The sequence below is a fragment of the Rhea pennata genome, chromosome 20 (genome assembly GCF_028389875.1).
Source record: "Rhea pennata isolate bPtePen1 chromosome 20, bPtePen1.pri, whole genome shotgun sequence".
NCBI classification, from domain to species: Eukaryota; Metazoa; Chordata; class Aves; order Rheiformes; family Rheidae; genus Rhea; species Rhea pennata.
The window spans coordinates 5,797,687-6,063,260 of NC_084682.1; the positions used below are offsets into that span (position 1 = coordinate 5,797,687).

At 57.0% G+C, this 265,574-nt stretch overlaps 15 protein-coding genes, 1 long non-coding RNA gene and 2 other non-coding genes across 25 annotated transcripts; 9 read left to right on the forward strand and 9 right to left on the reverse strand.

The window, feature by feature from the left end:
- Positions 1-2,168: 2,168 nt before the first annotated feature.
- On the reverse strand, positions 2,169-15,454 carry SLC13A2 (solute carrier family 13 member 2). The gene is made up of 12 exons (XM_062592822.1): positions 15,353-15,454; positions 12,027-12,155; positions 11,567-11,703; positions 10,267-10,493; positions 9,144-9,327; positions 8,796-8,918; positions 7,597-7,818; positions 7,221-7,333; positions 6,565-6,686; positions 4,373-4,534; positions 3,226-3,363; positions 2,169-2,300 (listed from the first exon to the last, which is right to left on the reverse strand). Exons 1-12 carry the CDS (start codon positions 15,452-15,454, stop codon positions 2,169-2,171), a joined length of 1,791 nt encoding a protein of 596 aa, XP_062448806.1.
- A 1,958-nt stretch (positions 15,455-17,412) lies between these two features.
- On the forward strand, positions 17,413-22,498 carry SLC46A1 (solute carrier family 46 member 1). Its single transcript, XM_062592477.1, has 5 exons — positions 17,413-17,664; positions 17,821-18,673; positions 19,105-19,188; positions 20,246-20,402; positions 21,086-22,498. Exons 1-5 carry the CDS (start codon positions 17,413-17,415, stop codon positions 21,159-21,161), a joined length of 1,422 nt encoding a protein of 473 aa, XP_062448461.1. The 3' UTR covers positions 21,162-22,498.
- Positions 22,499-26,092: 3,594 nt separating this feature from the next.
- On the reverse strand, positions 26,093-34,597 carry SARM1 (sterile alpha and TIR motif containing 1). Its single transcript, XM_062592614.1, has 9 exons — positions 34,143-34,597; positions 29,782-30,400; positions 29,397-29,609; positions 28,746-28,837; positions 27,979-28,214; positions 27,755-27,848; positions 27,034-27,223; positions 26,810-26,931; positions 26,093-26,222 (listed from the first exon to the last, which is right to left on the reverse strand). Exons 1-9 carry the CDS (start codon positions 34,595-34,597, stop codon positions 26,093-26,095), a joined length of 2,151 nt encoding a protein of 716 aa, XP_062448598.1.
- A 2,892-nt stretch (positions 34,598-37,489) lies between these two features.
- Positions 37,490-41,457, forward strand: VTN (vitronectin). Its single transcript, XM_062592335.1, has 8 exons — positions 37,490-37,550; positions 38,090-38,209; positions 38,622-38,945; positions 39,067-39,206; positions 39,630-39,786; positions 39,974-40,123; positions 40,767-41,039; positions 41,261-41,457. The coding sequence occupies exons 1-8, from the start codon at positions 37,490-37,492 to the stop codon at positions 41,377-41,379; spliced, it is 1,344 nt and encodes a 447-aa protein (XP_062448319.1). The 3' UTR covers positions 41,380-41,457.
- KIF12 (kinesin family member 12) lies at positions 40,457-48,775 on the reverse strand. 3 transcript variants are annotated; one of them, XM_062592334.1, is made up of 15 exons: positions 47,750-48,775; positions 45,892-45,957; positions 45,681-45,759; positions 45,488-45,609; positions 44,942-45,311; positions 44,727-44,862; positions 44,370-44,461; positions 43,989-44,124; positions 43,788-43,906; positions 43,544-43,648; positions 42,595-43,440; positions 42,395-42,478; positions 42,170-42,306; positions 41,912-42,057; positions 40,457-41,721 (listed from the first exon to the last, which is right to left on the reverse strand). In XM_062592334.1, the coding sequence occupies exons 1-15, from the start codon at positions 47,827-47,829 to the stop codon at positions 41,657-41,659; spliced, it is 2,583 nt and encodes an 860-aa protein (XP_062448318.1). In that variant the 5' UTR covers positions 47,830-48,775; the 3' UTR covers positions 40,457-41,656. The 3 variants fall into 3 exon arrangements, 2 of the variants coding, with proteins under 2 accessions (XP_062448318.1, XP_062448317.1); XM_062592333.1 differs by having other exon boundaries at positions 41,912-42,060; XR_009960398.1 differs by having other exon boundaries at positions 41,634-41,721; positions 41,912-42,049.
- SEBOX (SEBOX homeobox) lies at positions 46,936-47,567 on the forward strand. Its single transcript, XM_062592777.1, has 2 exons — positions 46,936-47,220; positions 47,331-47,567. The coding sequence occupies exons 1-2, from the start codon at positions 46,936-46,938 to the stop codon at positions 47,565-47,567; spliced, it is 522 nt and encodes a 173-aa protein (XP_062448761.1).
- A 180-nt stretch (positions 48,776-48,955) lies between the features above and the next one.
- Positions 48,956-51,133, reverse strand: TMEM199 (transmembrane protein 199). Of its 2 annotated transcripts, XM_062592567.1 has the most exons (7): positions 50,962-51,133; positions 50,822-50,895; positions 50,659-50,748; positions 50,027-50,069; positions 49,546-49,658; positions 49,298-49,395; positions 48,956-49,177 (listed from the first exon to the last, which is right to left on the reverse strand). In XM_062592567.1, the coding sequence occupies exons 1-6, from the start codon at positions 51,131-51,133 to the stop codon at positions 49,300-49,302; spliced, it is 588 nt and encodes a 195-aa protein (XP_062448551.1). In that variant the 3' UTR covers positions 48,956-49,177; positions 49,298-49,299. The 2 variants fall into 2 exon arrangements, with proteins under 2 accessions (XP_062448551.1, XP_062448550.1); XM_062592566.1 differs by having other exon boundaries at positions 48,956-49,395.
- A 107-nt stretch (positions 51,134-51,240) lies between these two features.
- On the forward strand, positions 51,241-59,135 carry POLDIP2 (DNA polymerase delta interacting protein 2). 2 transcript variants are annotated; one of them, XM_062592364.1, is made up of 11 exons: positions 51,242-51,439; positions 52,139-52,220; positions 52,907-53,004; positions 53,898-53,994; positions 54,494-54,569; positions 54,709-54,816; positions 55,049-55,185; positions 56,223-56,249; positions 56,435-56,560; positions 56,978-57,057; positions 58,667-59,135. In XM_062592364.1, exons 1-11 carry the CDS (start codon positions 51,276-51,278, stop codon positions 58,779-58,781), a joined length of 1,110 nt encoding a protein of 369 aa, XP_062448348.1. In that variant the 5' UTR covers positions 51,242-51,275; the 3' UTR covers positions 58,782-59,135. The 2 variants fall into 2 exon arrangements, with proteins under 2 accessions (XP_062448349.1, XP_062448348.1); XM_062592365.1 differs by lacking the exon at positions 56,223-56,249 and having other exon boundaries at positions 51,241-51,439.
- A 1,296-nt stretch (positions 59,136-60,431) lies between these two features.
- On the forward strand, positions 60,432-66,787 carry TSR1 (TSR1 ribosome maturation factor). Of its 2 annotated transcripts, XM_062592362.1 has the most exons (15): positions 60,432-60,545; positions 60,619-60,722; positions 61,124-61,340; positions 61,420-61,554; positions 61,920-62,347; positions 62,708-62,867; positions 63,213-63,370; positions 63,664-63,869; positions 64,229-64,391; positions 64,658-64,768; positions 64,954-65,086; positions 65,528-65,644; positions 65,950-66,090; positions 66,213-66,287; positions 66,404-66,787. In XM_062592362.1, exons 1-15 carry the CDS (start codon positions 60,446-60,448, stop codon positions 66,580-66,582), a joined length of 2,427 nt encoding a protein of 808 aa, XP_062448346.1. In that variant the 5' UTR covers positions 60,432-60,445; the 3' UTR covers positions 66,583-66,787. The 2 variants fall into 2 exon arrangements, with proteins under 2 accessions (XP_062448346.1, XP_062448347.1); XM_062592363.1 differs by lacking the exons at positions 65,528-65,644; positions 65,950-66,090; positions 66,213-66,287; positions 66,404-66,787 and adding an exon at positions 65,407-65,504.
- Positions 63,939-64,031, forward strand: LOC134149640 (small nucleolar RNA SNORD91 family). The gene has a single exon (XR_009960479.1). It is a non-coding gene; the product is annotated as a small nucleolar RNA SNORD91 family (small nucleolar RNA).
- Positions 65,149-65,241, forward strand: LOC134149641 (small nucleolar RNA SNORD91 family). Its single transcript, XR_009960480.1, has one exon. It is a non-coding gene; the product is annotated as a small nucleolar RNA SNORD91 family (small nucleolar RNA).
- A 402-nt stretch (positions 66,788-67,189) lies between the features above and the next one.
- SRR (serine racemase) lies at positions 67,190-69,476 on the reverse strand. The gene is made up of 7 exons (XM_062592491.1): positions 69,309-69,476; positions 69,021-69,156; positions 68,616-68,719; positions 68,423-68,542; positions 68,257-68,331; positions 67,760-67,969; positions 67,190-67,477 (listed from the first exon to the last, which is right to left on the reverse strand). Exons 1-7 carry the CDS (start codon positions 69,474-69,476, stop codon positions 67,280-67,282), a joined length of 1,011 nt encoding a protein of 336 aa, XP_062448475.1. The 3' UTR covers positions 67,190-67,279.
- Positions 69,477-69,615: 139 nt separating this feature from the next.
- On the forward strand, positions 69,616-184,538 carry SMG6 (SMG6 nonsense mediated mRNA decay factor). Of its 3 annotated transcripts, none has more exons than XM_062592518.1 (19): positions 69,616-69,721; positions 70,756-72,526; positions 74,808-75,000; positions 75,701-75,811; positions 76,579-76,685; positions 77,839-77,917; positions 79,180-79,290; positions 79,938-80,150; positions 96,220-96,281; positions 100,281-100,426; positions 123,591-123,707; positions 124,261-124,429; positions 132,917-133,118; positions 164,248-164,424; positions 167,502-167,651; positions 175,487-175,640; positions 179,122-179,333; positions 179,679-179,760; positions 181,873-184,538. In XM_062592518.1, exons 1-19 carry the CDS (start codon positions 69,628-69,630, stop codon positions 182,001-182,003), a joined length of 4,281 nt encoding a protein of 1,426 aa, XP_062448502.1. In that variant the 5' UTR covers positions 69,616-69,627; the 3' UTR covers positions 182,004-184,538. The 3 variants fall into 3 exon arrangements, with proteins under 3 accessions (XP_062448502.1, XP_062448503.1, XP_062448504.1); XM_062592519.1 differs by having other exon boundaries at positions 167,505-167,651; XM_062592520.1 differs by lacking the exons at positions 164,248-164,424; positions 167,502-167,651; positions 175,487-175,640; ... (1 more) ...; positions 179,679-179,760; positions 181,873-184,538 and adding an exon at positions 153,117-153,643.
- LOC134149417 (uncharacterized) lies at positions 180,773-183,321 on the reverse strand. Its single transcript, XR_009960412.1, has 2 exons — positions 182,699-183,321; positions 180,773-182,393 (listed from the first exon to the last, which is right to left on the reverse strand). It is a non-coding gene; the product is annotated as an uncharacterized LOC134149417 (long non-coding RNA).
- Positions 184,539-184,916: 378 nt separating the features above from the next.
- HIC1 (HIC ZBTB transcriptional repressor 1) lies at positions 184,917-189,527 on the reverse strand. Its single transcript, XM_062592521.1, has 2 exons — positions 189,259-189,527; positions 184,917-188,515 (listed from the first exon to the last, which is right to left on the reverse strand). The coding sequence occupies exons 1-2, from the start codon at positions 189,308-189,310 to the stop codon at positions 186,570-186,572; spliced, it is 1,998 nt and encodes a 665-aa protein (XP_062448505.1). The 5' UTR covers positions 189,311-189,527; the 3' UTR covers positions 184,917-186,569.
- A 10,419-nt stretch (positions 189,528-199,946) lies between these two features.
- Positions 199,947-228,558, reverse strand: DPH1 (diphthamide biosynthesis 1). The gene is made up of 12 exons (XM_062592580.1): positions 228,495-228,558; positions 226,766-226,918; positions 223,440-223,503; positions 213,850-213,971; positions 211,582-211,736; positions 210,610-210,731; positions 209,006-209,074; positions 207,775-207,931; positions 206,854-206,954; positions 205,872-205,950; positions 205,637-205,768; positions 199,947-200,157 (listed from the first exon to the last, which is right to left on the reverse strand). Exons 1-12 carry the CDS (start codon positions 228,547-228,549, stop codon positions 200,092-200,094), a joined length of 1,275 nt encoding a protein of 424 aa, XP_062448564.1. The 5' UTR covers positions 228,550-228,558; the 3' UTR covers positions 199,947-200,091.
- On the reverse strand, positions 204,162-204,921 carry OVCA2 (OVCA2 serine hydrolase domain containing). The gene has a single exon (XM_062592581.1). The coding sequence runs from the start codon at positions 204,873-204,875 to the stop codon at positions 204,192-204,194; it is 684 nt and encodes a 227-aa protein (XP_062448565.1). The 5' UTR covers positions 204,876-204,921; the 3' UTR covers positions 204,162-204,191.
- A 15,064-nt stretch (positions 228,559-243,622) lies between the features above and the next one.
- On the forward strand, positions 243,623-248,356 carry RTN4RL1 (reticulon 4 receptor like 1). Its single transcript, XM_062592824.1, has 3 exons — positions 243,623-243,801; positions 244,213-244,267; positions 246,683-248,356. The coding sequence occupies exons 1-3, from the start codon at positions 243,623-243,625 to the stop codon at positions 248,354-248,356; spliced, it is 1,908 nt and encodes a 635-aa protein (XP_062448808.1).
- Positions 248,357-265,574: the final 17,218 nt, after the last annotated feature.

Sequence of the window (265,574 nt, forward strand, 5' to 3'; positions counted from 1 at the left end):
AAGTTGGAATCTATTAACGAGTTTTCTGTTCTCTTTATGTCCTGGTATCGTGGTTAGCTCTTCTCCTCTGGCTGCAAATTACTGCCCTGCCTTTCACCTGTCTGCTTCTGGAAGCTGGGGATTTGCATACCCAAATATCTTTTGCTGCAGCCATTTCGTGGTAAGTCTCTAACCTTTATAGACTTACATGTGCTAATGCACACGGGACACACAGCATTGCTGTGTTGGCCCCACGACACTCCGTGCTGCTTGATGTCTGTCTTCTTCAGATTGCCATAAAGATTGCACCTGTGCTCCTGCGTGTACTTGTGCACACCGGAGCCTGTGAATAATATAGAGTAATAGAAAAGACTTCAAAGAGTCGTAACATGGTTTTAAAGTGCTGGAGGTAGAGGATGATGGGAAATGTTATATGAATTCAGCATTCCCTGCTTAGCTAAGCATTAATTTAGGGCATGTAAACTATGTGCAAGTATTTCAAAGAAAACAAAAAGCAAACAAAAGCTCTGCACTCTGCCTTGGTGCTGGAGACAAAGAGCAGAGAAGGGAGAGGTTTGCAGCAGATCTGCTGCTTGGGTTTGTCATTTTGTTAGCCTCTCAGACACAAGGTGCGCAGGGTAGTGAAAATATTTAGACAGACTTGTGTACTATTTGGCAGAGGTAAATGCACAGAGAAAGAAGGTGAGTGGGTTAGCAGTGATCTGAGTAAGTCCTTACAAGAATGAGATCAATTGCTCAGGAATTCTGACACTTTCTAGATCAAATGTACAATGCACTGTGTCTCCTAATTAGGAGAGAAAAAGAACGGAAAGGGATTTTGAAGCATTTGCCTGCTATTTTAGAGTGAAATTGGCTCATTACATCACTTATGTTAAACCAGTGATGGTTAAGTATGATTTTAGTAATGCAACAGACTCAGGCAGGCAACAACAAAACAAATGATTTAACTTGAGGTTCAATGGCACATGTTGTCTAACTGTCCTGTTAGAACCCAACCTTATCTATTGGAATTAAGTTCTTGATTTCCAAAGCGTCTTTAGAAATTCAGATGCTGACAGACATCCAAAAATTCCAATGTCTTTGTCAATTTGATCATTAGGAATCTGTGTGCTGTTGAAAATCAGTTCCTGCAAAATAGGGATTAAATATTTAACTATGACGTGGGCTTTGGAAAAGATAAGTCTTGGTATTGAGAATCCAAGTAATTAAGAGTCCAAGAAAATTACTCTCAATAATAAAGTAATTATTAATTAAATGTTAACAGAAATATTGACTTTGCTAACTTATCTGATTGCTGCAAGTTATTTAAACAAGGACATAGACAAGCAGTTGAAACATAGAAGACAGAAGTAGAAGTAGTGATATTTTAGTAGAAAAAAAACCTCCATGAGACAGGGATTGCATAAAAATCTTTAATTCAATTACACATACTTTAGGACACAAGGATTCGTCCATTCTCAAAGAGTATTACTATTCCTATCATGACCTTGCAGGCTGTAATCTTATACAAATAACAATGGGGCATACATTCTAGGAAGAAAATGTCTTTTACATTCAAAACAGAGTGAACTGTAAATAAATATATTGCAAAGGAATAGAATGGCCTGATACTATTTGATTTGTCTAAAATCATACAATACATGCCTTAATATGAATGCCCATAGAGTATACAACAATCTTATATACATTTTGAACATATACACAGAAGCCTGTATATTCATATAGAGGTAAATATTTGTACTAGTTTTGATGATACAAGCATGAAAACAGGCATACAGAGTCTCTCCTCTCCCTTTTACTTGTGCGCCTCTTTCTTCTTTCTCACTCGTGGCAGATTTTGGGCTTTAGAAGCAGAGCTTGAAAGATGATGGCTTTAGGTAGTACTTGGGGAAAATGTACCACTACTAAATGAAAGGCAAAATCTAAAGATACTTGTAACAGCTGAAAAGCAAAGGGCTACCTCAACTTTCTGCTGGAGTAACAAAATTGCCTACTAAAATGGAATCGTTAGACAATTTTATTGCTGTTATCGACAGAGTGATTTTGCTTGTAGGTGGCATGTCCTTTTCCACAGAACGGCCCATCTCAGCCAGTGCTTGTGTAAATGATAGCCTTGCTCACGTTGCAGTTCTATCATACAGAACTGTTGGTTGCTCTGTCTTTCTACGTTACTGGCATGAACTTGTCCCGTTTGCCCAAGCTGGGAAGGTTTGCAGTTGGAACAATGATGTAGCCCAGGTGTTGATACTTAGATTTATTGTCAGAACTCCTATGATGTTCAGTATAAATCCAGCTCTGGCCTAGAATTAGAAAGAGGGGTCATTAGTTGAGCTGGTTATTTCTTTCCTTCCTGCTGTTTAGAGTTGTTTGTATGGATAGCTTTTCTGTCATGCCTCTTTGGCCTCCGTTCACAACTCCAACAGAAAATCTGCTATACCGAGTCCTATGAGGTGCCTTGAAAAGGCAGTATATTTCTGTGTTCCCCAGTTTGTGCAAGAGTGGAATTTTCCTCCATTTGAATTTAGGAATTTCAGAGCCTATTTATTCTTTTCAGTCACTTTCATTTGACATGAGCTAGAATCAGATGTTTAGTGTTAGTATTCCCCCCCCCTTTTTTTTTAACCTTTAGAAAGTCTGTCTAACTTTAATCAAATTACATTTTGCCTGGTTTTCTTCCCAAACTACAATTTTTATCAAGGGAAACTGAGTTTTCATTGGATAGAACTCTTATGCTGGAAGACCTGAAATTCTTTTCATCAATGTATGGAGGACTTTCTCTTCTGATCTGGCTTTCTTCTGGATCAGTTATAAATTAGATAAACTATCAAGGGACATGGCGGTCTCCTTCCTTTTCCATCTTGAGAAAGAGTGTCAATTAAGACTAGAGAGTTGTACCAGATTTTACTCTAATCTCTGCAGAAGAATTGTACAGAATGGCAGGATGATAGGACTCTCTTAGCCATCCCTATGATCTGCGTTTGGGCTTTGGAACAGCTTTGGAACAGCTTTGGCAGGCCTTTCTTGGATGTTTACTAACAGCTCAGTGGCATCTCCATAAGGCTCTGAGTACATATTAGAGTCAGTGACCCTTTATTAATTCACACGTGTATGTTCTCCTTTTCATTTGGCTTTAGCAGAGTACAATCAATTTTCTAACCAATATTAAAAAAGGGAAGATCAAAAACTAATGATGAAAATTCTGAAAAGAAACATGCTTTTGCTCACCATATCTATAACCTTGAGTTGTCCGTTTGAGAAGACAATAGCGTTAGGAGGAGTAGCCACTGGGAGCATGAACGCCAATGATGCAGAAAGTGTACAGGGCAGCATGACATAGAGTGGATTGAGGCAGATCGCTTGAGCCTGTGGAGGAAGGAGAGCAAAGACGGTGCTGGCTGATAACCCAGAATGCACAGAGATCTCCTGAGGGAAGACTTGTATTTGTCCATGTCAGAAACCCCAGTCTTTCACAAAGGCTGTAGCCGCTCGTGTTTTGGTTCTGTGTTAAAAATTTCTGCAGCAAAAGCAAGAATTGCTTTTCTGGTCAGTGCTTTGTGTTCCTGCCTGTGGAATCTGATCACTGCTGCAGTATAGTTTAATAATAAAGATTGCATTCAACTTAAAAACCAGAAAAGCAAATGCAAAATGTCTTCAAACGGGTTAAGAACAAAATTAAATTATCAGTGGAACTAGGGTAGCCCAAAATCTGAAGATGAACGGATAAGTTTACAAGTTAGTTGGAGTCAGTGGCCTGTGCAAAAAGATTTGCTGTAGCTTATTCAGGTTCTATCTGTAACCAGGATTTCACACTGCAGAAATATGTCTACCCCAGCAACAACAGTCTTCTGTGGAAACGCAAGGTCTGAATTAGGTCATAGGGACTGACTAATGGTATCACTTTTACAGAGACTTCTGGAAGGTTAGTGGTTGGAGTGAAATACAGTAATGGAATGTTGCAGAGAAGCAAATGCTGCTGGTGCTGCTGCCTCTATCCAGAATAAATAGGAAAAAACAAGTACAGCTGGCAGTGACCTAATGGGGATGTTTAGGCCAGAGGGCAATGTCTAATAGGTCAGTGAATTTAATCCCTTTATTTTTCACCAACAATGATTTTAGAAAGTTTGAACTAAACGTATAGTGTATGCAAATATATATGCACATACATACATACATACAAATATATTTATGTTTGTATGCACACACAAACATACAAACACATCTATATACATTTTAAATCTTGTCTCCTAATCAAATACATGAACCAGTGCCTGGCTTTGTTAACTAGTTATTTTGTATAATTGAGCAGATATATACTTGGAGCAGAGTTGCTCCAATTATTTCTTATGAAATATTTTCAAACACTGGAACTTACCATTGAAGCCAGAATGGGGAGAAAGAGGGTGGTGGTGGCTACATTGCTGGTGCACTCAGTGAAAGTGGCAATGAGGAGACACAACAAGAAAGCAGTAGCTGGATGAGGAATGTTCTGCAGAGGATTCAGTTTGCTGCCAATCCATGCGGATAGACCAGATTCCTGTTAGGGAAGAAAAGGAAGTGTCTGTCAGGATAGTAGGCTGGAGAACAAATTCCCATGTCACTGTCCAGTTACATTTCTTTTATCAGTTCCACCCTCTGTTCTTTTAGAAGTTCTTATACAAACTACTTTCTACAAAAACACACATAGAGGCGTTGTTCATAGACACAATAATTCAGTAGGTCAAATAAAAATCAACGTACTTTCCATCCCAGAGCCTTTGACAAAGGAAGATTTTGTATTTACAATACTTTATTGATAGTGAATAGTTATTTCTCTTTTCAGGCCATTAGTTGTACATGGACTTCTTTTAAATCTAAACTAAGATCTTTGAACTCACTTTCAAAAATACCTACATATATCTTAGGATATATTCTAGCTATTAATGTAATTTCATCACAGATGAGTCTGAGATCTTCATCAATTATTTGAAGTTCTTCTTTCCTTCCATCTTTTTCAGAAACTGGAAAATACCAGCATCTTTCCTATGATTCAGGGTTGTAGTTTAGGCATCATTTTTATTCAGGTCTTTCTCTCAAGAGGATATATCGTTACTGTGCCTGACTTGCATCTTCATGCACGATGGCTTAGCTTTCTTATGGTTTTTGTGAACATCATTCTTCTCCAGGTCCCCCTTATTTAATGTTGGGACTACTTCAGCCTGTCTTTTCTAGCACTGAAAAGTGCTGTCTTATAGGAGGGTTGGAATCTATCTTGAAGGGGCTAGTCTAATTCTGTCATACTGCAGGACTGACTAAATTATTCCTGGCAGGTGCTTTTCCACACTGTAGTTAAAAATCTCCAAAGATTTCAAAATCTCCTCAGATGATTTATTCAAGTGCTTAACTATCTTTACAGTTGAAACATTTTCCTAATGCTTAACCTAAATCCCCTTTACTCTAGTGTAAGCCCTTAAGCGCTTGTCCTAGCCACAATGGGAATAGAAAAAAGTACAGTCTTCCTTTTTGACACAGCCTTTTATGCATTTGATGACTTTTTAGAATAAATTAATGTAATTTCTAGAATCTTTCATTTTCCCAACATTTTTTCCAGATCCATAATCATTCTTGTTACTCTCCTTTAAAGTTTATTCATATAGTCCACATACTGTTTAAGAATTATATCCAGAACTTAATATATTAATGTACCTGAGGACTTACTAGTCCTGCGCGAAAGGATTTAATTTTACATGTCTTATGTAAGATGCTTGCTTTTTTCCTCAGTAGTGGTATAAAAATACTGGCTTGAATTAAGTTTATGAGCAGCTTTATAACCTATCCAGTCATTTCCACATCTTGTATTTGTGGTACTAGATTCTTCCTACCTGTTTCCCATATTGAGTTGCATCCTTTTTTTCTGTTTTATAGTAATACTTATACAGGTCCTAGTGATCTTTGAATTCTAAACTACTATTCCCAGGTGCTTGAAACCTTTTCCAATTTGATTATTGTCTACAGATTTAATAAATACATTGTCTATTCCATCATCTAAGTCATTACTGAAACATAATTTGTAGCACTGGACTCCTTGCAGATGCTTGCAGAAGTGTATCAGTACCTCCCTCAATCTGACAGCCTCACGTTCTTATCCACTCCTTAAGGTCTTCTACCTAGCTGTGCATCTGTTTTATAGTAGTTTAATTTAAATCATATTTCCATAAGTAGTTTATGTTTGAAATAGTTTGGAAGCCCATCCTGGGCACATTAACACTTCATTTGCCATATTGACTAAGTTTTGTTGAATAGAATCTGTAATGTGTTGGGGTATTTTCTTAATCATCCACTCTTCCAGAAACAGTTAATTATGCTGCCTTGACTGGTAGTGCACGTTGGTTGTGTAGGCAGCAATGATTTGTTGTTCTAACCACAGCACTCCTCCTAAGGCTGGTGGAGTCTGTTTACTGCCACTGGCTGCAGAAATGCTCGATTGGTGCTACCAGTGTGCCCTCTTCTGCTCTAGAAGAGCACATACGAAAAATAAGATGGAAAGTGTGCAGCAATCAGCGTATCAGGCAAGCACAAGAATGTTACCTCACTGCCTTTGGCTAAGGCAAAGCCACCTCCCAGCAGAAAAACAATATTCCATGGCATTTTCTGATGAACTGTTTTCCATTCCAGGAGAGCTGGAGGTACTGGAATCTTTGGTTTGCTGTCTAAAATCCAACAAGATTTTGTAAGCCGTATTACAGTCTTCATAGAAAAGAGAACTTGTAAGTGAGAAGTGATTTTAATCTAAATATTGGGAAAAACTTTCTGTCAGCAAGATCAACTAGATTACACAATTATCTCCTAAAGGAAATGATGGAAGCCTCAGCAAACAAGATTTTAAAACCTGACTTTCAAAAATAATGAATAATCTGTTATTGCTCCAGGAGGCATAGCAAAGTGAACTAAATATATGAGTGGATTAGAAGTACAGAAACATATCCTCAGAACTGTACCTGTCCTTGTTAAGTCACATATTCTTTCCTGAAGAATCCAGCTTCAGAACCCTTAGTGTACTAATATCTGGAGCACTGCTTGGATATATGCCTTGCCCAGCCTAATGCATGTAGCCATAACTATGCAGGAAGTCCAATTTGAAACCTTGTTTAATATTTGAAATGTCCTTTCTAAGTCTAAAATGTAAGGAAATTTCCTGTGTTCCTGTTCTGACACTTGAGTTTTGATGCCTTCAGTAAACTTACTTGTTTGTTGTTTGTGTCCACCACCGGTATGGGAGAAAGATCTAGGAATCTCGGAAGGGATGAAGAACATCAAAATTGCAATGAAGACGACAACTGTAGCATCAGTGACAAAGCTGTAATAGATCAGTCAGAAAATTAGTCTAATAAGGTTTTAGATGAATAGAGAACTCAACAGGGGAGCACAATAATAAGTGAAAGTTTTGCGTGTAAATTTGGTATGATGTTAGAGAAAGGCTTGTTCACAGACTAGGTAGTAGTAACTATCTGAGAATACAGATGAAATATGATTTGGGAAGTGAGAAGTCATGCTACACTTCATATTTTTAGGATTTTCTGCTTTATTTTTGCTCAAAGTTAGAAGGAAAAGTGGTGATACCTTGTACCATTTTTGTTGAAGAGAGTAGTTGCCCAACCTGGCATGAAACCAGGGTCTCTAGTAAACCACAGCAGTATCAGTAGTATGAAGAGGATTAAAATTATTATCTCAGCAAATTTCATTGAGCCCAACTTCTTGTGCTCGTCCTTGATAACACCGTAAGCCCGTTGTTCCTTAGCTTTTACAGAGGCATTTACAGCACAACCGAAATTCTTCTGAAAACTGGAAAGAAAATGGTCAAGAGATTTCAGAGAAATTTGCCAGATATCTTAAGACTGAAGAATCCAAATTCTGTAACTAAGCCATACATATTTTTTATATGTATACATACACACACACACACACACCTATATATACATATATATGTATGTAAAATCAACAGCCATAGATGTGGATAATAACTGCATTGTACTACATGTTATAGAGATGAGTGAAAAGAAGCTTCCTGGCCCCAAAAGCTCACAATCTAAATATATAAGTTGCACTGTTTGGACACAGATGGGAAATGATGACAACGCTAGTGTGACTGACAGACAGGACAATACGCTCACCAGTGAGTAAACAGTTGCCAAGTTTTTTTTAATTACAGAAAAGGAGAACTTTTAAAGAGGAATCTGAAGAACAAGAAAGTGCTTTTGCAGATTTTTATAGAGCTCTTTCCAGTTAGAGAAAAAGAAGTTGGCAATAACATAAAACTGAGAGTCTAAGTACTAAACAGATAGGTAATGCAAGCTGGTCACATAGGCCAATTAGAGTTGGGAACTGGCACAGTATTAACCTTGTAGGTCTGCAGCAGCTCTCGTCGTAACAGTATTTACTGGCTATATGTAGAAAACAATTAATAGAGTGTTGTCATACCTGCTTTGAAGCACAACAATTTTTTTTGGACACGGCGTAAACACTGCAGAGTAGGTTATATTTAGTTAAAGCTTTTATTTCCACTTAGCAGTAAAGAGGTAGCCTAGAACATATTTAGCTGGGATTTGATCAAGTTCCCTGGAGAAAAAATTGCAGCATTTTAACAGGTACTTAGTATGCAGTTCTGCTACTGTCTGTTGTAGATGAGTGCTTTTATTTTTTAATGCTGCCTGACTTTCTAGCACTGGTTCAGTAATAAAAGCATCAATTATGTTATAATATGCAATGAGTACTTAACAACAGAAGAATCAGCTGTGTTACAGTTTGTAAAGGGTACTTACTTAAAGCCCAAGAACAATATCTGCAGCCAAATCCAGGACAAAAACAGCAACAGGACCGTGGTGGGAAAAGCAAAGGAGAACCAAGAGGCAAAGGTGATCACATTGCCGTTGTCAGGAAAGAGCCTGTAAAAGGTAGGTGGCTGTCAGCATCCAAAGCTCTGCAGTTTCTTCAGCATTTTATTGGTGATTCAGAAAAGAGGAGGTACTATGGAGCCTACTAAGGAAGAGAGGGTAACCTTTCTGCAAAGTTACCAAATTGATATTTTCCTCCTCCGTGTTAGCTAAAAGTCAGTTGTAACAGAAAGGTGCAGCTAGTGAGTATGTAATCCAAAATTCAGCCAGACTTACTCATCAACCTGTCCTTTCAGTACCAGATTTGGAGTCGTCCCAGTCAGAGTTGCAATCCCACCAATAGTGGCTGAGTAACAAATAGAGAGGGACATTCCCTTGCAGAATTTCTTGTGATTCTTCTCCAGAAGTTCTTCACTGTTCTGTTTTTTGTCTTCCTCAACTGTCATAACATGACTGTCACCTAGGCCCGAAGATAGGGAAAAAGTTACAGAAGCTAGACCGGATAGGAAAAGATCTTGTGCCTGTATAATGCAGTACATCAAGACTAGGACACAACAGACTTAAATGTGATGGTCCTAACTCTACTTGTATTAAGGCCGACACTTGTTGGCCGATTCTTTGTTGTTAAGTCCGTTTTCTTTGATTGTCCTGATGTAGAGCAGCTTTTCAGAAAATGGTATTTCTAAAACTAGAAGCACACAAGGCTGAAATGTGTGATAACGTACAAACATCCTGCTGACACTCCTCAGTGAACTAGGGCAATATCTGAATTGTGCTCGGGAGGAGAGAGAGAGAGGGAAAAGAGTTCAGGAAGGTGCAGCAGAGTTGTAGGAGTTGGACTCAAGATAACCTACCGTGTACCGGCAGCTGGCCGAGTGCGCTGTGGTTTAGAGTCAGAAACACTTGAGCAGGCTCAAGGATGGGAAGAGGGAAGGACAGTTGGTAAGAAGATACTTTTGCATGGTTCTGTATCTTTGGGTCAGAACTGTCATTATAATCTTTATCTAACCTTCCAGCATAAAACAGGCCAGAAAATTTCCCTCAGGAATTCCTGATTATCTGATAATTTACACAATAGATTACAGCTGAGCTAATATAAGGATATAGAGAAATATAAAGCCTAATGTAAGGACTTCAGCTAACAGAGAATTTACACATTCTGTTGTTTGATTGATTAGTTATTTGTATTTACAAACTATTTCTAACTTCAGCCAGGTCAGTGGATCTTACTGTGGTTTTGTCTGGTTCATGGAACAGCATCATAAATGCTGTGTTACATGGTCAGAATGCCTTGGGTACATTCCTCTTCTAGAATTTAGAAGCAACTGTAATGACAGTGAGGAAGGCATCAGGTCACCCTCTGTTATCCCAACGAGAAAAACACCCGTAACCCATTCACCTTTTTGCTCTGTCGCTTTGGAGCTGTCTGGTTTCGTTGAGTCTTCCTGCAACTCAAAGGCTTTATTGATGTTTTCAGACACTTCCTCAGCTGAGCTAGACTCTAGTTCTGACTTGTGCAACTGATCCAACACTGCTTGCGCTATTGGCAACATCATGGCAGTAGTGGCAGTGTTGCTGATCCACATTGAAAGGAAGGCAGTCACAATCATGAAACCCATAAGAAGTCTGAAATAAAAAGTTTGGAAAAGCCAGTTCAGAACGCAGAGGTGTAATGCCTTTTTTTAGTAGAAAGCTTTGGTTACAAATGTTAGGCCTGGAAAATGCTTAGCAATTAAGATCTAGGTCTTCCTTTTATCCGTCTGCTTTAAATAACTCAAGCAATGGAAATTTCTTAATGTGGAAGACACGGTCAGATTTAAGCTACGTTTTTCTTTTTGTAATTTTGACCAATTGTGTTTTCACATTCTTATGACTAGGAAAGTAGGAGCTGGCGTTCTAGAGCAAGCAGTTTATTTAGTCAGCATCCTGTTTATTCTACATGCTTCAGAAGAAGACCTACCATCTCAATAATACGTATTAATATATTTTGAAGAGGAATTGTAAATTGTGTTTGATCCCAAGTGGCAATAAGTTTAAACCATAAGGATGATAATCATTTTTAGATGATTTTATCTGACCTCTATCATTTAAGATTCTCTGCTGATTCATATGAAAATCTATCTAATCCTTTTTCAGTATTACTGTTATTTGCCTCAAAATTATTCTCTAGATGTGATGTAGATTTATCCAAAAGGCTTTATCTTGTATGTATTTTTATTCCTTTGCTTTGTAATTTCTTTCATTATTCTCTCTGTTCATGATCTTAGACATGTTAAATAGCCTCTGCATAGCTTAAGCTTCTCATCTGCTAAATACTTGTTGCTTCCAAAACAAGCATCTCCATATTTTCTCTTCTCTTTGCAATCAGTATAATGCTTAGAAAGTTTACATTTTCTAAGGTTGAGGTAGAAACTTTCCTGATTGTTTAAAGCTGTGCTTTCGGCCAAGCTTAATGCCCTTGTCTTTTCAAAATCAACTGTCCTGGTTCCTATTTGTTCACCTAAAGCAATTTGAAACTCAAAAAAGAGGTACTAGGTCTGCAACACATCAAAGGATCCTAATTCTTTAGGTTTGCAGGCACTGTCTAACTCACTTGGACTTTAGAAAAGCAGTTTTAGGATACGATTTGTAGATTCATGTAGGAGACTACAGGCAGCCCATGTCCTTTACCCCACAGCATTTTCCTGGCTGTTACTCACAGGGCTGGTCTGACACCAACGAATAGCAAGACCTGCAAAGCAATGCGCTTATGTAGATTCCAGTTCTCAACAGCAATGGCCACCAGCAGTCCCCCAATAAAAAGCATATTGGTATCCTTCAAATATTCCCTGCAGAGCTGTAACATGGAACAAGGGAAAGAAAACAATGCTAAGAAGAAGCCAGAGGAAGGAAGACCTTGTCCCAAAGGCATTTGCACAAGTAACTATGGATTGCATCTGAACAATGAATCCGCTTTGATTTCAGATTAGCAGCTCCACCCAGAGTTCATTGTGGACACAGGCAAGTTTTCTGTTCCATGGAGAGTACAGACCATTCCCTGTGTAACAATAGTGCAATTTTCTCCTCCGCACCACACGCTGGAGGTCACCCTGGAGATAATTTCAAAATAAAAGAAGCTGACTAATAAATACATAGATAAACAAGGAATGGATAACTTACTGTTGTTGAATCCATGATGTTCATTAGTGGGAACAGCACAACAGGAAAGAAGGCTGTGACAGCCAATGGCAAGACTTCTGTGCACCAAAACACTGACATCAATATGATAACATAAGCACATCGGGCTTCCTGAAAGAAAGAGAGCATGAGCAATCAGAACAAACCAGGCATCTCACTTAGGCTTTGAGAAGGCAACGGCCCACGATTAAGTCCCCTCATCACCTGACGAAGGATTTTGGTAAAAGGCTGTTTGCCACCCTCTTTCTCTCCCTTCTGTCAAACGACAAAGTATTCAGCAGTCTCGTGAGCTTCGAGGAAAAGATAGGGGCTGTACTGCTTTCAAATGATTTATTTTGTGATGGAGCTTTCAGTGAGGAAAGACAAGAAGCTCAGAAACAAATGGATGACTTTGAACCCTTCATGATAAGAGATTGGCAGTTCTCGCATAGACTTCTCGATTTTGCTGATGGAGGTATTTTCTTTCTGATTTATTTCTATCTGTAATGATTAAGTCGCAGAAAGCGTCACTGACCCAGTCAAGGTTTCTCCACCCTTTTCTTTGCAAGTTTCAGGACATTGCCCGGATAAACTTGCACTCTTTTCAACAGCCTAGATTCCTTGTACTGTAAATACTTTTATCTATTTTTCATCAGATTTTTAGACGCGCTGACAAACTGTCTGGTCACAGGTCAGTTTCAGCTTCATTCACCTCGAGTTGCTTCTTCAAGCAAAGTACGGTCCCATATTTCATGTGCCTCTTTTTATTTTTTTAGAAAACATTGATTTACTTCTGCTTTAGAGAGCAGCTTCAAATTTTGTATAAAGATATTTAACTCAGTACCATGACTAGAAGGATTCCTTCACATGGCTGGGCTGCTAAAGAAAGGAAGAAAAAGTAATATAACAGAGTACAACGTCTCCTTCGTTCTGAGACTAGCACAATAACGTGAGCCAGCACTGGCCAGAGCAAGGGATTCACAGGAAAGAGGTGACTGTGTGCTCTTGGATCAAAGATGCCCCCTAAAATACACTGGACAGTACAAATGAAAGTGTACTGATTCTTCTTGAGGAAGCAATGAAGAAAAAGAGATAGAAAATGTAATATTTAGATTACAGAGGATTAAACCAAGGAGCCAAAATAGCAGCTGGCAGGATCAAACTTGCGATGCTTTAGAGCGTACTCAGAACTTCTGAATATGGCATGGAAGTTACAGAGCTGGTGGAGGGAAAGGATCAGCAGGGGAGCTGAGTGACCCGGAGGAAAGAAGATAGAGATGGTAAATTACCAGAGCAGTGTTGTACGAGAAGTAAAGCTAAAAGAGATTTCTGAAGAGAGAAAAAGATGCATTTTTGAGCCTGATTTTTAATAGAAGTAATAGAAACCTTAATTAAATAGCCCATTGAGAAGTGAAAATAATTTCCTCTTTTGGTGATCCATTTCTTCCTATTCTTTGTTATCAAGAGAAACCAATGGTTTCTTCCTGAGAGACCCTGGCAGGGCTTTGGGACAAATACTGCCTGCCCAGGGCTATTCCCTTCCGGCCTGCTGTGAGCAGGCTTACGGCAAAAGCTGGGATAAGACTTTTCGCCAAGTCTTTGGTCCTGTAAGTTAGTTTCTCATTCATTTTTAGATGAAATCTTTAGCGTTATCTGCCCCTGTTTATTCTAGTCTCCAACATTACGTCGTTATAGGACAGGTTAACTGCTCAGCAGAACAGACAGGTAACATTTCTACCTGTAAGTTATCCGCTTATAACCTTGCATGCTGAAGTACAAGCTCTTCCTGCTAGCAGTACCACTCTCTACAATTCTAACACCAGAAAGCTGCTTACAGATTCCACGGGAAAAACAGTATCCAGGACCTTTTAAATCTTTCCACTGTAGCTGACAGCATAGAAAGCAGAGAGAGTCATTTTCAAGCAGGAACTGAAACAAGACGGCCAAATTATTCCAGGGGCAATTCCAAAGACCTGTTACGCAGTAGCAGTGACTCAAGCAAGTAGGTTTGAACTTGGTGGCCTCAGGAAAAAAAAAAACAAAACAAAACATCTTGTTCTGTTTCTGGCTACTTTAGAACTCTTCTGATTCTGCTCTCTTTTAACTTCAGTAAGTTAACTTCTTTTGCCTATGAGAAGTTAACTAGCAAAAAATTACTTTTTTGTTTTTCTTTTCAGTAAGCTTTTAAGTGATAGTTTAAACTATTTTATTTGCATAACGATGGAATTGGAGGACATGCCTCATCTGTTACCACATTTCACCTCAAGCCAGTGCCGCTCTGCCCTTCTTGCTTGCAGTTCTCTGGTCATAGCTCAAAAGACTCTGAAAATACTCAGATAAAGAGTTGTGGGAAAGAAGGGGCTTTGGGGCAGGCTGCACAAAAAGATAAGGAACGAGCTAGTGAATTCAAGAATGAACCTTGGGGAAGGAGACAAGAAACTAGGAGTTAGCAGGGATCAGGAGGCAGGCAGGCAAAGAAACCAGAGGAAAGAGCTAGGACTTGATATCCAAATAGCAGTGACAGGAGAGGGAGATTGAGACTGGCTACTTAGTGGTAGTGGGACTGGAATAAGAAACCTGAAGAGCAGAGACTAGAGCTGTCTGCATGAAGAGATTGGGCACGGGAGAAAATGAACCAGAGTGAAGAAGAGTGAAGTACAGGCACTCTGCCTACTCTCGGTCCTATATTTGAATGACCAGTGTCATAGTAGTACCTGCTCCCCCTACTCCAAGTTTTTATACTTCAAGCAATTCTAAGCAAAGCATCTTCAAAAACTTGACATTTTAAATTTTAAATCATTGTTTAGAAAGGTTATTAGAGAAATATGCTAAAGAAGAGTGAAATACATCCTCCTTCTTCCTTATTTTTCAGGATGGCTTGTGCATTTGACCTAGAAAAATGTCTCTCAGCAATAGTGACAAAAGATTAGAAGAGGGCATGAGTTGGATATTTTTCAGAAATCAGAAGCAGGGTTAAAAATGAGCCCAACACTGTAACTTAGATGCACAAGTATGACCTTCAGCATGTCAAATACTTTGCTAAATCATTTAGATGTGAAACAAAAGTTACAAAATCATATATATCATTGCGCATGCTTCTGAAATATGCAGTCACAGATATATCTGTTTATCCTTCTAGGTCCTATTGCTTATATACCTTCCTACCACCAGTAGTCAAAGAGAGTCTATTCAGAGAAAAGGCTGTTCAAGCAACAAATGATGGAACTGCGTCTGAGAAGGAACTGATGTGTTCTCTTCAGTTCTGCCACTTAAAAGGAGCAACTCTAAGAAAAGATTTAGCTCTCAAGTCCAATGTTAAGTGTTCTTACCTGAGTAGGAACAGCCAGAGGCAGAGGAAGAAGCAAAATAGGTGTTAGGATAGCAATCAGGTAGCTCCTGTAGGCTAGAATCACTTGCCACACGCCAGCCATGGTGCTGGAGCTAGCCCAGTGCTGAAAGGCTCTGAAGTCTGGTTTTAGAGACTATATAAACACTCCGAGATATTAAACATTGACCTCTGGAAGTTGGGTGTTGTTTTTGGAGCTGTAATCAGAGAAAGAAAGAAGAGAACAAAGAAGGGAGGGGACAGCGAAAGAGTGACAGACCAGGAACTTTCTTAAGACAGTCTTCTGATGCCTGCTAAATCCAGGAAAGAATTAACTCCTTGTTGTCTGCGCAGTTTTATTAAACACGGATAGGCAACCATAACTATCCTGCAATCAAAACCTGTGTTCAAGCTTTTATTGTTAGTAATCTTACTTTGAATATAGTTATTCATCCCGTAGAAAAAGAAACTGCTTCTTCTATGATCAGTTCGTTTTAAAAATGCATAGAATTTTAAAAAACACATCCACATATATATATATCAGTCAACTATGAGGATGAAGAACATCTACAAATGATTTTCGTAGGAGCCACTGGCAAATTCTTTTGGCAGCAAAATCCACTAGGTGGCTCTGCCTCCGAATGCTCCATCCAATTCCCTTTCGGAAAGGGGCTTGCAGTCCTCACCATCTGAGAGAAGGGGCACCCATGTCCTTGCAGGCCGAAGACTACCCTTACAATAGTTCTCTTCTACTCTGTTTTGAGAGAAATAGGGGAAATGTTAAGGTCTGATCAGAAATGAGTTCCTCCCACATGACAGCTGTGTATGTTGCAAGAAGGATTTAGGGCCAAAGAGAGAAACCAGTAACTCTCTCTACCTTATATCCTACTATATGCGGGCTGACTGGGGAAGACTTAGCTACATTGCAGCAATCTGCAGTCTTTTTTTTTTCACCTTTCTGATCTGACAGGTTTTTGAGCATGGCTTTGGTGGGTTTTAGGGTCTTAAAGACAAAAAGAGAGGTTTTGGGGAAATGACCGGTAACTGCTGTCTCAGTTCCAACAGGCTTCCAAGATGCAAGCAGCGAATTACCCGCATCTGCAAACAAGCAGGAAAGGAACTGAAGTTCTGCTTTGCTGAACTGCGTTGCTGCGTTTCACATGTGTTCTACAAAATGAGTGAACCGTGCTTGAGCAGACATCAGTAAGTAACCTGTCAGAGCTATGAGACTATGTCTGAGAACTTGCTAGAGGTACTCTGTAACAGATTCTTTCTCCAGAGTTTTAATTACTCAAAATTGCTGTTTGCAATGTAAAAACAATCATTTCACTTAAGCTAAGGGAATTTTATTCCTTAACCTCGGTGAGAGATGCTGGAAGAGTGAGTGCACTGGATATGGGAAGGGAGGTTTGAGAACAACAGAAACTTGACCTAACTTGACCACTGTTCTTTAGAAGCAACGCGTCCATAGTGCTTCTTTGTTTCCACTGCTGTTTTGGGTCCTGTTACTCAGAGCTGCTAAAAATGAGCCTTGTAAGCCTGCTGCTGCAAAATGAATGGTTTATGTTTTCAGTGGGATTTGTTTATAGCTTCACCTGTCTCCCATTAACACTCCCTCAGTGGTGTTAATGGAGTGGGGCCGATTTACGTTAGTTGGGAACTGCTCCATTTTATACAAACCGATTAATCGACTGCTCTGAAGTATGTTCTTTGAACTAAAAGAACGACTTGGGTTCTGTCCGCAGAACCGCTATCTGAGGCCGATGAAACCTTCGTGTATGTTAAGGCTGGGCAGTTGCTGCGCCCGCGCCCCGTGCCCGCGCCACGCGCGGCGGGGACGAGCCGCCCCCTCGCGCGGCGCCGGGCAGGGCGGCGAGCGGCGCGGAGCTCCCGGCCGCGCCGCCCGGGCTCTCGCAGACGCCGGTCGCGCTCAGGCGCCTCCTCGGCTGTGGGTCCGTGCCGGGGCGCGGGGGGAGCCCCGCTCCGGGCTCGCGGGGGCGGAGCGGGGCTCCCGGGCGGAGCCGGCCGCTCCCGCCCCGCTCCCGCCCCGCCGCCGCCGCCGCCATGGCCGCCCCGCCGCAGCCCCCGGCCCAGGCCCCGGCCGCGGCCCCGGCCGCCTCCCGCCGCCGCCTGCCCGCCGTCGAGCCGCTCCTCTTCCTGGCCACCGGGGCGCTCGGCCTCCAAGGCCCGCTCGTCACCCAGTACCTCTGGGACCGGCTCGGCGCCGACCTCGGCTACAGCGGCCTCAACGCGAGCGGCGCCGCCGGCTGCGGGAACGGCAGCGGCGGGAACGGCACCGCCGGCGCCCCGCGGCAGGTGGGCACCGTGCGGGGAGCGGGGGCCCCGGCGCGCCGGCGAGGGCGACGTGCCGCTGCCTTCCCCAGCGGTTCTTCGGGCTCCCGGGCAGGCAGGTCAGCCCGCCTTAGCAGCGGCTCGCTCAGCGCCTCACTTGTGTGTGTGTTTTTCTTTTAGGAAGTGGAGGCCTTAGTCTCCCACTGGAACCTTTACATCGATCTGGGAGGCTTCTTCGTTGGTCTCTTCTCCGTGACTCTCTTTGGGCCATGGAGCGACAGCGTGGGTCGCCGTCCAGTGCTTGTCCTGCCTGCAGTAGGTATGGCCTTGCAAGCGGCCATCTATCTGCTCGTCATGTATCTACGGTTGCACGTCGCCTACTTTCTTCTGGGACGCATTTTGTGCGGCCTCACGGGGGACTACAACCTGATCCTGGCTAGCTGCTTCGCCTACGTGGCCGACACCAGCGACAGTCGGGCACGCACGTTTCGCGTAGCCATTCTCGAGGCCTGCCTTGGCGTAGCAGGCATGTTAGCCAGCGTTGGTGGCGGCCAGTGGCGCAAAGCGCAGGGGTACATCAACCCCTTTTGGCTAGTGTTTGCTGCCAGTCTTGCTGCTGCTCTCTATGCTGTTTTCTGTCTTCAGGAATCGGTGAAGCAGCGGAAACCAGCCAAGCTGTTCACGCTCAGTCATTATATGGCTGTGTACAGGCTGTACGCATCTCCGGAACGCCAGAGCTCCAGGCAGAAGCTTGCGCTCTACTCCTTGGCTTTCTTTCTTATTGTCACTGTACACTTCGGAACCAGGGGCCTCTATGTTTTGTATGAGCTTGGCTCCCCGCTCTGCTGGGCCTCTGATCTCATTGGATACGGTTCAGCCGCTAGTTACCTGGCTTACCTGAGCAGCCTGGCAGGGCTGCGGGCACTGCAGCTGTGCCTTGAAGACACCTGGGTGGCAGAGATAGGACTGATCTCCAATATTTCTGGATTGGTTCTGATTTCTCTTGCTGCTACAACACCACTGATGTTTACAGGTGATGCCGAATTCTTATATCCGTATGTCTCAGGGTCTTAGCTTAGAGATGTCAGAATATGCAAGAAAACATGCATGCTCTTGGGGAAAAACAATTAGGTGGAGGAAAGTTCTGCCTCTGTTTCCATCCATGTACCCACAAAACTACGATATGACTTACCAACAGCAAAGTTGTCCAAACTGAATTTGAAACTGCAACCATATAGATCCAGCAATGTTAGGTTTTCAAAAAAACATACAGATAAGGTGTAGTTCTGCATGCAGAGGCTAAAGAACCATGGTGAAAAGCAGGGGGGGTGAATTGGGACTAAAAGGTAGCCGACAGAAGCAGTCTGGAGCTATGCATTTATGGAATTGACTTTGGAGGCTTTGTTTGAGTTTTAAGTTAATAGAGCTTCAGCTGAGCTTTCCCTAATGCATCATATCTTACAGGTTATGGGATTCTGTTCCTTTCCATGGCAGCCACTCCAGTCATCAGAGCCAAACTCTCCAAGCTGGTGAATGAGACAGAACAGGGTAAGGAATTAGCCAGTATATTTAAGCCAGGTCACAGGCTTAAACAGTGACAGAAACACTGTCCTCTTGGAGTGTTGAAACCAAACTGCTTTGAGAGGTCAAGACTTCTCTAGCTCTTTCAAACTCCTTTTATGCCTATACCACTCTCAGGCCCTGGGTGACACTTTAATTTGTCAGAATAATTGTCAGTATTCACTATTGTAGGTTTGCTGCATTTTCAAGATGAGGGCAAGAAAAGAAAGCAAGATGAAAAGTATTGCATTCAGGCTCAGTAATGGGTCATCCCCTGGCCTGTTGGTTTCCAAAACCTTCATGAGGAGCAAGAGTTAAAATGGATTATATTCCATGCAGAAAACAGTGTTTTCCTTCAGCATGACTCTCCTCTGTAGATCAGTAACAGTGGATAGAAACTCAGTGTTGTTAGAGAGTTGTATCATTGACCATGGTAAAAGATTATGGATAACTCCCAGTAATTTGTTTGAGGAGCTTGCCTGTGCTGTAAAGTCTGCCTCAGAATACCTCTGAGGCAGAGAGAGGGAAGGAGGGATTTGAGATGGTAAGGATCCAGAAGCGACTTTGCAAAATTGTTTCTTGTGTTAGAGTGAGGGTGGCTTACACTTGATACCTGGTTTATGATGCTAACCCTGCAAAAGGTAGTCTCCTGCTGTACTTGATGTTTAACAAGCAGTAAGATGTGCTTGGCAATAAACAGGTATAGATAGCCTCTTCTACAGCGTTTACAATCCAGCTGATACATAATGTCCCTGGACAGCCCTGGTGGTACGAAATCGGGAGGTCAGTGAGGTTGTCTGGCCTGCAGAGAAGCTGAGCGTGGCATCTTTGGCCTGCTTGGCCAGGCGCAGTGTGCCTGCTCTCTGCTCACAGCTCTTGCCTCACCACACCTGGCAGTGAAGACACCATTTTCCCGATCAGAAGTGCAAGCACTTCAGAAAGATTCGCAGAACCCCACTGAAGGAGGTAGGGTGCTAAAGACAGTTCGGCTGATGGTTCCCAGGCTGCGCTGTCTTATCGTTAACCTCTTTCATGTCTTCTGCAGGTGCTCTCTTTGCTTCTGTTGCCTGTGTGGAAGGACTGTGTTCGCTTGTGGCTGCAGGAGTGTTCAACTCTCTCTATCCTGCCAGCCTGCACTTCATGAGGGGATTCCCCTTTCTCTTTGGGGCTCTGATTCTTCTTATTCCAGCAGCTGTTATTGGGTAATTTGCTTCTTTCTTCTAAACTCTGCTAGAGGACCTCTGAACTGTAATACAATAACTGCTATTTATTCTTCACGGGACAGGAGTTCACAATAGATTTTTAGGGTGTGTTTTCGACTGTGCTTATGGGAGGGAGTGTAGTGCCCTGCTAAGTGGAGTTGCAAGTCTGTTTCCTTTAGCATCAGAGTTGTAGGGATAAACCTACAACACAAGTAATATAACTACTACATTGACAGTGTTTCAAAATCTCACTCCACCCCTAGAGCTGAGTCCAGATTCTGGAGCTGAATGTGCGTACTGCCCAGAAAACTCTGCGTAGAAAGCAGCATCTCAGAGGGATGATGTTAAAAAGTTGCATGCTGAGAGTAGTGTGAATCTGAGACTGCTGTCACCGTGGTGCCCTGGGAGTGACACAAAAGTACTTTTGGTATGGAAGAGATGGAATTATCTTAGCATAAATCTCTCTTTCTGTAGTTACCTTACTAAAAAGCAGAAGTAGTGCCATGACAGAAATTGAAATCCCTGGTTAGTTCTGGGAGAGGGGATGTGTTGAGATTGTGGTAGAAGTGCAACAACTCCTGGCAGGGTCATTTCTTTTCTGTTACTGTGAAACTAAAACTCATTTTGTGCAGAGAAGTTCCAGTGTGCCTTCTTAGGCTCTAACTCTGCTCTTTCCTTCTTAGGTGGATAGAAGTCTGGGACTCAAAGCTTGAATACAGACACTTCTCACGTGCTTCGCTGTCACTTGCAGACAGCTGAACAGCGACATAGCAACAATGAACTGCCTGGCTCAGCAGCATCCGTCTCAGGACTGCTGTGTTCTTCCCTTGGAGAACAGATCAGTGCGAGGGACATCTTGGTTGTCCGTGCTAATTTTTAAATGCCAAGTAGTTGGAAATCATGGCTTTCCAGTAGGAACTTGGTTTGCAGGTGCGAGTGCCTCCTCACTGTTCTGTTGATTCGTCTGTCAGAGAACACCCAAGAGACTCAAAAGCTAATCAAGAATAAAAACTATTGTTGGCCATTTGCAAGGCCAATTATTGATTTCCTTTCTTTTTTTCTTTCTTTTTTGGAGGTTTTTGTGCCATGCTTTTAGTGATGGGAGAGGATGGAATTCTCACTTAATTGCCAAGTGTGTTCCCCTCTGAATACTGAAGTGTGTAGCAGATCAGCTGTTGGTGTGGGCGAGACTTGTAGAGCAGAACTGAAGCAGACAGGTAGCCCAGTGCTGTGCTGCCAAGGAAAAAGATCTGTGTCCCGAATCAGTGTGTTGTGAATAAAAGAATTGCACAAATGTCGTAGACCATGCTGGGCTCCTGCAAAAATCCTTATGATAAGCAGTAGTTTTTCCACAGGAGTGCTATTGTTGCCACTATTTAGTAAACTGGTTTTAATTTCACAGGTAAGAGGCATCCGCTATGACATCCAAAGTGTGTAGTTGCAAGTGCCAATTGCGCATCCTCTTTTTCCATGTGCAGCTCAGCCCAGGATTTCAAAGGTACTTGTGAGAAGAGCTCAGGTCAGAATACTAAGATACAACCTGGTACCTTAACTGACAGTGGCTAAAACTGACAAAGTTAAGGATAAATGACAAAATTGGGCCCCCTTACTTACAGGCCCGTGTTTGAGACATGTACGGTACGAGGCCTGTGAAGCCTCTGCTGTGTTTATGGCAGAGGTAGCAGCAGTCCTTTCCTACTTGTAGGCTGTGCTGTTGGGATGAGCTAGTGCGGGGGCAGGACTGGTATCTTTAGAGGTGAAATTTTACATCGTAGAAGGCATGATTTTGTGTCTGTAACCTCTTTTGGGCTGGCCTTCTCAGGATAGGTTGATGCCAAGTAGTTATTTGCCTAAATCCCAATGTTCCTACTATTGCTAATTCTTCTTTTAAAAGCATTAAGCGTTGCCTCAATTGTATTTTCTTCAAACTGTAATAACCCAGCAGTTCTGATGATAAGCATTGTACACAGCATTCAGAGATGAGGCAATAATGTCCTTACTGTGAAATTGCTTAGCAGATATGTTACTTCCAGAATTAATAAAATCTCCATTTTCTTTTATGGCTCATAAAAAAAATAGCTTTTGTGTTACAGCTATTTATGATTTGTTCTTGCCTCATTCAGTACTTATCTCTCCATTGTTTTAATGCTTTACTCTTCAATTAAGGCTTTGCAGTAAAGAAGCAACAGCAGGAAGTTATCTGCTCTGTGAGGAATTAGTATGCCAGGGCCCCGAGTCAGGACTGCAGTTCTGGGACTTGAAAGAAGCTATAACCTGTTTTTCCTGAATACCAGAGTAAAGCTAGTGGCAGTGCCTGTCCTTAAATACACAGTAAATATGAAATGCTGATACACAACTTTGTTCCCTGTTCATTAGGAGTTTGTTGGTAAGAGCAGAAGAATTTGGGAGTAAGGAGACAGAAGATGGAGAAGTAGGGACGTTTTAAGAACTTGGTGTTATGCCACTTGATCCTTGTAGCTATGCCAGTGGGCGTAACTCAGGCAGACTTACTTGTGTGATCCAAAGGCTAAGCCCAGAATTAGCCTCCAGCCAGAGCAGGGCATGCCCCGAGTGATGTGTTAGGTGTCTGTGGCTGAACTGATTGTGAAGTAAATCTCTTCAGCAGCAGAATCCCTGAGTTCCAGCGCTACCAGTTGCCAAACGCTGTGCAGTGGAGTGAAAACTATTGTGTGCTGACTCTACTTTCCTGTTTAGTTGTCACTGTGCTTGCAAAGGAGAAGTGCGATAGGAACTATTATACTCTGTACAAAAAACAAAGGTTTTTTTTTTAGGCTCTTCTCCAAGAACCACAATCCCGAAGCAAATACATGATCCATGTAGTGTGACTCTGCGCAGCAGGTAGAATACAGTGAGCTACACCATGCCATGCAGAGCTGAGCATGAAGTGTGGGTCCTCACAGAGAATGGTGTCTGGAGAATTTGAATTCTGCTATCAGCATGTCCTGCCCCTTCAGAGAGTGGGAAAGCATGATGGCCAGAGAGAACAGATGAGAGAAGGCTGCAGGGAGAGAAACGCGTGACACAAACAGAAAATAGGTGAGGATTTAGAGTATAAACAAAATTTATTAATAATGCCTGATACAATAACTTTTAAGTCTTTCTGATATGACATGACATGACATAGGAGTAAGAGTGAGAATGGAGAAGCATCTCTTCAGGATCTTCTGCTCTGACTGGAAGGGGCTGAGTATGGGATGCTTTGCCAAGACTAAAGCAAGATAGTCGGGGTGAAGGTAGTAGAATGATAGGGAAACAGTCTGGGCAGCTGGAGCAACAGGTGGGATCTCATTGCAGGTGAAACCACCTAAGCTGTAGAAGACAACTAAATCTTCTCTATATTGAGTGGTGGGTGAAGAGGTTAAATGACAGAGAGATCCTGGGAAATCAGAAGCCCTTTTTACACAAGATTCTTGCTTCTGGTACCTTTCTGGGGTTTTTATGTAGTGTTGTAGGCAGCAGAATCTTTAGGACTCTGTGTGGGGTTTCTTCAGTGGGCATGGAGGCCTTGACCTTCAATCAATGACTCAAAACTTTTCCCTGAAGCAGCTCACATAAAAGCCCTGTGGTTTTTATTCTTCAGCAGATTCACCTTTGTGCTCTTCTGCTAGCTTGCTCATATTTAATCTGAAGATTAGATAGATTCTGATTAATGCTGGGCGGATATGGCCATTAAACTTCTTTCCCCAGGAAGCAGAGATGCCATTAACTACAAGCTGGTAAGAACTGTCCATAAAGATGTGATTAAGCACCAGAATTTAACTTTTCTTTTTCTTTCTGCAGATATTAATGAATCTAAGCCAAAGCAAATGATTTGTGTTCCTGAAAGTTAAGGCAGGCAGCAAGGCTTCAGGGAAAGCCAGGAGAAGGACAAGGTGACTTGGTGACTCCTGAACTGGAACATAGCTGAGCCTCCTCCTTACCTCCTGAAAGGTAAGGGTTATCCTGAGCAGGAACAGGCTGGGGAGCTTTCTGCCTTATGTTCTGCAAGGAGGTGCATCTGCCAGCTCTCCAGACTGTCTAGGCAGGCTGGAGTTCCCTGGCCATGCTTGGTCTCCCTCCTTGTAGGAGGGCTGTGTGTGCGGTGGATTGGAATGTCCTTTTGCAATATTAACTTTGCTCTGCATCAGAAAGGACAAACTCAAGTAGGTAGAGCTGCAGATTTGGGTCTAAACTGCAAAATGATACCTTGTTGAGAGCCTGCTCACTCTCCAAGCAGGTGTGAGAAGAAGGGTGAGGCTGGGAAGGCAGAATTCAGAGGAGGCATGTTGACGTGCCTGTGGTTCCTCAGCTGCAGTGCTGACAGCAGATTCTGGCCAGTCCTGCTGTCAGTCTATGCTTACACCTCGCAGCCTCCGCTTGCCCTTTTCATTGACTTCAGCCCTTTTCTGGTGTTTCAAGCCGAGTATCTGCAAAAGGATCTGGTGGGTGTTGAAAAGGGGTCAGAAGAAGGGACACAGAAACTATTGCTACCTGGCACTACATCCAGCAGAGAATAGGGTCAGCCCTGAGCTTGAGGAGTGTAACCAGGGATACTGGGTAAGGGCCAGTCAGCAAAGAAGTGAGCCAGCTCCTGTTCAAAGAACAAACCATGAGAAATCTGTAGTGGAGAACCAACAACAGAATAAAATACAGGCAGTGTGTAATAACTCCACAGGTACAGCACAGCAACTACCGTTTTTCATATCTGCATGGTAATATATTTTCAGGAGTCCCAAACCAGCACCCTGTGCCCTGTATATAAGGACATAATAAAGTGGCAAAGCTGAGGTGTCAGAAGTAGAAAAGCACTTCTTGCAAAGACCCTTTAGAAACTTCATTTGATCTAAAACTAACCTTCTGTGGCCAGAGCTAGGAGCACAAAGTGGTTACGCAGCATTTGGAAGGGAAGGGCCTCAAGGAGGGAGAGAGCTCAGGTGTTGAAGGGGCAGTAACGAGGTGGAGGAAGTGTCTGCCCAAGCAGTTGAAAAGGACCTGACACTCCTGCCGAATGCATTATCTTCCCCAAACATGGGGATTTCCTCAGACCTGAGCTTCTGTTTGCCCTTTTCTCCCTGAAGCTGCTGACCTTAATGATATTCCCTGAGGACCCAGCAGAGGCTATAAGATATTCATGGGCTCTTTCCTCTCAGCTGCTCTGCTCTCTCCTGTGTCCTGCTGTGACCCCTCATTATTCCTCCAGCTTACAGTACTTAGAGGATCCCTCCTCTTGGGACACACTTTTTGGGTGATGCTGCAGCTATCTGAGTGGGGGTCAGACTGTGCTCATCTCCTGTGCACCTGCTGCTCCGGGGGAGGCATAGCCTGAATGTCCTGCCTAGGCCAGCAGCCACCCGAAGGGAGGACGTGAAAGACAACCAGGCTGTCCTCAAGCAGATCCACGCTGGCTTGGCTGCAGGTGCCAAGTAAGTGGGTACTGGCCTTCTGGAGCTAAGGGCTTGCATTTGAGGGTAAAGAAGGACTAAAGGGTAAAGAAGGACTAAAGCCCTGTGACTGCCCCAGCCACAGACCTTGTCTCAGACCAAGCAGTGGGTCAGGTCCTGAGGGAGGTAGGCCTTTGGGCAGCACTAAAATGGGGAAAAGTCTAGAGGGAGAGATTTGCTCCCCCCCTCCCCCCCAGGAAAGGGGTTGCCTGGAAGATATCTGGAGGGAGTGAGGCAGCTGTGTTATTTCTAGGTCTGTCCAAGAGAGGGCAAGCAGTCCAGGCCATTCTCTGACCCAGCTGAAGAGTCCCGGGAGGAACGGCCCTGAAGAAAGCGGATGATTTTGTCAATTGTGGCCTCCTGGTATTCATGGGACCATCTGTGTTGGAGGGGAAAATCGTAGTTAAATTTTCTTCTGTATGAGACACTGAAAATACCTCAATATGCCTGGGCCATGGGCCAGAACCCCCCTTCCACCACATCCAGTCCAGCTCTCCAGTAACACCCCTTTTCCCTGTGGAAGATGAAGGAACACTAGATGCTACAGGAAAGCTCCATTCCCCCTGGACCCTGTTGGAGGGCTACAAGCAGTTTGGAAAGCTGGCCTGGAGCCCTGCTACCCCACAGGGAAGCAGGAGGCGAAAGGCATCCAACCTGGCTGGAGGACAGCAAGCTGGGAACCTGCCAGCGTTGCTCCTGCCTGGGGGCAGAGATGGCGAGGATGGGTATTCTCCCAGAGGAGAGGGGGCAGAAAACTTTATCCAGGTAAGTCCCAAGCACAAAAGCAACAGAAGGATTACAGTGGGCACTTTTGCTCTCTTCGTGCTCTGGAGTGCCTCAAGTGACTCGCCTCCTGTCTGGCCTCTCTCATCTGTTTCCCCCAGTTTCCTTGTGCTCTCTGTGACTGCTTATGCAAGCTGCTCTTTCCTGGTGCCAGGACACCCCATAGCACAGACTCTTACTTACTTGATGCCATTAAATTTCAGGACAGCTCTCATGTCCTCAGGAAGTGTCTGTGGATCAGGCCACTCAAAATGGTCTGTAACTGGCACGATATTCTTTCCAGAGTTCAGGGCTGTCACAATTTCCTGTGGGAACATGCTGTGCTCAGACTATGGCTTGCATCAGTCCATCACCAGCCTGCTCCTGCTCCAGCTCATACCATACTCCCATTTTCTCGCATTTTTTACCTTGTGCACCCAGTCCTTGCATTCAGGATCTCCCACGCATTTATCCAGTGCATTTGGCGAGAGGACCAGCACAAAATTTCGGGCACTTATGACACTCTGGATCAGCTTGTCCTCAAACTTCCCTGCCTCCAGCTTCTCCACGTCGATGAAAACACTGAAGCCATGCAACTGCAGATGGACCTTCAGCAAGCTAGTGGTGAGAGGAGACAGAACTGTGAGGAGCACTGCCACCAGTGCCTGGGTTTCATGCACTCTCCCACCACATCAGCCAGGACATTGTGAGACACAGGAGCAGTGAACAGGCCCCTGCAAAGCGCGACATGGTCCTTGAGATGTCAGCTGCCAGCCCTGCCTGCTTACAGGTGTCTGGGTTCTTGCAGGAAAAGGAAGAACAAGGAGCAGGACATTAACTCACTGCTGTGATTCTCTACAGCCCTATCAGTACAGCATAAGAAAAGGTAAGTCAGTGTCAAAAAGGGACAAAGTGGCAGTTACGGGATTGTGAATTGGCCTGTTTGGCATGCAGCTTTTGGCATTTGTTGTCCCTGTTTGCATTTCAGCTTTTGGCACCCCGCCAGCCTCCCTGCCTTCCTCCTAGCTGCAGCCTGCAGTGCACCCTTTCTCCAGTGTGCAGCCAGCTCAAGGCTCTTCCCGTAAGCTGCTGAACTGTGCTTTGCTCTGGGCTTTAACCAAGCACGATAATGTTGCCCACAGGACCTACCTGGCTAGCTGGGACCCTGTGCTTCTTCGGTAGCTGATAAATACATCGGTCCCATTGGATGAAATCTGCGGCATTATAGGGGAGTGAAGCATTTCTAGACAAAGCAAATGGCAACAAAAAGTTAAAAGTGCCCAGCAATTCATTTCAACCCAACCTGGCCTCAATACTTGCCCCCACTGCCCCCACCCGCCTGCTTCAGGCCAAGCACGGCACGGAGCCCGCACCCCTAGCGGCGGAGAGAATGCGGACGCGGTGGAAACCCGTGTCGATGTGGCAGTCCTCCTGCAGCTGCTGCTCCGTCACACGGTGCAAGAAGTTGCGATCGATGCCACACGTCAGTAGGTTGTATGTGTACTGGCGAAACTTGGAGTCGATGCTGCCCAGCCAGTCAGCCAGGTTGCTGCGGTCGCAGGTGGAATAGTTTGCGAATGTCTTAAGTTCTGTCAGCTCCCGGAAAAACCTAGCGGAGCAACAGATGAAAACATTGAGCAGGGAGGAGCAATTGCTGAACCAGACAGGGCCTAGAGATACTTGGTAACACGTGGCTTTTATCTGCACAGAAGGGAGTGCACTTACACGCTGTGATAAAGAATGAACAAAAGAAATGGAGAAAGAGACAACCAGCGACGTGACTGTGGGAGCACTGGCCCTTGGGGCACGGAGGCCTGAGGAGCTCAGCCAGGGGAGGAAAAGCCCGGGTAAGTTCCCATTTTTCTGGGTAATGTGCAGGATCCTGCCTCAGTTTCTATGCAATAGATAGTCACTCCCCATGCCACACTTTGCTGGGGCGTTGGTCCCATCGCAGGAGTCCCTCTGGGCCTACATACTGCGCTGTAAAAGCCCTGGTAGTCCAGGTCTCCCTTTTTGAGGATCTCTGTTTTTGGCTTTACGGGAAGGGAAGGGCACAGATTTTTCCACTGGCTCTTCCACAGTGGTGGCTGCAGGGAGAGGCCAGCGTGTGCTAGGAGTGCTGGTGGGGTAGAGTTCCTACCTCTTCCGAGTAATGCTGGAGTCCATCCTCAAATCTTCCTGCAGTTCCTTCTCTGTCAGTCGCAGGAGCAAATCCCCATCGACTTGGCAGTCCTGCCGAGAGAACCCCAGGCAGGGGTTTCAGAACCTCAAGCAGGGGCTGCAGAAAGCTGCCCCTTGCTGGAGACAGCTCAGGGGCATGATGCCATCCTCCCACCACTGGGAGACAGGGCTGCTTTGCACAGCTTGCATAGACCCCCTGCAGCTCTGCTGGCTCACAGCATTGGCGTGCCAAGATCAGGAATGAAGGAGACCTGGCACACACAGGTCTCCGTACCCAAGCGTTAGGGCTGAAATTTCTCTCTGGGACAGTATCCAGACTTGACACCTACAGAGGTACATGTGAGAGAAGGAAGGAAGGAAGGCAGGCTCTTGTAGAGGAGAAGGGCCTGGTGGCAGGAGACAGTGTTCTTCTGCAGTAGCCTCCTTCAATCCTGGAGCCCCAGAAGGGCGAGCAGCTGTTCTGTCCAACAGTTGCTCTGCAGATGCGTGTGCAGAGACAATGGGACAGGGTGGTACAGGAGAAGCTTCTTGGGTGAGATGCTTCCACCTCTGCTGCAGGATGGGACAAAAGGGCCCACCCAGCTGTTCCTCCCCCCAGCATGTGCCATACCAGGAAGCTCTGGCAGTATTTGTTGAATCCAATCTGCTGCAGCCACGTCTGCACCTCAAAGGTTTTCCAGTTGGGAACAGTGGGCAGGATGCGCCGAGGCACCTCCTCCCCTATCATACGCAGCACCTTTTTGGCCAGGGAAGAGGTGGTGCTGCTGGTGGAGTAACACACTATCCTCTTCAGGCTCTGTGTAGCCCCAATCTCACTGAAAATCTGGGGACACAAATGAAAAACGCATGACTTCGCTTCCCCTTCCTTGCCCCCACAACCTGTGCTGAGACATCCTCAGGCTGAGGTACTTGGTAAGCTCGAAGGGGAGGAAAGATGCGATCGTGGAACCCCTTCCCTTTTGCGTTTTCTGCCTACTGGCCAACCTACCCTTTACCTTTGTTTTCTTCTGCCTGGTTTTGATGGCAGCTTCTGTGCAGAGGTAGAAGGCAGCAATGCACTGTGCCTCCAGCCGTGAGCTGTCCAGCAAGGGTACCAGGTGCTGCAGGTCATCAGCTGTCCTTCCCTGACTGTTGTCATTGCTGTCCAACATGTCACATGCAAACTGCTCTGGATCCAGAGAGGCGATGAAGGGCTCCACTAGAGCCAGGGTCCCTGACCGCTCCACCTCCTTCTCAATTTCTTTGTTGGTGGCCAGCACTGTGATGGCCAGGCATGCATGCAGGCGAATCAGCTCGTCATCCCTTGAGAACACCAGTGGGAAAAGCCACTCTGCTGTCTTCTTCTCAATCATGAGGCGCTGGTTAGCCTGCCCTCCATACATGGCGCAGTTGGCCAAGGCCATGGCACAGTGTCGCAGCACAATAGGGTCCATCCAGCGGCACCAGTAGAGGATAGCATCCAGGCCTCCATCAGAGATGAGCTGGAAACAGGTCTCCTCAGTATGTTTGAACATGTGCTCCAGGATGCCAGAGATACTCTGTGCCAGCTGGGGAATGTCTCGCTCTTTGGTTAAATTCAGGATCACTCCCAGACCGATCCGAGCGATCCGGTCCCTGGGGAAAGGAGAAGCACAGGCAGGTGAGGGGCAGATTGCCATGCAAGTAGTGAGAATAGTGCCTGGCACGTGAACTCCTCCAAATTTCAGTGGCATTTGCCTCATGAGAGAGAGACATTTCCCCGTGGGCCCTGCTGCCAAGCTGCAGTGCAGCAAGGTACAGCAGGCCAGTTTTGACAGAGCCCGTTTGGGTCTGATGGAGGAGCTTGTGGTGTGACAGCACACAGGATGCAAAGCCCAGGACCGCTGTGCCAGGGGCTCCCTTTTGCTTCACGTAAGAGGTGCAGAGCAAGCAACAGCGCAGGTTAGTTAACGCTGGGCAAGAAGCAGATCTGTTTACTCAGCCTTCGTGGGGGTGTGTGGACTGCCTTGTGTTTAGGGGTGAAAACTTGTTTGCCTCTAACCGGTGTTGTCACCTGGCTGCCTTCCATTTCATACCAGGTGCAGAACAAGGTGCTTCGCCTGGGGCTGAACGACCGCTCCTGAAGTCATCGTGCAGCAATCCAGGCTGTAATTGAGGCTCAGGTCCTGGCTCTGCGCCACGAACAGCAGAGTCCAGCATCTCTGCAGCGTTTTTATGAGGCTGCAGAGATGCTGGACTCTGCCGTCACGCACTCAAGTGCACAGCCATCGCGTGTCCGGGACATGGCCATTCTGCCGTCTGCTTGGACAGGTGCAACGCCTGGTCTCTGATGAAGACAGGGAGACAGCTCGCATGGGAACAAAGATATCCTGGTTACATGACTGAAAGTACGCGTACTCTCTGGCCATGTGGCTGATGCATGTGTGCACCCTTTGGGGACTGTGACAGCTGTGTTTCAGTCGTATCACTACTGACAAGGTCAACGTGACAGGAAGAGGCTGCAGGGCTCTTACGAAAGGAAGGTACAGGTTTGTGAACTGCCAGGACCAGTGCACGGGTTGCAGTGATCTCCCTGCCCGGTGCTGGTGGGTGCAGGACTGGCTGTGGGGATACGTGAGAATAAAGTGGTGAGAGATAGGAACTTGACTGTCCTGCTGAGGACCACCAGCTACTGCTCGTGCACAGCTGGACTTGGGAGTCCTGTGCTGTGACAATGGTCCTGGAAAGACTCACGGAAGCGGGCTGTGCCCTGATGGCCTGGAGTGAGGAAGGAGGAAACGATAGGGTGGAGAACTCGGCTGTGTTGCTCCTGAGCTGCCCGAGGTAAGGGGTCTGGTGGCTGGGGGACAACAAATGGCAGCTCCATCTCTGGCCTTAGAAACAACTGCTCTGGTGCTGTAGTGGATCCACTCCATCTTCATGGCACAAGTGTTGGTGCAGATCTTCCTTGTTGTGTTACTTATAAGACCCAGGACATTAAGGCAGTGCTGTATTTCAGCCCTGGCCGTGAAGGGGTTGAAGACACACCAGTGTCTCCATGTTGGCAGGAGGGAAGGGCATTTCTGGGAAGCCTGTGGCCTGCACGGCTCTCACTGACCTTGGGGTGGATTTGGCAGCAAACACTGTGGAGAGCTCTGGAAAAAAACCTCTCATCCTGGGGCTGGCTTCAAGCCCAGGCTCTGCCATGGTATTAGGTGACAAATGCAGACCAGTCAGGTCCCCAGAATCGTAGGATGGAGCTGGAACTAAGAAGAGTCTGGGCTCCCGCCTGAGCCCCACTGCTGTGGCACTCGGGTACCGAGAGAGCTCTTTAAGTCAGAGGCCTGGACTCAGGAGCTGCCCCTGTGCCCCCTTGCTCTCACTTGGAGGTTAGCAGCAGGTTGGGGCAGAAAGCCCTGGTGCCATGGAGAGCAAGAGAAAGCTGGGGGGCAGCTAGCTGCGCCAAGACCCCAGCTCACAACAGGTCTTGGAGCAGAGGTGGCAACTCCTGCAGCCGCTTTCTCTTGCCAGGAAGTGATGTGATAAATTTAGATCATGCCCATGATGTTTCCTTGGATTAATTCCACCCTAATGGACTTTCCTGGTTTAGCTCTTTGCTTCTCTGGGCCTCGCTGAATGCAGTGGCAGGCAAAGGCTGTGTGCCCATTACTGTGATGCCCATCAGTCTGTGAGCTACTCAGAGATAACCTGACCCTCTTAGCAGCTCCCCTGCCCTAAAGCTCAGCACACCCCAGCTCTACCTTAGAGTGCAGCTCTGGGAATGGGACTTTGGTAAATGTTTCCTAATCCTGCAGACTTGCAGGTGTTTCTCTTCTTTACCAGGTACCTCTGCGTACCTGCACCAGAGCCATCTGACAGAGTCCACCCCTGTTGTGAGATCCCTGTGGGCCCCTCATGGCTGCCACAGCAGGAGAGTCGAGGGCAGTGTCCCTTCCAGCTAATGTGCTCCTTCTTGAAGAGCCTGAAGCCCTAGTGAAAGACAGAGTAGGGAAATGCAGATGCCTTCAGGTAGAGCATGGCAGTGGTAGCTGTGCGCTGAATGGCACAGGGAACCTGTCCTGGAAAACAAGGTGGAACAGCCAGCAGGTCAAAAACCCGCAGAGGGGATGGGGATGGGGATGGAAACTCCCCAGCATGGAGGCCCTCATGGCAGGATGCAGTGCACATGAAGTCGGAGCACGATTGTGAGCTTTGGCCAAGCTTTCTCAACACACTGCCAGGTGCTGGGCTTGGAGGAGACTGGGCGTGGACACGCTGCCACAGCCACTGTCTCGCCCCTAGAACTGGAGCCGCGGGAGCAGTCAATCAGCAGGGTATTAAGAAAGAGAAGGAGCAATGACCACCTGACAGGGAGAAAATGGTGGCAGCGATGAAGGGCTCCATTGGCAGGAGGGCACCTGCGAGTGAAGCCAAGGGCTGAGCCCATACAAAGCTATTTGGGGGCTGTTGTCTGCATGGCAGATTGCGGTACTGGGCTGGGCTGCCAGCTGGGCTGCCTAAGTCCGGGGCCCAGAGTGAGCTTCAGCCCAAGCTGGTGACCCAAGGCCTCTCTGCAGTCTCTGGTAGAAATAGCGTCACGGGGACAGTACAAAGAGCCCAGACATTAAGGTCTGCAGCAGAAACAGACAAGTGATGGAGCTACTCCTGAGGTCGTACCTGGCCGCTGGCATCCCCACGTGAGCCCTGCTCAGCTCGATCGGGCTGGGCAGGGTGCTCCCTGCTGGCTCGCAGCGTGCAGGAACAGAGGAGCAGCCTCGGAGCAGCCACGAGCGGGGAGCAGGGGAGCGGTGTCGGCACAGCCTCCCGAGCAGCGGCCGGCTGAGCGCCAGCTCCTTCAGCTCGTGCTGCCCTGCCCCTGCCTCAGGCTGCCGGCCGGCAACGCCGCAGGGAGCAGCACCCCTGCGCGGTGTGAAGCTGTGCAGGGGCTGCCGTGCTCTAGGCTCGCTTTGAGTGGGTTAGGTCTCCTCTCTAAGCAGGAAAGTCAGGCGCCTTTGCCTGCAGAGCCCCCACGTAGAAAGGCGTGGGGCTGGTGCAGCTCATTTCAGGTGGACAGCTTCTCCCCGGGCTCTAGCTGTGTCGGGAGCCTCTGTGCAAATGCTGTGTGCAGGGGGCTGTGGGGTGGGGTGGAGGGTGTTCGATGCCCTAGGAGCACCTAGAGGAGGGGAATGTGGGGGATGCTTGTGGAGTGGCTGGAGGAAATCGCTGCTGTGCATGGCTGGGGGTGTACCTGCAGAGAGAGGGGCTGCACGCGTGGAGGGACGTGGAGGGGAAGGTCGCCGCTGGAGCGGGGTGGGAGCTGTGTCGGGCACGCACTGCACTGGAGCCAGCCCCAGGGAGGGGATGCGGTGCGCCTGGGCTGGGCTCGTAAAAGACTTACCTGTTTTCTGCCACCAGGATCTGCTCCAGAAGTTTTCCTGCCTCGCACTTGGTCTCCAGCTCTGCCGTGTGCAGCAGGTTCAGCAGCAGGTCCAGGCCACCCTCCAGGCGGATTGCATCACACAGCACTTTGGCCACATCCCTCCCCAGCGTGGGCATCCCCCAGGCTTCCTCCACCAGCTGGAAGACCTCTGCAATGGCCCTCCTCAGCTCCGCGGGACCAGCCGCCTGCTTGGCGGAGGAGATGGCCAGGTGCAGGGCAGGCAGGATCCGATCTAGGGCTGCCTGTACATCCATGTTCATGCTGGGGGAAACCTTGTGGTGCTCCCTGGAGCTCCCCTCACCTGCCCACCAGCCAGGCTGGCTCACGCAGTCCGGCACCACCAGCCTCTCTGCCCCCGACATGGCGAAGAACCGGCACAGTTTGTAGATGGAGACGAGCAGGGTGAGCACCATTGGCAGCCCCTAGCAGAGCATCCTTGGTTCCTCTCGTGCCGAGGGTGCCCGTGCAGGGCTGCTGCACTCCTTGGGGGACTCGAGCTGGTGGGAGAAGAAGGCAGGGAGGTAGAGGAGAGGGAATGGAGCTGAACTGGCATCCAGGTGCTGGGCTGGGACGCTGCCTTGCCGGGATGCAGAACTGGAAGCAGTGGAGGAACCGCCTACCCAGAGCCACGCTCAGCATCTCCATTCTCCGAGGCTGATGTCACCCCGTTGAGGCACCGCCTCTCCAAGGAGGGGCTCAGCAGCAGCATCCCCCTCTTCACTGCAGATGCTCTGGCATTGCTCCAGATCCCTCCTTCCGCCACAGCTCCCATCACAGCCCTCTGCCTGCCCAGTCTGGGCTTGGGGCCTGCCTGGTCATCCTCACCAACCCATCCCCCCTCACCCAAGCTGCTCCGCAGCCAGCGATCAGCTCCCCGGCGGGCAGGGGCTTCCGTGCTGCCTGCATGGCCAGTCTCTCCAGGACCCTCTCTGACTTTAAGGACCACGGCTGGTTGTGGTCGCGCAGGGGCAGTCCTAGCCCAGCATTTCGAATCAGTGCAGTGAGCTGAATAGCTCCCCTTGCCGTGGTGCGAATCCAGAGTGGCTTTGCTGGGTGGGCTCAGGATTTGCATTATAAAAGAAAGAGCAGAGGCAGTCTGGGCTGCTTTATTTTATTTTTTTTTTCCAGGCCAGACGTGCTCAGGGCAAAAATGTTTTGGACACTTCTTGCCTGTGCTGGGAGGAACAGCTCAAATCCTTGGCTCCAAAGCCAGGCTGCTGCCAGCTCAGACTGAGACTTAAATTCAAGTTGATGTTTTGATGCCACAGAGTCTCTTTTAATCCTCTCTGAAGCCACACATAAGGGACAGTCACGGGAAAGAGACATTAGCTCACAGCGAAGGACAGTAAACAAGGCGATCCGAGTGGAACGGTACTGCAGGAGAGGCTGAGCACAGAATCAGTAAGGATTTTCCTGATAAATTATTATTAACCAGGGGTAGCTACGACGTGGGTTGCTGTGATACAGTGCAGCAGAGGGGTTTGCTGCCTTGGAGGAGAGTGCTGCTCGGAGGGGCAGAACTCAAATAATTCCCTTTAGCTTCTCCTCGCAAGCTCAGAGAGCTCGACTTTTCTTTTGGGGAGGGATTTTTAGCAACGCCGGGCTGGTCTCTGTGTCTGGTCCATGTTCCTAGCCTTGCCCTGGGAAAACTGGCCCAGCCTGAGCTCTTGTGGCTGGCTCAGCTCCCCTCAGTGGCAGGGGACCCCCTGGGGCCTGGTTACCCCAACCAGCCCCTCTCCCAGGGGTCTCAACCTGCAACAGCTTTGAGCACAGGGGAGGGCTTGCCCAGCACCCGGGTCTGTGGTTGCTGGTGGCCAGGAGGCCGGAGCTGGGAGAGGGCAGCTCGTGGCTTTGTCTCTGCCGAGCAGTAAAAGCAGCACAGACACCGCTGAGCCCTTCCCATCCCCACCTCCTCCACCTGCGCGGGTTCGGGGAGGATCTGAGCCCCCTGCGGCCCTGCTCGTCCCCCAGGCTTACTTTGGTGAGAGCAGGATGAAGCTTTAGTGCAGCGCAGGGCTGGTGCTTGCACACAGGGGTGATACCAGCCCCGATGGAGCAAAAAGCAGCGTAATGTGGCTGCAGGAGAAGTCCTGCCCACACAGCCTGCTTCTGGCAGCTGTCCTCGGCTCCCCAAAGCTTTCCTGGCAGGCAAACATGCCTTGCTCAACACCAAATCCAAAGTCTTCTCAGCAAGGTTGGGATCAGCCAGGGACTGTCTGTGTCTGACCTGGCGGAGGCAGGGCTCCTGCAAAAGCAGGCAGCAGCCCCCACCAGCCCGCTCAGTTTCTTCTCTGTGCAAATCTCTTGTCACTTGTTAAAGCTCGGAGCTGTAACGCTCCTGCGCCAGGGTCGGGGAGGACGCCCGCGGTGCTCCTGCCCTGGCAGGGCCGCGGCAGCCAGGCAGCCGGAGCCGGTATCGCTGTAGCCTCGTGTGCATTTGTTCCTTGCCCTGATTACATAACCTCCCGGGAGTTACCAGAAACTGCAGAAAGCAGCTGAGCTGACATTAATTAGTAACCCAAAAGACTGACCGGGAAGGGGATGATGGGTGCAAAATACACAGGCCTCTGTTTGTCTGCCACAGCGAAAGTGCACAGGACTTGCCTCGCTCCCTCTCTCCCTCCGAGTCACTTACCTCTGGCCCCTGGTACCGGTGCACAGAGGTGGCATCTGTCCCATCCTAAGTTGTCGCCTCTTGGTGCCCCACAGTTCTGATTCCAGCATTGTTAACATTGAGAAGGCAAAAATTTCTGCAAAAGGGTGATGTTTCAGGCAAGTGTAAGCCAAGGGCCTTTTCTTTTGCCCTCTGAGGTCTGATGCCAGCAGGGTCCCCGACCCTCCTCACTAGGCTTTTCATCCTGCCAAGACGAGGCTGGGAAATAGCCTCCCTTTGAGACGGAGGCTAAGAACTTTGATACCATGAGATTTGCTAAGAAAAAATTGTGGCAAGGCCGGAAAGCTGGTTCTTATTTCTGACTTCCTATTGCCCCTGGCCTCTGAATTCACGGCCAGCCTGCTGGGAAGTGGCAGACAGCAAAAGCGTGGTCCGTGGACAAGACCCCCCTGCGCACCTCGGACTCTGCACGCAGGGAGCCTTGTCCCCCTCAAGCACAGCCAGCTCAGCTCAGCGCTGCAGAGCCGGGTGGGAGGGAGTGCATCTCTGCCCCTTCCCCTCCACTTTGACCTTGCCCTGTTTGTTTTCTCCTGCTGGGGCAGGTTGAGCAAACAGTGGAGGCCGGGGCGCCCGTTCCCGCCGCGCCGCAGCCCGCGCACTCGCAGGAGAGCTGTGCTCGGGGCTGCGCAGGATGAGGCTGCTCTTCCCTGCCCTCCTGCTGGGCCTGCTCGCCGGGGCCCGCGCTGCGGAAGGTGAGCCTGCGCTCTCGGCTGGGCGGCCCCGCTCCAGGAGGTCGCCGGCACCGGGGTACCGCGAGGTTGGGAATGGAGCGGACAAGGCTGTTGGGCACTCGGGGCAGCCAGGGGAGCCCAGGCAGGGTGAGGAGGGAGGCAGGCGGCAGCCGGGGCCCCCAGCTGTCTTGCAGCGTGGGGCAAAGCCCGAAGCAGGCGGCACAGCACATGGGTGTGAGCAGTGCCTATGGCATCTGGGGCAAATCCCCAGCCAGGCTGCAGCTGGATTGCATGGAGTCAGCACGCACCTCAGATTATGGCTTTGCCCCATCCATGATTCGCATCCTGCCCCAGTGAGCCAGGAGCTGGGTGGGAGCAGGGAGGCGCTGAGAGAGCGCCCCTGGGGCAAGGAGAGGCCGTGGAGAGGTAGGAGGCCCCTGGAGCTGGACATGACAGCGTTGCCTTTTGCCCCTGGGGCTGGGGGTGGCTGGGGAGGAGAGGGGCTGGCCATGCTGCCCGGGTCATCTTACTCCTTTCTCGATGGCTTGTGGCTCTTCCAGACTCCTGCGTGGGCCACTGCGATGATGGATTCAATTCACAGCGGAAGTGCCAGTGCGATGCTCTCTGCATGTACTACCAGAGCTGCTGCAGCGACTACTCCACTGTCTGCAAAACCAAAGGTACCAGCCCCACTGGAGCCCTCTGTCCCCAGCTGCCACCAGCGATGGGGGCTGGCTGGGTGGAGCAGGGACATGGGGGGACACAGCTCTGGGCTGTTGATGCAAGGCCAGCTTTGCGTGCATCCGTGCCCATGGGATGAAGTTAGGGCTGGGATTTGGTGTGTGGGTGCTGCAATGCTAGGTGTTTCTGGAGGTTGGATCTTCTGCAGCACGGGACCCCAGGGTCTGTGTGCACCCAGGTTGCCTGGGAGTGGCTGCAGCAGCAGGTGGGGAGGCAGGAGAGTGCATTGCTCTGTGCGGGGCCAGCTCTCACCTTCTGAAACCATCAGGGTCCTTTCTGGCTGTGCCAGTGCCCAGACCCCTCTGTGGAGACACCCAGGGCTCCCTGGGACTGATCTGCCCCCTCCCACAGTGACCCGAGGAGACGTGTTCGCCTTGCCAGAGGATGATTACGTGGACTACTACCCCACTACCGAGACCAAGATGGAAGAGGGCACCGAGGCAGCGCCCACAGAATGGCCCACGTCCCTGCCGCCCATGCTGACAACGCCAGGAAGCGAGGTGGACCCTGAGCAGACGCTGCAGGAGGAGAAGGAGCCCATCCAGGAGCTGCCCACCACCACGGTAGATGGGCTCCAGCAGCCAGACCCTGAGGAGGACACCGAGCTGCTGTGCAGCAGGAAACCTTTTGATGCCTTCACCGACCTGAAGAACGGCTCCCTTTACGCCTTCCGAGGTACCTCAGGGCCCTTTTCCAGGCACGCGGCTACCCCGTCAGTGCCCAGCTCTCGTGGCTGTGCTGCAAGGGAAGGTCCCTCCTTCCCCTTTTGCCACTCCAACCTCCCCACTCTGCCTAGGGAAATACTTCTACGAGCTGGATGAGACAAGTGTGCGGCCTGACTACCCCAAGCTCATCAGTGACGTCTGGGGTATAGAGGGCCCCATCGACGCAGCCTTCACGCGCATCAACTGTCAGGGCAAGACTTACCTCTTCAAGGTGGGCAAGGCTGGGGGCTGCTCCCTGGGCGGCTGATGCTGGGAGCGAGGACATGCCCTCAGACTCGCTCTGTTCTGGCCCTGATACCCTCCACGCACACGTACCGCAGCCGCCGGATATCCCCAGATCCCTCTTCCTGTCTCTCTAATGTAGGCCACACTCCAGCCGGTCAGATAAAAGCCACAGCTTGGTGGCTCTTGCCACTAGTTGTAGCAGGAGGACAGTCCCACAGCAAGGAGGGATGGTCACAGCCTTGGGCTCTGAGCCAGTGCTGCTGACCAGCGGGCCGGTGTGGTGCCCCGAGCAACTGCAGCCTCATCACAGGGCCTCTCCAGTGCCTGCTCTGCCCCTGGGCAGAGCCTGGGGGTCTCTGCTCCCGGCTCCCTGCCCGCCTTCCTGACCCCGTCTCCCTGACACCCACAGGGCAGCCAGTATTGGCGCTTCGATGATGGAGCCCTGGATCCTGGCTACCCACGTGACATCTCCGAGGGCTTTGAAGGCATCCCAAACAACATCGACGCTGCCTTCGCCCTCCCTGCGCACAGCTACCACGGCAATGAGAGAGTCTATTTCTTCAAGGGTAAAGGGCTCAGCCTCTCCGCACCCATACGGAGCACGGTGCTGTGCAGAGCACCCTCGAGCCAGCAGCTGTGGGGCAGGGCCTGTGTGTCCCTCTCCAACAGCGCTGTGCTGGTAGCTGATGCACCCCTGCGAGCACGTCTCCCCGAGTCTGTGCCCCGCTAATGCCCTGCCTGTCCTGGTCCTAGATAAGTATTACTGGTCCTACGACTTTGCCCACCAGCCCACGCAGGCCGAGTGTGAGAAGTCCTCACCCTCCACTGTGTTCAACCACTACGCCTTCCTGAACCGTGACAGCTGGGAGGATATCTTCCAGATCCTCTTTGGAGGCCGGATAGGTAAGGGAGAGGCCAGCCCCGGAGCTGGCAGGGGAATGGGCTGGCGTGGGCCAGCGCACGCTGGGCTGACACGGCGAGATGGGTCTAGGCAGCTAGAGGGAGGGGGGTATGAGGCCTGGGAGCACAGGACGACGGGACGAGCTGCTGCGCTGGGCCGTGCAGGAGCACAGGCCGCGCGCAGGAACGCCCCCTCTCCAGCCGGGCATCACCCGCAGCATCCCGCGTGCTCCGGCCCAGATCCCACCATTGCTACACCCCCGTCAACCCTCGCGGCCCATGCTGCACAGCACCTTGCACAGCACCGTTGCTGTAGGGGACTCTTTATTCCCACTGGAGCCAGAGTTGCCACAGGAAAACCCCAAGGCTGGGCAAGAGAAATGAAAGGCGGAGAGGAGGAGATGGGAGCTCAGAACCCGCAGGGTTGTTCCCAGCCAAGGCGGTGGTGAGATCAGGGCTCCTGGCTCTGCCCAGCCCCGACCACATCACGCTTCCTCTTTGGGCTGGGCACCCTTTGGAGCAGCGTTGTGCCGTGGGTCTCCGGAGTGGCGGAGGCCTCTCCGTGGGATTGGTCTCAGTGCAGTCAGGGGGATGCTGGCCCCTGGGCATTACTGCCCCTTACACTCAACCTCTGCCTCTTTGCCAGCCGGGGCGAGCGGCCCGCGGTTCATCAGCAGAGACTGGCGGGGGGTGCCCAGCCGGCTGGACGCTGCCATGGCCGGCAGGATCTACGTGGCAGCTCAGCAGCCCCGGAGGAGGAAGTCTCGCCGCCAGCGTAAGAGGTACAAGAGCCACCGGTCGCTGAATTTGGGTTTCTGGAGCTGGCTGCAAAACGACTCTGAGTCTGCGGGCATCGAAAGTGACTGGCCATCGGGCTCCCAGTGCGAGACCCTCCAGAGCGTCTACTTCTTCGTAGGAGGTGAGTCTGAGGCTGCGGGACCGGGGCAGCAGGGCAGAGCTGCGGGAGGGGCAGCTCTCGCCGCCTCGGAGCTGCCTGGGCATGGCGAGGCCTCACCTTGCCCTGCGACTTCTGTGAGCCCACCTCAGCTCCGGGATCCTGCGAGGGGGCAGCGTGGGCTGGCAGCTCCCTCGTGGCTCTGCCTCCGGGCAGTCCTGACGGCTGCTTGTCCTCTCCTCCAGACAAGTACTACCGCGTCAACCTGCGCACCAAGCGCGTGGACCTGGTGCGGCCCCGCTACCCGCGCTCCATCGCCCAGTACTGGCTGAACTGCCCGCAGCCCGGGGAGGAGAGCACCTGAGACGGGCCCAGCCGGAGCCTCCCTGCAGCACAGCCTCTAGCTAGACCCCAGTAAACTGAGTGCACTGCAGGCCGGGGAGCTGTGTCTGTCTGTCTGTCTGTCCATGAGTCGCCAGACAGCTGTGGTTTGTGCAGTCCTTGCAGTCAGAGGTCCCAGTGGCCCCACAGAACCTGGTTGTCCGCTCAGATAAAACCGTGGGTGGGCTGTGCCGGAGCTCGGCCGCTGGACCCAGTTCGTGCTGCATCTGGGGCTGACGCTCCAGCTGGACTGAGGCTGGTCAGATCTGCTCCGCCAGCCAGTCCAGGGCCTCTTCCCACTGCGGGACAGGGACAGCTCCGGCGGCTGCCCGCCGGGAGCAGGCAGGGTTGGCGCCCCCGAGGGTCAGCCCCTCTCGGTGAGGCACAGCCCCGTGCACGTGCACCTGGGCCTGCCTGGCCCGGGGCGCGGGGTGCCCGGCTCCGAGCGTCTCCGTCCGAGCCGCTGCCTGGCTGCCCCAGGCCGTAGCCCTGCCTCCCCCCGCCGCCCTGCTCACCTCTCGGCTCCGGCAGTCCTGGCCATGGGGGGGCCGAAGGGATGACCTTTTCCTCGGGGCTGGTCCTGCGTTCAGGACAGTGCTGGTTCCGGCTTTTCCTTCGGAGCAGGTGCCGCTGAGATGAGCTCTTGCTCCTGCCTTGGCTCCTGCTGTGAGCACACATAAAACCCAAAACCCTGACCCACCTCCCAGCTGCCTCCTGGCTGCTCTAGCGCCCACGGTTTGTGCCCTGGGGGTGCCCGTAGGCCCAGCTCTCACCGCTTTGCCTGGTTTGGCTGGGGGTGCTCAGGGAGCTGACGGGAGCGGGGCAGAGCTGCATCCTCTTGGCCGGGTGGTGGGATGCTGGCACTTCCCTTGGCAGGGACTGGCTGGGATGGAGGGGGGCCTGGCAGCACCTAGGGGGGCAAGCAGAGCTGTCAGCGTGCCATGCCATGCCGTGCCGTGCCATGCCATGCTGTTCCAAAGGGCTCCCCGGGGCTGTACCTGGGACACGATGGCACCAGCTGGCTCAGGGCAGCCCTGGAGGCACGGCGGGTAGCAGAGGCAGCTGGAGGTGGGGGGCGGTTTCTGCAAGAAGGAGGGGGGCAGCGGGAAAGCAGTTTGCACAGCCCTTGGCCCGCTGCAGACACTGCCGCGCCACGGTGCCGCCCGCGGCGCGCGGGGCCTCTTCTCCCCTTGCTCACCAGGAGCGTGGCCTGGGAGCTGGAGCCAGGCGTCACGTTGGGCTGGAGGAGCCTCACGGCGTGTCCCAGCGAGCCGTGGGGGCCACGGGTGCTCCAGGCGCTGCGGGTGGCTCCGTGGGATGGGCTGGCCGGGACGTCACCGATGTGGTCTGGAGCTGGCCGGGGTTGCCTGGAGGGCAGCAAGGGTGTGGGGCAGGAGGCTGGCAGCCTCCAGCAGGCCTCCAGGCCCGGGCCTCCAAGCGGGACGAGGGCGCTGGGGCTCCCTGTGGCGCTGCCGCTCTGGGAGTGGGCGGCACACGGCACGGGGCCAGGCCCACGGGGGCGAGAGCCCTCGTGCCCCCTGCACGCGCTGCCAAAGCCCCCCTGGCACAGGCACCCCCACCCCCGGGAGGGCTCGTCTGACGTGGGGTCCCGTGCAGCCGGGGGGCTCCAGCCGCCCCCCGGAGCCGCCCCACCAGCTCCCGGCGCCTCGGCTCCCGGCTCGCGGCTCCTGCGCGTGCCGGGGAGCGCTGGGCACCCGCCGCGCCCGAGCTGCTCGTTCTCCACCACGAAGTCCCGCAGGAGGCCGTAGAGGCTGGGCCAGGCCGGGGCTCTCTGCGGGGTCCCGGCCGCGCTGCCCTCGCCCACCGCCGTGGGGTGCAGCCCTTCGAGAGGGGGCTGCCGCCGCCGCCCTGCCCGGCTGCGTCTGCCTCCCGCCCCGGCCCGCGCGGGCGTCCCGGCGGCAGCCTCCGCCGCGCTCCTCGCCGGCAGCCGGGGCAAGCACAGCTGCTGGCGCAGGGAGAGGTTTTCCAGCTGTAGGGCCCGGATTTCTTCCTCCAAGGTTTGCAGCAGCTTCTCCCGGGGCACCTGGGCGCGTGAGGGGGCAGCTCAGGAGGGAGCCCCCCCGGCTCTGCCCCCCCCCCAGCAGCGGGGCAGAACCTCCCGCCCCGACCAGCACCCGGCGCCGTACCCTGCTGGCCGCGGGCCTGGCGGTGACCCTCCGGGCCCGGCTGGCGTAGTGCAGCGTGCTCAGCGTCTCCGAGAGGCAGCGCGACGACGGGGAGACGCAGGCGACCTGCCGCCGAGGAAGAGCTGCGGGGGAGCTGCCAGCGAGGGGCTCTCCCGGCCCCCTCCCGCCGCCTCCCCCCCCCGCCCCGGTTTGTGCGCGCCGCCCAGCCCCGAGCCGCCCAGCCCGGGCTCCTCCGTGCGCCTACCATCAGCGTGACGCCCGAGCCGCCCAGGGAGCGGGCCAGCAGCCGGGTGAGCTTGCTGTCCCGGTAGGGGATGTGCGTCCGCTTCCCTCCGGGTTTGGCCAACAGAGAGATGCAGTGTCCTGGGGGAGGAGCAGCCCCGTGGCAGCCGCCCCGGCTCCGCCGCGCTCCCCTGCCGCGGAGGAGGGCTCCCCGGGGCCTCACCTAGGGCCAGGAGGCTGCGGTTGATGTTGTTGGCCTCCACGCAGAGCTCCCCGGTGGAGCCTGTGTCCTTCACCCGCTCGCTGCCGGCCAGGTCCACGAAGCACAGCGTGCCCAGCTGGCCGGGGCAGGCGCTGGGCTATGGGGCCCGTGTTGCTGGGGATGATGCTCCGGCACTGCAGCCCTCCCCGCAGCCTGAGCCAGCGACACCCCCCCCCCCGCAGGAACCCCCCCCCCAACCCCCTGGGTTTGGGGTCTGCCTCCCAGCTGCTCATTGCCATCCCACCAAATCACCCTTGGGGGCAAGGACGAGATCCCCCAGCGTGGGGCTGTGGGCCCCCCCCATGCCCTCCCCCATGCGCCTGGAGCGGGACACGTGCTCACAGCCCGGCTGCGGACGTGGACGGTCAGAAGAGCGTGGCTGCGGCTCGAGTGCCTGTTGAGGGCGTGCGCAGAGCTCCGGCGCCGCCGGGACCCTGCGCAGGGGGGACGGAGAGATGCAGGGGTGCACGACGCCCAGCTCTGCGCCCACTGCCCACCCCAGGCTCCCGCGCAGCCGCTGCGGGGCCACGGGGACGCTGCCCCGCTCAGCTGCTGTCTGCGGCCCTCTGCCAGCCCCAGGGACGGTGCTGGGAAGCCACAGCCTGCGTGGGGCTGAGGACTCTGCGCTGGGTCCGGCACCTCCCTGATGTGGGACTGCGCTCCCTGCACCCCCCTGGCCCCGCGCCCTTGGCTCAGCACCTTCCAGGAGCAGGTTGGCGATGGCCTCCAGGCTCTCGAACTCCACGCTGAGCTGGTTCTCTACGTAGAAGCCCCTGGATTTGCTCCACCGCAGGGGCAGGGCGCAAGGTGGCCCCGGGCTCAGCAGGTCCCTGACCTGGGGCAGACGGTGCTGGCAGAGGGGAGACGACGGGACACAGCCAGGGCTGGGGCTGGGCGGCGGGGCAGGCGCTTACCTGCTCATTGTAGATCTCCACGTAGGAGGCACTGAGAGCCAGGCCAGCGCCCCGGCTCTGCTCCAGGAGACACGCAAAGGACCTTTGCATCAGCCCCAGGAGACAGGGAGCTGCCGGCTGCGCCTCGCTCTGCGGAGACACGGGAGCGAGAGCGGCGCAGGGGCCCGGCACGCAGCAGCTCTGGGTCCCCAGCGGCACCACCTGCCTGCTCCCGCCACCCCAGTGCCCACGGTCCGGGTGAGAAGAGCCTGTCCCGCAACCAGGCTCAGGTGAAGGAGGGGGACAGCCCCATACCTGCGCGAGAGGCCCCATTAGGGTGTAGGTCTTCCCCGAGCCCGTCTGTCCGAAGGCAAAGACGGTGCAGGCGAAGCTGGGCGCAGACGCTGAGCCTCAGGCACGGCTCCGGGCCGCGGCGTAGGGATGCCATCTCCCGGCACAGCCCGGGCAATGCAGAGGCGCCCGCGAGGCCTGGACGGCGTTCCCGTCCCGCTGGGAGCCGGGTGGGACACCGGGGCTGGGGCGCACGAGGGGCTTGCAGGGACTCACCCGTCTAGCGCCAGCTCCACGAGCTGCCTCATCCCGCTGCCTTCGAACACGGCTTCCTGGGAGGTGCCCGAGTCGAACACGGCGCTGAAGCCGAAGGTGGCGTCGTGCCTGGCCGCGCTCACCTGCGGACGGGTGCAGGAGGGGCTCGGGGGGTGCCGGCGGCCCCCGGACCCCGCGGCGCAGCGGCACTCACGTGGACGGTGCTGTCGCCGAGGCTGTGCACAACGCGCCGGTCCCCTCGGCGCGTCTCCACGCAGGTCAGGGGCCGGACCCTAGCCGGGGCGGGGGGGAGACGACGATGCAGAAGTTCCCCCTTCCCGCAGCCCCGGCGCTCCCTCCCCCCGGGCAGGACGAGGCTCCATCCTGTTCTCACCAGGTCCCCGAGCCCCCCGCCCCCCCCTCACCTCACCACCACTCTCAGGCGTGCGGCTCTCCCCGCCACGGGGCCTTCTTGCTCCTCTCCTGGGCTCCTTCGGGAAAGCAAAGTGCAGTGGGGGGGGGGGGGGTAGGTGCCTCTCTTGCCCCCCCCCCAGACTTGCTGGGAGCCCCCCGCGCTCCCCAGCCTTTCCAGAGGTCCCAGCCCCAGAGCGTGTGGCCCAGGCGGGTGCGCCGGTACCTGCCCTGGTTCTGCTCCGGCGCACGGAGCCTTCCCACCCCGCAGCGGCCCCAGGCCCCCCCCCCCCCCCCCCCGCAGCCCCGCGGACTTACGGCTCCTGCCGGGCCCGGGGCAGCATTTTGGTCCTCGCGCCCAGCTGGGGCTCCCGTCCCTGCTCCCCCTCCGGCCCCATTGGCCCCCAGCGCCCCTCGGCCCCCCGTTCAGGGGGCTAGTGGCGGCCGGCCGGCCCCGGCGGGAACCACCGCCAGCCAGCCCGGGGCTGCCCGGCCGAACAGGTACCACCGCTCCGGTTAAACATTGACCGGTGCCAGCCCCGCGGGAGAGCAGCCGGGGGAAGGCAAGGCTGGGGGCCGGCAGCGAGCGCTGCCTCGCGCCTCCTCGTCCCTGGCACCCGGCGAGGACGGGCAGGCGGCCTCGGGGCTTGCAGGGCGCCGGCGCTGCCCTCGACGGTCACCGTGGTGCCCAGACCTGGGGACAGCTCTGGGTGGGGACCAGCCTGGAGCTGTCGGGGGGCCGCTGGGAGGGGACGGATCCCGGGCACCATCAGGTGACCAGTACGGGGCGGGGGACCGACAGGGTTACTGGTTGCAGGAGCCGGCGGGAAGCCCAGTCCCCCCGGAGGCGTCGGGCGGTGCCATGCGGGGAGCGCTGACCCTGGGGGCCGCCGGGGGGGGGGGGGTCGGAACCCGCCGCTGCCGCCGCCGGTGCGGGGGGCCCCGACCAGCACCGCCCGCTCGGGGCGGTCCCAGCCCGTCGGGGGGAGGTGCCGGGGGTGGGGGGGGATAAAAGCCGGGGCGGCGGCGGGGCTGGGGGGGGGGGGAAGCAGGGCAGGATGAGCGCGGCCCCGGGCGCCTCCCGCGCCCCCCGGCCGCTGCTCCGCTTCCCCGACGGGGCGGGCGGGCCAGGCGGTGGCGGGCGGGCGGCGGGGAGCGGCGGCCTGGGGCCCGGCGCCTGCCCCTGCCCCTGCCCGGGGGGGGCGCGGAAGCGGCGGCGGACCACGTTCAGCCGGGGGCAGCTGTCGGAGCTGGAGCGGGCCTTCGCCGCCGTGCCCTACCCGGACATCGCCACCCGCGAGCGCCTCGCCGAGCTCACGCAGCTGCCCGAGGCCAAGATCCAGGTGAGCGGCGCCGCGGCACCCTCCCCACCTCCTTTCCGGGGTGCCGGGACCCCCCGGGCCGCCCCGTCGGGCCGCTGCCGGGGTCTCACGGCCGCCCCCGCCCGGCCCAGGTTTGGTTCCAGAACCGCCGCGCCCGCCGGATCCGCAGCACCAAACCGGAGCCGCCGCCGCCGCCGCCCGGGGAGCGGGGCCCGCCCGCGGCGCCCCCCGACGCTGCCGCCCCGGCCCCGGGCCCCGCGCTGCCGGAGCCGGGAGCCCCGGGCCCCCCCCGGGGCCTCCCCACCTCGCTGGGCTCCATCTCCGACCTCATCTACAGCGCAGCCCTCACCAACCTGGGTGAGCCGTAGCCCCAGCGGGCCCCCCCGGCCCCCGGCCCGGCTTAGCACCGTGATTTTCATTAGCGCGTGGAATTACTGCCGGCTCCTTCAGGTCCCTGCGATGCCATCCAATATCCTAAATGCCGGTGAGGCTGCGGCGGGGCCAGCTCCCCATCAGACCCCTAATACCGACTAATCTTTTGGAAAAATACCTTAATCTGAGGCAGTATCCGCGGATGATTGTGGCGCGGCCGCCCCTAATCCGCAGGCACGTTCGCAGGTGCTGGCCCATCTCCCCGTATCGGATATTAAAGCGTGTTTGCAGAGGGGCTTAGCTGCCATCAGAGCATTAATCACCGTGTCCGGCCCTGGCACGCCGCCTGCTCGGCAGGTGTCCTGCCCACGGTGCCCAGGGCCAGGCAGCGCCAGCCGCTGGGCCCCCTCCCCGCTGCAAGGCCACCGGTGCGCCAAGCTGGCTCCGCTCTCAGCTCCAAAGCATCCGAGAAGCCTTGGGCTCTGCACTGAACCACTTTTCCTCCCGGGTTTAAGTGGTGGTGGGGGCAGCCTTGGGACAGAGCTGCACCTTGCAGTCACATCCGGGCCCCTCACCTCGACCCAGCTGGGACCCCAGATGCTCTGGCAAAGCCGCTGGGCTCCCTCAGCCTCTGAGTGGAGGGACAGAGCAGCTCCTGCTTGCTGGCAGGGAGAGACCGGGCATGGGCTGCGGGAGCAAGGAGCCGGGCCAGCACAGAGCAGGGCACCAGCCGGCTGGCAACGGCAAAGGCCGAGTGCTTCCCCGCGGCCGCCCAGGTTTCTGCCCCGGTCCCCTGGCTGAGGGGAGGCAGCCCGCCCGTGGAGGGGAAGGCAAGCTGACAGCTCTGCCTGCGGGCGCCCTGCCGCGCTCCGCGGCACGGTATGGCGCTGCTCTGGCAGGCACCGACGGCGTGCGCCCCTCCTCAGGGGCCTCGGGTTTCCTTTTGGCCCCGACAGTCACAAGACCGCAGATCAGGAGAAGCAGCCACCCCAGCGCGACTCCTCCCCAGGCGCGAACGCCGTACAAGCTGTGCAGAGGGTACGTCTGTCCACGGAGCCGCTCGAGACGAGGCTGAAGCCCCAGCGCGGCTGCAGCGCTGCTGCGTTAGATGTCGTCGTTCTCCTGAACTGGCCAGTGCAGGGGGAACGTACTTGCCACCAAACACGTCAGGTAACTGCTGTGCTGGTCACAAGTCAGTAATGCTCTCCCTAAAGCGGGCAAGGGATCAGGTAGGAGCAGTAAGAGCAGGCCACGTGAGGGCACTGATTTCTGCAGGACATGGAGCAGGAAAAAGAGGAAGAAGGAAGATTCACAGCTCTCCAGTGTCTTTTAGATGCCAAGCCAGCGTGCTGCACAGCAACAGAGGTCTCTTTTCAGGCAGAAAGAAGGTTGCAAACATAAACACAATGTATTTATTTAAAAAACAACAAAAAAATGTAGCAACTTCACAGCAGCAGCTGACACTCCTCTCTATCCTGGGGTAGTATGAATCCACTGCTGTTGGTTCTTCAGTTCTGCAGCTGCAAAATCTTTAATCCATGATTTATTTCAGGCATGTAAGGGGTGGGCAAGCAGAGGATGAGGCCTGAGGAACGCAGCAGTTTTCCTGGTAACAGTAGCAGGCACAAACAGTTGATAGCCCAATGACAAACCTGCCCCAAATAAATGGCTTCTGGGGAGGGCAAAAGCCTCCAGCATGAGGGTCACAGTTTGCAGGAAAACGCACAATCACAGTTTGCCGAGGTCTCCTTCGAGGGTCCGCACCATTACATACAACTCAGCCAAGCCAACCACTGAGGCCACAATTACCGCTGACAGGATGCGCTGGGGACACAGAAACAGAGACAAGTGACCCCCGTGTGCACGCTCAGGCTGCTGCCTGGTGCCCCGCAGCACATCTGCCACTCTGGTCTGGCCTGCAGGACGCGCGCCCGACGCGGGCTCCAGGTGCCGCAGGCCTCCGCGCTCACTCACCGCGGCCGTCTCCGCAAAGACGTACTGGCTGCCCAGGTACGTGCAGGCAAACGCGGCCGCCACGGTGACGATGAAGTTGAATATGGTGATGACCACAGCTTTAACGGATCGAACTGGAGAGAGGAGGGAAAGAGTGCTTTTTAGGAAAGGCTAGAAGCTGTTTGCAGAAGCCTTGGAGAGAAGGGTTTGGGACAAGCTATCATCCTGCTAACTGAATCTGCCAGTGACTGCCTCAGTTTGGCTACAGGAATTCTCCCGAACTTTCACGCTTTACGCCTCCAGAAATATCTGTAAGAACTGTAAGTGTGCTGCTCCTTTACTTGAGGAATGCTTTTGTGCATCGAAACCATCCAGGGACATCTAACAGCCTGGAGCAGGAAGGGCTGTTAGATGTCAGCTAGTGATTCAACGGTTCCCAAGACTGATTTTTCTGCCTGTAGCTACACACTGACTGGCATCAGGAGGAGAGGCAGCCACTCACCTTGCCTCCCAAAGTCAGCCAATGTCCCATACCGGTTCAGCTCCTAAAAGAAAGGATTAAAACAACTTGTGTTGTGTTGTATTTTAATAACTGAAGCAATATCGATATAGTATCCTGTCTCAATGATTCATTCAGAAATACATTTGTCTTCTGTGGGGCTCTAGCAGCCGGGCATGCTGTAGGTGAGAAGTGGTTCTGTAAAGTCTGGGTTTCTCTGGATTTGTGCTTGTGGTCAGTCTGTGACACTGAAGAGGGGTGATTTCTAATCCCAGCTCACATCCCCCCTCTATTATGTTAACTCCACTGGGAAAATTTCCTTTATTATCTGTCACATTGCTATCTGTCATGCTTTTGAGGAACAATTCCTGATGGGGTAGCAGAGGATGCCCCCACACAGATGGTAAAACTGTGGGAGCCTTAGAAAATGAGAGAACTAGAACTTCAAACAGAAACCAAAGGGTCACCTAGCCTCTCCTGTCCTTCAGGTCAGCTTCAGCTGAGCTGGTTTGGGGGTAACACCAAGCTGCCAGCCTTAGTGGGTTTGCTGAGTTGTTTTAAAACGATGGGTTTTTGGCAGCCTGCCTTTGGAGGGGAGGGCAGCTGGGGAGCACGTCCCGGTCGGCGGCGCTCACCTGCCCGGTGACGTTGCGGGTCATCCGCCGGTACTCCTCGTTGGCGAGCCGGGCCTTGATCCGCTCCAGCCGCGCCACCAGCTCGGGGTTCTGCAGGAGCAGAGAGCCGCCGTGAGGGCTGGGGACAGGGCCGCCGCCAGGCCCGCTCCCGGCCCTCACCTACCCGCGGCGGCACCGGCACCTCGGGCAGGGCGATTTCGCTGCCTTCCAGGAGCTCGTGGAGATACAGCGGGGACCCTGCGGGAGGCGGCGGTTAGCGGCGGCCCGGCCCGGGCGCGGCCCGGCCCGGCCCCCCGCCCCTACCTGCCTCCCGCAGCGCCCCGTGCAGCCGCCGCAGCAGGCTGAAGGGCACCAGGGCGCCGCCGGAGCCCAGCGCCGCCTCCAGCTCGGTCCGCAGGCCGGCGGGGAGCCGCGCCAGCTCGCCGCCCGCCGCCGCCCGCCTCAGCCGCGGCCCAGCCCGTACCGCCGCCGCCATCTTGGCCGGCCGCCGTCGCCTAGGGGACGGCGGCAGGAGAGAGCGTCGCGCCTCGCGAGGGCTGCCGGGAAGCAGGCGGCCGGGGGGGGGGGGGGGGCGCGGTGCATTGTGGGCTGGCGGCGGGGTCGGCCCGGCCGGCGGGATGTCGGGCTGCGCGGCGCGGCGGTACGTGGCGGCGGCGCTGAGTCGGTGCCGGGCCCGCGGGCTGCCGCTCTGGGAGTCCCCCCCGGCCCGCGGGCCGCGGGCCCTCGGCGCGGGCGGCGCCGCGGCCGTCCAGCTCCTGCCGCGGCGGCACCTCTCGTCGCGGTGAGGCCTGTGGGGGCGGCGGCGGGGCGGGGGGCTGCCGGGGGGCGGGGGGAGGGATGTGGGGGAGGTGTGGGGCGCCTTTTGGGGCTGGGGGACACTTAGGGGGTGATGGGGGCAGGGAGGGGTGTGGGGGCTGCCTGGAGTGTTTGGGGCTGAGGGTAGGGGAGTACTTAGGGGGTGAAGGGGGCAGGGAGGGGTGTGGGGGCTGAGGGTAGGGGAGTACTTAGGGGGTGAAGGGGGTAGGGAGGGGTGTGGGGGCTGCCTGGGGGTTTGGGGGGTTTGCTCTCAGGGTAGGGAGCTGTCAGAGCAATTGCGTTAGGCAGACTGTGGGAGGGATGGAGGGGCTGTCAGGGGGGCACAGGGATGGGGGAGAGGGGAGGCTGAGGGGACGAGGTAACTGGGCAGGGGGTGTGGGGAGTGTAGAGGGCAACTGGGGAAGTGGAGACTGGGGGAGGGGTCACGGGGGCTTTGTGGAGGGTAGGGAAGGGAGTGGGGGGCTGGGCAGCCTCATGGGTACAGATTGGGGCTGTCATGGGGGGTGTCACACCCCGAGAGAGGTACAGGATGGGGGCTTTACCCAGCCAGCAGCTGCGGCTCAGGGTGCTTTGTGCCACACGCGGCTCTCCTGGCCTGTGGGGGAGGTTCAGCACCAGCTAGGCAGCTCTGTGCATGCCCAGCAAACCTGCTCTCTCTTTCTAGAAACCGTCTGGAGGGCAAAGTGCTGGAGACAGTGGGGGTGTTTGAAGCACCAAAGCAACATGGCAAATATGAGACAGGCCAGGTAAGCAGTCCTGGGGAGAGGAGCTGACCCTGCAGGCTTTTTCCACAGAGGTAGAGGAGCTGCATGATTTACCTGCAAGAAGGCTACTGCATAGCAGAAGGCCAGAAGTTTCACAGTTCAGCACTGCATGTCTCTGCTGTGTCTGCAGTTTGTCAGTCATCTGACAGTACAAAATAGATAAGAATCTGCAACATGACACAACTATTCATACAGTGGTATTTGCTCTGCTGATTTTATTTAAGCATAGTTTCTCTTTGGCAGCAAAGAAGTCAACTGCTGAATTTGAGAAATAAACCTAAACTTGTAATTTCTATGTTCATGACTCATATATCTGTTTCCCCATCTTCGAGTGATCTCTTCTATTCTGGTCTCCTTTTCTGCACTTCTGATGTCTAGTTTGTTATAACTAATTTAGTTGTTCACTTTAATGGGATAGAAATTATGTGACTTTGTTCTTTCATCCCAAGCCGCTTAGTCCCCTCTGTCTCTGCTCCAGGTCTACACAATGGTGATTCTCCCTTTATTGCTGTCCTACATGTCCAGGCTCCATGTAAATGTTGCTAGTTCTATCTCTGTAAAATTTTTTTAGATGTTATCAGGAAAGGCTTTTGGGTCCGTGTTTTCTGATGTATCTAAGTTGGCAGAAGCTTGCTATATATTAGAATGTAATTATTTGTTCTTTTCAGCTATTTCTTCACAGTGTGTTTGGCTATCGAGGAATAGTCCTGTTTCCCTGGCAAGCCAGGCTTTATGATCGAGATGTTGCTTCTCCTGTCACAGAAAAGTGAGGGTTTGTTCTTGTTTGTATGCTGTTATACTACTATATTTACATTTCTTTAAGTTTATTGATCAGAGTAAACAAGTCTTTTTAAGTAAGACAGTGGTACAAGTCTATTTTGCGTGAACATCAGATGAAAGAGAGGTACTTAAACAAGAAAGATTGCATGAGTATTAATTTTGTTTTAATTAAGAGATAGAGTGGAATTATGAAGGAAGAGTGTATCTATCTAATAAAAACCAAGCCCCCCCCTCCTTTTTTTTTTTTTTTAGTAAAATAAAACTTTGTGCTGCTTTTTGAGTTAGGACTAGGCTCCTATGTTAAAATTGCAGGCCACTTCCTGTATAGATCGCCAGTGAGTTGCGTTTATGACCTGATTCCCCAGTTTCAACATGGTAGGCTAAGTTTATCTATTTGATAGACTGACTCCTGTTTATTTATTTCCATCGTCTCTCCCTGGCTCTTGTTGGAGGTATGCCAGAGGGGTGTGTGTTAGGACTTGGAAAATACTGAAGAGTGAGCAGGTAGAGAATGAGCAAGCAGTGAAAACAGCTGCCCCAGACGGGATATTGGACTGACCAGGAAAACCTTCTGAGTCATTTGAATACAGAGCTGTTGTGCCAGGGACAGGCACCGTTGACGATCATCCCAGCTCATTTATCATTGTGTAGGTGGATGACATGAATATAATTTAGATGGAAATTGAATGATTGCAGACTTTGAAATGTACCTCAAAAATTACTATTTATGAGTAGGCTTGTTTCTTGCAAGAACAATTTGCTACCATGTGGAAATATCTGTCCCATCTTGCGTCCTAGTTCAGGTGAAGGCGGTGGGCTTGCGCTAGTGCACAGGTTACTAGGGCTGCTCTGAGTTCAGCACTCTGCTTTTCTGTTTAGGAGCGAAAATGCGGCAGGCCATGGTTCCAAAGAAGTCAAAGGCAAAACACATACTTACTATCAGGTGTTAATAGATGCCCGTGATTGTCCGCATATAGTAAGTAACCAGTAATCTTTTTACTGAAACTCAGAGATCTTTTCCTACGTGAATTCTCTGAATGTACAGCTACTCGAATAAAAAGGTGGAAAGAGTGCTGCCAAGATGCATAACGTGAGTTCTTATCCTGGGAGTGTTTGGAACTTTTAGGACAAAGTCATTCTTCAAGTCATAATTTCCCTGAGAAGGGAAATCTGGAGGGTCATATCACTGTTTTCTGAGCCATATTTCCCCTCTCCAACCTCAGTTCCTCTTCCTCTTGGCATTCGTATTCTGTTGCATATAAGTCATGAATGTGGGTGGCAGCACCAAAACCCCTCTTCACTTAATGTTTCAGTGGAGAATTAGTCTAGAGAAACTAAAAAAAGAAATGTCCTGATGTGAATTGGTTAAGTAAAATAAAAATTACACCCTTAGGAGAGAACTGTGAATTAAAACCTGGCTGGAGATTGGCCTGCAACATTCTATAATGAAAGACATAAACCTCCCTTTTTCTCAGTCCCAGAGATCGCAGACAGAAGCAGTTACGTTCCTGGCAAATCACGACGACAGCAGAGCCCTCTATGCCATACCAGGTGAGTAATATGCACCTGGTGGTGCATTTGGAGCTTTGTGGAGATGCGTACTGTCATCATGCGTGGTAGGAAGAGTCATAAATCTCTTTTGAGCTACTCTTTACTGGGAAGCTCCATGGATTTTGTTTTTTTTTTTCAGGTTTAGACTATGTAAGCCATGAAGATATCCTTCCCTACAGCTCCACCGATCAAGTGCCCATCCAACATGAGCTCTTTGAAAGGTTTCTCATGTACGACCAAACAAAAGGTAAATTGTGGCATCAAAGCGAAATCTTTGGAGCCAGCTGCTTAACCTGTTCTAAGACAAGTATCCAGAACTTATCATCTTAGATACAGTGTAAATTTGTGGTCTGGTTTGGGTTTTGTTACAGTAAAGCCTCCTTTAAATATTTTTTGTAACTATGTGAAAGCTCTAAGGGGAGGACACTTGGTTACAGTGTGCCTCTCCCACTAAGCAGTCATCTTTCCCCTCCCTGCAGTTCCACCTTTTGTAGCAAGGGATACACTGTGTGCGTGGCAGGAAAAGAACCATCCCTGGCTAGAGCTCTCTGATGTGCACCGAGAAACCACAGAGAACATACGAGTCACAGTCATCCCTTTCTACATGGGCATGAGGGTAGGTCTGTGTTGCATGTTGCTCTGTTAGTTTTGTGATCTGTTTATCTTGCATGTTTTCCTAAGGCCAGTATGCTGACTGAAGTTACTTTCTGCTTTTACTGGAGAGATGGCTTCTTATCATAGTTGTGATTTCATTGTCATTATTTCCAGCAGAGGTATGAAACTTGAAACCTTTTTCTCATATGTTTTTGGAGAACAGCTCCTGCAGCTTGGTTTTTGCTTGTTACCTGTAGGATGCAAAATACCCCAGACTGTTCTGCAGAATAGTGTTAGTAAGATAGTCATGAAGATTTAGGAAAGCCTGTACACTGATTCTTGACTGCTTGAGTCATAGATAGGATGTCTGTAAGGTGCCCTGTAACGACAGACATGTCTGTTAACCTGTCCAGCAGCGAGGTGGTGGGTGCTAAGGTCTGTTTACTGGTTCTGATGCAGATCAGAGGGTTTGGCTAAAGCCTTCGGGTTTAGCTGGTACTATGTGTTCTCTAAAGCTTAACAACTTGATATTCAGCACGCAAAATAATAAGACCTGATGTTGGCCAAGAGTTTTCTCAGCAGGATGGCTGGGAATTACGTTGTCAGTTTGATTTCCAAATCTAGTAGGATATGGCTGCCTGGGAGCCTAGGCTGTTGTGGGTGAAAGTTCTGATGTGGAATTGCAGCTTCCATGGAGCCCAACTGATACTTATCCTAACGTGGTCAGATGAAGAGGTGCCTGAAGGCAAGGACTCAGGTGTTTCTAGACCTGTATAAAGTGTATCGTTAAGATGGGGGATCCATTTTTGGTCAACCCTCCATAGTCACAAGATCCTTGAAATTCTCCCACCTCGTGATTACATGTCTAGAGCAGAGCCAGTGCCAGATGGTAACTGATGGACTGCTTTGGAGAGCAGCTATCTTTGTGCTCACGTGAGTTATCTACGTCAATCTGGCATGGAGCATGAGCCGCTGTGCTTGTGCTCTGCTGACAGCTGAAGAGATTTTGGCGCTGAGCTTTGAGGGACAGCTGCTAAAGTCTTTTGTTTCTCTTGACAGGAAGCCCAGAATTCCCATGTCTACTGGGTAAGTGCCTTTTGTTTCACAAAGCAGCTAAAGGGAAGGAGTTTATTTGCTGTGGCATCGTTGCTCTGTGATAAGCTCTGAGGGAGAGTAGCCCTTGCCTGGCAACTGTTTCCCAGTATCGACTGTGGGTTATTAGCAATTTGCGGCTGATTCCAGTTCTTGATCACAGTCTGTCTTCTGTCTAGTGGCGCTACTGTATTCGCTTGGAGAACCTTGACAGCGAAGTGGTACAACTACGAGAACGGCACTGGAGGATATTTAGCTTGTCTGGCACCTTGGAAACTGTCAGAGGTCGTGGAGTTGTAGGAAGGGTAGGTATCATGTAATATCATGCCTTTTGCTTGGGATGATTTAGCAGTCAATTTCTTAATGGGCATTTTTAGATGGAATAGAAACTGAGCTATGAAAAAAATCACGTGAAGATCTTTTAATCTGTTGTTCATACTTGTAAGCTGAAACCTCACACTGAGCATTAGAAAATGGTCCTAAGTGACTGATAATGGGAAAATTGCAATTCTCATGCTACTCACTGGGTGAGTTGTTTGTCAGCTAGTAGGTAGTGATGCTCAGGGTGTTAAGCAGAAAAGAGGAACTGATGCTAAGTACCATTCTGAAGCCCATGGATATCCGTTTTTCTTGTTGCTGTGTAAATTTTCTGTGGATAGGTGGCTATGGAGAAACCTTAAGAACCGCTGTTGATGTAGAGTGATATCTTTTTGTCTTTTCAGGAGCCAATTTTGTCCAAAGAACAGCCAGCATTTCAGTACAGCAGTCATGTCTCCCTGCAGGCATCCAGTGGTCACATGTGGTAAGGAGCATTTATTACTGCAGTAGTATTTAGATATAGGACCCCACAGTGCTGATACGGGACACATGGAGTTTGCAGTATGGAATTAAGGCTCAAAGGTGGGTAGAAGTGGATTGGACTGTACATACTTGATAGTTAAAATGGGTGTTTTTATGAACTACTCTATAGCAATAGTCTCAGTTAGTGATAAGAACATCTGCAGATTCCCTGCACTGAGAGAGGCTCCAGGCTAATTTTTGCTCTTTCTCTGATCTGTACTAGACTGGGCTTGAAAAGTTCAAGCAGTTGGAGCAGTTCTCCATCAGTTGATGTACTCTGTTTCTATCCCTCTCAGTCTTCAGTGTGAGAAGCATGTCTTCCTGCAGGTGTTTCCCCAGGACAGCAGGGAGGCATGCACAAGTGTTCCCTGCACTTTCACCCGGCTTTGATTCTATCCCTGACTTGTGAAGTTCTGTGTCCAAGGAGCTGGTGTGTAGGGTTATTCCCATTTTAGGTCAGATGAGGCCTTCAGTCTAACCGGCATTAAAGTCTCCTCTTCTGTAGGTGTGGGTGAGAAAGTGCTCTGCTTGAGCTGTTCTTTTCCCATGCCTTGGAAACAGCTTCTCTTTCGTTCAAGTGGGTTGGCACACCTAGTGTCATCTCTGTGGGGACAAGAAGTGTGCTGCCACCTCTTGCCTTTTGTATGACAGGTCTTTCTGGCTTGTGTTTTTTAAGTAAATCTGTTTTAGAAGTTAAGCTGCCTTGGAATTACCTGAGTTGGAAAATGCATGAGAGCAGCTCTTTGCCTATAAGATATACCTTCGTTAGCATTGTTTGTCAGGCCTATGTATTTACAATTGACTGAATGCATGCCCTGGGGAATTAAAACAGCTTGTTTGGTGTTTTTTTCCTCTCCGTGTGCATCCTGATGAGAAGGAGGCAAAGGTTCTGAAATTCAGAAGCTGTACTCAACCTGGCTTCTTTTGTCCCTACTTGTATCCTCTGCATAATAAGAACCTATTGCTCTATCTCCACAGTCCTCTTGCCCATGCTGTATCCTGCAGTACAACACAGTGTTCTGTATTTCAGGGCAGTTAGAGTTCTTCTGCGGATGTGGCAAATGCTTTTTCTGTATAAGGTTGAATAGATTTGGTTCTTCAATGCCCTTTCTGAAATTCAAAGCGGAAGCTGCTCCAAGTTACATCTGTGATGGAATTTCATAATTGTTGCGGACTTCTTAACCAATGGAGCTTCTGCCAAGAAATAAGAATCTGAATTTACTTGTAATCAGTTTGTAGAAATAGCTCAGATGGTTCTATCTTGTTTGGGGTAGGCTTTAGGTAAACATTGCTGCAGATGCTTGGGGTGCAATATAGCTCCTGGGGCCTCCAATCATGACATCCCTCTTCAGGAAATGTACATCAGAGATGTGTTGTTTCAACCACCCAGGAGTGCTGTAATAATTGAGTCACCTTGGCAGAGAATTGTGCTTGCTGCCAAACCGGCCTTGCAAATGCAGCCCCGGAGTCCCTCTGCAGGATATGGAAAAGTTCATTTCTTACCTTTTAGCTGATGATTCCTAGCTGTGTTTGCCCCCAGCTTCAGTGTGATCTCTGCCTTTATCTTGCAGGGGCACTTTTCGATTTGAAAGGCCTGATGGCTCCCACTTTGATGTCCGAATCCCACCCTTTTCTCTGGAAAGCAACAAAGACGAGAAGACCCCCCCCTCCGGCCTTCACTGGTAGAGCAGACTGAGTGCCGAGACCCACAGACAACTGTGTGTTGTAGACCTTTGCCTCCCCATCACGCTGCAGCCAGGAACATGGAGCTCTTAAACATTTTAAGCCATTTTTGTTTTAACTGTTGTCTAACGGGGAGGTTTTTTTGAACTTTAATACTGGCTCTCTCAGGCTGCTTGTAAACATAAGCTCTGTTACAGTTAACCCTTGTCTCTGTGGCACCTGCTGGGTTGGAGCTGAGGAGTTAGATCTGTGCTGCTGCAGACGATTGGCCCACTCAGCAGGCCTGGACCCCTTCTGATGTGTTGTGACTTCTCTGCAATATGAGGTTTCTCTAATAAACTGGTCCTTCCAGTTGCAGCCCCTCTTCCTCTGTAAACCAAGGCCTGGGTTTTTACATCAGGCCTGTCCCAGCCTGTTGCTCCCCGCCTCACCCATGTGCAAAGCGGAGTCAGCTCTAACTTTGTACTGCTGCAGCAGAGAAGATCTTTAGGGAGCAGAAGTGTGAGCTGTTCTGCTTCACAGTGAGGAACAGCCTTCCTGCAAGGCAGCTGCTTTCTGGGATTTAGGCAGGGTGTGGCAGAGCAGCGTGAAAGCTGTGCTCCCTCTGCGCTGCTCTGAATGGCACTGCTCGTCCGGACCGTGCTGGAGGGGCGCAAAGCCCGTTTTGTGGAGAAGGGAGTGCAGAGGTGGAAAGGCCATTTGGCAGGCGCTGCTGCGCAGGCAGCTGTGCGTGGAGGCCAGCTCATTGTGGTGGTGCAAGACAGGTGGACCGGAGCCCTCCCCTGCTGCAAGGACCTGCCTCGCGTGAGAAATGCGCTGCTGACTCCTAGAAAGCACATGAGAAACGCGCTGCTGACTCCTAGAGGTTGCTCCTCTGCATGTAATGTGATGGCAACCATGTCCCCTCAGCTGGTGGATTGTGCTTCAACAGGAAGGGCTTGTTTTAACCTGAAATACCAAAGCCACAATAAGGTGGTGCTTGGCTTTCTACTCCTGCTTTCTGAGATCAACAGGTCTTAACCTTTTTACACTGCGCAGCAGGCCCTGCCGAGCCAAGCAGGCACAGGTCAGTGAAATTCCCGTATGCTTGTGATGTATAGATTTGCGGGAATTTTGCTTTTGCCTGTGATGGGCCTGCTCTACAGTACAAATGGGGCATTAGCTGATCTGGGAGCCAGAGCTGTGCTTGCAAGTGCTCTGGGGGTTGCCGAGCTCCCCTGAGGGTTAGCAGAGAGACCCGGGCCTCTGCGGTGGGACCCCTTCGGCTGCCTGCGGGCTTCCGAGGCCAGCCCGTCGGGGCCGCTCGCAGGGGCAGCGCTGGATGGCTTCATGATGCGAAGGCTGGCCAAAACCGTTTCAAACAATTACTGCTTCTGTGCCTGGTCTTGCTTAAATGACGAGGGATAAATAAATAACGGGACTTTTTTTTTTCCTGCTGATTTGAAAGTATTCCGGCCGTCCCCTCCTCCCGCGACCGCCCCTCCGAGGTGCGCGGCCTGTGGAGCTCCCTTTCCTCCCCCCCCCCCGGCCGCCATGTCGGCGCTGCGCCCGGCGCTGCGCGCTCCCAGCATGCCCCGCGCCGGCGCCTACCTCCCCTCCCTCCCTTCCTCCCCCGGGCGCGGGCGGAAGTGACGCGCGCGGAAGTAGCGCGGCGGCCAGGAGGCGGCATGGCGGCGGCGGGAGCGCACCGGCCTGGGCCGCTGAAGCAGCAGAACAAGGCGCACAAGGGGGGGAAGCGCCGCGGGGCCGCGCAGCGCCGCGCCGCAGGTGAGGCGGGTCCCGCCCGGCCCCCCGCCGGCCCGCGTCCCGGCCCCCTCCTCACCGCTCTCCTTCCCCGCAGGCAGAGTCGCCGCCAAGGCCCTGCCCCGCCGGCGACGCCGCGACCTCGGCAGGGTGGATCGGCGGCACCAGGCACTGCAGCTCCGGCGGCAGCGCAAGGAGGCGGTGAGGGGCTGGGGGCATTGGAGTAGGGGGAACGGGACCCAGGCCGGTTCGGGTGTTGGGGGTGGGGAAGTGGATGGAGAACAGCAACTGGATGCGTTTGGGGCATGGAGAAGGGGAATGGAATAGAAAATGGGAACTGGGAAAGGGGAATTAGGCTAAAATGGGAATTAGGCTGATTCAAAGCAGGATTGGGGGTGGGATGGGGCCTGGGCTGGCTGAGGTCTACCTAGGGGATGAGGGAACTGGGCCTGGGAGGGGAATGGCTACCTGGGTTGGTTCAGTCTGGGGCAGGGAGGGGGGCTATTACTAGGCCAAACCAGCTCTGACTGAGGTGGGGGGATTAAGATATGATCTGGGGAGGAGAGTAGGAGCTGGGGTTCACAGTCTCACTGTGCCTGCAGGTGTTGGCAGAGAAGCGGAGCTTGGGCAGCAAGGACGGGCCCCCACACCTTGTGGTCGTGGTGCCGCTGCACAGCACGGCTGCAGCACACAACACGCTCCGCTTGCTGCAGAGCCAGGACTCGGCCGTTGTGCGCGTTGATGAGGGGAGACCTGGTGGCTTTGCGCTCCTCTGTCCCCGGCTCAAGCAGCGCTGGCGCTTCGTGGCAGCACAGACAGGTTAGGAAATGCTGCTGGTGGGATGGGTTTTGGCTCTGTAGCCCCAGCAGTCCTAGTAAGGAGGGTGTTCTGTGCGCAGGTGATCTTCATGCTGTCCTAGACCTAGCGAAGGTTGCAGACTCCCTCCTGTTCCTCTTGGATCCTGTGGATGGCTGGGATAGTGCAGGGGAGTACTGCCTGTCCTGCCTCTTTGCACAAGGGCTCCCCAGTTACGGTGAGCGAGTGAGAAACATAAAGACTTCTAGTGGGGTGCAGGTGAAGGAGGTGCGTGGTGGGGTCTTCCTCTTGCAGTAATTAAAAGCTTCATGTGTTGGCAGGTGACCACAGGTCTCTAACCACTCTATTTCTAAGTGTATTTCAATTTCAGCTGCCATATTCTGTATTTTAATGATGGATTTTCTGCGATGATTGTGTGTTCTTTTGAATGGATGAAGCAGTCTCTCTAACTTGTGCTGTGAATCTGTTGTTTGGTTCATTTGAGTTGCAGAAATCTGAGTTTGTCTTGTTAATGCTTGGTAAAAGGAGGATGGGAAGAGTTATGTTCCGATCACGAGCTCTGTTTTGTGTGCTGTTTGGTAGCTCTTGCTGTCTTAGGTGGCACTGACTTGCCACCAAAGAAACGGATAGATGCTAAGAAGAAACTTGCCAAAGCCATTGAGAAACGCTTTCCAGAGGCCAAGCTGTTCCCCTTGAACACAGAGCAGGAATCCTCGCTGCTGCTGAGGCACCTCGCCACCCAGAAGCAGCGGCATCTTGCTTTTCGGGACAGACGGGCTCACCTGCTGGCCTACGCTGCCGAGTTTGTGCCCAGCCAGGAGAGTGATCTGGTTGGGACCTTAAAGGTATCTGGCTTTGTGCGGGGACAGACCCTCAGCGTGAACAGCCTGGTGCATATTGTGGGACATGGAGACTTCCAGATGAGCCAGGTGGATGCCCCTCCAGACCCCCTCTCTTTGAACCCGCGAGTGGTTAAAGGACAGAAGAGGAGTCAGGACATGGATATACAGGTGTGCTGGTGGTCAGGGTTTGCCTTGACCGTTAAAACACATTTATTTTAAGCTTTCACCAAGAAAGCACAATAGGGTATAATTGGCCAAGCGTGGGGGGAAAAAGGAGTTGTGTCAAGGAGGGTGGCAAGCTTGTGCTCTGCCAGTGAGCTGAGATTTCCTTGGGTAGAGCATGTAATGAGCACTGATTTTACAATATAACAAACATTATGCTGAGGAGAGTTTGTGCTGTTATTTGTCAGGGTGGGGGTAGTTTTGGTAGTGAGGGTTGGTAGATGAGCTAGTCCTTCACTTCTGACTGATCCCTAGCTTGAATTAGGTGTGTTCACAACAGGGGGACTCCATTCTCTTGCCCTTCAGGATGACTCTGTAAATGGTGCTGATGAGATGGAGGAGGACGTTAAGGTCCTGATGAAGGCAGATGCTAGCAAGCAGGAGTCTTTGGAGTCAGAAGTGGTCCCTGATCCTATGGAAGGGGAGCAGACATGGCCTACTGAAGAGGAACTGCAAGAAGCAGAGGGTGAGCAGCAGCAGTGTTTCTGTACCTTTTCTGCATCCCTGATAAGAGCGCTACGAGAATCCTTGCATCACTGGGATGGCTGAGGGGGATGTGGAGAAATGCACTGATTTGGAGCCCTAGCCTTCCTCATGACTTCCCTTCCTACTTCCATCACCTGACCCCTAGGCCACATGGTTTCCGTGGTGATTGGTAAGGTTACGTGTTGCTGCCTTTCCTGGGCCCTGACAATTTCTGTCCTGGGCAACAATGATTGTCATCTAGAGCTGCTCTTGGTTCTCCTAGTGTAGAAGCTGCTGAGCGGAAGGAGGGTTGTTCCTGTATTAATCACTAGTGGGAATCCCACAGCTTCTCTGAAGGCGATCCGGAAGGTGGTGAAGGTCCCCAAAGGCACATCCAAGTACCAGGCTGCCTGGATTGTGGATGATGGAGAAGAGGACAGTGAGGAGGATGATGACGATGAGGAAGATGATGACATTGATATGATGGAAGAGGCAGCTTCCCAGGTACTTTCAAGTCCTAATACTTCAGATGATCTCTAGGCCACTGTTGTGTGTCCTAGGACAGTCCTATCCTTTCAGCTTTTACCATGCCAGAGCACAAAATGGAGTCAGGACATGCCTGAATTTCAGAGTTAAATCTCTCAATTATGTGTGTCAAGTTGCTTCTGTGGCCTGAGCAACTGTACTGTGGCTTGGGCCATGTTCTACACTGGGTAAATATCCATAGGGTTTGCAGTGCTGCATGGACATCAGCAGTATGTGTGTGCTTATGGGCTCTGTGCTGTCCTGTGTGTCAGGAGGGGGAAGGCAGCGAGGAGGAAGAGGAGCTTGCGGAGGAGGAATGTGAGACCATGACTGTGTCTGAGTGCGTGCGGGACGACAACTACGATGAAAAAGTGGAGGAGGACGAGGAGCAGATGCTGGAGAGATACAAACAGGAGCGAATGGATGAAATGTTTCCAGATGAGGTGGACACACCACGTGATGTGCCTGCCAGAGTCAGGTAAGAAACTGTCTCCTTTGCTGGGAGTGGAGCTGGAAGGGTCCCTTCCATCTAGTTGGGTGAAATAGGGCAGGAAGCCTGTGATGTCTTAGCCATGATGTCTGAACCTGGCTGAAGGACTCTTCTGAAGATATTCCCTTAGGCTCTGAGGCTTCCAGGGGAGGCACTGGCAGAGGGAGTGGGTGGCCTGGGCAGCTTCCTAGGGAAAGGGGAGCTGAGCTCTGGCCTGAGAGAGGGCTAAAATTTGCTTTGCTCCCTTTATCGTCTCTGAGGGTGTGAGATCTTGAGGAGCGTGGAAGGGGCTGGCAAGACACCTAGATTTGTGAAATAGTCTATCTTTCCTGTTGTCTGTCCTTTAGGTTCCAGAAGTATAGAGGGCTCAAGAGCTTCAGGACTTCTCCATGGGACCCCAAAGAGAATCTCCCAAGGGACTATGCCAGGATTTTCCAGTTCCAAGACTTCTCCCGAACCAGAAAGCACATCTTCCGGCAGATAGAGAAAGAGGAGACTGAAGGGGCTTCGGTAATTCCCTTTTCTCTTGCTGGCCAGTCACCTTTCTTTCTCTTCCCCTGCTATATTCTCTTGCTTCCTGAAGGAAAGACTTGGCAGAGAAGTGGCTGCATGGTTTATCATTCAGCCAGCTGTTTTTTAACCTGAAGTCTCAAGCCCAGATTATGTTTTTCTCCTGGATTCCCTCTCTTACACAGACACGTTCCTCCTGATTCCTTTTCTATTGAGAGAGAGAGAGAGAGAGAGAGAGAGATTCACAACTGAGCCTCTCTTGACAGGTTGGCTGGTATGTTACGCTTCATATCTGCAATGTGCCTTTCTCAGTGATGGAGAGCTTCAAAGATGGGAGGCCACTAGTTCTGTTTTCACTGCTTCTTCATGAACAGAAGGTGAGTAGGTATGGCCATGCTGGTATCTTTGTGGGTATGGAGCTCACAGGACCTGGTGGGCAAAGCCTCTGGGAAGCCGTTGTCAAGGGCATTTGTCCCTGCTGTGGTGTTGGTTGCTTTCTGCTCTGCCCACCATCATTTGTCAGCCCCGCTGTTGGCCCCTCACAGTGCTGCATCTCCTGCAGATGTCGGTGTTGAATTTCCTGGTGCGGCGGCATCCGAGCAACAGTGAGCCGGTAAAGGCAAAGGAGGAGCTGATCTTCCACTGCGGGTTCAGACGCTTCCGAGCTTCTCCCCTGTTTTCTCAGCACACGTCAGGTTTGTGAGGGGCCTGTGGGGAGGGAACAGGTGTGCTGGGAAGCAGGGCTGGGGTTTCTAGGGCAGGAAGCCAGTGATGTCTTAGCCGTGATGTCTGAACCTGGCTGAAGAGCCCTTCTGAAGAAACACCTCTAGGCTCTGAGGCTTCCAGGGGAGTCAGTAGGCAGTGGGGGCATAGGAGGGCCTGGGCATATGGCTCTATGGTCCAGGAAAGACAGTAGCAGGCTCCACACAATGAGCTGGCAGTTTGGAGGATCACCATGATCCCCAGATACTCTGCCCCTGCTGAGGAGCATTGCATGTGACTGGTTTCCCTACAGAGCAGAGCCTGCCTGCCAGCCAGTGTGAGCAGAAGCCGGCGAAGGATGGGGTTGGTGTGGCTTTTCCAGAGCTCTGGTGACTGTTTTGGGACTGAACTTGATCACTGCTGTTCTGTCCTAGCTGATAAGCACAAGCTGGAACGTTTCCTGCGCCCGGATGCTGCTCTAGTGGTGACTGTTTATGCTCCTATCACTTTTCCTCCTGCCTCAGTACTTCTTTTTAAACAAAGAAGTAATGGTAAGTTGGTATATGCTGGGGAGGTGGTGTCTGGGAGAGGAATATTAGCAGGGCTCTTTCATACCCAGCTTATGAGTGTAAATTATCCAGAAAGTATGGCTTGAAAGAGCTGTGCATCCTTCATACTTCACACTGTTTGAGAAGATTAACTTGTTTATCACTGACCTTGGTTGGCGGGGTGGGGAAGGAGGAGGAAGAAGGTTGCCTTGGCCTACGAACATTTGGGGAAGGACATTGTGGTGAGGGAGGTGATGGAGGCATGTTTTGTGGCACTGCCCGGGTGCATAAATTACTCTGCTTTGTAGGAATGCACGATCTCATTGCCACGGGTTCTCTGCTGGCTGTGGACCCAGACAGAATTGTTATCAAGCGGCTGGTGCTCAGTGGCCATCCTTTCAAGATCTTTACAAAGACAGCTGTAGTGCGATACATGTTTTTTAACAGAGGTACAGCCCTTCTCCGTGTGGTGGGAAGAGGGAATATGGAGGCAGAACTCTTGCTGCCTGTGGGAGGGGTTGAGCTTACATAGGAAAGTCTGTTTCTTACCTGTTTTTACCTTTCTCCCCAGAGGATGTGATGTGGTTTAAGCCAGTGGAGTTGAGAACAAAGTGGGGTCGTAGGGGACACATAAAGGAGCCATTAGGTAGGTTTGTTTTTTTGTCTCTGATGCTGGGCTGGAAGTGGTCCCTCTCTGTGCATACCCATCTGCTCTTCTTAAGCAGAAGAGACAGTTGATGGCCTCTTCTGCTCTGTGCCTAGGGACCCATGGTCACATGAAGTGTCACTTCGATGGACAGCTAAAATCCCAGGACACGGTGCTGCTGAACCTCTACAAGCGTGTTTTTCCTAAATGGACTTATGACCCCTATGTTCCAGAGCCTGTGCCGTGGGTGAGGGATGAGACCGTGCCCCTGGCACAGGAGGTGGAGATGGAATAAGTCTCAAGGCCCAGCATGGCTAATGCAGTTTCTGCCTTTGCTCCCTGGTTGCTGCTCTCAGCCCGTACGCAGTGAGGACAGCACTGATGCATCTTGGATGTGTTAGTGCTGGGATCTGTATAGGAGTGGCTGCCCTGCCAGCTGCTGGTCAGATACCAGCTACAGCTATTTATTTTGACGGAAAAATATTTTCAAAAACATGGAAGTCCCTGTGTCGTGGTGGTATCTGGCTGTAGAGCCCAAATGGGAGGCTGTCTCGTGAACCCCGACCCACCAGGGCTGCTGCCTTTCCTTCCCTCTTGCCCTGCCATAGCAGTGGACTGACCTTGCTGGCAAGGGGATTTTGCTGTATCAGGGATAGGTCCTGCACTGGACTTTGCTGAAGGTTATTGCTGAGACTGAGAAAGAAAAGTGAAGTAGGAGCTGGGGAGACTGCATGCAGCTCACTCGAGGCCTGTCCCAGAATGGGTGGCTGGGGAGGGAAGAACAGGCAGCACTTTGCTTCCAGGTCCCCTCCCCCTGCAGTGATTCTTGCTTTGTTTTGGGACAAAGTGACTCTGTGGAGACCAATGCCAACTTCCCTTCTCCCTCCCTAAAACCACAAATGTTTGGGGTTGTTCATCTGTTTTAATAGTGCAGAAACCAGGCGGTACACATCCAGCATTGGGTTCCTGCTGCTTGAGACGCTGCTCTGTTCTCACTCCGCTTTCCCAGAGAGGTCTGTGAGCCAGGTCAGGGAGCTCAGGTCTACGTTTCCCCCACACAGCACAACACAAACGTTCTGCACATCCTGGGAGACTGCTCGGAACTGCTCCGAGAGCACAGCCGCAACTCCCACACCCGCTGCTGGCTCAATGAGCAGCTTCATCCTTTCCCACACCAGCCGTGTTGCTTGCTGTCAGGAGAGAGCAGCAGCGGTCGTTTCTGCAGCATGTACATACTGCTGCAGGGGTAGGGCTCTGCGTGTGCAAGATCCCTGCAGCACTTTGGGGAGGGAGAGCAGAGCTGCTGCCAGTGCTTTCTGGCTGGAGACAGCGTGGGTGCTGCATGGCTGCTGTGGCGTGCAGGGGCTTGTGCTGCCCTGTCGGAGTGTAGGGGTGAGAATACAGGGACGGAGCATGGATGGAAGCAGCTGCTTACTGGCAGCTGCCGTGAAGGGTAGCCGCAGAGTACTGACCTTGATTTCTTGCTCCGAGACTGTCAGGACATCATCGACCAAATCCCTAATGATGGGCCATGTGTTTGCTCCAATGCTGGTTTTAACTGCGTCTGCGATGGTGTCTGGGGGGTGCAGGTTGGGGGTCAGCTCCCCTCTCAGCTTGGACTGGTAACAGTCATCTGCGTTGCAAGGTTCAGCAGCAAACACTTTCACATCTGGTCTCAAAGCCTGCAGGGAGCACAAGTTGCCACTTGGTTTAAACTAGAGTGCACCCGCCTGCGTTTGCTGCACCCGGAGGGGGGTGAGCGCGCATGCAGTGCAGCCTTAAGGAGGGCTGCAGGCGGGGGCTGCCAGCGCTGCCAGGCTGCCGCTGTGCAGACTGCAGGCGGCCCAAAGGCTCCCATAGACTTGGGCTTTCTGTTTCCAAAGGGACAAGTCCCTCTGTGCCTTGGGAACCCAACCGTTCCCACAGCGAGAGGCAGCTGCTTCTTCCCAGATGTGTGGCTGTTGCCTACCTTGACAGCAACTGCTATTCCAGCAATCATTCCTCCGCCCCCAACGGGAACCACCAGGGCGTTTACCTCGGGCACCTGCAGAGAAAGCACGAGCGTTTTTGGCACCACGCCTGTGCCCTTATGCTGCTGCCCCTGGGCCAGCTCCGAGGCGTGTGTTTTCCGTCACCTGCTCCAGCACCTCCAGGCCGATGGTGCCTTGCCCCGCGATCACTGCTGGCTCCTGGTTGGGGTGCAGCAGGACTCCGCCTGTTTCCTCGACTACCCGAGCCGCTGTCTCGGCCCTAGACTAAGGGACAGTGGGTCAGGGGGAACAGCCTGGCCATGACGCGTGTCACTGGCTGGTCTCCTCTGTGCCTTACCTCGTCGCTGGGCTCGCATGGCACCAGTGTGGCACCGTAAGCGTGGATGGCGGCTTTCTTACAGCGTGGTGCTGTCTCGGGCACCACAACGTAGGCGGGAATCCCTGTGCGGTGAAAGAGCCAGGCGGTGAGAGGGGACAACGCCTCCTGCTCACCCTGCCCCGCTGGTGCTGCAGGAGTGGTGGTACGTGCAGCCCGGGCCAGGCCTTGCCTGCGCTAGCCTGGCGTGGGGGCAGGAGAAGGGGAGCCCCGCAGCGCCAAGCCTAACCCAGCCCGCGCTCTGCGCGAGAAGCTCAGCTTGAGAGCGGGCAGAGCCGGGGGCCCGGAGCTGCCGGGCTCTGCGTTCACCCGTCTGTGTGTCCGGCACGGGGCGAAGGGCCTGGGCTGACGGTCCCTTCGCGTTACCTTCCGCCCGGGCGGCGCAGGCGAGCGCCTGGCCGTGGTTCCCGCTGCTGTGCGTCACCACGGCCCGCGGCAGCTCTGCTCCGGCACGCTCGGCCTCTTCGACCAGGCTCCTGACGGCGTTGAGGGCGCCGCGGATCTGGAAGGAGCGCGCAGCCCCCCTCAGCGCCCGCTCTCGGGGGCGAGGGCCTGGCTGCGCCCCTGCGGGGCAGGGCTGCCCGGGCGCGGCGGCGGCGGCCGCGCTCCTCCCGGGGTAAGCGAGCCCTCGCCCCGAGCGTGGCTCCAGCGCACCTTGAACGAGCCGGTCTTCTGGAAGAGCTCGCACTTGAAGCAGAGCTTGCGGCCGGCCAGGCGGCTCAGGCCGCCGCTGGCCACCACGGGCGTGCGGCGCAGGCGGCCGCGCAGCCTGGCGGCGGCGGCCTGCACGTCGGGCAGCGCCGCGCAGTGCGCGGAGCACATGGCGCCGCGGCCCGCGCTCGGTGCTCGGCGCTGCGCGCGGCGGCGGCAGCGGGCGCGCATGCGCGCGGCGAAGCTTGGCCCTGCGCGGCCGCCGTCGGGCCCGCCCCCCCCCCCCCCCCCCCCGCCGCGGAGGGGCGGGAGCGCAGGGAAGATGGCGGAGGGGCTGGAGCGCGTCCGCGTCTCGGCCGCCGAGCTGCGGGACATGGTGGCGGCGCAGGCCCGCGCCGCGGCGGGTGGCGGCCGAGGTGAGCCCGGCGGCGGGGCCCGGCGGCGCGGGGCGGCGGGAACCGGGAGCCGCCGCTCGGGCCTTGCCCCCTCCCCTCCCCTCCCCTCCCCGCCCCTTGGTGGCACCTGCCTGGGGGCCGGGCCGGGCCGGGGCCGGGGCCGGGGCCGGGGCCGGGGCCGGGGCCGCGCGGGGCTCGCGTCGCCCCGGCCACGGTTGTCGCCGGGTTCGGAGCGCACAAACGCGAACGCGGCGCTCGGGCCGCCCGTGCCGGCTCTGCTCCGCTCCGCCGCCCCGGTGCGGCTCTTCCCGCCTCGCCTGGGGCCCGGCCCGTCGTCGCGGTGGCTTTCGGTCGGCTCCAAACACAAATTCGCGTTATAAGCTAGAGCGCGTCGCTGCCGGTAGAGAAGTTTAGCCGAGGCAGTACGTAACAGCCTGGCTCCGTGCAGACGTTTTGTGCAGGGCTTTGTCATTCGAGTTGTGTTCTTTGAAGTGTTTTTGCATTACAACCCTTATGGAGGTGCATAGAGGAAGAGGAGAAACGTATTTTTTCTCCTCACAGCTCAGTAACCCACCCTTGATTTGAAATGATCTGTTCAGAAAGCAGGCAGGCTTGGTGAAGATCGTACCTGTGTACAGAAAGGCTGCTGCACGAGCAACAGGCTGACAGGGAGCTGCTATTGGGACAGTAATCCAGCAGCATTAAACTTTTAGTTTGGTGCTTGTATATGAGTGTTTAGCTCTTGTATCTTGCTTTGGTAGATCCTTTCTTAGCCTGCATGTTCTTTGAGGCAAAATCTGTTGCTTGATATATGTCATAAGTGAGTCAGGCCAAAGATCTGATCAACTTTTTCGCACTTTTTCATTTCTTGCTTTTTGTCTGTGATTTCCTGTAGTGCTCTGATAAAGAACTTAATTTCTGTTCTCTTGGACTTGTCATAAGGGTGTAAGCTTTTTGCCTTTACTTAATGTTTTTCCTTGACTGTTCATCTCTGTCTTTTTCTTCCTTTGCTGCTCTGTGCTAGGAATAACCCTCATCTCTCTATCTTTTTTCAGACAGCATGAAAGAAGTGAAGGAGCCAAGACATCGAAAAGACAACAGGCGCCCAGACCTGGAGATTTACAAGCCTGGCCTCTCCCGACTGAGGAGCAAACTTGCGCTGCCAAAGCACGAGGCCTCGGAGAAGGAGAGGAGCAGGGCTGAGGAAGGCAAGGAGGAGAGTTCCAGTGACAAAGATCCTTTGGCAGGAGGGGCTCCAGACATGGAGGATTTCAGCAAAGGTGACAGCCACAAGCAGAACGGCCCTTTGCAGGGAAATGAAGAGACAGAGACTAAACATGGTCTTCTGGATCAGGAGAACCTGACCAAGCAGCCTGCTCCGGATGAGTGGTGTCCCAAGATCACCCGGAGAACCAAGAAGCCAGACCAGCAGATATATCAGCCAGGGAAACGCCTGCATTCAGTTGCCAAAGAATTGGCTCTCCGGTCAACTAATGAGGAAGTCATCACGAAGATGGAGCAGCTGAAAGTTGAAGGAGACGAGCAGACTGAGAAAGGTACTGGAAAAGACAACAACAGGAAAAGCAAATCAAGCAAAGAGGATAGAGAGGGAAGCCTGGCAGGGGAAGGAGCGAAAACTGTAAAGGGAGAGAAAGGAAGACGGACAGACCGAAGTGACAGGATCAGGAAAACAAGCGATGAGCTGCTGCAGGGGAAGCTGAGCTCCACGAAACGGTACTCCCGCTCTGACAAGCGGCGGAGCCGATACCGCACCTGCAGCACGAGCTCAGCTGGAAGCAACAACAGTGTAGATGGAGCCCTGCTTGTGGATGGGGTGGAGAGGCGGCAGGAGCGTGCCAGGGAAAGAATACGTCCTAGGAAGCAGCTCTCTGCATCCTCCACTGACTCCTTGGATGATGACAGAATTGATGAGGCAGAAGCATACGTCTCTAGCAGAAATTCAGAAAAGAAGAAGCGTTCAGAGCAGAATCGAGCTTCTAGGAGCGAGAGCGAGTGGAGCAGCAATGGCAGGGAAAGCAAGGGATCCTTTCGAGTCACCTTTGACAACAAGACTTTAAACAGAGATATCAGCCTGTCGGAAACGGATAAAAAAAAGCCCCTGAAGGCATTTGTTGGTTCTAATGACTCAGAGACTTTGGAAGCGAGGGGACAGGGTAGAGAGCCTCAAGGCAGGGGCCGTGGGATTCTCTTCCTGCCTGCTAACACAGACCTCTCAATCAGTGCTACTGGCTCCCCTGAACCCAGTCACCCGGGGCCCAGGCTCCTGCTTGGTGGTGCTGGGAATAAAGGACTCCGAAGCAGAGGCCGAGGCAGCACTGTTCGCAGGTTGTGGGACCCCAACAACCCGGACCAAAAGCCTGCCCTGAAGAGCCAGACCTCCCAGCTTCACTTCCTAGACACGGACGATGAAGTGAGCCCCACCTCCTGGGGGGAAGCCCGCCAGGCCCAGACATCCTACTATAAGTTCCAAAACTCTGACAACCCCTACTATTACCCTCGGGCCACTGGCCAAGGCCCACAGTATCCTTACAGCGGGTATTCCATGCAGTATCCTATGGGCCCAAGTAATGGTGTTTACCCAGGAGCCTATTACCCTGGCTATCCCGGCCAGACAGGGCAGTATATCTGCAGCCCACTCCCTCAGACTCCTCTGAGTCCTGAGATGGAGCAGCAGATGCGGAACATGCAGCAGCAGGAGCTCAGCAAACTCCTCCGTGAGGCTGGGAACCAGGAGCAGCAGCTCAGCAATCTACTTTCCAGAGATCGCATCAGCCCAGAGGGGCTGGAGAAGATGGCCCAGCTGAGGTTTGTGGCTGAGGGATGTGTGACTGAGTCATTTCCAGGGTGAATTTCTGTAGGAGTATTATCTAGAGTGCAAGGTCTCCTTGGAGATCTGGCAGACTGGGGGTGTTGTGTCTCAGAGACTGATGGGGTGGTGACTGCCTAGCTTCTGACACGTTGGGGCTGTACTTTCACGTGCCAAAGGTGGGTGGGTGTCGGAAGAGAACTGTGGGCAAAGATGTCATTCACTTGGGCTGGGAGCTGAACTGTGGCTGCTTGTGTTTGTGGGATCCCTTGCCCATGGATCAGGGACACTGGGGGGCAGGATGTGTGCCCACTGCGGTTCTTGGGTTCTTATTGCTTGTGCTGGAGCTTGTCTCTCTAGGTCTAGTGCTCTCGTGTGCTTTCAGTATGTGCTGGCAGACTTCTGCTTCCTTCCCTGTCCTTGGTTATCTGCTCTCTCATTTGCATTGTGGGCTTCAGAGGCTGGAACTGCTGGCTTGTTCTCGCAAAGTGTTGTGTGGGTTCTCGAGGCTCTGTGATGGTGTAACAGTGACGGCATTTTTAAAGCACCAGGTAGTTTTGCTCTTGAGGCCATTCAGTTCTGACTTAGAGGGGTCCAGTGGGAGTAGCAGGGTGGTGCCAGCTAGCAAGAAGGAAGTGACATTAGTGCTCTGGAGGATAGTTAGCTGTAGCAACAGTTTCTTCTTGATGTCTTCTGTATTTACTTGTGATGTCTGTCTCTAGGGCTTCTGTGGAGATGTATTTTGAGAGTTGACTGGCAGTAAATCTAGCAGATGAACTGATTTCAGGGCTTAATTCGTGTTCGGTGGACTTAGAGTATAGGTCTCAGGAAGGGATGTGACTGAGCTTGAAGCAGCACTGGAGGTTTCAGGTCATCCTTGTGTTGTCAAGTGCCTCCGCTGCCATTGCCTGGTGGAGAGGAAAGACCGCACGGTTCTGCTGTGCCCTGGTGTGAGGCCTCCCTTTCGCTGGGAGTGTAGGCACAGTCAGCACCTACCCTGGCTGCAAGGTCCCTGTTTCAGTGTCTCTTGCCTGGACCTGAGTAATTGGGACTGATGGGCAGCCTTGGCCTTACTAGCCTTCTCCATGGTCTGGTCCCTCTTCAAGACCCTTTTTCTAGGGGCTACCCAGATTTGGTGGGCTTTTACCTCTCCTGTCCCCTTCGGCAGGCTGCCTGCCTGCCTGCCTGCAGAGCCGTGTTGTGGATCTTGTGTGCAGCTGCTGCTTACCAGGGGTCCATTTGCAGAAAAGTCTGTAAATCACTTGATCAGTGTTTGTGCTGTCCAAATGAGTGCAGTGCTTGGGGGACTGTGTGTGGCAGGGCAACAGAAGAGCCTGTGCTCTCCACTTTTGCACAGGAACCTGCCAGGATGCTTCTTTCTTATTCTGTCGGACTCTTCTAGGCACTGCAGTCATGTCTTTACCATCTATGTTGTACTGCTGTTGCTGCCTTTATCTAGTGTTGGAAGTGTTATAAGGAATTGGCTGCCAAACCAGTAACAGCTGAGAATCTCCCTTGCCATGAACTGTCCTGAGTATTGGGCAGCTGTTTCTAGCCTGTGTGGCTGGGGGCAGGAATTTTACTCCCCTGTCTGGGCAAGGCTGTAGGTTGCTGGTAAAGAGAATGTGATTTCTTCTACTTTGAGACTTTATTTCCTTCAGGTACAATGTTCTCAGCCCTTGTTCCTCTTTGGAAAGTAGAAGAGTTGGCCTGTTATTTCCAGAGGAAGCAGATTCTCTGTTTTGGTTGTGTATTTCAGTTGGATAGAAGGGAGATAGGGATCATTTTAGTGGCAGGACCTCTCCTGTCCTCTCATTCTGTGTGTGCTCGTTCCTAGCCCTTAATAGCTAGACCTTGGGCTCAGGAGGAGCAGAGTCTGTTGTTAAAGCAGAAGCGGGAGATGGCTGTGGGCTGCTTTGGCAGTGTGCTTTCCCTGTGTCAGTATTGAAGGACCCCTGTGCCCTGATGTTCTCAGTGACAGAGCAGGGTCTCCTTGCCCTGTGACAGGCCCTGGTCCTTTCTGATGTGTTCAGAAAAGGGAGATGCTCCTTTCAGGTTTGCTTTCCTGGAGCAGGAAGGGTGTCTGGTTGCAAGAGCCTATGTATCTCTCTCTCTAGGAAACATGTGGAAGTATCGATTTGCTTTAAGAGTGCAAGCTGGCTGACCTGCTGACATCTCGTGCTTGCTGGATGAAAAGCAGCAGGTGGCTCGGCACGTGTTCCCTGGCAGCTCAGGCCAGAGCCAGGCAGTTGCTGTTGTGCTGACTGTGTTTCACTCTAGGGTAGAGATGCTGCAGTTGTACGAACGGTGCATCCTGATGGATATTGAGTTCTCTGATACCCAGAATGTGGACCAGCTGCTGTGGAAGAATGCGTTCTACCAGGTGATCGAGAAATTCCGGCAGCTTCTCAAGGACCCTTTGGGGGAAAACAGTCAAGAAATTCGTAACAAACTGCTCCAGATTCTGGATGAGGTATGAAGAGAAAAGCGTCTCCAAACACCATCTAAACCTTTGGGTGGGTTTGTCTGATATTTAGACTGGGATGGCATAGCTGGGTGACCAGCCCTCTGTGATTCTACACGTATCTCTTTGTGTCCTACACCTTGTCTGCATGAGGAGGGTGCCCAGCTGTGTTGAATTTGATTAAACTCACAAATAGTGGAGGTCCTGGGGGGGTATTTGTTATCATTTAAACCAGACTTGTTTTGGTGTGTTCTATGTTAATTAGAAATTGGTTTAAGCTAAAATGAAATAAATTTCCGTAAATGGAAATAAATACGGAGGTGCCATCCTTACCAAATTTACTTAATTGTTCCATTAGGCTGTGCAGCTCAGCTTACTCCTTGTAGTATGTAGGCCAACAGATCTGAAAGGAAATGTTCTATACAGTTACGTTGTTGGGAAAAGACTGCTGGAGGGCTTTAGTCCAACCTCCTGCTCCAAATAAGACAGACCTGATATAGCATTGGCCACAGTCCTGACTTTATCTAGCTAAGTTTAGGAAAACTCCTTGGAGTTTTCCAAACTCCTGACCTCTTTGCCTTTTTTCTGAAGGGAAACAGCCCAAAGCTCAGGGAGAAGTACCTTTTTCTTTGGCATGTGGCAGGGATGGTGTGGTAATTCTGTTCTTGTCAGAAATACTGTAACGTCCAAATGTGTGGGTATTTTGCAGGGCACGTCTTTTTTTGATGGCCTACTCCAGAAGCTGCAGGTGTCATACCAGTTCAAACTGGAGGACTATATGGACGGCATGGCCATCCGTAGTAAGCCTCTGCGAAAAATGGTAGGTTGGCTTCCTCCTGAAGACTTCTCGTCCTGTTAACTGTATGCGACATGTTAAACTCGCAAATAGTGTGCTGTCCTAGCCAAGAGGTGGGCAGCTGCACTCCAAACAGATACCAATGTGTGTGTTTGCAGGGGAGCTTTCTCAGCTGTTAGAGAAGTTGTCGAGTTGTGCCCAGTGCATTAACATTTCCGGGCCTCCTTTGCAAGGAGCCTTTTCATGTACCAGTTCTGTGACCTGGGCTCATGTACCTTGTGACCAGGGCTAGCAAAGGGAAGGAAATGCCTGGTTTTTGTCTTAGATATTGGACATCTCCTATTTCTGTCCTTGAAATCCAGAATAATGAATAAGGAAAGCGAACAGTTGTGCTGTCTCCATGATGCTTGGCAACATACTGCATTTAGCTGCTATTGCAGTGTGAGGGACAGCTGGGGAAAGGGCATTTTAGTCCTGCTCTGTTCCCAGATAGATGTGTCCCTGTTAACAGCTGTCATCCTCAAAGAGCTCGTGGTCTGAGTCAGCTCTGAAGCCACTGTTTCCCCAGCTCCTCCTGGAGAGAGGTGGGAATGAGGGAGTGTTTGAGGGGACTGGGTTGCTCCTACAGGTGCTGCACCAGTGCCATGACATGAGAAGGCTCTATTCTGCTACCTTCTAGTGAGCTCTTCAGCAAGCAGTGACCTCTTTGCTTGCTACAGAGTCCATGTGTGCTCACAGGGTTTGCAGGTGAGCCAGGGCTGCAAACACCCATATGAATGTTTTTTTTCCAGGTGAAGTATGCCCTAATCAGTGCTCAGAGGTGCATGATTTGTCAGGGAGACATTTGCCGATACAGAGAGCAAGCAAATGACACAGCAAACTACGGAAAAGCACGCAGGTATTGTATTTTTCATTGTGGCAATGAGTACAGCTGTTCCTCTATCTGATTACAAGCGATCCATCTCATTTCAGGTTTAAACTTGCCTCTTGCTAAAGGAGTCTTTTCATGCCTCTTGTTCCGATCCTGTAAGGCTGTAAGATGTAGATGTGTAGTTGTCTGTCCCAGAAAGTAAGCCAGCAGATCCAGTCTTCCTTCAGCCACCTGTTGTGGAAGCGGTCCTCTGCTGATCCTGCAGCAGGGAGGGTGTATGCTGTTAGGGCCGGCAGACTAACAATTGTAGTTTCTGGTAGCTTTTCGATTAGGAGAGGTTTCCACATCTGTCTGTATGTTCTGACTGCATTAGGAGTTTTTGGCACTTGTTTTCCGTCACTCTTGTTTTGTCTAGTTCTTTTTCTGATTCAAGGCAAAGCATTGGTTTCTGTAGCAAGAGCAAAGAGTTGGGGGGGGGGGAAGTGAGCCGAGCATAGGGCATGGAACCCCAAAGTCTGCAGAGGTTTGGAGAGAAGGAGAGGTAAAGCTCTCAGATTTTAGTCCTGTGGACATTGTGGAGTATGCTGATGTTTTCAGGTGCTGGGGAGAACGTACTAGGCTCACTGGCCTGTCTAAACAGTGTTGACAGATATGTGTGGCATAATATAAACTGAGAAGCAGATAATACAACTGAGGAAAAAGAGGCGGGGGGGGGGGGGGAGAGGGAGGAAGATAGAGGGATGAATGGATTGTCCCTGAACTGACATCCCTTCTCTTAGGGTGACTTAGTATCCTGGAAATGAGCTAAGCAACCAAGAAAGTTTGGTGCCAGCTGCCATGGAGTGAAAAAGCGGACAGGGAGACAGATGTTCCCTGAATATTCTGCTCTGGGGACAGTGATTGATGGGTCTGGCTAAATGCTTGTCTTCAGGCCGAGCCAAGACAAGTTCTTTCTCCAGATATATCTCCCAGTTTTCCTTGTCCTGTGCCCTGACTGTGCATCTCAGGGGCCTGGTGCAGGCTCACCGGCTGTGCCTGCTCTCACAGGCAGAGGGCACTTGTGCAAAGGGCCTGGTCCCCGCCAGGCTGCCACTGCTGCGGGGGAATTCTGCTCTCTTAGCAGTGGGCAAGGGGTCTGATGTCCTTTCAGTAACTCCTGTCTGATTCTTCCCTTCCTCAGCTGGTACCTGAAGGCTCAGCAAATTGCTCCCAAAAACGGCCGACCATACAACCAGCTGGCGCTGCTGGCCATCTACACGGTAAGGCGCTTGTGATGCGAGGGTGTAGCAAGTGCAGGGAGAGCCCCAAGGACAGTTCCGGGCATCTGGCTGGTGGAGAAAGGTGTTGCTTGTGGCGACGCTTGAATATGATTTAATTGCAGGGAAAAAAAGTTGTTGGCAATGTGTGCTCTGTGGATTCCAGCTGTTGCAGCTGCTGACAGCTTTGTCAGCTGGTGGGGTACTGTGTATCTATTAGTCTTTTGAGAACTGTTCTGTGGACTGTTGGGACTGCAGGTATTTTGAAAGTGGGTTGTGTTTAAGGTCTTGCATGAGATTTTGTGCCCAAGAACAAAGAACATGCTGTTACGAGGATGCTGTCTTCACTGAACCTGAGGGTCCTGGTCTAAGTGACATCAACATGTGACTTTTAGATTTCAATTTTACTGGCTACTCCAGCCATGCGGGAAAGCTTCTTTCAAGAAAGATTTGACAGCAGATAATGTAAGTGTCAGTCTAGGGCATAGGAGCTAGAAGGAATCTGCTCATCTGCAGCACTGAAGGATGCTAGAGTAGTTCAAACTTTATTCTTCTGTGTGTACTGCAGGGGTCAGAAGTGCATTTCCTTGGTGGTGGCCTTTCTGGCTCCTGGCATGGTGCTTGGAGCAGCTAATCATCCTGCCCTGCTGTCGTGGTCCACAGGGCCAGCAGCTTGCGAGCAAAGGGAGGTGCTTTGTCACTATGTTCTCTGCAGGCAGCCTGTGGGAAAGAAGATGCTGAGAGGTTGCTCTAGTGTGAGGGGATTAAGCCCAGTGACAGGGTGAGATGAGGACAGCATGCTGCACTACCACTGGCTGGCATCTGGCAAATCCTTCAGTCTTCCCCGACCTCTGCTTTTTGTAAAATTTGGATGGAGTCATTTCCTTATTCATAGTGGTGTTAAAAAGAGTTAGTCCCAAAGTGTCATGAGTTCTGTATTTATGCTATTGCACCTTACCACGATGTCTGCTAATGCACTGGTTTGTAGTTAGCATGAGGCCAGAGCGAGTGTGCAGGCTGCTGTGTCACATGCACTTCCTAACCCTGGCAAAGCACTTGTGCTTTGGCCCCATTGTGTAGGTAGCTGTGAATCTGGATGGAGAGTCTGAGGCCCTGCTTGTCTGTAGAGCTGCTCTTGCTCTTTATCTGCGCATCCTTCCATCCCAGGCAGATGTATTGAGGGAGAGGGAAGGTGAAGTATGCAGGTGCTTGGCCTGAATGCCCAAGAATAAGTGCCAGCTCTGAGTCTGGTTGTATTTTTACAGAGGAGAAAGTTGGATGCTGTCTATTATTATATGCGCAGTCTGGCTGCCAGCAACCCCATCCTCACAGCCAAGGAGAGCCTCATGAGTCTGTTTGAAGAGACAAAACGCAAGGTGAGTCTTGGAACTGAGCTGCTGGATGCTGCAGCTGCCTGTGCTGACTCTTCTGTGCTGGAGAGCTGTGATCCAGAGAAAAGGCTTTTGGCTGGGGCTTTTGCACTTGGAGTCACTACGTATCTAGTTCTAAGAAATCCACTTGGGGAGTCAGAGGAGAGGCACAGCCTCCAAAATGATGATTCCTCTTTGCATCTCCTCAGAATTGTTTATGGAGTTGCCTGGGCAGGGGAACCTCTTGTTTCTGGGTCACTGTAACACAGCCAAGTTCAGCAAGGACTGAAGGTTGTTGTGGTTTGCAGTGAGACTTTGGCGTGGTCGTTGCCTCATTCCACTGGTGCCCCACATGAGCAAGCAAGAGAGGCTGAAGTCCCTTTGTGCCTTAGAGGGTCTCCCCAAGTAAAAGATTCAGCTTGTTGGCTCCCACTGGTAGGACTGGACACTGCCTTTCTTGTTCCAGGGCAGTTAGAGTCAAAAACCTCTCACCTGCAGTCACTATCCTGTAGTGTCAGAAGTCAAATTACAGACCTGGCAGTGAGTTATTGTAGTTTGTAAGCCGGAGAAAGGCTCTGTGTAAGTGAAATGATGTCATATTTTTCTTAAGTTTTGATCCCTGGGGAGGCTCTGAATATGTCCTATTTGCACAGGCTGAGCAGATGGAACAGAGGAAGCATCAGGTGCTGGAGCTGAGCCCCAGCCGCCGGGGAAAGGGCAAGAAGTCCATGTTCCGACAAGTTGAAGATGATGCCACGCGGCTGGAGATCTGGATCCATCCTTCCCACCCCCGCTCCTCCCAGGGCCATGAGTCCGGCAGGGATTCTGAGCAGGACAACGGTCTTGGGAACCTCAGCCCCAGCGACGTGAGTACTGCAGGACGCGGCAGTTGGCTTTGGTGTCATGTGTTTGGAATGCAGTTGAATGACACTGAATCTGTTTTGCTTTCCTGTTGCTAAATTTTCCAGTGTTTTGGCTTCCCCTATGGGAGCTGTGCCTGGGTCAGGCTAAGGAGCTGGTGACCTTGTGCCTCTCATGTTTAAAGCATGTTATTACCATCCATTTCTTGGCAACTTGTGCTGGTGTGGCTGATACAGAATAGGAAAGGCACAAACAGAAGATGCAGCAAAATGCCTAGCTGAAAGCTCTAGCTTGGGTGAGGTTGCTGGTAGGAAATGAGGTCAGATGCTGAAGAGCAGGGTTGACAGTGATTCTGTAAGCTTTGAGGCTTGTTCTGGAAGTGGGTCACTTGTCCTAATGCCAGATGATTGGAGATTTGTACTGGGAATGTGGAAACCACGGTTTTAATTTCCAGTGTAGGTGTAATATTTGCATTGTTCTATTTCCTTTTTGACTGCAAGGAAAAAAAGCTTTCCAAACTATTTCTTTCTGTCTGCAAGAAGAAAAGAAGAAAAGAAAGAGACTAATGGCATCTCTCATCACTCCATTCAAGCTGTGTACCTTGCAAGAGGAGCCCAAGTGAACTCTGTTTGTCAGGCATAGGAATGCAGGCGAAGGCAGCCCATGGTTGGGAGCTCATCCTCTAGGAATCCTTGCACTGTTTTGGCACTTGCGGCCTGCAAGAGAACTTGCCAGGGAGCTCTGGGCTGCCTGTCCTAAAATGGCTGTTAAGGATGTAAGCTAAACAGAACTGAGAAGACCTTCTCCACATACTGTGGGACTCAGAGCTTCTCAAGAGATTATTGCACTTTTATAACTATTTTGTGACTTCAGCTGGGTGGAACCAGGCTGAAGTCTTAAGGCTCTGAAAGTTAAACGCTGGCACATCATTGCTATAGCATTTTTGAGATGTTACTGCCCTCAGTTGTTTTCCCTCTCCTCAGCTTCTCTTCTGGAGACCTTTGCTTCCTCAGCAACACTGAAAGAAACATGTGCCAAGCTTTAGCCTCTCTGTAAATCATTGATGAAGATGGTTTGACATAAGATGTTGTGGTTTTGAGGCACTGGGAGTTTTGAGGCACTTTTGCAGCTCTCCAGTGTGAGGTAGTGTAGCTGCTAGCAAAGCTGGGGCAGCAATATGTTATTGTTTACAGTGCAGTGATGTTTGCTAGAGCTTGCCCTTGGTCTGCTTGTTGAGGGGCAATACTCTCTGCAGTGCAGATTGCTGCACCGTGTTGTCTGATTTCTGCCCTTAGTCTGGATTTTTCATCTGTTTGAAAGGCTGGTTTGTGGAAAGCTTTCTCCGCTCCGACTGAAAGGCTATGCACTCAGAAACACAGCAGCAAAAGAAGAGGGAGCATTGAGGGTGCAGGTCTGGGCGTTGCTGATTTTGGCAACCAGGATATTTCTATTTGAGTTGCTTGTGCCCACTGCTATGCTGCGATGTACCACTGTTGCTTGCGTTAACCCAACCACTTGTGGGACTGCGCTGTGGCCATGTCACTGAACTGCTCGGGATTAAAAATAACCATGCAGTAAAGAACCCTGAAGCCTGCGTCACTGTCAAAGTTCTGTGTTGTGGAGCTGTGGCCCAAGATGACAACAGCAGGTCTTTGGGAAGCTCTGGACTTTTTGCTTCTTCAGCCTACATCCTCTTCCTCACCTCGTCTCTCAGTGCTTCCAGGGGATTGGAGGAGCTGAGCAGTCGGTGTCTTGCCACTGTGTGGCACTGTTTGGCCTCTGAAGGGCTTTGCCTGGGCTGAGGCAGGCTGCAGCCCTTGTCCTGGCAGCATTGCCACCCTCGTCCGGGCAGGCACGCACCCCGCATGGCTGGGACGGAAGGGAACAGTTCTTCTCCCAGGGGGATGTGTGCCGGTGGTTACGTGTCATTTTAAGGAACTGAGTCTAAACTGTTTCACTGCCTCTCTGGTTCCTTGATTGTCAGCTTTAGCTCTTGAAAAAGACTGAGGCAAGCCATGTTCTTCCATTTATACTGACAGTTGTGCTCTACAGGTAGCTTCTTGGACATCAGTCTTTATGGCAGCTGTTTACTGTTTCAGGGCCAGAGAAGGGAATTTACAGGGTGGAATGTGAAAGTGTCCTGCTTTTAGAAGCAGATATAACACCAGCGGAGAGCCAAACAGCTCAGGATGTGAACAGGGCAGAGGTGCAGGAGAGGGACCCCTTGAACCGTTTGTACTGAGGCTGCCACTTCAAACCCAGCCCAAGCCAAAGGTGATTGCTTTCTTACTGTGGAGATGCTGGCTGTTTGGTAGACAGTGTGAAATTGGTTGGGGATGATTTCTGTTCTCAGTGGTTGGTTCCTTCATTGTGAAGGCAATTAGTGGCCAGTCCCATGTTGTGGCCTGCGTGGCAGGGAGATGCTGAATGGATTACCATCCCAGGACCTGCTCATCTGCACGCTATCCCTGCCAGCAAGCGGCAAGCCTGCTCAGCACATGTTTGCACTTTCTTTTTCTGTGCTGATTTTTTTTCTTCTGCAGCCCTAGATAAAGACACAAACCTCATGAATTTCTTTCCATGTCAAAAGGTAGCTGACTGGAGTTAGTGTGATGGAGAGGCTGTGGAAGGCCAGTGCCTGCTGTAAGTGTTGCTGTGACAAGGAGAGGTGGCATGCAGTGTTAGTAATTTGCCTTGGCACTTTGTGTTTAGATAGAGTTTTGGCATAGCTGCTTCTTCCACTGTTTGCTCTATTATGTTTTCTAGGAAGATACAGAATTCAAGGAGTGTACCATCTATCCACACCAAGGAGCATGCATCTCCATTTGACCCCTTTCTCAGTAGCTGAATTTGACACTGATGGCGTGGAGGGCATCCTCTTTCTTTGTGACTGTTTCGAAACACACTGAAGAAGTATTTGGGTTGCAGCCTGCCCTTTAAGGGCTGTGTCCGTTATGCCTGTAGCCTTTTGGGGTTTCATTCTGTGAATCTTTTTTCAGATGTGCTCTGTGGTCTCTTGTACGGTGCCTGTTTCCAGGGGTGCAATGACATGAAAGTCTAGGCTGACCCAGTGCCCTCGTTGCTTTGTGTAGGATTCCAATAAGAAACTGAAAAAAAACTTACTGGATACAGCAAAGTGAGCTAAAGAGCTGGGTCCTGTTTCTTCTCTGCCAATGGTTTCATTTGCCTTGGGTCTGTATTGATCTTGAATCTGATAGTCTGTATGCAGCTTACTGTGCATACTGTGAATTGGTAAAGTAAACAGGGCAAATGTGCTGTCAATCTCTTGAGAAAGTGTTAATATTACACTGAGTTTGAGATTTTAATCACCCCTGTCAGGAAATGCTGAGTTACGGTTCCCACAGTTGCTATGGCCTGCTGCCTGTGCTCTGCAGTAGATACTTCCTTATGTTATCACGCAGCATGCATTCACTAATAAAGATTACTCCATAGCTGCAGCTAAGATTAGGAAGAGAGGCTCTCCCTTGGCACTACAGTAATTAAATAATACTTCTCTCCAGATGTCTGAATACTTTATAATCATTAAAGAATTAAGCCTCCTAGCTTCTTTATGAGAGGTCAATCTAGCAGAGCTATCAGAAGTTTGGTATGGCCACCCAAAAAGCCCTTCAGAAAGCTAAGACCAGAACAGGGATCTGCTCTCTGGCCCTGTGCATTGGCTACAGGAACCATTTCCACTCAGCCTGTTGGTTGGTTAGGGGCAAAGTTACTACATTTGTATGGTTCTCCAAGGGTGCTCATTAAGCAACACCCTTTTGCAATAGCAGAGAAATTATGGTGGAATCATTAGCTCTGAAGTTCAGAGCGAGTTTTTACCTCCATTTCTTTACAGTCTGTCTTCTCAGCAACGGGGGGTGTGGGCAGTGTGTAGCTGTTTCTACAGATGAGTAGTAAATACCACCAAGATGTCTACCAGTAAAACAGGAGAACAAGGTCCCCGCTATATACTGAATATAGAGGGTTTCTTACCTTTTTATTCCTACTTTGTTCCTACCACACTCTTGCATGGAAGCATATTGTACAAACAAGTGTCATTTTCTACTGGTAATGGGTGCAGTTTTGAGCACGTGGGGACAAGCCTGTGCCCAAGCAGGATGAGGGGAGAGAGGGTGGCAAAGTGTCAGAGCTGTAAGCAGTGTGCATCTTTGGATGCTTGCTTGTGTTCTTTCAGGTGAGTAGTGCTAGTCGCTTTTGGACCCAGTGGTCTCCTTGCCTCTCCAACGTCTTAAAAAATCAAATCAGTGTTAAGGACACAGGGAGATGGTCCTTTATGGTGGCATGGGGGCTCTCCCTTCTCAAAGAAGGTAGGTTGTGAGAGTTGTCCTGCTTCCTTCTTTCCCCCTCGGTCTGGATTCAGCTTGCTTGGAGGTTGTTCAGCAACACCTGTTTGGGACTGTCTTTGCCACTAGCTATGACTTTTTTTCTCTCTGAGATGAGATGTTTCCAAGCATTCTCACCTTCCATCTTTGTCGGTCTTTTCCCTCTTCTTAGTTTTATTTCTGATTTTGCCTCTCTGGCCCTTGCATCACAACGCTGCATGGGCAACGCTTACACCACCGCTGCCAAATAGCAGTCCAAGGCAGGAAGAGGCACGTTTTCTGAATGCCTGTGCCTCCAGGAGCGGTGAGGAGTCCGGGGGGCTGCCCAGGCTGCCGCCTTAGTGGCGGGCATGTGTGCTTCCTGGGAAAAGGGTCACTGTCCTAGTCAGCTCCTGCATGTTTCACATCCGTTTTTCCTTGGCTGCGTTTATTGTTTCTGCTGTGTGTGCTTGTTCCTCTTGGGCAGTAGCCACTCGGGTGACTCGGTGCTAGCTCTTTCTTCTAGCTGACTTCAGTCGATACAATTTTTTCTCTGTGGGAGCTGTCTCTGGGGCTATGCATCTGGAGTGGGGTGCTTCTAGGGGAGCGGTGGGATAAAACCTCATGGTAGTCTGTTAGTATTCTTTTTCTGTGCCATTTTGCTCCGTCAGCCTGCCCTTCGCTTCGGGCCGATCACAGGGGATGGCGGCGGTGATCTGTGCTCAGAACTGGGATTGCTCTGCCGTCGCTGCCTGCAGGCTCTGTGAGCACCTGGTGTGTCCAAAGGCTGTTACAGTGTGAGCTGAGCACCTGGGAGAGGGGCCCAGCGCTGCACATGCAGATACACCACAGAGGCAGCCCCGTCTGTCGAGGATGGCTCCCTTCACGCTCTGCTCTGTCCTCATCCTGTAGCTCTTCCATTATGCATGACTAGGAATAAGTGACAGGCCCGAGTGGCCATGATGTACGGCTGCAGCGATGGCCCGCTTTCCCATCCAGGTGAGCTTGGGAAGCTCGTTGTTTTGGAGACGTCCGCCCCAAGCCTGCTGCCGGGCTGATGGGAGCAGGTCCGCGCTCCCAGAGCGGCTGGGTAACGCTTCCCAGGGCAGTGTGAAGGATGAGGCCTGACCTCTTCTCTTCCATGCGGGCTCTTATGAATAGTCCCTGCTGGAGAAGTACAAGGTTCCCTCATTTACTGCCCCTTGGGGTCAAGTGGGCAAAGTGCTCCGAATGATCCTCTTGGGGAGCCTCTGATGGGGGAAGTGAGTTGGAGCAGGTAGGGCTGCGTGCCTGGTGTAGAGGGGCAGCGTGACGGCGCAGGCGCAGCGTTTGCTGCCCTTCTCCTCTCTTCCCTTCGCCTCTGGGACGCAGCTCCCCAGAAGGGTGGACCTGCAGCCTGCACGTGATGCCCCACGAGCCCCCCAGGCCTGCACTAGCTCTTGGCTACTTGCAGCGCTTTTATTCCCAACGTTATCTTCCTGTGCAGAGAGTGGAGGAACTGGAAACCCAACAGACCAGCAGTGCCTGAAGACGCCCCCAGGCTGTGTGCTGAGGCCATCACTGGCATCTGTTTTATGCCTGAGCTGCACCAGAATGGTGGCAGAGGTGTGTCCCCAAAGGGAGGGGACACATGAAGGAGTGTCCCCACTTTTTTTCGTAGTGCAGAAGCTGGTAGCAGGACATATGCAAGGTCTCACAGCAGGGCCTTGGGTCAGGCTGCTCTCAGGACCTTGTTGCAGGAAGGTGGTTTCTGTTGGGTCAGGAAGTTTTGTCTCCCCTATGGTTAGGTGCTCCCTAGTGTTTGTCTTGCGTGATCTCGTCTGTGGTCTGTTGAATTACAGCCTGCCCTTGCTGTCAAGGGAGAGTAGTGCTTCCATATCGCCCTGATTCTTGTTGCTGTATTGCCTTGTATTTGATCTGCACCTTTGCAGCGCTGTGATCTGCTGCTGGGCTCCCCCCGCGGTGCAGAAACAAGCAGGAGAGCTCTCCGTGGTGGGAATGCAGCACTAGCAGTCAGCTAAAGGCAACCTTGTTTCTCTCCTTTGCCTGCTACCTGCATGAAAAAGCAGTAAGAGATGTTGAATCCTTAACTCATGTGCCCAAAGCAGGAATCGAGAGGGAGGAACCTGGAATTCCCTCTCTCCTGCCCAGACAGTCTCCTTTCCTCACCCCTGTAAGCTTGCAGGAAGCAGTCAGCTTTGGTTACTCATTCGTGGAGGTCAGGACTGGGTCTGGGTTTTTTTCCTCTGTGTTTAGGAAACGGTTTACAAACTGTGTATCAAGCACGGGGGAGCAGGTGGCGTGCGAAAGAGACTTCTCAGCCTCTTTACTGCTGGACTCGCGTTAATTCTCTGCCCTGCCTCCTTTTCTGTAATCTCTCTTTTGGTTGGCAGTGTGAGCATTTCTGAGTGCGTTCCCCAGCCTGCAAACCCTCCTCACCTCCTAGCATGACCTCGGTCACCAAACCACCTTGGGGCTTTATTTTTACTCTAGCCGTTTTGTTTCGCGTGGTAAGGTTGGTTTCTTTCCCCTAGCAGAGAGAAGCCTCCTCTAGGGAGGAAGTTAAGAGTGCCAGGCTGCAGTTGACGATGGTTAAACACTAAACCGCACTTCTAGCCTCTCTGGGCTTGAGACGTGACATTCAGCCATGCAGCTAGCCCTGGCTTTTTTTGCCACCAGTTGTGCACCCTCCTATGTTTGCACCTTTTTTTTTTTTTTTTTAATTGTACTTGTGAAGGAAGGAAAAAAAAAAAAGAAAACAGCCTGATGAAGTCCTCCTTTGCTGCAGTTCCTGCACTAGAAATCCCGCCAGAGATGCTCTACCTCCTTGTTTGAGCCCTTGATGTTCAGTCAATACTGCTCTGCTAAACTGATCGTCGATACGGCTCTGCTGTGCCTCCCACAGCTCCCTCGAGCTCGGGAGGCCTCGTGAGCGACATGGCATGTGCGTACATGTCACCTGGAACCAACGCGTTACTTTTCAGCACAACTTGACCTTTTATTGCCACTCAGAAAGCGAAGGCTAAACTATCAGTAAGAGTTTCCAGAAGCTGGTGTTATATATATATTTTTTTTTCTTTTTAGACCATGTTGGTGGTTTTATATAACTGTGAAGAACAAGGCAGGGACTAACGTAACTCGAAGGGGAGAGATACCGACATGTTCTCCTTCCGGTAACAGGCATCTGGTGCTAATGTGTGTTAAGTATCGCGGTGGATCAGAGGTGGGAGCACTACAAGGATGTCAATGACTTATGCCTGTGTAAGGGGCTCCGCTATATCCCAGGGCTCAGAGAGGCTGTGGTGAGGGCGGCAAGACTTCAATTCGAACAAGCTTTTTATACTCTAAAACCAAGTACAATCATCCAGAAACCGCCTTTCCCTGTCATTCACTCTTTCCTCATTTCCTCTCCTGCTGGTGCTGATCAGCCCGGGATTTGTGTGTAACCAAACCCGCTCCTGCTGCTGCACATTAGTCCTTTCTCGTGGCAGCGAGTTTGATGATCCAGGCACTGCAGTGTGGTGGTGGGAGGGAGAGTTTGCAGCTCAGACGAGTACTGCAGGAATTGGCAGTGCTGATAAAGGAAGTAAAATGTCTAATAACAGGGTTGGGAAATTTCCCAGAGCAGGGTGAAGGCTATTAGACTGATTTCTCTTGAGCTCTTTTTTTGTTAGTCTAACCTTGGTCTCTGTCTGAACTTGTCCCAGTCCAACTTTTTGTCCTGTCTGCTATACACTTTCTGGGATGGCACCTCTTATTCCACAGCCAAAATGATTATTCTGCCCTGGGGAATGGGCAGTATTTATTTCTTTTTCAGTGCTGAATGAGCTGTTTCCAGACAGTGTTCATATCCACCGTGGAGGTGGGTACTAGGAAAGAAATTTCCTTCCGGAGGATCAGGGAGTGGAACCTGCTTGAGTCTGTGTCATTTCCTCTGTCCTTGGCTTTACTCTTCCTCCCCAGCAGCTTTCGTTGCCGCGTGATTGAAAGCGGAGAGGGAGATGCCTTCGTGCTCTGTGTAAACTGTCTGGATAGAAGTGAAGGCTCTAGAAGTACGCTGCAAATGCAGCAGGGTAGCAGTGCTCAGCCCTCTTACGGCACTCCTGCCTGGGGTTCTCCTGGTTGTGGAGAGCTGTGCTGAGCGTGGGCTGGCTGCGAGTCACTGCTGTTATCCCTGCTGGTGCGCATGGCTCGGAGGGCAGGAGGGTGAAGAGCTGTGGTAACACTAATGTCCTTCTGGAAGGCTCTGTTTCTGCTCAGCTTGTTGTCCAAATGTCTTCTCTTTTGGCCTTTCAAATGCCTTCCTAAGACATGTGGGTTTAGGTCTTTAGAGTTTTCTCCTTTCTTAACTTCTTTGTTACTCTTCGGAGTTCCATTACAGGCAAGTAAATTAAACCAGGTAAACTTGGAACTCCAAAGAGCTCTTTTTGTAACCCAGATGTGAAAAGCATTTTGGAGCCGAACTCTTTCCTGATGCTATTTGTTCAGTGGCTAGGGGCCTCATATCTCCCTCCTGCATGCTTGACCCCACAAAAAATCTGCTCAGTGGTAGTGAAGAAAGCTGAAAACATGCTGGGCTGTGTTAACAGGAGATCTCATATGACCAGAACTCATCATGCATTTCTCGATGTCAGTTTTCTATCTTAGGAAAGGGATGCTCTTCTCTCTCAGCAAACAGTAAGTATTTGGGTATTAACTGCTCTTTGCTAGTTGGAGCTGTGTCAATGCAAAGCACGCAGCCATACCTGTTGGACATAGAATGGCTCTGTCTGGTCATCTTTCTTTCAGTGCTTAACCAGATGCAGCCTCGAAGAGTTGAGCATGTGTCCTAAACGACCTGCAGCACCAAAGCCAATTTGTGAAAAGTTGTGTGTTGAAAGTTAACTTGATATCTCAGTTGAGGACTCTCTCTGGCATGTTTGCATAGATTCATGGAGTTTATGGCCAGCAGGGACTATTAGATCATCTATTCTGATCTCCTGAATATCACAGGTACTTAAATTTCACCCTACAACTGTATGAAGCCAAGTAACTTGTGTTTGGCTAACACAAGGCTTCCAGAAAGACGCCCAGTCTCGAGAATCCAGTCTTTTCCTGGGAAGTTTGTTCCAGGGATAATTGCACTGGTTCTGAAACATTTGTGCCTTATTTCCACAGTGAATGTTTCTCACTTGTTCTTGTTCTTTACTATTCTGCTAGTGTAAAGAGCCCTTAAGTACCATGGAGGCACTTTGCACTTGCAATCAAATCACCTCCCAGTCTTTCTGATACACTAAACAGATTGAGCTGTTTAAGTTTTTCATGGCAAGCCATCATTTCTAGCCTTTGAATCACTTTTATGGCCGTTTTTTGGACTCTTTCCAAATTTTCAGCATCCTTTTAAGAATATGGGCACTAGAACTGAATGCAGTATTTCAGTGTCAGTCTCGCCAGTGCCGTATATAGAGGTAAAAGTGCTGTCCAGTGCCTGCTCTCTGCTTGTACCTTCAAGGGATGCATTAACCCTTTTCACTAGGCCTTGCCCTGGGAACGCAGCCATGGTATTTTCTATAGCTTTTGTGGAGTAAGTGCTTGGGGTAGAGCCCTGGAGACTTACTCTACATCATCCCAGATACATAACAGCACTTTTGATGTTGGAAAAACTTGGATTTTGAACTGACTATTATTACTTATTGCTCTATCCATCTTCATATCACAGGCAGTTTGTCAACAGACTTTATTTTCAGTTCATTGCTAAAAATCTTGCCAGCCAGTCTGTACCAACCATTTTCCATTCAGTTCAAGGAGAGTTCTCTAAAGACCATTGCTACTTAATTAGTTTTTAATCTATTTTTAATATACTATGTTTAGTATAATTTATTTTTCAAGAATGTTGCATGTTACTAATTTAAATGCTTTACAAGTATCTTGGAATATTTATATGCATGTGATTTCTTTTTTAACCAAACTTGTAATTTATTTGACCTGTTTTTCGTAAATGGAAAGTTTTTATTATTAAATAAGTACAGTTATAGGTCAGAGTTTTGTTTCAGAGCCAGTGTAGTCTCTATGGCCTGATTTTAGTTTACAGAAGTGCACAATTTTCTTACCCATATTTCTCATCTCACCTGTCCACTGCAGTGATGAAGGGAAAAATCAGAAATTCAATGTTTTACTAAGAGGCTTCCTGAATGCCTCTTTTTCTCTTGCTAAAATGCTGGCTTGTAACTTCTTATAGCCGTGAGAGGTGTCCAGAAGTCATAGCTGCTGCAGTCCAGAAGACTAGGAAGCTACCTGAGTGCCTGGAGTTCTCTTAGCTGTAGATGAAATTTGTATGTCTCAAACCCACAATATTTCAGGATTCCCTCTTTCTTCTACAATGTAGCCAAGTGGATTTTACATTTTTGTAGTGCCTCACGCTAAGTATTAGGATTCCCACTGGAATTGCTTCTATACTATGGAATTAATCCAGTTCTGGGCAGGACATTGCAACTGCTAAACAGAAATCTGCACTGGAATATTTGGCAAGAAGAAACAAGGTGAGCTCTGTGTCTGTTCATGGTTGCAGGTGGTACATGGAGAGAAATGATTATGGTAATTAGCCCAGTTGGAATTTGCCTGCAAGATTGTAGGTATTTTGTAAATCTTTGCCTCTTCTCCCTTATGCAACAGCCATTTGTGCAAAACACTTTCCACCAGCGCTTTGCCTGTAACGGTAAAGATCTCTTCCTAGTATCTTGCCAGTGATGCTGCAGTGGGCTTCCCAGAACCTCTTTATCACTGCTAGGTTTTATTTGAATGAGAGATTGCCCTGGAAAACACCGGCGAGGACTGTGCCTTCATTTTCGGCTGGCATGGAATAGCCGAAAAAAGGCTGGCAAGGTTTGTAAGACCTCTCCAGAAGAAGTCATGAACTCCCCACTGGTGTTGAACTGAGTCTGTGCAGCTCTGAAGGAGCTGCCTGCGAAAGATAGGTGTAATCTTACCAGTTAATGTGGTATATCTGGCCTCTGAGCTGGGAGTGAGAATATGGTATGGTTTGGGTGTTTCGATGTTTTTTTCACTTGATTCCCAGCAAGGAAGCCATGCCTGGAAAAGCCTAGTTGGCCAGGAAACCCTGAAGGTATTTGGGATGAGTGTGGTAAGTGTTTTGGAGCTGAACTGTGTGGCTCTGTGATCTGTATCCCAACCCCTTGTCACTGAGGATACCCCTAGACTTTTGAGAATGTCCCGCTGCGCTCCAATCCCTTCCACTCTGGTGGAGACAGCGCATTTGTTACAGGCAGTCTTGCATCTGGTCTCTTGATTAATGGACTTGTCTTTTGCAGCCTATTTTGACTCTGACACTGCTTTCTGCTCCACAGATGCTTTGCTGATGTTGAAGAAAGTTTGCTTCGCTTGATAAAGACCAGATCCTGAAATTTACTTCCAAACCTGAAGTAACAATTTTTAACTTGAAATGGTTTTTCCCTAGGAGTCACTGCTCCAGAATCCTTCCCTTATTTGGTGCCTCCTTCACAGCTGGGCCTGATGCTCAGGTGCCAAAGCTCTGTGCGCTCGTCACCCCAAGCCAAATGGATCTGTGCTGGGTTCGAGCGCAGGATCTCTGCTTCCTGGCCTAGTTTGTGCCACTCCTTTTCCTGTGCACCCTGATGGTGTTTCCTGTGTTTTTGCACTGGCCTGGGAGATGTGTTTTCAGCCCTTTTTGTTCAGCGTGCGATCCCTTGAGATTGGGTCTCGCTTTCTTCTTTTCTGGCTCAAGACATGACAAACCTTTCTTTATCCTGTCTGACTGCCTCTGTTCTGCACGTTGTCAGGACGTACTCCCCGTGGCCTCTCTCTGATTTGAGCTGGCTGTTCTAGTACTGTTGCTATCTCTGCGCTTAGCCTCTCCACGAGCAGTTGTTAGTCACTGTTGATTTCTTCCATGGTAACGAATCCAGTTTGGTTGGCGCTGCAGTGTGCGAATGCTCCCCGAGCAGCAGTGGGTTGCTTCCTCTGGTGAGGTTGCCTCTTCCCAGGTGGATTTAGTCTGTCTGCACATGCTGACTCATGACAGCCGAAACAGCTGTTTTCAGCTTCAGGCACTACTGTGTGCAGGGACCCCTCTTCTTCTTGACAGCTGGTTTGTTTTTATAACTAATGCCTTCACTATATGCTCATAACTTCCATATCTGTGATGCCCGCCTTTCAACTAAAAGGGCTGAAGTCCATTTCTTGACATAGTTGCATTGCTGTATCAGCCTGACTTCATGGACTCTTCCCCAGCAACCCGCTGGGGCTAGCCAGACTCGCTGCCACTGCCCGCAGAGCAGCATGCGGTGCGGCGGGCAGTGACACACGTGCACGAGGAGCCCACGCTTCCCTGGCATCCTGACCTCAGCACGTGGATCTGCCTTCGGGGTGCTGTTTTGAGGAAGCCTTTGGAGGGACCATCTCTTGGGGCTGATGGACCTTGCAGCGAGTGAAGCAAAGCCAGGGAGAAGTTACAGGTCTCATGCTAACACCGTCAGGGTAACGAGCAGGTTAGCAGGGCTTTGGGGAAGTGCTCCCTTCCACCGTGTGAACGCAGCACAGCAGGTGACGGGACTTCCTCCTTACTGCCCCAAAGCTGGGCAGCGCGGTGGAAGTCGCCGTTTCCCTCTCACTGTGAGAAGCAGCGTACGACGGGAGGAGCGGGGAGGGCTCCCGGCGGGTGACGGGCAGGTGAGTCACTACAGAAAGAGTCATTCAGAGAAAAGCCTAGTAAAAGCGACCCGTGGCCTTAGCATGAACTCGGAGATGAAAGGTCCAAAGTTAAGTGATGAGCTCATCAAAACCTTGAAGCTGTGAGAGAAGAAGTGGTGAAAAAAGCCTGAGAGGTGCCTGCTTGAGATGCCCCAGCACTGGGGCACACGGGCCGCTGCCTGGGCTTGCTGGGCTCGTGCTTAAGTTGGCAAGACATATGAGACACGCTTCTTCCCTAGAGGCAGGTATCCTCTGTTCATCTTTGCTTCCTTTAAAAAAAAGTGTCTGTGCATGTGTGTATGCGTCCCAGTTCAGCACTGGTTTCTGTGCGATGTGACTGGTTAGTCCTTGGGACTGCAGGCGGAAAGGCAGAGCGCAGAGCTCCGCTTGCGAAGGTGGGGGCGAAGCCGAGGCGCTGCCTCCCCGGAGCCAGGCATGTCCGTGGGACCGCTCTGCCTCGAGCTTCCCTGCGGGCTCTGGGTGTCGCTTTCCGTTCAGGGTGGGGAGTTTTGGTGCCCCGCAGCTGCCGGGAAGGTGGTGTAGCATTTGCATGTTTTGCTGCTGAGGCTGTGGGCCAAACGTGGGCCTCGGAGGAAAACACTCCTGCCCTGTCCTATTTTTTCCTTCCCTCGCGTGCGGCGGGCCAAGCAGCGTTGCCACAGGCTTGCCCACAGAGGTAGGTTGAGCTGCAGACTCCTCTCGGTTGATGGGGAACATCTCTTCTAAATACGCCTCCGTCAAAGGGCCGAGCTGATGGAGCTGCTTTTACCTGCCCTTGCAGGCGGCTGAAGCACGTGGCCTTGCTCTGGGAGAGAGCCCTGCCTGCCCCCGACGCTGCCAGGGCTCTTGTGCTCGAGCTGCAGGCTCGGAGCTGTCGGGCTTTGCCATGCTGCGGTACTGGCCGCATCTCTGACAGGGTATGTGATAAGTGCTGGAGCCACCAAGCTGGTCACCAGCTAGTTTTTTCCTCCCACAAGCTGTTGCCTGGGGAAAAAAAAAGTGTAAAAAGTGTTAGCAGTTTCAAGCTCTGAGCCTCCCTGGTGTCCGAACGAGGCTGGTGGAGAAGCAGCTGCCTGTACGCTGCTGGACAAGGGCCCTCGCTTTGCCCTGCTGTCCCAGTGCTCCCCAGTCTCGTCTTGGTTTCATCTGCAGAGTTAATAAAATGGTGGCAAGTGAAGTTGAGTTCCAGTGCGAAGGGCTCTTTAGGGCAATAGTAAAAGAGTGAGTAAGCAAGAGCCCCTTGCTGCGAGGGCCAGTTTAATTGGTCTGGCTTGTTTTATGAGACAATTTTTATGTTTAAACTCGCGCATGGCCTAGGAGCAACTCTGCAGCAGGGCATCGTTCTCCTGCGTGGGTCCTGGGGGAATTCAGCCCAGGTTAATTACCCCTAACCAAGCAATCGCACCTTGCCGAGCCACTTATATAAGCAGCGGCCTGAGCCGAGGAGCGCAGCGAACGAGGGGGGAGCTAGTGCCGGAGCCAGGACTGCCTGCGATAACTGTGCTCTGCGGCCAGGCCTGACCTTGGAGCCTGGCGGGAGCAGGAGGCTCGGTGCCGCCTGGAGGTCCAGCACCCCATCAGATGGGCCTGGGGCCTGGCACTCGGCGAGGGGCCGCCCCAGCCCTGCCGGGCGGCCTCGATCTCTTCCTCTTTCTGCGCTTCTGTTTCCCCCCTGTAAATAGAAGCGCTGCTGCTGACCTTTGGAGTGGTTAAAAATCCTGCGCAAATGGGAGCGGAGCTGCGGTGCGTTCAGGCTGGGCCGCTCCTGGCCAGCGTCTCCCTGCGCGGCGCTCAGCGCCCGGCTGTTCTGGTCGCGCGGAGGCTGCCCGGGTTTGTGGGTGCGCTAGGTGAACGCCTCGTGTTCTCGTGGCGGAGGCGAGAGGAAGGACGGTCCCCTTCTGCTGTAACGCAGCCACCTCCACGGCCACGCACAGTGACTACTTACCCACCCACAGCCGTTTTCAAAACAGTTTTAGAGAAGGAGTGGGAAAACCCAGAGCTCTGCTGAACTAGCAAAGGTAGTTTAGAGAGACAGAAGTTGTTCAAGTTAGACGCTGGTGTTACTGGATCGAAGCGGGGCAGGAAGCTGCCCGTGCACCGTGTGCTGCGGACAGCTTCCTCTGCATCCCCTTGGCTCCGCGTCGCGGTATCAACGCACTGGGGAAATGCCAAGTCCTGCCCCAGGCTCGGTGGTGTAGTGCTGCAGGCTTTCGGGGGGGGGGGAGAGATAAATAAAATCAAAGATTCTGATAAAAGCGAACACAAGCTCCCTCTCTGTAGTTTGAGGCTAGAGTTAAACGAAAAGGTGCAGCACTGTCCCAATCCTTCCTTGGTTCTGAAAGCCGATTCTGGCACGGCACAAACGAGCGTTCCCGGCTTTGCTGCTGAACTCGGTGTTTGGTTTTCTGCAGAGAAGTGTTAATGAGGCTATTCCTCTCCCGCTCTGCACTGAGCAGGGCTGCCTTCAGCCTCCGCTGGAATCGCTGAGCGCTGGAGAAGTTGCTTCTGGTTTTTATTTTTGTTGTTTTTTTTTTTCCTGTTGGCGGGAAACGGTAGTGGGAGACGATGCATTTGGGGACTCCTGAGTAAGCCGTCAGGATGCCCCGAGCAGCGAGCGCCTCTGGGCTGTGCGGCGCTTCGCGCTTGCAGAGCAGAGTGCAAACGGGAGTTTTGGACCCTGAGCTGAGTCCAGCAGAAATCTCCCCTGCGGGGCAGTAAAATCTGCGCCCGGGGTCCGGGCGCCTCGAGGCGGGTGCCGGCGAGGCCGGGTCCCGCCGCTGCGAGGGCGCTGAGGTCCCGGCAGAGGGTGCTGTGTCTCCACCGCCCTCTCCCCGCTCGCGCTCCAGCTGTTTGGCACTTGCCCTTGCCTGAGTGCATGATGTTTGTAAGAGTTTGGGCATGTCCATTTGGTTCCCATCTCCAGTGCCACCCCCAGCATCCAGGCCAGGTTCTTCTGTCACTGGGGACGTTCTTAATTCTCAGGAAGTCGGAGAGAGTTTAATTGTTTTCTCCTCTCTCTCTCTCTCTTTTTTTTTTTTTTCCCATGCAGCTGAACAAAAGGTTCATCCTCAGTTTTCTCCATGCCCATGGGAAGCTGTTTACCAGGATTGGGTAAGTGTGCAGGATGTTTATTTTATTTTCCTACATTACAAGTCTTTTTGGAATTTAATATTGTTAGCAACTAAGCTGTGTTTGGAGCTGAGGGCACAGGGTGTGAATTCTTGCAGGCCTAGCCTCCTGGTTCCTATTCTCCATACCCGCCCTCTGGTCCATGCTGGAGATTGTTTGGGCTTTTTCTTCCCCCACTTCAAGGCCTGGTCCTGCACCGGGACCCTCTGGCAGAGGCTGCTGATGTGCGTGCAGGAGGGACTAGAGGCAGTTTCCTCTCTCTCCCATGCCCTAGCCACGCTCCTGCCTTCTGAAATTTCTGTTTTTTTCCCCCTCCTCTCCTCTTGCCCCACTTTTAGCCAGCGGGTAGGTGGCTCTGAGGAAGACTTGGCAGCTGCTGCCCGCAAGGAGTGCGAAGCTGTCAGGACAGAACGATCCAGCGGCCGAGAGCCGCTGGCCGGAGTGTGCCCCGACGAGCCGAGCCCTTGGGCTCCTTGCTGCCATCTTGGTGAAAGCCTCATAGCCAAGAGCTGCCCTGCCTATGGGAACTGGTTTGTACAAAGCGCCCTTGGCAATGTCTGTCATAAATTGGTTTCAAATAATTGAAAAGCTATCCTTGAAGCAAAGCAAGTCTGATTCAGGCCTGGGCTGAGATCCCAGCTCGGAGGACGTGCTTATGACCCAGGAGCAGAGTTCAGCCCAGCCGCCGGCAGGCTTCCCGTGGAGCGGAGCTCTCCCCACCCCGCGCGCTGTCAGGTGCCAGTGGCGCTGAGCAGCAGAGGCGGTTGTACGGGGGTGGCTGTCGTGGCGAGACCTCACACGGGGCCAAACACAGTCTCCACTCTCGCTGCGGCAACGGTGGTCTCTGCCTGAGCCTGCTGTTTTCTCATAAGCAGATGTAGTAGCATCAGCTCTGCTAGCTCCTTCGGTCCCTTCTGGGTCTCTTGACTACAGATAAAAGGATTGAGAGACCTTTTCCAGGCTGCTTAGGCAAAAGCAGTGCAGATGCTAAGTGGCTTCTTGTCCCAGTAACTGCTGGGCTTTTCTGACTCAGGTGGGCAGTTCCCTGCCTGGGTCTGGCCCTGTCCTCCCTCGCTGCTTGCAGAGAAGGAGCATCATGGTGCAGGAGGTGGAGGAGTAGTACAGATGCCAGCAGTGACTCTGTGGTGTAGCCAAAAGTCTTTGCTTTGTATAATGCACTGTCTGAGGTGGCTAGTCAGGAGTGGCATAAGCTTGATTTTGGACCCTTCTTATAGCAATGGAAAGTAGGAGATGTGTCGGCCAATTTGTTGACGGTCTGGGCCTCCGAGGGAGAGCAAGCCGCTCGCTGCCAGCGCTGCTGATCTCTGCCTGAGTCACAAGGCACCGATTATCTGATTGTGGGCAGCGAGCTGGCCTGCAGCAAGGAGGCAGAACTGGATGTCCTCCTGCCTGCAGGAAAAAAAGGAGCAAAGCTATGAGAGCCTCTAAAGGTTTGGTAACTGCACAGCGTGTCTACGCCGGAGGGCAGAGCATCCAGGGAGCTGCTGGTCCTCAGATAGGCTGGGGCTGCGCTCATGGCCGAGCTCCGGGTTGAACGTGTGCCAGCAGGGGGATTAATGGGGATGTTGCAGTGATTGCTTGCACATTTGGCTCCTGAGACTTTTGTGAAATTAAGATGCAGCTTTTGAGGCCGTTTTTTCCCAGGACAGTCATTTAGAAAACCCAAGTATGTTTAATAGCAGAATATCCCCTGAAGTACTTAGAAAGGAACTAGAAAGTAATACCATGACACAGGAAGAGAAATTGTCCAGCCCTGCTAAACAACTTCCGTGCTTGAAATAGGTAAAAGGTGAGGAATAGTTTAGTCCTCTTTGGGCAGGCTCTTCAGTCATTTATCTGTTTTTTTTTTTTTTTTTTTTTTTTTCTGTTTTAAAAAAAGAAAGAAAGGGCATGGAAAACATGATGTTGCACTAATTAGACTCTTTTGCTCCTAAAACCTCAGGTAAGCAATTTATTAAAAGCTTCCGTTGTGCTCCAGACCTGCTGGTTCTGAGCTCAGTGGGGTTACTGTGTGCAGTACCAGATGTGCTGCAATATCAAAGCACAGCTGGCAGGACTGAGGAAGCCCTCGCTCCTTACTGTTGTTATTCCATGGCAGTAATGTTCATCTTGCTAACAACCCATCCGGCAAAGGGCTCTGTCCCTAGCATCCTGTCTGCCCTAGGAGGATGCTGCTGGATCTGTTGGATGGGGTCTGAGATTTCTCAGAATTAGGAAGTCTTTGGAAACATTCAGTTTGCTCTAATTCCCTTGCTATGTCTCATCCAGGGAAGTTGCCCCTTCAAGGGGAGCAGCAGTTTTGCATTGACAGAGCAGCTCCGTTCTGCACAGCTACTAAGTCTGAGGGGTCTGTTCATTGCAGCCCGTGTTTGTGAGAGTGCTGCAGCGAGCAGTGCCCAGGCAGAGGGTAGCCCTGCTGCTGGGCAGGACCGGTTATTGAAAGGCATCCATGAAATATGGATAAGAAAAAGCCATTTCTGTCTTTATAAATAGAGCCTATTACTGCCCTGAAAGTCTGTTGGGGAAGCCCAGCAGAATTGCCCATGTGGGTTACCAGAAGTGGCTTGCTAATCCAGTCTGTAGCGTGCTGATATCACAAGATCTGCATCTCTTGGGGGAAGGTAGAGGAAATTGCTATGGAGGCCCCTGAGGTTGCCTGCCCTGGCTCTGCATGCCTTACTCGCTGCAGATTTTGGCTCTCCCTTGCTCCCGGTGTGGGCGCACTAGTACAGTATCACTGATAACTGGAGCTGGCAGTTGCTTTGAGACCGGTTTTTACTGGGTCTAGTTGTGGCTTTTTGGAGCTTAGGAGTAAGGAGGAACAAAGTGAGTTCAGCAGAAGAGGCAATGGGACAGGAGAACTTCTCTGTCACTAGTTTACAGGGTTTTAATACCTTATTGGTTATAAAGTTGCCTTCATGGGGTACAGGCTGAGGAATCTCTTGGGAGGGCTGTTGTGGGCAATCACGTCACAGTCATTTTCATGATTTAACCATATTCTTCTTTACAACTGGTTCAGTTTTTGACCCTTCTTCTCTTGGAAGATTGCTAAGGATCTAGCAGTGCTCTGATAAGTAACCTCAGCTAATTCCCATAGTGATGCCGAATGAAGAGCAGGATAAATATGTCAGATTTCCTTGGGTGCTTGGGAGTGCTGAGGCCTTTGGCGTTGACAGGGCACCCCATCCCCAGCCGTGGCACGGCAGCCGTTGGCTGCTCCGTGCTGATGAGTGGTAGTAGCACTGTGTCTGCAGGAACCAGCTGCGGCGTTGACAGTGCCAGCAGCTAGATGAGGCCAGTTGTTAGCCTGCAGGGGACTGCGTGTCCCTTTCCCATGGGCAATGTGGGGCTCTAAGTGATGAGATTGGAGAGCTCAACCACAGTGCTGGGGGGATGGGGCTCAGTGCTTTGAGGTCCTATTCTGCTGGGTGCACAGCGCCAATGTAGGAGCCCAGGGCCCAGGCGCTGTGCCTTTGGAGGAAGCACGCTCTGGCCAGTGTTCAATGCACTGGAATTGCCACATCCGCAATGTGGCACCAGTGTGTGCAGTTTGCTACAGCCTGGGTTTCTCGGGAGTCCCATGGGCTGCGCCTGGTCCAAGTGAGCTGCTGGCCTCCTGGCACCCTTCCCAGATTGGTAGAAGTCAGTAGAAAAAAATAGTTGGTCAGAAATGACTCATAAAGGCCGTGTTTTCCTGCCAAAGGAATGCTGCCTGTCAGTTATAGAGCAATCCCTCACTACCCTCTCTAAGGAAGGCTTCAGCCGTCTCCCTCACACCGCCTGCACCTTCACTCCACAGGCAGTGATTCCCTGCAGCTCTTGGATGGGCAACTGCAACCCTGAGAGCTGAGGGGGACCCCTGTGCCCCAGGACCACGGGACACTGGGTGAGCTGAGCTGACTGACCGCTCCTCAGCCCGGGGCATAGCCTGCGCTCTACAGACTCTCTCTCTGTCTGCAGGATGGAGACTTTCCCTGCGGTGGCTGAGGAGGTCCTGAGGGAGTTCCAGGTCCTGCTGCAGCACAGCCCCCCTCCCATCGGAAGCACCCGCATGCTCCAGCTTGTGGCAATCAACATGTTTGCAGTGCACAACTCCCAGCCCAAAGGTACCACGTGCTACTTCAGGGGAACCGGGCTGGGGATTAGCTGTTCTTTGTATGGTTGAGTTGTTCGTGGAGAAGGGTGGGGGGACTTACGGAGCCGAAGACTGGGTAAGCAGAACCGTGGTTGGATGTCTGAGGGTATCTGTGTGCTCGTGGACAGCAAAAGGGCTCTGGCCTGTTAGAGGGATGTTGGCTGGGCCTCAGTGGTGTTGGGTGAGGTGTGTGACACTGAGGAGTGAGGAGGCATCACATCTCCCTGGAGCCTGAGTCATCACACGCAGAACGAAGGCAGTGGTTTATGGTTCTGTCTTCCTCGTGTTTAGCTCCGGCCCTGTTCAGTGCCCGGGCTGGGAGCATCCTGGAGGCCTTGTCTGTTGGGACGGTGGTGGTGTCTGGGGCTGCCTGTGCCCGTGCTGAGCCGTTGCAGGCAGCTGAGTGATGTGATGGCAGGTGCTGCTCTGAAAAGCTGGGCTGCAGGCTATGCCCTGTATTAAGGCACCTAGAAAGCAAAGCAGGTGTAGTGTTTTGATCAACAGGGATGCCACCAAAACAGGATCTCTTGAAATTGTTCTTGCGGGGCATCCCCCCTGCATCCCCCCTCAGAGGAGCACAGGGGCAGGTGCCCAGCTCTCCCTGAGCTGCTCCTTTGGTAGGCGGTGTGCAGTTTGGAAGCAGAGATGGGGCTGCACTCCCTGTTTGGGAGGAAGCAGCGTTTAGCATGCCAATTGCTTAGGATTTAAATCCTAAAGATGGAGGCCTCTGCCTGGCTGAGGGATTTCAGTCAAAGCCACCACATGGGCAATCAGACTGTGCCCTTGAAGAGCTGCTGCTGGAAGATTTCTCCCTTGTGAGCCAGTTGGCTACTTGTCAGAGCGGCGGTTAGCGGCCGAGGTCAGCTGACGGAGCACACTGGCGTCAGCCGGAGGGGCTGGAAGTGCAGCTCCCCGCGCTCTGGTGCCGGCTGCCCTGCCTGCCTCGCCGGCACCTTCCTCTCGCCCGGAGGATGCTCTGTGCGAGCTGTAAGTCCCATTAGCAAGGCAGCCTTACCCTCCTTCCTGTTAGGTGCCAACTAGCAACAGTGTGTTTATCTTTGAGCTGGAAAGTACTTTACGATTATGAGCAAATGCCTCTGCGCAGCCCCCCGGTACGTATATTAATAGCTGTGTCTGTGCTGCAGACAGGAGGGGGTGGTAAAGAGAGGAAGAGATTTGTCTAGGCCATGCAGCAAGCCCCAGTGGCAGAGCTGGAAGCAATCCCAGCTCTCAGACCACTGGACTCTGCTTTTCCATCCGTAACCGAGTTGTTGGATGCATGTGAGTGACAGAAAGGGAGTGCTTTTTATCTCCTGTGAAAAATAAGTATTCCTGGAGTTTCCTGTCTCCTGTGTGAATAGCTGCCAGTTGCTCCCAGCTCTCAGATCTCAAGAGAAAGCAAAACCGTTCCTGCTGGGGACCTGCTGCCTGCGCGCAGAGCAGGTGGCGGTGAAATGCTTTCAGGCTGGATGGCACTGTGTTTGCCATCTGATGATGCCTAGCGCCCTGAAGGGATTTCTCTGGGGGCTTCTTGCTCTGGTGACCCCGTAATATTACTTAGGATTTGCTTTGCCAGCGATATCCTGTTGTCAGTGAAATGCCTGGTTGGTCTCAGTGCTGAGTGCTGGGCAAAGCCCAGGCTGGGCTCGATGCAGACAGTGTGGTATCAAGAGGTGATGGGAGCTGGGTGCAGAGGAGAAAAGCAAAGGGCCTGGAGCTGAAAAATCAAGTGAGATGTTCGCTAAATTATTACCAAGTGCCCAGCGCAGAGGTGTTGGCTCCTTCCCCAGTGTGTGGGCTGCTGTGGGCAGAGGACTGAGTGGAGCGTGCTGCAGACGCGGCTGTCGGGAAGGTGCATGTTTCCATTTCCCAGCACATGAGTCACCTTTCTGGGTCGCAGTAGCATGGGCAGCGGCAGCAGTGGGCGTGCGGGGGCCGAGCAGCGCCTGCGGGCACGGGGGAGGCTTGGAGGCACAGGGCAAGCGTGTGGGGAGCAGTTCTGCCCTGCTGGTGTCCGAACTGCCCGGCAGGCTTAACTGGAAGCTGCAGGCAGGGGTTGGTGTAGCTGGAGCTTGGCTACGTGAGCTCTGAGCAGCTGGCTCTGACTTTTAAGTTGGTCCCATGCCCTCCAGAGATCCCCTCCTGCTGCAGTCCTCCTACAGCTATGGGATCAGAGCATGCTTGTGCCCTTCCTGTTGTGTGTGTCTGTCTGACCTTTGGCTGCAAACTCCCAACAGCAGGAGGAGATCCGTGGGTTTGCAGGCGGAGAGGGAGGCTTGTCTGAGAACCTCTTTTCCCAGCTGTCCGGGGGAAGTTGATCTCTGGAGGTTGCTCCCTCCCTTTTCTCCCAGGTGTCTGGAGACCTGGCTACTCCTGGGAAGCTTTCAGACTTGCTTACTTGCCCAATGTCTGCTGTCTAATGACTTTCTTGTGCTAGGATCCAGCGGTGTGAGCGCTTGTGGGGTGGTGTCGCAAGCAGAACAATTTTGAATTGGGGAATTTCTACATAATTTATTGCCAGTTAACACAACCTTCTAATCACTGAGCTGGGTATTGAGAAAAAGAGAACATAAATAATCAAACACTTAAGTAAACACCCTTCCTCCCCTTCCCGAGGCTCAGCTTAAGCCAAACACCTATCCTACCCCCTTCCTAGTCTCATCTTTCCTTGTTTTCACTGCAGATTACACTTGATGTGTCCCAATTCCTTTGGTGAGGCAACGGGCGGTACAGGAGGTTGGGGTCACGTGTATTAATGGTTTCTGTCTGCCGCTCCTTGTTTCCTGCATGTTTTCCTTTGCTCCAGTGTGGGTTGCCCCCGGGCCGCGGTCCCTCCGAGCTCCCCTGCTCTTGCCATCGGTTGCCTCTTTCTGAGCGGGAGTCCAGCTGCAGCCCTCGGCTACCTAAGCCAGCGTGTGCCCAGGGAGGCAGAGTGGGTGCTCTGCGCGGCTGGGACGTACAGCTGCTGGAGCTTTCCATCACGGGCTAGTTGTGACTACCAGGGTTCTGGCTGGGGCAGGACCTTTGTGGGGTGGCCCTTTTAACAGTTTGGTAGCCATCTGCACAATCAACTTGCAGAGGAGTTTGGATCCCTTTATCCCAACCACAAACACTCCAAGAATTTTTTTTTTAATTCTGTAATTTGGGGAAATAAAACTCTGGTTTCTGAAAAGACTAATTGAAGCTGTGCTTGCGGCAGGGGCATCTCGGTGAGGGGAGAGAGAGAGACCCCCTCCCAGCCCATCTGTGCCCAATTTACTCCAATCTGGCCTCTCTGAGGCTTTTTTCTTTCTCTCTCTCTTTAATAATTTGTTTTATAATTCCTGGAATCAAACCCATCTCAGACACACTGTTTTATTTTACTGTATTATTGGATTATACTTCCTATAAATCACTGGATGTTATTCATAGGCCACCACCAGAATAACTTCCCCTCTCCCCCCGACGGGCCTGCATTCCTAACAAGCGCGCCCCGAAGTGGGGGTGCAGCACGGGGCACCCTAGAGACACTTCCCGGAAATCCCAGCAAATTTGCCTGGCTGTGGGTGTGAAGCATCAGGCTGCAGCACCTGGATGCCTTCTGGCACTCGAGGTCCTGTCGCGCTGGGCTGTGTGGAGTTTGTTAGGAGGTCGGGCTTAGGTGGAAGCGGAGAGGGGAGGGGGGCTGCCATATGTGCATCCTCAGCACATGGAGAGGATGGAGTGCATCCCCTGGGGCTGAGCAGCGTCGGGGCACGGAGGCACGGGGAAGTTCTGGCCGAGCAAGCGGCTCAGGCTGAGCAGTGAGCAAGTGGCCTGTGCTTCATCCAGAAGGCTAGTTCAGCAGGGCAAGGTGACCAGCCTGTGTGGCTTCCCCTCTGGCAAACGCTGATGAATGAGGAGAGAAACCTGCTGCTCCAGCGTCAGTCCTGCTGCTGAAGCACACGTTGGGTTTGAGAAGGGTTCGTGCAGGCAGGCAGGGTCCGGCTGGGCATTGGTTTGCGGCTCTCCTGGGTCTGTCTGCACAAGTGGAATGAGCTCTGGTTTTCTGCGCTGGAGAGGGCTGGCTAGGAAACCTCAAAGGCTTGTGAAGCTAGGGGTGGTTCAGCCCCACTCCCTGCTGCTGTTACAGAGCAGTGTCTGTCCCCTTTGGTTCATATGCCACTTGGCACAGAGATCCTCTGCCAGGCTCACAGAGATTCTGTGCTAGGGACAAGTCTCCTCTGACTGTAGCTTTGGCAAGGGTTTGCCAACATGAGCAGTCCTGCTTGTTCTTGGAAGACTTGCCCCAGCTTCTGAGAGGCTGATCTTGCCCAAGTCTCCTTGATAGACGTGACAAGGGTTCCTCAGGTTAGTGCAAGTCAACAGCAGCTCCTAAGCAAGTAGAGGGTTTTCTTCCTCCTCTTGCCATATATGATCAGCATCCCTGCCTGGCTAGAAGGAACTGCTGAACCCAAAGATCCCCTACACGTGGAGCCAATGGCCTGCTCCACAGGCACCCTGCCGCTATGCAGGGCTCTGCTCTGAGTGGGGTGCGCTTCACTGCTGACCGCAGCTGCTCTGACTTGCAAGCTAAAGTGCAAACCCTTAAAATATCCCCAGAGACATTGCGAAGACTGGTGGTGTCTGCCCTTGGTGGCAGAACTCGGCCTCTTCTCTGACCATCTCTGCGTTGCTTTTTTGATTTCCCACACGGGACCGGGCTTTGCTCAAAGAGCTAACCACAGTATCAGAAAAAGACTCGACTGAAAGTATTTTCTACTTTTCTGATGCGGCCACATCTCAATGGCTTCTCATGAGGCCGTTAACCACATCTTGCATGTTGGAGCAGACAAAAGGTGCTGGGAGTTGAACCCAAGAGAGTCCGGTGCAGTTGAGTGAGTTTAAAAATAAAGCAGTGTTGTGGACTGCTGCCTTGGTTTGGTGGAGTTTTAAAATTAGGTTCAAAACAAAGTCTAATAAGCCTCAGGCTCTAGATAGCAGAAGCAGCAACTTGATCTTCCCATGTTTGCAGAGCTGAGCTGAGTCCTTTTCTCCTAATTTGCCTCCTTGCGTGGTAAAGTATGTGCTTCTCTTGAGTCCAGCTGGCTCCCTGGAGCAGGCAGTTCCACAGTTTGCAGCAGCTCTGGGCACAGCAGCTGCGAAATAGATGAAGAGGTCCTATCAAAGGGCTGTGTCTTGGGGAGGCTGAACTCCTGCAGTCATGTGCCCCACAGGAGAGAGCAGCCTGAGGGACTTGGGTTTGTAATGCAAACGCAGCCCAGCCGGGTAGGTGCAGTGGGGCTGGAGCTGAGTGGTTTTGTAACTGGCTGAGCGGTGCTGCGGCTCCGGTTGTAGCGTAGCGAATGTGGACTGAGTTGTCTATATAGAGATCGCCAGCATGCACCTGGCAGTCACCATGTGCTATTTCCTTGCAAGGCTCTGCAGTACTGTCTTTAGCAGAGCGTTGTTAAGACAAATAATACTTTTCCGAGGCCTTATGTTTGGAGAAACTAGTTGTTACGTTCATCCTTCCCTTCCCTTCCAGTTGCTGCTCTTCCCAGCTGCATTGGGGTGGAAGTTTTTAAGTGGCAGTAAGCCTGGAGGCCTGCTCTGTGACAAGTAGGTCTCCATGTCGTCCATCCTTCTCTTTGTGGTGTGCTTTGCATGGGTTGTATGGTTGTCCACTCTCTAGAGCGAGCAGTTACTGATGTGTCATTGCCTGTGCAAAGCGTCTGCTTTTGTACCTAGACCATCCCTGGCCTCAGCAGGAGGTTGTGACTCTCTGTGCCCAGGCGCAGCGCAAACCCTTGTTGTGGGAGCCGGACAAAAGGGTAGAAACAGAGCACAACTCTGTGACACCTGCATTGCTCGTCTCGGGAATCGCACAGCCCGCGCTGCTGCTTCCAGTGCCCGGCCATGCCGGGCTCTTCCTAACGCTGGGCCTGCTGAGGGACACGCACAGGGCCAGGGGTGGCAGCTGACCCTCCGGATTTGGGAGTGCTGGAGGTTGGCATCGAAGCTGGGAACTGCCGGCGCCTTCCCTTTCAGGGAAGGAAGCTGTCTCAGACTTGAGACACATCAGCAAAGTTCAGGTAAAATGCTTTGGCCCAGACGTGTCTTCAGAGTCTCTCTCTTGGGCTCTTGAGGCTGGTGGCAGCAATGTTTAGACCAGAGTCTTCCTTTGCTTATTCCCCTCTGTTTCCTGTTTAAAAGGCAGATTGTCACATATTTGGGGATTTATTTACCGTAATTGGAGTTATTTTCCTGGCTGCTGGCTTCTGCCCTCTGATGCAAGACTCCTTAGTGAAACGTGTGTCCAGAAAGCCATGTGACTTTTTTCCCCTTGCCACAAGTGCCAGCAGGAGATGCAATAGTCAACGCGCTGCAGGGAATTTCCACTTGCAGTTCAGGTTTCTGAAATCTAGACGTTGGCTTCAGAGGCAAGAGATCGAGCAGGGCTTTGTGGCAGGGAAGGGAAAGATTTCCAGTGAAATTGAGTGCTCGCTGGTGTGTCAGACTCTCCAGTCCTCCCCTCCAGCTGAAGTGCAGCAAAAGTCCCCGTTGAGCAGTGTTAGATGAACTCGCTGGAGGCTTCTGCCCAGCCTGCCTGTCACATGAGCACGTCCTTACGTCTGCCCTTGAAGCCGTTCCACCGCATACGGGGTGATACTGAGATACCATTTCAGGGCAACAAATAGAGGGAAACGATTCGTAGTCACCAGGCTAGAGTCTGCTTTGCAGCCAAGCTTCTGCAGCCTGGGCAGCAAGTCGGGACAGAGCCTGACAGGCGAGCTCTCCTGCGGAGGGTCTCATGCTGCAGTGCCACCGAGCTCTGCGCACGCTGAAACAAAACCACCGTTTCAGCAAGTATCGAGAAACAGCGTCGCAGTGCGAAATGAAAGGCAGGAAATGGAGTGCTGGCGCCCGGTGTCCATCAGTCCTCCCGCCGCGGCTGCGCCCGGGCTCTGCCTCCCCCGCCGCGGGCGGCCGCGTGGCGCCCGAGCGTGCCAGGTAGCGCGAGCGAGGTTGCACCAGGTGCAGCGGCTTTGGCGGAGCTTTAGATGTTTGCACTGCGACAGGAAATCCTCTCGCTTTTACAGAAACGTTTCTGACTCTCTTTTCTCTTTAATGTGCGTTGCACCTTTGATTTCCTTGTGCTTCTATGCCACACTGAGTCAATTACTGTACTTCTGTTTAATTCTCTGGGAGAACATGGTATAATTAAGCTAATTACGGTGCTTTGTGAAGCTGTGAAACTCTTGATGGAGCTTGCGGGGCTGTTTTATAGCCTGCCAGGCGGGGGCAAGGAGGGCCGCGCGCCCGGTGCCCGGTGCGGCCTGCCGTCTCGGGGAGGTCGCGCTGCCCCGTGGCCGAGCGAGCGCCGCGGGCCTGCGCCCGCCTTCGCGGCTCGGGGTCCTCGCCAGCTCCCTCCTGCCCCGCGCCCGCTCGCAGGCAGCGGCCCCGCGCCGTGTCGGGTGCCCGGCTCCAGCGGGCTTTGGCTGGCCGAGAGCAGGCTCGCGTTTAACGCCGGCGGATGGGGCTCGTCGCGGCCGTGGTTAACGTGACCGCGGGGAGCAGGCGCCGGGTGCCAAGCGCGCGTCGGGGACGGCGTGAACCCCGCAGAGCGAGGCGCGGGGAGCCGAGGGCCGCCAGGAGCTGGCGCGGGGCGGGGGCCCCGGCGGCGCGATGCCGCCCCGGCGGCGCGATGCCGCCCCGGGCGCTGGCGCCTTTAAAAGCAGACGAGGCGGAAGTGATGCTCTCGGGCCCATCTGCGCGCGGGGCTGCGCGCGGAGCGAGCGCGAGACGCGCCGCAGCTGGTGCGAGGCCCTGGCAGCGCGAGGAGCTGCTGTCTGTTGGGGTTTACTGCTGTCTACGTTGAAACATGGCTTGGGAGGGGGTTAGTGGCCCGGTGCCAGTCCCAGTTAGCCTGGCCTTCTCGTTCCTCTCTCCTCCTCCCGCTCTCTCCATGCTTTAAAGTCACATTTCCAGGCCAGACATAGAATTAATCTCTGGGCACTTCACATTGCTGGCAGCGCAAAGCAGGATGTGGGATCTTTTTTTCTCTCTCTCTGCGTCTTGGCTGACTTTTTTACCTCTCGAAGAATTTGGAAGGGCCGTGAGATTCCCCCCGCCCCCCCTCGCCTCAGTGCCGTGCAGTTTTTCAGCACGCTGATCACCCTGCTGTGGCTTCACCCTAATAGATTTCATATGCTGACACAGTTGACATCAGTACCAAACTATTTTACATGTGATCTGGTGTATTTCCTGAGGAAATCTGCAAGATATTTATTAAGAACTAATAAAATAAACCTCTCCATGAGCTTTTAGGTAGTTTTCAATTTTTCATGTCTCTCTCGTTTCCTCTTATCAATGAGTTTCTATTTTCTCCCTCCTCTCCGACCATTGCAAAAAGGAAACAAAAATAAATGTTTTAAACCGTTCCTGAATGGACACTGGGAATATTTCTGTAGTGATGTATTAGCAAAGTCGTATTTTTAGTGCTGTATTGTCAGGACTAAAAATATCCTGCTGCAGTGCATCCTTTTTATAGGTCTTTGTGTGTGTGTGTGTGTGCGCGCACGCGCGTGCGTGTGTGCATTGAATGTTGTACAAGTTTGCACCAGTGTGCAAAGGTCTGCCTTTGTACTGCTGCAGCCTCGCCTCCCATCGCAGCTGCACTCCATTAGGCCTTGAAAATTAAAGTAATCCCGGTTTAAGAAAGAAAAATTAATCAATCTCGCAGAGCCGCGTTTCCCCAGCTGAGCCTGGATACCTGCGTGGCAGCCCGGGCTTGAGAGACTCCAGCAGCCCCGGCCGCGCTCTCGCCGCGCTCTCGCCGCGCGGGGTGTTCCCCGCCGGCGGGGCGCGCGCGCCGGCCGCCTTGCAGAGCGGCGGGGGCGACGGCGGCTCGCTGGGCGGGAGGGCCTGGCCGTGGGCTGCAGCCACCTATTGGGTTCCTGCTCGTTTTTCAAGCTCGGGAAGCCCTTCGGGGCCGCGCCGCGCTGGCTAGCAGGAACGCGCGCGTAGCCGGGAGCAGGCGCTCGGAGCCTGGATACTTCGCGTTTGCGGAGGAATTTTCTGCGTTTCTGCTGTTTTGGCCTCTGGTTCCGTCTCCTTCAATTAACTGTGTTTGCAACGGGGAGAAGCGAAGGTCAGGACTGGGCTGAGACGTTGCCGTCCCTCTTTCCGCAGCAAGCACGGGGGACCCCTGCTCCGAGGGCCTGCCCCCCGGCAGCGATCCTGCGGGGAACAGGGCTCGTGGCCGTTCCCGGGTGCAGTTTGGACACCGCTTCCCGTCCCCGGGGCCTCGGCAGAGCGCTGCGGCCGGCGCCCCGGCCCCGAGGACGGCCTTGCGTCGCGGGGGCCGGGGCAGCTCGCGGCGGGCCCGGGGGCGCCGGGCGTTTCGCGGGCTGGGGCGTCTCACGGCCCCGGGGCGCCGGCGCTCCCCCCGCTCGCAGCCCTCCAGCGGCTCGTCTCCTCTGAGTCACTCGCCGGCTCTGCTCGCGGGTGCCGGGCTTTGCTGTCTGCTGCTGTCTGGAGAGCTGCAGCTTGCAGCTTCCTGTAGAGCAGTTCAGCGAAAGCAGTAATTAGGGCCCGTAAAAATTTATTTTATTAGCAAGAAGTGTTGGTGGGTAATTGGCCATAATTTGAACCCAGCCAGATTGGAGATTAATAAAAAATCACAGAGATCTTTTTACCAGAAACTCTAGGGCTGTTAGCTGCAAGCCCTTCCAGGGGCGGGTGGGACGGGATGGCTGCTGCCGCGGAGAGCGCGGCCGTCTGCGAGCGCCTCGGCTGTACCCGTCCTTGAGGGTGTTTGACACTGGCATTGGAAGAAAGGAAACCTTGTTTTCCAAGAACTCTGCTCTTTCTCAGCTTGATAAGCATTTAAAATAAAAGCTGCACAATTGGAATTGGCAGAGCATCTTCATTCTTTTGTCTGTCTGTTTATTTTTTTCCCCTCGTCCCTCGACATGTGTGCTACAGCCCACGGTTACTACACCCCGAAGAACCACAGGCCCGGAGCTGTGCAGCCTCGCGCCAGGCTCTGCCCACCCCCAGCCTGGCTCTTTGAAGCCTGGCAAAGCCGCAGAGATCCGGCTCCGCTCCCGGCTGGGCTTCGACCCCGGCCGCCTCGCGGCGGTGTGGGGCTCTTAGGTGATTTCCAAATGTACTTTTGCAGCCTCTTTCTGCCCCCCCCCCCCAGCTTGGAGGGCAGCAAAACCAGGGCTTTGCCTGGATCTCGGAGCAGCGGTTTTGGACCCAGGCTGCGACTGCGTTTCATGGACCCAATCATGTTGGTATTTATAGACTTCGTTAGAATAGTTTGAATGCGGCCAGCAGCTTAGTGTGGCGCGGGAACGGTTTGACGGTGGTGTGTCTCGGATGATGTCTGCATCCTGTGCGTTCATCGCGATGGCTGGTGTCAGCGATTGGAGAATTAACCGATCCACTCAGTGAGTAAGGAAGAGCCGAGCCCCTGCACACATGTCACGCTAGGTTAATGCTGGTTGAATCAGACCGGGGAGTTACTTCAGGTTACTAGTCCTGGTTGTTGCTGGGTGTAAGGGAGCGGGGTGTTACTTCAGGTTAGTAGTGCTTGTTTTTGCTTGGCAGCCTGGGCTGGAACCTGGTGTAACTGTTTCCCAAAGAATATTTTTGGTTTTAAAACTGAAGGTCAGCAGTTCGCAAGTGCTGCGCTTGCAGCCAACTCTGTGGTTCGCCTTGTGCCACTGGGCCAGCAGCACTTGAAATCCTGATCGATTGATCTGCAACAATATGAAACCACGAACGGTGACTGCCAGATAAAACTCCCCGTCTCGCCCCGTTTTCCCCACCCAAAGTGTCTTTCTGCCCATATCCCCTTTCTTGCTGCCTGTCTCCCTCCCTCCCTTTCGGCTGTGTATTGGACTTTTTGTCTATCTTTTTCCATCTCTCTGTCTCTTTTCATAACAGTTTTTAATAATGTTTTAGTTAGTTCCAGCCTTTTCCCTCAATGGATCCCATTGGAAAATGCATTTGAAAGGAAACAGTTATACACTTCCCTTCCTTTGAAACTCTGTTGGCACCTTTTCCAGTGCAGTAAACCATACAACATGGATTTTCAAAGTTTCCAAACACAGACATGCTGGCGTTAAATTTATGAAAAAATATTTTATTCGGCTGTATAGTAACTATGAGTCTCTGAGCTGCTGGTCACAGTGAAATCGAAGCTCGCTTTGAAACTACAACAGGTTTTCAAATCTCTGCAGGAAATGTAGCAGCGCTGGCTGTAGGGGAGCGTGCAGCTCCCTCGCACCGCGGGCTTTCCCGGTAGGAGGCGTAGCGGGAAGGAAAAGGGGAGCTGGGGCTCCTGGGGCAGGTCCCAGCACGCTCAGGTGCTGCCTTTCCCTGCAGACGGCGGTGTTGGGAATGGTGCAGCAACAGTAGCTGTGGGGAACTTCGCAGTCATGCCAATCCCATCGCAAATCACTGGAGAAAAGAAGAATTTGGCATAAAACCATCAAGCCCTGTGCTTGTTACTGAACGCAGAAGGTTAATGCTTTTTAGTTGCTCCAGGCTGAGTCCCATGGCAGAGGGGCTCAAGTAATCCGTGCGAGTGAGTGCACGCTGCAGGCTGTGCAGCGTTTTGGGACCTGAGGCTCCAGCTAGATGTAAGCTGTTGGAGCACTGAGATCATATTTTCTAATATTGGGGCTCGGATGTTAAACTTCCTGAAATAGTTTTGCTGTGTGCTATGGGTTTGTGCCTGTGGTTTCAGCCCTTCCAGTAGGGAATTGCTTACTCGACACCTGAGAACCTTCTTTTGCATGGCACTGCTTGGAGCAGATTTTTTCCAAATTTCCAGAGGAGCAGAACACGGCCCCCATTCATTACCAGAGGTTGGATGGGTGAATCTGGCCGCATCCTTGGGTACCGGTGGGAGGGGTCGTTTCCAGGCAGAGGTGGCCTCAAAGCCAATGCTCAGCAAAATTTCCACGTGTTTGAGGTGTGCTATGATACAGATTAGGAGGCCTGCTGTGATAGACAAGATGGTGATGTGGCAAGAAGATCCTGGGCTCACTTTTCTTATTGTCCTTTGCTTGTAAAATTCCTTTTTCTTCATGTAGGAGTTTTCTTGAGAAGTCCCTGATTAAGCGTTATCATCATGATCAATGCCGTATGAAATGAAGGAAGAGCTAGGAGCTTAAGGTCCCAATAATTGGATAGTGTAAACTCACTGGCTTCTGTCTTAAAGCATCTCAGCTTTGGATATCTTTCTGCATAGGTGTCTCTAATGCATGCTGGTGGAGAACTGAGCTTGAAAATTACAGATTTTCTGTTTTTTTGAGTGCTCGCCTTGACCTGGAGTCCTAAAATCGTAGTCCCTGATGAGCTGCATTTGTTTGTATTCAAAGCAGAGCTCCCGTTAGCCACAGTTGTGGTTGCCCAGCATCTGTAAATCTAATTCTGTCTGCGTCTCTGTGGCCAACAGCAAGTGAGGGACAAGCAGATACTGACTATGTGAGTTAAATGTGGTTGAAGTGACTTCTGGATCCCTCTGGAAGCTCATGACCAAGGCAAAGACATAATCAAGTTTTCTAGCACTGAGCCACTCTTGAATCAGCAGAAGCTCCATTGCTTTCTGCAATCCTCAACCTCGTGGAGTATGTGCATGTTTCAACACATCAGAAAGAGGTCCTGCAGGAGGTCCTCTAGTTAGCAACACCATGAGACCATTCACTTTCCATGCCAACAAAAAAATGACATCTTGTGGGGTGAAAAAAGGTCGTTATGTTGTTAGGAACTGCCTTATAATATGCACGCAGGATGGAGTTAACTTGAATTTGCATAGGCAGCTCTAAATCTGGTGTTCCTAACCTTTGAATGCTTGATTTTTGCGTTCTTTTAGCATAATTTGTGTATGTGTAATTCCCATTGTTTTTGGAAAAGCGGGCTGCCCTGTCGAACTAGGCTGACCTCATCTAGGATCCTCAGCCTGCTGGCGCTTATATCTTGATTCACCGCGCAGGCTTCTGCCACTTGAGATAACATGTAAATGCTGAGCCTGTGGGGCTGTTATTCTTCATGTGCACCAAATGCTGGGAGAGAGCATCTTCGAGCTGTGCCAGCTAGTTTCATAGCTCCTTGCTGACAGCCTGGAGACCAGGCTGCAGTCTGGCTGCTATGATATCATCTCGCTTGTGCTGTTTTGGCCCCCTTTTCTATCTGTTTTTTCCCTCTGCACTGTCTCGCCTGGTTTGATTTCCTCTGCTCTCTTACATCGAAGCAGATTAACCAGCTGCTGCTTCAGTTCGAGTGGCATGGAAGAGCTGTCTGATAGGGAACGCTCATGTTTTCATAGGCCTTCCCCTTGGCAAAGTAGGGGTGGATTGAGATGGCAAAAAGGCACGCCCAGACCCTGCAGAGATCCCCTGCCAAATTTCTGGTTTCTGCTCCAAAGTATGAAGGTGCTAGGGATTTCACTGAAATGGTTGAAGAATTTTTAACTTGAGAAGAACAATATATTTCCCTAACCTCATTCTGGCAAATGGCTGAACCTTTCTAGATGAAATTTTCCCAATAAATTTAGCTCGAAGAAAGCTTTTGGCATGAAGGACTGCAGCCTAAATGGTTAAAATTTGGCAAAGTTGTTAGGAACTGAAAACAGGGTCTTATAATGGAAAGTGTTAGGTAAGCTGCTCTGTAGGCACGCTGTCTGGGCTGTGTGCCCCCCTCGCAGCAGTGTCTCCACGTTGGGGGTGACAGCCCGTTGCTGTCACCAGGCCTAAGCAGGCTCCAGAGGTGGCTGGTGGGGATCTGGCACAGGGTTTGGGGAGGAAATTCAGGCGTGGAGATGCAGGATGAGGGCCGTGGGATTTACTGTCTCCCTGGAGGGAGAAAAGCTGGACAGGAGGCTGGGGTGGGGGGTAAGGGTTTCACTTTACTTTTTTCACTTTTTGGCATTTGCTTTGCAAACTGACACACTGACGTTCTGGTCCCTCAGGAAGCTGTAAAAAGAAGAGCAGCAAATGAGTGAATGTGTTGAAACGGAAGCTCCTCACTTTGCTGTTCCTGCCCCATCAAAGGCCGCTTTCTCCAAATGCGTGTGTCTGCAGGCACTTTCTCTCGCTAGCTTTTCCTCCAGGCATGAAGCCCTCGTGAATGTTTGCACCGGAGAAGGCATGTTCCAAGCTGTCCGCTCGTGTTTGCTGCCGGAGACATGCCCACCGCTAGCGCGGCAGAGGGGAAGGCTGCCTTTTATTTGCTGCGATTGTCCCAGTGCAGCTTCACTGCGGGGCTGGAGCAACTCTCTTGGGAAGGCCTGCTCACACCTCCTCCCTCGTTGTAAATCACATCTGACACGTGGAAGGCGAGTAGCAGCCTGCCGTGCCCGCTGCAGAGCGCTGCGGGGCTCACGGGCAGCGTGCTTCCCCCAGCGCGGGCGCTGAGGAGCCTGGTTCCTCACTGGCCCTTTTGTGGGGAGAATCTGGCTCTGCAGTTCCCTTATCCAGGGAAGGATGAGAGACCTGCACAGCCTGAGGATAGGCCATTGAGGGCTTTCTGCAGCAGTATCGGGCTGTGCCGTCTTGCCTTACGGCAGTGCACCTAATTTCTCTCTCTGTTTCCATCGTCTCTATTTTTTCCCCTTTTGGTGTACCCCTGCGGTATTCTCCTTTTTTCTGGATGCCTTCGGCATATACTGTGCCTTGCTTGCCTTTGGGCTATTTTGCCCTCGCAGCCGCTTCACTATCATCTTCCCCATGCCTCCTGTAGCAGTGTTCTCTCCTCAGCAAGAGACAGCTGGTGCCAGGCTGCTCCGGCGCTATGCGCATGCTGATGAGCTGACCTGCCAGCTCGGAGGGACATACTTTCATATTAGCTGCCCAGGAGTTATGTACATTTGGATTTGCCAGCCTTTTGGCTGCCAGACGGGTCAGGTATGTGTTGCTGTCAGTCGCTGGCAGGCAGAACCAGCAGCTCCAGGGACAGAGCCTCGAGGCTAGCGAAGATTTCGCTGTGCTTGTGTCGTAAGTCCTAGTGTCGGCTTCCCTGCTTAAAGCAGGTCTGATGAATGCGCTGTTGAAAAATACCAGCTTCTTTGGCGGTTCTCCAGGCTTTGCCAGTGCGGATGAGAATATAGATGTGTTTGGCCCCAGCTGTGTTAGTTTGTCTGCCTGGAGCTGGCATGTCTTGGTGCGATCCTAGCTAGTGAAAGCTGTGATGCGCGTGGTCCCCTGGCCAGGCCCGGGCAGGAGGAACGTTTCTGACGCTATGTGAGATGATACATGTCCAGAACTGACGCCAGCAATCCTGCTGGGGCCTCGGGGTGCAGCTCAGGGTCCTGGCTCTGCCGGCTGGGTCAGGATCCCCACGCGTGGAGAGCTCTGAAGTGCTGCTCGGTGCAGGTGGAAATGGCTTCAATCTGTGTTTTGACTGATGGGTCTTTTCAGGAAATTTCTGAGAATAACATTTCTAAAAATGGCTGCTTCTTTCCACTGATATTTCCTGGAAAAGGCCGCAGTTAATTTTAAACCTCTATCCTTTTCCCTTTTCACAGTGGAAATGGCTCTGTGCTCGTCCTCAAGGCTGACGGGCAGTGGCGAGGGGCGGCGTGCCACTGCCCCGGCCTCCCCTCGCAGGCCTGGCAGGTCCTCGGGGGCAGCAGGGCTCTCGGGGTGCCTGGGCGCTCTCCAGGCACGTGTCCGTGTTCCCCGTAGAAGTGAATAACCGCGTCTGCCTGAGTCATTTCAAAATCATGTTCTTTGTCAGCGACTCCTGACCAGCCCTGAGTACGTAAGAAATCATTCCCGTGCCCGCTCCAGAGCTCTGCTCATCAGGGATCGCGAAGCGTCTGCTGAGCTGGTTATCACCCTCGAGGCGGGAGGATGCGGTCCTGCGCGCGCATCCCGGGCTGGGGGGCGAGCTGGCGGCAGCGGGCTGGCGCGGGCAGGCGGCCCCTCGGTGCCGGGGAGAGCGCAGCTTCCTCTGCGGCTCTCGGGCAGCCCCGCTGCTCCGGGTGGGAATATGTCATTAATTTTTATCCCTTCCCCTGTAAACCGTCGACCCTTTTTATGATGTCATGAGGGATTCCTTAATTTTGCAGCTGCTTCCTGGTTACGTCAGAGAAGAGCCTCCCGTCCTCGAGCCCGCCGCCGCGGTCCAGGACGGCTGGAAACAAATGAAGTGTTGAATATCTAATGGCTTCCACAGGGAGAGCTGCTCCCTCCTCCCCAGGCCCCCAGCATTCCTCACCTCCCCGGCCTCCCTCCCTGCCCCGCCGCGGACAACGGGGGGTTCCAGCACGGAGCAGAGGGAGCCGCGGGCTCCCGGGCGGCTCGGCAGCCTCGGGGGCACACGTGCACCGAGTTCCCGTGGGCCGGCGCGCGCCGGGGCCGGCCCGCCTCTGGGGGCAGAGGCTGCTCCGGGGAGATGGATCGGGGGCAGCCGGATTGATGCCGCCGTCTGAACGCGGCTTTGGGAAGGGGTTCAGCCCTCTCCGTGGCGGGGCGGCCCGGAGCCGCGGGGCTGTGTCTGCGGAGCCGGGGCCGGCTGTGGCGTTTGCTACCTGCAGGTTCGCAGTCGGGGAGCGTCTTCCCGGGAAAGCTGCTCCGGTGCTCTGCGCAGCTCGGGACGGGGACGGCGGATGCTCGCTGCTCCCAGGGGCTTTGCCCGGTAATGGCAGGGGCTGAGCGTGTGCCCACGCTTCCCAGGCTCTTTTGGGAGCAGACGTGTGACTCGCCGGCTCCTGGCAGGAGAGCTGGAAGTGCCCATGACTCACTGGTCCTCCGTGACCAGGGAAATGCCCTGCGGCTGCGAGTGTCCCAGTCCCATCCCCCCCCCCCCCCCCCCCGGCCTTTTGCCGGTTCGTATTCCCGGCGGTTAGCGCGTGGCCTCCCGCTTCGGCAGCCAGCTGCGGCGGCGGGGAGCCGGGTGCCGGCCGGCAGCGCCGCTCTCCTTGCCCGCTTCCTGCAGCCAGGCATGTTGCGGTGGGCTGCGGGAGCCCTGCCAGCGCTTTGTCTGGCCGCGGGTGACTCACGAGGAAAACGCTCTGTGTCTGAGCAATAAGAGAGCAAACAAATCGCCTCCAGGTGGTGTCAGCCTGGAGGTGACCAGCCTCTGCCTCCTCTCTCTTCTTGCCGGCCGGGTAGCAGCTGAATCAGTCGTCTTGTCTGTGCTGCCGAGCGGCTGACGCATCGGCCGGGGCGCCGTGGGCACGGCTCGCCGGGCTCCCGCGGCCCCTGGCCGGCCCGTTGTGTCGTCTCCTCCGGGCTCTCTCCGGAGAGCCGCTTGATCGCCTTGGCGTCTGCTCCTCCGCGGGGTCGCCGGGGAAGGCGGGTTCAGCGGCCGCTCCCCGGGAGCGGGGCAGGTCCCCACCGCCGCCGCCGCCGCTGCTCCGGGCTTCCCGGCCCCGTGCCCCAGCGTGGACACTGCCTCGCTGGAGCAGGCCGCTCGCCTGAGTCGAAGGAGTCTGGTCTCCTGCGAGACTCTGCTAACGCCTCCCGGCTGGTTTGATTTTAACTGCTGAAGATTCAGCACTCCTCGGGTTTTCTGTGTGCTGACCGGGCCGGACACGCAAGCGGGTTCGCTGCTCGCTCGTGAGCTCTGGGGCTGCCGCGGCTTTCTTCCGCCGGCTGGGAGCTCGCGCGTCCGGCCCTCCTGCCCCGGCCCCGCGAGCGCCGCCGCCGAGGCCGCGGCCCTGGTTAGCCCTCCCGGGGCTTCCTGCTGCACGTGGCGCTTGCGCCGTGGCGAGAGGCTTCCTCCAGCGACTCCCTGCGCGGGCGAGCGGCTGGCCCTCGCCTCGCCGGCTCTTTTCCCATTCCCATTTCCTGCGGCTGGTTGCGTTGCCCTAATAGAGGTTTGGCATTGCTGTTTTGCACACCCTAGTGGGAGAGGGGATGTGTTTATCACTTTTTCCTGGAGATTATCTGTTTAAGCACTCTCTGACAGTTACAATAACAAGGGCAGCGCGTTGTGTTTCCCAGCAAAAGGACACTCGCTGCTGAAAGATGTATAGCACTAATTAGAAATACATAACATCCGGCCACATGGCAGCCTTCTCCCGGCCGCTCCATTTCCTGAGCTCAGACGACTTTGACGACAGTTGGTTTATGTTTTCCATGAATATAATGTTCTCAGAGAAATACAAATTTCTCCCAGTTACAGAAGTCCCCGTTCGCTCCGTCTCTGTCTTCCCCCTCCCCGCGCACCCTTCCCCCCTCGAGCCAGGTAGATTAATGACTGCCGAAAGCTCGGGTAGGATCGCACTGCCGGGTGAGTCGGTGCGCGCACGGGGCGCAGCCGGGAGCCCAGGTGGGCGCCCCGCTCCACAAGCCCTCCGCAAAGGGAGCTGCCTCCCGGTGCCAAAACGCGGCTCCTCGCGCGGACCGATGCCCAGCCGGAGCGTTCCCCCTCTTCCCCGCGCGGGAGGAGGCGGGAGGACTCTTCTGCAGCTCGCAGCGCTTTTGCAACCTTCAGAAAAAACAGCCCCCCGGCGGTTCCTAGTTGCTTCGTGTCTGTGCTCGCTGCCCGACGCGCACGAGCTCCCGTTTTTCCCACCCCGGCCCCTCTCCCTGCTCTCGGCTCTCTGCTGCCGAGCAGATAGGCTGGGTGCCAGTTGGAGCTATCTGGGTCCGGTCGCCAGCTCGCAGCAAGCAGCAGCGACCGATGCGAGGATGTTTTCGCCGAGCTCCCTTTGCGCCGCGCTGGAGCGGGGCAGCTGCGCTGCTGGGCCCAGCGTAGGTTAGGTGCGCGGCTGGTTAGGTGTGCGAGAGGCAGGAAGGTGGAGCGTGCTCAGGGAAGTGCAATCTTAGAAGATTTTAGCTGCTAAAATTAATTCTTATTGAATATGGAAAAAATGCTGTATTTCAGATGTTTATAACTTGGCCAAGCATGGACAGATTTCTAGTAGGACAGGAAAACTCTCTGTTAAAGAGGTTATTCTGCAGCAAAATCTCAGAATCCCATTTCCAGGATTTGAAGTTACTAGATTAGCTCAAGGAAAAGGTTGTAAGTTTTTGGTTTTGTTTTTCTCTTTTTTTCTGGGTAAGCCACTACTTTGTTTCCTAGCCTTATTCTCACAAAGAGTCGAACTGTTTTGGCTAAAGATTCCCGGAAGAATTCAGGCTGAGACAGGCACCCAGCATGGAAAGTTCAGCCCTGATAGTTAATGTTTGAGCCAACTGGAAAAAGGGTCTTAGAGTGGCTAGTGTCAGGCAGGCTTAAAAACGTGGTGCTAGAAACCCTGCCTGCAAATCCGTCCTGCTGGCCGGCCCGGCAGCCGGACCCTAACATCCGCGGTGGGTTTGTTGTGGGCCGCAGGGCTCTCACTGATGATTCTGGTGTGGAAAGATGGATCTTCTAGATAAATCCAGCCCATTAAGTGTGGCGAAATGCAAATTAAACTGTTGTTTCAGTCTACAAAGCGTTTGAGGACATTCTGCTTGAAATACTCTGCCTGCTCCTTGCTGGCCCTGGGCTGTGTTGCATGTACCCTATAGTTTTGCTGGTGTTAGGGCTGCAGGTGACCGAGAAACAGATCCACCTTGAGAAAGGTCCCAGCCCTGGATGGCGGCGGGGCCTTCAGGCCAGCTCAGCCCCGTGGTCCGATCGCAGCACGGCTCCACGGGCAGCGTGTCGGTACGGCTGGGCGTCGCGCTGCGAGAGCCCCTCTGAGTCACTGCTGGCTGCAAACGCTGCGGGTCCCGAAGCCCTGACCTCAGGCGGCCGTTTAACACGCCGTTATGTAGGTAACGGTGCCGGCTGCACCCGTCCTCCTCCGCCCTGGCCCAGCAGCCTGGCTGGCGACCGCAGAGCCAACGGGGCCTCGAGTTCCCGCTAACCCTGATGTCTTGTTTGTCTGTGCCAGCTTGTCCCTAAGTTACACGAGCGCAGTTCAACTGTAGGGGACAGATAGGTTTCGTTTCTGCCCCCAAGAACAGCTTTTTCCACGGATGTTGTGTCTTGGTGCATCACTAGCAGCACAGACCATTGCTCAGCTCCCAGGTAGCAGAGGCCTCGCGGGCTCCAAAGCGGAGCAGATTGATTGCTCCAACATCCGTTTCAGCATGTTTTTACAAAGTTGTTTTCGCTTAGCCAGGGCAAGCTAAATCACGTTGTGCTGGGGACAAGGGACCTTGCTGTGGATGCGGAGAGGTGATTTTCTTAATGACCAGGATTCAAAACATTTCACAAGTTTCTGCCGAAGCACCCTTGGCTTCCTGAGTGCTTGTACCTTCTCCTTGACTACTTTCTGTTGCACGGTCAGCCGGGGGCTGGCTGGTATCTGCCACCCCAGAGGCCTTTGTGTAATGCAGTTGTGACCACTGGCTGTGAGCTCCCAACTCAGTTGAAACTGTAGCTTCCTGCCTCCCAAGGAAAGTGATGAAAACACACAAAGAGAAAGTTTCGCCTGATTTATGGTGCTTCCTCTTTTGTTCTACAATAAGCTCTTAATAGCCTCTGCTGGCGAGGCTGGGAGCTGGAGTACACTCAGGGGTCTCGAATAAACGCTCACCGTGCTCTCACCTGGACACCTTCCGGGCAAGGAAGACCAATGGGGCTCTTGGCCTGGAGGAGCATGGTGAACCTCCTTGGAGGGGACACTAACAAGCCTGGTGAGCGAATGAACTTTCAGAGCCCTGGGAGTTTTGCTTAATATAATGATGAGGTGACAAGGCCCACGGTAGCTGAGCTGGAACCAAAGGGAAATGACCCTTGGATTTGTGTGTCCTTTTCCTCTCGCCTGCGCTGGGGGCAGCTGCGTAGACCATGCTGGGGCTGAGCGTCAGCCGGGTGCTTCAAACAGCGTGGCTCTGCAGAGATCAGGTGGTGGGAACACAGGTCACTGCTGTAGCAATGTAAGATGTTCCTGATGGAGCTGTGACCATAGCGCTGAGCACAAGTGAGTGCATTGCTCACGGCCCTACTTGGGCATTTTGTGCTCAAGGGACCTTATTACTCTCCTTTGGCTGTTTACTGTCTTACAGGAAACACGGAACCTCTGAGAACTGCTGATGGCAGTGGGGAGGGCTCAGGCCCTGGTACCGAGTGTGGCCAAAGCCACCACAGGGCAGTGCTCTAGAAGTTGGAGTTGATCTCTGAAATACATCTGGGCCGTGCAGCATTCATTGCCATCAGCATCACAAAAACGTAGCTCAGAGCTTTGACTTTTTGTGCAGGGACAACTTAAATTTTTGTACCAGTGTAGTTTGGGGACTGCAAGCTTGGCATGAACATAATATGCCTAGTGCTCTTGGGGTGCTTCCCACCCAAAATGTCCCTGCAGGGCTGCTTGCTGAGATGCCCAGAGCTATCCATGCAGTGCCCAGGGATTCGCCAGCGCTCAGGTGTGGCAGTGCGATGGCCACAGTGGTGACATGCATCCGTTCAGGACAGGAAGTGAAGAGAGTCAGATCCATAACTGGAGAAAGAGGAGAAGGAAGTTCAGAGAAGATGACTGTAATTTCTTGGGCTGGACTATGGTCAGAGCACTGGGACTAACACTCCTAATTGTGGGAAGGGCTTCATGAAAGACGCTTACTGTCCCAGAGTGGTCACATCCTTAGTTTTATATTTCCTCCAAAAGTTGACAACACCTGTAGTCCAGTGCATCCTACCATTGCTCTGCGGCATCAGCTCAGCCCTGGCTCCAAGAGCAGAGCACCCTTGTTCAGCTCCTGGACACTTCTGGTGTCACCCTGGGTCACCAAGGTGGCCTCTGGCTGCTGAACTTATTGGCTGCTGTCAGGGCAGGTCATTTTATCCTGTATCTTCTAGCCATGTGTTAGTTGTCTTCTGGTTGTTTTTAACTCCTCACTCCATTTCTCTGAAATAATTTATTTTTAAAATCTCGTGTTTGTTCTCTGCACCGCACACATTTCACTAACCCTGCTGGAACAGGGTCTCTCTGTCTTGCTTAAATCCCCCTGCCCTGTGCTCGAAATCCCTGGCCTGTCGGGTCAGGAGAGCTCAGTGAACAGCACCGTCTCCTTGCCTGTGCACGGGGCCAGCTCCTGTCCACAGCAGAGGTGCCCAGGAGCTGTGGCGCTGAAGAGGGTTCTCCCTCCCCTGCCTGGCTCCTGTGCTCTGCCCTTTACCTGCCTGGGCAGCAGTTTGGAATCGATATCTTCATGTTTGTGTTTGCTGTAAGAAAAGCTTTGCCTGGCTTGTACCAGCTTTTCCCACGGTAGCCGCAGGGGTGAGAGGTGGAAGCGCTGGTGCTACGGCGGGTGATGTATGAGTCTGCAAGGTGCTAATGCAGAGTGGCCACCGCAGAGCAAACGGTACGGGCTTGTGGGAAACCCTCCCGTCTCCCTGGCCCGGGACTCGCTCCTTCCAGCGGTGCTTCCCTGCTTCCCTGCGGGCAAGTGCGTGGCCGGCAACCCCCTCGCCCCCCCCCCCATCTCAAGGGAGGCTGCGAAGTGGGGGCAGAGATGATTTGGAGGACAGAGGCTGCCTGGAGGGCTTCAAATCTCTCTTCTGCGATCAGGCACTGCGGTGCCTGGTGCCGGACGGGGCGCAGGCAGCCTGGCATGCCCTGCAGCACTCCAGGCCTTGCTAAACGCAACCCACACCCAGCTCCAAGCAGTTCCCTCGAGCCAGCTTCCCGCTGCTCTCATGCTCTCAGCAGCTGAAGAAGTGGTTTCCGGCTGGGTGTAGATGTGTGGAGGGGATTTGCTCTCACTCCGAGCCGGCTCTATGTGGAAGAGCTGTGGTCGGGTGGCATCTACTTGAGTAACAGCTTCAATTAAGCTCCCTTGACAAGCTGTTGTGTGACTGGTGAACTAATGGGAGGAGCCCCCTCCTCAGCTGCTGAGGTTAAAACTCCAGCAGGGACAAAGATCAAACATGCAGCTAATTACCCTTTTAACACTTAGACATATCCCCCTCCTTCAGGGGAAGGCATCAGCTCCAGCAGCAGCTTCTAAGTGCCAGCTTGGGCTGGGCTAGCTCAGCGCATGAGATGGTTTGGAGCATGGCACGAGCAGTGAGACTGGAGCCCTTTCCTTTCCCAGAGCTGCTCTAACCCCCTTTTTCCCCTCTGTACGGGACAAAGAAAGTGTGGGCTGGGGGAGCCCCTTTCCCCTGCAGAGATCCCTGTCCCATGCAGGACGTAGGAAAGGAGGTTGCAAGGTGAAGCGAGGAGGGAGCGTCTGACCTGCTCCCTGCTGAACTCTCTCTTTGTCTCCTAGAGTGTGTCTCTGAAGACTGTCGCTCTGTCATCCAGGAACAGGCCACGGCCCTGGGGCTCTCCATGTTCTCCCTGTTGGTGAAGAGGTGCACCGGCCTGCTGAGAGAATGTGTGCAAGGTAAGAGAGTTACCGGTAGGACTCAAAGCTGCAGTCTGTAGAGCAGCCTGGTGGTGCCCAGGCCCTCGTTCCCTGCTTCGCTACATGCCACTTACTTTCTGGTGGAGCCTTTCATTTCTCCCTTGTCATCCAAAGCTCTGTGCAGGTTATGGCTGGATCACCCAGCAGGAAAGCCCGTGATGTGTGCAGGCAGAAATGCTTGGAAAAAAGGGATGGACATAAGGCACACTTTCTGGCATGTATTGGATACATAGGTCCCTGAAACTGGGACCCCAGGATACTATCTCTATGACTGACATACTGGCAACTACTGCCCTCAATAAAAGGGGTGTTAGGCATCCCAGGTTGTCCTCCAGGCTGATCAGCATAGGGGGAATATAGCTCTGACTTTGCACTTGCTGTGGGCTGCAGCTGTTCTCTTACAACTGCGAGGCTGGGATGTTGTGGTCCGTTGTGCGTTCACTGTCCCTACGCAAGACGGAGGGACTGCTTGAGACTGGCTGTCACGGGCTGGCTGCAGCAGGCTGCCTCAGCCCCTGTCTCCTATTTGCAGCTCAGCCACAAGAAGTGGAGCAGGAGGATGAGGAAGATGACATCAAGGTCTCTGCATTGCCTCAGGACCTGAAGGAGCTGCTCCCCAGTGTGAAAGTCTGGTCAGACTGGATGCTTGGCCACCCAGACACCTGGAATCCTCCTCCTACCTCTCTTGAGCTTCCCAAACAGTACGTGCATCTTTTGGTCTGTCTTCTGGGGTCCACTCCCTCCCTAGGGCTCCTTGTACCACTTTTCCCTGTCATTTGTGCTTGCTCCAGGATGTAGTACTCTCTGATCTGAGTACTACTCTCATCTAGGAGAGGCTTATTGTGCAGGGATATTTGGTGGGCATTTGTCACCCTTGGTGACAGATTCCAACTCAGGAGAAGACCTCTGTACTGAGGGTGTTGGGGGTGAAGTGGCTCTGAGGGACCAGGTGCCTCAGACACCTGAGGGACACCTTCTGTGTCTTAGTGGATGACCCATGAGCTGGATTTTACCTTGCGCTCAGGGTGTATGTCTGCTTTTCATGGGACGCATCTTCTTTAAGCTCTCTGCCAGCCCAGCCAGCTGAACGGACAGGGTCTTCCTCTCCAGAAAGGAGAAAGACTGTTTGCAGTGTGAGAGTTTTACAGCCTTTTTTGACTAAATCCAGTAAACCTTGGTCAGGCTGGTCTGGGCAGGAGCAGTTTGCCTGTTCCTGGAGCTCCAAAAGTTGCCTCCCTTCTGCTTCAAAAACAGCTCGTCTCTGCCCCTGCAACATGAAATAAGGGTTAATTTTCTAAACTGGCCGATTCCAGCCCATTAGTCCATAATGCGGACTAGGCAATTTGCATATTTTTGGAAAGAAAATCAAGTAAAGGGGCCAAGTATGGAGTATGCGAAGCAGTGTCTGAGCATGCTCTGTAGCTGCTTTCCCGCAGGATTTTCCATCTGCCTCCGGTACTCCGGATCCAGAGCTTGAAATCACGTCTTATTGTTAATCCAAAGGAGCCAGAACCCAGGGTGATGGGAAGGCGCATTAAGAGTAATCCAGCAAAGTGGCTTAACCATTAATGGGTCCCCGCTCCGTGCGTCAGGTCCAGTCCTGCTCTCCTAGTTTATTGCCTCTACTCCAGTTCTTTTTCATTTGGCTGAGGAAATGGAAATCTCACACAGGAAGTTCTGGGCCTCATTTTGTGGAGATGGAGTCTGTTTTCTGTTTGTCGGCTGCTCGGTGTGGGACCGTTGCCTGCTCATGTGAACTGCTGCCCATCTTTGGGCAGGAACTCAAACTGGGATCTGTCACGTGAGCGCGTTTGCACCAATCCCCCCGCCGCCTTGCGTTGCCTGTGCAGGGAGCCGCTGAGCCGTTGGCGACGGGCAGGCCTCGAGATGGAATTTCTGATTGGGTTCATGCAGCCAGCGCTCGGTGCGTTCCAGGGAAGAGCGGCCTCCCCCTCCTTCGGGGTGCGGATGAGGGCTGCTCTGGCCGCGCCACGGGGCCTGGGACTGCGTCCCCCCGGGCTGCTAGAGCAGGTGTAGACTCCTGCTTTCCCGGCAAGGCAGGAAAAGGCGATGCTTGCAGCCCACCTCCCGGAGAGACCGTGGTGTATGGACATGGGGCAGAGCACATGGTCAACGGGAAACGGTGGGTATGGGCTGGGCATCTCTACTCAGCAAGCTCCTGGCCTGTGCAGCCAAGGAGTGAGGGTCTTCATCGTGTAGTGAAGGCCCAACCACTTCCCCATCTTGTTTTCTCCCTGGAGGGTGGCTGAGCTGCCGTTCTTGTCCTCTCCATGCCCTTTCTCTACAGCAGGCAGCCTTCTTTATGTTGGCTGCCAGCTCCCTCAGACCTCATGCTCCTTGCCTCACCAGGAACATCTCTTGTCTATGGTGAGGAGACCAGCTGGTCTTTCAGCCTGGACCTTTTGTGTTGACCCAGTGTCGTGTACCCAGGTATAGGTGGTCCAGAATTGAGGGACAGTATTAGCTGAGCTTCCCTGGAGAGGCTCGTAGTAGTGAATGGCAAGGAACTAGTTCTTCTCTGGGGAATGATCTGGAACTTACATTTTGCCTGGAGATAGGAAGGAAAAAAAAAAAAAGCACTGGGTTGGTGTTTCTGCTCTCTATTGACACAAGCCTGCTGTCTAGTCTGGAACTGCTCAGCAATCAGGTATAGTCACCAAGTCAGGGGTTTAGATAGGAAGAGCTTCGAAGAAGTTTAGAAGTAGAACATGCGTCTGAGCAGCCGGCGCATTGGAACAAGCCAAGGTTTGTGGGTAGGATGAGCTCAGAGGTGGGGAGAGCATATGAGGAGCAAGTGCAGAGGCCAAGTTGCAGAACCAGGTGAGGGGCTTGTGTCATTCCATGTGCGCTGTCTGCCTTGTGGCAGTGGGATATGCTGCAAGGTCACCCCACCAGATGCTTTTCCACCCCTGTGCCAGCTGAGAAGTTGGTGAAACAGGCTGAGACCACCTGGTACTCTGTGCCATTGCTTTCAGTGCCCTTCCTGCTGAAGTGGGCACAGAAAAGAGACAGTAAAACCTAGAGTACACAAACACCCTGTAAGGATGCCATGAATGTGCTAAAGCCTCTGGAAAAAGAAAACCGGCCCAATACCCACCTGGCAGCCCACAAGGAGCAAAGGCCTGGCTCAGAGCTTGCATCAAAGTGTAGCTTATCCAGGGCCAGCCCTGCAGCCAGAATGACAGCCTGGGCCAGCAGGGCAGCTTGTCAAAGCTCTGCCAGCACCCAGGGCCTGGGATGATGGAGCTATACATCCTGAGGCCTCTGCTCACGCTGTGTACACCATGTTCATGATCACTAGTTCTTGGTAAGTGAGAGAGCTAGGGGACTTTGAGAACGTCTAAACTCAGCCCAGCTGTGGCAGTTGGTTTATTGCTTTCAGCTGGTACTTGAACCCAGGTCCTGGTCTTGGAGTCTTTCCCAGGTTTAATCCCCGGAGCTTTCTCTGCAGCTGTATGACACTGCGCTGACCCCGAATGAGGATAGGAAAATAGAAACGGTGCCAAGCCAGAGTCTCTTTTTCATTTGGAGTCTGGCTGTCTGCCCATGACCAGGGTTACATAATGGGAAACATAGCTGGGGCTCTGGAGAGCCCGCGTTTCACCACGCTGCCCAGACCTTCGCATTCTGATGCTATATATCTTCCTAATTGTAGCTCGGATGCATTTATCACACTGCTGGATTTGAGTCCTTACAATAAAAAAACACCAAATTCCTCAGCTTGCTGCTCTCCCTGTTGGACAGAGACAGAGGGAAAGGTGTGAGGGGTGAGTGCTGCTCAAACCCGGCACGCAGCATCGAGTGACATAGGAGTGGGCTTTGGAGAGCAGGAAAGAGGCTCAGAAGACTGTATCTTTGGGGTCATTTTCTTGGCCTTGACTTGGGCATGAACCCCACATCTTGGCTGGGGGACTCAAGCAGTCCCTATGCAACCTGCATGAGAAGCTGCACCTTTTCCCAAACCCACTTTCCTTGGTCTAACATATCCATCCAACTCTTAGCCACACCGAACAATCACTGTAGCTCGAAGGATGCTTTGGGAAATGTTTTGGGGACAGAAGGCTATAGAGAGGCTAAAGACTGCCTGGATTCCTCTCTTAGGGCTAGTGAGTGTATTTGAGGAGCAGGTGACATTCCCCCTTCTACCTATTTGGGAAAGGGACTTGGCAAGCTTTCTTTGGCTCCTCTTTTGTTGTGTGGTTGCAGGATAGTAGCTAAATCTGATTGTGGACATCTCCGCCTCAAAGTAGCAAAGTGACCTGTATTGTGGGAATTGCTTGCCTTGATCAGACTGCTTGAGTGCAGGTGCTTCCAGGTCTGCAGAGAGCAGTCACTTCCATATCTTAAAATTCAGTCTGTCTGCATGGTTCATGGCAAACAAATTGAGGACTGAGCTGTTTCAAGTGATAGCGCTGCCATACAACTGGAACGGAGTAGCATCTTTTGGGCAAACTGTCCCCATAGTGATTTGCAGAGATTGCCAGGATAGAAGTGGTGAGTCTGGAGAAGAGGAGAGCAGAGTGCATTTCTTAAGGCAGAGATATTAGCAACGTGTACAGAGGAGACAGAAGGCAGATCTCCAAGGCGGAGAGTGAAATGATGGTGAGGCCCAGGGCCAGCTTGTGGTCCAAGCTGCGAGGACTCAGGGGAGCCAGGGTGGGGTGCAGTAGGCTGCTTTTGTTCAAGTGAAGGCCATCTCCTTTTGGAACGTGGCTGAGGTGGGGAGAGGGGCTGTGCATGGAAGAGCAAAGCTTCTGCTTGCTCTACGTTATTGTCGCAATGAATCCATTGCTAAATGAAACACAAGAATCAATGGGGAAGCCGCTGGCTAGACAATCCGCCACAGGGCTGACCCTGGAGAATCTGTGCTCCTCCACAGTGGAGTAGAGGGCCTCTCAGTTTGTGGAGACTGTCTGCAAGCATTTAAAAATGGTTAATTTAAACCAAGTATTAAATTAAATCCAAAAGCTCTGAACAAATTCTAGAGCTTACCTTTCCAGAAAGATCTGCCAGATCTCTCTCATCACATCGGTCTTGTGGAGAAGTGTCACTGAGATGGCAGTTCCCACGGGGAGAGATGGACACAGCCTTGAACAAAGTGCCAAGACCTTGTTGGAGTGACTGGAGACTAAATGGAAAATCCCTTTCCCAGATTGCAGCCCTGTTAGTAATGCTGGCCACCAAAGTTTCCCTATCAAGACATCAAAGCAAGGATTCAGAGGTGTCTCAGTAGAGTAAACCTGGCTGAGAATGAAGGTAAAGTTGAGCAAAGTATGAGCCAAAAGACGCTTTAGAGAAGGGGTCTGTTTTAAAGCAGAGGCTGGTTGAGAGAGGCTGCGTGTCTTTGGGAGAGGAACGCTGCCCTGTAACTCTGCCGGCAGGTCCGTGAGAGCGGAGTGGTTTTATGGAGCACCCGACTGACCGAAGAGATCATGTGTAGGGCAGCGAGTGAAAACGGTTGGTGCAACGGGACCGAGTGGCTGTAGCCCTGTCCCCTCTCTGATGGTGAGGGTTGTCCCCTGCTCTGGGCAGCTCTGCCCTCCACGTCCAGGGCAAGGTTGGCGAAAGCTTTCGGGGAAGAGCTCCCACCTCAAAAATGTCTAGCTCCTCCTGGAGTAGCTGCTTTTTGTTCGGCTTCCCCTGGGCTGGCCTGGGCGGTGGGTGTGGGAACGCGGGAAGGCAGGAACGGGATGCGCGAGAGCGCCGGTGCCTCCTCGCCCCGGGGGCGCAGCCCTGCCGGCGGCTCGTGCTGGGCTGCCGTGCTGGGCTGCCGCCTCGGCCCCCGCGAGCCCCGGGGCCGCGCCAGCCCGGGTCCTTTGCCATCTGCACGGCAGCGCTGCTCTTCGCGGCGCGGCAGCACAATGCAGGGCTTCTTTCGCTCCGCTCTTTCCGGGTTTGTTCTGCAGCTGTGGAGTTTGAATGTTAGTGTTTAAACAAGCTGGTATTACACAGGAAACGGCCACCTCCACAGGCCCCCGCAGGCTTGTAACATGGGGTCATTGTACTCGATATTAATCACCAGGCGGCCCGCTCGCCCGGCAAAGACGGAGGCTTAGGCGGGAGCGCTGCGCGGCTTCGGGCCCCGGCCGGCGGGGACTCGGCGCGCGCCGGCTGCCCCGGTGCTCTCGGCGCGTCCCGCGCTTGCCCGGGGGCAGGTGCCCAGCCGCCTGCGGCGTGCTGTGGGCAGCCGTCTTCGGTGCTCGCCGTCCCCCGCGTGGGGCGGCTCGCTGTCCCCCGCGTGGGGCGGCGCGGCCTCGCCGCGGCCGCGCTCTGCCCCGGGCCGCGCTCCAGCCCCTGCACTTGGCCGTGCACTTGTGCGGCGCTCTCACCGTCGCCGGCACGGGCTGCGTCCTGTCGGCCTGCAGCTGGGCTGCGCTCGCACTGACAGCTACATTAAACCTGGAATCCTGAGGCAATAAAAAAGAAATTAACTCTTATTTTTTTTTCCTGTCCTAGTGGAATAAGCAAATGTAAATGCGCCTGTGGGGAAGTGAATGAACCCCCGTTCGGAGGAAAGACCTCGCGCTAACCCCCTTCTCGCTTCCTCAGCTAAAAGCTCTGGGAGCCTCAGCCGCGTACCTGGGAGCTGCGTGCTGGGGCTCGGCGTCGCTGGCGCTGGGCCTGCCTCCGCAGAGGGACGCCGAAGCCGTGGCACTTGCAGGCAGCTCGGCCCGCGCTGGCTTTGTGCAGAGGCTCCAGCGCGGTTGGGTGACATAAGCTAGAAACACCTGGACATCCTGGAAAGGGACGGCCGGGAGAAAGCACCTGCTCGGGCTCCCAGGGGCTGTGCGAGCTTCCAGAGGGAGTGCAGAGCAGAGCAGGAGAGCCCGCGGGCTGCACAGTGTCCGCGGGGTGCGTTAGCCATCGCTCCGTCTGATGGCAGGTAGCAGTGTCAGGCGAGCTTGGTGGTACAAACGCTGGAGCTGCACTGCAGAGGAGGAGCTACACTAAGGGGAAAGGTAGAAAGCTGTCAGCACTTTATCTGCCATTGCCTCTGTATCGCAGGAGGAAACCAGGGTAGAAGCAGCAAAGCCTTCTTTGTTGCCGTTTTGAAGGCTCTGCAGGGTGCTGCTCATGCGAGGGTGCTGCCTGGTGCTTGACCGCCGGTGCAGAGCTGCTCGGGGTTGCGTGGTGGCGAGCGCTCACTGTAGTGAGCCAGCGCAGCCTGTGGTTTGACTGAAGGAAGCCCAGAGTGGAAACGTAACGCCCAGTGCAAATGACAGATGTGGCAAGGTGCTGCGAAACTGTGGGGAGCTGAGGATGAAGAAGATAAAGTGACAGTGACTGCTGTCACGCTCGGGATGGGGGGCCGCCGTTCCCGGCGATGCTGCGCGGGCACAAGCCTGGAGCTGCAGGCTCAGCGGCAGGGGGAAGAGGAGACAGGATGATGCACTGAGTTAACTGCGAGGGATATTACTGTTAGCAGCGTCAGTTCGGTGACTGTCCACGTGGCTTTTTTCTGACATTGGATGTGAAGCTCATTGGAGGGAGGTGGCTCCGTGTATGTGATCTGGGCTTCATCATGCTGCCATCCCTGTTCCTTCTTGCCCAACATCCTACCGCTGCTCTCTGCCTCCCTCCCTCCCTGCTTATCTGTGTCCCCTGCACGCAGCCCTGTTTCTTGAGGAATACGGGCAAGGTCTCTGGGTAGTTTTTCTTCCATTTTCTCCATCGCAGCCCCATGCACCTGGCTGTATCGGCTATCCAGAAACATCCGCTGCGTGCGTGCCAGTAGCGCGTTGCACTCGTGTTTCCCCCCAACGGGTATGGGCTCCCCGCCGGTGCCTGGAGCCTTTGCAGCTCCTTTGGCCGAGCCGAGCTGGTGGGGCCGCGGGCGCTGGGTGGCGGGGCACACGCGGCCCGGCCCGGCTGCCGGCAGGGCACCGGGGGAGGCTGAGCCTCCCGGCCCCTGCGCATCTCCCATGGGCAGAGCTCGCCTTGGAGGTGGCCCAGAGCAGCCCTATCACATCCGGTGCTTGTCTCTGCAGCTTGGGCCGGAGGATAAACTATCAGGGCTGTGGGGCAGTGGATCATTCCTCTTATTATTTTCTTCTTTTGCAGATAGGGGTCGTGGAAAGTTCAGTTCCTTTTAACCCTCACAGCTCTGTTTATTTTCCAGCTGGTAGCACAAACGCAGCGTTTCCCATTACATCACGAAGGGCCTCGGACAGATCCCTCCGAAAAACGTGTTGCAACTGTTTATTTTTTTCCATATTTAAACATTTCTGACAGCCAGACCTGGCTGAGCCAAGCGATGGAGCTTTGTGAATGAACCCAGCTCCTGGTGTCTGTGCGCAGAGGGCTTTGAAGGACCTCTTCTCCTCTGCGGCGCGCTGGCTGGGGCTGGCTTAGGGACGTGGGCGACTCTGCGATACATGTGTGCTGATTACGTGCCGGGCCGTGATTAATGGCCGCTCATTCTGCCTGGCTCCCAGGACGCTCTTGAAAACAAGATGTTTCATTTCAGTGTGCTTTCCTGGTACATTGATTCCCGTAAATAACTGAGTGCAGACTCTGTCCACCTGGAGCGGTTCAAAGAGCAGGGGGCCTCCGTGCGGCCGCCTCGGGCCGGCCCGGGCGCGCTGCGGGGCCCGCTGCCCCGGGACGTGCTCAGCGGCCGCCGGAGGGGCGGCGGCGTGCGGCGAGCGCTCCAAGGCCGCGAAAGCGTCGAAAGCGCGGCCGGAGGCAAAGCAAAAGTCGAGCTGGGCCGGGGCGGCCGGCTGCGGCGTTGGCAGCGCGCGAGCGCAGCCCCGCTCCCGGCAGGCTTTGGGATTGAGTAAGAGGTGACTTTTCTGCCATCTGGAACGAGCCGGGCTGCTGTCAGCCCCGCGTGGGGCCGCGAGGGGAAGCGGCTTCCCACGTCCGTGCCGGGCAGAGGCGGGCAGGGCGGCGGGGAAGGCGAGCTCCTGGGAAGCGGCCGCTCGGAGCGAGCGCGGCGGCGCGGGCCCCCCCCCCCCCCCGAGAGCCCGTCCCGTCGGCGCGGGAGGGGCGGCGGCGGCGCGGGCGAGGGCGCAGAGCCCTCCGGCGTGCGGTGCCCCGCGGCGGGCGCTGCCGGCGGGGCGGCGCGCCTCGCCTCGTCTCACCTCTCTGGTATTCGCTGCAGCGTTGCAGGCAACTCCCAGCGCGTTCCAGCCCCGCGTTGCTCACGTCTCTCCTCGTTCTCCCAGGGTCTCGGTAGATGTGTGGGCGACGCTGGCTGACTTCTGTAACATACTGACCACAGTGAATCAGTCGGAGGTGCCCTTGTACAAGGACCCAGATGACGACCTTGCCCTGCTCAGCCTGGAAGAGGATCGGCTGCTCTCGGGCTTCGTCCCCCTGCTGGTCGCCCCTCAGGAGCCCTGCTACGTGGAGAGGACCTCGGACAAGGTCAGCAGTAGGCCAAACATCCCCCCTCGATTCCTCCAGACTTTTATTCTTGGGAAGTTTTCTGTGCAAACGGAACACGATTAAGTCATTGAGAAGGGTGTTAAGGGAAAATATCGACCTTTCAGCCGCTGACATCCAGCTCTGTGTCATGAAAACCCCTCTCGACTTCCTCTGGTGTGTGTGTGCTCGCTGGCATGTTGTATATACGATCATTTCCTCACTTGTTTAAATAGTGCAGCTTGTGTTGGCAGTGCTCTCGGTGCACTCCAAATGGTTTGCATCATGCTTAAAGCACCCTCCCCCTCCCCCCGGCCACAAAACTCGGCGTTAGGAAAGCAGCCAGGACTTTTTTCCTTCTCTAAAGAGGAGAGTGATAAATAGGTGACTAGAGAGAAGCAGACACCATGTGTTAACGTACAAAAGGCTTTTAGGAATATGAAGCATTCCCCACTGCCCGCTCTCTATTTTCCTTTCTTTGCTCTAGGAGCCCGTTCTAGCCTGAACTTTCCTTCGGCTGTTTGTTTTTAGAATAATGAAATCAGTTCCCTTGTTGATGTGGGGTTTTGGGTCTGCTCTCTGCCACCACCTGGCCAGAAGGGACCTGGGGGCTGCGTTTGGGTAACGTGCTGGGCCTGGTGGGGGGATGGAAGAGGTGCGGTGGCGTTTGGTTTGCAGGCCCTCGGCGGCCCGCCGGGATGAGAGCGGCTCTCAGCAGCTTCCTGCTTGGAGGCAGAGTTGCAGCACCAGAAACCTTGCTCTCCGGCGAAGCTGTCGCGCTGCTTCCCTGCGGGTTTGATGCCCCGTGCAGACAAGCAGGAGGCTGGGGCTGGTTTCCGTGTGTGACACTGTACGTGTGCAGCTTCTTGATGTTCTCCTGACCTGACTTTGAGAAATTTGGGGCCCTCTGTCAAGAGGGACCCGAGGGAGGTGTGACTTTCCATTTCACTTCTCTGTCTGCCTTTGCTGTGCTCGTGACAGTGCCCACGGCAGCAGAGCACAGGATCCCAGTAAAAACAAAAGCTATCCCAGTTTGAGGAAGCACCTTATGCCAGGTGAGAATACTCCACCGTGAGAAGAGCATTTGGAAGGCTCTATTTGAAGGGGTTAAAATATCAAGCAGGTAGTTGCCATTTCTGTCCCAAAGAAGCAGCCTGTCCAGCCTGTGTCGCTGGCCTTGCTGGTGGTCCTGAAGGGGGTGGTTGCATTAGCCCCCCTCTCTCTCTCTGCAGTGACCCTTGCACCCACAGCCACAATCCAGGGCACCCAGGGAGCAGGTGAGGTGGCCAAGCAGGTCCGGTCAGAGAGTGCCTGGGGGCTTGTGGGATGGGGTCGGTATTCCCTGAGGTCTGCCTCGTCTAACCGCACGCTGGTTTATGGAGTTTATGGAGTGCCATCTACCTGCCCTGCCAAGCACTTGCGCTCACATGCGTAAGAGAGAGAAGTATCTTTGTCCCGGAGACTCACCTGAGACTTGGAGCAGGTTTCTCACTGTCACCTTTGATTGTAGCACTTTATAAAGAAACAGTACAACAAACCTGGTGAGGGGTGGTGCCTCTCCAGCGCAGCAGCAGCTGCACAAATCTCAAGGATTTTAAGGCCTGATGGTACCAGTTCAACCCTGCTGGAGGCTCAAGAGGCAATGCAGATCCAGACAGAAGGAGCCAGGCCGGGCTGCCCCATTTCTTTTGTCTCCCCTATGGATTTTGTTTGTTTTGGAAGTAGCTGGCTTTGGAACTGGGATCCCACTTGGCGCCCTAGGGTGTTACCTTGTGCTTGCACTAGTCTCTGAGCCCCTGGCGTGTGCAAGTTGTGTTGTGCTGTCTTTGGGCAAACCAACTTCTCCTGGTGGCGGAGATCTGAAGCTTCTGTGCCTGAAGCACCAAATGCATCCCGCACAGGTAGGCAGAGGAGCCTGCTGCTGCTGCTGTTACCCGTGATGTGCTGAGCAGAAGCAGCAGATTCTGCAGGCTCTGTTCTCACTCCAGCTCTGGTCAGTGCTTTTATTAATGGTCTGACTGGTAAAACCAGAGTGTGCATATTCACCAAATGATGTCAAAGAGGATCAACGGGAGACCAGTGAGACTGATCACACATCTCAAAAGCCTGATTTCCACGGAAAGACTGAAAGAACTCTGGGGCTCTTTAGTCTAGAGAAGATTCAGGGAAAATGATGTAAGCTTTCAATTACAGAAGAAGCTCCAGCTCCGTGTTGCATGACACAGGAAGGAATGGGCATACGTTGCTGTGGAGTAGATTAAGATTAGACTTCAGGAAAGGCTTCATAGCTTAGGGTAGTTAAGTACTTGAAAATAGACTCCTTGGAGAGGCTGTGGAATCTGTTCAGCATTAGAGGCTTGTAAAAGCAGGCTGGGTGGCACTCTTGGGTACGGTGTGGGAAGAGCTGAGCTGCCTGGAGAAGGAGACCTCTTTGGACTCTCCCAATCCATTTTATGAGATTCAGTAATACTGTAGAAAGGAATTGGAGTGGCAGCTGTGTGACTGCAGTCAAACAGTTACCTTGTTCTGCAGACCTTCTCCTTCTCTAGTATTAATGAAGTGAACTATTTGACTGTCCAGAATTTGGGTGATGCTGAACACAATACAGACCAAACCATGCAGATATGACTGAGAGGTATGAACCATTGTATGCCTTCCGTGAATGATGGTGAGCAAGACACAGAAAGGCAGCACCAAGTGCGGTGGAGCAGCGCTGTCTGCAAGGTCTGCAGTCAGTCACACTGCAGGAACTTTTCCCTTTTATGCCTTCCTTGTTGGTTGCTGATTGACTGAGCTGTAAGCAGGTGAGAAATGGTATTTCCGTTCAGCAATAACTATTTTCAGTACTGATTTTCCATTCCTGTATAGCAAATGGCATTTTTCTGCACCCAATTTCCTTCTCTCAGATTTTTAGCCTTGGCCTCATTTTCAGACTAAGTTCATGATAGTTCTTTGCTGGAAAGGCAAAGAAAAGGTTTTACTGTTTACATGACATCCTATGAGCAGGGAGGAGGATGTTGTTATGCCCAAGTGGCTCTGAGAAACTGCTCTGCAATACCTTTCGTATGAATTGTGTGGCTATTTAGATACCTTTGACTCTTTGCAGCAAGGATAATGTCTCACCTTGCTTGCTGATGGTTCATCTCCTTACCACATGGTTTTACGCCATTGTTTATTAATGAATTTGGAAAATTTCGGAGGAAAGGAATCTATCTGAGGGCAAGACTGGAGAGTAATGACCTTAAAATGGTTATTGGCTCTACCCAGAGGGTAGTTGTTTTGTAAGTTATATAGGACAAACCCTGTGCTTGCCGCTTCTTTTTGTTCTCTAAGTCCCATTTAGCAGATAGAGTGCTGTACTCAGCCAGTGTTCCCCCACAAGTTGTTGAGCATTTGGCCTGGCTCTTATTTTGAATGAAAATGTTCTGACTTCTTTCATTGCCATGAGGCTGTGCATTAGGATTCCTGCTGGAGTCAGTGTGATACTGAGAGCTTCCCAACGTCTCTTGCACTGCCATTGAAGCTGTAACCAACAAAAGCTGGCTCCAGGCTGAGCATAACTTGGTGATGTTTTCCTGGGCGTATGTTGGGCAGATATCCATTGCAGCTTGTGTGATGGAACACCGTTGAACGTACCAGTCAACGGCAAACTATGCAGCCTGGTGCCTGAGCTGTCAGACCATGTCTGCAGTGTTCGCAACCAAAACAGATGCTGCCAACACTGGGAGCCCTTGGTGCTCAGCACTGTGCCTCCGACAAGAGCAGGGAATGACAGTGAGGTGCAAGAAGGGAAGGTAACAAATGTGGATTCATCGGAGGTATGTGGGTGACATGGCTGAGTTCGGTGCAAGAAGAAGGGAAGGTGACAAATGTGGATTCATCGGAGGTGTATGGTGCTGCTAATGAGGACTTTCAATGGAAAACACCTGGGCTGTGTTGAGTTTAAAACAAGTCTTAGTGTTGGTACATCAGAGCTGTGCATGAGTCTGGTCCTGTACAGCACCAGCTGGCATGTTCTGGGTCCTGTCCTGGTTTCCTCCGCTGAGGAAATAGCTGAACACTGTTGTGTCAGGAGCACCCTGTTCCAGCAGTAGCCCATGGAGCTGGGGGCAAGGCTGGAGCAGAGCTGTAGATCGCCCAGTGGGGAGCGGAGCGGGAAGGTCCTTGTCTTCCATATGGCCACATGCCATCACTCATCCCTGCACACTCTGCATGGGCTCAGCGTGTGCATCTGAAACCTGCCCAACCTATATGCATCCATGCGCCAAGCCTGCGCCTGCAGTGCACGCTCTGCCACATGCCCAGCCGGAGAGATGTGGAGGAGAAAGTGTTAATGTCCCTTCCCACAATAAAACTCTCTGCATGGGGGGTCCTGAAACCTGAGCCTCTCTCTCCTCCCCCAGCCCTGACACACGTTAATAAAAGGTTTTTAAACGCCAATAAAAAGGCAGCAGCCCCAGCTCACCAGGTCCGGGGCCCAGGGTCCTGGGGAAGGCACTTCGCAAATGTGTTTTTTGCATTTTCAGGCTTTTGGCTGGTCAATAAGATTGAGGAGAAATACTCCTTCCCCTGATAACAATACAGTGAGACGCAGGATCAGCAGTGTGTGGATTAAAACCAGACGGTGCATGATTAATACATATGCTTATAGGGCTAGTCACTGTGGTTCCCTCCTCTGAAACAGAAAGGCAGCCCTTTTTTCTTTTTTTTTTTTCTTTTTCTCTGCATGTGCATGCTCATGTGTGGAGTGGACTGTCTCAGATACTCACCACACTCAACTACTCTCAACCCTGCCTCATCTCACAAGGCAAACTAAGAGTCTTAAAACGTGAGGCTCTGAAAGCTAGCTAGCAATACCGTGCTGTCCAAAACCTAGAAACCGGGTTGTGTGTGGCTCCTCCAGCTCCAGGGTGGGCCAGTTAGATTTTCATACTTGCTGAAGTTCCTGTTTCACAAGTACTTGCTTCCTGCTATTTTGCCTACTCACCTGTCAGTGCAGACAGCCTAAAATCCTAGCTTTGTTCTCTCTGAAAAACACATTTTTTTTTCTCCAGACTCTCCAGTCTAGATGGATGTTCTAGCTTCTGTCCACTCTCCAGTTCTCCCACTATACTATGGATTTGCAGAGCTAATAGCCTTCGAATTAGCTATTTAGGAGCCTTTTATAGTAGGTTTGGGCTAAAATTAATCCTGTTATTCAGTTCACTTATTTAGAGTATTCCAGTCATCTTAAGGCTTTCAGATATCTCTTGGCAATGTGTAATAATGTGTGATGCTTCTCAGAAAGAGAGTCCCAAGTTTAAAAGTCCAGGAGGAATGGCTGTCGGAGTGATGGGGCTCTGCCATGCCTCTAAAACCCAGAAGTTTTGTCCTTTCTGAGACCTAACACCAGAGATGAGATCCATGTTAGAGTGGCTACATTACAGCAGTTCAGGGAGGACTTCTTGCAGGGCAGGAGGAATAGCAGCAAGATCAGGGCTCTGAGAGGACAAACTCATCATAAGCAGAGAGAAAACCCCAGTGAGTGGATGTAACTGTTTTCTCAGCATCCTTTCCATATTCCCATTCCATAGCCTTTGAACATCTCCTCTCCAGCTGGCAGGGAAATGCACTCAGCCCATGAGAGTGAGAGCTTCCAGCTTGGAGTTCGGTCCAGAGAGGAAAAGGGAAACTGTGAGCAGTGATCCGAGCCCCAAGTAGGAGAGTCCAAGGAGGAGTCATCCTTGAAAAACTCCTTCCGTCTCTGCCTGCCTCGGTTTCCAAACAAGCAGTGAAAAGCCCCTGCCACACACAGCCCTGCTCTGAGCTGGGACCTGGCAGGAGCTGGCAGCCCCAGGGCAGCACAGCTAGAAACGTTTACGCTTGTTGACCAGTATCTGAACTCCGTCCCAGCCTCGACCTTGCCTTTCATGTGGTGTATTTGGATTGTGAAAGGCAATCAGGCCAAATTACGGGTCAGGTTGGAAAATGATGTCATTAGGTGATAGAAAAGAGGCGGAATTTTGTGCCATCGAGGAGGTGGCACGCAGAAGTCACCATCCTTTGCATTTCCCTAAACTCCAGGTGCCAGGGCCTGCCCAGACACTGCTGGAGCCTCTCTGTGTCCTGCTTTTGCCAGGTGTCATGGACACAGTTTGCAGTGCGGAGTGTCAAGCTGTGTCTGTGTCCCCTGGGTGAGGGTGGCAAGAGAGGGCACATGGGGGTCTCTTGTGCTTGCAGCTGATTTTTTCAAACATGCCTTCATAGAAACAGGCATGAATGCTATCCTAGTGATTGCTGCTGCATGTCATAGGACTTTACAGGGCATGTTCCAGAGGGATATTCTGATCGCTTATCCTTTGATCTGGGTTGTTAATCACTGTTTAAGCACAAAAACTTTTGAGCGTATTTTTAAAAGTGCCTTTCTCCAGCTGAGGGTAAAGGGAACTCTTTGCAAACAGACACTAGTATTGCACGAGGACACAGAATACAGCCCTGGAGAAATCGGCAATGTGGAATAATAGTTCAGGCTCTTAAAAGGGGGAGTGGGTTTTAAAAAAAAATCCTGCAATAAATCTAGCGAGTGGAATCTGAGGGAAATGATCCCATCTGGAAAACTCTAGCGCTGGTGCTGCTGAAGGCTTAAGGAGCGATGCAGATCGCAAAAAGAAAACCCTGCAGTCTGAGGATGACAGGCTTCTTAATTGATGTCCATTGCAACTGGTACTTTGCCAGTTTATGTTGGCCACATTCCAGCGTGCTGTAATTTTGGGGCCAGGTGTGAAGCATTTCTGTTCCGTCTTGTTCCCAAGCACCTACAGAAGCCTCACACATCTCACTTGAGGCTGCAGCCCTGTAGGAAACAGCTGTGCAGGTATAGGTGAAAGGAAATGTCACAGCTGGGCTTGGGATGCTCCCCCGTGCCTTGCCTAGGGCTCCGCTCGGGAGGCCACGCTCCCGCTCTGCGCCGCGTTTGGGGAGGAGGCCACTGTCACAGGCACACCTGCCTGTCTGTCAGCAAGGTGCTTTGAACATCAGCGAGCTTCTGGGAAGCATGCACAGGTCAGAAAGCTGGTGTTCAGCGAGAAGCCTACGGTGGTGCACCTCGGTCGTGGAAGTGGGGAGCCACTCGGGAGAGCCATGGGTTCTGGCTAGCAGGGATCACCACCTTGGCTGATCTCCCATCTCTTGGGCAACCTTGGGAAAATTCCCAAGGGTACAAGAGCAGACCTTGTGGAAAGCACTGAGCCTTGATTTGGAATTGCCAGGGCTCAGAGCCCATCCGGATCAATGATCTGTTCTCGTGGCTCTCCTGAGCTGTGGCTGTCCAATCCACGTGCTGTTCTGCGAGCAGCTGTGCTAGCACGAAAGGAAGACTCTTTTTCAGACCCGTGAGCCGCACTGCTGGCCACCATAGCCTCTGGCCATGCCGTAGCCCGGCGCAGCCCGGTGCGCTGTGGATTCCCTCCTGCGTCACACAGCAATTTGCTGCAGCGCTCCCGCTCGCTATCAGTGACCCACCGTCTTCTCCCTGGAGGCGTAATGCTACATGTGGCTGTATGAAACAGCACGTTGTTTGCTTGCCACGAGGTTACTGAGCAATTTGAATTTTCTGTCGGTCAGTGAATTGCTCTCTTCAAAGGTTAGGAGAGGAGCAGACGATGCCTGATCTATAGACTTTATCAGTAAAGGTTTTTTTTGTCCAGGTTGTTGAACCAATTTAATCAGCATAAGCCCAAGCATCCTTCCCTATGGGCCCTGCTAGAACTGCCCTCCTGCTCACACTAACATTTTGAAACGTCTGTTGACCAGATTTTAATCCACTCAGTATTCATGCACGGCAGTCACTGTGGCATGTTAGCTTTTCACCTCCTCTTGTCCTGCTGTGCAAAGATCTCAGACAACTGTCTGCCTCATGAAACCCAGCCGTGGCATCAAGCTGGTGAGGTAGCGTAGAAGACAGAGTGGGAGTTCAAAGCTGCAGGACGGCTCTGCCACAGTCGAGCGTTAATGGATCCCATAGCAATTGCTAGGGAGGCATGAGTGCAAGGTCTGCCTGGGAACATGAAATGTTACCTCTAATCCAGCGCCCTTGTGCAGACCTGGAGCCCTCCTGCTGTTTTGCCTCCCCCTTCCATCCCAGAGGTGATAGCTGGTGTGTGAGAACTGCAGTCTCCCTCCGAGGTGAGGAACCACCTGCCAACGTGTTAAGATCCAGTTACACATGTTCTGTTAATGCATCTGTTAGTGAGCATGAGAGTTGCTTTGTGGTCTGGACAGGGCTTACAGGGAGGTACGAATTTCTGCTTTGCAGCCTCGTCTTTTGTGGGGGGAAGCAGGAGGGAAGAGTCAGCAGTTGATGGACTCAACCTCTCTTACCTTTGAGATGCCTCCTTCCTGGCATGTGTAGGGAGTGAATGATACCCTGGTGCATGTAGAAGCTTCTTTTGGACCTGTAAGTCTTTGTTTCCCTGGGTACAACCTAGAATCTGAGTTGTAGCTGCCACACAGGTCTCACTGTTTAGCACCTAGAAAGACCCTGGCTTGCCTTTGGCTTCAAGGAGAATGAAGCACTCAGAGGTGAAGACAGGGGTGTGCGCTCTGGAGGGTGTCTCTGCTGCCTTTACCTTGGCCCTGCGTTTCATGGGAACTCACTTGAGTAGCACGTTTCCATCCCTTCCTCCTCTGCCTGCCCTCAGTCTTGGATCCACCTCTGCCTCTCCTCTAGGCTCGTCCTGGACAGGACATTTTAGCCACTATGTCAGCTCCAAGCAAATCAGGCAGTCTGGATGCGAGCTGTTGCATGTGTACCAACATGTGTGCTGTTCCTCTGCCAGTGCTGCACAGTTTGACTCTAGTGTCAGCAAAAGGCTTTTTTAAAGTGTTTTCTGGAAGCGTGATGTGATCATCAGTTCAAAGCACAGACTGACATAATAAATCAGTCTTGTCCCATGCCTGGTTTTGGTCAGTACTGGATCTTTTTGTGCAGATCAGATGATGCTCATTGTTGAATATCCTCACTTCTGTCATCATCAGGCCAGGTTTATGTAACAAGATGGAAAACTTATTTGTGTTTAGTCCTTTTGTCCTAAGAGCTGCCTCCAGAGGTGCTGTGTAGTCTCGGCACAGACTCTTGGGAAGCAGGAAACGTGTTATTCAGGAAACTTGCTGACCACGTGGTCCTGGGGTCAGCATCAGACTGCATTAGTGGAGTGACCTAGGGAAAGAGAGACAAAACATGAAGTCTTCTGTGCAGCACCTTGTTGGCAGGAGTCGGCTGTCAAGATGTGGCTGTATTCTGCATGCAGCGTTTGTTTCCTTTGGCGTTTTTAAGCAGATAGTGGCCTAGCTTCTGCCACATTGGCACTTCTTCACCTGGCACCGTGGTGGCACAGAACCTGCCATACATTGGTAGAACATCAGTCCCACAGAGTGCAGAGCTCTAGCTATAAAAGAGGTGTTCACCGTGCCTTTAGCATATCCAGTATGAAATACTAGAGTTGAGACCTCTTGGAATTTGCTGGTTAGCCTGTAAGTGTATTGAAAGGCCTCATTAAAATACCATTAACGCTGGATCCTCTCCCAATGAGCCATCTCTTATTGCTACTCAGAGAAACTCTGCTGGCTGGCAGAGCCGTTCCCTAGGCATGAAGCATGGCCTCACCTTGGAGAGTCTTTGCAGTGCTGCAAGTCTTAATGTGGTGCTTCTGATGGTGAGAGAGGGCCTGTGGACAGGTTGCCTCTTTGCCTCAAGTTTTGCCTCAAGATCCTCAAGTCAGGATACACACTGACCACTCAGACTCTGCACTTGGTTACTAAGCTCCATCCTAGCCTTGCAGCTCACCTCTGCCTGTACCTGAGCTTTGGCTGTGAGCCCCATTTCACGGCACTTCTTACATTTTATCTTGGATCAAGTGGCATGCTTAAAACTTCCCCACCATATGACTGTGGTATCCACCAGCACAGCTATTGGAAGGACCTCAGGAAACCTGGAAAAAAAGGCCCAATTAATAACTCTGCATTGTTATCTTGAATAAGAAAGATCCACGTCCTGGGAAGCTTGCCAGAGAAGTAGACTTGAAGGAATGCAGGGAGTGGTCGGCCCAAATAACAGATGTGTATCTGCCCCGTCTCTATGGGAGACGGAAGGTGACCTCTGTCATTGAGCTCGGAGCCGACTCACCACGTTTCTGTGCGCGGCCAGACCTCGCTTTGTTTATGCGGATGCCGAATTCGTCTTCACGGTGTTGGGCTGAGTCGGTGCGAGCACGGAGAGCCAAACCCCCATCAGACCGCAGTTGTAACCCTGCGGTGTCATCACGCTTTTACATCCCAAGTCCGAAAAAGAAGACTCCTCCACAGTCTTACTTACCATTTCTTTTTCTTTTTTTTTTTTCTTGCGTTGTCATTGAAGTCAAAGCACTTCCCAGGCATTAATGAACGTATCTCCACAACATGTTAGGACATAAGGAAAAGCAATTTCCTTGTTAAAGATTGGCAAGAGAGGTACGCGAGGCTGAGGGACCAAGCCGGGTCCCACAGGAAGCCTTAGCTTCAGGATGAGAACAAATCCCCGATACCTAGAATTTCAGCCCCGTGCCTCAACCCCAGGCCACCCTTGTCCCTTAGGAAAACGGGGGTACTAAGTGAAGGTTCACTAGAAAATGTTTAAATTCCTCCCAAACTTAAGCGTTATATGAGCAAAGTTACTGCTGCTAGTTTAACTGTGTCTGCAGTGGGACTTTAAAAAGGCTGAAAATATGACTGTATAACTTAATCAGATTTTTCCCCTATAACATGTTTGCATGTATTGACTTAGAAATAAGGTAATGTCCGTAATTTATTTAAACTAACAAAATTTGCTGTAAGGTGTTCCATACTAGCATTTTACATAAACTATTTTCTCCACCATGTAAGAAGCATTTGTCTATAGGTTGGCATGTTATCATTTTCTTCTAACTGGGATAGATAGAGATATATATAAACACAAGTTCTTTGTATGGAGACAAAGGTATTTTCTGAGGAATTATTGTATGCCTGGTTTGTTCAGCTTCTGAAATTTTGCTTCAGTGTTTATCTAAAGAAGCAACAGTGCAATGCTTATTATAGCATTTACTATTATTATTGAAGAAAAGAGATTTATGTCTATAGACAGAAGGTGATAAGAGTTTGCTGCATCTTTCTAATACTATGTCTGTTCGTCTAATATCTGGCCAACATGTGATGTTTCGTTTAGAAAAGTGGCCACTGGGTAGTGCTTTCCAGAACGCATCAGTGACATGGATACTGATGTTCGGTTTTGGAGCTGAAACAGTGACCTACCCCCTGCCAGTGACACACCACATTTCTGGCACTGAAGTCACTTTTGAAAATCATGTTTGTGCTCTCAAGTCATCTAGATGCTTCTTGAACTTGTACCCATTGCCAGCTTATATTATTAGCTCCCTCTAGTACTAACAGGGCTTTTTTTAGTTCTAGGGCGTCTGCCCTAATGAGCACAAATTTGATCAACACTGATCTGAGCTTTTCAGAAACCTCATGGGCCAAATGTTGTAATCAGGCCAGTCTGTGGGAGCTGAATTTGCCTGCTTCTATAACCGTAGCTGCAACCTCCTTTCCAAAACAAGCATCCTCACTGGCTGCCCTGTGACTTGAGAGTTGCTCCCCAGTGTCAGCCCTCAGGTCTTGCATGGATGGACACCTCATGATTTGGTTAGCTTGGTGAAGTATATAGTACCTGCTATGCATACGGGAGGCTAGTCGTGTGGGAAATGCTGCTAAAAGAGATAAATCCACTTAGGATGGAGAGCTAGAAGGTGGGAGTGGTAGCCAGTCTCTGGACAGATGTGTACAACTGTTGTATCATTGCAAGTGCTGCAAGTGTGTAGATGAAGCAGTTGTTAAAAAGAAATATGGCCAAAGAGGCACAGACTTTGGCTGTGGACAGCAAGAGCTTGCAGCTTCAGAGGTACCAGCAAGTCCCAATATGGTGCTGATCTCTGTGACTAGGAATGATCTCCCATGGTCATACCTGGCCGTTGTTGTGAAGGAGTTGGAGCCTGATTTCCAAGCCATTACATGCCTAATCCTGTGTCAGTGAAAGTCCTGGGTAGCTCTTGGGTATTTTAGAGACTGTGAATACCCAGGGCAGCATTTCTGAAGATCACATGAGAGATCCAGATGGAGAGAGCAGAAACGTACTTGGAATGAGCAGCTGCTGCTCACTGGCTTCTCTGCCCTTGATGTGCTCTGCAGTGTCATGTGTGCTGGCTTTTTTTGCTGCATTAGTGAGACTGGTTTGCCAGCAGGAATACACAAGAGGACCTGAGAATCTATTTGTATTCATTCTTTCTGATGTCTTTTTTTTTTGCCCCTACTAGTTAAATGAAAGTTGGTCATCTGGCAGGGTAGCCCCTCTAGGCTGCTGAAAGAAAAGGCTCGGTGTGCCAGATGTACAAACTCTGTTTGGTGTTGGAGAATGCCTTCCTCCCATGGTAGGATCTGAGCATCTTTGGCACTAAATCTATGAAGACAGCAAAGCCCCCATAATGGACAATACTCTTTGCTCCACAGCACCTCTGGCTCTTCTCCCTTTTTTAGGGTAAAAGCCAGTGTTTGGACAACAGTTTGTTTAAATATTTTTTTTTATCTATTTTGTATGACTCTTCTGTCTGAAATAGAACAGCTTGGGATATTGAAATGCGAGGAAAGGAGAGAAGTTGCTGGAACTTCTGAGAGACCTAAAGCATACGTGCTAGTGGGATAATCTCTGTCATGCCAGTCCGTGAACTTCTACAAACTACACTGCATGGACTGTTCCTCACCTTGATGAAATCCTTGAAGCCTGGTTTAGATAACTTCAGAGTATTCCGATGATGAAAAGGAAGCCTGGTAGACTGTTGCCTCTCAGAGGTGTGTTACAAGGACTGTCCCATCCTTGTTGGGACAATGCTGTTCCCTTCATGCAGGCACCTCTCTCCTTCTGTAGCTAGTGGGTCTCTTATTCCCTTGGGCAGAATTCCCACTTTTCAGCTCTTCCCAGATTTCACCTCGGTTTCCCCCTTTTTAATAGGAATGCTTGGCCTCTTGCACTCAGACTTGGGGAGGAGCAGCTTGTTTCTGTAGCTGGCCTGGTGCCAGATGTCATCACTTCAGGCAGTGCCACGCTGCACATCTTCAGCAGTTTGAAATGGAGAGACAGATAAGATCAGCAGCTTTAGGTGATGGCATTGTTTCAAATAAACCATGCATGACCCAAAGCTTCCACTTCAAATGGGGAATGAAATTGCTTCATCCTTTGACAGCTTGCTCCATGAAAGAAATTTATCTTCACTTAATTGCTTTAGATCCCAAGAGGCTGTGTACAGTAATTTCTAGGAGATAATTATATCAAATTAAAAAAATATGTGACTATCCGACTGCTGAGCATGAATGCAGTGGCCAGAGAGCAGGAAGGAAAGAGGCACCAGATCTGAGTCATGCTCACAGGTTATCCCTTCCTGCTCATCTCGTGGTCCTCAGGCATGGCACCGCAGGACCACAGGACCACAGGGAAGGGCTGCCGCGAAGACGGACGGGGCGTGGAAGTGTTGACTGGGGCGCTCAGGGCTGGAGACCTGCTCTCCCGGGAGTTTCGTCAGAGGCCTGCCTGCCTTTGCTCCCTCCTCTAATGTGGCAGCAGCTCCCATTGCACGTGTCCTGTGACTCTGGGGACAGCAAACCTCGCGAGGCAGAGCTTGGCATTGCATTTATCCGGTTATTTCTCCTGTGTAGTTGTACAGTAGATCTGAGGAACAAGAAAGCTTGTTGATTTAAAAACATGTATATTTAGAAGCAGAGAGTAAACTTCCTGCCTGGGCTGGGATTGGATTCTTGACTATGTTTGAGTTTCCAGTTTTCATTTCCTTTGCCCTCATACTTAACATTGTGTATCTCCCAGAGTGTGCCCCAGACTAATCTCTCCTTAACCCTCCCTCACCCCACATTTTTCTCTCATTATTTGCACATCAGTTCCAGTTATTCCAGGAAGCAGCATAACTCCTGAATTGTCGCTCAAGACACAGGCAGTGCCACTGCTGAGCATGGGCTGGTGCAGGCCTCCTCTGTCCCTCTGGAAGTAGGACTCCTGCTGGAAGGGTGGCCTCAGACCCCAGGCAGTGGCAGACCCACACGGGGATTACAGCAGGGCTGGAATTGTTGGCAGTTGCTGATCCCTAGAAGAAGACGGGTTCTTTCATTGCTGGTTGAAATCCTGAAGGGATATCCCTCTAGTTGTGACTCATGGGAAACAGAATCGCTGACCAGGTCCAGGAGGGGTAAACTGCTACATCATCTAAATCTTCTCCTCTCTCTCTGTCTGTCTCCTTTGATTTAAATCAGGCTGTGTGCCCACCTCGACTGCTTCTTGTGACAGCTCCTGCCATTGCTTGTGCAGCACGTCTCCTGAGAACCGAAATGATTTTGTTCCCCTAGGGCTGTGACAATATTTTGTGCGATCCTGAACAGGCTTTGAAAGGGTTGTCAACAGTTGTGGGCCAGAACGGAGCTCCTCCCTGCCTCTGTGATGTGCAGGCTGGTTTTTGAAGTGCGGGGCTGCTTCAGCTGTTCCCAGGAAGTCTGCAGGGGAACTGTGTTTGTACTAAGGAGGTAAAGTCCCTGTGTGTTTCTGGAGGGGATCCACTCAATGGGCTCTTTGATATCATCTCCATTTTTGGACTTACATCAAGCAAATCTAAAAAAGAAAAAGAAATGTTTTGGCTTAGCTAGAACATTTGCACCTGAGCAAGATGACCTGTGGCTGTCCTGGTGTCTAAGGCAGAAATCTGCGGCCGTAGCTAGAGCAGGGTGGGAGGTGGAGGGCCTGGTCCCAGCCACGGCATTCGGCTGCGCTCCCTGGGCACGCTGGCTCCCAGGTTGTCTCGAATGGCCAGGCAGAAGAGTTCTCACTCTAAAAATGTCTCCTCAAGGCAGTCCTCAAGTGTAGCACTGTCCTTGTGTGCTGGTCAGGATGCTGCTGATGGTTTTTCTTGTACTGTCCTAAGGGTGGCCAAAACCAGTCTCTCAGAGGGAGACTGCCGGGGGCAGTGTGTAGTTTGGTTCATGTCCGCTAAGCTGAACAGCTGAACACCTCTCCTTGTGCCTCTCGAGCCTGAGAAATCTTACCTTGTTGGGAAGACTGTCTCCAAATGTCCCTGTATTTCATGCAGTTTCTCCTAGTCCAGACCTCATGGTACTGCCACAGGGCTTAGGTTTAATTTTACTCTGGCCTAGCTGCCCAAGGTCAGCACTTTCAAATCTGTCACGTGTCCTGATGTGGACTGCCCGGCAGTTTGTCATTATGTTTTCTTGTACGAGATGTCCGGCAAAGCTTGGCACATCGCAGTGGTTAGGGAGGCATCCGTGGCTGTCCTCGGCGACCTCTGCAGCCCAGATAGCCTCTGCCCTTTTGTGTTCTCCTGTGCTGGGAGAGATCCGTGACGGGCTTGAGGCTCCAGTCCCCGAGTCCGAAGCTCAGAGCAGAAGATGGGAGAGGAAAGGAGGTTCATGGCAGTGATCTTCAGTTATCTGAAACAGGGACACGCCTTTCTTCTAGCCCAGTGTCGTTGTGTGGGCACGTAGCCGTGTAGCTCAGTGACTGCCCTGATGCCCCAGCCTTGTAATACTTAGCAAATGAGCAACTGGAAAGGGATGTGTTGTAGAAGACAGTGTGAAGCAGGACTGGGTTGGAGGCAAGGAACCAGCTTTGGGAGGCATTGCATAGCCACAGCTTTAGCAGCCAGTTTAATAAGGCCAAGCTCAGGCCTCTTGGCCCCTGGGGGTGAGAGGGGAACCTTTTGCTGCTATGGGGCTTTTCTTTAGCTTCCCATAAAAGTTAAGTTAGCATCAGTCACTCCATCCCCATCCTCTTGCCCTTCTTTTCTCTTTCTTTTCTCTGCTCTCTTGACATACTTCTTTACTTTACTTTTATTGCTGTTAGTGAAGAATATATCACCTAAAGCCATTTCAAATACAGTTCCTGCTTTTAATGATTTCAAAGACTAGCTGCCCTCACAGCCAAAGCAAGGGGCCCTGGGGGACAGGCTGCAAGGAGCTGGGTACCCCAGTGCAGGAAGTGGCAGAAGAGCATTTAAGAACCTGAAAATACAGGGAGCTCTCATCTGGCTCGAAGCTGCTGCTCACAGCGCAGTCGGCTTTTTGTTTCAGAGGCCACGAGTGAATGAGTTAATGATGATCCCAGATGGCTTCAGAAGTTGCCTCTTGCCACCCCTTCCTGTTCCCCCAGGATCTCAGATGGTGGCGGAAGATGAAGTAAAATTCTAGAGTTTATTGTAAAGTTCATCTCTCTCCCTAAATCGTGCTGGAACTTGTGCATGCTGTGTTGGCAGCTTCAAGGGGATGCTACCTGGTAATTAATTAGTTGTCAAGAGACAGCCCAGAGGTTCCAAGTCTTTATATTCTTGCTAATAGAAATTGCTCTGATTACATTTTCCCCCTTGGCTGGAGGGCTGAAGAGCTCAGAGCAGGAACTATGGTCCATGGGCAGCTGGAGCAAGCCTTCCTGTCCTTTGTTTGGACTCCTCTGAACATGCTAGCACATGCTTTTAGTGAGCGTGAACCCAGAGGGAGCCCAGTCCTGAGCCCTGTCTTCACCAGCCAATTTTGCTCATGTTTCTTACAAACACCTTCCCTGCATTTGCAGATGAACCCTGCAACGCTTCTCCTTCAGGGCCTGCTCTTGGCATTGTCATTCACGCTGGCCTTTCTCCCTGGAGCCCCCTCCCCAGCCCGCGTAGCAATGAGGGCTTGGCGTGTTTTCTTCTCAGAGTCCCTTTTTCTGGACTTAGAGAAACATTTAGTGTCCACAGTGATTCCTAGAGAGTTTCTCTCAACCTCACTTATATCATCTTCTCTTCATCTTTGGTTTATCTCTGTGCTCCTGGAGTTAGTCATGAACAGATTTAGATGACTTCTTATGGAGAGAGAAGTGTAGTTATGAGTTACTTGAGAGGTGCCTGGATTTTGGGGTCTTGTCTCAGTCAGGCAAGCCTTGTGGGCTCCTGTATGTGCAGCATTGATACGGAACTGGACTATCCAAAGATTGGTTAAATGACCATTTGCACTTTCGCCTGCTATTCTATGGGTTCTTCTTCCATTTTGCAGAGATTGTTCTCTTTCCTAACAACTCACAATTCTCCTTCTCCCCTTCACTGGCCCATTCCCTTCTTTCTTCCCCTCCGGCAGCCTAGTTGTCTCTGACGTCTTGAACAGCTTTCTGCCTGCCCAAATTTAGCATCATTTTAGGTAAATTGCATCATCCCTCCAAATTCTCTCCCTCATCTTGCTTCTCTGGTCAGCACCATCGTCCTGGACTGAACAACGCTCAGTTCTCAGCTGCGTGGGACACACAGCCCTCCTCCTTCCCCTGCAGCAGTGCACAGTCATCTTCTGTTGCTTCTCTCCCAGCAATGCACTGAAGTCAGTCCTTCCTTTGGCTCCTGGAAGCACTTGTCTGGGTACCAGCTACTGGGGTTGCTGAGTGGCACTTTGGAGGCCTACAGGAGGTGACAGTCGCCTGCCAGCCATCGAGTTAATGACCCCGGCACGCTAGCACGTGCAGCCCTCTCCACTGATGCGAAGTGCCAGCGGTCTCCTGTCCCTTCCCAGCGAGGAGCCCAGGATAGAGCTTTCTTTGTCCCCCTGGGACCTGGAGAGCCTCTGATTTTCAGCCTCTGTAGAGTGCCCAGAGTGGGTGGGAGCAGGAGCAGGGGCTGTTCTCACGCCAGGCAGGGCGCAGTGGGCAGCGCGTGAGGCTCCGAGCGTGCGAGGGAAAAAGAAGTTCAGCCCTTCTCCTGGCCAGTGTTTGCACAACGGGGGTGGGGTGGGGGGGAGCCTGGGACCAGCTCCTCGGGGGCCCCTGTCTGCTACCTTAGCAAGCAGCTCTGCCTCGGCTGATCCCAGGAAGCGTCCCATCCGGTGTCCCTTTGGGTGCTGTAAATAAGCCCCAGCAAGCGGTGCTGTCCTGCCGGATGCTCTCACGCCTGCTGGTGCCGTGCCTTCCCTTCCCACCCCCGGGGAGCCCGGGGAGCCAGGGTCGGGCCCACCTGATGTGCGTTTGCAGACATATGGTCCCTTCTCTTTGTGTTTAGTTAAGTGTGGGAGGACTCGCTGCTATAACTCCTGTAGCTTTTAAGCTATTGTTATTGCTGATATGGCCCTGCAAGCAGACGTGGCAATTTTACAAGCAAGGCCCTGTCCCTAACAAAGACAATTAGGATGTTATTCTATAATAGCTGGGGGAGAGAGGTTTGCAGTGTCTGGAAGGAGCAGTCTGGAAAGGGCATAATCTAATGCAGAAGATGAAGACAAAGGCATTTTTAAGGCAGGAAGTGGTGAAAATGAGGGCATGAGCTGAAGAGCTCACGGGGCAGATGCGCAGGCGGGAGCAGGGCTGTGGGAGCCCAGCAGTTAAGCAGAGAGCAAGGCAGGAATAACCAGGAGAGCAGATGAGGCTCCCTGGTCTCGGCAGTATGGAGAAATGCGGCAGGTGAAGGCAGGGAAGAGCAGGGTGCTCTGTACTTGGGTGGGAGATGATTGCGCTGGGTGGCAGGGGCAAAGATGCAGGCTGCTGGATGCAAAACCCCCACGGTTTGGTAACCGCTGGATCCTGCAAAGGAGTGAGTGAAGGAGGAGATGGAGGTGACAGGCGGGACAGGAGTGGCACAGGCCTGTTGACTTGAAGTGATCTTGAAGCTGTGGAGGTGGTGCAGGAGAGACCAGGGCATGGAGGAGAGGGTGCGCAGGGACATCACTGCCCGGAGATGTGGTGCGCTTCACCAAGGGCGAGTCAGGAGGCTGTTTCCAGGCACAGGGCTTGAACTGCATTTTGGGCTGCTGGCTCCTTCCTGGCTTGGCTTTTCCAGCATCTGATCTGCCTCTCTGTTTGTTTGCTTGCGATGATTTCAGTTGTTTTCTATTTTAGCTTGTGACCCCGAGTGCCTGGGCTGGGGCAGGCAGGCACCGTTTTAAAGCCACCACTTGGCGGCAACAACTGTTCGAGTCGCAGAGCAGCACCCATCTAACCCTTCTTTTCACACAGTCGGAGCTTCCCAAACGTTAACCTTTGGATTAAAATTTTCCATGCTTGGTCTCTCCCCAGATGTGATGTCTGAGCTTTGGTTTGGGTTCATGTTTTTCGTGTTTGCTGGGTTTGTGTTATGGGAGAATGAAAGAAATACTTTTCCCATTAAAAAAAAATCATGGCCCTTTTTTTAAAAAAAAAAAAAAAATCAGGGATGCACCAAACATGGCTGAAATTTGAAACTTGAAGCTGAAAATAATTAGGTGGTTGCAACGCACTCCTGTGCCTGTGCCAGCCCCATAGCACAGACTCTCAGGGAAGCATCCTTGCTCCAGGTGTGCCGTGCCGTGGGCAGCACCAGAGCAGCGTGCACAGCTGTTCTTCCAGGTATGCGCAGGCTCTGCCGGCAGAGCCAGGAGAGCCTTCATGTGACTCAGCCTGAGTAACTCCAGATTTGGAGGAGGGCGGCTGCTTTTTGGTTTTTAGCGCGCGCGCACACACACACACACACACACAAAAAGTTGTTTTTCAGGCTCCACATGCAGGATCTCGAAGCGCCGGGGAAGCACGGGCTTCGAGCTGCGGTGAGTCAGGCGCAGCGTTCGGTGCCCTGTTTTCAATCCTCTGCTCCGCGCGTAATGCCATCGTCGGGAGGTCGCACGCCGTAGGCCTGGGTGACCCTGTGGTGGGAGCGCCACAACGCAGTCCTGACTGACTCTGAGCGGTGGGGTTGTTGCTCCCGTGTTTTCTTTCGCAGGAAGAACGGAGGCGTTGCCTTGTTCCCCATGGCAGTGGCTGGTGGCTGCACCTTTTATTGTCCTGGAGCCAAACGCTCGGGTCCTGCTGTTCACACCTCCTTGTGAACTCAAGGGCCACCTCGAACACACTCAGATGCTTTGCATTTCCCTAGGTTGATTTTTTTCTTTTTTTTTGTCTGGCTGCAGCACCCCTCCTCTCCGCTCCAAGTCTGTGCACTGCTCATCGGGTGGGGACCTGCTCTGTTCACACCAGTGCTCGTAATGTCTGGCCTGCAGCTCTGCCAAAGGCCGAAATTGGCTCTCCGTACATGGCTGGATTGCAAGGACAGCGCTAGATGGAGGGTGGAGTGAGCGAATACCCCTCTCTTCCTACTGTGCTTTCAGGAAATGTCTCTAATGCAGCTGTAAGTGTGAATGAAGTCAAAAGAATGGATCGGTGCCCCTGCTCCAGCCCACCCCACTTGTCCGGGCCCATCCAGGGTCCCCACCCTATTGTTCTGGTTCAGCTGCTCCGTTTCGGGGCAGGGGCCCTGCTCAGCGCTCAGCGTCCCGGTCCCGGGAGGAGGAGCTCTGCAGAAAACAAAGACGCAGCGAATAATTTTTCTCTCGCGGATGAGCTGCCGGTTCCAATTCCTTGTTCCCTTTCCTAGGTGTGTTTGCAACTCTCGGCCTGGCTGGAAGTGAGCGACTTTGAGATACAAGCCATTAATCATGTGCCAAAAGAGCTGAGTATTCAGTATAAGTAGCAGAGCAGCGTTTGCTGCTTCCTTAGAGGCAGGGCAGGATCCGCACGGGCTGCAGCAATGATCCGGTTCATAAAATTACCTCTCTGGTAAGCTAGCGAAGCGTGTCTTGCTTGGAGCAGCCCCTCCACAGAGAGGACATGGGCTTTCAGGCACACGACTCCTTCTAACGTCATTGGGAGTCCCCTAAGTGGCAGCATTTCGCTGTAAAGCAAAATACAGCGTTTGTCCCTCCCTGAGTGGCTGCTGGAAGTGGTGTGAGAGCTGCTTCCCGCCCTGCCCCGAGACGCTGGGAGCACGCTGCCAGTGTGGTTCCTGCGGTGGGGGGAAGTGCCAGTATTGCTAATATCTCTGGGGCTGTGGTGTCACAGCCGACCAAGCTGTGGTGGCATTTTTCTAGTGTTATTACATTGCCTTCCATATCCCCACCCTCTTTTCAAGGGAATTCGGTCGCAGGCCAGCAGAGGAGCTGACAGCCCGAGGAGTTCCTCCCCGCGCCGCAGCACGCGCAGCGGCGCCGGCCCGGCCCTGGCACTGCCCCGGCCCGGCTAGCCGGCCTGCCGCGCGGTCTTTGCCTGCTTGTTCTTTCGAAGAAAATGCTTCGGTTGCTTCCGCTGCTTCTCCTTCAGGGCAGCCCAAGCGCCCCGGAGCTGCCCAGCAGCGTTTGGGCGCGTGCGGAGCAGCGGTGGGCAGCTTGGAGTTGACGTTGCTCAGTCCGGTTGGGGGAGCGGAGGTTTTGCATCTCGTAGCTCTGACTCAGGTATCTGTCTCCTCTGATGTGGGCAGCCCTCAGCAAAGCTTCATTTCTGAAGGAAATGAAACACACGCAGCCTGATAGCATAACTTGGGGCCTGGCTCAAGTCGGCATGTACATGTTAACTCCAGTTTCAGGCTGCCCCCCCCCATAGCTCACCCTCCTGCCTGGGTGTCAGATCAGAGACCCTCAGATCTGTGCTCCCTCTCCCTGTGCTCCGAAATGGCACGGCTGAATTCCCTTGGCATGGGGGGCTTGAGAGAGACCTTTTATGGTATTTATTTGATGATGTTTTTCTGACTGAACGGCCTTCCCTGAATTCAGTCGGTACTATTCAGCCACTGAGACTAACCACTATAACCGGTTTCCCTAGAGTGAGATCCCAGGTCAGCCGATCTGGATCGTGACCCTCCGAGAGTTGCTTGCATTTGAGGAAGTGAAAAAGCAGGCAGGGTGGCTGCAAACAGCGACCAGGTGGGAACTATGATGCCTTAGGGAGGTTTAGCAATTTTCATTGAACAATCTCCTGTAGACTCAGAAATCCCACGTTTCCTAAAAGAAGAGGAGAAAATTCCAAAGACTTTCATCTCAGTTCAAATATCAACCGGGGCAAGAAACTGGGGAAGTTACAGTGGGATCTCAGATGACATTCTCTGAAAAGCAGACTTAATAGAGTGCAAGTATGAAATGGCTCAGACGAGCAGTGGCTGTGCCCTCTGCATGGGCTTGGCCAGCGTCTGCACCTCTTCCTCGTCTGCACAGATTAATGAAGGCCAGAGAGGGTGAATCACAAAGTCTGCCCAAGGAGCCCCTCCACTTCTGAAGCCTTTGGCACCTCTGTGAGATATTTAAATGACAGACAGACATATAGGGATCTGTAAATACTCATTTGGTGCCAACTAAACCACAAAGAAGATACAGCATTTGTGGTCCAAGGAAGTTTAAATATTTGTGGTCAAACTTAGAATTCAACATAAAACTCTCATCTGTGATGGAAGGCATCCAGGAACTGCATGGAGGACGTATAAGCTGTGTAAACTCACAGAAACAGCTTCCAGATCAGCTCTGCCAGGACAAGGCAGAATGTTCTAGCTCTTACCTCTCCCTGCCACTACTGAGGTCAGAAGTCACATTTGCAAAAGGATGCAGTGGCCTGGGTCCATCTCCACGGGTAGAAGTCCACAAGTCATAACAGGCTAATGTAATGTAACAGGCTAATGTGGTGGTTTCTGTTCGTCCGTAGCAGAAGGCCTCCGCATATGTCACACTGGAGAGGTGAGAGGTGGGCAATGCAGATGGGCAGATGGATGCTCTAAGAGTAAGCTCTATTTTGCACTTATTTTTACCATTCCTACATAAGAGACCCTCAGTCCCACTCCCTTTTGCTCTGTGTTTAGGCTTTCCTTGCACCTCTCAGCTTCCTCGCTTCTTGGCCCCCTGCTGCCTCAGACGTTGGTGTCTTGTCCAGTGGTACGTGAATTATTGAGTTGCTCTGTGGGTCAAATCACGAAGCAGTTGTTTACTTGGAGAAATCCTTATGAAAGAGCTAGTTTTATCAGCTGAGAGTGAAACGTCTGCTCTGCCTGGTGTCTCTGCATGATGCTGTTATCTACTCAAAGAGCACCTGGGTCAAGTGTTAGATGTAGGATTTGGAGTGGCTGAGCCGAGCCTCCCCGCAGCGCTGCAACATATTGGCATGGCACGCTGGGGACAGATGAGCTGCTCAGCAGGAACTGGTCACATTTGCTTTTCAGGGCTTCCTCTCTCGTAAACTCCCTACAAGGCCAGCTCCCTCCAGCTGCTGCTCAGGAAGTGCTTTCTGAAACTGGGTGATGTCCTCAGCTCCCCTCACACAGCCCATGCAGGACCTGGGCAGCATGGAGCCATAATACTCCTTCCCAGCACAGAGATCAACCTCTCTTACCACCCTGGAAATAATTTCACTCAAGGGTTTGACTGGACAGCACAAGCAGCTTGGGGTTGGCTGTAGCCTTTTTTTCATGTACCCTGGAAAGGGCTCTTACTGTTGCAAGAGCACATGGAGATTTGCAATCTGGAGGTTGGTTTGAACATTCATCTGTTGCATTTCCCAAATTCCAAGAGAGCTGGATTCCGGTTCTGGCAAGAGAACAGCTTTTCTGGTCATCAGCACAGCATGGCCCCCTGAACAGTTGTGATCCTGAAACACTTGGGGACAAGAGAGGTGTGGGGATGGACTGGCCTTGTCACCAACGCTGGCGGCTCCTGGAGCTGTGGCTCAGAGGAAGGGCAGTGTGTGTCTGCTGAGAGCAGAGCAGTCCCCTTTCCCTTACTAAGCAGTCCTCCCTTCCTCCACTGAAGAGCCTGCTAACCACTTTCTTATCTTTCTTAACTCTGCAAAACAATCTCTGGCAAGGCAGGCATCCTCCGAAATGGCAGAGGAAATAAATTCCCCCAGTCCCTGAAAAGGAAAAGATTGGAGATTCCTGCAGCAGGGAGAGCAATCCATGCCCTGAGAAAGCTGAAGCTAGTGCCATACTGACTTCAGCTAGGATACAGACCTTGCTTTCCTCCTTGCCTTGCATTGGATGCTGACTTGGGGGGCAGATTTTCAGGGATTTGTCTTCCCTGGTTATCATTGCCAGTGGGATCTGCAAGGGAGGAGAACAGGCTCCCTCTGCCTTGTCTTGGCATTGCCCCTATTGCTTGAATTTTTCTCTCTTTTCCCCTGGGAAGTTCAGGGATGTGCTGCGAGCTGTGGAGGAGCTGGGGGCAGGGGCACACCGAGATGGCTGTAATAGGGAGTCCCTGGCTGTGACTTGCAGTTTCTCCCAGAGTTGTGTGCCTCTAACACTGGTCTAGGGGAAAGCCACGTTTTTTTTAGCCCCTTGTTCTCCTAACTAGCAATTGAAATGCGTGGTCCTGTGCTCAAGACTTCACCTCAGAGAGCAGAAATGCCCCAGATGTTTCACAACTGTGGGGATTGGTTTTCCCAGCAGTGAGTGGCCTCTGCGGTGGAATGCAGTGGAAGCTCTGCACTGGGGCAGTTGGCCATGAGTTTCAGGGAATGGAAGTGAGTGCTTTCTCCAATGGAAATTCCTGCAGAGTTTTATTGGAGGCAACATTTTGCAGTGCGGGGAAGCCTGTAGCTCTCGCTGTGCTGCTAGAGCTGTTGGCAGTGTTGCATGAGGACACAATGAGAACTCGGCCAGGAGCCACACACACAAATCGGATGAAACATCTCCATCACTCTGTGGAGATCTCCTGAACTTCATCATCTTCCCTGGGACTTTTCACCCAGGCCAAAGTCCTGCTTTCTTTTCACCCTGCTGTTGCCCAGTAGGAATGGGTTGCCAGGGGTAAAACTAAATAAAGCTACCACCTACCTTCCAGCTGCCAGCTGTCAGATGCCGTCTGGAGCCAATTGCTCCCTACTGTGAATGCTGCTGCTCACTGGAGAGGAGTTAGAGAGAGGAGCTGACAAAAAGATTCTTCAGCACACTTAACAGGTGAATAAAACATCAGGGCAAGTCTTTCCAAATGTCAGCGAAAGCCAAAAGCTTGGTTTGGAAACCATTGGAAACTTTCCTCTCTGGAGCTGCGTAGCTCCTCACACTTCAGAAGAGCAGTCCTGGGCTGGCAAGTCCACCCAGATCACTGGGTTGTCCTGGGTACAAAAGCATGAGAGAAACCTGGAGGACTGCTTTCAATCCAGAGTCACTGTTCCTGATGATTTTTCCAGCAGGAATTGCTGTAGTCACACAGATTCCTGCAGTACTCTTGGATGCATTTTGGGGTGGACAAGCAGCTTTCCTGTCCCCTGGTAAGCTGTGACCAAGGAAGGGAGAATTTGAGAGAAACTGGCCATGTTGAGGAGCTGTGAGATGTTTTGTAGGGCAGTGCCAGGCTGTGCTATGACACACAGTATTTGTGGGATGTAGACTGGGACCAGTGGCAGTGTAGCTTTTCCTTGCAAAGTTTAAGTTTCTTCTGGCCTGGATCAATAAAAATTCAGTCTGAGCTCCTGCCCCACAACTACTAGGTGCCAGTCAGGGTGAGAGAACTGGCCCCTGGCAGGCAGGCAGCTCTCAGGAGGGTTGTTAGCTTGGCATGTCTGTGTAGGGTTCCCCACTTCTGGGAAGGGTTTGTTGAGAGCAGACCAGAAGTGCTGGTGGCTTACTCCGCATCGCTGGTGTGTCTCACCTTTGTGTCCTATGGCTGTCAACAGCAACAAGTACCAGTGCCTTGAGTGCAGTTTGATGACCTGCAAGATAAGACTATGTGTAGACCCCCCCAGGCTTCCACAGAATGTGTCTGACCTCTGATACTAAAAATTGGGTACCTTGGCTAGGGTCTGCCTTATTCCCAGGTTTGCACCTTTACACCATCTGTGGTTCTCCTCTGCACTGGTGTGTGGGACAAGCAAGGCTGATTTTATCCTGGCAGACCCTGGTGGTGGTAGACAGTTGGACTATGTTCCATCCTGCCTTCCAGTTTTAAAGGCCACTCAAGAGTTGAGTGTGTTGCTGCCCAGCCATGACAAAGGCTTTGGCTGGGCCCAGGTGGCCAAACCACTGCAAACTGAATTTGGGGCCAGGGCAACAGACTCCCCTGGCCACATCCTGGCGAGGGACCAAGCCCAGAGGGGCTGGGCCATTTTAAGTCCAGAGTTAAACCCAAACCCACTTTTGCTTGAGCTTGTGGTACTAAAACCCTGAAGGGATGGCACCAAACTAAGCTCTTCGCTCTCCTCCTACAATTTGCTCTGCTCCCCTCTGCTCCTCTGAGCCAGTTCTCTAAGGATGGAGAAGGCGACGCAGGGCATTTGGAGGCATTTAATCATGGCCTCAGTAAAGTTTTAATAGGGTCAGTGCAAATGTTTCAGCTGGGCTGTGCAGACACTTTGTGGTTTAAACTATTTGGGGCTAAGTTGGTTTAAGCATAAATCAGCTACTTCACTTCAACCAAGCCCTGTTTAAACTGATGTGGCAAAAACAGTGTTATCTCCATGCAAGATCGTGCTTTAGCTTGGCTCTGACTCCAGGTCCCATCCTTTTCCCATCTCTGACTCTAGGATGGGATCTCTCCGTGCTATGACTCAAGCTTCGCATGTCCTTTTCCCCGTCTGAATCCAGCTGACGGGATGTGCCCATGTCTCCCCCTCACACACAGGAACGCTGCGCTGAGAGCGGCAGCCTGTCCTCTGCTCAGAGCCTTCTCCAAAGCCACCTGCCTGCTATTTGCTGGGGGAGGCTAAGGTTTCACGGGGAGAAGCTGCTGAATCCCTCCCGGCGCGAAGGCAGCGGGCCTTGCCGGAGGCTGATGCGTCGCTGGCAGCAGGAGCCGAGTGGGGGCCGCCCGCCCCGGACCGAGTCCCTCGTCAGAGGTGGCCGGTCCCTGCGCCGCGCGCGGTCTCGTGGCCAGCTGGCTGGGCCGCCGGAGGCTCTCTGAAGCGTGTGGCCTCGCTGAAGGAGCCTGCATTCCTGCCTCCCAGTTATTTGCTCTTTAGGGCGCTGCGTAAAATTAGCAAGTTGTAAAAGTTGATTGAAGGCGGCGGTGGGTGTGACAGCAATTTGCTTTGCTGCAGGGAAGCCGTGCGCTGAGCAGCATGGCTGGCGGTGCCGATGGGGCGGGCTGCCCTGTTGCTGGCACGGCCGGCCGGCCGGGCTGCCCCATGGCTCTGCGCGTGCAGCTCACCCCAAGCAAGACCGTGGCTGGTTGCCGGTGGTCACCCCGTGAGTGCAAGCTGCAATTGCCCCCAGACCCAGAGCAAATCCCTTCCTTCCCCTTAAATCTCCCGGAAGACGGGCCGTCTTCAGGGCTGCATCTGCTTGGGGCCAGGGCCGGCCGGCCGCTGCGTAGGGCTTCAGCACTGGCTCGTCTTGTTAAATAGCAGCACACAGCATTTCTGGAAGCTTTTGCATTTGCCTTATCTCAAAAGGTCTGTGGGGAAAAACAAGGCAAAGGCCACTGAGTGCACCAGCCCCAGAGCTGGGGTTGGACCCCAGGACCCTCCGCGGGACTCTGATCTCGGCCTCCCGGGGGTTTGCAGCGGGTCAGCGGCGCGGGGTTGCCCCGATAGCGTTCAAACTGCAAAGCGGCTTTGAAGCTGCAACAGCTGGTACAGTTAATGCGCAGCCCACTGGGTCTTTACAGGCCGTTAGCGTGTGTTAATGTGTGTCCTGCTGTGTCGTAGTCAATGATTAGTATGTTAATGTATGACCTATGAATTAGCAGCCGGCGTGCTAATGAGCCTCTTCGGCGTGTGCTAGCCTGCCGCCAGCGCGGCTGTGGGTGGCTGGCGCTGGGGGTTGGTGGTTAGCATGTCTGATTTAGCATGAGATTAGAAACCTCTCTTCTCCAGGCCCGGCCTGATGAAATCAGGGCTCCTGCAGCCGCCGCCGTGCGTGCTCCCCAGGCGCGTGTCGCCAGGAGGCACCGCGGCGGCCAGGACCTTGGCGGTGCCTCGCTCGCTCCCAGCCCTGGGGAACTGAGCCCGGGTCACGTAGGAGGGCACCAGACCACTTCAGCAATTCTCGGTTTCGGTTTTCCTTTGCGAGGGGGCCGTGTGCGTGTCAGGCCGGTTTTCATACCGAGCGGCTGCTTGAAGCCAGGCTTTCGGTTCCTGCTGTCTGGCGGCACGGCCGGGCCGGGGGGGGGGAGGGCGCACGGGGTGGCCGTGCTCCCCGCCTCGCTGGGGCTCGGTCGCCCAGCGCATCGCCCCCTCGTTGCGCTTGGTGCTTGGCCTTTCTTCCCAGAGGCTCCCAGAGCCGCCCCGGCAGCGCTGCCGCCTTGCAGCCGGCCGCGGCCCGCCCCGGGGCCGGGAGAGCCGCGCGAGGCCGAGGGCGCCCGCGCGGCCCTGGCACCCCGGCGCTGCTGCGGGCACTCGCGTTTCCATTCCGAAACGGGAAGTTTCTGACAAAGCAGGTTGCCGCGTGTCACGCGAGGCCCCGCTCCGCCCTTGGAGCGACCCGGGTGCCAGTCACAGGTCACTCGTCCCCCAGCGCCTCGGCGGCCGGGCTCCCCGGGGCCGGGGCCCGGCTGACTGCGGGAGCACCGGCCGGCGAGAGCCCGCGGCTCTGGCACGTCCTCCGGGAGCCGAGCTCCGTCCTGGGGCTGCATGTGACGGGGATGCACAGAGCGTTTGCTCTTTGCCTGTTTTTCGTTCATGTGAGCTGGAAAAATGTGTTCATGAGACAAGTTACTGTGGCATTAAGTCATGGGCCTTCGGCTGGGCTCTTTTCTCCCGAGCAGATGAGCTGAAGGCAGCACGGGGCTGCGCTGCCTTGGCAGGGAATCTGTTGTTTCCTAGCTGTTTCTTTTGCAGGGGAGAAAGGAGTGAACCTTCCTGTCCTTATCCCCAATCCAGGCAGGGGAAAGCAGCTCTTCTGCAGTATGCCTGGTCAGTCCCCATCGAGGAGTCTCTGATGGTCGAGATTTAAGCCTTTGCTGGGCAGGCATCGCTGCACCGCAGCTGTCAGCACCCGGCCCTTCCTGCATAGATGCTACCTGAAAACACTGTGGGGCCTAAACTAGATGCGGTTGCTTTTAATGCTAGAGGTGCCCTGAGAAATCCCTCAGGAGCGGTGTCGGGAAGCGGTGCCGATCTCTCCCCCGCCTCGTCAGGCAGCACACACGTCCCCTTCCCCTGCTGCTGCCCTTCGCTGGGTCCTCGCGTCCCGCTGCACGTGATTTCTCGCTTAGCTGCTCTCTCTCGTACAGCCCGGGCTCGAGCCCCCGTGCTGACCCACGCACATCCCTGCAGCTGCGCCTGCGGTGGAGCGGGGCCCGCGCGCCACCTCGCTCCCCCGGCAGCCTGGGCACGAGGCAGCGGCAGCTCTTCAGGCTGGAAAATCCCTGCACTGAAGTCACATCGCCTGAGGCTGGCTGGGTCCCCCCGCCAGCGCCGGCTCCGCCGCCTTGGTCAGCCTGGCTCTAAGCGAGCCGGGCAGGGAGGTTTCCACCGCTTGCCCCGAGGCCTCTGCAGCCCGCGCGCTCTCACGCGGGATCTTCCCTGCGGCCCTCGTTCCCGCTCCGCTCTCCTTCTCTTTCCTGCTGGCTCTCCCCTCCGCCGAGTCATTCCTAAAGGAGAGCCAGGAGGATGGAAACGTTCCCTCCATGACACTGGCCGGGGCCGCTGCCGCCCGCGTGGCCGCGAGCCCTCCCGGGAAGGAGGGCTGCCGACCCGCTCCCCAGGCTTTGCTGGCTGCCTGAGCCGCCGTCCCCCTGCCCTTTGCTGTTGGCCCAGCTCGGTCCTGCACGGCACCCTTTCCCAGAGCAGAACTGGACGTCGGTGGTCCCTCGCTCCCTGTAACTTATCCTAATTGCCCGGCTCGCGCCGCCTCTCGCCAGCAGCGCCGGCCTCCCGGAGGGAGGAAGGGGCTGGTTTTTCCTTCCCCTCGGTGTGGCGGCGCGGTCGCCGGGCTCCGCGAGGGACTGCCGCGAGCGGAGGCGAATCCGGCTCCTCTTATGTAAGGGTGCCTCGTGCAGGCAGGAGCTGGGGTGGGAGGTTGGAGGTCACAGGAGGGTCAGGTTTTTGACACGCACTGCAGAGACACCGCGGTTAAAATTAGCCCGCGGAGAGGAAACTGGCAGCGCTGTGGAAGAGCAGAAGTTTCCTCTCACGGCAGCCTGGTGCAGCGGGGCCGCGCCGCTGCCAACCCTCCGTGGCCCGGCCCGGCCTGGCCCGGCTCGGCTCAGCCCAGCCCGGCGTCCTGCTCGGGCCGCCCTCGGCCGAGCCGGGGCCGGGCACGCGGCGGGAGAAGAGGCAGCATCTCCCACGCGGCGTCCTGGTCGCCGAGGCTCTCGGTTGATTCTCGGTGCGGGGTCTGGCCTCGTCCCCTGCCGACGTTGCCCCTTTCGGGCAGCGAGGCTCTGAGGCCGCTTCCCTCCGCGTGAGCAGAGCGAAACCGGAGCGTTCGGAGGAGCTCGGGCAGCAGCGTGAACGTGAACTTTGTGCCCATACTTTTTAGCACGTTTAGCTTCCGTTTGCTGACCTTTTCCCAACCTCCTTTTCGTGGTTCACACCCGTCAACAGGAGGCATCAGAGGAGAAAGGCACAGGCGCAGAGTCCCACTGCAACCGGCACGGAGGCCCCGGTGCGACGCGGGGCAGGGCTGCCTGGGCACCAGGCTCCTGCGCTCTGGGAGCTTCATCTGAGAGCCTCCTAAATTGGATCATTACCCGAGTTACTGAGTTGTCCGCTGGCCGGATCCGTCCCAGCCTTCCTGGCTCCCCAGCTGGTTCGTGAGACCGGCCCGCAGGACGGGGCGGGCTGGAGGTGGTGCTCAGCTTTTGCAAAATGCCCCGAGCTGCCGGCTGTGCGCTACTGTATCCCTCTCCAGCATCCATCCGCCCGACCCTGCCTGCTTTCCCAAGGGGACTCTGGTGAGTTAGCTGAAATGAAACAGTAAGGGCAGCCACATCATTTGCCTCGTGCTTTAGCAGGATTTCCCCTGTCTCAGTGGGCTGGGGAGGGGGCTGGCCGGCCCCAGCAGCTGTGTGGCTCTGGGGACATGGCGAGGGCAGGCCAGGACCTGCTCCGGGAAGGGTGCCGGGGTCGGCGCTGGGTACGGCCGACCTTGCGCTCGCCTGCCTGCTTTTCCCTAGGGATGCTGGGCTCAGGGGCACAGGCAGATCCCTCCCGTTCCTGTTTAAAGGCAGAGGGGAACCCCCATCCCACACATCCCCGCGGTGTGCTGGGTGCTGCACTAGGCTGTCTGCGCGCTGCTGGGCCGTACAGCCTCACACGTTTCTCTCTGGCCGTTGCCTGTCCGCCTTCCCTTTGCACTGACTTTGTTTTCCTTTCCCTCTCCCCAACCCCCTCGTCCTCACCCTGTAGGTTATTGCAGCCGACTGCAAGAGGGTCACAGTTCTGAAGTATTTCCTGGAAGCCCTTTGTGGACAAGAAGAGCCTTTGCTGGCATTCAAGGGTGGAAAATATGTGTCAGTGGCACCCGTCCCAGACGCCATGGGAAAGGAAATGGGAAGCCAAGAGGGAAAACAACTGGAAGATCAGGTACCGTGCGGGAAGAGCGCGCCTCGGTGAAGGAAGAATCACCCCTGTGGGGCCCAGCCTCTGCCTGCCCTGCAGCTCCCGCTATTTATAGACAGCGTAGCTGCGTGTGCATTTTATGGGGGGGGTAAATGGTGTACAGCCCTTGTCTCCTGAGTGTACTTTGCTCGTGCCCTTTCCTGCCAGTCCAACCCATGTGCCTCTATCTCGCACGCTGCTATGAGTTCCAGATGCTGCTTTTTAATGCTCGAAGGGGGGAGCGAGCTTTAATAACGTGCAGCGTTGCAGCCCTGGGAGAGGAGGTGGGCGAGGGGGTGTCAGGGTTCAGCCTCAGGATCAAGTTTATAGCTGTGGAGCTAGCTGCGGCAGAGGCCTGAGCTCCAGCCTCCAGCACACGTACAGGAAGAGCTGACATTGGCGCCCCGTCCCTCCCCTGCCTCTCACATCCTGATGTGATTAAGGAATTCAACTCTTGTTTTTCTGCCCTTGCTTGTTCCTGTAGGCCTTGCTTCACTCCAGGCTCCGTGTGTGTGTTTAAGGGCCCTGCCAACCGCTCTGCAGGTTGACTCTTTTCTTGTGTTTAATCTTGCAGTTTGAAAGGCCAGGGAAACAGTAGAGAAGGGCAGAGGCATTTGGAGCAGGGAGCTGGGTGGCCCAGCTCTGCCCGGGCTTGCTGCAGGCACCCCCTCCCAGAGGTGCAGAGCCGGGTGAGGGGCTCGTCCCGTGCCAACCATAGCACCTCACCTATGCCGGGGCTGGGAGGCCTACAGTGTGTGTCCCCATGTGCCCCAAAACTGCTGACACTGGAAGAGCCCCATAGCAAGAAGGTGTTTGGCACCCTCCTCACCGCTCAGAGCCCTGGCAGATGGCTCCCGCCAAATGGGGGTAGATTTCCGTTTGTGTAGCTGCTCAAAGCAAAACTCCATGCAGCAATAGACATCTCTGTAAGGTCAGATGTGCATCCCCTGTCCTCTTCAGAAGGCCATGCAGAAAGTTTTCAGGCTGACCCTGCTGAAAGTGTATGGTGTCTCGGGATCTTTGGGTTCCACCAGTGTCATGAACAATCCTCCATGCATCCTCCTGAATGGAGAATAGCTTCCCCTTGCCCAGTCCCTGCAGCCGCTGCTTAGCTGTGGGAACCTCTCCATGAGCTCATTGCGTAACCCTGGAGCTTCCTCATTGGGGTCTGAGCACAAGAGAGCTTCCGACTCACCAGCGTGACCACCCTGGAGCCTTGGCAAGCATTTCCCAACCCAAAACACCACAGCAGATCTGCATCTGACGTGCTGGCCTTGCTGAGACCCATGTGCATCTCTATTCCCCTCACAGCATCCCCTCTGCTGTCCCAGGAGAAGGAAGTGAGCTTGAGGGCTCCATCTTCCTCCTTCCCATGGCTGGCAAGTCACAAGGAGAGAAAAGTTGTTGGGTTCTGCGGCCAGGCATGTGTGTGGATCTGAGGGAAATGATTTGAGTATACAGCTGTGGAGTGCTGAGATCGTTTAAATTAAGCCTGCAGTCTCCCTGCCCAAGTCCCTTGGGCACTGCTGGTGCTACTTATGTGCTACTGCAGCCCGAGCTGAGTAGAGAGTGCAGAGGTGCTCTCCTGTCCCTTCCTGGAGCCAGCCTTATGCAAGCAATCCTTCTACTGCAGCCCTCTTTGGGCTCAAAGCAGGCCTTTCTGGTGGTGTCCTCCTGGGAACTCTTTCCAGCCTCATCGCAGCCCTTTGCTTTTTTTGCAGGGAAGGGGAAATTTTTACTGGAAGGGCTTGGGAAGGCCCATGATTGCTGCAGGGGGAAACAAGGGGGTTTGTTGGGCCAAGGGGATCGTCTGGGTCAGCAGAAGAGCTGGGCTCAGCAGCACGTGTTTGCGGCTGGTTGCTGTCAGGCCATTGAGGAACAGGCAGTCCCTGTGCAGGCAGGGACCCCATAGGGAAAGCAGCAAAGCTGGGAGGGATCTGGGTTGTGGTAGATTCCCAGCTGGACACCAGCCACCACCTCCTGCCCGCTTATGTCCTGGAGATTTGGACACGTAGGGACAGACCAGCGCTGAATTCACCTGGTGCAGGAACAGCATGGTCCACTCTGGGGTCTCCAGCTGAGGCAGTGCAGGCAAACTGCGAAGGTGCTGGAGACCTCCCAGTGGGGAGAGCAAAGGGAAAGTCACTGCACGCAGTTTATCTGGAAGGGAGTGAAATGTAACGTGGTCAAGAAGCATCTGTGCAGATAGGAGGTTGGAGAAACAGGGACCCTTAAGTTTAGCAAAGACAAAGTTCCCGACCAGAAGCAGCATGACAAAGGCAGACTAGAAGTAGGATGCAAATGTTAACAGAGGAAGTAATTAACCGTTGAAGTGACTGACCTCAAGACGTAGCAGATTCTCCATCAAGTAGGGTTTTAAAATCAAGATTGAGTGTCTTTTTTTAAAACATCTGTTCCAGCTCAGCTTGAAGTTTTGGGGTGTGTGCAGGAATCTCTGGCCTATTCTGAGATCAAAACAGAGAACTGGAATTGGCTCTTTGGTTTTCTGAGTTCATGGATCCGAGCTTCCTGTCAAGATGATCAGCTTGCATGTCTAACCTCTAATGAGGCAGCGGTATCGCAGAAGCGTTGTAAAACCCTGGGTGCAGATAGGTGAAGAAACACAGTCTTTGCTCCTAGGGATGTGCAGTCTAAACAGACAGGCAAAGCAGAGAAACAGGGAAACACCATGCTCCCCATTTTACAGAACTGAAATTAATTAAAGCGTCAGTGACTTGCCCAAGGCTGTGGAAAGAGTTTTCCACAGCTAGGAAGTTTGGTTTTAGAACAGAGCTCTGAGCAGAGCTGTCCCTCCCCTGCCTTGTCACTGGCCTCCCTAGCCCATTGCCTTCGGTGTCACCTTGTCAGTACTTGGATGTTGACTTTTTGCATGCTTCTTTTGGATGTTTAGAAATAGTCAGCCATAAGCAAGTGGGAATGGACAGCCATGCACAGCAGGGATTAGTCTGCTGGTAGGGGAAGAGCAGCATGAGCAGAGTCCCTACCACCAGCATCCTTTACAGTTACTTCTCTCTTGTTTTTGTCTATGCATTTCCTGGAAGAAGGAAGATGATGTGCTGATTGAGGCATTTGAAGATGATTCTGAGGCTGAAGGCAGTGGTGGAGAGTTTGACATCAAGGAACTCAGAGCCAAGAAGCAAGCACTGGCCAGAAAAGTAGCAGAGCAGCAGCGTCGTCAAGACAAGATTCAGGTAGGATGTGATGTGCAGCTGCAGCAAGCGAGTCCATCAGGCTGTCTGGCTGAGGAACTACTTTACTTTTGTACATGGGCTGATCGTGTCTCATTCTGCTGGTGGTGCTCAGGTGCTTCCTTGCTGTGCTTCAGAAATGATGGCCTCTGGGAATGTCACGTAGCACCTTGAACTTCCCAGGGTAGGTGCCCCGTGCTGCCTCTGTGAAACCTAGCAGCAGAGTTAGCTTTGGCTTCAGTGGACAAGGTCAAATGAATGTCGCTGTAGCACCCCTAAGGTGGTACCCTTACCCTAGGGTAAGACTTGCCCTTCCAGGCCCTGGGCTGAACGTGTCAGGGACTCCCAGGGGCCCTCTTGAAGCTGGGTATCCCTTCTCCATGGAGCTGTCAGCACACCAGGGAGCCCTCACAGGCGAGTGCCTTTGCTGACAACTGTAATGCAGCATGTGCCAGGCAGCGAACTGTCCCTCTGGCTGGGGTGCCTCGCTGTGGCAGGAAGGCTGGGTGAGAAATCAGCTTTCCTATGCATCAGGACACAGGCAGACAGGGGAGAGGGTGGGACATGAACAGCAGAGGTCACAAGGGAGCCAGAGGCAGGAAAAATAGTCTGCAAACTGCTGTTGTAGTCAGGGTGCTGCCTGCGGAGTGTGCTCTACTGTTGGCATCGCTATGGCAGAAAAGAAGGGGATACAGGTGATCCTACCCTGGCCCCAGCCTGCTATTAGGACATATCCCAGTGGGAACTGGTGAAATAGACTGGTCACACTGGGAGCGGATGCTTGGTGGTGCACACTGTTGCTTTAAGAGCAGACTCACATGCATGGCTGTTGGCTGCCTTGCTTGCTCTCAACCCCTCTTCCTCCAGCCTCGCAGCCCAGATGAGGATTTCTCAGCAGAGGAAAATTCTCCCTGGCTCCCCTCCCCCTCACCTCCGCCCTCTCTAATGCCCAGGGCCCTTCACTTCCATAATTCTTCATTTTCCAGCCTTGAACGTAAGCCAGACACATCTGTCTGGCCATATGCGTGAACTCTACAGTGTGTGCCGAGGTGGTTGTAAAACAGGGCTGCTGAAGGCCCTACTGGGAGAGCGCGCACATGTGTACCCTCCGGCTATTGGCGCTGGGCCCAGAACCACTGCGCTTCACTTTTCCAAACCCACCCCAACCTTTCAGATTTCGCCTTTTCTTTCTTCATTTGAATTTGAGAAATTCATATCAAGGCAAAGGTATAAATTGTGCCGGGAGGGAGGGGCCGCCCCCGCAAGCAAGTCCATTATTGTTGGCAGGTACCTGGGTCACATTAATACAATAAGGAAGAAAGCAGCAGTGAACGAGTGAGAGATTGGAGAGATGGGCTGTAAATTAAAGCGGCCTGAAGCCTTCCAGCCTCCCAGGGTTGTTAAGCGGGAGGTGTAAGTAAATTCCCCACTTCCCACTGCCTTGTACAGACACAGCAAACAGGAACTGCACATGTTCAGGGAGGGCAATGTGTGCAGATCCCAGCCCCGGTGACTAGCCCAGCTGCAGCAGGGCCCCCGGGATCGCCGCTGCCCATTCTGCGGGGAGAGTGGGGGCTGCCTGATGTGTCAGGGGCTTTCTCCCTGGCGTGCTCCTCCCTTCCTCCTGCGCTGTGCTGGGGCCGGGGCTCGCAGGCGGATAGAGGTCAAAATGAGGGTGTGGGCAGCTTCAGGGGCTGCACAGCTGAGAGCTGAGGTGCAGTTGGAGCCTGAATGTACGGGGTGGAGGAGAAGTCCTTGGGGCTTCAGTAAAGTCATCCAGTCCATAGCTAGCTGGGAACAGCCTGAAGCAGAACATGTGTGCAGGCCCCGCTCCTCTCCCTGCCCTGGTACTGACCACGCAGCAAGAGCCAGAGAAGCGGAAGGGCTCAGAGGGAAAGGGCTGCTAGGTCCTGGGGTGGCCGCATGGGAGCCAGCTCAGCACTGCGTCTCCTTGAACTTCCCTGTCTTGACCTGTGGGTTTCTGATCTGAAGAGATTTTGTGCTTGGGCACTGTTTCCTGGGACTTGGGGTCATTCTGCCTTCTCTGTTCCATTCCATTTCTCTAGTTCAGTGCTAATCTATGGAGTTCAAATTTCACTTGCTTTCTGAGCTCCCCCTTCATTATGCTGGGAACAAGCCGCAGCACCACGTATTCATCTGTGTCCAGAAGATACGGCTTCTGTCTTATCACAGCTTAGAGCCTCAGCTCTCTCCGCACGGCCTCGCAGTTATGCCTGCGTTGTGATGGGTACTCCGGCCCAGAGAGCCCAGGTGCCTCAGCTGCCTCCCATGGAGACTGTGGTAAAGCTGGCAGTGACCCAGGGTTCAGGATATACCTTCATCTCTTGGTCTTTCATTTTCTTTTTTCTGTGTTTTAATGCTCTCAGCTGTGAGTTTTCCCTGCTCCCTCTGTTGGCAGGGTTAGACATGCCCCAGGGGAGCGTGATGCGGCCTCACCTGGGCCTTGCGGAGTCGTGCTCCCTCTGCCTGCTTGGGACAGGAGTCTCCGACCTCACTGTGTTCCCATTCACATCTCTTTGCTATTGCAAGCCCTGGCCTGGTGTTTGGCTGGCTCCTGCCGCTTCGACTGTCCTGCCATTCCTGCCGCCGAGTCTTCCCGTGATCAGAGACACGTATTGGGTTGGCTTTCCCCAGCTAAATTCATCATCTTCTTCCAAGCGGGTTTCCTTGCACTATCTTCCTTCCTTTGCTCCCTGCCTCTTGCAGCCCAGCTCTTGCCGCTGATGGAAATCATCCACCTGATGCTTGTCTCAGTTCACTGCTGCTCTTCCATCACTTGCCTTTGCTCTGTGTTCAGGGCTGGCACCCCAGCCAGGCCTACAGGGTAGGAATGTAGCTTCTCTTACACCTCCTGGCTGCGGTCCCTGTCCTGTTGGCCTCCGCTGCAAGCAAACGGGTCCTGGTCTTCCTTCTGGTAGGCAGAGACTCCCCAGATGCCCACAGGGGCTGGCATTTCGCAGCCTGAGCTTACCTCGTTTTCCCATGGCAGGGGAAGCCTTGCTTGTCCACCGTGTCACAGCCCCCAGCCACAGTAAATGCTGTGATCACACTTAGAGCTGCCTCAGAGGTTGCTTGTCCTTCATTGCACTGCTTGGGTCACTGCCCTGGCTTCGGTGCACATAGGGCTGTTGCTCAAACTGATGGGGAAGTTCAGGTCTGGGCAGACTAAACGGGGGTGGCAGATGGTTTGTTCCTTTCCCTGCAGTCAGCACTGACTGCAAAGACAGCAGGAGAGCTCAGCTCAATTCCTCTGCAGGAGCTTCAGCCCCAAAGCCACCATGCCAAGGTGGGGCAGATAGGTGGAAGGAATTCAAATCTCAACTGCTTGCTCCCCTGAGCAGCCCCGGTAGCAAGGCAGCAGCCCTTCGCTGCCTGGCCACACGTTCAGGGCTTGCTGCTCTCCCTGGCGGGGCTGCACTGTCTCCTCTGCTGTGTGCACTGCTGGCAGCCTGTCTCTGCCCCGTCACGTACCCAGAGCCGCATTCCACCCCCTGCCGCAGGCAGCAGCGCTGTGTCCGGGTGAGCCGAAAGGCCAAGCACGGGCCCAGGTGCTGCCCAAACGTTTGGAGGGGCAAGAAGCAGGTGGACAAGGCTGGTGCAGGACTGTGTCCTCCGCCAGCGCCTGGTGCTGCCCTTGCTCGTGGCTCCTCCGCCGCTTGGCCAGGCCCTTGGTCCATGCTGTTCAGAGTCCCCTGTCCTTTGTGCCGCTGCTGTGCACTGGGAGCGGTCGAGTTTCCTGAGCGGTTGAAAACATCCCACCTGAAACATAACAGGCTCTTCCTCTGGATGCTGCTATTGTTTTGCTCAGCATTACAGAAGCAGCTTAACCGGGCGGCCAATGATGACATGTCTTCCCAAAATAGCCGCGCTCCTGTCCCTTCTGAGCCCACGGAACGGCCGCCCCCTTAAGATGCAGCCGCTCCTTTGTGGCGGGAGTGTGAGTAACTGGCTAAATATAGCCGTATCCCATTCACGCTCTCCGCTGCGCGGAGGAACAATGCCGCGGGCGCACACGCGCTGACACGCACCTGCCTGGGAGCGGGTGCCTGCCGGCTGCGGAAGACGCACACCCACCCACCACGGCTCCGCCACGGCGGCGGCCCCGGCTTGCTACCAGGCACGGGGCACGTTTACTCCTGAGGAAGACGCTGCAGACAAACCTTGGAAGGAGGAAACCCTCGCGCAGAGACTAGAAAGGCATTGTTCTCGGCCCTGGAAAATCCGCCTCCGATCCCCGCCGAGCACGCGGAGCTGGGACGGGCAGCAGCGCCGGGTTTCCCCGCTGCTGGAGAGCGGATCGGTGGCCCGGAGCTGCTCAGGGCAGAAGAGGCGGTGGCAGGTGGTGGCAGCCCCACGGGTCCTCACCAGGCAGCCCGACCCCGTAAGACCTGTCCCGAAGGTGAACCCCGCGGCAGGGTTCGGCTCGAGGCCTCTCGCCAGCCCGGCACCGCGGGGAGAGATCCATGCACTTGGCCTCTGGAGCTGAATTGCAGCCCATGGCTGTCCTGCTAGTACCGGCGCTGCTCGTGGCAGCGACCCTCAGGTCTCCGCCGTGGCAGTCTGCAGAAAGCAGTGCCTTGGGGCCTGCCTCTGGATAGGACCAGTCCCCTTCCCAAACTGGAAGTCCTTGGCCGGGCAGCAGCTTCCGGGGAATCCCCCAGGTGATTCCAGCTGATGGATGAGCTGGGAATTTGGGACTGTGCGCGCAGGAGTGTCTGATCTCAGTGCTGCCACCAGCTGGGGCAGCGGAGGGAGCCGCCTCCGGCTCCCGCCGAGCTCCTGGGAGAAGCCCCCGGCGCCCGGCACGCGGGCAGGGGCCGGGGGCTGCCGGCGGGAGCGGCTTTCGCCGCCGCCGCTCGCAGGTGCCTCAGGCCGGCAGAAGGGGAGCCGGCCGGCCCCGGGGGCGGCGGGAGCTGCCTGCCGTAGAGGTCCGCTGGCACGTGCCGGCTCTGCTGGGTCGCTCCGACGTGGAGCTGCAGAGCAGCTCTGGCCCCCCGCGGGGCTCGAATCAGGCCGCCTTGCGGGGCCTGAACCCTGAGGCGAGGCCCTGCAGCCGCGATTTTACCCGCAGCGCTTTCCTCTAAACCCCACCTGCGCGCAGGCCGCCGTCGCCGTCCCAGCACCGGGGGAAACTGAGGCACGGCAGGGCGGGTGTTGGGGGGGGGGGCTGCTGCCGGCGGGTCCCTCGCCGGAGTCGCGTCGCGGCCCCGGCGGCAGGCAGGCCGAGCCGCGGCGCCCCGCGCGCCGGCCGAAGGGTTAACGCGGCGCCCGCCTCGCGCTCCTGCACATGGGCTCCCTTTCGTCCCTGGCGCGGGGCCAGCGCGAGTCCCTATGAATCACAGGCCACTCCCCTCCCCCCCAGCCCCTTGGCCAGAGGCTTCTGCAGCCTTTTACTCACACAAACAAAAATAAATCTCGCTGCCGGCCTCTGAACTCTGCAAAGGCGAGTTTCCCTCTGGCTCCCCGAGCGGCCCGGAGCTCTGCGAGGGGACTTGGCACGCTCCCCGCCGACCTCGCTCTTTCACTCCCGGCGCATCCTGTGTCCTTCTCTCACCGGGCGGCCCGGGGAGCGGAATGGGACGTGACGACCGGCACAGGCGTCGCTCGCAGCTGCCAGGAATCGGCCGGGTACGGCCCGCCAACGCCGCCAGGGCGAGTGCCACGCACGGGGGAACCGCCCCGGGGTCGCGCCCGGAGCGCGGCCCCCGCCGGCACCTGCGGCTCCCCGCGGCCCGGGCCCGCGCCGGTACGTGATCTTCCCGCTCGCGAGGCTGCCGGCGCGGGCTGGCGGGAGCCCAGGCGTCAAGGAGCCGTAGACGGGGGGCTCCTTGCTCGCGCAGGACCGTCTTCGCCCATCGGTGGCTGCTCTCCGCCGGGACCTGTCATTTTGCTCACCCTTCCTGCAAGCTGAGGGCGGATCAGCTCGGCGGGGGACGACGTGCTGCCTCGCTTCGGCTCTCCGCGTTGGCCCGTGGGGCCCGTCTCCGCGGCAGGTCGAGGTTAGCAGGGCCCCAGGAGCGTCTCACCCCTGCACCCACGGAGGTGAAACCCTGCCTGAAGCCGGCCTTACTGCACGCGGGCGCTGCGAGGAGGCAGGGCAGCTCCGTGCCTCCAAACTCTCTGCTGGCCGCCGGGACGAGCAGAGACCTCCCTGGCCTTCGAATCACCGTGAGCCCAGGCTGGAAGGCGGCCGAGCACGCGTGCAGGAGCAGAGACGCTGTGCCAGCTTGGCCAGCCCTGTGCCCGGGGGAATGGGCTTGCCCGCGACGGTAGAGCGGTGCCCATGAGCCTGGCTGGCACCGCGTGGCTCAGGCCGGCCCGTCGCCGCTCCGCGGCGAGCTCGGCTCCGGCGCGGAGCGGACGGGGCGCAGTGTGCTTTCCCCGCCGCACATCTGCCCGTCTGGTCTGTGGGAGCTGCGTCCCCAGGACCGGCACTGCCAGGAAGAGGGTGCGAGGCACGTGGTGAAGGCTGTGATTGCTGACTTGTCTGGAGACACTTGCGGGAGGTGGCACGATCAGGATGTCTTGATTTAAAGCCAGATGACTACACTTGGATTAAAAACCACTTATTTCCATGGCCGCTGCTGGCCGATGCAGCTCGTCGTTCCAGGGCGCCTTTGAGGCTTTGGCATGGTGGCAGGAGGGTTTGGACCTTTACCAGGGGGAGGGCGAACTTCCCCTAGCGCTGGGCAGAGCGGGGTTGGCAGAGAGGGCTGAGCTGCGCTTCCTCCCGGTCCCTGGGGTGCTTCTTGTGGGCATGAGCCCAGTGCCGCAGGGTTTGCATGGTGGACATGCTCCATGGCAGTGGAGGAGCACAGCTCACTCCACAGCGCTGCTGTGCTCCGTGGGTGACCAGTTCCTATTAGAGGCAACAAACATCAGCAGGTCCAGGGAAGCTATTTTTAAGTAGAGGAAGCACTATAATAGCATCCTGAGTTTTTTAAGCCTCTGACTTACTAAAGAGCCCAAGTCCTTCGATAGCGGCCAAAGTAGTGTGCGCGCTCCTGGGTCTCTTTTTGGCAACAAGCGTTCTCCGAAGGTCCGGGTACAGCCCTGGAGTTGCTAGTAAAGCCCAGCAGACCCCCCCCCCCACAATGTGTATGAGGCCCTCTGGCCTGGTGTGGGTGTGCAGGGCTCAGTCAAGGACAGTGCTTTGGGTTTCCAGGCCTGGAATCCACCTGGCTTCCCAGCTGGATGGAGTCGGAAAAGGCACAGCATGTGCAAGACCTGGTGCAGCAGCAAGCGAGATACTTGCAGTCGAGCATCCCTTCCTTGTAGACCTCTCTTCCTGCTGCCTGCTCAGGGGTCTGTGTTAAGATGCTTTTGGCATGCCTCTTGTGTCCCAAACTGCTTCATTTTCACCGAGGAGTTGTCACCTTGAGGTATTACCCTCTAGAGTCCCAGAATCTCCCTCCTCCTTCCCCCTCTTTCTCCCGTTTTGTGTTAGGATAGGGCTGGTGGCACTCGTGCGGATCAGTCCTGGCAACCACTAGTCCCACAAATAGGACAATTCCTAAAAACACCTCCAGTTGCAAGGCTGGTGCCAGGCAGTTTTCCCTGGGGCCTGGGCAGGGCTGCGTTTGCCTGGGAGAACACACCTTGGAGGTCATCGCCATACTGCTCAAGCAGCATGCTGGCCTGCAGCAGTAGGTGCTCAGGGTGTGCAGGTGGGTCGGGCACAGACTCCTGCTGGCCCCTGGGCACCATGTCCTCACTATGGGAAACATGCACAGCAGCCAGGCTTGTCTTCTGCTCTCGGGGGTCACAGTTCATAGGACTGATGTCCTGCTTGCTCACTCTCTGTCCTTCTCCTTCAGGCCGTGCTGAAAGATCAGAGTCAGGTGAGGCAGATGGAGCTGGAGATCAGACCCGTATTCCTGGTCCCAGACACCAATGGCTTCATCGACCATCTCAGCAGCTTGGCAATGCTGTTGGAGTGCAGGAAGTTCATCCTGGTGGTGCCGCTGATCGGTGAGTAGGGCCAGCGTGAGGCGCGGGTTGCCGTCTGCCCCCCGCCGGCACAGGCTGTCCTGCCGTGCTGGGGCCTTCTATCCCTGGCCCCGCGAGCCCCCAGCACTTGTGTGGTCTGGGGCTGGACAGCTCATGCCGCAGCTGGTTGGCAGCAGAGGTGGGGTGGCGTCTGCCGGGACAGGACGGCGGATGAGCTGCGCCTGGGCATGAGCCACTTGCTTTTGCTGTGCATTTTTCCAGCAGTGGCAGCATTCCTTCGACCCGTGTCGCACTTCTCCCTTCCTGCCAGCTTTCTGCCCATGGCACGAAACGGGCTCCTCTCCTTGTTCTGCATTTAGGGGTGCCAGGGGCTGTGAGAGGCAGGCGGGTGTTAAATGGGATTTGGAGGGAATTTTGGAGGGAGCAAGGAGAAGGAATTGTTAAACAATCAAAGCAGATAGCTTATCCCAGCTGAGCTGGGGCTTAGGCAGCCGGAGCAAATGGCCGGCCTGTGTCCCAGCGTCTCCAAGCTGCTCAAGCCCAGCCCTTCTTTTTATCCTTATAAAGCTCGCAGTAAAACAGCAAGCTGGTTCCCGTTATTGGTAAACACTCACCCTGGCAGATAACGGCTGTGCTGCTGGGTGGTCTCCCAGGGTGGCGGGAGGATTTGGTTAGATGCCTTTGCTCTGATTGTTTGATCGCTCTCTGGGCTCGAGGTAACGTTCCTCTGGCCGGTGTCACTCGGGGGCCGGGTGAGCCCCGGTGCCAGCCTGCCCTACTGAGGATCCCGGAGGGCAGAAGGAGAGGCAAAGGCAGGAGCACAGCCAAGCGCTGCAAAGCCCATGCGCTGCCGCCATCCCAGCTGCAGCTCTGGGAGGCCGGGGACCAGCTCTGCCCCGTGGGCATCTCCAGCATCCAGGCAGCGAGGTGTACACTCATGCTGATCTCCTGGCCTGCGGCACACAGGGGTGCCTGCCCTCCAAGCCGTTGTGGGGCTTCCTTCGCGACTGCCAGCATTCAGCAGAAAGCTATGCCTGCCCCAGAGCAAACATCAAACATCCCCCGCAGGGGAGCAGGCTGGCTCGGGAGGGATCGCTGGGCTTGGGGCCGGGCTCCGTCGGTGGGGGAGTGGGGCTGGTTGCCTGTCCAGCTCAGCATGGGAACCATCGAGTGCTCCATGACTTGGCACCACAGTGCCCAGACTGTGCGAGAGCAAAGGGAAGGAAGTCCTGAACCCAGCAGAGCTCACCGAGCCCGGAGGGGCTGCGGGGAGCGTGTTGACACCTGCGAGTGCTGGCATCTTCCCTGGAGCTGTAACGCTGCCTCCCTGGTGCTCTCGCATGGCTTGTGTGAGGCTTGCTAATCCGAGCCCCAGCAGGGAACACTTGCTGCAAGAGAGCTGAAAACCCTGTTACTGTCCCTGAACCTGCAAAATGAGTCGTGCTTGGGCTCAGGCCGGTTGTGCAGGAGGAGCTGCAGCGGTGGCACTGAGAGCTGCGGTCTTCTCCTGGCCTGACACTTTCCTGCACAGCCCCCATCCCCTGCACTGGGGGACGGTGTGCCTCACCTCCCGCAGCCTGCCAGGAGCCTCCCCTGCTTCTGCCCTGAAGCTAAAGACTTGCTAAAGTCCAAGCAGGCTGTTAGCTGAATTCTTGCCCCAGAGAGGCCATCGAAATTGAGAACTGAATGTTGGTAGGAGGAAGTTGCCTGCTGGCATTAGCCAGGGGCTGGTGACCACTGGAGGCGGAGGCCTCGGTGCCGTGCCCCATCGCTGGATGCTGGAGTGCCAGCACGGGGCACTCGTCGTGCTCTTGCTGGGGATGCAGCAAGGGGTTAAGCATGAAGCTTCGCATTCGGTTTGTTTCTCTTGCTCTTTAACCTGCTCCGTGCTCCTTGAGGCTGACCCCGCCATGGAGAAGCCAGGCCTGGTGCAGAAGCACAAACAAGCCTCCCCTTTGAAGCCTGTTTAGCTTGGAAGCAGGAAGGCGGATTTCGGGAGGGAATACCAGCTTTTCCTGTTTGATGTTCCGTTCTTGCACGGCTCCCCCCACCCCTAACCCAGCCGTGCATTGTGTGGAAATGGCAGCATCAGGTCGCTAAAAGCAGTAGCAAGAAGAGTTGTCTGAGAGTGAAGAGCAAAGCAGCTCCATGCAGCTTTAATTTGAATACCCAGACAGTGAGTGCCAGTCTCACCATGGAACAGAGCGATCACGCAGGCTCCCCGGGCAGTGATTCACAGCACTGGGGAGAGGCCTCAGACCCCGAGCTCTTTCCCCGAACCCCCAAGGAATGCATAGTTCCCACTTGAACTCAGGACTTGGCTCCAAGCTCGGAAACAATCTTCAGAAATGAAGCCATGGCTAAAACACACACTGTGCACACAGAGGCTCCCTCGCACACACGTGCACACCAGCTCTCGCGCGCCCGGCCTCGCGCACACGCATCCCTGTGCACAAACGCAGGCGAGGATGCATGCGTGCACATCTGGGGATACGACTGTGTGTGCGCAGCTGCGCAGCTACCTGCCTCGGCAGCATCTTGCTCGCACACGGGCGCTCGCCGTGCAGCAGAGCAGCTCTTGCAGCAGATCCAGTGTGGTAAGCTGGGTTCCTCCTGGAGCTCTGTTGGTGTCTCTCGGCCTCTGCACAGCTTGGTGGGGCAGAAAGGCTGGTGTCCTCACTGCTTGGCAGCCGTACAGGAGGTGCAAAGATTTGACCGTCTCCAGTTAAGCTGAAAGGGCTGGGAATCTGCCTGATCTCAGGTTCAAGTTTGTCTTGAGCAGCATGTGTCAGGACAGATGTGCAAGCCCTGTAGCAGCCCCAGATGGGTGAGGTGTTGAAGATTGTCTCCCCTGCAGAGAGCCTGGGACAGCAGCTTCAGGTGTGAAAATAGGGCTAGGCCTTGCGCGGGAAGCAAAGCAAAAGTGAGAACTGCCTCCTCCCAAGTATGACCTTACTCACATGTGCAGCCCTGTTACAGGAAGGCAGCAGCTTTCTACACTGAGAGTAAGTCCAGTGAGTCAAGAGGAGGAAGCAGAGCCAGGCAGCCCAGCGCAGGCAGGGAGGTGCAGCGCTGGCAGCCGTTGCTCTGGTCAGACACCCAGGGGAGCGGGGCGGCAGGAGGCCGTGGTTTTCCTCTACCTTCAGTCACTCGTGGAGGTACCACTGGTCATGATGCCCAAGGAGCCAGGGGGGAGCGTGGGGCGGAGACGTGCTCGGCAGAGCGAGGTGCCTGTAGCGAGAGTGCCTGCACGCCGCGGAGAGAGGCGTGCGGTGCTCGGCAGGGCCGAGCCAGGTGACACGCAGAGGTGGAAAGGCAGCAAAGCTTTTCCAGACCAGCAGCCAAGTCCGGGAGCACAGGGACACTGCGGCAGCTGAACCCAGATTTCCTGAGCCAGCTCCCAGTGCCCCGGCCCCAAGGCCTTGGCAACTTGTGCACTTCAGCAGCAGGTCATGAGAGCACCTTGTCGCGTAGTAACTGTACCTCCTCTTCCTGTTTGAAGTGATAAACGAGCTGGATGGCCTGGCCAAGGGCCCAGAGATGGAGCACCGGGCCGCAGGCTATGCCCGCCAAGTGCAGGAGCGAGCCAGGAAGTCCATCGAGTTCCTGGAGGAGCGATTCGAGAGCCGTGACAACTGCCTGAGGGCTCTGACCAGCCGAGGCAACGAGCTGGAGTCCATCTCCTTCCGCAGCGAGGACACCACGGGTCAGCAGGTAAGGGGGGGCCTGGCCGCGGCAGGGGAGGGAGCAGGGTGGGGAACGTGGAGGCAGAGCTGCCAGTGTGTGCTCTGGGCCTGGGGGTCTTCTACACTGCCTCCCAGAGGGTAGCCAGGGCCCCCATCCCTGGGGTCTGCATGCCCTGAACGGAGAGTAGCTCTGCCCTTTTACAGGCAGCTGAGCAGACTCTGCTGCGCATGTTAATGGCTTGGAAGAGCCCTGCTCTCTGCTTCATTGTGATTTTAGAGAGCAATGTAGAAATTAAGGGGGTGTCGGGGGGGGGGACACAGATTTGCACACAGATTTTTCCCTTACAGGCCTAATTTTGCCCTTTTCTTCTAGGGAAACAACGATGACCTGATTCTGTCCTGCTGTCTCCACTACTGCAATGACAAGGCCAAGGATTTCATGCCCTCTAACAAAGGTATAACATCCTCACGTCCCCTTTATCCCTGCGCTGTTGCATCCCACAGACAGCTTGTTTTCTCTTTCATGGCCCTTTGAGCCAATCCCGCCTGCATTTTGCCTCTTTCAACACCAAGGTGTCACCTCCTGCCTCCCATCAGCCCCAGGCTGTTGCCCTTGTGTTACATTTACAAATGCGCACCTCACTGCGCTTCCTGTGATGCTCCAGCCTGTGAGAAGCCCCCTATAAATGTCTGTAGAGCCATTTCTTCCTCTCAAATCCTTCCTTAAAATGCTCTTTTGCTACAGCCGAACCTAATGGGTGGCTAGGGTGCTGAGGCCTCTGCTTGGTTTTGTCAGCCGGGCTGTTAGGCTGCATGCATGTCCACCGCCCCCTCTTTTGCTGGAGTGGAGAGTGGGGCAGGGCCTCTCTGCCCTGCACGCTGCTCTTCTGAGCGCAGCAGGATGCGGCAACCGTGGACTAAGGCCTACAGAAAGGTGATGGTGATGGCAGAGGTTACTGAGGGCCTCGCCTCCTCTGCGAGTGCGACTGGCGGATACAACCCCAATGCCTGCTTGTGCAGAGCCCATGTCCTGCCGCCGTGGCCGTGCGTTGCTGGTGCCAGGCCCGGAGGAGCAGGGGGAGGTTGCGTGTGGGATGCGGCCCGGGGCTGGCTGCAGGCGGTAGGAAGGGGCCAGTTCCCCACGAGCCATGGTGCCTCCCGGCTGGTGCCTTTTGCCTCCTGATGTCCCGTTGGCATCTGGCAGGGCGTGCGGCATGCTAGGACCAGACAACCGCAGAGCCGTTGCCAGGGCGGTGAGGATGGGAATTATATCAGCAGCTGCCCAAGAAATCAACCCACATTTGTCAGTGCGAATTCTTAGCAGCTTAACTTGTCAGATTCACAGAGAAACCGTCACCAAATGTTTATGTGTAAATGATGCTGAATTTTGAAATCATGTGGATTATGGCGAATGGGGCCTGACAAGCTGACAGCCTCTGGTTTGTAACAAGGAGGCGCGTCACCAGCTCCGAGCAGAGGATGTTTATTGTTACACATTTCTTAAAGTGTCCGCACAAAACTTCCCAATCCTGCTTTCAGCAGCCCTCAGCCCCAGGACTGCCCTCGTGCGCGGCCACCCCAACACCCTGCTCCCCGCGGACGGGCCGCGCACCCCTTCCTCCTGGCCCAGGCAGCCCGGAGCGCTCTGCCCTCCATCCTCAGCTCCGACGCCACGATCCTAGCCCGTGTTCCTCGTGAACCTCCCCTTCCCCTCAGCCTGCTGCTCCCAGCGCAGCCAATCTGGGCCCATGTTGGGCTCCCATAAACTCTGTTTTTTCCATTCCAGTCCTGGCTCGGAGGCACTGTGTTTCCTGTGCTCATAGGAACAGTACTCTGGTCACAGGACCCAGCTGCTTACACATACCCCATATGCTTCCCCTGCTTCACACACACGTAAGCGTAGCTCCCACATCCCCGGCCCGGCATGTTGCGTGCGGGGCAGCTCATCCATCTGGGGGCAAGATCCCTTCAGTTATTTCTCAGGCTTCAGCTCTTTCTGTCTGTCTGAGCATAAGCCAGAAATGCCTCAGTGTTAGTGGCTACTCCAAAAGCTTCTCAAAATAAGGGCTAGTTTTAGATCTTATAATGAGATCACCAGAATAATAGCACCAGCTTCCTGCTGGAGCCAGGGTCGCAGGCCGTCTTCCTGGCCTGGGTCAGGCAAAGGTACCTCCTGTTCCCTGGCTGCCGCTTCACACACCACCCCAGCACGGGCAGTGGGTAGTGCTGAGACCTGGCTCTGCTTCTCGGCCTTCTCAGCTCTGGGAAGGTGCAAGGGGCAGGCTGCAGGCGGGGATAGTGAATCAGATCTTCAAGGGGCTGGGAGAAGTCCTTTGAGGTGAAGGGTCTTCTCTGAGCCAGGGTGGGAAGCCTTGGCAGGCAGCAGGGCTGACCCTTGGAGCTAGGAGCACTGCCTGGGTGCTGGGAGACTGTGCTCTCAGAGGAGGGTGCTGTGCCTGGCCCGCACGGAGCATGGCATGGGGACAGCGTGGGGTGAGAGAGGTGGCGGTACAGGGGCTGGGTGCGGAGCAGGTCCAGGCTCCACTCTGGTCTCTCTCTCGTTCCAGATGATCCGATCCGGTTGCTCAGAGAAGTGGTTTTGCTCACAGACGACCGGAACCTGCGAGTCAAAGCGCTGACCCGCAACGTGCCCGTGCGGGACATCCCCACCTTCCTCAAATGGGCCCAGGAGGGCTGAGGGGGCCGAGCAGGGAGGAGAGCCCCTCAGTGAGTAACGCAGCGTGTTGCGGTGGGAGAACGGCTTCGGAGGCAGCCCTCGCCACGCGTCGCCACCGCCTTCCAGCCCACAATGAACAATAAACGCCACGTCTTCAACCCACCCCAGAATGGCCGTGCTGCGGAGGGCCCCCCCGGGGGCAGGCAAGCTGGGAAGGTCATTGCTGTGGATGGTTCATGCGGAGGCTGGGACATTGAGGGTCCCGCCATCCTTCGGGCGGTGCTGGAGCAGAGCAGGAGAGAGCCCTGCTGTCTAGGGAAGCTTTGGGTGAGCCCACGCCAGATCGCCAGCCTTTTGCTTGGTTTGCTTGGTTGCAGAGAGCACAAGTCAGCGTCTCTTTGGGTTTGCAGTCTGTTAGGGCAGAGACCGGGGATGTGACAGTGCAGACTTTGGGATTACTTATTCTAGCTCAGCCCTGAGAGCGAAGCCCTGCTGGCACAGCCCTGGGGCCCCCAGGAGGACTGGCTGTGCCCCTCGGAGATGCTGCGGACTTCAAGGTCAGGCTCCCTCCTGCCCGGCTGCATGCTCTGCTCTCTCCAGTCATCCCTCCTCCCCCAGCCTGTTTGTCTCAGCTGTCTCAGGCAGCACCCAGTCTCCTCTCCCCTTCCCCACCCCACTCCCATCCCACCAGAGCAGGGCTGCAACTGGCCACCGACCTGGCGCCTCACATCCCACCGAGGGAATTGTTGCCTTCTGCTTGCAGGGGCTGTTTTCCTCTCTCTGGTGCAGGGTTTACTTGTTGAGTTTCAGTTCCGGCTTCGGTAGGTGTTAGTGTTCAGGTGTGTGCACTGCCTGCAGTGGAAGGGAGGCTTTGAACACCTCCAGTACCCCAGATGCTTTCACCCTTCTGTTCTGCCCCGCTGCCCACCCAGACGTTAGCTGCCCCTCCCTCTACTTTCCCAAACCCTTGGTCCCACTCTGCTGCCTTTGGGCACATTTTCAGCCAAGACTTTGGCATGAGGCTAACAAGATCCATGGAGGCCCTGAGGGTGCCAGGACAGGCAGTCTCGCAGGTCCCAAGTGCTTGCACATCTCCGCAGGCTCCTCTCGTGTGGAGTTTGGCTTGTGCCCGTGGAGCTGGGGCCTGGCTGGAGAGAAACCAGGCACCGCTGTGGCTGCCTGCCCAGCTGCCCCTCGCCGGGGAGGGAGCCTTGAGCAGACACTGCTGCCACATCACTGGTCGTGCAGGGTTACCCGGCACCAGGAGCAGTGCAGGGGGCTGAGCACCCCTCCCCCCCGCCAAATTGCCACATTGCCTCTACCACCAAGCTTTTGCCAACGTCCCCCCCCAAAAAAAAAAAAAAAAAAAAAAAACAGATCTCCACTACACCCCAGCAACAGGAGCTAAGAGGGAGCATTAGCCAGTGACTGAGAGCCTCTGGTGCTCCGGTAAGTACCAGTCCCAGAGGCAGGGAGTGGAGTTGCCCTTTCTGGGTGCCTTGCAGCACCCTGAGGTTGTCCACTGGGGAGCAGCAGCAATGGGAGAGAAGTGAGAAGCGGCAAAAAAAAGCAGCAGGGCTGAACCAGCATTTTCCTTTCCTGAGTCAGTGGCTTGGGGCTGGGGCCTACACTAGAGCAAGTTCGAGCAGGAAGCCCAATGTTAGCCCTGCCTAAGCCTTCGCTGGCCACCTGGCCTCACGGTGCGAGCCAAAGCGGGGGTGTCAGAGCCCGCGATGCTTCGCAGGGCCGCTTGGCGCCTGCTTTGATGGCCAACAGGCCGGTGCTTCACGGACGGCAGCCCTTCCCCAAGTGCTGGCCGCAGCAGTGGTGTCTGCACAGCACCGCGTGGAAGATGAGCAATGGTTTGTGCTTGTTCACCGGGACCATACGGATGCCATGGCTGCAGGGGCTGCTGCCAGCAAAGCGGGTCTGTGCTCAGGAGCAGAGCCTGTTCACCAGAGACTTTGGGAGCCCTGAGCCGCACAGAGCCAACAGCGTGGGCCGAGCACGTCCTGGGGCCTGTGGGAAGCAGCAAATGCAAGCAGCCAGGCCCTGGGTTTTGTGCATGCGGCTGGAGACTCTGCCGCAGAGTCTGGGCTAGCCCACACCTGTGTACAGCGCTGTGCTGAGTTCAAGCAACATGCAGACTTTCCTTTTTCCTCAAAGCTGATTGCGTTTGAAATGTTTATTTTCTAACGAAGCTGCCCCAGGCCGCGCGGCAAACGGGCGGCCGCTTCGCGAGGCCGGGCCGCTTGCTGGGGTTCGCTCAGCTCAGAGGGCCGCGCGGACTGGGAGCCCTGGCGCCGCGCTGCAGGCTCTGCGGCTGGGGCGTCGCGCCGGGCCGGAGCGGAGCGAAGCGGCGGGGCCTGCCGCGCGCGCCCGCGCAGCGGAGCGGGGAGCCGCGGAGCCCGGCCGCCGGCAGCCCCCTCCGGGGAGAGCTGCGGGGCAGCGGCCTGGTGCCGTCCCCAGGGAGCCTTTTTCCTGGGGAGCTGGCCGCATTCGGGCTATTCTGTTACAATGGTTTTAATAATTTTTAGTATTAAACACTTGTCTGTGCTGCCGTGTTGCTTCATTTGCTGCTGGAGGGCGAGCTGGGGCGCAGGGGAGGCTGCGGGGTGCCGGCAGCGGGGACGCGGCCGCGCGCGCAGGGGAGACGGCGGTGGCGTGTCCTGCCGTGCGTGGGCAGAGCCTCCCCGCAGCCGCCGCTGTCCCCTCGAGCCTCCGGGCAAACCAGGCTTGGCCTGAGGCGAAGCCCCTCGACTTCCCTCCCCGCACCGCCGCCGAGGGCCCGCTGCCCCGCGCCGGCCGCTCCCGAGCCCGGCCGTGCCGCTGGCCGCACCAGCCCCACGCAGCGCCGAGCCTGCAAGCGCCATCCTCATCCTCACCGTCCCCGGCGGGGCTGCCCCGCGCCCCAGAGAAGGACGCGAGGCCGCGTGTGTTAATGTCACTTTATTGCTCGTTCGGTTTCGACTATAGAAAAAAAGGGCGAGGAGCCCGTGTACAAATCGGACGTGATACAGACTGGGCCGGGCGGCCCCGCTGGGCACTTCCAGCTGTGCTTTGGGTGCAGCCGCTGCCGGCGCTGCGTCCTCCCCGGACGAGCGGGGCCAGGGGCGGGGGGGGGGCCCACGGCAGCTCGGCCCGGGAGCTGCCGGCCCCGGGGCCACCCGGCGGGGCCCCGGCGCGGGCGGCCCCTGGCCATTCCCGGCTAGGAGCGTGGCCCCGCGGGGTGGCCCCGGGGCAGGAGCAGCCGGCTCGGGGTAAGGCACAGTGGCCGCAAGGCCGGGGACAGTCGCTGCCCCGGGGCCTCGTGTGCAAAGGAGAGGACGCAGGGGGGGTTGGGGGGGGGAAGCTTCACATTAGCCCCGGGCAGAAGGCGCAGGCCGGGATGGGCCGGGATGCAGGGAGGGGGCTTTGCCCACCCGGAGCAGAAGGCACAAGAGGGGAGGCCGGGGCGGCGGTGGAGGGCTTGGGGGGGGGGGGGGGGCTCCGGGTGCCGGCAGCCCGGCCGGGGCGGGGAGGGGGCCACCCCGCACCTCTCCCCCGGCGGCTCCGGGCCGCCCCTTCCCGCGGCCCTGGCGGCGCTCAGGCCCGCGCCGGCGTAGCTGACAAACCAGACCGCTTTGTCTTTGTCGGAAACTCCCGGCCCGCGGCCCCCCCCGGCAGCCCGGCCCGCTCTGGGCACGGGGATCTTTGGCGAAAGAGGCGAGGGGCAGCCGGAGCTGCTCCGCGCCCCCGCGCCGAGGCCGCCGCCGCCGCGGGGCCCCGGGGCATCCCTGATTTCGAGGCGCCTGCTGGGGCAGGTCCCAGGGGCTCAGTCTGTGACGGGCCCTGCGCCGGCGGCGGGGACGCGGCCGAGGGGCCCCCGCGGGAGGCCGGTGCCGGCGCTGCGCGGGCGCCGGGGCTCAGGCCGGCAGGGCAGCGCCGAGCGGGGAGCAGCGCGGCGCTCCCTCTCCCCCCCGCCCCAGCCCCGGGGCGCCCCACCCGGCCCCCCGCTGCCCCCTCGGACCCTGCCCGCGCCTCCGTCAGTCCCGTGCGCCAGCCTGGCCCGCGGGAACCGCTCGCCGCAGCATTCCCGGCGCCTCGCCGCCCTCGGCCGACTACTCACAGGCCCGCGGCGCCGGAGGCGGCCGAGTCCACGTCCCGTCGCGGCAGGCGCCCCGGGCCGAGCCGAGCCGAGCCGAGCCGAGCCCCGGCGGCGGCAGGCAGGCAGGCAGCCGGGCGGGTGGCCGCCGCGGGCCTCCCCGCCGGCCGCGAGACGGCCCTGAGGTAAGGAGCGGGCTCATGTCCTCCAAAGCCTCGGGGCCGAGCCCGGGCCCGGCATCACAGCTTGCGTCTTCGCCCGCCGCCGCAGTCCCGGGAGCCGCCGCGGGGCCGAGCCCGCAGGCCAGTCCCTGAATTATCAGCTTCTTCCAGGCGAGCCCGGCGCTCCCCGGGGCTCCCGGCAGCACCCGCCGCTCCGGGGACCCTCCGCCACCGGCGAGTTCTCCGGGGCCGGCTCCGAGCCGGGGGGGGGCGGCGGCCGGGCGCCTCCCGCCGCGGCCCCCGGATCCCCGCGGCGCGGCCGGAGCGCGGCCCCGGCGGGCGCTAGGGCGGCGAGTAGCGCTCAATGGTCCGGGCGGCCTCGGCGTGCAGGTGCGGGGCCTGCGCCAGCACCTCGGCCGCCTTGTCCTGGCTCAGCCCCAGGTGCTCGGCCGTGAACTTGGCCAGCGGGTAGAGGCTCTCCATGGCCTTGGGGTCGCTGAGGAAGTGCGAGGTGTGGGAGAGCAGCTCGGCCGCCTTCTCCTGCTTGAGCCCCAGCTGGTCGGCGGTGAGGCGGGCCATGGCGTAGACGCTGTCGGGGAAGTCCAGCTTGGCCTTGCCGTCGGGGCCGGCGGCGTGCATCTTCATGTGGCTGATGAGGTTGCGCTGCTGGGCGAACTTGCCGCCGCACACCTGGCACTCGTAGGGCTTCTCGCCCGAGTGGATGCGCATGTGCTCGGTGAGGCGGTACTGGCGCGTGAAGCGCATGCCGCAGGCGTCGCAGGCGAAGGGCTTGAGGCCCAGGTGGCTGCGCATGTGGCGCGTCATGGTGCCGCGCTGCGTGAACTTCTTGCCGCAGATGGTGCAAGGGTAGGGCCGCGTGAGCCAGTGCGTCTTCTCGTGCTGCCGCAGCGTCGCCGGGTCCTTGTAGGACTTGTCGCAGGACGAGCAGCGGTAGGGCCGCAGGATGTCGCCCAGCCCCGGGCCGCCCTTGTCCAGGAAGGGCACGGCCTGCTCCGCGGCCGCCTTGTGATACAGCTCCTCTTCGTTGTGGGCCTCCACGTGGGCGTTGAGCTGCTCGGAGCTGGGGAAGCCCTTGCCGCAGGGGATGCACACGTAGAGGTTGTCGCCCAGGCTCTCGGGCTCGTAGCCCAGGTGGTTGCAGTAGCGGTCCAGCGCGTCGCCGGGCGAGGGGCCCTCGCTGCTGCCCGTGTCCTCGCTGGTGCTGTTGTCGGGCTCCAGGTCGTTGCTCTCCACGCTGGGGTAGCGGGGCTGCGGCGCCGCGGGCGGCGAGTCGGCTTTTTCCTCCCGCTCCAGCTCCTTCTCGGCCTCGCCCTCGTCCAGGTAGGGCCCCAGGGGCTCGTGCTTCATCCAGCGGTACATGAGCTCGCGCCCGTCGGCGCGGGGCAGCGGGGGTTCGGCGCAGGGCGGCGTGCCGCGGAAGGGGTCGGCGGCGTGCGGGTGGCCCCCCGGCTCGCCGCCCGGCGGCGAGTCCTTGTAGGCGACGGCGTGGCCGGCCAGGAGGCCGGTGCTCACCGGGGGGCTGTCGTGCCGCGGGGGCAGCGAGGGCTCGCGGGGCTCGCCGGGCAGCAGGCGGTCGGTGGGCAGGAGCTGGGCGGAGGGGCCGGTGGGGCTCTTCTTGGAGAGGTCGAGGCCGCAGGGCGGCGAGCAGTGGCGCTCGGGCGGGCACAGCCCGTGCGGGTGCAGCGGGGCGCCCTGCGAGGCCGAGGCGTAGAGCTCGCCGCACTGCGTGTTGAGCGGCGCCGCCGGCTCCACGGGCGGCAGGTCCACGGGCCGCGGCGTGCCCGAGTAGCAGGCTTGGATGACCGGCGTGGCGGCGCGCAGCCCCCGGCCCAGTTTGTAGGGCGCGTAGCCCCCGCGCAGGTGGCAGTATTTGCCGCTGCGCTTCAGCTTCTTCTTGCAAAGCGCCACCAGGCCGGGGATCTGGAGGTAGCTGGCGGCGGCCAGCACGGCGCCCAGGCTCTGCTCGCCGCCCGGCTCGCAGTCAGCCAGGCGGCCGGTGTAGATGAAGTCCAGGATGAGGCGGAAGATGCCGGGGCTCACCATCTCATGGTCCAAGTTGAGCAGGTTGTCGTGCACCACCAGCGACTTGAGGTAGGCGCTGCTGGCCGCCAGGATGTTCTTGTGCGCGCGGAAGAGCGCGTTCTGCACCACGATGATCACGTCGCACAGGAAGCCCTTGGTGCGCTGCGTGTTCAGCTGCAGCAGCAGCTGCCGCGAGTGGCTCGGCACCTCCATGGCGTCCAGCATCGCGCTCCTCGCCCGCCGCCCTGCAAGACGCGGCCGGTGAGCGCCGTGGGGCGGCCGGCCACGCCGTGGGGCACTCAACCCGCGCGGCGCGCGGGGGGCCCCGGCGGCAGGCGGGCGGGTGGGCGAGCGGCGAAGCGGGCGAGGGGCCGGCGGGGGCCGGCAGCGCACGCCGCCGCGTCCCGGCTGCTCTGCGCGCCGGCTCGCCTGTGCCACCGCTTATATCGGGGCTCGCTTCTCGCCGGCCGGGGGGGCGGGGAGGGGGTTAAAACCCCCGGAGGCATTTGGAGAAAGTGACATCACTCGCCGCCGCTTCCAGCGCCGCGCCGCGCCCGGGCCCCGCCGCCCCGGGGCCGTGCCGGGGGCCCCGCTCCCACCTGCCGCCCCGGCCGCCCGCCCCGCCGAGCGCCGCGGGCAGCGGCCGCCGCAGCCGCTCGCCCCGCTTGCTCGCCGTTACCTGCGCCGCGCCCGCCGCTCCGGCTCCCCGCGGCGCTTCGCCGCCTCTTATGCGCCCCGGTGCCGGGAGGCGGCTGGCCGTGCCCCCGGCGCCCCCCGCCCCCGTTTCCTCTCCCCCCTGCGAGGTGAGCGCCGCCGGCCGCGGGGGGACGGGACGGCACGGGACGGCACGGGACGAGATGGGACGGGGCGGGGGGGACGGGACCTCCCCTCCCCGCCTCCGCTCCGGTCCCGGGCCCCCCGCCCAGGTGCGCGGCCAGGGGAAAAGGAAAGGGGAGGAGGCGGGGGGGGGCGCGGAGCCGGGGGTTACCTGGGCGCCCGGTGGCCTCCGCCAGCCAGCCGAGGTCTCGGTGGACTCTCATGGCCCCGCGCAGAGGGCTCAGCCCCGGGGGCGCCGCCGGGCGCTGCCCGCCGCCGGCCGCCGCCGCTCCATGCCGCGCCGCTGCCGCGCTCCCGGCCGGCCGAGCGCCCCTCGGAGCGGGCGGCGGCGGCGGCTCCTCCTCGGGGCTCCCGGCGCCGCCAGCGCGGAGGTGAAGCCCGGGCTGCGAACTCCCCCTGACCCCGGCCTGAACTCCGCGCAGCGCCGCTGGCTGTTAAAGGGACGGCGGGAGGTTTCCTCCTCCCCTCCCCGGGCGGGGCACGGCCGGGCCGGGCCCCCCCTTCCCCTCCGCCCCGGCGGCCGCGGGAGGAGCGGGGGCGCCTCCTCCCGCCCGGCCCCGCCGCGCCCTCGGGGGTCCCGGAGCGGCGGGCGCCGCCGGGGGAGCCCTCGCCCGGACCCAGAGGCAGCCCCGAAGGGGCTCCCGGCGCCTCTCGCTGGGTCCGGGCCAAGGCGCCCCCCAGGCCGAGCCCAGCCCCGAAGGGTCCCCCCGGCGCCCCGGAGCCCCGCGGGCCGCCCCGGTGGGGATGGAGAGCGCCGGCGCTGCCCGGCGGCACCTACCTCGGAGCGCCCCGGCGCCTCCGCTGCCGCCCTCGGCGGGCCCCGCCGCCGCCGCGGGCCGCTGCCGCTCGCGGGGCGCCACCTAGCGGCGTCCGGTGCGCGCCGCCGCCGCCGCCCGTCGGGGCCGCGGCTCCTCCCCCCGCGCAGGTGCGCGGCGGCCCCCGACGGGACGCGCCGCGCCGCGCCGCGCTTCGCCCCGGCTCTGCCTCCGCCGCCGCTTCGGCAGGGCCCGCGGCGCGCGTCGGGGCGCCCCCGTGGCCGCTTCTCCGCTCGGCGCGGCTCCGGCCCCCGCTCCCCGTCGGGGCTGCATCTGCAGTCAGGGAAAGGGGGGGGCGATCGCGGGTTTTGGGGTCGCTGCCCCCTGTCGGCTGTGCCCCCCATGCATCCTCGGTGCCCCCCACGCGGGGAGGGCCACCCACGGGGGCCCCATCGGGGCTGGGGGCCGTGGAGGGACCCTAGTGGGTGCCCACGGGTGCAGGTGCTTTACAGTGTGTGTGTGGGGGGATTCACCCCCCCTAATGCGCTCCCCTTGGAGGAGCGCAGAAAAGGGGGTACGCAGCCCTGCGCCCGTGGGCGATGGCGCAGTGCGGCCCGGCCCAGGCTGGGGTCCGCACGGGCTCCGGGCTCGCGGGGGGCAGTGGAGGCAGCACCCCGCTTTCCTCCTGGCCCGTTCCTCCATCCACCCCCCCCTCCAAAATGGCCATGGGGCAGGGGCCCACAGGGGACCCTGGAGCCCAGGGTGCCTCCAGCCGCGGGGCCTTGGCGGAGCTGCCTCTCGCTTCGCGCTTTCACTTCTCCTTTCTCACGGCTGCGGCCTCTTGCACAACCCCGTCCGTCCCCCCCGCCACCCCCGGGGCCGCCGGACCTGCGGCTCCAGCCAAGGCCACGCACGTGCCCGCAGCAAGGGCCATGCTGCCACCGGCCCCTGCCCGCGCCTCCAGGCCTGCCGCACCGTCCGAGCCCCTCTGCAGGGGCTGGGGCGCAACCATCCCCCCCCCGGATGTATTCTGTCGTGCCCCAGCTCGCTGCCGCTCGGCTGGATCCTGTCCGTGGGTCGGAGCCGGCACCCTCCGGCTCGCCGTGTAGGCGGCACGCTCCGCTCCGGGGGCCCGGACGTGGGTGGCCGTGTGCCGGCGAGCGCGGCAGCCCCGCGGTGGCACGTCCCGGGCACCCCCGGCGGCCAGGCCGTCCTGCGCCTTGTGCCTGCTGGATCCCGAGAGCGGGACAAGCGCGACCCTCGTTTCAGACACACGGTTTAATCTCAGCTCCCCGGACACTAATTTCCCCCTTTTTTTCCTGTTCAATTAACGGCTGGAAATGTTTCGGGTTCTGGCAGCGAGCTCTGGACGTTGCTGTGAGCGATGGCTCCCGCGGGCTCCGTCCCGGTAATTTATGGGGCTGCGCTGCATAAATCAAGGCAGCGAGCGGCTCGGAGACAGCTGCCTCCCTGGGGCCGAGGAGGGACCCCGGGCTGCCCCCGCTACCTGGTGAGTGATGCCGCAGCCCGCGGGGGCACAGGCAGGGAGCCGGAGGGCCCGAGGGGGACGGAAGGGGAAGACTTTCAACTCTTCCACTTTGTTTGCAGCTTTGCCCGGCTCTCCCGGGAGCAGGAGGACGGGGCGGTGCCTGCAGGGAGAGCGGGGCGCTGAGGCTCGGCAGGTAGAGGTGGGCTCAGACCCGTACCTTGGCTTATAATATCCCCCCTCCTCCTCCCTGGCTTCCTCCCCTCTCTTCTGGAGATGCCCAAATGCCAGGGTGATGGGCAGCTGCCCCCCTCCCTTCCCACTCTCCCATGCTCTGAGGGCCTGGGGGCAATTCTCACGGCAACGGCATCATCCGGAAAGGCTGGACTGGGCCGCTGCTGTGGCCACATCCTGCGCTAGGAGCCAGGGGAAAGCCCAGGCTCCCCGAACACCCTCCGAGGCCCTGCACCCTGCTGCGATGCCCCGGGGTGCCAACGTGCTCAGCCCCCCGCAGCTCCGTCGCTGCCTGGCCACGGTCCCGCGGGGCTGCAGTGCAGGGAGCAGCTGGGAAGTGCGGCGGCGGCCGCGCCGCCGGGGCCGCAGGCAGAGCCAGCGCCGGCCAACAGCAGCGTGCAGGAGAGGGGCATTTTCGCCTCAATGTGCTGAGCAGATTGGAAACAGCTCTGGTTAAGTCATTGGCTCTGTTGGGAGGTCTGAGCTGGAGCGTCTCCCGTCTGTGCCCCCTCCCCACGATCAATCACAGAGCAGCAAATTAGCCCAGATGCTGGGAGATTCGGTTCAAATCCAGCTGTGGTTTGGATCGCGCTCGCATGCCTGGCTTCATGTGGGACCCGGGCTTTTGGACAGGATACAGCCCCTGGTCTCCGCAGGGCCCTGCTTCCCAGCTCAGCCTCTCCCCGAAGCCCACACACATGTGTTCGATTACGGCGCGCGCTGGCCAGCTGAGCCGCGGCGCTCGCTGTGCGGAGCCTGGAGCCCCTGGTGGCAGCTCGCACTTCATTTTCCTGGCGGTGCCGCGGCACGCCAGCACGCTGCGCGTCAGCCCCACGCGCTCCCAGCCCTCCTGGGGGCATTTCCTGTCCCCCGCGGCCATCGTGCCACCGTGGCCCACGGAACCAGCATGCGGGGAGCTGGCACAGGGGGCCTGGGCTGCACGGAGCCTGCTCACCCCACCGGACCCACGGGAAGGTGGTGGGGGTGTCAGCAGCTCCTTTTACTTGAAATGCCGCTGGCCACCCCCGTGGGGCCTGTGCCGGCAGCCCCCTCTGTGCACGGCGCCTCCCGGCCCTGCGGCATGCCAGCTTTGCCAGCCTGAGACTGCAAAACTCGTGACACAAGTGAGGTGCTGCGAGAAGTTCAGGTGACCGCCTCAGGGCTGCGGCAGTGGGTGCTGCCCACCCTGCTGCATGCCAGGGAGTGGCAGCGAGGACACTGGTGGTGGGGCCTGCTCGGCTGGGCTGCTGGAAGCGGGTGCCGGCGGGGAGCAGCCACCAAGCAACGTCCCACCCCAGCCGAGGGCCAGCTCCTCTCCGCCGGCAGTGGTGAGGCTGCCAGGTCCGGCGTGTGCGTGCCCTGCGGGTGCTGCAGGGTGCCCGGTGTATCCCGTGCAACGAGTCCCCCCCCCGCACACACTGGGCCCCGGCAGCCGCAGGCAGGGAGGAGGGAGCCCAGGCGCGGAGGGAGGTTGTGCCCCAGTGCCGACGTCCTGCCCGGGCTGCTGTGGAGCTGCTGGAGGGCAGTGGAGAAGGTGGAGCTGCTTCGGCGCTTTCTACGCCCGGTGCCAGCCTGGGCGGCTGGGCTGGAGGCGGCGGAGCCCGCAGTGGGGCCTGCATCTCCTGCGGCAGCTGCGGGACAATGCTCGGGGGGCCAAAGGCACCTTCCCTGTGGGTGATGCTCAGGGGACCAAGGGACCCTCCCTGGGGGCAATGCTTGGCCAGGCAAGGGGACCTGCCCTGCAGGATGGTGCTCAGCTGGGTACGGGGCCCTTCCCTGCACAGTGATGCTCGTGGAGGGGCAGGGTGGAACCTTCCCTGTGGGGTGACACTCAGGGGATGAAAGGGACTTTCTCTGTGGGGCAACAGAGAGCTGAACAGGGGGACCCTTCCCTGCCAGGTGATGCTCTGATGGGTGAGGGAACCTTCCCCGTGGGCGACGCTCAGCCGAGGGGACCCTTCCCCACAGGGTGATGCTCAGCCAGGCAAGGGGCCTTCCTGCCAGATGATGCTCCAGCTGGTGAGGAGACCTTCCCTGCAGGTTGATGCGCTGAGGACCCGGGGACCTTCCCCGCGGGGTGATGCTCTGACAGGCGAGGACATCTTCCCTGTGGGGCCTCATTCCTCACGTTGTGGTTTTCAGGAAGGGGCCTCCCAGCCTGCATCCTTGCAGGCCCCTTGGGGACCCCCTTCCCCCAGAGACCTCGGCACGCGGGAGCATCTCCACAGTCCGAGCCGGGAATTGCCCCAGTCACCCACAAACAGAGTGGGGGCACTTACCCCGCAAAAGCAATAGCCCCCATCCCACCCCACTGCCCGCACCTGCCATCGTGGGGGGGCAGGCTGCTCCCTCCCCGCGATGGATACTGCGGGGCAGGGAGTGGGGGGGGGAGAGCGGGGACTGGGGGGGGGTCCCGTCCCTGCCGGGGCTGCCCATGCTGGTGCCCCAGCGGCGGAGGGGGCGGGGGGGGCCCCGCAGCGTCGCTCGCTGCTCGGCCCACGAGATGGCAGCAGCGGGCCGCGCTCGGGGCCGCTCCCCCGCCGCCGCCGCCGACTCCCCCTCGGGGCCCGGGGGCCGCCGCTCCGGCCGGTGCACAGCGGGGCGGGGAGGGGGGGGGACGGGGCAGCGGCCCCCGGGCCCCGAGGGGGCGGCGGCGGGTCCGGGGGAGGCGCTGCGCAGCCGGTGCCGGTGGGCCGGGCCCGGTGCTGACTAATGCCGGGGCTGAGTCACGGCTGCGGCGGGGAGCGCTGCGGCAGCGGCCCCTCCACGCCGGAGCCCCGACGGGGCGGGCGCCGCCGCCGCTGCCGTTGCTGCCGCTGCTGGGCGGCGGACCAGGGAGGGGGAGGGGGGTCGGCGCGGAGGGCACCCCGCAGCCCCATAGCCCCGGGGGTGGACTCGGGGCGCCCCGGGGGAGGGGAAATGGGACCCTGAGCTCCGGGAGGGCGGCGTGGCTGTGGGAGCACCCCGTGCCGAGGAGCACCCAGCGCTCCCGTGCAGCCTGGGGGGCTCGGGGGGGCGCAGGCAGCCGAGGGGCCGCGGCAGCGGCAGCGCTGCTGCTGTCAGCGCCGACGCCGCTGTTGCCGGGGCGACGCTATGATGCTCCGTCCGTGCACGGCGTGAGGTCAGAAGCCTCCAGCAGGAACGGGGGGAGTCGGCGCCCCCCACCCCCCTCGCCGGGGGTCGGCACCGGGGCTGGGAGGGGCGGCCAGGCCTCCCGGGAGCGCCCGCGGGAGAGCCCGCCGGGGCGGCCGGCGGCACCCCCAGGCAGCGGGCACTGCAGTGTGAGCGCTCCCGGTCACCCCACGCAGGCCTTTCCCCCGTTCCCTCCCGCTTGTGTCGATCTGCGGGGCACCCACGGGTGCTCGCAGCCCCTCACCGCACCAGAAAGGGGGGGGGGGGGGGTCGCCTCACAGTCGGGGCTGCAGGAGGCAGGATTGGGGCCGGGGGTAGCGGCAGCCAGGCCTGGTCTGGGTGCAGGCACGGTGCAAGGTGGGCGGGGGGGTGCTGGCACCCGGCCGTGGCACCCCCCCCCCCCCCAATCCTGCATGATCCCTCCCGCCGTGGCTGTGCCCAGGCAGGCCCCATACTGCCAGCCCCATGGCGCTGCCGGCAGGCCTCGATGGGGTGCACGGCGTGAGCCTGGCGGGGCGGTGGGGCTGGCCCCCTGGGCGGCTGCGGTACCGCCGGGTGCTTGGGGGGGGGGGTGTCGCTCGGGCCTGGGGGCAGGCAGGGGGGTGTGTGTGCGTTGCAGCCGTCGGGGCGGCCGGAGGCTCCGCAAGCGCCCCACGGGTGCGCGGCCCCACGGGGGTGCAGCGGGGCCGAGGTGGCGCAGAAGGGTGCGGGGGACGGCGGCCGCCCCGGGCTGCGCCCCCGAGAGCAGCGGGCCCGGTGCAGCCCGGACCCCCGACCACAGCACCCGATCGCTGCCCCCCCCCCCCCCCCCGCCGATATAAATAGTAGCGTCTTCCCGTTCCCTAAATTTCCTCGCTGACGTAGCGCTCACGTCATTGTGTAGGTTGATGCTTTTCTATGAATGAGCCGAGATCCCCGTTACTACGAGCCCGATCCTATAAAAGCCCCGCGCGCTGCGGACAGCGCAGGCACCGCCACCGGCGCCGTCCCCCGCCGGGAGCTGCGCGGCACCGGCACCGGCACCGGCACCGGCGGCGGCACCGGCGGCGGCGGGGTCCGGCCGCGGCACACCGGGGCGCCGAGGAGGTAAGGCACCGGCGGGGCTCGCCCGCAGGTAAGGAGGGCCGGAGCCCGCGGCGGGGACGGCAGCGGGCAGCGCAGCCCCCAGCGCCGCGCACCTGCACCTGCGGGTCCGGGCACGGCGGGCCCCGCCGCCCCCCTCGGCGGGGCGGGCTGCGGCGGGAGCGCGGGGGGGGGGGGGGGGGGCTCTGCGGCGGGCGGGGGCGGCTGGCGCAGCCCCACGTGCGGGCCCGGTGCGCGGGGGCGGCGGGGCCTTTGCGCGGCGCCGGCGGGGGCGGTGCGCGGGGGCGGGCGCTGAGCACGGAGCCGCCCCGGGGGCGCGCACGGCGGGGCCGTCCGCTCCCGGCCGCCGGCACCTTGCGGGGGAGATGAGACACCGCACCCCCCTCCCGCCGGTCCCCGGCGGCCCCCCGCCGCTGTGGGCTGCCGTTGTTATTAAAGCCCCGGTGCTGCCAGCACGCCTCCTCCTCTGAGTGTCGCCGGATCCGGCCCCGACGGGGCCGCCCCAGCCCGCACCTGACCCCTCCCCCGGACCACGGACATCCCCGCCCAGGGTGTAGGGCCCGCCTGGGTACGGGACACCACGGTGAGAGGCGCCGCGGGCCGCCGCGCCCCGCACCCCACGCAGCGCCCCGTCCGGGTGCTGCCGTGCACCCTGGGGCTCCCCACGCCCGAGTGGGGCCGCAGCGCTGCCCTTGGTGCTGCTCAGCCCCCCACTCCCCCCCCGGCTAGGGGCTGATCGCCTTCACCCCGGGCTGCCCCTCTTCTCTTCCGTCCCCCCCCCCCCCGCCCCCCGAGCCCAGGGCGTCGGAAGAGCGTGGAGACCCCGTCGAGGAGACCCCGAGTCAGCGCGTCGGCACCTTGGCTCTAGACTGCTTACTGCTGCGTAGGCGACAGGACAGTAACAGTCTACAGTCATGGCTACTGAAGCATGACCAACCGCCGGCCCCGGCCCCGGCCCCGGCCCCGGCCCCGGCCCCGGCCCGCCGCGCCGCGCCGCCGGGCGGGGGGCACCGGGCCGCCGCCGCGCCGCCGGGAGCTGTCCCTAGTGCTGAGCCGTCGGGGAGCGGCTCCCCGCGCCGACGGGGCGCTCCCGGGGCCCGCCTGACCCCGCTCTCTCTTTCCCCTCCCGCAGACGCGGAGTCCCCCCCGCCAACGGCGGACGCCCCCGCTGCAGGTCAGGTAGGGAGGAAGCCCCTGCGGCGGGGCGGACACGCGTGGGCCCGCGGGAGGGCCGGGCAGCGGGGCAGGGTTGTGGTGCAAGGGACAGGCGCCCCCCTCCCCCCCCTCCTCCGCGCACACCGTCCCCCCCCCCCCCCCCCCCCCGTCCCGACGCCACTCGTCGGGGCCGCCTCCTCGCCGTCGCCAAGGCACCGGCTGCCCCCGGTTCCCCGACGTCGCCCAGGCGACCGTGGCTTTAGATTGTTACTGTGCTGCTGGCGGGGGTAACAGTCTACAGCCATGGTCGCCGGGCCCGGCGAACTCGCATCGCGGGCAGCACCGTCCCCTCGGCGGGCACCGGCCCGCGCAGGAGGCCCCCGGCCCCGGTCCCCGCCCTGGTCCCCGTCCTGGCCCTGCCCAAGCCCCAGCCCCGACCCCAGTCCCAGCCCCAGCTAGGGCCCGGCCCGGCCCGGCCCGGCGGGGCAGCGGGGCGCCGAGGGGCCCGGTGGTGCGGCGCGGCGCTGCCGTCGGGGCACGGCCCGCCTCCCGGGGCAGTAGGAGCTCACATGCAGGGTGCAGCTCGCCGCACATCAACTCTTACTGTTCGGGGAGGGCGGGCGGCGGCGGCTCCTCCTCGGGCACCGGGCGGAGCGGCGGGCCCCCCCCCCCCAGCCCCCGGCCGGCCAGCAGCCCCTCACCTGCCCTCCTCGCCGCGGCGGCGCTGGGGGGGGCCGCTGCCCCTCCGCCGGTGCCCCCGGTCCGTCCCCACCGGGCTCCTCCCGCCGCATCTGGAAGCGGTTCCCGGCGCCAGAAAGCGCCTTGGCAGCGCCGGCCCCGCTCGCAGTCCCGGGCCCGGCCCGGGGAGCGCCGGTTCCCCCCCGCCGGTGCGCGCTGTGGCGGGGTGGGGGGGGACCGGGGCGCGTCTCCGCCGGGCCCGGCAGCGCGGCGCGGCGCGGGGCTGGCGCGGCCGGGACTGAGCCCGGCCCGACGGGCCGGGCCGGGCCGGGCTGCGGCAGGCGGGGGCCGGGGGCGGTCGCAGGTTGCACAACCCGCCCGGCGCGGCCAGGAGATTCCTGAGCGGCGAGGTCAGAGCGGCCCTGCCTGCCCCGGCACCGGGCCCTCGGCAGCCGGCGGCGACCGGAGCCGGCCGGGCAGGCCCGGGGGGGGGGGGGGGGAGGACGACCCGTCTGCGCCGCCCTGGGGGGCAGTGGAGGCAGAGCCACCCGTGGGCGATGGGGATAACTGGAGGGAGAGGGCAGAGACCCTGGGGGGGGGGGGGGGCGCTGGACGTGCCCAACCCCTTGCAGGGGGGGTGCTGGGAGCACCCTGCCTGCTCGTCCCCACTGGGGGCCAGCGCAGCCCGCGGCTGGGCGCACGGCTGGCGCCAGGTCCGACAGTTGCCGGCGGCACCCTGCCCTGGTGCTGGGGCTTTGCCGCACGCTGCCCTCTCTCTGCCTTAGCACGGCCGCAGCGCGGCCCAGCCAGTGACCAACGTCGCCTCGCAGAGGGCAGCGAGCGAGCGGCCGGCGGGAGGGACACCCACGCCAGCCCGCACGGCCCCGTCGCCGGCACCGGGTGCTGCAGAGGTGCAGCTTGTTGCCCAAACACCCTCCTCCCTCTGGATAAAAAAACCTCATTGCCAGTGTCCGCAGGGGCCCAGCGGCAGCAGCGTCGCAGCAGGTCCATGCCACGGCGGCAGTGGTGCAGCTCTGGATTTTTCGCAGCCAAAGGACAATCCTGAAAGTCCATCCCAGCACGTCCCTACGGGAAGGCCGAGCACTGCCGCGCGTGGGGCAGCCCGTCCCGCAGGCAGCCAGCGCCGGGCCCAGCTCGGCCCTGCGCTCGCCAGCCCGTCGGAGAAGGTCCCCCCCACACTATGGCCCCGGGAAGGCGCAGCATAGCAGGGCTGCGGTGTTGTTGTTTTGAAAGCCAAATCTCTCTCCCTGACACACTGGAACTAATTTTCCTTCCAAACGAGTCCTTAAAAATATCCTGGATTCGCTGACACTGGAACTCGGCTTCCGACACATTTCCAAGCAGCCGGGCCTTCGGCCAGATGTCAATGCCGGGGGATAAAAAGGCCGGCCAGCTCCTGTGCTCCTCTTCAGCACGGCGCGCTTCTGACGGTGCCTGTGCTGGGGAGGAACGCGAAGCCTTCCCCCGCCACGGCTGAGGCCGGGCTGTATTTGCTATTTACACGCCAGGAAAGCGCTCGTACTGGTCTATACTGGGGCGCTGCCGCCCTGCCGAGAGACACGCGGTTGCGTCAGTCTTGCCTGGCCTTGGCCGTGCGCTTGAGGATTAGCGCTTGCGCCCCGGCAGCTCGCAGCACTTCGGCAGCGAGTTTCCGCAGCGCCCGGTACACGGCCGGCGGGGCCGGGAAGGCTCGTGCTTGGGGAGCTCCAGGCACCGCTCTAACCCCTGCAGAGCCCCGCAGCCGAGGGCTGGGCTCTTTCCCGCTCTGCACTGCAGCACGGGGCCCCAGGGAAAGCACCGGCCCCCGGCGCCACCCTCCCTTGCCTTCGGCACGGCGGGGAGTGCGGAGAGCCCGCGTGCGCCGAGGCCGGCTCGCGGCAGCAGCCGGCAGCCGACGCGGCGGGAGCGTCGCGGGGGGCTTTGGGGGCGGCTGAGCTGCCTGGGGCAGCGGGCGCCCACGAGGCCGGCGAGGGAAAAGTCGCCCCTGCGCAGAAGGCAGCTCGGCGGCCCTGGCGCGTGGGGTCTGCATGCAGCACCCGCTGCTGTTACCATCTGACAGCTCTTGGCGAAACGGCCTTTGTGATTCAGCCATGTGTTTATCCCAGCCAGCGGCCCAGCCCAGCGTGGGTTTCCATGGAAAACTTCCATCAAAAACAAGGAGAAAAGGAGCTACAGCAGGAGTGACTCAGCCACAACTGGAAGCTTCTGCGAGTGGGGGGAGCCGGTGCTGCCGGCCCGGCCCCGCTCGGACAGCGGGCCCAGGGGCGGCCCCGAGGTCTCGCTGCCGACCCGCCGCCTCCCGGCTCGCCCGAGCCCGGCGCCGCCGTCTCCGCCGCCCGGCCCGCGGCCCCGCCGAGCACGCCGCTTCCCAACTCCTCGCAGGCTCGGAGCGGCGTGCGGACTCGGGGGAGCCGCGTTGCATAACCGTCTGCGAAACACGTCACCTTCCAGCAGCGCCCCCTCCCCAGCCATCTGCGTCAGGCTCGGCACGTCGCGGCACTCGTGTCTAGAGCGGAGGAAAAGAGCGAGATGAGTAAGGCTCAAACCGCGGCGAGATCCGCTCCCGATGCCAGGCTCCGCGGGACATCACCAGCGCAGCTCACGGAAGCTGGTGCCCGTGCTCGGCGAGCCCCCGCGCGGGCGGCGGGCGAGGAGCTCGCGCGGCGGGCCCGGCCCTGGCAGCGCCCAGCCGGGGCGAGCGCGTGCGGCGCCGGCGCGGAGGAGGGCCTGAGTCAGCACCGGCACACGGGGAGGGGATCCGCGTGGAGCGGGAGGCTCGGGAGAGGGCGGCGGGCACAGCGCTCGCAGCGGTCCTTGCTTTAAGCAACCGTTACCGTCTTTCTCCTGCCCTTCCCGGAAAGCTCTGGGTTTGGGAGAGGGCTGGAGCCCTCGGCGCGCACCGCAAGGGAACGGGAGCGAAGCCGTCCCCAGGGCAGAGGCACGAGCCAGGCAGCGCCTTTGCTCGGAGCCCTGGGCTCGGTCCGCCACGCGCAGGGGACGGCACGGAGCCCCGGGGACATGGCCCGCGTGAAGAGGCACTGCTGCCCGGCGCCCCAGGGAGCCCCGCGGCTGCCACGGCGGGGCCAAGGCCAGCACCACGCAAAGGGCTCGGAAGGCTGCTGCAGGGGATAGAAACAGCCCTGGCTGGGGACAGAGGGGGGAGGCTCGACCTCCGCCCAAATACCTGGGTTTTCCCCTGCCCACCAGTGACACCAGCCACCCCCCAGGCCGGGCCCAGCTGCTCAGCATCGTGCCTGCCCCCAGGTGCCAGGCCGCCTCGGTCCCCCTCTCAGTGGGGGCCTCTGCTCAGGGAGAGCAACTCCGCACCCCACTTTGGGGGCAGAAACCATTCCCTGGGGCCACACACAGGGGTGGGAGAGTGAGCGGGGAAGGCAGACGGAAAGCAAATCCTTGGGACAACTCCAAAGCGGGGGGAACTTTGACAATCTTTTCTCCAGACTCCCCGCCCAGGGCTAATCCCCCCCGTTTCTCTTCCTCCCTGCAAAGCTCACGAACACAGGCTGCGTATCAGAAAAGCGAGCACAGGAAAGCAACCTGGATCTGCGAAGGGGTGGGGGCGGGGGGAGCATTTGAGCTGTTTCTGCGGCTGTCGAAAGCTGGAGAGAAAAGCAGCGCCTGCGTGGCGTGGGGCAGACACGGACGCGTCTCGCCGCTCAGACAGGACGCAGGAGCCAGGATTCCCGGAGCACCCTCCTCTTCATCTGTCAGGGCCCCACGGTGACGTCCGCAGGAGCCACTTTCCTCCTCCAGTCAGAGCGGATGCTAAATGCTTCCTTCCTTTGCTACTCACAACATGCACCTCACGTGGATAAGGGTCAGGTTTATTGATTTTTATTATTTTGTTTAACTTGATGCTTAAGACACCTGGCAAGACTCAGCTTTTTAAACCTCCTGGGAACAGAACATGGCAGTTGCAGTGCCCAAGCATCCTGAAAAGCCCCCCAGGTTTAGATTATCTGCCCCTTAAAGCACCTACACAGTCTGCCTAAAGTAGCTTTCTGAAAAGAGACAGGACCACCAAGATAAACGGCGTCCTGATCACTTACCACACACGTTTGGGTCCTTTCCTGTTCAAAACCCGAGCGAGCTGCTGCGGAGCCTCTCTCTGGCCAGTCCTACTTAGGGACACGGGGGAGGGAGCGGGGAGCTGCCGGGCGCGCGGCTGCAGGACCGCAGTGCAGGCTGGAGGGTGCCACCCGGGGAGCGCGTGCTCTGCGGCAGGAGGCCGGCACCTCGCCCCGGGAGCCGCCGCGGAGGGCACGGCGCGGCGAGCAGGCGTCCCTGTGCTGCAGTGCCTCCTCCGCGCCGCCCTGCAGAGCGGCTCCGGCAGGGGGCTGAGCCGCTTCGCTGCGCAACAGCCGCAGACCACCGCGGCCGCGGCGCCGAGAGCTGCAGCTCTCAAATAATTAAACAGCTAATGGCGGGATCTGCAAAGTGCTTTCTGCTGCCATCCTTTCATAGCTGGTAATAGCTCAAGCGGGGGGAGCAGCACTGAGACAAAGGCCCTGATGCTTCATCAGCAGCATCCACTGGGTTAAATCACACTCTGCAGCGCTGGCTGCTGAGCCTGAGCCCGCATGCTGCTGCTTCCCTGGTGTCTGTCAGCTCCTCGCCTCTCCCTTCACCATTCTTTTGGGAAGAGGGGCAGAGCTGAGATGCCAGGAGGGCACCTGGCCATGCAGATGCCACCCAGGGAGCAGAAGAGCACATCTGCCTTCCCCACTGTCGTTCCAGCAGGCACTTGCCTGACCATCACCTCCCCTGCAAGCCAAAAGCTTCCTCCCTCTCCCCCAAACTGGTCTCTGGTCTCCCCATCACAGTGACTGGCGGGTGACAGCCACCTCGTGCCTTCACGTCACCTAAGCAGGCACGAGGCAGCGTGGAGAGCCAGCCCTGCCTGCCCGGGTGGCTCTGACGCAGCCGCCATGTGCGGCTCCGTGAGTCAGCTCAGCCCTTTCATCCCCCACTTCCCCTTCCGAGCGCTGCGAGGATTCTGGATGCCACGAGATGGCAATGCTGGCAGCAGGCAGGAGCCCGCCGGAGCCCCAGGGACCGCTGCAACCTCCAGCCCCCGGGGAGCACATCAGCCCAGGTCCGGGCCATGGACGAAACCAGCCACATCCTCCTCCCGTCGTCTCTACTGCGCTGACACTTAACCAGCAACAAACCAGAGGGCAAAACTGACACAAATTGAAACTGCTTTCTTTTGCTTGGTTAGTTTTAACCTGCGGCAGTTCTCAGGCCTGTTCACGGCTGAATAAACACTCAAAGCATTTCCACCTACTGATCCCGCTCCCCTGTGGCTGCACAACTGTTTGCTCCAGCCTAGGAAAGTGTAAGGAGCACATGAAGGAGCACATGGCCACGAGGGGAACCTTCCCTCCCCCGCCAGCATGAGCCAACACGCTCGCACGCTGCCTTGCAGAGGCTCTGCCCCTCTCCTCCCCACGCTCATCATCTTGGCTGCAGGATGCTCCTGGACCACACTGTGCTCTCCTCCTTGCACGCCGAGGAGCACACAGTGTCCCGAAGATGCACTGTACCTTTCTCCAAGCCGAAAGGGCTGTAGAGCAAGGGTACACCCTGCACCTGGCAACATGGGAGAGGCGGATTAACCTATGATGTTCTGTGAAATTTCTTTTATCAACTACATTGCATTGTACCGCTAAGGAAAAGGGTCATTAGCAAAAATCCCCTTTGAGCAGGGCCCTTAACATGATACCATGAAAACAGCTCCAGGCTACAGACTCAGGAGAGACCGGACTAGCTTAGTCTTGAAGCAGTACAGTTACCAAGCAGAAACTCAACCATTATAGTAACAATAATAACCAAGATTTCTACGCGCTTCAGGAAAATATTGAAACCAGAGAGGAGCAGGAGTTCAGTTCTTTTCAAGTCTTCTTGTTCATGAAGACACTTCACATAGAGGAATATACAAGAGAAGAAATCTCTCAATTTCTGTGAGCTAAACTAGTACAAAGATTTTATTCCTGAAAGGAAACAAAAAGCAGCTCTGGCACTGCGAGAGGAGAATAAAAATCTAAACTTAGCCCAGCTGCAAGGTTGGCTTAATAGTTTTCACAGAGACTATATATACATATACACACACACATATATATAATGTATATAAAAAAACTTGGGGATAAAAAAGCTGGAAGAGCTGTGCACTCCACAGCCAAAGCGCACAGCCACTTCCTTTGGCCAAGTTGTGGGGCCCTACCTTTCAACAGCTACACAAGTTTCCAAAAGCCTACAAGCCGAGCTGCGTCACCTTTTTGTCCTCAAACTCCTCATACTCACACTTGCGTAATTATCTAGAGAACAAAGCTGGGGAGGGGGAGGAAAGGAAATAAAAAAGAAGAGAGTACGCCTGGTGCTGCGTTTTCACTGCAAAGGCGCAGAGCAAGATCACAAGGCCCTTTCTTTGGCCACTCTGGATGGCAAAGGAGCAGAGGGAGCTTTCAACCCAGACAGCAGGCTGCGCACAGCTCACCGGAGCCTCGTTTATTACAGATACCATTAACAAACGGCACTAGCCTGCGGCAGGTCCGCCTGTCCTTGTGCAGGGCAGAAGCGGTCCAGGAAGTCCAGGTAGGCCTTCTTCTGCGGCGCCGCAGCCGGGACAAAGTGCCCGCCAGGGTGCGTGAGGACAACAGGCTCCACGAAATGCTGGGCGAGCTCGTAGCTGAGGCGTGGGGTGATGACGGCATCGGCATCGCCCACGACGTGCAGCGTGGGCAGGGCAATGGGCTGCTGGTAGAAGTGGCTGTGGGCCGGGGCGCAGCTGGCGAAACCAGCCACCAGGACGGCGAAGGCGACGGGGAAGCGGGGGTCGCCGCGGGCCTGCAGCGCGCACACCATGGCGGCCAGTGCCGCACCCTGGCTGAAGCCCAGCAGCCCGTCGAAGGGCCCGCGCTCTGCCAGCGCCGCCGCCACGGCCGCCAGCGACTCCTCCAGCCCCGCCGGCGCCGCCGCCTCCTCCTGCGCCTCGAAAGTGCCGGGTCCAGAGAACCACCAGCCGCGGGGGTCGTCGTCGCTGTCGCCGTCGCCGCCGGGCACGGGGTGCGGCGCGCTCAGCGCCACCAGCTCGACGCGGCCGCGCAGCGCCTTGCGCAGCGCCCCGGTGCGCTCGCGGAAGCGGCGTTCGTTTTGCCGGTAGCCATGGAGGCCGAGCAGCCGCAGCAGCCGCCGCCGCTCCGACATGGCGGCCGCCGGAAGCCGCCGCCCGCCGCTTCCGCCCGCCGCTTCCCGCCGAAACGCCGCGCGCTCATTGGCCGGCGGGGCGGGGCCCGGCGCGCCGCTCCCGGCCGGCGCCGCGCGCGCCCCCTGGCGGCCGGAGGGCGGCGGCGGCGGCTACGCGCGCGGGCTGGCGGCGGCCCCGGCCCCGGGCCCGGGCCCGGCCTCGGCCTGCGGGACGGGGGAAGCGAGCGTCAGCCCGGGCCCGGGCAGCGCTGCCACCCGCGGGGGCCCCCGAGGGCCGGCGATGCCCGTCTCGGGGGGTGGGGGGGAGGCGGCGCCCGGCGGGGGGCCTCGCGGGAGGCTGCGCCCAGGCCAGATGTGCGGCCAGATGTGGTGCGCGGCCAGATGTGGTGCGCAGCCAGGGATCCCCCACCACCACCTCCCCGTACGTAGCTGTGCTGCCAGAGCGGGCGGCTCGGCGCCGAGCGCACCGGCCTGCGCTGCGCCCAGATGTGCGCCCAGATGTGTGCCCAGATGTGCGCCCTGGCAAGGGTGCTGGTTCCAGTGCCCGCTGGCGCTGGGCCGGGGCGGGGGAGCCACAGGATGGCGCTTTTGGCACGCGGCACCGGGCGCTACGACGGCGCCCGGCACCCGCCCTGCGCCGAGGGGCCCGCGGTGCCCGCACCCCTCCACCCCGCCAGCGGCCACGGGGCGAAGCCGGCGCCCGCCGCCTGGCCCGGGCCAGGCCCTGGCGATCCGCCGCCGTGACGAGACATGCTGCCCACCTGGTCCGGCCGTCCGGGGCGCTGGGGCCGGCAGCCGGCATGGTTGACGGTCCAAGGTCCCAGGGACTGGCTGGCGTAGAAATCCATGGGGTACGGCTGCTGCCACTCGACGTCCCGCAGCGCCACAGCGGCCTGCGCAGCGGGGCGAGGGGATGAGGCGCCCGGCGGGCCGGGGCACCCGCCGGCGCCGAGGCTCTCCCCGCAGCCCCGCCGCGCTCCCCCAGGCACTCCTCACCTCGTAGGGCGTCAGCAGCGGCTTGCTGAAGGCCTCTCCCCAGTCGATGGAGAGCCGGGGACAGGCTACCTGCACCCACCTGGGAGGGAAGCACGGGACACGTCACCGCCGCCGGCGCGCCGGGCACCGCGGGGAGGGAGCTGTTGGCGCACGAACTCGGGGGACGGGGACGAGCAGCCCTTTGCGACCAGCCGAGATACAGCCCTGGCGGGCACGCCGGCTCAGGGCTGAAGGCCCAGCTCAGGACAGCCTGGCACAGGCCTCGCTCGGCGCCTTTCCTGCCGCCTGGTCCCGGCCACATCTCCAGCACGAGGAATCTGTTCCTCTCCCTCCTGCTTAGCCACGTCCAGTGGAGCAAGAGCTCCACGCGGACCGGCCCAGGCTGCCAAGAATATTTCAGAGGCTGGGAATAAACACCCGCGGCGGCGAGGAGCTGCGCTCCCAAGGATGGCCACGTCCCTGGTGCCCGACCATCAGCCGCGGGGATCCTGCAGCTGCCCCAGGCAGCACGGCTTCAGCTGTGCCGGTGTCTGTCCATCCAGGTGACGTCAGGACAGACGCGACACGGGCGGCATCTGGACAGCCTCAAGGACGCTGCTTCGATGTCCGCAGCCGCGCAGCAAGGACAACGCCCCGGCAAAGCGGCTGTGGTTTGTTCCCGGCTCCCGGCAGCACAGTCCTGAGGGGATCCTGGCGGAACGAGGGCCAGGAGCCAAGGGACACCGTGCGCTAGGGAGGCCGAGAAACCCTCCGTGACGGTAAATCAGAGACGGGGATCTACATAGCCCGTTCCCAAATCCCCAAAGGCCCCGCAGCGAGGGAAGAGGCAGGAGGCTGTGGCAGCTGCCTTGGGGCTTCCATAAGGAAATGAGAACCAGATGCCAGAGGCCTGGACACTGCTGGCGCCACTGGCACAACGGGCCTGGGGACACCCCAGGGACGCCGGGGCCGGCGAGGGTGAGCACGAGGTGGCAACACTCACGCGTCCACGTCGGGGAAGAGCTGCAGCTTGCTGGGGAAGATCTCAGACAGCAGCACCCGCACGAAGGGCCGTCCCAGGGCACGGAGACGCGACTCCAGGTGCTGGGGGAAGGCAAGGCACCGAGGGGCGGTGAGGGGCGGCTGCGCAGGCTTCGGCGATGAGCCGATGCCCCCGGTCTGGCGTTTTCCAGCGAGGAAGCTGGACAAGCCCCAAGCCCTGCCTGCGGTGCAGTCACATCCTGGCACCCCTAGACCTCGACCGCATCCGCCAAGCCCCCGGGGCTGCTCCAGCCACGCGGCCACAGGGCAGCGATGGAGCTGGGCCCCGGGCAGCTGTCCTGCGCTGCGGCCACAGCTCCACCTCGCACACAGCTCTCCCCAGCGTGCCTCAGCCTAATGAAGTAATTACCGCTCAATGACAACAATCTGTTCTCGTTAGCGGCTCCCTTCTCCGGGACGCTTGCCTGCAGCAGGCTCGCGGAGGCGAAAGGCTGCAGGAAGGAAGCGACTGGCCCGGGAGCTGCCTGGTCCTTCCTTGCCCTTCAAAGCTGTCATTAATTGTCCTGTGCTCGGCCAGCCCCAGCGACGCCTCCAGCCTGCCCTTGGCTCCGCAGAGCGGGAGCAATTGCTGGGAACTCGCTGCGCCTCTGCTGACTGCCCCCAGCATCACCCTGCGAATGCACAACGCTCCCACGCTGTCCCGAACGCCACCCGCAGCCCCCAGGAAGTCCTACCCATCCTCAGCAGCACCGCGTCCACCCTCACCCTCCGGCAGCAAGGCCAGCACGGGCGAAGGTGCCACCCCTCACCCTGGGGGGGGGGGGGAAGGCTGGCCCGTGCTCCCCACCTGGGACCCAGCAAGGCCTGCATCCCCCTGCGTGAGCCCGGCGTCCCGGGCGAGCCCCAGCCTGGCAGCGGGTACCTGCAGGATGCCGGGGGAGCCCTGGCGCCCCAGTGTCCCCAGGATGAGCCCCCAGGTGCGGGCGCCGGCGGCGGTGCGGATGGCCTGCTGCCGAGCGCAGTGCATGCGCTCGTGGGCGTAGTGCTCCTGCGAGAAGACCTTGCTGTAGGGATCGTACCTGCGAAGGAGACCGGGGCTCAGCCCACCCTGTCCCCGATAGCGCCGCAGCCCGGCTGCCCCCGTGCCGCCCCCCAGCTCCGGCAGAGCGGCGGCGGGCACGTGGCCCCGCAGGCGGCAGCGGCTCCGGGGACCGCATCCGGCCCCGGCTGCGAGGGGCTGGTCCTGGGGCCGCGCTCAAGGCCCCGAGGGAGGGTAGACGCAGTTAGGTTGTCCCCTGGGCTAGGGGGATCTGCCCCGCGGCACCGTCCCTGCGCCCCTCCGTGCCAGCCCCGCTCCCGCGGAGCCCGGCCAGGACCGCTGGGGCTCCAGATCCTGCCCTGCCTCGCCGCCCTCCTTCGTTAGCACTAATTGGCTCCGAGAGCGTCCCTGCCCGGGGAAGCAGGGGCCCAGCAGGCTCAATACGGCTCGGGGACCTGCCGGGGGGACGCGGTGGGGGCGGGTGCCGGGGTCGCAGCCCCTGCACGCCCAGCGCAGCCCGGGCCGCTCGCTCTGCTCCGCGCTCGGCTCCCCCCTGCCGGCTCATCAATTATGAAGAAATCTTTGATTTGTTGCTTTGTTTGACGAGGGGAATTTTAATCAAATCCCACTCGGGTTTCGGCAGCTTCCCCAGCGCTATAAACCTGACGCGTGTCTCCCGCGCGTCTCCCGTTAGTAACAAACGACCTACTAAGAAATTCAGATTTCGCCAAATGGGCCCAGCCTTTCGCTCTTGATATTTCATCTGCTTTCAGCAGCCTCATCATCACGCTTTATGGCCTCTGCCTGCAGCAGCCGGGAGTTTAATGGCTGCACCTCAAAGAGCTTTCACAGGTACTTGTCAAAATGTTTATATTCAGCCCGAGTAAATGGCTGATGTTCATCTCGTGGAGCACGGAGCGGCAGCGCCCCTTGGCACCTCTCCACCAGCCTGCCCCCGCGCCGGCGCGGCCGCGGGCCCGGCTCCGCGAGGCCGCCGCAGGCGCCCGCCCCGTCTCGGCCGCCGCGGGGCTCTCGGGGAGAGCAGAAGGCGCAGGAGGAGGGTTTGGGAAGCCCGGACCGGGCTGCTCCCGGGCTCCCCGCCGCGGCCCCGTACCTGTAGGCAGGGATTCCCGGGTTGGCGATCATGACGGACTCCAGGTGGAAGCGCCCGTCGCCCAGGTACCTGCAGGGAGGAGAGGCGGCGCTGCGGGAAGCCGCGGTGCCCCGCGTCGCCCCCGAGCCCGGTGCAGCCCCCGGCGCGCCGGGGCCAGCGCCCGCGCGCGGAGAGACGTCCGCTCGCGGGGCTGAAACGGGCGCCCGCCGCGGCGCGCTGCGGCACGGGCAGCGCTCCGCCGCTACGGCCGGCTCTAGACGTTGCTGCTTCCATTTCTAATCGGATTTCAAGTCAGCAATTACATTTCAAAGCCTTTCATTCAGCTGCCCTAATGGAGTGAGGGCTCGGAAAATGAATTCAGACGTAAAACTTGACTAGATTTTGCCCTTAATTGGAGAATGACATTTTGGAAGATCAAAGCTAATATGTCTGCAAAAGTTAGCCCCAGAGACGGGCTAAATAAGAAAATAATAACGAAGGAAGGAGCAGCAGGAGGCTGCAGGTACGAGGGCTGCGTGCACCTGCCTGGGACAGAGCAACGGGAACGCTCCTTTCCCTGCTCCCCGCGCGGCTAACGGGAGCCTCGGGAGGCGCGAGGCAGAACGAGGCCCTGCACGGAGCCGGAGACCCCTCGGATCCCGGCCCCCCGCGCGCCGACGTGCCGGAGGGGCTCCGCGATCCCAAGTTTTCCCTCCGAAGGCCTGGGGGGGGTTTCCACGTCCGACTTATCCCAGCCCCCAGACGGCAGCTCCGGCCGCGGAGGGGCCGGTCCCGGCCAGCAGAGGAGGCTGAGCGGAGCCCGCGGCCGCTCCGTGCCCGGCGGCCCCAGGAACGGCCCGCGAACGCACAACCCCGCGCGGAGGGGGCACGTCGCGCAGCCCCCCGGCACGTTAGCGATCGTTACCCAGGGCTCGGCGGCCGGCAGCGTTTGGGAATGCCTCCGCGCTGAGAAGCTGGCTCCCGCCTCCGAGAGAGCAAACCCCTCGTCGCTGGAGCGCGGAGATTTCCTCCCGCGATGCCGGGCGGCCGCTGGCCGGGGCGGCTCGGAGCACGGCAGGCGGGAAGGGAGCGCGCGGAAGCTCAGCTCGCCGGCGGAGCCGACGGGCCGCCGCAGCGGGGCAGGCGGCCCGGGCACGCCGGGCGAGCTGAGGCCTCGCTCCGGCTCTCTCCCTAGGGAAGGGCCGCCCTGCTCCCGGGCTCCCCGGCTCCCCCCAGGGGTGGGGTCCTTGTATTTATTTATTCTGCAGCGCACTGTATTCACACTACATTAAGCATTTCCATTACCTAAAATAATTAGGTGATAGGAAGCGAAGTGCTCCCTCTAATTTGCTGTCCTTAAATAAAATTAATGTTGCTGTGATGTTGGGCCCCAGCCATTTGTCTTTTCCAATTACCCACCCGCCCTTCCATCTATTATCTATTCTGATATACGACTCAATTACTTCCTCTGCGTTACAAGCACGAGCCACTCCAAGCAGCGCCGGGAGCCGCGGGGAGCCCATCCCGCCCCGTCCCGCACGCGGCACCCGGGGAGCCCCGGCACCAGCCGTCTCCCGAAGAGGGGCGTGCAGCGGGCAGAGCAGCCTCCGGCCCGGGGTACTCACACGATAGCGTCCGTGTCCTGCGCGAGCCGGGGGGACGTGCAGCCCAGGATCTCCCCGGGTGAAAGGGGCTTGCACTGGGGCACGCACACCTTGTACTGGGAGCGCAGCTCCTGCGAGGCCGCCTGCGGAAGGCACCGGGGTCAGGGCAAGGCAAGCCGCAGCCGCACGCCCGAAACTCGGCTCTCAGCCCCGAGCAACAAAGACCTGGGACCTTCCAGCAACCCCTGCGGCACTGCTGGGTCCCTTGGCTCGTCCCATGCCCGTGGGGCGCCGGCAGCGATGGCCCTGCCGCAGCGGCCGGGCACCGGCTGCAGGGCAGAGCAGGCATCGTGGAGGGAAACGGCCCTGCACAGGAGAGGTGCTCCACTAGGCTCAGACAACGTATCAATTTAAATAAAAAATGCTTAATGCTTCAACAGCCCCCTGTTTAGATAGACATGGCTCAAGAGGCTCATCCATCTCCTCCCCTCCCGCCCAGCCGGCCGCTCAGGAGGAGACAGACGGACCTGCCGGAGCTTCCCCTGCCACTGCCGGCACTGCATCAAAATGCCAAGTGCTCCAGCGCCTGCCCTGACATTTACGGAGCAGCCCCCGGGGGAGCCGGGGAGGGGTGTCACCACGAGACACTGATCCGAGTTATTACAAAGGACTCGATCAACATTACGGCGGCAGCGTATTATCGCCGCTACTCATTAGAGGGGAACCGCCCCCACGAGCAAGCCGGGAGGCTGGGAGCAGAGAGCCTCGCGCGCGCCCCGGCGTCCCCGGCGCCACCGCGCACGCTGCCCCCGGCACCCGGCCGGCAAGCCGGGCGCCTGCCGCGCCGCGAGACGCTCGGCCGCGCCGGCGGGGCCACGGAGCAGGGCCGAAACCGAGCATCGCGCAGCACAGAGGGACCACGCCGGGCACCCGGCCTGGGTGCCGCACGGGGCCCAGCCTGCGCCCGCCGGGGCCGCGGGGCTCCCGCCTCACCTGCAGCGCGGGCACGAACTGCACGGTGCTGACGAGGGCCAGCGAGGCGCCCGCCGGGAAGTTGAAGCGCAGGGTCTCGAGGAAGTGGGACGTGTCGATCTTTATGTCCACGAACACGTAGAGCATCTTCACCCCTTGCGTGGCGTCAATGGGAACTGGTGACCGGGAGAGAAGGGCGTAAGGAAAGGCCGGGACACCCCGCCCCGAGGGCACCCCGGACACTGGGATGAGCCCTGTGTGGGTGCCCCAGCACACTTTGGGGTACACCCAGGGCCCCAGCAACCACCTCGCCGCCAACGCAGCCGTGCCCGGCGCCTGCTCCGGGCTGACCGCGGCCCCTCCGCCCCGCTCGGAGCCAGCTCCCGGCTGGTGCCGGCCAACGCTGCTTCCTGCCATCTCGCTCCTTATTTATGCCGGCGGATGCAGCGCCTCGGCAGCGCTCTCCGCGCTCGCCAGCCGGGAAGGGCTGTGCCGCCCCTGCGCCCGCGCTGTCACCCAGGGCACCTGCAGCCGGCGAGCAGCCGCAGCCGGGGGGCGGCGGGGAGCACCCGGCCGTTTCTCGCTGGATAATGGCAGCCCAGGGAATCAATGAACACAAATCTAATTACCCCCGGTGCTAAGAAGCCTGTGTCACCACGATTAAGTGAATAATTAAAGTACACAGAGTCTGCATCGATCCACAGCTCCACATTCACTTCCCATTTTGGTGCTCTTCACCTGATCACAATTAGGTGCAAATTACTCCCTCCTGCAAGGCAGGGCAGGCCGGGCAAGGAGAGGGAAAGCGCCTCTGTCCTTCACGGGGAGGGAGCCCCACGGCCGGGCAGGAGCTGAGCGGCCCCCCGGCTCCGGGCAGGCGGGACGCGAGGCCGGGCAGCGGCGCCCAGGGCAGCGGGGCCGGTCCCCGCTCGGCTCGCTGCCGCGCGGCCGGGCAGCACGACGCGCGGCCCGGCAGCGCCCGCCTTTCCCTGCGGCACGGCGGCAGCTCCGGCAGATGCGATTCCCATCCCCCGAGAGCAGCCGGCGGTGGCTAGCTCTCTGCGCGGCGCCCGCTCCCCAGCATCGCTGGCTGGAGACCCCCTTCCTTCCCTTCCTGCTGTTAATTATCTAATAGCAGGCTACAAAGCAGGAGTTTTTATGTTCCCTGTTTCAGCGGAGCCTGTAACGCTCGCGTCTGTAACAAAGCGCCTAGTGCGGATATTTATCACCGTGAGTGCTCACGCTGACACAGCTTTCGGGACACAGTTCTCAACCGGCAACTCCGTATTTTATATGGAGCATGATGCAATCCTGAAAACCCATCTAAAGAGCCCCGCAGAGGTCCGAGGACCTCTCTGTCCCCGCCGGGACCTGCCAGGCGAGCTGCGGGCTGGCAACGGCCGCGGGCAGGCGCCCCATGGGCAGGGGCGCGGGGTGCCGGAGAGCGGCAGGCAGAGCCCGGGAGCACCGTGCCGCGCTGCGCCGGCTACGGCGGGGACGAGCCCCGCGGCTGCCGAGCCCCAGCCCGCGGCACGGGCAGCGGCCGGCGGGCCGGGCGCGTGGTATCGCAATTCTGCCGATCCACCTTAAAACCCGGAGTGTCTTATTGTTATTTTTGGGCTGATTCCATCCTGTGTGGACTTCAAAGTTAGCAGCATCTGGGACAGCAGTGCAGTTTCCATGGCAACTGAATCCAGAGTACCGTTCCGCCTAGGGAGCGCACAGCCTCCTCCTCGCTTTGCCTTCAAACAAGCCATCATGCCAGCTAAACGCATTTCCTGACCCCGGGCTGGCACGGGGAACGGCCGCCGGCCCCCCTTGGCACGGGGAAGGGGGCTCGGCCGGGCCCTCGCGGCCGTCGCTCCCCTGCCCAGTCGCTCCTGACCTCGCTCCCGCCACCCCGAGCTCCGGGAGCGACGGCGGGAGCAGCCCTGCTCCCGCCCGGGCTGGCGGCGAGCTCTGAGCCCGCGGGCTCCTGCTGGGCTCCCGCGCCGTTTCACTGCCGCCGGCGCGTGCCGGGTGCCGTCCCCGGGGGCGGCGGAGCGGGACGAAGCCGCGGCACGGCAGCGGGGACGCTGCTCCCGCAGCCTGCCGTCCCCAAGCCCTGCCCGCGGGCAGGGAACCGGGCGGCCCGGCCCCGTCCAAACGAAGCAATCGAGGCTGGAGAAGAGAAATCCCTTCTAAAAGGGATTAGCACCCAGCGCTGAGCCCCCGAGCTGGCGTCGAGCGCGGCCGGGAGCCCCCGGGCACGGGCAGCACCGGGGCCCGCCGGGCTGGTGCGTCACCTACTCAGGCAGCTGTGGCCGTAGTGCACGAGGAAGTCGGCGCCCAGGGCCTTGGCCGTGTAGTCGTCCACGCAGCAGGCACCGTAGGTCACGTCGCCCATCACCACGGCCTCCGCTCCCGTGAACCTGCGGGGAGGCAGGGCGGTGAGGCAGGGCGCAGAGCACGGCAGCCCGCCCGCCCCGGCGGCGCCACCCCGGGGCTGGGCCACCGTGGCCCGCGCCGGCCCCCCGCAGGCACGCGTCCCGCCGCAAGCCGCCGCGGCCCCCGCGCCTGCCGGGCCACAGGGCCCCTCCGGAGGCGCAGAAGAGGATGAGCACCAGCTACTCTCGGAGATGTCAACATGATTAAACTGGAGAGAGGTAATCCGCCTCTTCAATTGGGTAAAGCTGTTTGCAATTCAGCGGATTATCCGCTCATCAAATAATATGCTACCGGCTTCCTAATGCACCAGGAGGGAGAGGAGGCAGAGGGAGCTGTGGCTCTGCGTGGTGCCTTCGGCCTCGCTGGGCAGCCCCAGGCACCAGAGCCGCCTGCGTGCGCCCCGCCGCAGCTCCCGGAGCAGAGCCGGGCACGGCAAGGAGCCGCCTCGGTCCTCCGTGCGGCCCCGGCCAGCGCGCGAGCCGGGGTGCCCTGGCTGTGCCCGCCGCGGGCACCAGCTCGGCGTATGCTGGGAAGAGCAGCTGGTGCCGAGGCGGCGCTTGGAGAGGAAAAGCGCTGGGTGAACGCTGGCACCGGCCCCCGGCAGCCGCGCGGCGCGGCCGCAGCCCGGAGAGCCGCGGCGGCCGGGCCCCGCGTCACCGTGCTGGCACCCGCGCGGCGACGCAGGGACGCGCGGCGGCTCCGGCACGGGGAGATAAGGCCGGGGCTCCCGCATGAGTTAGAGGCGCCACCTTTGTAGGTATTTTATTGCACCATTTCAGGGGATTATTAGCTTGGCCGCTTTCCCAGGGAGCTGCTGTGGTATTTTAATTATGGCAGCAGGTATTGTAGCAACAAAGCCCCGTGCCTGGAGGGGCTGCTCAAACCAGCTGCTAATTCCTTATTTACACAGAGGATGCGCCGAGCGCCGGCAGGACGCGCGCTCCCCATCCCGGCGTCCGGCCGGGTCTGGCCCCGCCGCGCGGTGCGGGATCACGGCACGCCGGACGCAAGGGCAGCGGCGAGCCCGGCGTGCCAGCCCGCGTGCCCAGCACCGACGGCGCCCAGGCTCGCCGGCTCCCGCCCGGCGGCTCTTCGCGGGAGCAGGGAGCACCAGGCGACGCCGGCGGGGTCTTTCCCGGGACACGCCAGGGCTGAAGCGGCTCCTGCCGGACGAAGGAGCCCGGGCGAGCGCGGGGCGCTGGGCGTAAGTCCCGCTGGCACCCGGGGCTGGCCGCGAGCCAGGGTCCCGCGCGCTCCCCCCCGCGAGCCAGGCAGGCAGCGTTACGTCGGCGGCAGGAATAGAAATGGTGGGCAGATCTGGCCAGATGGCAGAAGGTGGAGAAATCGCAGAGCGTGCTGAATATTAACAGCTCCGGCCCATCCGCCAGCGCCAGCGGAGGGGGCCAGGGGAGCAGCTCGGTGCGATCGGCCCCGGCGAAGGGGGGGACCCTTCCCCGCGTCCTCGGGACGCCAGCCAGCCCGGGCTGGGGCGCCTCCGGCTCCCTCCCGCAGCCCGGCGCGGGCGCTTTGGGATCACGGAGGGATGGCCCGGAGCCTGCCGGCACCTGGGACCCGCGCGCTGCCCTCGCTGCGGCACGGCCCAGGCAGGCAGGCGGCTCCTTCGCCGCTGGCACGGCGAGGTGCCGCCGCCGGCTTTGATGGGGTCGGGGGCTGCCACGAAGCTTCGAGAAGGCTCTTGCGCACCTCACGGAGCCGCCAAGCCCCCAGCCCCCTCCTCTAATGAGAGGTGACGAGATGAACGTGAATCAGACTCCACACATCTCAGCAAAAGTGGAAAATTATTCAGCTCCTTAAGATTCAGGACGGGGAGGTCTGACTCAGAGAGGCAGCCAGCGCCGCTTAATTTTTTATAGATTAAAATGTATGCAAATTGGCCCAAACCCCAGAGAAAGTCCCTGGGGGTGAAAAGCAAGAAAGTGAAATAGCAACAGCCACGGGAGGGGGGCAGCAGGCTGGCGGAGGTGCCCCGTGGTCCCTGCCCGTTGCGCCTGGGATGCGGCCAGGCGGCTATCGGCCTGCCGGCACGTGCAGCGGCTGCCGAGCCCTCCCCGGCCCCCGCGTGCGGCGACGGCCGCGTCGGAGGAGCCCGTCGGAGAAACCCTCCCGCTCCCAGGGAGCGGAGCAGCCCCGCGGGCCGGGCGAGGGTGGCAGACGCCGCGCTCGGACCCCGCGGCATGAGGAGGTGCGGGAGGGCACCCGGAGCTGCTCCGTACGGTCCGGCGAGGCAGGAAAGGCCCCGCGCAGTCCCGCAGCACCGAGGGGGCGAGAGCAGAGCTGCGGCGCGGGGCCGGCACGTGCCAGGGTCAGCCACGCCGGCTGGGCTGGGCGGTCGAGCAGAGCGGGAATAATCTCCCGAGACAAATCAAAGGCGAGCGTGGGGGCCTCCCCTTGATGTTTTAATCAGTTCGGTGTCGCCGGAGCCTTTCATCAAACTACAGAGGAAGGAAATGTCAATTAGCATCTACCTGCCTCTGACACGGGCCCGGGAGCTGCTCTCCCCCCAGCCGGGCTCAGGACGCAGCCCGGGCAGCCAGGAGCGGCCTCGCGGGCGCTTCGCATCCCCGCGCGCAGCTCCCGCGGCTCGGCTCGGCCCGGCCGCGCGCCGGCCCGCGGTCCCAGCAGCTGCGCTGCCTCGTGTCGGCACGGAGGACGCGGCGACGCGGCTGTCCCCACCCAGCGCCGCGCCGAGCCGCTCGCTACAGCTGGGAGCTCATGAATATTGAGCACGTAGGGAGGTTATTCATCTTTTACGTCCTGCAAAGCCTGGCTCATTCTAAAAAACAGCCCGGCCTTAGCATTTTTCTCTTCTTCCCCTAATTCATTATCTCCTCCTTTAAACAGATGGCTCCCAAAATTCCATTTATAAAGTGCCACGCTCAGCACTGGCAGGACACACACCGAGCGGTCCGAGTCCCATCCCAGGGGCAGGGATGGAGCATGTCCCACCTCTGCTCCCTGCCTGCCGGGGCACCCTGGACCACCCAGCCCAGCCAGTGCAGGACGGAGGGGAGAGCAACCCAGGGACAAGTTTGGGGGGCCCTGACCCCCCTCCCTCAAGCCTGCAGCAGCCAGCACTTGGCCTCATGCCTGCTTGAGTTTCATTAGCAAAACAACCTTTCCGGCTCCTGTTTCCTGGGGGGATTTGAGGGGAGCTCCTAAACACCACGGCTAGGGCAGCGGCAGGGAGCACGGAGCGGCCGGTCCCTGCCACCCCCCCGCTGGCTTCGTAGCTGGCTGCTGAGCAGAAGTGCCGGCCCTGATTTATCCCGGCCCCCCGACAAATAAATGAGAGTGCTTGCTGCCGGCAGGAGCGCGGAGCCCCCTGACACCGCGGCGGCGCGTGAGTGATACCGCGGCGGCCCTCACCCCATAAAGCAGCGCGCCGCTCTCCCTGGCGGAGGTGACTTCTCAGCCCCGGCACATCCGTCTCTCCCGGCTCCCTGCCACGCTCCATCAGCTCTTGCCCGAGGAGGGGACTGGAGGGGCCAGGCTGAGAGCCGCCAGCCCCGGGGCGGTCTGCGCCACGCCGTTGGCAGCGGACGGAGCCAGCGCGGAGACGCTGAGGCACCCGCCAGCGAGCACGTCCTGCTGGGCACGGGGACAGGTTTGCTCCTCGCTTTGCGGTCACCTGCCTCCCCCGGGCATCACACCTCAAGCACTGTCTCAGCTCCGTGTTGCGGCACCTCCTTGCTGGGAAATGCCTAGACGCAAGCACGTGGGTTAGCCTGCAAAAACCCCAAACTGCATCCTGCCGGGGAGCACGAGAGCCTACAGCCACTCTGCAAACCTCGCACCCTCTCCGAGAAACTCCCGGGCACCCCGTACACGTCCCGCTGCCTCGCCTGCAGCTCCCAGGGTCCGATCCCCGCACCGTGCCGGCTCCAGCCGCAGTGCGGGGGCCAGAGGGTCCCCGCTGCACCCCGCCGTCCTGGGGCGTCAGGCCGAGCGCGGCCCCAGCAGAGAAAAATGCATTTAATTAGTGGAGAAGCCAGTCACCAAGCCACCTTACCAGGCTCCCAACTTCATTAGCACAGGAAAGCTGCACGTAATTAAAATAATGAGTTTGCAATTTTACTGCAAACGGCTTTGGAAGAGCACCGCTGCAGTTGGGCAATTACCGCCCGCGTGCGGCGCGGGGCCCCACGGAGCATCGGCAAGTGGGTCAGGACTGCAAGACGCGCGCGTCCCCGGAGCCCACCGCGCAAGCGGCTGTCCCCAAGCCAGGTCCCCTCCTCTGCGGGGCCGGGGGGAAGCCCCAGCCTCGCTCGCGCCCGCCCGGCCCGCGGCAGCCCCTGCCTACGCGTGCCCCAGGGAGCACGCATCCCAGGCTGAGCACGTCTCTCCTGCTGAGGCAGCCAGGCGTATCCCAGCTCCACACTTTGCTGGCCTTGGAGCCACAGAAAACAGACAAATCGAGAGCCCTGAGTGCGCTGGCGGCAAAGCTGCCACAGCTGCGCCGTGCCCGGCGCCGGGCCGGTGCCCACTCCTCTGCAGCAGCTTCCCGAGGGCAGGGGTATGGGGCTGCCCTTCGGCACCAGCTCCCCCTGGGCTCCACAGGACACAAGGAGCGAGGGGCACGTGGTGGCCAGCAGTGCATCTTCCAGCCCACAGCAGGACAGCACTGGCACGTCCTGGCCCTGGGAGATGCCAGTCCTACAGGTCCCACATACTTTCCCCCATGCCTAGTCCTCCCCACACCATCACTGCCCGGGCTGAGGTTTTAAACGTCTCCAGTGAAGTGAGAACTTCATTCTCCCTAATGATGCTGTTGTGTGGTTAATGATGGTGATTAAATTCCCCTGCACAGCATGCTGCACTGTGCTGCAAACGGCTCAGGGTTTTGCTTAAAGGACAACAGGAGAAGGGAGCGCGGCGCCGGCTGGCAGAGATCGGGCATCGCGAGGCTGCCCGCGTGGCCGGGTGCCCCATCACTTCAGCGCCCCAGAACAATTTCAACAGCACTCAGTGCTGTCTCAGACCTGCCGTGCCCAGGCAGGCAGGGGACCTAGCTGGCCTGGCATCCTGGTCCTGGTCCCCACTAGCCCCAGGAGAGACGGGCTGGCAGGCACCAGGCAGCTGCTTCAGCAGCCAGGCATCGAGGGACTGGCAGGCACAAGCCAGTCCTCGGAAGTTTTTCTGCTCTCGCTATCTCCGCTGCCTGGTGTAGCGGGGCTTTTCAAGCTCTGCCAGGGCCGCCAGCTGCTCTGCACGCCCCAGCCAGGACGTGGCCCCAAAAGCCCAGGCTCTGCACGCGACGTTTAACTCTTCACTACTTAGCTGGAGATGACTCCAGTTTCTCCATCACTTCGAATTGGCCCTGCAAGCTCCTGACCCGCCGCAAGGAAAAATGGGGCCGCTGATGCTGCCCTCCTCCAGCATCACTGGAGTCGCAGGGGCAAAGGGAGCCAGCGACGGGGTGTCCGTGGCCTTTCCTAATCCTCCAGAGCTGCGGGGTCCCTGTCCCCATGTCAAGGCTGATGCCCTGGGGCAGCTGGGACGAATGGGGCTGGCAGAGCTGGGACGCCAGCCCCACGTCTGCCCATCACCATCGAGACTCCCGTGATTAGCGGGAGCTGCTCACGCCAGTGCCGAGTGGGGAGACAGAGGGATTAGCAGCTGCAAAGCCTGACAGTCGACTTTATTAACAAGGAATCAAAAGCCCAGCTGAGAGCCCAGCTGATCCGTCTGCTCCAGCCCGCAGCAGCAGGGAGAGGAGGGGACGCGCTCCCGGCCCGCGGAGCCCTCAGCACGCACGGCACCCGCCACCGCCCCCCGGCACGGCGGCTGCCAGGGTGGGAGTCCGGTCCCCCTCCCCCCGGAGGGCTGCGGTCCGACCTCTCCCCCACGCGCCTCTCCACGCTGCCTTGCTCGCGCTCCCCCTCCTGCCGCCCTCCAGCACGAGTTACCCTCAGCCGAATTACATCAGCCGTGGTAAACGGAGCCAATTTGGAAGTCTCCGCGATAGCATCGTGATGCGGTTGCGCCAGCCCGCGGCCCTGCCAGCTCAGCTGGCAACGGCTTCCACGCGGGCGGCAGCGTGCGCGGCTGCCCCGGGACCCCGCGGAGATCCCCCCGCACCGGGCTTGGATCCGGGCTCACGCCCGGGCTGCGGCGCCCCGCGCTCTCCGTCGGAGCCAGCTCCGGAGAGCAGTTTCTTTAGGAAGTAGATAACGACAAACCTATTAACACTAATTAACTAGGCCTCACACCGGTCAATGCTGTAAGTGTGCTTTAAATTTCAAATGCTCCACGCTAAGTACCTGCTCAGCATTTCAGGAAGCAGCTGCCGTGACACTCTGGCTACATCTTCATCCGCCGGCGGCCCCTCGGGGCTCAGCGCAGCCGCGAGCGCGAGGACGGAGCGCCCCAGCCGGGCGAGGACAGCACCCCGAGGGGCCCCAGCCTCGCCTGCCTCCCTCCGAGGCACAAACCTAGCCCGTGAGCCGGTGCCTGCTTGTTCCCGCATCGCCACGGAGAGGGGTGCTGGAGAGGCACCTCTCTGCAAGGGGACAGACGGAGAGGCGCCTGCACCCGCAACCTCTCTGCAAGGGGACAGACGGACTCAGGGTGCAGGAGCTCTCTAGCGTCCCCCGAGCACCTGCCGGCACGAGCGCGGAGCGGGGCACGATGCTCCCGGGGCGGGCTGGCGAGAGGATCTAGTTGCAGAGCAAGAGCCCCTGTGCTCACAGGGCGTCCCTGGGCGATGCAGGTCACCTCGTGCTCAGCACGCAGGTTCCTCGTGCACCCAGCAGGGAGGGGAAAGCACCAGGGGCAGAGCCGGCCCGTGGCCCCGCGCTGGGGACCGTCGACCCCTCCTCCAGCACATGCCACCCCCGGGACAACGACACTCGGAGCCCCTGTCCCAGCCTCGCCACAGCGGCCGGTGCCGGGAACGCGCGGCGGCAGCAATTCCCATCACGTCGGAGCCGCGCAGGCTCCTCCGGCTCTGGTGCCGGGGTGAGAAGGGCCATCAGGAGCAGCGGCCCCGAGGAGCTGCGATTTCACATTAACGCCGGCTATGAATATTAATAGCAGGATGAGCCAGGCGCTAAAGAGGCCAGGAACAACCACCTGCCAATTCACACCTCACCTAAGGCAATTTAATTGGGTTCCCAGCATGGCCCGGAGAAAGCAGGGATGGGGCCGGGCTCGCTCCAGACAGCGGCCGTGCAGCGAGCCCCCCGCCGTCGCCGTCCCTCGCGCCGCCGCGGTCCCACGCAGGGCTCCGGCAGCCAGCGCCCGGGCGCTGCGCGTTGGCAGCCAAGGAAGAACACGACCGTCCCGCTGCTCCCCGGCCTCGAAGCTGCCCCCGGCACCGGGCAGCGCCGCTCCCACCCGGGCAGCCTGCCCGCCCCGGCACCGGCGTCCCGGCCGGCGGCGTCTCCCCGCCGGCACCCCCGGCCCTGCGCAGCGCCCCTCGCAGGGAGGGCGAGTCCGAGTCCGGCGGGGATCCCGACGCCCGGCGGATGACGGGAAGTGGGGCTTAAGGTTTCATTCAGATAAAAGAGCCCCTTAATCCGCTGCCTTTGAAGTCGGAGACATGAAAGCGGCTCCGTGCCAAAGCCGGAGAAGAGGCAGCTTCACTTAAAGGGACAGGCCCACGCGGAGCCGCCCGCGCCCCACATTCGTCCCCCCGCCAGCTCCCCCCTTCCCACCGCTCCTGACCCCAGCCCTACGGGAGGGACGCAGCCCGCGCGGAGCCCCACGGGAGACGACGGCAGAGCCGTGGGGGGCAGAGCCCCCACCCCACCCCGCCCCGCCGCCGTGCTCCAGCTGCCAGGCCCCCACCCCGCACAGCCGCGGCGGCTGCTCGGCTCGCGGCAGCGGGGAAGCTGAGCCTGCTCGCACCGGGAAGACAGTATACTAATGAGTGCCGCGACCCGGATCACAGGCGAGGTATACGGTGCTATTAGCACTAATTCACTGTGCGAAAACAGAGAGGGGCTGGGGAGGGGGCAGCCGCAGCGGGGAGGAAGATTACAGGCGCGGAGCGAGGCGTGCACGACAGTAAAGAGATTACGGCCAATTTCTGCAAGGTGCCTGAATGCGCTGCCACTGCAAAGCCGAGAGCTCCTCTCCAGCGCCTCAAACCGCCTCCCTGCTTCATCCTCCCCTCCCGCTTCTGCCGAGCAGCAGAGAAAAATCAGGGAAGGAGCTGCAAGGGAGGGGCAGCTGGCGTGGGGGGGTCCCTGACAAGAGACGCCTGCGGTCACCTCCTTTGGGTGCAGGGGCCCTAGTGCCAGCAGGGCCCCTGTGTTGTAAGGGGAGCCATCACCACGGCCTCAGGCCTCCTCAGCTGGAGGAGGGCTGCTCCGAGGACCTCCATGCAGAGTGGCAGGGTCACGAGCAGGCAGCCCCGGGGGCCGGAGGAGGAGGGCAGGGGACCTCTGCGGCAGCCCCGCTGCCCCCCCTCGCTGGCCGAGCTCCGGCGGCGAGCGCACAGGCACCGAGCTCGCGTCAGGCGGTTGTTAACACGGTTGCTCTCTGGCTCCATTACCCAGGCGAGGGCCCGGACACGCTGAGCTTGTCGGCAGCGCCAGACAACGCACCGAGGGGAGCAGAGACGAGCGGCGAGAGCCGGGCTGGCGCGGTGCTGGTCAGCGCCACCCGGGACAGGCAGCAGAGCCCTGCGGCGCCGGAGCCCTCGGCAACCTGCAGCAGGGCAGACGCGTCGCCTTCACCCGGCCGCGCTCCGGCCAAGGTCTCCCCGCGAAGGCAGCCGAGCCGGGGCCACCCACCCCCGCGGCGAGCGCTGCTCACGCACCAGGCCGTGCTCACGCCGCGAAAGTCACTGTCGCCCTACGGCTCTGCAGCCAGACAGCAGAGCTGGCCGCGCACCGGGGCTGTGCGAACCCAGCACGGGCGATGTTCGAGCCAGCAGGAACCGCCGGCACCCCCCCCCCCCCGGTCCTGGGGGGCGCAGCGGGGCCGTGCCTTCGCTCTCCCCCACCCGTCCCCACGGGCACGGCTGGGAGCCAGGTCGCTGCTGCCGAGATCAAAGCCCGCACCAGGGCCTCGCGCGTGCCGCTGTGCGCAGGAACGGCACGGCGCCGCAGCGCAGCCTGGCCAAGGCAGTGCCGGCGGCACCGTCAGCTCACCGCAGGGACAGCACGAGGACAAGGCGCAAGCCAGAAGGGCCAGCGCTCCCCAGCTGGTACGTTTGCATGGCTGCGACACGCAGCGAGGCACCTTTGAGCATCCACCAGCCTCCAGGATGGTCGTCCTGACCCTCTGCGCTGCCCCAAGCAGAGCAGGTCCCAAGCCCAGGCTGCTCCTGCCCAAGAACAGCCTCAGGCCAAACCGCCTTGGCCAGGCCCAGGCAGTCCTGCGACGGCGCTCCCGTCCCCTGCAGCCAGCAACGGCCCCAATCCCCTCCCCAGCCCACGGGGAGGAGCCCAGAAGTGCAGCCAGGCAGCCAGCCCTTCTCTTACCGTTCAACGATGTCCGCAATGGTGCACGCAAACATGAGGAGGCCTTCGGGCATCTGCAGGGCCACTGGAAGGAGAAACATCCCTGCGGTTAGGATGGGCTGGATGGGAGGCTTACGCTCCAAAGCCAGGACCTTGGCACCAGCCCCCATTACGCACCAGGAGACAACAGGCCAGGTTACAAACGGCAGCCACAGGAATGCCCCAACCAACTCACCCCTCAGAAAAGGGCCTCAGGCAGGAACTAGCCAAAAGGACGCAAAAAAGAGGCAGTACAGTGCGAAACTCGGAGGCCCAGGCAGCCTGTGAACGTGCAGTCCAGCCTTGGGCTAGATCTATCCTGCGTGTTTGAGCCCATCCTGTGTGAACACGTCTAATCCCTTTTTGAACCCATTGACACTTTTGGTCTCCACTGCTTCCTGCAGTAATGAGTTCTAGATTTTAATTATGTGCTGCACAGGAAAAGGTACTTTCTTCTGTTTATTTTAAACCTGCTCCTAATAATGTAAATGTGTGCCCCTAGTTCTCCTGTTACAAGAAAGAGTGAATAATCATCGCCTATTCAACCTCTCTGCATCATTCATAATTCTATATCCCTCTATCATATCCCCCTTCATTCGTCTCTTTTCCAGCTAAAGGATCTAAATCTATTTAATCTCTCATTGTACAGAAGCTGTTCCAACCCTTTGATCGTTCCTTGTTGCCCTTCTCTGCACCTCCCCTCGCTTCTTCTCTACCATTTTTTGAGAGGGTGGCCAGCAATGCACACAGCTTTGTGCGTAGCATGGATTTATTCATAGCAGAATGATGTTTCCCATTTTGTTCTCTCCGAACGATTCTGAACAATCCCTTTGCCTCTGCACCGCTCGCTCGGGGCTGGGAGATACAGCCCCGGGCTGCGAGCCCGTGGCCCCCCACGCGCCCGCTCCAGGGGACCCGGCTGGGAGCCACCCGTGGTTCCCCCTCGTTCGGTGACCTCGGCGCCATCCCTCTGCCTGCCCCAGCCTGCGGACGGCGGGTGGGCTGGAGGCAGTGAGATGGGCGAGCGGTGACCTGGCACCGCCATACCCGGGGAAAACAGAACCTTTTGCTCTAGCAGTCACTTCTATTAATCCCGCTGTCATTTCACCTCCAGATCCTACTAACACATCCCAGCACCAGCGATATTTACCCAAATGTCCCTCTCCAAATCCCTTTCCAACTGAAATCCCCATGCTGCCAAGCCAGTCCCCGTGGCAAACACGAAGCTATTTAAAGACCTGGACCAAATTGGGCTAATCTCACCCTGCTCCAACCTGCAAAGCACTTTGAAAGCTAAACACAGCTCACCAGCCCTGGCTCAACCTGGCAGGAGCAGCTGGGCCAGGAAGCAGCTTCAGGGACCTGCCGTCCCCAGGCATCGTCAGCCCCGTGGCCTTCGGGACCATTCGGGCTGCGCTCGCACTCCTGCCGCTGGCTTGCAGAGAAAACAGTCCCAAGAGCGCTACCGAAACGCGCTGGAGGCCTGGAGACAGCAGAAATCAAGGAAGACGCCCTGACACTGCTTGGGATGCTGTGCCCAGGTGTGAGGGCTGCGGGAAACACGGCCTGGCTCCCTCGAGGGGGCCGGAGTCCTCCTGGCCCCACAGAGGGACCCGTCCGCCCCGCTCCCCGTCCCCGGGCCACCCGCCAGCCAACAGATCTGCAAACAGATCTGCCCTCCCCGGCTAGGCGGTGGGGGCGGCTGGGGAGCACGAAGCAGCTGGGGTGCTTTCCGCGGGCAGGGCGCTCGCCACGCACCCATCGGGGAGCGGCCACGGGGGGGACGTCCCGGCTCCCGGCCCAGCCACCCCAAATCCCGTGCCAGGTGGGCGGGAAGCGGACAGGGAAGGGCAGGGCTGGCAGCGGGCCCCCGGCTCCCCTCGCTCCAGCCATGCAGGCGCGACGCGGGAGGCTGCGTTCCCCAGCAACGAGCCACTGACTGGGCTCTGCACATGCAGATTTTAAATCCCGGCATGGCTGACTGGCTGATGGGCTCAGCTCCCAGCTCTAAAGCCTAAATCCCAACTGCATATTTACATTTAATTAGGAGGTGCCAAGCAGCAAAACATGCTAACGAAAGCCAGAGCAGCGCGGGCTGGACAGCCCCTCCGCGCATCCCGCGGACAGCCTGGCCCCTCGCGCAGCATCTAGGCAACGCCAGCTCGGATCTAGCGGCCCCACAGCCTCCGGCGTCCCAGCCCGAGCTGCCTGGCCTCCCTGCAGCGCTAACAGGGGCTGCCGGAGCCAGCGACCTGCCCGCGGTCACAGAGGCAGGCTGCGACACACGGCGAGAGATCCGGGTCACGGGAGCGTCTCCCGGTGCTTCCCCCCGCGACACCTGCCAACCTCTGACAACTTGCCAAAGGCTCGGTGGCAGCTGGCGGCGACACTCCCGGGCGGACGCAGCGCTTCGAAGCCGGCGCCGGCTCTGCCCAGAGCTCCCAGCGACGCGTGACCTGGCGAGCCGCAGCGTGTCAGCCCTGACCGCGGGCACAGCGAGGACCAGGGACACTGGCAGCACGGAGGGACAGAGGAGAGGCACCATGCTCCGCTCTCCTCCCAGGCTGAGAGCCGGCCTGTGGCCAGATGAGCGCCCCAGGGCGTGGATGGCCTCGGATCCTGCATCCCCCAGTGCTCTGCCTGCCCCACAGCACCTCAGCACCTGCTCCAGCGGCTCCTCACCCACCTGGGGCCAGAGAAGCTTCCTGAGGACCCACAAGTTCAGTTAAGGCCAGAGCGTGATGGAGCTCGGCTGATCCCTCTCTCCCCAAACGACCCTGGAGGTGGGCGAGGGCCTCCGGCCCCTCGAAGCCCCACGCCAGGTGCTGCGGGCTTCCCCCCGTGCACAGCCCTGCTCCAGCAGCGTGGCAGAATGCACAGGAAAAGGCGAGAGCAGCAGCAGAGACCTGGCCAGCATCCCAGACACATCTCTACAGGCTGACAGGTCCGTGCAACTCAACCTGTCCTGTCCAATACGATTATAATCCTGAGATACAGATATATTAACTCATCTCAAGAGGAGGGAGAGCTCCTTGAGACAGATCCTAAACACCAGCGCACAGCAGCCACCCGGGCCTGACTGACAGCTTGGCACAATCAGCATCTTCCCCCAGGAGCGTGGCTCCGAACGCACCAGCCCTGTGCCTGACTGCGCCCCAGCGCCACGCGCACACCGAGCAGCTCCCCACCGGCAGCTGGGGAGCTCAGCGCTGCTCCGAAGCCCCGCAGCCCCCAGCACACCGCAGGCACAACCCCGCTTCACTCCTGGGAAGCGTCACTTCGGGGCACACAGTGCGGCCAGCACTCACCCTTCTTGGCCTGAGCCTGCCGAATCCTCCACACGGTCTTGGGAATCTCAAAGTTGTAGTTGCTGGGCAGGACCTTGATGGCCTCCTGGAGCTCCTGGTTGTTGAGGATCTCCTCAGGGACCTGCTTTGCCACCCGCCGCATGGGGCCTCGGGCTGTGGGCAAACCAGAGCGTCTTACAGAGAGGAACGAGGAGGCAACCCATCCTGTAGCCCACAGCCCACTGGGTGCCCCTGGCTGCCAAGGGACACGGGGTAGCCCCAACAGCACCCAAGGACAGGGGACAACAAGGCACTAAAAAGGGAAGGGGTTTCTGCTCTCCACCACCGAGCCTGGGACAGTCAGGGCAGCAGCAAGCCAGGTTTAGGGCTCAGTTTGCGGGAAAAATCATTTGTGCCAAGAAAGCAGCACTGTAACTTCAAAAATGCCTCAGTGCTGCTCCCCACAGCCAGGGCCCGGGTGCTGAGCCCCAGGTCAAGCACGACTAGCTGCAACGCTCAACCACGACCGTCCCGAGGCTGCTGGAAGCCCGCACCCCGCAGCCTGCTACGGACCCCAGGCACCGAGTGTGCAGCCCGGGGGCAACCCGCCCCTCGCAGAGGGCAACCCTGCTGGGAGGGCAGTGAGCCACAGCTGGGGCTGGTGCCCACTCCAGCACGAGCCATCGCATCACACGCGAGCCCCCAGCAGCCCCATGTCGACACCTCAGCGTCCCCCAATGCCGCAGGGCTCCGGCTGCGGGAGACCCGGGCCCGTCCCCATGCCGGGAAGGCCCGTGCACCCCACGATCGCGGCCTGCGGCCCCCACCAGCGCGGCACCAGCAGGATCCACCCCCTCACTCCGCAGAGTCACCGTACGGCGGGGGAGTGACAGCAGCGGGATTATTCACTATTTCCAGCCTGCGAAGCGTCAGCCCGAGGCTGCACGGCACCAGCGCACATGAGCCACCAAACCCTCCGCACGGCCCACAGCGGGAGCCGCAAACGGGCCAGCTGGGCCCAGCCCCGACGGGGGCCGCTCCCCCGGCACCAGCCCACGGCCAGGGCACCCAGCCAAGCTGAGGCAGCACCCAAAATACCAGGCGCAGCGGGTGCCCACGTCACCCGCCAGGGAAGGGGCGCAGGGCAATGGTGCAGGCAGGCGAGGCCGGGAGATGCTTCGCCACCGGCAGCGCGCTATTCCTGGCCGCACAGCTGCCGGAGGGGCCCGGGACGGGCCTCGCCTGACACCCCCGGCCCGGCACCAGGAACGGCACCGGCTCGGCCCTCCGCAGCACTGCTCCGGCCCCCGCTACCGGCCCAGCACTAGAGCCCTCAGCAGGTGCCTGGCTCCAAGATGGGGCCAACTACCGGTACCAGCCTGTTTCCCCGGCGCCAGGACCCCCACACAGGTCCGGCCTCCAGGCCGCAACGGTACCCAGTGCCGGTCCGGGTCCCTGGTACCAGCCTGGCTTCCCAGTACAGAACAAGCCTCCTAGTCAGACCAACTCCTGGTACCGGCCCGGTTCTCCACTGCCGGCACCAGGACCCCCAGGCAGATCCGGCCTCCCGGTCGGGTAACCGCGGGTCCCGCTCGGACCCCCAGGACCGGTGCATTCCCGCCGGTACCAGCCCAAAAGGCCTCGCGGGAATGCACCGGCCCCGGCCTAGCGCCGGGGCAGGCCGTGTCCCGGCGGCCAGGGAGGAGCGGGCTCGACCCCCCCCGGCCCGGCCCGGCCCGGCCCGGCCCACCTGCGGCGGCGGCGGCAGGGGCCGCGCTCCCGGCCGGCCGCTCCGGGGCCGCCATGGCGACAGACCCACGTGGAGGCCGGAAAGGCAGCGCTAGCCGAGCCCCGCGCGGGCCGCGGGGGCCTAGGCCAGAGCAGCCGCCGACCGAGAGCTCGAGCCCGGGCGCGCACGGCCGGGCCCCGACGGGGCGGACGGCGCAGCGGGGCGCGGGTCGAGGCTCCACAGCCCCGGCCGCGGCCCCGGCTCCTCGCTCGGCAGCCGGTGGCCCCAGGCCTAGGCGGCGCAGCGCTGTGCACCGGGCTGTGCCAGGGCCGCACTGTCGGGGCTGCCGCGGCGGGCCGGGCCGATGCCCCGCCTTTCCCTCGCGGGTCGCCGCGGCGCTCCCGGAGCCGGGGCTGCCGGGCGCCAACTGCTCTGTTGTAATATCGGGGCGGTTGCCATGGTGACGGCCGCCCCATCGGGGGACCTGGGAGGGGCCCGGAAGGGGGGGGGATAAATCTCCTCTGTGGGGCAGAAACCCCGTCCTTGGGTCCCGCAGGGTGGGAGGAGCCCCGGGGCAGCGGGCAGCCAAGGGGGGCGGTGTGGACATCAGGGCCCCCCGGAGGAATCGGGATCCCCGGTGAGGCAGAGGAGATGGAGAAAATTGACCCCTCAGGGGTAGCAGGGACCCTCCTGGGGCAGGGGGATCACGGGGTTGTGGGAGGGAGGGGACAGGAGCAGCAAGGACCCCGGGGGACAGCAGGGACCCAAGAAGCAGCGAGATCCCGATGGGGCGGCGGGGACTGACGGGATCGGGGCGGGGGGGCGGCAGCGAAGAGCAGAGGAAGGACTAGAAGGGCGGCCGGACGGAGGGGACGGCAAAGGGCAGCGGGGACCCCGGCGGGGCGGTGCGGACAGCAGGGTCCTCAGGCCGCATCGCAGACCCCGGTGAGGCAGAGGGCGGTGGAGAGCAGAGGGAGGGGGAGGCTGGAGGGACTCCGCGGGGGCGGCCGGGATGCCGCTGGCCCGGCGAGGCCAACCGGAGGCAGCAGAGACCCCGATGGGGCGGCGGAGCCCGCGGTGGGCCCGCGGCTTCCCGGTGGGGCGGCAGAGGGGCGGCGCACGGCACCGGAGCAGCGGCACTTTCACGAACTGTCCACGGGAGGCGGGAGAGGCGGCGGCGGCGGCGGCGAAGGAGGGGGCCCGGCCGGGCTCGCCTAGCCCAGCCCAGCCCTGCCCAGCCCAGCCCGCCCCGTCGCTGCCCCGCCCCGCCCTGCCCAGCCCAGCCCAGCCCTGCCGCCGCTGCAGGCTCCGCCGCACCGGCACCGGGCTCCCCTTTTCTTTATAGGCTCTGCCCGAGGGGGTGGGGGGCGGCGGCGGCCCCAGCCCCGAGGGGGCGGCTCCCCCCCTAAAAGCCGGCGGCGGGACGCGCGGCGGGCAGAGGCGCGGCCGGCGCTCCCGGTGCTCCGGGGCCGGCGCTCCCGGTGCCGCTGCGGCTCGGCCCGCCATGCCCCCGCGGGGGCCGCTCGCCCGGGCCCCGGCTCCGCGCTCCCGGTGCAGCCGCCGCCGCCGCCACCGCTCGCTGCCGCCGCCGCGCCCGCGGCTCTGAGCGCCGCCGCCGCCGCCGCGCCGGGAGACCGCGCCCCGCACCGGCTCCAAGATGCTCCGCCAAGGTGAGCGCCGCACCGGGAGGGCACCGGGCACCGGGGGCGCGGGCGCCGGCCCCGAAGTTTGCCTCGCCGCCCAAGTTGGGGCCGCGCCGCCGGGCGCCCCCCGCCGCCGCGCTACCGGGCGCCGCTGAGACGCGGCCGCCGCCGGGAGGTCCCCGGGGACGGCGGGCAGCGCGGAGCGCGGCGGCGGCGCAGCGCGCCCGGAGCCGCCGGGGCGCCCGGAGGTGCCGGGGAGCCAGGGGTGGGGTGAGGGGTCCGGGAGGGGGGGTGGGGACAGCAGGCGGCGGGAGCGTGGTGCGTCCCGGCGGCAGCGACACCGCGGCGGGCACGGCGGGGCCGCGGAGCGGCGAGGGCGGCAGCGGGAGCGCGGCGGGTCCCGGCGGCGGCGGCGGCACCGCGGCGGGCAGCGGGGCGCCGGCGGGGGGGGGGGAGGGACACCGAGGCTCGGGGGGGGGGGGGGGCGCGGCGGGTCCGGGGGTGGCCGGTGCAGCCCTGCCGGCCACGGCGGTGCCCGGTGTCCCCTTAACGAGGGCCCCGCCGGGGCTCGGCAGGGACACGGGGAAGTTGGGGCGAGCTGTCCTGCCCCCCTCCCCACGCCGGGGGGAATCGCTCCGGTGTGACATCACGCTATTTCCATGGCAACCGCCTGGGACATCATAGGGGAGTTTTTTGACATCACTGCAAGGGGAGAAGCGGATCCTCCCCGGAGCCCCACGGGGGGCAGCCGGCAGGACCCCGGCACCGCTGCGCCCACGCGGGGCCCCCGACGGGCTGCACAGGGAGACGCCAGGGGGCTTGGCCGCCCCGTGGGGTCCCCGTCCCGGGCCGGACCGGCACCTCGCTCCGCCCCGAGCTGCCCCAGGCCCCGGCAGAGCTGACTTCTCCCGGTGGCTTCCCCGGAGCGGCCAGGGGCTGCACCGGGAGCCGGGCTCGGTGGCCCCGGGGCAGGGGGGCCGTGGCGCGGCGTGGCAGCCAGGCCGCGGTGTGCGCCGCGTGCCGCTCGCCGGCAGCCGAGCAGAGCCACCTGCAAGGCTCTGGAGCGAGAAGCCGAGCAGGGAAGGACACCAGCGCCGTGCCCGCGGCTCCCCGCAGCCCGCCAGACTGGGGTGAGGATTGCCGGGACGGGCAGAGCTCGTGCTCCCAGCCTGGGGAGGCGGTTTTCGGCTGGGGGGTAATGTCACCTTGCGGCTGCGGGGCCTGGGGCTCGCGGGCTCGTCCCTCCGGCTCCGGCTCGCCTTTGTTCAGCTCGGGAGCCCAGCTGGGCTTGCTGGCTTGGGAGCCGTGCCGGGAGCTCGGGGCCGCTTCTCGCACTGCAAAAAGCCTCCTGTAAAAGAGCAGCTCCGACTGCCGGGCGCTCCCGGCGGGAGCCGAGCGCCACGGTGCTGCCCTGGTTTCCAGCGCCGGCGCGGCTGATGGAGGAAAAGCTGGAGGAGAGGCAAGGGGGCGCAGGGCAGAGGCGAGGTGGAGCTGATCCCGGCGCGCGGGGGGCGGCGGGTCTGGCTACAGGGTCTCATCCCGCCATGGGCAGCCTGTTAAGGTCAAGATCTACCGCTTTCCTTTCTGGAGCTAGAAAAACAAAATGCAAATGAACAGCCTGTGGGCTAATACAAAACCTATTCTTAAAGTTTTTGTCTTGTTAAGCAAGGAAATAGAGTGCCAAATAGGCTTTGTTAAGTGGCAGTCTAATTAATAATTTAAAATCTTGTAGCTGTCTTTCATTAGAATTTATCTGTACATCAACCACAAAATCAGTCAAACACACTCATTTATAAGTTAATGCCATTCCTGAATAATTCAACAGGCAGTTAGCTTAAGGCCTGCGTTCCTGCGCGAGCCTCTCCGCTCCCCGCATTTCGGGAGCCCGATGGGCCTGGCGCTGCCGGCTGCAGGGTCCCGTTCCCGGCGGGGCCGCGCCGCTTCCCCGGCGATCCCCGGCGGGAGCGATGCCAGCCGGAGACCCCGCTGGGGGCGAGAGTGGTGCTGCCGGGGCGAAAATGGGGAGCACGGGGGAGCTGGGAGCTGTCGGCGCTGTGCCAGAGCCAAGCCACTTATCCCGGGGCTTAGAGGCGGCTGTGATTTTTGTCGTGCTCCGCTTTAGAGGGATGCGGCGGCTCGAAGCTTAGCGCCGCTTTCTGGTTCGGTGGAGCCCAGGCTGTGGCTGCGCTTCGGCCCTCGCCATCCCGCCCGCCGGGCTGTGTCGCGGGCAGCGCCGGGGCCGGCGGCGCGGCTCGGGGCGCGGGAGCCGCTCTCGCGAGGCAGCGTCCCCGGGGCGAAGCGGGGACCTCGTGGCCGGCTTCCCTTCCCCTCCCGTTCCGGGCAGGGGGAGATTCCCTGCGAGAAGGGGTCACCGGCAGGGCCCGGAGCGAAGCCGGCCCCGGGGGGGACGCGTTTCCCCCCCACACACACCAGCTTTGCCCTACGGCGGAGAGCGGATGCGGCCGCGGGGATTTCGGCGGGGATGCCGGGGTGGAAAGGGCCGCGCTCGCCCTGGGGCGTTTTCGGCCGGCGCCGCCGGGAGGGGACGCGGCGCGAGCGCCGGGCACGGCGCCGGCCGCGAGCGGTCGGAAGGAGGCAGCGGGAGGCCGAGCGAGGCTGTCAGCAGGGATGAAGCTGCACCCGTGCATCCTGCCAGAGGTGGCAACAGACAGAAGTGCAATAGCGGAGACGCAGGAGAAGGAGATTTCCAGGTCAAGGATGACACCAAGGTCACGGACAGCCCGATCGCCGGCTTAGTTCAGCCCGTCCGCGGGGCTTTTTAGCTCCCGTCCTGCTCGGCTGAAAAGCTCTTGTGCTGGAGGAGCAGCAAAGGGAAAAACGCCTTCGTGTCACCGGGGGGGTTGGGGGGGCCGGGGCAGCCGCTCGCTGCAGAGGGGCCTGGGTGACACCGAAAGCCTGCTGGGTGCTCGCCGCGGGGAGGGAAGCGCCGAGGCCGGGGGGAAGGAAAATGACCCCCCAGCCCCGGTTCGTCCCGAGGAAGGTGCTCGACGCCTTTGACAGCTCCGGGAGTGATCGGAGCATCCGGCATCGGAGCAACATCGGAAGCCGCCGCCGGGGTTGGGCCCGGCGCAGCCGCCGTTGTGGTGCCCGCACCGCGGAGCCGAGAGCCTAGAAACCTTTGTGCTTATGAAAGTTTAATTTCCTAAAGAGCCGAGAGGAAACCGCAGAGCTCTGCGCCCCGCGGGGCGGCGGGGACGGAGCGCGGCCCGGCCCCCCGCGCGTGGCCGCCCCTCGCCGAGCGGGGCGCCGGGCCCCTCGCGCCCGCTCTGCCCCGGCCCGCCCCAGGCCGCGCGTCCCGCTCCAGGCGGCTCCGGAAAAGCTGCCCGCAAAACACCCACCAAACCTGCCCGGGAAGCAGAGAATCGCGGTTTCCATCCCGCGGGATTCGGCACCCGCCTTCCCGCGGCAGCGCGAGCCGGACGCCGCGGGGCTGCACGCGAGCTGCAGGGCAGCACCGAGCCGAAGGAAAATCCCTTCCCGGAGGATTTAACCACACGGACGCAGCCGGTGCCGGCGCGCGCGGCTCCCCGGGGCGGGAGGAAGAGCCGCGGGGCGGCGGGGAGCGAGCGCAGCGACCGTCCCGCCGCGCGGCCGCCGTTCGGCTTCCCGCGGCGCGGCCGGACGGCGCCGTCGGGTGCCCGGCTCGGCCGGAGCCGCGCGGCACGGCGCGGGCATTAGCCGCGCGGTGGGCGGCAGATGCAGGGCGGGGAGATCCGGGGGCGAATCTTCTTTGCGCAGATTAGGATTGCGGGGTTATTAAGCGGAAAATACTCCATTTGGTGCCGAAAGCTCCTTTTTTCCCCGGGGTTTTAGCGGCGCGCGTGCCCGCGGGCTGCCTGCGCCCCCCGTCGCGCCGAGCCGGCCGGGCGCCCCGGCGCAGCCCGGAGAGGCTGTTTCCATCCGCCCCGACGGGATTTTACGCGACGGAGCGCGAGGGGCGCTGCGAGCAGTCCCGGCGGGGCGCTTTTCCCATGCTCCCAGCGCGGGAAAAGCCCCGGCGCCGCGTGCCGCCCGCGCGAGCCGGCACCCGGCGGGCGCCGCGTTTGCAGAGCCTGCTGCGCTCCCGCGGGGGCACTCCGGAGAAAAGCGGAGGCTGCGAACGCCCGCCGGGTCCCGCTGGCTGTTCCCGGCCCGCGGCGGCTCAGCCGGGCCCCGGCCTCGCCGCGCGGTGGCTCCGGGCTAACGCGCCTCCTTCGGCGGCGGTGCGCCGGGGCGGTTTTGCTAACAAGCGCAGCGTATTACAATTTCAATGGAACTCAAAAAAAACAAAATCGTCCTCACACAAATGACTCCACAGTGCCTCTGCCAGGGCCTAAGATCTGCTGCTATCTATTTTTTAATAATTGAGGGTAATAAATATGTATTTCTTTCTCCTTTTTCCTCCATACTCCGCAGCTTGTCAGCTCCCTGTGTCTCTCCTCTGATCAGGCCGCATCTTTGCCGAGCGGGAAGGGGAAAAAAATAAAAAGAAAAAAAGGAAAAAAAAATCCTTTGAGCAAAAAAGGATTAAAGCCTTGAAAGTAGGTCTGCCCGAGCCTGCTCCGCTCTCCCCTGCTTCCAGGGAGCCTCGGCCGGGCCGCGGGAGGCTCGTGGTGACGGTGGGGAGAGGCGGGGGCCGCCCCGGGACCCACGCCCGGCCCGGGGCCGAGCGAAACCTCCGCGCGGCCCCGGGGGGGTCCCGGCCGTGCCGCTGGCGCCTCCGGGGAAGCCCGGGGCGAGCGCCGGCATTGGAGGCGATCCCGCTTCGGCGGCAGACGTCGGCCGGCGGCGCCGGGGGCCGGAGCCCCCCCGGCTTGAGGGGCGAGCGGCGGCGCGGGGCTGCGGAGCCGAGCTGGTGTGAAGGAGGCGGCTATTTATAGCCTTCCCGAGCTTTTGTTCCTTTTCCAGCCGAGCTCCGCTGGAAATAGAAACGGGGCCGGCAGCGGCGGCAGCGCGCTCCGGCACGCCGGGCGCGGGGACCCCCGGCGGCGCCCGGCCCCCCGCCGCGGCTCAGCCCCTCGCCTCTGCTCGGCCCGCCGAGCCTCCGGCCCCCTCCCGCCGCTCGATCGAGCCGGGGAAAAAACAAACAAAACAGAGTAAATATTTAATGCGATGCGGGGAGCCGCGGAGAATTTTTCTCCCACCCGCCGCCCGCCCCGCGTCTGGCTCCGCCGCCGGCCCGGAGGAGCCCGAGCGCGGCGGGGGGCCGGGAGCCGAGGTCGCCCCGCTTCCCCTCGCCGCTCCCGCCCGGCCCCCGCGGCTCCAGCGCGCGTGTCCCGGGAGGGACCGGGCCGCCTCGGCGCCCTTCCCGCTCCCTCCGGCCCGGCCCCGGTGCCGCCTCCGTACGGGACCGGGAGCTCGCCGGGGCGCCGGCTGGGCTCCGGGATGCTGCGCGCATGGGTGCCGGCCGCCCGCGGAAAGCCCGTGCCCCGCCTGCCCTTGGGGCACAGTCGTGTCCCCCCTGCCAGAGCCCCCCCCTTTCCCAGGGGGGAAAGGCCGCTGAGAGCCCGGCGAGGGTCCGCGCGCCCCGTTCGGCCCCCTTCTCCCGTAGGTTTTCCGCGCTCCCGCGGCAGCCCGGATGCTGCGGCGCCCGAGCCAGCGCAGGGGCGTTTGCTAACGGGGCTCTGCCAAAGCGCCCCTGGCTCCGAAACGGCCGCGGGGGGCAGAGCCGCGGCAGCGGGGCGCAGAGGGGAGCCCGGCGCCCCGGCAGCGCCGCGCCGCGAAGCAGCTCGCTCGCTGCCGCTTCGGCTCTTTGCGCCGAGCCCGCGGCACGTCGCTTCGCTCCCCTGCTGAATCCTTAAGTGGTTTTGACTCCCGGCCGCGAGCGCGGCTCGGCGTGGACCTGTCTGGATTACTAACGCCGGGCGGTTCGCAGGGATTTCTGCACGCCCGGAAGGTCCCGGAGATCCGGGAGCCGGGAGGGGCCGAGCGCGGCGCGGGCGCAGTGGAGCCCGCGGCGCCGGCAGCCCCGCGCCCCGCCGGGCTCTTCCGCCTTGGGATTGCCGCTCTTCTCCCGGAGGGATCCAACCGTGAGACGCTGGAGGCGAAACTCTCCAGAGGAGCATTTATCTGTGTGTGTTAGCAAACGCTTCGCAAACTGCTTTCCTCCACGCCTGGAAAAGTCAACCGTCCTCCGCGGAGCCGGCGGTGAGCCCGGGCCGGACGCGGCCCCCGAGCCGCGCGGGAGAGGAGCGGCGGCCCCGCTCGAAGCCCGCCGCTCGGAGCGGCCCCGGCTCGGCCGCGGCGAGCAAGCCGGCCCGGCCGCGGTGCGGAGCAGAGCGCGCGAGGAAGGGAGCGACCTGGGACGCTGCAAAAAGCCTCGTTCGGGGGATGATTACGGAGCGAAAAAGACGGCCGAGGTCGGAGAGCAGCCCGGGGTGCCCGGACGTCCTCCCCGGGGACTTGGCGACCGCCGCGGGTCTCCCCGGGGATGTTTGGCGTCAGCTCGCAGCTGGGGAGCTCCGCGCGCAGCCGGAGGGGAGCGGAGGGCTCCGGGGGCAGCGGCCCGCCGGGGGGATGGCGGCCCGGCGCCGGCGGCGGGGCGGCGCGAGGACGTCGCTACGGGCCCCCACGCCGCAGCTGCGGGCTCGTGGCAAGGTGCCGAGGAAGTTTTGCAGCAGCATTAGAAAATGTTGACATGTTTTTTGAAACAATTTCAGATCTGATATCTGCGCCAGATTGAGTTTGTAACCAGCTTTATTGTTTAAGCCTGCTGGGATTTCATCAAAGGCGTCTGCTGTTTACCCAGAACCATTTCATTGGAGAAAACAGCAAACAGACCTGCATTTCTATCTGATTTCACTTTTTCCTTTTCCTCCTGAATTTAAGTGCTTGTGAAAAGCATGGCTGATAAGGCCGAGCAGTGTGGATAAATCCCGAGGACGGGCTCGGCAGAGGCTCCGCCAGCTGCTCCGGGTTTATTAATAGCCTGAAGGCAGTTGGGGGAGCTGCTGCTGGGCTCCAGGCACGGGGCCGCGGCAGGACGCCGGCGTCCCCGGCACGTTGGGCCGAGGCTCCCGGTTCCCCACGATCCTGAAGACCGGGCAGAGAAGCCGCTTGGCGTTTTCTTTTTTTTTTTTTCTTTTCTGCCATCCGTTTTGATGCAACTTTAAATTTAAGCTACGAGCGGCCGAACATCTGTCCCCGTGCCGGGAGCAGCAGCGCCCGGGTCTGTAGATGCCCTCGGCGATACGGGGACAAGCCTCGCCGAAGCCGGCGCGGCCGAGGGAAGCAGATAAAGATGAAGGAGGAAAGCGGCTGAAAAGGAGCCCGGTGTAAATCGTGTTAATCCTCCTCACACCTTCCCCCCCAGGGGCTGCCCTGCTCCGCCGCCCCGGCGCCGCTTCGCCGTTTCACCGATCTCTGCAAATGTGAGAGCTGAGCTGGGGACTCTGGAAAAGAGCCAAAACCACGTTTTTCGGAGGAGCCGCCCGCCCTGGGCTGCGGGGTCCCGGCCACCCCCGCCGTGCGGCAGCGCTGGACCCCAGCGAGAGGTTTGGGGCCTTTTTCCCGCACCCATGTCCTGGATGCTCCTTGCAGCTGGCGCTCCCCGGGCACCGTTTTTCCTGGGAGTTCGGCAATGCCGCGACGCGGGGGCGCGGAGCGGAGCTCGCGGCGCTTCCCGGCCGGCGGCTCCCCGGGGCGCCCCGGCTCCCCTCGCCGCGGCGAGGGCTCGGCGCTGGCATCCATCACACCTGCGCGGTGACAATGTAATTTTTATCTCCGGCTGTTTATTTCTCCGACAGAACTACTTGTAAATTCCAGGAAGAAAATACATCCCGGCGGGTGACAGAACCAGCACAAGGCGATTAATCTGGCCGCTTCCGCCCGGAATGCACAAGCGCCCCAAGGCAGCGCCGCGGCGGCGGGCGCCGCTCCGGGCGCGGCGGCGGGGCCGGCGCCGGCTCCGCTCTCACCAGGTTTATGCAAATATGGATTTATTTATTTATTTTTTTTTCCCGCTGCTTCCTCGGTGCCCCAGATACCAAAAGCGCTGAAGGAGGCATCTGCGTCGGGGCTCGCGGCGCGCGCGGCTCCGCGGGGCGCCCAGGTCCGATGCAGCCGCTGCGGTCGCCCCTCCGGCGCGCGGCGGCGGTCGCGGGGCTCTGCCCGCGGCGGGACGAGGTGCCCGGGCGCCTCCGAACCTGCAGCTCCCCGCTGCCGCTTATTTACAAGCCGCGACGGCGGAGCAGCTGGGAAGCGGAGCGCGCCGTTCTCCAGCGAGAGCGAAACGCTGCATATTTCAGCGTCTCCTGAATTTTTTAGGTTTCCCTGAACTGTGCTAATGGGTTGGCGGTGGAAGGGGGGGCGGCGAGGGCCCGGCCCCGGCTCCCGGCCTGCCTTGCTGCTCGCGGCAGCCGCCCCGGCGCGCGGCCGCCACTGCATTGCTGCTCTTAAAATATTCAGCGCGCCTGGCCGCAATTTCACAGCGGGTCAACGCGCGCCGAGGCAGCGCGAGGAGGGGAAGCGCCGCCACGAGATAAACCCCGGGAGGCGGGATTGCATTTCAAGGGGGAGTCGGGGGTGTTGAAGGCCCTCTTCCCCGCTCGCCGGCCCCCGCGCGCCCCGAAGCTGCCGGAAAGAGGTTCCCGCGCTGCGGGGCGGCCGGCACGGCGCGCTGGCTCGCGCCCCGGCACGGGACGGCTCTTATCCCTAATTCTGCTTGATCCCGGCTAATGTAACGGCAGATGTTCTCATTATCCATTTAAACGTATAATCCTCCCCCGAATCCCGCTAAGCCCCTGGCCTCGCCGCTACCTTGTGGCAGTGCGTTCCACAGGTTAATTAGGCAGTTTTAATTAGAGCACAGAGCGACCCGCGAATAAGGGACTCTGCCGGGGCCGGCGGCCGAGCAATCCCCAGGCGGAGCCGCCTCGGCGCCGGCATCTCCCTCCGGGAATTGCGATCCTGCATCTGTGACCCCCTCCCCAAAGCCTGTTCGCTGGCAGCTCCCGGCCGGCGGCCGCGGTAGCCGAAGAAGCCTCCGGCGTCGCCAGTCCATCGCCTCCTCCCAAAACGAGGGAAAAACGTTTTTTCTCGTGCCGGAGCTGCCTCCTCGTTGGCACCTGGCAGGGAGGGAGTGAGCAAAGGCGGCGGGGGGAGGAGGAGGATGAGGAGGAGGAGCGCGGGAAAATCACATGTTGTTTTTAGAAGGCATTTTTTGAGTAAACGCTGAATAGCGTTGGGGAAAATTGCCTTAAAGGCCTGTTCTCTGCAGGGACGGCGCTTTTCATGGCACACAAGTATTTTGAAACTTAATTGCGCATTTGCACGGGCTAGTGTTTGTATTTCTCTCAGGTCTCCGAGGTGGTCTTTGAAGATTGCTGTCTCTCTGTAATGGTTTTCTTTATCTCGAATAAATTCCACACACCTGCGAGGCGGAGCCACTTGCGAGAAATGGTGTCGAAATTGGCTCCCGATGTAACAAACCTGCAAAGGGAGGTGGAGCGCAGAGAGAGGCGATGCGACGGCTGGGGCTGGTGGCTCGTCCGCCCCGTCCCCCCTCCGCGGTCCGCGCGGCTCAGCTGGAGCCTCCGGGGCTGTTTCCTGAGCCGGGGAGGGGGGTGCAAAGGCCTCCCATTCCCGCGCTCCCCGGCACTGTGCCGGTGGCTCCCGCGGCCCCTTCCCGGAGCCCCGCTTCGGCCCCCGGGGTGCTGGAGCCCCGTAATTTAATACGGATCGGGCAGCCGGCGCGCTTGGACGCACGCAGGCGCCCCGCTCCCGGCCTCTCCCGGGCCGGGGTTACAAGCAGCCGTGGTTAAACGCCTTTTATGTTGCGACTCAAATGATGAAAGCCTCGAAAATGGGTCTAACAAAGACGGCTCGCACTTGAGGCTAAAACCCCGTGAAAGCGGCAGATGCTGTCGCAGGAATAAATTGTACCGGCAGCGATCGGATGGGAAGCGAGACGTCAGGACGGAGTTGCTCCCTCTTTCCTGTTTCCAGCGAAAATGTCGGGGGCCACGAATTTAGCCAGAGTCAGGGGGATGAGCGGTTTGTCTGGCAGGGCGTTTCGAAGCTGCCGGGCGCCTCCGGAGAAGACGTGCCCGTTTGGGCAGGGAACCGGAGCCCCTCGGTTTTAACGAGCGTCTCAGTTGCCTTTCTCTTTTCCTGATGCCAAGCTCCTTCCTTTCCTTAGAAACAACAACACGCAAACGCCAAACCGTTTCTGCTGTTTCCGGTGGAGTTTTAACTCGGTAAAACGCGGGCGAGCGCCGGCGCGTGCGGGGCTGCGCTCGCCCCGAGCCTCCGTACGCCTCGCGCTCGCCGCTGGTCCCTAGCGGAGGAGGGATCGTAACGGGATTTATAACGGCTTAGTGAGAAACGGGCACCGATTAGCTCGGAGGAAGGCGACCGGAGCGACGCGAGGGGCGCCCGGGGCCCGGCAGCGCCTCCGCAGACAGCGGGGCGGCGGGCCAAGGGACGGCGGGCAGAAGAGCGCAGCAGCGCCGCGGTCCCCAGCCGCCGCTGCCAGGCCATTAGCTGCTGAGATGCATTAAACGGGAGTCTGGCCAGTTACAGCAAAAGCCAGAACATTGTTTGCTTGTTTTTTTTTTTTTTTTTTTTTTATTATTATTATTTTTAAATCTGATCCTAACGCAGGATGAAGTCGCCGAGCCCGGCGGCGGGCTGGGGCGGGAGGGACAGCGCCGGCTCCTCCTCGCGCCCCGCCGGCCCCGACGCAGCGGGCGCTTGAGCACGTTGGTGCTTCGCCCGCCCGCTCCCGTTCGCCGCCCGCTCCCATCTCCGGGCAGCCCCCCACCCCCCCGGCGTGCTCTGCCCCGCAAACCGGCCCGCTCCGCCACCGCGGCTTTCAGCCGAGCCACCGGCTCCGTTTCCCTTCCCGGGGCCCTGAAACGATCCCCGATGGCAGCCACTCTCCCTCTCCTGGTGCTCCCGTATCCCGCCTGGGCTGTAATTAATCGAAATTATCCTCCGGAGACCTTGCAGCCCCCGCGCCGTAATTGCTCGGCCTTCGTGCACGGAGGCGCAGGGGCCGGCAGCGGGAGGCTTGCCCGCCGCCGCCGGCAGCGCGTCCCGGAGCCTGTTAGCCAGGGTGCTCGCGGGGCACCCGAGAAGTCCTGCGCCAGCTGCGCGGCTCGGCCCAGGGCACCGTTCGGCCCCGGCGAGCCCGCCCCGTCCCCGCCGGCGCCGCTCGCCCGGGGAAAGGGTCCGCTGCCCGGCACAAGGCTCAAGGCCGGGCTCGCAGCCCGCCGGGCTCCGGGTGGCACGATCCCTTTAGTTTTTGCGGGAAGAAAATGTGCCGGAGCCGGCGGCTTTGATGCCCGCCCGTCAGTCTCCTTCCCCGCCGCTGCAGGCGGCATTACGCGCGGCGGATCGGCAGAGGAGGAGCGCGGCGGGCTCCCGGTCGCCCTCTCATCCGCCGAACGCAAGGACATCCAGCAAATCCGAAACGCGGAGAGGCTGCGAAGGGATGAAAGGGAGCGGGCTGTCCGGCGGCAGCGGCCTCCCGTCCCCGCGAGACGTCGCGTAAGGGCCGTGCCCCTCACCCCGCCTCGGGCCGCCGGCCGCTCCGGGGCGATCGCCGCCTCCCCTCGTCCTCCGCGGCTCCGCTCCCCTCCGGCGCGACTGCGGTTATTCCCGCCTTCCCGAGGACCCAAGGAGCTCCGCGGCCTCTGCCGATTCCCTCGTTCCCCATTCCCGGCTCGGCCGCCGGCGCTTTTCCCGCGGGATTCCCGTTCCCGCCGTGCCCTTCGCCTCCGAGGCGGCGGCGCTTCGGGAAGCTCCGCGCGGCTTTTGGAAACGAGGGGCCGACGCGCAGTAAGCTCCCACGCAGCAGGGAGAGGGAGGTCTTGCCCCCCCCCCCCGCCCCACTTCGCCCCCCCGTGCAGGTTCGGCCGCCCATCTGAATGGTTTTCCCCAAAACGCCGGTTTTCCGCCTGCCCCGGGCCCGGAGGCAGCGCTGGGACTGTCACGACCGGCTCTGGGCGGGAGCCGGAGCCACTTCCCCCCCCGTACGCCAAGGGTACCAGTACAGCAAAAGGCTTATTCCAAACTGGGGTTAAGTAGAGCGGATTGCGTGGGGAAAACACACTCTATATTCCCTCTGTTTCCTGCATATATTAGGCCTGAAACAAGCATTTAAATGAAACAAGTTTCCATATCGGCATTTCCAGTCCCACAGCCACTTCCACCATTGGCCTTATTTTATTTTATTTTTTTTTTTCCTATTTACTTTAGCAAGAACAGAGAGCGGGGGAGACGCAGGCACCGAGAGAGAGGAGTGCTAATTAAACAGGGACTTCCACGTTAGGGTACGAATCCTTTGGACCAGTACCTACCCTGCCAACTTCGCTATTTATTTATTATTTTTCAACACAACTGTAATTTCCAGTGGTGCTTGCAGCAGGGGGAGTGAGTCCAGGGGCTGCTCGCGGAGAGGATTAGCGTGCTGGAAGCCTTATTGCTTTCCTTCGCTGTGAATTCAGGAGCGATTCCCTGATGGCTGTGCTCTATATAGAAGGGAATCGGTGCTAATTTGTTTTTGAGGATCACACCTCCACCAACACGCGCAAGACAACCCTGCCTCTCAACGTACACTTGGAGCCGGTGCTAGTGCAAACCCTGGAAAACCCGCAGGCGAGCGGAGCCAGGCCTCCTGCGCCCACAAAGCCAGGCCTGGAAAAGAGCAGATTTCCCTTTTTTTTTTTTAATTTTCCCACGGGTCCGCGCCAGCAGGTGCAGGCTCGGGCATCCCTCGCCTTTAAAAGCCTTTCTGCAGGCACGGAAAGCCTAAGGGACCCAGCGCCGGATGGGCTGTCGAAGAGACGGAGCGTAAAAGGCTCCCTTCTCGGCGTCCTTTCTTTTTTCTTTTTTAAATCATCCTCAGGTTTGACTGCGGGAGAGGAATAAATTGGCTGGTTCGAGCCGGGGGGACGGAGGGGCAGCGGCGGCGGCGGCGCCCCACGCTCCGCTCCGCCGGGGTGGCTCGGAGGGACGCGGCCCGCGGGGAGACATCGGACCTGGCTGAAATGGAAGACAAAGCTATTGTTTCAAGCAGAGCTATTGATTTTTGCGTTATTACACTAAGAAATTTATGGTCTGGTTTCCGACTGCAATCGGAGTTAATGACCGAGCTCCAGAAACTTCCAGGTGACCTTGGCCGTGACTTTGGGGGGAAGGCGAACAGCTCCAGCTATGGGGTCAGCAAACGTAGAATGAACCCGCGACTCGCCGCAGGACCCGATTTTGGGGTGGAACGGGGGTTTTGCAGACCCTACGTCTCTGTCCTGAGCTTCATCTCCCGGCAAAATGCAGGCAATGACTGGGCTGGAGAAAGCTGGACCTGCTCGGCTCCGGCCAAAAGCCACCACTGCTGCTGGTGGGCGACCCTGCTCTCCCCTGGAAGCCGCCTGCCAGAAGAATCGATAAACACGCAATGCCTGCTAATTGCTACCCAGCCGGCACAGGGGAAAATGCAAAGTTGGGGCTCGGGGAGCGCCCGGGACGGAGGCAACGTGGCTCCGAGCATGAGAAACCCCCGAGATGGAGCATGGCGGCAGCGGCTCCGACCCACCAGCGGTGCCCGCAAGCGGCCTGGCCCGGCTCGGCCCGGCCCGGCGTCTCCCCTCGCGAGGAGGATTTGCCTTTCAGCCCTTATCGGGGCTGTCGAAGCAGGGCCGGGGCGAGGAGGAGGAGGAGGAGGAGGAGGAGGTCTGTGCCAGGTACGGGTGTTGCACGAGGGCTCGGGAAGCTCTCAGGGGCTACAGCACTTCCCCCCGTCAAGCCTCTTCCTAGCTTCTCTTTGAAACGTTTTTCTCGTGCATCTTTTGGCACCAGCTTCTTCCCAAAGTCTTTCTTCACTAGCAATACACTGAATTTCCTTGTATCCTCCTTCCTCCTCCCTTCCACCTGCTGGCAAAGGGACACGACTTCCAGCTGCTGGTGGAGGATCTGTTCCTCGTGGTACCTTCTCCCTGGAAGAGCCCCGACACCCCCAACTAAAGAAGCCCCGAGCCTCCGCGCTCAGTTTCTGCCTCGGAGGTCATAATTGCCATTAAATCACAGCTTGCCTAACCAAATTATGCAAAACCGAAATTATCTCCAATGATTTTTATGTCGCTGAAATGTTCCAGAACTGCCGGGGTGACGACTGGGGGATTGGGAGCAGCTGTCACTCCGTCGGAAACCGTAACTCCCAACAGCTGGGAGCTGTCAGTTATTTACGATGCTGTTTGCAAAACAAAAAAAAAAAATATATATATATATATATATATATATGTATATATGATGAAGGTGGATGTGGGGATGCTGGGCTCGGGCTGAAAGGCGGCTCGCAGGGCAAGCTGAGCCAAACCAGGCCTGCCGGGGGGCTGCCGCAGGGAGCGGGCGCAGCCGGGATGCTGCCGGCTCTGGCGCCGGCTCCGGCTCCGGCAGGGCTCTGCGCAGAGGCTGAGAGCGAGCTGCTGCTCGCTGGGGCACGCAGGCTTTGTGACGGTCAGGACAGGCTTGTTTATTTTATCCTCGGTGTTGCAAAAAAAAAAAAAAAATATATATATATATATATATATATATATAAAATGTATACGCAGCTACTAACCACAGGTCTGACACTGCTTTGTCAAAACGTCCCAGATCTGGAGTTTCTGCTCTTGGCTGGCGCCCAGTTGCTGTCTCTGCTGTGGCTTTGCCTTTTATCATCCTTCCGCGGGTATATGCAACTGCGAACATTTGAGGCTGCTTCTCCGCAGCCAGCGGTTTCTCCAGCGCGAGCAGCCCGGCCTGAGCTTGCTCCCGAGTTTCCGAGCGCGTTTTCCCCGCGCTGCGGGGCGCAGCCGCGTCTCCGCGCCCCAGTTTGCTCGGGGTTGGGTCGGGAGGCGTCGCTTGCTAGATGCAGGGTGCGAATGGGGCAGGAAACTCCGGAGCTGGCAGCGTTACACCGGGTGTGAACGCGGCCTCGGAAGAGCGCGAGGGATGAGTAAGCTCCTGCCTCTTGGAAAATACTGACTGCGAGCAGAAGCTGGATGCTTCAGCCTCACTCGTAGCTTGCTCCGGTTAAGTGTTATTATTTATATTATGTAGTGGCTATACATAGTGTTTTATGGCAGTAAAAACACATAAATCAACAACCAGAAGATGAGGGCTTTGCTCTGAAGAGCTTATCAATCCAGCAGCCCGAGCAGGAGCGGCGCGGCGCCGGCCGACGAGCTGCGCGAGCCCGGCTCGCCCCACGCGGCGGCGGTTTGGGGGAGACGCGGGAGAGCAGCGAGCTGCTCGCTCCCGGCCACGGGATCCGGCCGCAGCGTCGCACGGGCCGTGACCCGCGGAGCTCGTCCGGGCGGAGAGGAGAAGATGTGGGTCGAAGGCGAGGCGCGCGGTGCGGTCCCGGCTGTTCTAGCCGGCCCCGTGATGCTGGCTGGAAAAACCAGCTTTTTCTCTGCCTTCCTGCGCTGGCACCGGCGCGGGGAGGAACACGGTCTGGTAGAGGCCGAATGGGAAGATTTGCTGTGTCTGGACAAGGATGCTGTCTCCAGGTGTCTGCAGTCTCCCGGCCGTTTCAGCTCTTGCACAAATTGAGGCTTAACGCTAAATGCATTATGCCATATAACAATTAATCCCGTGCTACATATAGAAAGTCCTTACTCATCAATAATGCATTCGGGGGAGTGATTTTCACTCTCAATAATAGGGCTAATACAATGGAAACAAGCAGGTAATGAAGAACATTTATAATGATGTTAATCTAATAATGAGGATAACGCTGTTAAAAGTAAGACTGCAGACTGGACACATCCAAAGATAAATTATTTCAAGCGTTCATTAACTAATGCCTAATTAATGCCCAATTAGAGAGAGGCTGCATGGGAAATGGTTTGGACAGTCCAGCGAATTCATCCCAATCACCGCGACCTCCGTCGCAAGCAAGGGGATGCGGAAGGACACCGCGAGCGGGGCCGGGCTCACGGCGGGGTTGCAGAGGCGCCGCGAGCGGGACCTGCTGGTTTCTAGAGGGAGGTCTCGCATCCGGATCTAAAAATCCCGACCGTCCCCGCTTCTCATGAGGCAGCCAGCAGGGTTCACGGGCTCGGAGGGGAAGCGTCCTCGGCAGGACCGCGGGCCCCGGGCGCATCCACCCGTTCCCTCTTCCCAGCACGTTTCCTCTTCTCCAGTCCTGCCCACGTGTATGTTTTCTCCGTAAGCGCTCAACCTTGCTCCGTTTCCGAATTCTCCTCCGAGTTGCAGTACGTGGGCGGACAGACATCCCGGCTTTTCTTCCTTCTGCCTTACTCCCGGAGAGACGCGAGCTGCAGCCGGAGCAACGCTGCGGCGGGACTCGCTGCTTTTCCCCGGGAACCTGAGGCTCGTAAACGCCCGCTCGTCAGGGGACCGACGGGGCTCGGTTCCCTCCGACCTGCGCGGCTGGAGCGGTGCCCGCGGAGAGGTTAAACGCCGCCGCCCGGTTTCGGCGCCGTTTTCTACCCTGGTTTCGGCGATGCCGCTAGCTCGGCGGCTTGGGGCCGGGAAACGCCCGGGAGCGACGTGCAATCTGCCGGGTAGCTCGCAGGGGGTTTGTCGATTCGGGCCCCGGGGATTTGGTGTTTGCAGGAACAGCCGCCGCGCGTGGCGGATCAGCACCGCGCTTGCGCCTGGCGGGATTTTCCTAGTGAACCCGAGACCCGGCCGAGTCTCCGTGCTCCGGCGTCGCCCGGGTGCAAACGGCGAACGCGCCGCCGTCGCGCCCGGCGAAGCTCCGGCGCCGGGAGCGCTCCGCACGTCCTGCCGCGTCGATCCTCGGGCGCGTTTTTCCCCGGGGATCCCCGGCCTGGCGACCGCGGCGGCGAGGGTCGGGGTCTGAGCGAGCCGCGCGGCGCCTTAACCCGGCCTGACCCCGCTCTCGCCTCTCTCCGGACAGGGGGTTTCGCGGAGCTGCTCCTCGTGCTGCTGGGGCTGAAGGTCCAGGTGGCCGGGGGCTGCCCCAGCGACTGCGTGTGCTACCCGTCCCCCATGACCGTCAGCTGCCAGGCCCACAACTTCGTCACCATTCCCGAGGGGATCCCCGAGGACAGCGAGAGGATCTTCCTCCAGAACAACCAGATCACCTTGCTGCTGCGGGGCCACTTCAGCCCCTCCATGGTCACCCTCTGGATCTACTCCAACAACATCACCTTCATCGACCCCAACACCTTTGAGGGGTTCGTAAACCTCGAAGAGCTCGATTTGGGGGACAACCGCTACTTAAGGGCTTTGGCGGCGGACACCTTCCAAGGGCTGGTGAAACTCCACGCCTTGTACCTGTACAAGTGCGGGCTGAGTTCCTTGCCCAGCGGGATTTTCGGTGGCCTCCACAACCTGCAGTACCTTTACCTGCAAGACAACCACATCGAGTTCCTTCAGGACGATATTTTTGTTGACTTGGTTAACCTCAGCCATCTTTTTCTCCACGGAAACAAGCTCTGGAGCCTCCACCAGAACACGTTCAGGGGGCTAATAAACCTGGACCGGCTGCTCATGCACCAGAACCAGCTGCAGTGGGTTCACAGGCGGGCTTTCCACGACCTCCGGCGACTGACCACCCTCTTCCTCTTCAACAACAGCCTCTCGGAGCTGCCGGGGGACTGCCTGGCGCCGCTGGGGGCCCTGGAGTTCCTGCGGCTCAACGGGAACCCGTGGGGCTGCGACTGCCAAGCCCGCTCGCTCTGGGAGTGGCTGCGCCGGTTCAGGGGCTCGAGCTCCAGCGTGGTGTGCGAGGCGCCCGAGCGCCTGCGCGGCCAGGACCTCAAGGCGCTGAGAGCCGAGGACTTTAGGAACTGCTCGGGCGCCGAGTCCCTCCACCAGATTAAGACCCACACGTTCTCCACAGCGGACCGAGGAGCGTCCAAGACCCACCGCCACCCGCACCACCCCTCCAAGGAGAAGGGCGAGGAGAGCGGGGCCGAGAACGGCTTGCACGGCAGCCAGCCCGCCGCCGCCGCCGCCGCCGCCGGCTCCCGCAAGCCCGGCAAGAACTGCACGAGCCACCGGGGCCGCCACCGCGGCGCCGGGCCGGGCTCGCCGGGGCCGCGGAAGAGCGCGCCCGAGCTCCCGGACCGCGCGCCCGATTACCAGCACAAGTTCGGCCGCGGCGCCATGCCGACGGCGCCGCCCCGGCGCAGGGGTAAGTGCACGCGGCGGCCGCCCCCGCGGGCCCCCAGCGGCGTCCAGCGGGCCGCCGGCGCCGCCGCCGTGCCCGGGACCTCGCCGCTCGCCTTCCTCGTGGCCTTAGCGGCCGTGCTGCGCTGAGCCGCCGCCGCCGCCGCCATCCCGGCTCCGCCGCCGCCGCCGCCGCGCTTTCTCCCCTCCTCCTCCTCCTTTTTTTTCCGCCCGGCGGAGGGTCCGGCCCCGGGAAGGGCAGCGCGCCGCCGCGGCTCCACCGGGTCCCGGCGGCGGGAACGGGCCGGGCGGACGGCTGGACGGACGGACGGACGGACGGGGGCCGTGCTCTCGCGACAGCCTGCCGATTCGAGGGCGCGCCGAACGGACCCCTCCGATGACCGAAAGGGACGTAATTGCTGTAAAAACGATCACCGATTAAGCCTACGCTGTCTACCCGAGAGCGAGCGCGAGGACACGTGTAATTATGTAGTAAGGACATTGGTTCTCCCACTTTTTAAGCCCTTTTTGGCTCCAAACTCACAGGCCAAAGGTGGCTGGGAATCTCTTTCGAAGACAATCTCCAAACCCCGAATATCTCAGGCCTCGTCGGGGAACAGGGCTCGCCTGCTGGCCTTGGAGTAGCCAACTACCAAAGGAAAGACTGACTAGCGGTGGAAACGAAAAAAAAAAAACTTATAAAGAAATGAGGTACCTGCAAAAGGTGCGATTTTTTGTAACCATGTTCACACATAAAAAAAAGAAAAAAAAGCAAACGGAAAAAAAAAATGCACAGGTCCCCTTCCCCCCAATTATCCATATGTACGTCTTATAATGTTTATAAACTATACGGGAACTATATCTGCAGAACTAAGGATTGTACGGTCGAGTTTATAGCGGAGGAAGCGTACGACTTTCCCCACGGAGGCGAGCGGCAGCGGTGCCGCGGGCCGGGCCGCCCGCGCCGGCTCGCGGGGTCCCCGCGCGCCCGGACGGGGGGTTCGGCGCGGGGAGCCGGCTGCGTCGCGGGAAGAGCCAGAGCAAGGGGGGGGGGAAATCCCGCTGCAAACTGCCCCGCGGAGGGGTCGGCGCCCCGGGAAGGGGGTTGCCTGGATGCCGCGGTCGACGCCGATTCCCCGTCGGAGCGGCGTCCCCGGGGACGTGAGACAAAGCAGACGCTGAGGTTAATGAAACGAGGGAAATAAAAATGATCTTGGACAAGAGCAAAGGCTGTTTTTCATTTCGTAACGCTGTGCCGGCGGGAGCAGCGGGTTGCTGGCCCGGAGCTGGTCTCCGCGAGGCCGGAGGCGATGGAAAAGGGGCTTTTCCCGGCACGCGGAGGAAACAGGCCGGCGGCTGCAGGGGCTGGGAGCAGGCAGCGTCGTCCGTCTGTCTGCCTCACGTGCGCAAAACCCTCCAAGCAAGGCAGCTTAGGAGCCTTGCACGGTCCGTTTTTAACTACCGTTTGGGGGAAATATCCGGGAGGAGAAACGGGGAAGGTTACTTCAAGCCTTCCCCGCTCCTATCCAAACTCTTCCGCCCAGAGGGCTCGAAGCCTCCACTAAAGGGATGCCCAATGCAGCCAGAACAAATAATCCGTGCTCCGAAACAGCTCCCTCTCGTCCTCCTCTCTATAACCAATAGCAACCGAACGAGCCTGGCACTGTCCCTTAGAAGAGGGGAATGTTGTTATGTTGGTTATTTCGTTTCATACCCTGGATATCAAAGCTCTCAGTGGGAGCATGAAGAAGAGAAGCACTTTATTAATTTTTTCTTAAGCCTCTGTGCAACTCCTGTAATACAGGAGCGAAATGTCAGTGCAGGAGATGCTAATGTTTTATAAATGACGTGGGTGCAGCCAGCACTACGGAGAGGCTTCGAGATGGATTGTATTAGAGCAGACTACACCTGGCTCAAAACCGTAATTATGTTTTTAGTATCTTTCCCTTTCACACGTAGGGAAAATAAAGGCAACTCCGTGGTATATTACAAGCCTTGTCAATCAAGTGCTCCAGCTCCTGGCACCGAAGGCTACTGCTTAAAAACCGGAAGGGAGAACGCGATATACCGCTAAATCACAGGTGGCTCTTGACCCGGACTGCAGCTTTCTGATGCTCGCGCGCTTCCCGGTGCGTTGGCTCGAAGCTTCCCCGCCGCACCGCTCCGTCCGTCTGTCCGTCCGTCCATCCCGCCGCAACCTCCGCTTCTGCCGTTCCCCGGCACCGGGGACGAGTCCTTCGCCACGCACCCGCCTTCCCCTTCTTCGCTCGATTACCTTGGTGAGCTTTAATGCTCCAACTTTGGGGTTTTCAGGCAAATCCTTTCCATTAAAAAAAAAAAAAGAAAAAGAATAACTAAACAGATAAACAAACCCAGAGCAGACCCCAGGCTGCGCCTCTGGAAATGCACTCGCGGCTGCCGAATCCCCTTTCCTGAGCCGGAGCCAATTTTCTATCCATTGTACCTCTTTTCCACAGTTTCATCCCGTAATTGCTAATACAGAGCTTTTCATACATGCTTTGAAAACACAAAAAAACCCGATGCTGCATCTTTCTTATCCTCCCGGACAGGACGAAAGCCAAATACCTACAGGAAGTTCAGAATAGTTTTTATTTATTTATTTTACTTTATCGGTCTAAACTGCCATCGCAATTCAGCAGTTTCGAGCACGTTCCCCGCTGCTCCCTGGGCGATGCTCACTTTCCGTCCGCCCCCATTACCATTTCCAAATCAGTTCCTTTTCCTCGGAAAGCCGCTCCGAGACGCGCTCCCCGGAAGCGTCATTTCACCGAAGCCAAAACAACGATTTCTGCAGCCCTTCGAGTTCGACCTTCCCCGCGCTCCCAGTCCGAGAGTCTCCGTCATCGTCCGCCCGTCTCAGGGCGCCAAGCCCGGCGCGGGAAGGTTTCCCGGGGCTGCGCTCTCCGTTGCACCGGGGATAATTTCCTTTCCCGGGGGGCAGAAACGAGCTTCGCAGCGCCGGCCCCGCGCTTCCGGCCTCGTCGCTGTGCGCGGTCGCTCGGCAAAACCCCGGTTTTTGCGCCCCGCGCAGGCGGGCGAAGCGCGACCCCGCGAGCCGCTCCGCGCCTCCCTGCCGGCCCCGAGCCCCCTCCGGAGCTGCCCTCCAGCCTCCTCCTCCTCGGTGAGAACAGACTCCAAATGACTGTTTAACAAATCAGCCATTACCTTCTCCCGTGTCACCAATTCCCTGCTATCATTTCCTAATTGACCAATTTTCGCTGTTACCTTCTCCCCGCTCTGAACACAGCTCGGGAAGCTCTGATTGTGTGTTAAAATATCCTCTCTAATTCACTGCTCAATATCTCTTTCTGCTCTTCTAAGTGCCCTTTTAACTCACTTCTAATTTTTCTTTCTTTGTTTGTTTTTTTTTTCTTTTTTACAAACCTAATCCTCTTCCTGCACAGGTTGTTTACATGCAGCAGAGAATGTATATGTATTAGCAGCTGTTCTGGGGGAAATAACGCACAAAAGAATATCGCTGCTTCACACCAGCTGCAATTACTGCCTTCCTCTAAGAATAAGCCCTGGTTAACCCTCCTATCTAGGGCACGCGCCCCTGCTCTCGCCGCGCATCTCCGGGATATTTCATCCCCGCTGCAGAGCGTTACCGCCACCAGCGCGAGCAGGGCTCTCTCTCTGTCTCCAGGAAAAAGAAAAAAGAAAGAAAAAATAGGGGCAACCGCACAGTTATGTTCCTGCAAATATATATATATATTTCTTTTTATGGGGGGAGGGAAACGCAGCTAGAAGGAAGGAAACGAAATAGCGGCGCAACTGGAGCGCCCGGGGTCCCCGAGCGGCCGCGGGGCACGAGCCGGCGCCGGGCGGCGGGGCAGGACGAGGGGGCGGCAGGCTGCGTTCGCGAGCCTCGAAAGGACTGGGAAAAAGGGGGGGGGGGGGAAGGAAAGGGAAAAAAGGAGAGGCTGCCGCCGGGGCCGGGAGGGAGCGCGCGGGGCCGCGCCGGCCTCGCCTGCGGCCGGAGCCGGTCCCAGCTCCGCATCGGGCTCCCCGGCAGCGCCGGCGGCGCGGCGGGCACGCGGCACGGGGAACCGCCTTTGCCTTAACCGTCTGCACAAACACAGGTGCAAGCGGGTATTAACGTGAAACATCGTCTTTTCGGCGTTCCAGTGGAACAGCGTTTTCTAGTCTGCTACAATACCCGGTCCCCTGGTATCAGCGTTTGTGACACACACTAATCTATTTGTCTCTGTTTGTTTGCTTCCCTGTTTTTCAAGGCTTTGGAAATAAAAGTTAATTTATTGTCTGTGCTGGTTCTCATCATTTCAAGTCATGCACTAAACACAGGGATCCTTGAATAGATTTTTTTTTTCCCAGATACGTAACTTTCCTTGAGTTAAACTATACACAGAAAACCGAAGGCAGCTCCAAACAGCAGAAAAAGAAAACAAAAGCAGCTCCTCCATCAAGTCGGCGCCCAGCTCCTCAGGCTGCCCGCGCATCTCGGCGCAGAACTGGAGCGAAAGGGCAGATTATTTAAAGCCGTTGCATGTAGGCCAATTTTCACTGCAGTTCCTTTTGGCTCTGATTTTGCAGGCCCCAGTGGAGTGCTGAAGTCATGAATAAATGCAAGTAAACCGAGCTTATCCACTCTTGTTCTGAGCAGTGGAGTTTACTCACTTCACGCTGCTTCAGCTGGAGCACCAGAAGGTAAGTTTAAAAGGAGGAGGGGAGGAAAAAAAAAAAGGAAAAAGAAAGGGAAAAAAAAGGAAAAAGAAAAGGGTTGAGGATAAATCTGGCACTGCTGTAACCTACTGATTCAGCAAGCCCAGCGCCAAGAAAAGGCAGGACGAGGAGCCTCCAGAGCAGCGGGATTGCACGGGCTGCACAGCGATGTCCACCGTTACCTGCCGGCGCTGGGGCAGGACCGCGTCACCTCCCGCGGCGCTGAGCTTTGGGAGTTGGAGGCTCGCTGCAGTCACCGGGACGCGTGTAAATTGGTCTTCGGAGGGAAGAAAAGAAAACAAAAATAAATAAAAATAGAAGAGCTCCGCTGCCTCGTGCCAACCCGCTCCTCGGCGGGGCGTGCGCAGCCGCGGGGGCTCGCTCCCGGGAGCCCGCGGCGGCCGCAAGCCCTTCGGCTCCCGCTCTCCCTGCCTGACCGCGCCGTTACTCCAAGCGAGACGCTCGTTTTGCAACCGCCTTAACAACGGAGCGTTTTAATTGATTTGTTTTCCCATTACGGATAAGCAGGATAACGTTGCTGGAATTGAACTTGGGTCCTCGAAACGCAGCGAGACGCCAGCCTGCAGCGCGCTCGCGAGCCCCGCGGGCCCGTTTCTGCCCTCTCTGCCGCTCCCCGCTCGCCGGCGGGGATTTGCCCAAGCGCGCGGGACGCGTCCGTACACGAAGCGGGGCGGGCGGCGGGGAATCGCTTTGCATTGGCATGCGGCCGACAGCTTCCGATGATGAAACAATTTAAAAATCAGCACTTTGATTAAATTCAAAGCCACGGAAAAATCACGCTAAGGTTCATCTAATGATTTTTCCCTTCCCAGACTTTAGCAGAAGCCTGCCGAGGACTAAATCCAGGGGGGTAAAGCTAAATTTGATAGTCTGATAGTCTTCTTCACCCAATTCCTCGAGCAGGCTTAGCAGTATAAATACATCTGGCGCGCCCACCAAGAAAATAATCCTTTCTATTTAGCAGTGATAGTCTACTAGGGAGAAGATAAGAGGCATTTGAAGACAAAAAGCAACACTCAAACTGTGTGTGTATTTTTATATATATATATATATATATAAATACACACATATATATGACATTAAAGGGTCTAGGCAATTAGTTGTTCGATAAGATAATAAAATCCTCACTAAGCTAGGGCCATGTATGAGTCAAAGAAACAAGAGACAGCAAATATGTTCATCGCCCAGTCCACCCCTTTACCAACACACATTTTGTAGCATTTGTCCAGTGTAGGCTTTGTTTTGTTTTTCAGTCAATGAATCAACTTTTTTGATATTCAGCCCAATGCCAGACAGGAGCTATTGGCATTTGCTGAAGATGAATAAACAACTAGTAATGTTGCAGTCTCGTGAGACCTTCCAGGAAAAAAAAAATAAATAAATAAAAAGGGGAAAAAAATAAAAAGGAAGGATCAGGGGACGGCTTCCCCAGGCCGCAGCTGGCGCGGCCCCCCGCTCCCCCCAAGCGCGCGCACCCTCTGCGGACGCCCGTACGCGTGGGGTTACGGCCACCTCTGGGGCGCCCCCCGCACCCCCCCGCTGATGTTGTTTTGCCCGTCGCTCCCAAACACCAAGCGACTCGTTTTGGGAAGGCTCATTTCCCCCCAGCGCCCTTACCTCACGCCTGGCAGCCTTCTATTTAAAGCCACACTCTGTCACTGCAAACCGGCTTAGTGGTATCTAAACAAGCTGTTGTGACCCCGCTGCAGGGGAAGAGGAACTGGCCTGTGCTTTCGAGTCAGCTGCCTCCAATAATTAGAAGCAAGCAGACAAACATGAAAGCAACGATGTTTAAAGTGCTGTGTCCTTTAAAGGGTACGCCGGCCCCCAAGCCCCTCCTCACCGCCCAGGTACCCCGACCCGGTGCAGTTAGTCAAGCAAAGAACAGCATCACCTGCCGTGGGACATGGGATGGGGCCACCTGCCATAGGATGGGGACTCCTGCTGTGGGACATGGGATGGGGCCACCTGCTGTGGGATGGAGCCAAGCCACCTGCCATGGGACATGGGATGGGGCCACCTGCCATGGGATGGGGACTCCTGCTGTGGGACATGGGATGGGGCCACCTGCCATAGGATGGGGACTCCTGCCGTGGGACATGGGATGGGGCCACCTGCCATGGGATGGGGCCACCTGCTGTGGGATGCAGCCAAGCCACCTGCCATGGGACATGGGATGGGGCCACCTGCCATGGGATGGGGACTCCTGCTGTGGGACATGGGATGGGGCCACCTGCTGTGGGATGGAGCCAAGCCACCTGCCATGGGACATGGGATGGGGCCACCTGCCATGGGATGGGGCCACCTGCTGTGGGACATGGGATGGAGACTCCTACTGTGGGACATGGGATGGGGCCACCTGCTATGGGATGGGGCCACCTGCTCTGGGATGGGTCTTACTGGAAGAAGCACTTGCTGGATTCTATTTATTTATTTATTTATTTATTTATTGGAAATGCGACGGGAGTTTCCTTTTTGAAAGCTCTCATTTTCTTAGCGTGCAACCTCAGCTGCTTTTAATGTCAAAAAAAAAAAACCCTGAAAGCTTCTTACTGGTCCTAACGCTGCGCGGAAGAAGTCAGAGGTAGCGGCGCATACGCCCCGCTCCGTCCCGAGGCCGCGCGCGGTGGGACCTCGCTCGGGTCCGTCGGCGAAGCGCGTCGAGGGAGGAGCGCGACCCCGCAAAGAGCGCCGCGCGCTGCCGGCTCGGGGGGAGAGAGCTCCCGGCGCCGCTCGGCCGCGGGGCTCGGGCGCGTCAGCACGCCGAGCACGGAGCCGACTTTTCCAGGGCGTGTTTCTTTGGGGGAAACGCAATGCCGAGGAGAGCAGGCGTTTAGCTGCTCCAGAAGAAATTAAAGATGAAAATCAGCAGCGTTATGGCTTATGCACACACCAATAAGAGCAGCCGTTTACCACCACTTAAATAATTAAAAAGATTTTTCACTAGTGACCCAGTTGATGCGCATTTGTCTCGCAGCCACCCACAGAAGCAAGCAGCAGTCCGACGGCCGGCGTTTTCTTCTGCAGCGAGGCCCAGGCTGTAAGGGGGCTTCCACAGCCCCCGTAATCTGAATATACCGAATTACTAGGAAGAGAGCAAAGGCCGCTTCCCCCCTTCGGCCGGAGGAAAAGCCTCCTGCTTTTCCAGGGAAGCTCTGGCATGATTTCTGCTGGGACAGGACTCAGGCTGGGTTTGTTTAGAGCAATTTTTAGCTAGGCTCCGTAATACCGACTATATTAAAATGCTGAGACTTTGGGAGCAATTATCCCCCGAAGCAGCATCCCAGGCGGCGCAGCGCAAGTAGCCAATTAGTCGGGCTGCGCGTTAAGAGGAAGAACCGAGGCAGGACCGCGCCAGGCGGCCAGCGCGGGACCCGCGCTCAGCGCGCTGGCAGCACCCGGCCTCGGAGTAAAAGCAGCAATTAGCTCCCGTTAATACCAGCGAAGAAAACGGGAGGACAGGGAAGCGGAAGGCCAGGTCGCCCCGACGGCGGTGCCGGGCGCGAGCGCGCTCCTCCCGAGCCGGGAGCCTTGCTCCGGAGGGAGCCGCTCGGCTCCTTCCGCTTCCCGGGAGGCGGCGGGGACCGGCCGGAGGACGCCGTCCCGGCTTGCTCCTCCGAGAGCTCCGCGGGCGTTCGGGGCAGGGCAAGGAGCGCTGCGAGCGGGGCAGCCCCGCGGGCTCTCCCGGGAGCGCCGGAGCCCAGGCCGTCCTTCTGCCGCAGGAATTCGGCCGCGGTAAATTCATTCCCCGGGTAAATGCTGCAGTTATCAAGCATTTTACCGCGGGATTCCTGGTCTCCTAGTGAAGTTAAATGCAGTGCCATTACAGCAGCACTTTAACGCGTAAATATTACGTTCTTGGTTCTTTAGAAGATGTTCATTTAGTGAAATAAAATCCTGCTAGTAAAACACCTGATCAAACCCTTCAGCTGAACTGGCCCAGTAATTGCTCCAGGACTGGAGGGAGTCCAATGACTGGTTGCAATTTATGACCACTTTAGAGAAAAAAAAAAAAAATCTACCTTGAAGCATCCGCTCAGGACTGCCTTGTGGATGAGATCATGGAGTCCATTTACATCGCGGCGCTCTGTAACATTAAGTGGCCGCTAATTCAGGCCGAATTCCATTGTAATTCTGATGGAATCGCGTCCGACAGCCACACAAATAGCACCATTCCTCGGGAACAACGTTACTACAACACGGAGTAAAAGGCGAAGGAGTGATTCATCTCTCACGGCGAGACGTGCCCTTTCCTGTCATCTCTGCTCACCCAAAATAATTTGCCCGGCCCAAATTTCGCAGCCGAGGCTGGCAGACCCGGAGTTGCGTTAGGGGGTCGCCTTCCCCAGCCACAGCCCGAACGCGGGAGCAGCGTGAGGGAAATACAGTTTGGGTACGAAGCTGCAAGAAAGCATAAAGACAATTAAGCGACAAGATAAGCTGCCCGAGGGAGGCTCCGGCGAAACCTTGACGAAGATTTTGCTGCAGGCAGGGGGCTGGATTAAATGACCATCATCGCCGCCGCTGCTAAAAACCCAAGGGGTCCCGGTCGGAGCGGGCCGGAGAAAGCGGCTGCAAAACGAGACCGTTTTAACCCTTTCGATTCTGCGTGAAGAGCCAGAGTCAGAAAAGGAAAACGAAGGCGCGCCGCCCGTGCAAGACGGCCGGGAGGTTTTTGAGGAGGTTCGGCGTCTTTCCCTTCCTGCACCGCCAGGAAGGTGGGTTTCGTCACCCCCGAGCGGGAGCACGGCACCGCTCCGAAGAGGTTTTGCCAGGGACGCGCCGTCCCGAGCCGCGGTTTCGGGGTTCCCGCCGGGTGCAGCCGTTGCGGGTCCCGAAGGCTGGTGGTAAAGTTCACCTTCACCGTCCGAGCCCATTCCTAAAGACTGGAGGAGATTTTAGAGCAGAATCATCACCTCCGTCCTTTTATTCTATTTTTGGAGTCTATTGAACTTTTGCATATGTTGAAATGAAAAGAGTCTATATTAACACAGCCACTTTTTTGTTACTGTAATGAGAGCCTTGAAACCACCACAAAGAGAAACATGCCTTTTAGCAGCTGAAACAAATTATTACAGCAACTGAGTCTTAAAAGGAATTTCAAGTAAAAATATAGTATTGCATGAAGTTGTTATGGCAACTGATGTTGTAGAGTAACTACACTGGGGCAAGTTTTCCTCCTTCATCCTGAGCAGCAAAGTCTGGGAAAAACTTTATGATAAAATTATGCCTTAATTAGTCAAATAAGTCATAAATATAGCTTATCCCCAAATCCTTAACATTCCAGCCTCATGCTGTCTGTGTGCAGTTAGTCTACTAATGAGAAAATATATCTACTAAAGCCCCACTTACCATTAAAAATCCTATCCAATATTTTTCTAATACAATTTATCAATTTAAACACATTGCACAATGTAATATTCTGCAACATTCCATTAAAATGATAAATAGCTGGAAAAAAAAACAAGGGATTAAACATACCGTAATGTAATATAACAGTATTTAAACATAAATAAAAGCTTAAACATGGCAGGGGAAGCATACCGTATTTGAGAGCAAAGCTGCTTTCGGGAGGGTGTTTTGTTTCTTTATCCCCCCCCCCCAAGAAGGACAGTTAGTTAAAATTCTCGCACCGAGTTACCGTGATAAAAACCCAAGCCCCGGTGCCGGACTTCTTGCCCGTCTGAGTTAAAAACCTCAGCGCACGTTTTTACTGAGTCACATCGCTAACGCGGGGTGGCCGAACCGCCCAGGCCGAGCGCGAGCGGCGGCGCGCGAGCTCCCGAAACGGGTCCGCCGGAGCCCGCGGCCCCGCGGGGAGCCGCCTCGCGCCCCGAGCGCGGCCGCCGCGGCCCGGCGGGCTGGGGACTCGCTCCGTTTAGCCGGTGCCTCCCGCGCCGTAATTACTCATTTAAATTTTACCCTGCCGGTTGAGCCGTGGGAAAACGCATTATAAACACAGGCGATTTTACGCAGGCAATAGCCGAGCCAGTCGTTTTTATAAGGACGGGCGCAGGACGGCTTATCTGCCAGGGCGAGCAGCCCTTACGCGGCAGCCGGAGCGAGCTCTGCAGCCCAAGCCCCGCTTGCAGGGGTTATTCCGGCGGCGGCTCTGCGGGATCGCCGGCGGCTCCGGCAGCGGTCGGTCCCGCTCCTGCAAACCGGAGTCGCTAACGGCTCCGGGCGCGCGAGGAGCGCGGGGAGCCGCCGCCGCCTGAAACCCTGCTAAATCCCGGGACGGTCGTTTGAGCGTTCGGCATATGCACGTGGTAATTGCGAGTGACTCACCCTGGGCTTATTTGAAATATTTTTGCCATCACCGCTGGATTTTGTCTATTGATTAGAGACTGCGGCCGCGCGCCGGCTCTTAGCAAAGCTGGAGCAGGGAATCGAGCTTCCTGCCCAAATCAGGTCGGCTTTGCTTCTGGCTGGCACCAAATCCCTCCTTCCTATTTCCAGAAGAAGAATAGCTACATCTTAATCTAGACCTCCTGACCCGCTGCCATGCCTGTGAAGCCCTGAATGCAGAAATACTGCTTTCCCTGGGTTTTGCCCATTTGTCTGGAAACCTCTAGATCGTTGCGTCTCGCTGCCAGTACTTTTTTGCTCAATCCAGAAATACTCTTTTATCAAATCCTCTGACAGCAATCCAGCAGCAAGGGTGTGCTGGAAGCTGATGCTAATCCAGAGAGACTGTTCTCCAGTTCGAGCGTTTGCAAAGTCTAATGAACTACTGGCAGAAAGAGGCTTCTGTAGTGCAATTAAAACTCGCGTGCAGCGCTTGCCGACGATACGAAACGTTGCAGCTTGGCGCGCGCGGTGCCAAGCTGGGGAGCTGGATTAGCTCAAGGAAAGCAAATTGGTGAGAGGCGCCGCTCGCTCCGCGCTCCAAGCCGCGCACGTTGAGCAAAGCTGAATTAACGAAGACGCGTTGCAAGGCGCTCGCTGCCAGCCCGCTCCCAGGGCGCGCGGCGGGATTCGGTTAGGACGAACGTCCCCCGTAAGCCCTTAATACCCACCGCGGGGAAGTCGTCCCCCTCTCCGCTCCGGCAGATTCACGGAGAAACGCCCTGCTGCCGCTCGCCAAAATCCAGTTCACCTTGCGAACGACGCCGAGCTCCGCACGCGGTGCCGCAGCTCCTGGAGCTCCTTCGCCCGGCGGGAGCTGCGGACCCCGGGGACACGCTTTCGACCGCAGAAGTGGCCTTGAGGAACGACGTTAAGGGCCACGACCGCTGACGGCGATATACGCTAATGCCGCTCCCTTCCCCACAAGTTCGTATTGCTTCACGGGAGCGACTTGAAAATTCAGATTTTTTTTTCTTTTGGTCTCATTAATCCCTTTACAGGAGCTGTACGTTTGGAGACAGCACTGAAAATAGGTTAAAGCTTGCAATAAGCGCAATGAGTTAAATCGGAATCCGGCAACTGCGCTGACAGCCAGTTACCGAGACTCTGGGCTTTCAGGCCAAGGCGCGGGGCCGACGGGAACTGCGATACCAGGTCAGGTGAAACGAATGCGTTGGCTCTGCCTGGCCTGCGAAGAAGGGGCGAGCGCAGGCTTGCTGGTGGGACGTATTGCCAGCGCGAAATCGCTGGCTGAAGCAAAGGAGGGCTGACATTATTTCTCCAAATTATAAATTCTACTTCCCAATCTATCTGAATGGATTACCCTCAAAACATGAGATCCGGAATTTAAAGATTCAGAATTCAGAAGCTATTATGAGTCAAGAGGAGGAATTAGCATGCGAGTTATAAATACGCTCTAACCAAGCGACAGGAGCCGGCTTGCTCTGCCTTCCCTCGCCGAGGATGGCGGCGTCGGGCTCGCGACACTCAGGGACGCGACTCCCCGGGCCGGTTCCCGCGCCCCGGCCGGACGTCGAGCGGCGCCGCTCGCCACCCCCTCGCCTTCGCCGGCCGCGGGAAGCGGCTTCGCTCCGCCGCGGCGCCCGGCCGAGGCGCCCCGGGAGCGGAGCCCGCGGCCGGCGAAAGCGGGAGCCGCTGGGCCTCCGGGCAGCGGGGAACGACGGCGCTGAATTGCAGTGCCAGCGATTCGGGTGTTCTGCCAAACGTTAGGTGATTTAACAGGTAGCAAGAGGCCTTCTGCAGAGGGAGAATTTCTTCTGAGCGCCGACTTAAAAGCTCGAGTTTGGCACGAAACCGAGAAAGACGGGGAAGAGGTAAAAGCCGGTTTTACCTGGAAATCCGCTACGCGATCCGGATCCCGCCCCGCATTGAGCGCCCGCCGCGTCCCCCCCCCTCGTCCCCGTCCCCGGCGCACGGGGGGCGGCCAGGCACCGCAGCAGGCGCCGGACGGTGCGAACCGCCCCGGCGCCCGGAAAAGGGGCCAAAATGGCAAAATAAAGGAACGAGCAGCCGGCGGCGCGAAGCGCGAGGCTGGGACCCTGCCCGGTTCCAGGGAGGGCCGCGAAAGCGGCGACCGAGGCGGCGTTGGCACCTCTCGAAACGAGTTCGTTGCGGGCGGGAGAGGCAGTTGCACATGACAAACCGTTTTGTGTTTAATTAGAGGGTTGTGCGTGGCCCGCTTCCAGGCGGAGGAGGGGAGCAGATTGCTCTCCAGCATCTCAATTACGGGACAGCGCCTTAACGACGCAGCAGGCAAACGCTGCCGACCGACCGCCGTGGAAGGGGGAAAAAAACAGGGGTGGGTGGGGGGATTATTTGTGCAGCAGGGTCCTAGGGAATAGGAGCTTTTCATAAACCTTTAGCAGGAAGAAAAAAAAAAAAGGAAAGAAAGAAAGAAAGTTAGGCTTTCCTGCAATGCATATTACTCCTTAAAGCTTATTTCTGCAAAAAAGAGCAGCTTCTGCTTCACGCCTGCCTGAAAAACGCTTCTATAAGGGGAAAACCATGACTGAGATCCCAGATTGTCCAGTCTTGGCTAAAAGCTTTTCTTTCTGCCGACCAGGTGAAATAATACGCGGTTCGTGAACAGAAAAGGACCTTGGTATTCGCACCAAAGCTCGGAAAGTAAGCAACCATGGAAAGGAAATTCGAGCTAATACGAGTTAAATATAGGTTATGTTAGCTGCATTTTATAAGCACTATGAATGTTATTGGAGAAAGCTGTCATTTTTAATGACAGCACCAGCTCCAATTACCAGATAGCTGATACACTTGGGATTTGGAAGTTTTTTTTTAAATCACTTGAATTCTAAAAAAACCTTCATTATCAGCTTCTGAGCTGGATGTAAATAACTTCACCTGGCGTTAAGAAGTTTAACATTTCGCAGGGGCGCGAGAGCAACTCAAAGCCCTTTAGCAACGTAGCTTCAGTTTCCTGGCAAACGACACAACAGCTCAAACGGCGAAGAACACGAGACGACCGGCCCGGGAGCGCAGGCGGACGGCGAAGACGAGCGAGGCCGAAGGAGACGCCGGGGGCGAGGCACCGCCGGGGGCAGCCCGGGACGCTGCTCCTTCCGCAAAGGTGCTTCCAAAAAGTCGGAAATTGCTTGGGAAAAACCTCCCCGGCGCGGGGAACGGGGCGGCCCACGCTCACGCCCCGGCCACGGGGCAACGCCGGCTCCCGGCGGCGAAGCGAAAGCCTCACGCTCAGCAAGAGGAACAGCAGCTTTCTAGCTTGCGGCGAGTGGAAAGTGGGATTGAATCATTGCTTGAAGAAGAACGTGTTGCAATTTCTATAAATAAAGCCCTGCGAGGCACGTAGCCAAAGCGGTGCAAGTCAATATAGCTTTTCTATATGCGCTGTCAAACTTTACTTTTAGACAGTATATTAATTACATAGTCAATAATTGTGGGTTTCATTAGTGTATTAAATACCTCGATCAATAATATTTATGCTTCTCAGAGACAGTCCTCACCAAAAAAAGGGGAGGAGTGTTTTTTGAGCCTGCAGTTCAAAAAGTCAGCGCAGCACACCAGCAAGGCTTTAATGGAAAACATAAAACACCAGAAACAGACAAAAATTGGATTATTACTCTTATTTTTCAGCCTTTTGTACAATAAGCCACAAGGGAATTCCAAGAGCTAAACTGATGGCAAAAAAATTAGATTTCTTCCTCTTAATTGCGCAGCAGCGATGTCACGCTGGACGTGACAAACGTTCACATCCTCCGTTTCTAAACCTGATGGATCCGAGCAGCAGTACAAGAGCCACGACCGCAGTTTGCCCAGCAAACTTTCTGACGACAAACTCTCCGAGCAAAGGAACCTATTTCTGGTGTTTCCCCGCCGGGAAGCCGAGCAGCGGATGGCTTTTAAGGTGTCTTTACCATAACCAGGACCATCCCAGCAAAACGTAGCCCTGGGGGAAACTGCCGACCTCGTGCCGCTATAGACCTCACCAAATTCATCCAGGTCCAAACGCTGAATAGATCAAGCATGAAAAAAGGAGATCAGGAGGATTTTTTTTTTTTTTTTAAGTCATATTGAAATACTGCCCACATCTCTTTTAAAAGGACAAGAGGTTTGGGGCAGGGAGAAGGGAGGGGAGAAAATTTCCTTTGGAAATATCCAGTTTGTTTTACGTAACCTACAAGAGCAGCCACAGACAAGGAAGGAAAAAGCACAGTATTCTAAGCCTACAAACACTCCCAAAGGCATGCTTTTGGCATGGCAGGAAGGCTGGATTTAACAGCAAATCAATGCACTCTAAACAGGAAAAATAAAAACAAACATCTTCCCCCCACCCCAAACACAGACACCTAAGTACTCAAACAAAATACGCAGAAAAATGCATAACAGTCCTTGCCAAAAACCCATCTGGCGATTCAAACCACTTTGTGTGTGTGTGTATATATATATATGTATGTACATATATACATACATATATATATATACACACACACACAAATATGTGTGTGTGTGCATGCATGTGAAAGAAATAAGAATATAAGCATGAAAAACAGACTAAAGGACTGAGACAAGGTCTCCAGGCCTCTTGCATGCTCACAGATGATATATTAAATAGAATTTCCACTCCCTGTAATAAGATTGGTATATTTACTGCACCACTATAATATTTATAAAGCATAATGCGCTACAGACCGCTCCGTTCCGCAAATACCGGCTTTCAAAGTAGACAGATGATTTGCCCTGTTAGAAGTGGGGGAAAAGCTCCTGAAGTCTGATCCGCATCACGTTTTCATGAACCTCTTATATGAAAACGGTATCAAGTTGCTCTCTGAATCAGTTCAGCAGCAGTTGTCCTGGGCAGGGTCTCTCCAAAGGTGCCCTCCTCTGCCAGCCAGACACCGGGGGCGCTGATTTTCTCAAAATCTGCTGGTTCAGGGGCGAGAAAACAAGAAAGCAAAAGGAAAGGAAAGATGACCAAACGGCACATGGAAGAAAAGTACATCTTCCTCCCCCCATCAAGATGTTATGCTGCATCTCGGGCAGCAAATGCAAATACCACAGAGTATTAAGAATCAAAACATCAGACTCATCAGCTTACACTCTCGCACCCGCTGCACTAAAAGGGCAGTCGGATCGTGCGGGAACACGGGAGCCCACGCACGCACACACACACACACCCGAGCTGCCAGGCGAAGCCCGCGCAGCGCAAAGCACAGAACTACCGAAAACACGCGCAGCGGTCTCCTCTCATCACTGCAAGCAGTCCCCCTATTAAAAAAAAAAAAAATCTCTTAGACCATATTACAGCTCAATGCTTTATTTTGTGGAGGAACAAAAAAATAAAATAAAACAAAAACCGCCAAACATTGATGCATCTTAAAAATGAGATCTGACTCAAGTTCAGCTTCCCCTCCAGAGACTGCTAAAGGTCACTAACAATTAATTTAGGATTGATGTACAGCTAAAACATGGTTAAACCGTAACTGTGGAAATTAACACAAACGGCAAACTACCTGGACACGGCACAATGTCAGACCGCGCTCCAAATCTTTTCTCAACCACCCAGAACTTGATGTTCTCCTGTAATTGCCCTTGTACCTGACTGCTCAGAATCAGCAGCCTCCCAGCGCTGCCTTCGCTTTGTGAATTTTATTTAAAGCCAAACAGCAGCAGCCACAGGAATCCTCACCTCACAAAGATCCAGTTAGGAGGTATTCCAGCACACTCTCAATTTAGCAAATACATATCAGCCATCCTGCTCAGATAATAGTTGAAGCCATTCAGCAATAACCTGGACAGTAGCAAGGGGAGATTTATGATGAAGAGAAGGAACAGACAGGCTTGTTTGCCTGTAATCCCGATTAGCGTTGTGAGCGCGCTTATTTGACTCTGCCAATTAAGAGGAAAAACCTCAGAGCTCTCTGAAGAGTCCTGTTTTCCACTGCCCCACGTTAGCATCTGCTGCGATGCACCAGGGTTCGTACAAGTCGCAGCAACTTGGCTACGAAACGGGGAGGACAGAACGAAGTCGCCTCCACAGCTTTCCTGCCCTCACGACCTAGCTAGAAGGCTGTGCAGAACCTCACCGACACGAAGGACCAGATGCTTTCTTTTGCCTGTCAATTTATTTATTAACAGATTATCTTCAACAGTTTGTTCTGTGATCAGGAGAAGGAAGTGAGATATTCATTTTATATATACATATAAATATATATATGAATATGAATGAGAGAAATCATATCCCCCTCTCAGATTTAATTTTGCTAAATTAGCTCTTCAAGGCCCCTCCTAAAAAAGGATC

What these genes read in the sequence shown, in the direction of transcription:
- TSR1 (XM_062592362.1), top strand. Translation starts at nt 60,446, where the DNA reads ATGGCGGCGGCGGGAGCGCACCGGCCTGGGCCGCTGAAGCAGCAGAAC. An exon ending in CGCGCAGCGCCGCGCCGCAG is followed by an intron (nt 60,546 to 60,618) that starts GTGAGGCGGGTC and finishes CCTTCCCCGCAG; the next exon opens with GCAGAGTCGCCGCCAAGGCC. An exon ending in TGGAAGAGGCAGCTTCCCAG is followed by an intron (nt 63,371 to 63,663) that starts GTACTTTCAAGT and finishes CCTGTGTGTCAG; the next exon opens with GAGGGGGAAGGCAGCGAGGA.
- RTN4RL1 (XM_062592824.1), top strand. Translation starts at nt 243,623, where the DNA reads ATGGAGCATGGCGGCAGCGGCTCCGACCCACCAGCGGTGCCCGCAAGC. An exon ending in GAGGAGGAGGTCTGTGCCAG is followed by an intron (nt 243,802 to 244,212) that starts GTACGGGTGTTG and finishes GAAATGTTCCAG; the next exon opens with AACTGCCGGGGTGACGACTG. An exon ending in CTGTCACTCCGTCGGAAACC is followed by an intron (nt 244,268 to 246,682) that starts GTAACTCCCAAC and finishes TGGTGTTTGCAG; the next exon opens with GAACAGCCGCCGCGCGTGGC.
- POLDIP2 (XM_062592364.1), top strand. Translation starts at nt 51,276, where the DNA reads ATGTCGGGCTGCGCGGCGCGGCGGTACGTGGCGGCGGCGCTGAGTCGG. An exon ending in GCAAATATGAGACAGGCCAG is followed by an intron (nt 52,221 to 52,906) that starts GTAAGCAGTCCT and finishes TGTTCTTTTCAG; the next exon opens with CTATTTCTTCACAGTGTGTT. An exon ending in GCATCCAGTGGTCACATGTG is followed by an intron (nt 57,058 to 58,666) that starts GTAAGGAGCATT and finishes TTTATCTTGCAG; the next exon opens with GGGCACTTTTCGATTTGAAA.
- SEBOX (XM_062592777.1), top strand. Translation starts at nt 46,936, where the DNA reads ATGAGCGCGGCCCCGGGCGCCTCCCGCGCCCCCCGGCCGCTGCTCCGC. An exon ending in TGCCCGAGGCCAAGATCCAG is followed by an intron (nt 47,221 to 47,330) that starts GTGAGCGGCGCC and finishes CGCCCGGCCCAG; the next exon opens with GTTTGGTTCCAGAACCGCCG.
- SMG6 (XM_062592518.1), top strand. Translation starts at nt 69,628, where the DNA reads ATGGCGGAGGGGCTGGAGCGCGTCCGCGTCTCGGCCGCCGAGCTGCGG. An exon ending in GAAAACAACTGGAAGATCAG is followed by an intron (nt 164,425 to 167,501) that starts GTACCGTGCGGG and finishes ATTTCCTGGAAG; the next exon opens with AAGGAAGATGATGTGCTGAT. An exon ending in GTCGTCAAGACAAGATTCAG is followed by an intron (nt 167,652 to 175,486) that starts GTAGGATGTGAT and finishes CTTCTCCTTCAG; the next exon opens with GCCGTGCTGAAAGATCAGAG.
- SLC46A1 (XM_062592477.1), top strand. Translation starts at nt 17,413, where the DNA reads ATGGCCGCCCCGCCGCAGCCCCCGGCCCAGGCCCCGGCCGCGGCCCCG. An exon ending in AACACCACTGATGTTTACAG is followed by an intron (nt 18,674 to 19,104) that starts GTGATGCCGAAT and finishes CATATCTTACAG; the next exon opens with GTTATGGGATTCTGTTCCTT. An exon ending in ATTCCAGCAGCTGTTATTGG is followed by an intron (nt 20,403 to 21,085) that starts GTAATTTGCTTC and finishes TTTCCTTCTTAG; the next exon opens with GTGGATAGAAGTCTGGGACT.
- VTN (XM_062592335.1), top strand. Translation starts at nt 37,490, where the DNA reads ATGAGGCTGCTCTTCCCTGCCCTCCTGCTGGGCCTGCTCGCCGGGGCC. An exon ending in CACTGTCTGCAAAACCAAAG is followed by an intron (nt 38,210 to 38,621) that starts GTACCAGCCCCA and finishes CCCCTCCCACAG; the next exon opens with TGACCCGAGGAGACGTGTTC. An exon ending in CCTCTTTGGAGGCCGGATAG is followed by an intron (nt 40,124 to 40,766) that starts GTAAGGGAGAGG and finishes CCTCTTTGCCAG; the next exon opens with CCGGGGCGAGCGGCCCGCGG.
- SRR (XM_062592491.1), bottom strand. Translation starts at nt 69,476, where the DNA reads ATGTGCTCCGCGCACTGCGCGGCGCTGCCCGACGTGCAGGCCGCCGCC. An exon ending in CATGCGAGCCCAGCGACGAG is followed by an intron (nt 68,543 to 68,615) that starts GTAAGGCACAGA and finishes ACTGTCCCTTAG; the next exon opens with TCTAGGGCCGAGACAGCGGC. An exon ending in GAATAGCAGTTGCTGTCAAG is followed by an intron (nt 67,970 to 68,256) that starts GTAGGCAACAGC and finishes TGCTCCCTGCAG; the next exon opens with GCTTTGAGACCAGATGTGAA.
- HIC1 (XM_062592521.1), bottom strand. Translation starts at nt 189,310, where the DNA reads ATGAGAGTCCACCGAGACCTCGGCTGGCTGGCGGAGGCCACCGGGCGC. An exon ending in GGAGGCCACCGGGCGCCCAG is followed by an intron (nt 188,516 to 189,258) that starts GTAACCCCCGGC and finishes CGCGTCTTGCAG; the next exon opens with GGCGGCGGGCGAGGAGCGCG.
- KIF12 (XM_062592333.1), bottom strand. Translation starts at nt 47,829, where the DNA reads ATGGGCCAGCACCTGCGAACGTGCCTGCGGATTAGGGGCGGCCGCGCC. An exon ending in CTGGTGCCATCGTGTCCCAG is followed by an intron (nt 42,307 to 42,394) that starts GTACAGCCCCGG and finishes TTGCCCCCCTAG; the next exon opens with GTGCTGCCAGGCCCCCCTCC. An exon ending in CAGCCAAACCAGGCAAAGCG is followed by an intron (nt 42,061 to 42,169) that starts GTGAGAGCTGGG and finishes GTGTGCTCACAG; the next exon opens with CAGGAGCCAAGGCAGGAGCA.
- SLC13A2 (XM_062592822.1), bottom strand. Translation starts at nt 15,454, where the DNA reads ATGGCTGGCGTGTGGCAAGTGATTCTAGCCTACAGGAGCTACCTGATT. An exon ending in CTGAAAGGACAGGTTGATGA is followed by an intron (nt 8,919 to 9,143) that starts GTAAGTCTGGCT and finishes TACCTTTTACAG; the next exon opens with GCTCTTTCCTGACAACGGCA. An exon ending in CCTTAGCCAAAGGCAGTGAG is followed by an intron (nt 4,535 to 6,564) that starts GTAACATTCTTG and finishes CTTCCCTAACAG; the next exon opens with GAATCTGGTCTATCCGCATG.
- SARM1 (XM_062592614.1), bottom strand. Translation starts at nt 34,597, where the DNA reads ATGGTGCTCACCCTGCTCGTCTCCATCTACAAACTGTGCCGGTTCTTC. An exon ending in AATACTGCCAGAGCTTCCTG is followed by an intron (nt 28,838 to 29,396) that starts GTATGGCACATG and finishes TTCTCTCGGCAG; the next exon opens with GACTGCCAAGTCGATGGGGA. An exon ending in CATTCTCTCCGCCGCTAGGG is followed by an intron (nt 27,849 to 27,978) that starts GTGCGGGCTCCG and finishes TGCTTTGTCTAG; the next exon opens with AAATGCTTCACTCCCCTATA.
- DPH1 (XM_062592580.1), bottom strand. Translation starts at nt 228,549, where the DNA reads ATGGCGGCCCCGGAGCGGCCGGCCGGGAGCGCGGCCCCTGCCGCCGCC. An exon ending in AGTTCGTGCCCGCGCTGCAG is followed by an intron (nt 210,732 to 211,581) that starts GTGAGGCGGGAG and finishes TGCCTTCCGCAG; the next exon opens with GCGGCCTCGCAGGAGCTGCG. An exon ending in CAGGACACGGACGCTATCGT is followed by an intron (nt 209,075 to 210,609) that starts GTGAGTACCCCG and finishes TCCTCCCTGCAG; the next exon opens with GTACCTGGGCGACGGGCGCT.
- TMEM199 (XM_062592567.1), bottom strand. Translation starts at nt 51,133, where the DNA reads ATGGCGGCGGCGGTACGGGCTGGGCCGCGGCTGAGGCGGGCGGCGGCG. An exon ending in AGGTGCCGGTGCCGCCGCGG is followed by an intron (nt 50,749 to 50,821) that starts GTAGGTGAGGGC and finishes CTGCTCCTGCAG; the next exon opens with AACCCCGAGCTGGTGGCGCG. An exon ending in GGCTGACTTTGGGAGGCAAG is followed by an intron (nt 49,659 to 50,026) that starts GTGAGTGGCTGC and finishes TCCTCTCTCCAG; the next exon opens with TTCGATCCGTTAAAGCTGTG.
- OVCA2 (XM_062592581.1), bottom strand. Translation starts at nt 204,875, where the DNA reads ATGTCGGAGCGGCGGCGGCTGCTGCGGCTGCTCGGCCTCCATGGCTAC.